This window comes from Cnephaeus nilssonii (assembly GCF_951640355.1).
Source record: "Cnephaeus nilssonii genome assembly, chromosome: 14".
Lineage (NCBI taxonomy): Eukaryota > Metazoa > Chordata > Mammalia > Chiroptera > Vespertilionidae > Cnephaeus > Cnephaeus nilssonii.
This window is the reverse complement of record NC_137085.1, coordinates 22,764,119-23,052,476: the sequence shown is the minus strand read 5'-3', so window position 1 is coordinate 23,052,476 and position 288,358 is coordinate 22,764,119. Positions and strand designations below refer to the sequence as shown.

Here is a 288,358-nt window from a genome sequence, read left to right as displayed (position 1 = left end):
CTGGTGCTCCCAATCTGCTACTGAAGATAAACCTAATGAAATTTTCATTTGAGGCTTAACTATATAATGCTTGAAATGTAATACTTTTCTCCGCTGTTAATATTCCATCTCTGAAAAAGTAGATTAAAGTGTCTCAATATACTGATATCTTGTACATAACCTTTTCCTTGCATTATTTTTTGTCTTTAAAAGCGTAATTACAGCCAGCTTAACATAACCAAACTGTATACAAAACTTCACTAATATGTTTGCTTACCTCAAGTAGCTCTGACTTGTGAGTGCCTATGCCTGTAATGCAGCTATAAACATTTGTTTGAAAGGAATTTGTACTTCCAATAGAGTAGTCACATGCACATGCACAGTCAATACACTCCCATGTTTATGCATAAATGGCTTCTTAAAAGGTGGCTGTTGTTTTTTTTTGTTTTTTCTTTCTTCTGAGATTTGTACTCTAAAATTTAGTCATGTTTGATAAGATGGTAAAAAAAATTACTTTTTTTCTTCTCTGAAAACAAACATTCAAGCTGCCTCAGAACAGAGAGGTGAGCTGATGGATGTAAAAAACTGAGAAAAAAGAAGAAAATAATAAAACAATCTCAGACAGCTGACAACTGTTAGCTGGCCCAGCAGCCAATAGCTGGGTTGTAGTGTTTCTTCCTGAACATAAGCAATTTTACAGAATATCACCATCAGACGAGGTTATTTTGTGACACTGATGGAACAGGACAAAAGCAAAGACACTATGTCACCACATTCTCCTTTCAAAGTTAATATGAGTAACCAATGCTTCTTCATAAGTGATAGCCATACTTGATTCCTCCTACCTCCTAAATTAAAATTATTAATATACACAGTGACCAAGTAGCCTCCATTTTCTGAAAACCCAATAAAAACAAATCCAACCAAAAATCAAGTGCAAAACTCAACCCTGTACAAGACCATCCTAATACCATCTCACTGAGGTTATTTTCCCCATTGGACCCACTTTTCCTTACTGCAGCATGTTAAAAACCTAAATTTGTTTGACCCCAAGTATGTTCTTAATGGTCTTTGGGCATTAGACCATAGTAAGACAAAGGTAAAAACAGTGGGGAAGTTTATTGGTAGATAGAAGGTTTTATTGTTGTAGTAGTTTTATGGGTGGGGATGAGTTGGAAGGTGATATGGATGTGGGTGTTAGCCATGGTGGGAAGAAGAGCAGAAGAAGATTATGTTGCATGGATAAAGAATAAGTTATATAAGAAAGAGACTTTAGTAGTTTTGCTCTATTTTTCTTCCCCATAATATCCTGATCTTTATATTGCCTTTATTCCTAATATTCCCTCTTCCTTTCCTCTTCACTGTGAATCAAAAAAAGAATAGCATCAGCATTGTTGCTATTGTTTGGGTCCTTGAATAACATCTCCCCTCTTTGTTGTCTAATTTTGAACCAATTGAGAAATAGGCACAAGAGTAGACAAAATAGGAGTTTTATTATGGGTAAAGGCTAGATTAGAGTTATGACTAACATATATGACCAGATTGGCTTGCTAATGCTCTTTGTAGTGAACAGAGATCTTGGAACACTTTAACTAAGAAAATGTTTCATTTTCAGGGCAGACATAACTACTGAGGATTTCTTCCTTATACTAGTGCAAAATAAAAAATGGAGAAAAGAGGCCAGATTCCCAGTGCTTACAAATTATCTCCACTCAGTTGGAAATACAGACCATGATGTCACCCAGTAATTGAAGGGTCCTGGGTCCGGGTGAAGCCACGCGCCCCTGGGTTCGGGTGAGGCCGCACACCCCCTGGGTCCGGGTGAGGCCACATGCCCCTGGGTCCGGGTGAAGCCGTGCCCCTGGGTCCGGCCGAGACCAAGCCAGAGGGAGTCGGACCTGCATTACCACCATTTGTCCACCATCCAGAGCTGAGGGGTCAGTGCCGACATGTACTCATAAGGAACTGGTGGACATTGATATTGGGTCTCAAAAGAACTGTTGGTCCAGAAAGAAACTCACTACAGACTGATTCATTTGCCTGTCAGCATAACTATTATTGCTCATCTAACATTCAGTTCTTATAAGTATATCTCTAGTGACACATGATTTCGCTCATCTAGGAGAAATGATGAACAACATAGACTGATGAACAAGAACAGAACCAGAAACAAGGAGGCATCGATCGGACTATCGGGCCTCAGAGGGAGGATAGGGGAGGGTGGGGAGAGGGGGGAGAGATCAACCAAAGGTCTTGTGTGCATGCATATGAGCCTAACCAATGGTTAAGTTCAACAGGGGGTTGGGGCATCCGTGGGGAGGGGTGTGGGATGGGAATGGGGGGATAAGGACAAATATGTGACACCTTAATCAATAAAGAAATTTAAAAAAATAATAATAAATAAATAAATAAATAAATAAATAAATAAATAAATAAAAATAAAAGAACTTCTTCAGTGAAGGTCCCAATGCATGGACAATATATGTATTATATTATAATATCTACACTAATAAAAGAGAAAGATGCAAATTGACCGTACCTTTACGACGCCCACCAACCAATCAGGAGTGAGTATGCAAATTAACCCAACAAAGATGGTGGGTTAATTTGCATGCACAGGCGCCCAGTGGCCAGAGCGGGGCGTAGGCATTCCGCACTGCCCCAGTCGCTCTGGGCCTCTGGGCAGTGTAGGAAGGCGGGAAGGTGGCTCCAGCTGGAGCACAGGCGGTGCCAGCAGCCAGGGGAAGGAAGGCCCATTCTTGCATGAATCTTCATGCATCAGGCCTCTAGTATCCCTATAAAATTCCCCAGTGACTTTTCCTCATCTAATCCATTGAGCTTGCTCATGAAACCCATGATTGTACATGACTATGGCTATCTTTCTTGCAAAGGATAAGGAAAGCTTCATTTCCATCTTTATGTAGCCACTCCTTCAGTATCAACCATTGTTCGTTCATGGATATTTTTTGGACCTCTGATAGTCAGTATAGATTTTGCCCCCTGAAGGCACTGAAATAGAGGAGAACAGTGTATTTAATTAACTCCAATGTTGCATTTTATTTGAAGCTGAAAATTCACCCCTACTCTAGGTCCAGCCACACTGTATTATAAAAGTTACCAGGGGCTCTGTAGTGATATATAATGACAATATGAATATACTCTGATAATAAAATACAACACCATCAAGATGTCCCAAGGTGTCTCATTATTAAATTTCTGGGAAGTTTTAAATTCAAATGTAATAACTCTGTGATTAAGTGCACAGACTCTGAACCTATATACCTGACTTCAAATCTCAGTTCTTATACTTACTACGTTTGTGATCCTGGGAAACTTAACTAACTTCCCTTTGCCTCAGTTTCCTTATCTGACACATGGGAATAATGATAACACTTACAGAATTATTGTGAGCATTAAGCAAATTAATACTTATAAACTTTTAGGACATTTCTGGCAGATAAGTGCTTCATAAAAAATAATTATTATTTATTATTGTGCTTTCTATTTAAAGTCAAAAATTACATTTTAGTAAAAAAATTACTCCTCTAGCCCTAGCCAGTTTGGCTCAGTGGATAAAGTGCTGGCCCGCTGACTGAAGGGTCACAGGTTTGATTCCTTTCAAGGGTATGTAGGTAGGTTGCAGGCTGGATCCCTGGCCCTGGTCGGGGCATGTGCAGGAGGCAACCAATCAATGTGTCTCTCTCACATAGATGTTTCTCTCTCTCTGTCTGACCCCCTACCTTCTACTCTCTAAAAATCAATGGAAAAATATCCTCAGATGAGGATTAACAACAACAAAAGTTGCTCCTCTAACCCCCAATTTCTTATTCTGCTCAGTGTCCAATAATATGGTTCCCCTTCTTGAGATGCTAGAGGAGATTCACTCAGTGGCCTCATCCTAGATATTTTTATTGGAAAGGATATTGCTTCTGGCTTATAGGGCTTTAGTGCCTCTGAAGTTAGCTCATTCTAACCCAAAGCCCCTCATGTACCTCACCTTTGTTGTCAGCTTTATTGAGCTATACTTTACAAACAATAAAACACCAATTGTAAGCATACAGTTTGATGAGTTTTGAGAATCTCTTACAGTCCTGTAACTACCTCCACGACCATGGAATAGATCACCCAAAAATATGCCTTCATGCCCCTTTTCAGTCAATATCTTTTGCCTAACCCCTGGCTCCTGGCAGCTGCCAATCTTCTTTCTATTGATATAGTTTTGCATACTTTAGAATTTCATATAAATTGAATCATCCATTATATAGTCTTTCTCTCTGGTTTCTTTCACTTAGCATAATGCTTTTGAGATTCATCCATTTTCTTGCATGTCTCAGGATGTCTTCATTTCTTTTTATTATTAAGTAGCATTTCATTATATAGATGTATCAATCATTTTCACTTATAAAAAGGAAAATGATAGATTTTCTCAGGTGATTGGGATAAAAGGACAAAGTTACTAAAAAATTCTTTGTGGATGTTCTGAGAGCTGAGGAGATCAATATCTTGTCATACCTATAACCTTTTTGTGAAGATAAATATCTTGTCTGTAACATCTACATTTCTGCCTGCATTTAAAATACACCCTGATCCTGGACTTATGCCCATTTCTACTTATTTAAAAGCATTCCACTTTGATTCCTCATGAAAACAACTACAAATCCCTCCAAACTACAGATGCAGTTTCCTTTGTCAGGAATTCCCTCCCTTTCATTGTCAATCTATCAAATTCCTTCCTGCTCTTCCTCCACATCTCAACTGAGATATTATCTTTCTTGTCATATCTCTCCTAATCACTCCAAGTAGAATTAATTACTGCACTTCTTCCTTGGTGTCCCCAAAGCACCATGAATATAACTTCACTGTGTCACTCATTTATTGGTAATTTATGACCAAATTCAGATATGTCTCTGTTATGAAAAAATATAGTGTTACTCAACTTTGTTTTCCAAGTTCAGTGCTCAACACCAAAGTAGATATTCAACAAATGTTTGTTTAATGAAAGAAAGAAAATGAATAAATGAAAGCATGAACATGCCCTCCTGGTTGATACACATCCATCATAGTTAATGCAAGTACATGAACACAACTCACAGCTCTAATTGCCTGGAAATCTTTGCACCCCATTGGTGTTTGGTAGGACAGATATCTGTTAATGCTCTGATAAATCTTGCTAAATTTAAGGAAACAACTGCTATCTGCTGAAAAGTACATTTAATTATTCACAGTGCATAGAGGTTACTGTGACATGACTAGCAACAAGCTCCTGGCCCTTCAGACTGGAAGAATGCGTCCGTAATTAAAATGTGACCCATGCTGTCTCCTGCTGCCAGATTTCCTTGAGTAGTCACTGGAGATGAAATTATAATTATGACATTTGAAGAAATAAAACTCTCCAGGGAAAGCAGCCTCCAAAGACAGACTGTATGTCAACAGCTGTTGAGGAAATTACTTATTTTAACCTTTGCCATAAAAATTGCAAAAGTGATCCAGCTCCTACTCTGTGGCAGACATTTTGAGAGATAAATTTGTAGGTGTATTTGGGGGATTAGCCTAAAGCCAAGACAACATCATTTTGCAACAGAAGTTCCATTAAAGTTTCTTAAACTTCAGTGAACTTCTGTTCAGGAAGTCCTTTTAAATTCTGATGAGCTGACATTTGAATGTTTCTGTAGCAGATGGCTATCAGCTAAAAGAAGTACACAATATTTTATTCTCACTAGCTGGAAGAAACCAAATTTGAAGAATATGGTAGATTTTAAAAAATCAAAACTCTGAGAAGCATAGATCACAGATTTCATGTATTTAAAATATGGAAATTCAAACTGACTTGGACTTAAGTTTCCAGGTGTAATGTGGGTGGGGTTTTTTGTTTGTTTGTTTTTTTCTTAAAACATGGCAACAGAAGCAAGATTCTCCAAAATACCTATACTATAGACATTTAGAACATATTTGAAAACCATTACATATAATCAAATACTATTTACTAAATGTCTGCATAATAATGACTCAGTAAACTATCTGAGTTTAATCAAACTGATTGAATTATCCATCAATTATCTTCTATAAATACCTATTCAAGGATCTCTTTATTTTAATAGATAGCTAGTCATACTGAATATTCTACATTCTGAAGGAGATGTAGAAAAATTGGCCAGGGTACCTGATCTACAGGGATCTCACAACCATGGTAGGAAGACAAAGTTAATATACACAGAGAATTACGTACAGTTAAACAGAAAAGAAACATTAAATACATGCCTTGCCAAATCTTAGTGCTTACAGATGATGACTCAGGATGGAGATTTTAAATTCTTTACCCAAAGATATATACCTAATTAATTTCATTACTAGATTTAAAGTTTAAGATGTGCTTCTATCAGTTCTTCATATAGTGTCATGATTTATATATTCTATTGGTTCTGCTTTTCTGAACCTGACTGATACAGAAACCAAGTTTTTATAACATCATAGCCTATGGTCCTTCTAAAAATGCTTTTTTTTTTTTGGTGTTTTATTACTAAAGGCTAGACTTGGTTATACTAAGCACCTTAAAATTCTCCCTTTCCAAATGACCTTCTCACCAAAATAGAGAGCCAAGATGCCTCGTGAGCCTCTGCCTCACTCAACTGTGTCATCATCAACCACTAGTAAATAAGTCCAGACAAGTTAAGTGCTGGCTGTTGCAGAGCTTGATGAATAGCTTTATGGGTCCCTTTTCACAGCTGTCATTGTTCTGATAGCTTGATTGAAAACAACCCTTGAACCATACCAAGGGGAGCTGCCCACAGAGGGCACCTCATGTTTCTGAGTGCTTCTGGTCACATGCTTCTAGGACTCCACTGCAGTAAAAGAGCTCAGCAACCTGTTTCTCTGGACGCTCATCTCCTACAACCTAATGCAAGTCTTCTGTAACAGATTTACAGATCAAACCTCATCGCTTCAAATGGCATGCCCACAGATCCCTATAGCGCTAGATAGTGTCCATCCTCTGACATCAGCCACACCAAATGGTTGTTGAACAATGTTTTAATTCATTGCAGTTAAGCAATTAAAAATTTAAGAAGGGAAGTACAGCATTAAATGACAGCCTCCTTTCAATGCAAAAAGTTATCTGTCAATCTTGTTTTTCTTTGTATCTGTATAAGCTCAGTCGACTGGTATTCTTACTTGCCTGCAAACTCTTTCCTGTTGCAGTTTCTGGGCTAATCCTGACATAAGGGCGTAGATCAGTATCCTCTATCTCCCACTATCCCCTCTCCAGATCTGGTCTTTTGTGGCTTAGATCTAACACCCCTAGGAGTCAGAATCCAATGTGCCAGCCAAGATTGCAGGTTTACCTCTTCACTCTTTGAGATATCTTCACTAACAATGACATTCAGGATGAATGTCCCCACAGGGAACCCATCTAGATCAAAGCTCTCTTCTTTTCCTTTTGTTGCTTTAATTAGAAGGCTAAAGTCCTTCCTTATTCCTTCCTTCTAATTGCCAGCAAAGTACTCTAAAGTGAATAACTTCCAGCTAAATACTGATGATTTCTCTAGTTCCCTCTCTAGGACTACAAGCCCTGCCTTACACAGGCACAAAACTTTGCTGTTCAGGCCAATGGCCCAGCCTCCAAATTGGGTCATGTGACACATAGACATAAAATTCTTAAATCTTAAGTACTGATTCCACCTTTTCCCCACCATCACCGTAGGTGCTAGACTTGTGCCTGAGACTTTTATGCGACTTCAGACATCCATAATCAGCTAACCAATTCCTCCAATCACTCTTCTTGTGTTGTTCTGCACTCATGTTTTTTATTTGACTCAAACCATGACTTCATTCTACACCCAAATAGCTAAACTCTTTTAAAAGACATATGCAGAAAATGGATAGGTAAGAAATCTACAATTTGAGGTGGATGCAATCTATACCATTATTCCGCACTATATTCCCTTAATTCGGCATCAATGCACAGTGCTAGGATCTGCATCTGATAGAGGAGACAGCAACATAGCCCATATATATATATGAAGTCCATATTTCCCAGGCCATTGCAACCTGTAAAGAATAAATAGGGGCATCTTACCAAAACTGTTTCTCTGGCTTCATCAGCATTTGCTCTGTTGGAATCCAATCCACTCAGATACTTCCCCTGTGGTTCAAGGAGTCCCCAGGAATCTTGTTTACTGCAATAGCATGTACTGTTTTCCTCCTCCCCTGCTCTAGCTCACTAGGGTGCTCTGCCTGGTCGATAATGATTCAAAAAGCACAAGCCCTCTTATTGATGTCTGCAGGCACTCCCTGATGCCAACACTAACAAAAGTTTTAGCTGTTTTTCTTGGGGCCGCCCGTGACAGAGGTAAAGAGCATGTGTGTTGATGTTAAAGATGCCACAGCCTACTATGTGCTTGCTCTAGTAGTTCTTATGTGTGCCCATGGACCCTTTCTTTTTCTTTCGGGAACATTGTCTCTCTTCTGCAGAGAAATGCTCTTCCTTTGGAACTAATCATAAGTTCTTAAAGCATCCCCACTCACCTGCTATATGATTAGCTTGGTCCTAGGAACCTAACTCAAATTTAACCCTCTGCTTGAATGTTATCATTTGACACTAGATCAAGCAAGGGTCAATTTTTCCCAAGAAATAGGTAATAAGGCCCTGAAGATTTTAACAGCTTATTGTCTGCCCTGTGGAAGACTTCCAATTTGCAGCAGGAGAGAATCCTATATAATAAAAGGCTAATATGCAAATAGACTGAACAGGGGAGCGACAGATCACTATGACATGCGCTGCTCAGCCAAAAGCCGGGCTCATGGCTGGTGAGTGCAGCAGTGGTGGCGGGAGCCTCTCCTGCCTCCGTGGCAGCGCTAAGGATGTCCAATTGTCAGACATCCCCTGAGGGCTCCCAGACTGCGAGAGGGTGCAGGCCAGGCTGAGGAACCGCCCCCCCAACCCGTCCCCCCCCCCCCCCCAGTGCACGAATTTTGTGTGCCGGGCCTCTAGTGATATAATAGAGAAAGAGGGGATAAGAGATCTCTGGCCTCATTAAATTCATTGCTAAGTATTGTACCCCATGTTCAACTTTACTTCTGCCTTTCATGCAGTTACTTAATCCTTCACTGAGATATCCTGATTCACTTTCCTGATGATTCCAATTGAAGAGAGAGAGAGAGAGAGAGAGAGAGAGAGAGAGAGAAAGAAGAAGAAGGAGGAGGAGGAGGAGGAGGAGGAGGAGGAAGAGAAGGAGGAGGAGGAGGAGGAGGAGGAAGAGGAGGAGGAGGAGGAGGAGGAGGAGGAGGAGGAGGGAGGAGAGAAAGAGAATATGCAAAGGGTTCCATGTTTCTGCTGATGTCAGGAGGCGGCATTACCACCTGCCAGTATCAGCTCTGAGCCTCTTGTTGGATGTAGAACATGCTAATATCTGAACCATGGACTTTATTTCCTAAATTTCTTTTTCATTATCGAAGCCTTGTTATCAATACTGTTAAACACTGGGCTTTCATTTTCCAGCTACATTTCTCCACTAAATGTTCTCACTCAGGTATTTTAATTCTCCTCATCCTACGGTTCATTTATGAATCCACGAAAGCTATGACATACTCAGAATCATGCATTCTGTTATCTACCACCCAAAAGTGGCCTAATGATTCAAATTTCTATACCTTCATTCTCTCTTACTTTGGGATAAGTGGTCTCCCAGGAGGCTTTTCAGCTTCTAATAAAAATTGCTAATATCTCTGTCCTGTTAATAAAAGCTGGATTACCTGGTTAGCAATATAGGACTAGATGGAATAGAGTAGAATCAGGTAGGGCTTCATGGAAGAGGTGGTAATGCAGATGGGTCATGAAGAATGAATTTGATTTTGTATACAGATAAAATTTGTGATTTGCTAGTTAAAAAATATATTAAGTATGTGTACTCACCTTCAGTATATCTCAGAATTACTTCCTAGAAGAATAAAAAAGTACATTTTAAATATGGCTAGCTAGACAAAATTCAGTAAACTTTGAGGTTTGTCCTAGCTTTATAACAAATAAGTTAAGTTTCACCAGGAAAAATAATAACAAAATAAAACCTCTCAATTATCTGATTTCTGCTAAACCTGTAGGTTTTATCAGCATTATAGATTTTCTGTAACATTCTCCCCATATGCTGTTTCACTGCCTCTTTATTCCATTTTCCGGAGCAGAAAGTGGAATATAGATCGCCTCTCTCTCCACATATGGGTGGACAAGTAAAAATAATCTGTCATTGTGTCTTTTTTGTGAATGAAACATTGGTATAAAATGGGCAGAGCCCTGAAAAGAAATGTGCAAATTGGGTCAGATTACAAAATGCATTGCAAAAGACATATTCCATGCCTTTTCAGGAAAAGACTGAAGAAAGGGAAATAAAAGGAATTCATTTTTCTGGCTAACTACAGACAACTGTAATTAATCATCTCTCCAAAGCCTTTGTCTTCTCACTGGATGTCATTCCATATTCTAAATGTCTTATTTTGCTTTTCGTTAAGGGAAGCCTAAAAAAGACAAACAAAAAAACATGTTAGTGAAACAAAACCGACAGACATTGAGGTGTAAGTCACTTTCGTGATTTAAAACCGTGATGGAATTCCTTGTTTGTAGGATCAAGTCCCTGCCTCCTCAGCATGGCATAGCCAGACCTTTCCACGCTGGGTCCTGTCTTCCTTTTCAGTCTTTTCTCTGCTTTCATTTCCCCAATGCACCTCACCCTTTTCTATTTCCAGGATTTTGCACTCTCTGTGTCTTATCCCCAGAATGCCTTCCCTCCTAAGAAATGCTGGATTAGCCTTCAGTCCTAGCCTATGTGTTACTTCCTCCACACAGTCTTCCTGATATCTCTCCCCAGTAGGTCAAGTGTCACACCTGTTCTGTGTTCTCACTGCGTGTTCATCACATCTGTGTTGCTGAATTTATCAGACTGCCTGTGGGCATCTCAATCATTAGCCTTTAAGCTCTTTCTAGGCAGAAACAATGTCCTCAGTTTAATTAATTCTAAGCATTTCTAACACCTATTTTAACACACGGAATACCCTCACATCTTCCAGTTTGTTGGAATGAACTGGTCCTTGTTACTTTAAATAAAATTGGTTCCAACTGTACCCTACATGAAAAGGGAAAGTCAGCATCCCCGGGAAGGCTTTTTGGAGTGGGGAGGAGCTTGTCTATCATCCCTTCCAGCTAGATCCAGCTTCCTGCCTTAATATTGTGTGTCCTCTCTTCTTTGATTTCATTACTTCTCCTCCCTAGTTTAAGCACCCTCCACCACCACCCCCACGCCCACCCCAAAGTTTTGCTCATATAGTTCTTTGGCTTCCTCCCAGCTATATCCTTCCCACAGTCATGCTAATGTCACAATTGCCCATCAATATCTTTTGCCAAAGTATTTAGTTATTCTAAAACCAGCTTCAATATAACTCTCTTCCTCCAACAAAACATGTAATGAGTATCTGATTAGGAGACCCTGTGCTAGGCTTAAGGAGTGCCATAGTGAATAAAATATGGTACTGTTCACAGTGATTTGATGACCTGGCAGAGTCCTGTTTATTTTTGACAACTATATTGACTGGCACATAGTAGAAGCATAATAAAAGGCAGCATAGGAAATAAGAAAAGAAATGCAGTCTTCTTTTCAAGTGGTTAAATTTAATATAAATTTATCTGAGATCATGTGAAATATGATTATAGGCAGAATAGTATAGTTAATGAACTTTACAAGTCCCTGTCTCACCTCTCACCAATTCTTTTTTTTAAATATGTTTTTTATTGATTTTAGAGAGGGAGAGAGAGCTAGAAATATCAATGATGAGAGAGAATCATTGATCAGTTGCCCCCTACTCGCCCCTATACAACCCAGGCATGTGCCCCTTGACCAGAATCGAACCCAGGACCCTTCAGTCCACAAGCCAATGCTCTATCTACTGAGCCAAAGTGGCTAGGGTACCAGTTCTTTAATTCACACATCCCCAGACCAAAAATTCAACATCATGAGTACACAGTCACTTTGGAATTTGAGACATTTTCAGTAATATATCACACATTGGAACTATGGGGGGGAAAAATATTCTTGAGAAGCATATTAAACATTTTCTTGAACAATTAACTAAAATTATTTAAAAATTTATTTCTCTTATAGGATTAAGAAGCATAGATTTAAACTGCCTTATATAAAGGATGTAAAAATGCCAATATAAAGCTTAAGCTAATCTATAATAATAAAAGTGTAATATGCTAATTAGACCAGCCGTCCTTCCTGATGAAGCCTCGGCTGCAGGGGGCCAAGCCCCTTGCACGAATTTCGTGCATCGGGCCTCTAATACTTATATATTGTTTAATAATAGTGTAAATCATTCCTTGAAAGGCTTTATGTTTTTGAAAAGAGACTTTACTGAAAATGAATTAAGTATTAAATGAACAAAGTTGATTTAAGAAATTTTATGATTTCTAGTGTAGTTAGATTTTTGAGAAAATATATGTAGCTTGCCATTCTGTGTATTTCCTTAAGACTTTTCCTTATCATTGCCATCATACTAATTGGCTTTTTAGTACCTGGCACCCTTTATAATAAATTGGGACTCATTTGAAAATTGCAAGTATGCCTTCATGCTTGGCAATATTTTTCATGGAAGGGATGCAGCATCAAGCTTTCCTATCTCTCCTTTATCTGAAATGTTACAGGACACAGGGGTCAACAAAACTAATGAAGTTTAAACCTCAGATACTCTTAATTAAAGGGGGCCTGGAAGAGGCCCTAGTGTTGGGTGCATATGGTCACATTTTTTTGTGAAGTTTATTAAATAAGATATTCTTACCTACTTGAACCTATAGATAAGAATTCTAATCCAAGTGTCATTTCTTTTCATTCCAACATCCCTGCATATGAAATAACCAGTTTTATTTAGAGTTTGGCTAAAAGGAAGTTGAATCACAGATATATTTAATTTGGATTTGTTGGTATATCTATGAAATTCAGAGCCACTTCTGTTTATAGTCAAGGAATTATTAGCTGTCTGGTGTAGAAATGGATTCCAGAAATATTCCCATTATCTACTGCACCAGCTTATCTGGGTTGTATCATAAGGATCCAGGATCAGGATGATATTGCAATAGGAATGTAATCTGTGATACCCAGCACCAGTGGTATATGGGAGTAGAGGCAGGAAGATGGGTTGAAGTATGTAGAGGAACATCTGTGCAGCTAGGAGATAAACGTGTGTGTGTGTGTGTGTGTGTGTGTGTGTGTGTGTGTGTGTGTGTGAATCCTGCACAGCTGATGTATAATCTTCCTCAGGCAAGCAGAGTGTGTACGATGTACTCATTTCTATATTTGGGATAAGCATACACCCAATGGGCAACATTAGGGTAGCACCAAACCGATTGTCCTTTTCATTCCAGATTCCCGAGACTGGCCAGTAAATATTTGTTATAGCAATAACCTTTTGATTGGAATGAGCCTCTCTCAGTGTCTCAAAAGTAGGTAATCTCCAAAGGGACAGTTAAAGACCTCTTAACATATAAATAAATTCCAAGTTTTGACCATCAGTTTTCTTGTCTGACTTGGAGTGTGAAGTTGAGAGACAGGGAAATACATTTGAATGGTAATAAGGAATCTCAGAAGAAAATGCCCTGAATTAGGGACTCAATCTTTGGGGGCACAGGAGCCTTCTGGCAGCTCTCAAATCACATGTTACCTAATGCAGAGGCAAATGCTTCTTCATATTTAAGGTTATCTCTTAAAAGGTATGATTTTCTAAAACCTTCCAGCGAGTCATAATATGGGGTCTTGGAATAAGGTGTCATTCAAATAAGGCAAATATGTGTACAATGAATCTCATTTTGCTTACTGCAGTGCTTCATGTCTTGACTATTGACAGTGCAGTATTTGTGCGGTGCATGCCCTTCTAAAAAAAGAAAAAATGGAGTTCAACCATTAGGCTATAAATTTAAAATTAATAGAAAAATGAATTATTCATCCATATTTATAGCCTGTGTATAAGTATCTGGCCTTTGCCATCATAGCTGTTTTTCTTATGTGGATTAATAATGGATGGTATAAAAGCCTAGTTGCTTCAAATTCCAGAATGCTTTTGCTTGTTTTTAAAAAACCTAACTTTAAAAAAAAAAAAAAGATTAATAAGATTGGTGAATCATACATCACTTCTGATACCCTCAGGCTGCAAGACCACAAAACTTTCATCTTTAATGCTATTAGGCTGCAACATTATTAACTACTGTAAGAGAGATAGTAATTAGCTTTAGTGCAATGTCTTCTTCCTGAGTATAAATGGTCACTGAACACACATCTTGTAGGGATATAAATGCTCTAAAAGTTACTGGTAAAATAAACAACTTTAGAATTATGTCCAGTACTTTATAATTGAGAGTGTTGTACAGTGAAACAGCCATGGTTCATTAACACCTCATTCTCAGGAATTCAAATCAGTTAATGTTAAAACAATAAAATAGTTGTGAAATTCTTCCTCTGGTTAATTGCATCTGCTCCCTCATCTACCTAGTGAACAAGGTGTAATGGAAAGAATCTGTGCTTTGAATCCAGCTCTTTAAATCTTGGCTCTGTCACTAATTAGATGTATGGTTATGGTCAAATAATGTCATCTCGAATACAGTATTTATCAACTGAGAAATGTGGATTATAATGGATGACTTGGAATGAATTTATTCAGATTACATACGATATAGCAGTTAGATGTGAACTCCCTCTTTCTACAAGAGCCTACTCTGTTATTTCTAGTTCCGCAAATAGGTATGTGCTACATCCGCTTAGTCCCCTTCTAAAAGTGTTCTTACTTTGTTTATATTGAAGGAATGTCATAAAAATATTATGGTTATCACAACAGTCTCTGTGTTTTTATATGCATCCCGTTTTATATGCATCCCGACTCATTCTTTTAACTTTTCAGAAATGTGTTTGCTTATTTGCTTCACTAAGCTTTGTTGATGTAGACACCGTGACTTTTTTTTTATCTCCTCTTGGAAATTAGCGCACTTGCATATTTTAAATAAATTAAATGGAACAATTCAAGATGACAAAAAATTTGCACAATGGGACTAAATTGAAGGCAACAAACTGACAACCCACCAGACTACTTATTCAAAGTCTGCCATGCTAAAAAGACAAAAATAATCATCATACTAAAGCAAACTTTAAGCATTCTTATGTAGAGAATGTATTCTTCAGACTGCCAGAACTGCCATCATTTTGAATCTTGTACCTGGCTTGATTTGTACATTTATGTTGCCCACTGGCCCCTATGGGCTTCTTACATTGGTTATCTAAAATCTTATCACTAACCATGGAATTAAGCTAAATAGAAAAAGAAATTGCTTTAAGGAAGGTCTTTTTATTTTTATCTTCCTTTATGTGCAAACCTGTTTCCCTTCTGACCTCCTCTCTACCATTATGGTCTCCATGAAGAAAGCAGGTTACATGCCATGTTGAGACAGAATAGGTTATGATGTCATATACAGACATAGAAAGAGTCTGCTATGTTGATGTGGGTAAGGAAAACAGAAAGGAGTAGGACAAGAAGTGAGAGCCACATTTGGGGTTCCTTTTAGAGTACAATGTAGAAATTTTGAGGAGGGACAACAAGTCTCTAAGAGAGACCTCATACATAAAATGAGATTGCAGCCCATAAATGATCGAGGGAGGTGGCTAGAGAGAGGAAATAGAGACATCTTTCAAATAATCCATCAATGAAGCCATCTAGCCTGAATCATCCCCTCCCCCCCTTCCTCCCTCCCGCCCCTTTCTTTAGTAACAAATTCTATTATGTTAATAGATGCAGAGCCATTCAGTTTTTCCATTTTTCCATTCCATCTTGTATCAATTATGGTAATCTGTGCTTTACAAAGTATTTTTCCATTTTATCTTAATTGTTAAATTTGTTGGCCATACCTTTCTAATCTTTTAATGTCTGCTTACTCTCTCCTAATAGTTACTATTTAATTTCTCATATTGGCAATTTTTGCACTTTCTCATTTTTTCAATTAATAATAGATAGAGGGTTATGAATTTTGTTGATCTTTTCAAAGAACCAAACGTCACTTTATTACTTTTTCTACTGTTTTCTATTTCACAGCTTCTGCTCTTGTCTTTATTATTTCTTTCTCTCTATGTTAGGTTTACTTAGATGTTCTTTTCTAGCTTCTTTAAATAGAACCTTGATAATGTTTTTCATGAGAAGAAATATAATAACCACAGGGCTTTTTTTAATCCATAAATTAATAAGTAGACACTTAATGAACATTTTAAACAGGTTTTCTCTACTATTTTGACCAGATTAGCATGTATTATTCAATTGTATAACAAAAAACTTAAAAGAGTAAAGGAAATTTATTCTACAGATAGAATGTTTTTTGGCATAATACATTTGTCTTCAAAGCAGTTTCTGATTTTCAATACCCTATGGTATTGTGTTTGTTTATGTGGTTTTGTGCATGGAATTGAAATGAAGAACTCAATTTTAAGTTAATAACTTTATATTTTATCTTTAATTTTAGACTTGGTGCTGGTCAAATATAAGTTAAAATATACTTATTACTTGGGATAGAGCAGATAGTTTATCTTCCTGATGATTTATTTTAATACTAGAGGCCCAGTGCATGAAATTCATGCATGGATAGGGTCCATAGGCCTGGCCAGCAATCAGGGCTGATCGGGGCCTTTTGGCTGCCAACCAGGGGCTTCCTTCCAGCTGCCAGCCGGGGCCTTCATTCGTTCCGCACTGCCCCCTGTTGGTCAGCACACATCATAGCAAGCGATCGAACTCCAAGTCTCCCGGTCAAACTCCTGAGGGGACACTTTGCATTTTAGCCATATATTTTTTTTTCCCCTAATCCATAGGTATTAATTATTCATGCAAAGAGCCTATTCCCCTGTTAAATATGTTCATCAATTTAACATATGTATTTTTCCCTATATAGTTATTAGATGCATATGCGGAGAAACCTAAGAAAAATAAAATAGTTGAATTTTCATATACAGGGTGCCCCAAAATATGTATATACTTTTACAAGCTAATAGCTCAACTTTGTAAATGAGGTGTATTTTAATAAGCACTGCCTTTATAATTATTCAATGTGTTTGTATACATTTTATGGGACACCCTATATGTGTACAGCACAAGAAGGCCAATTTAACCTACCAATTTAAGAGCAACATCTCTATAGAAATTTAATACTGCTTAGCTTAAAAAAATAAAAAAATAAAAAAACTTATAAATTACTTTTCCCTTAAGGCAGCCAACAACTTAATATTGGAGAATAAAAAGAAATCCCAGTTTATTTTATTATGAAACCCATACATTTTTTAGAAAGGTGCAGGCCAGACGAGTTTTTATGAGGATTTATTTAGAGAATGCATTTAGAAATTGCCCAAATTGGTAGACATACATAACTTTGACCAACTGCGTTTTATCAACTCCATATTATCAAACTTCATATTAGTAAAAAATGGAATGCAGAGCCATCTAATCTCCAAAAGGCAGTGCTACCCATAAAAGCATCAAGAAATGGTGTGTGCAAGATGGTGAGCTACTCTATTCTCTTCCGATAGTAATAGGATTTGCTATTTTAGTGCAGAAGAAAACCTTGGGGCCTTTTGGTATTTGACTGAACTTTAAATACTAAATCCATTCTAGCATTGCTGAGCCAGTCTGTTTAATCTGCATTCTCAAAGCAATGTCTACATTGGAACAGTGAAAAAGTAAAATCCAGGCCTAAGAAAATTGGAGTCTGCTACTGCCCTCATTCGTCACACTTAGGAATGTAATGTTAAATTCAAACTTCTGATGTTGTAATCACCCTGATTAAACAGAGATTGTCTTAAAGCTTGCAATACTTAGGAAAAGATTTACTAAACATCAATTATTATAATATAACTGGTTGAAATTACATCATAAGTAAGCAATTTTCAAACTTTCAAAACCATATATTTTTGCAAGTCAGGTGCCAATTGCCAATTATTAATCACCCTATTTCAAATATTTATTTCTTTGTAAGAATTATGGTGACACATAGATAAATTTATAATTATTACCAGGAAATATGGCAATACTGACATCCCTATATAAACATTATTATTAAAACCAACTTTTTAAAGAAAATGATTAAATCAGTTTAAAACATTCCTATGATGACTAATACATGATTATTAAAGGTGATAGTAGTAGAGGGGGAAATGCAGTTAAGTTGATGTGTTCATACTCTGCTCAAGTCAGTATAGATTAATTCTTCTGAAAGGATTATGATAATATGTAGAAAAAAAACCCAAATATTTGTATGGCTTTTGCTACAGTAATTTTACATGAGGAAATTTCTCCTAAGGGAATAATTCAACTAAAGCAAGAAGGCATATGTCCAAGGTATATTCAGTGCAACAATACCTATAATAGAATAAATGTTAAATAATAGGAAAGGCTTACTAAATTACATTACATTAACACAATGGGATATTACACAGCTATGAAAAAAATGATAATTATGAAGACAAAGAGGAAACAACTATTTGTAATACAATTTCAGTGGCAAGAAAAAGAGACCATATATTGTAATTTATACTTGACATCAACTGTGTAAAATAACAATAAGAAAGTCATAAGCAAAAATGGAAAACACCTGCTACATTAGGATAGAGGGAGTCATGGGTAATTGCTTTTCATTTTTCCCAGTGCATTTTATTAGTAGTAACAATGCTGAGCATAAGAAGGAAAATAAAAACAGCGATAATATATCCAAGGTGAAAGCCACATCATAGAAAGTTGAACACTTTTAAAGATTTTTTATATTAGATTTTATTTTAGAGCAGTTTTAGATTCACAGCAAAATTGAGCAGAAAATACAGAGAGTTCTCATATACCCGCTGACCCCACACATGGACAGCCTCCCTCATTATCAACAACCCCCACCAGCCTGGTAATTTGTTATGATCTATGAACTTACATTAACAATGCATTACTCTACACTACATTAACACATCATTATTACTCAAAGTTCATAGTTTACATTAGGGTTCACTCTTGGTGTTATATATTCTATGAGTTTTGACAAATGTGTAATGACAATGCTGGATTTGATTTGGAAATATTTTGTTGAGATTTTTATATCTATATTCATGAGAGATATTGGTTTTGTGTGGGGTTTTTTTTCTTGTACTGTCTTTATCTGGTTTTAGTATGCTGGCCGCCTAGAATAAGTTAGGAAGTAGTATTCCCTTTGCTTCTATCCTCTGAGATTGTAGAAAATTGGTTTAATTGTGTTTTTTGGAATTCACTAATGAACCCATCTGTGCTCAGTGTTTTCTGTTTTATAAAGTTTTTAATTATTTGTTCAATTTCTTTCATAGATATACTTGTAGCCCTGCAGATGAATCCATGTGCCAATAGCTCGCCAGTAGCTCACTGCTGCCCTCCAGTAGCTCTCCACCCACTGACCCACCCTCCTGTAGCTCACCTGCACCCCCCTCTCCCATACCCCCTCATAGCTTGCTGTCCTACCCCCTCCTGTAGCTCTCTGCCACCCACTTGTAGCCAGTAGCTCACTGCTGCCCTTCTATAGCTCCCTGCCCTCTGCCCCACCCTCCTATAGCTCCCTCTGCCCCCTGGCCCCCCTCACAGCTTGCTGCCCTGCCCCCTCCTGTAGCTCTCCACCACCCACTTGTAGCTCACTGTCCCACCCTCCTGCTGACCCATGATCCAGTCATTATGTGGTCAGTTGTTACACTTCACGGCGTAATGACCATTTGCATATTACATCTTTATTATATAGGATAGGCCTATTCAGATTGCCTATTTGTTCTTATGTGGGTTTTGGTAGATTGCGTCTTTAAAGGACTCGGTCCATTTCATCTTGGTTATCAAATATGTGGGCATAGAGTTATTCATAATTTGTCCATCTGGCAACCTTATGATGCAGATGTTGTTATGCTTGATGTTGTCCCAGAGGTTCCTTAAACTATTCTCAAATTTCATTATTTTTTTTTATTTTTGCTATTCTTACTGGGGGTTTTCTGCTACCTGGTCTTTCTATATTGCTTTTAAATTCTCAAGGATGCAATAATAACATAAGAATATTACAAGAACTATTTAAGTGAACTAATAAAATTGTTTTTGAAGAAATGTAATCACTTTAGAGGCATCTCCTCACATGCATGGTTAATATGGTAATTTTAAAAAGAACCTATGCTTTTCAAAGTAGTAAGTGTAGTTGAAAAAAATAAAACTGTATTTGCTTTGGAAATGCAACGAATACCAAATGTTTTACTTATCCAGGTAGAGCTACTCTTCTTTTAGTCCAAATTTTGTCTCAAAATCTCGAAGGCTACTAAATACTTTGTGAGTATATTTTATGGTAAGATCAGAAAAAATACTATGAGGACATCATCATAGGACATGAGATTTTGGCTGAAAAAAATTCTCTTTGTTTAACAATCTGAAGATTTAGAGAAAAGAAACAAGTATTCATCTTTCTGTGATGATCCTAAGGCAGGACTATCTATGGAAATTGTGTCTAAGTTGGAACGATTTCAAGCAACTTTATTTTGGTAACAAAAACACAATTATCTATACAACTAGAATTGTGCAGTACAAGTAAAAATTGAGAATCTTCGTTTTCTTTATTTAAAAAATATTTTCTGCTGTTGCTTCTCAGTTACATATGTGATGCCTGAGGAGGTAATCTTCCAGAGTAATTAAGAGCATGGACTTTGCCATTAGAGAGACTTGCATTTAAATATGACTTTTCTCTCATTACTAGAGTGACTTTGGCCTACTTAACTTACCTGAATATCAGTTTCTGACTGTGGAAAATAATGCTGGGAGGAAGGAGAGATAGCATAACACAGAGTACAAGATTGGTTTTTACTGATAGACACTAACAAAAAATTAACAAATAATTAGTCCATGCAAGAACAGCTATTTCTATGCATAAGATACTGTTATAAGCACTTTGCATCTATTACTTTGATACCCTTAATGACCTGGTTATTATTAACAGGAAAGGGCTAAAGGGAAGACTGGATGCATGCTATTTGTACAGCTTTGCCAGAAAGCTACAGTTTAACACTCTCCAAGTCTATTCCCTGCAGATCAATGGGAAAAGGACTGGACAAAGGCAATTTGGATGCATCCCCAGTAAGGTCTGGGTGATATGGAAGATGCTAACATGTCAGTCACACCTGAGAAGAAGTCAGTGGCCAAAATCGGTGTGGCCACTGCAAACACAGGAAGATTTGATATTTAAACACCTGAACAAAGGGAGTTATCTCTCTTACTCTCTTGTGCTCTTGGCCCTCTTGCTCTCTTAGGACTCCTGTTGCAGGGGGCATGGTCCTCAGCATTCACCCACATGGCTCATGGCCATGTGGGACCCACACAATGGACTGATGGTCTGAAGCTAGTCTGATGCTACATCAGACCCAGCTCCACATGGAACGGAAACTCTGGGCACTGGCTTTGCTTGTGGCTCTGCTGGAACCCCAGCTGCTTATTTTCCAGGTTTAAAGACAATGGGATTTTGCAAACTGAGGGATGTAACGCTACGCAGATAAAAACCATTCATTCTCCCATGTGTGTCTTAGAAAATTCCTTTTCTGAAGATATTGCAAGAGCCACCCCACTCCCACTAGCAACGGAGGAATCCCACCAACCCAATCCCAACTAAATACTCATTCAGTCACTCAATTTCATACTCATTTATTCATTATAGCATATAGGACATAATCCAGGATCTAGTCCCTATAAATATAGGTTTATTTACCATAAATAATTCTATAATGGTTGGCTATAACCTGCTAAAGCATTTCATAACAAAGACACCTCTGCTAACAAATACATCCAATGGATTTGCTAACAGATATGTCATTAGTATATCTATAGGAGGTAAGTTAGGTGTTCTTATTATTCTCAATTTATTTAACTTCCTAGAAACTCTGTTCCCTTATCCATAAATTAAGAAAAATAAGAACACCTATGTCATGTGTATATGAAGATTAAATGTGTCAATACATGTAAAGTAGTTAGAAGAATGCCTCTTGTTTTGTAAACGCTTAATGTTGGTTAACACTATTATGATAAAATGATAAAGTTTCACTTAGGGAAATATTTTAAGACTTTTAATATAGCCATATGATAAAATCTAATACACTCTTTTTTGAGTTTTTGAGAAATATTTAATGCAATAGGAAAATGTTCATAGCACATGATTAAGTAAAACTAACAACTCAAAACCAAATTCCTATAATACAAATTTTGCAAAATATGCACTCAAGCGTACACGTATACAAAATACTAAAAGAAAAACTCTAAAATATTAATATTCATTGAGGTTGAGAGTAAATTATGTCTTCTTTATACATTTTAATATTTTCCACATTTTCTATAATAAAAATTTATCTTTTGAAAAGGATTGGAGCTATAACACTTTAATCATGGGAAAATTTAACATTTAAGTAAGTTTTTTTAAATAAGTTTTGTAGATTCCATGTGTTGTAGTATTTGAACTTGATAAATCCAGATTGATTCAATGTCTGTTCAAAATCCTTTCAAAGTACAAGAAGAACCCATTTAAGATGAAAAATATTTGCATTAACTTATAATGGTACTTGTACTTTTTAAATTTGTTTGTCCCTTGAAACCAGTGCCTTATTTGCCCTTCTTTTGCCATATCAGATTCTAATTGATGTTTCCTACCTGCCAGTGAGGATTTCTTCACTCACTCACTATGGTTCAGTTATAGATGGTTTTTACCCTCCAGCAGCAATTTTGTGTGCTATGATAGACAGAACTTTGAAGCTGGAACTGCATAAAATCCTGAGAATCCACATCAACTATTGCATTACCAGCATGAAAACCAGCTTGCTTATAAACCAGTCAAATTCATAAACTACATCAATTGATTATTTGACTGACTTTGCATTTTCCTAACAAAAGTAAGTGAATTATTGACTTAATTGGAACTGAAGGACACCTTAGGAATCATCTAATTAATACAGAATTTAGGGCAATCTTCCTGTCTACCATGCAATTAAATTAAGCTGATCCGGCCAGGCAGTGTTTTCTTTCTCTTTCCTTGTGTGACACATTTCCTTTGAGAGGCTGGGTGTGGGAGTTAAGGAGGGAAATCTTCTCATATGTCGGAGGATTGTTCTTTCATTTTTGATGGTGAATATCTGAGTAGATAAACTTATCTGTCTCTTCCAAACAGGCTCTGAGACCACCTTCCTTATTTTACAAATATGAACATTGTGATCTAGCGTTTGCTAGGAGGTTGCTTAAAACAAAATTGATAACAATAGAATTGGATCTAAGACCACAGTTTTGTTTTGTTTTGTTTTGTTTATATGTTTTTATTGATTTCAGAAAAAAAAGGGAGAGAGAGAAACATCAATGATGAGAGAAAATCATTGATTGGCTGCCTCCTGCACACCCCACACTGGGGATCAAGCCCACAACCCTGACATGTGCCCTGATTGGGAATAGAACCATGACCTCCTGGTTCAGAGGTTCATGCTCAGCCACTGAGCCACACCAGCCAGGCCAAAGATCACAGTTTTGACATCCAAGTCCTTGTTATTTTTAGTAAACTAAACTGACTCTTTCTGCTAAAGCACTATCTATCAAAAAAAAGTTATTTGAATTCATTACAATAGATGTGCACAGGGCCTTTTTTTCTGGGGAAGTCATCTGGAATGAGATAGGTAGGTGTAAATATCATAAACAAATAGATTGGTTTTCCTGTAAATGGGAAACCTAAAGCAAACGCTCATCTGTAAAAGAGGCAGTGTGGTTTGTGAGACCGGGAATGACAGATATTGTAACACTGACAGCTCAAATGGACTTGAGTTTAATCAATGGCACAAGGTATATACTGAGTCTGCAAGAAGCAACATAAATTCCAGGACTAGGTCAACAGGGAAATAGAAGAGGCTGACTTGACCAACTTGCCCTCAGACTGTAGTTGTGTCTGGAGATGCAGGATAACCAGTGACACCTAAACTGTAAGACTGGGAAAGGCAGAGGATGCCTATGTGCCTAACAAAGAGAAGAATAAAAAGTAATTCTTTGACCAAACATATACTTTTGCATTTAAGGATTTATTTTTTTCATGGATTCTGTTAAGGAATGAGGAATAGTCAAACAATAAACATGCAATTTTTCTGTAGTTCATCAATAATACTAATCATTAGGACTTTTTAAGATTTGGGTAGGCTATTCATTTAGCTTGAATAGCAAAATGTATGAAACCGCATTGCCTAAGGGCTTTATACACAGAAAAACATTGAAAACATAGCCAGCTGCCAGATGGAAGCTGTGTATGCAAAGCTCAGCAAACGGCTGCAGAGCAAACATTCCCGAACAATAGCAACGGGGGCCTGCCTTGGCACTTTTTATCTATTTGCATTCATTCATAAAATTTTAATGTTTGGGCATTAAACAGAGCACAGAAGAGATATGGCCATGGCCTGCTAAGTGTTCGTGCTGGATTAACACCTATAATCAGAGTTATGAAAAGCACCACAGCCCGAGCAGCTACGAGGATTTCAGAGAATAGGACTGCCATAGTCCTTTCATCTAGTAGGATGGCGCTTACTGATAAAAATACAAAGTACTTTACACAAGTTTTTTATGATCGACATGGAATTATACCACAGCATCATGCTTTCATGCTATGCAATGATATATACTATCATTGGCCAGGTTTATGAAAGTACTCTCAGAAATTATCTCTCCTCGGGGTATCAATATGTAAGAATATAGGACCCTGGTTTCAGCTTAATTTGCCTAATTACCATGTATTACTCTAAGTTACCAAGGGTTATTGATGAGGTCAGTGTATGTGGGGGCTTTGTGTGACATGAGAGATATAATAAGAATGTCTCCAAAATAAGATATTTACATGAGGAGTACAGAACTTGGAGTCAAAGGAAAAGTGTTTACCTCTCCATACCTCTTTATTCTTTCATCTATCAAAACTGTTAATACATAGTTCACATATTTGTTGGGATCATTTATGAAACACCATAAATGAATGCTCTGATCATAGTCTGGTTTATAACAGGTGGCAATTGTGACAGAGATTGTTGCTACCAGGTGCCTCTTAGGACCTAGAATTATAAACTATAAGGAGGGAGAGATGGCCTCTCCACCAGAATAGCCTAAGAGAAGTATTTACCACTCTCCACCCTCTCCCCCGACCCCACACACATCAATATTAATTATGACTTCTTTAACCCCATAACTCCTCACCAATGTCCCCTCTGTTGCTCTCAAATTCAAAATGTCACACAAAATGTCTGCCCCAATTAGAACAGAATTTTTTTGGGGGGGACAGATGTTTTACCTAGCTTGGATTTTAGTTTGGCCAGTGTTCCTAGGTTCTGTGATACTGGATTTATACCACCTCTCAGTCCTTCCTCACCTTACCCTGCACCCTGTCTTGGTGACACTCTCAAACCCACATAAACTGGTTCCAGCTCACAACCATCAATTTATTGGCTTTCTATCCTTGGAAGAGCTCCTACTGTTAATAACAATAGGAGCTCCTCTAGGCCTGTAATTGAAGACACTCTTGGTTGCTTTGTAAAGGCTCATTTAGCATAAAATTCATGCAATGGGGGAAGTTAATTCATGGCTTTTACTTCTTATGCAGGTCTTAAACCAAGTTTGCTTAAGTTAACAACTGGTTTTCTACCTGAGACTAATTTCTTCATTTCTATCATTTGCACCATATTCAGTAAATAAAACATTTTAAATGAAAATCCATTTTCTCCATAGGTAGTATAAGAATTCACCCTCGATTCTGTAAGAGGGAATAGTAGATTCTACTATACAACGACTTAGGAAGAATAAGGGGACATATTCTGAGCCAATGGAAAATGAATGTCTGACTGTCCTATGTCCAGGAAAATAAAAGACTCAGAAGAGGACTATTAGGCTACATTATAGAAAATTACAGAAAAGTCTAAACTGTTCTTTAGAAAAATTTTATTTTCAAAGTTGTTTATATATACTCATGGCATTTAGACTTCCTAGCAAAACATCTTGGGCTACATACTCGTCATCTGCATAAATTTACTTACTACAAGCATCCAAATTATGTATGATTAGGCAGATTACACTTTAGAGCTTAAGATGTTTAGAAATGTTGTTTTAAATAACTGGCATTAATTTTAAAGATATTTTTATTATGGGGAAATATACAGAAGAACTAGAAAGAAGAAAGTATCTCAATTTTCTAAAAAGATAATGGATAGATTCCAGTAGTGGAGACCTAGATAGAAAAATACTTAATAATGAAAGATAAATTTAAAAAAACACATAAATTGGCTAGGAAATATCATAAAGAATGAGCCTCAATAAATTATAGAATAGATTAATAAATATTCACCAGAACTCATTATGGGTCAGATTTTAGGAGTCCCAAACTGGTCATTGCTCAGCAGATTTTGGGGTGGGAGAAGCCATTTTGAAAAAAAAAAAAAAAAAGGAGTACTCACTTTCTGTAGAATAAGAAGTGAAGTGACCAGTCATGTCTGTGTATTTCACCCCCTACACCTGCTTATTGTGTTTCTTTTTCTTGTTCCTATTTGTAGCTAAAATCATGCTGACTGGGAACAACAAGGAGTCATAACTTATTTCTATGATGAAAATACAAGGAGGGAAAGGGTAACTGATTTCTTTTCTTTCCCTAGTCTCTCTTTGTTGTTACATAGTTCCCATTGCTTTTCTCCTCTCCCGTTCTTGTTTTCTTCTGTCTTCTCCATCTACCTACTCCTTGTCTTTCTTTTCTATCATCCTTATCAACACTACTTTGTTTTACCGTTTCTTTTTCTTCTCCTCCTGAGTAGCTGCAAAAGTACACACGAATCCTTAACAAACAAGCTTGGAGCAAGTATTCAGCATCGTCATAGGACTCATAGATCGAGATGTCAAAAGCTCACCACAAGAAATACTTAAAGCCTTTATCAATCAACAATGTCAGCTCTCTCTGCAAAGGCCACCAGAGAAACCTGTTAACCCAGCAAAACTGAGTCCGTTAAACTTACTGGAGCCAGGGAGATCTCCTTGAAGGTTTCAACAATGTCTCCAAAAGGAGAAGTTAGGGAAGGTTTGGGGCTTTGGAGTCTGGGATAAAGTGGCTTAAGGCAGGGCTGTCAAGATGGGAAACTGGGGTTGGGAAAAGTTTACAACATATCATTTAGGGTAGTTGCACCAGCAGGTCGAGGATCTTAAAACAAATTATTGCTCTGATAAGCAAGCTGTGTGTCTAGGTGAATGAACTTTATCCAAATAATTCCCTAAGAAAAAAATTCTTCAGGCAAAAAAATGGAATTATTTACTGGTTTGCAGTTTTATCTTCCTGGTTAAGAGTTTCCTAAGCAAACAGTTAAATCATGTTGACACATGTGATCTCAGTTCTTATTACCATATATGTAGATTATGTGGGAGTAGCAGTCTTAGTTCTTATACAAGGGTGGTCTCAGTTCAACACAAGAAACTGGATTTGAGAAAAATATTGAATACAGAAGTCTTCTGTGATATACTCTGGAAAGAAGGTCAAGTAAAAGCTGGACAGTTCTCCATTAGGTGAAGAGACTGTATCCTGGGCCTAGGGATATTTGGAAATATGTATAGGGAGTGTTGTTTTCATTTAGAGGGTAGTGAATTGCAATACACAAGGCAGTCCCACACAACAACTTGTTGTATCTGAAATACTGATAGAGCCTCTACTTTTAAAATCAATTATACATTATAGTAATTCGAGGTAGAGCCTCAGTTGTTTAAAAACCACACTAGAAGTATACATATTAGCAGCTTTGCCTCTTACACAAGTTATCACCATTAATATGTCCAAGTGATCTGTACTTTTATTTTCAACATTAAAAAAAATACATGAACAAAGAACTAGGAAAAATGAAATAATGTCAGAAAGGATAGCTATTGTTATAGATGACACATTTAAGATTCAAATTATTTTCAATAAGAAAGAAAATTTAACAGGGGTAACATAGAATTTAGCATGCACACACCAAAATAAAATTGTTGGCTTCCAAACAACCATGTTCAGTGGTAGGTTAAGCAAGGAAGCGTTAAAGATTTTAGCAGATCACAAAGTTAATATGACCTAACAATTTAGTGAAAATTGGATCAAATTATTGGAAGGACACTAGAGTACCAATTTCAAAGCACATTAGGAGAATGGTATTGGATTATGTATGTTACTATATTTGATGAGAGACATTCTCAAAACAAGATGAAGCCAGGACAAAATAACCAAGATGATAAAGGGCATAGAGACCACAGCATCTCCATACTGTATGAGAAATTACTAAAGTAAACAGGGGCTTTTAGCTTGGAGATACAGAGAAATAGAAGCTAAGGAGAATACTTTAAGAACTTTTATCTTAAAAGAAAGCTTTGACCTTATTCTAAAGTTTTGATACACAATGTGTGGTCCACCAGCCAGCCATGTTGGCATCACTTGGGAGCTCATTAGTAATGTAGAACCTCAGGCTCATCACAGACTCATTTAATTATAATCTACTTTTGAACAAGATCCCCAGGTGATTCCTACATGCACATTTGTATCTGAAAAGTGGTTAGAAGAGTTTCCCAAACATATCTGATGCATGCTATAAAATGCAGACCCCCAGGACCAAACTCAGACTTTCTGGTTCAGAATTTCCCAGTGGAAAAGGCCATGTAATCTCTAGGTTTATCAAGTGCAACAGGTGGTATTATCAGGAAAACTCTGTTCCAATTCATAGAACTAGATCTAGAAAGACTGATTAAAATCAGCTAGATTTCTACTACAATTTCTTAAACTTTGTCCCATCAGAAGAATGAGGTGCTTTGGGAGGAACTGAGCCATGGTCCAAGAGCCATTATAAGTAAAGGCTGACCATCTGTCAGAAATGACAAAGAAGGGAAGTTTGTTCTCCATGGGAGGTAGAAGTAGATGATTCTATGTTTCCTTCCAAATATAAAATGTAGATTCCTCTATATCCAGCTGTGACTTCTCAAACCAATTTGTAGACATACCCTTAGCAACAAAAGCCAGAGGCAAATCCAAAAATAAAAAATACTGACCCCTATTGCTGTGGTCCATTCCCACTGCTGCCATTCATGAGCATTTGCTGGTAATTCATCTAAACTGATCCAATGGCACCAGGCACTGAAAATAGATCCACGGGTTCCAGGAAGTAATTAAGGGTTTTTCTACTGAGCTCAGCTTGAATTAACTTCAAGGAGTTTTGCAGCTGCCTAGATTTTTCACACCAACTCATGTCATGGTGCACAATTTGATGCTGTAATTTATTCACAGTTAATTCTTATTAAATGAAGCCCAGTGGCAGTTTTACTGTAATAAGGAAAGAAAGTGCTGCTTGTGTTATTGCCAGGAAAATGTTCACTGAGGTGAAAAATTGAGACTCACCTATGATCTGTTAATATGCAGGTAAGTTATTATGTGGAGTGTTCTCAAATTAAGCAGATACGAGAGTTCTCCAATTGAACTGCTATGAAATTCCACACTTATTTCTCTTTTATTACTCTGGTTATCTGTAGATTAGATTCAATTAGAGTGTTGCCCTTCTGTTTTAAATTCTGGCACTGAGTTACATCACTTAGGATTTTGCAGCAGATATTGTAACAAAATCAGACAGCCGTCATTTCATTCAGCCATGCGCCCTCCTTTTTATGTGTTAAAGTTGTTATGCAGGGAAAAATAGTTGCTCTGAGTAAGGAGGGAGAGTGGAGCTAAGGGGAGAGGATCTGTAAGGTGTGAAAATTGGCTTTACCAGCCTAAGGCTTGGACCTTAATTGCAAAGCCCATTACTCCATGCCAGTATGCATCAGGAGCATGAGTTCTGTGTTGGAGGTGTTGCTCTGACTGCATAAAGTATAAAGAGTGAAGTTCTGTGATGTTCAAAGAAAGTCATTTGCTGGCAACTTTTTTTTTTTTAAAGAAATAGCCTTTCCTCAAGTTTGAATCTAAGAAATACCACTTGATCCTATCTCAATGAGTGGTGTTACCACCCACCAATCATTTCATGCAAGAAACCTTCAAATTATGCTCAGTGGCTCTCTCTTCCCAACCCCATTTAATTGTTCACCAAGTCCTCTTTATTTTAAAACTAGAGGCCCAGCATACAAAATGTATGCATGGGTACAGTCCCTAGGCCTGGCCTGTGATCAGGGCCATCTTCCCTGGCTTCCCGCAGCCAGCCCTGCCCCCCACCGCCACCCACCCCAGTTCCCCATTTGCCATCAGGTTATCAGAGCCTGCCAGCTGGGGAAAGGGACTGAGAGGTGGTCAGTGTGCCTCATAGTGACTGGTCGAACAGTCGTTCTGGTCATTCCACCATTAGAGTCAATTTGCATATTACCCTTTTATTATATAGGATGTCCTTTAAAATAGTAAAGTCTCTCCAAACTAATACACTCATTAGTTTCACACCACAGATTAAAAAGTGATTGTTGTAATCAGCTAGCCCCCAAATTGTAAAACAAGCCTTCATCTCCTCTTCTTTATTTAAATATTTTTCCTCTCCTCAACCAATAGATTTCTACCAAGATGATTCTTATGGCAGATCAGACACTGATGAAGTCTAAATGATGCCCAACCAGCTGGGGAAAAAATGTTTCTCAGTGTGTAATCATGAAAATCACCTAAATTCTTTGGAAAGAAACAGGGGTTGCAGGTGGGAAAGAAAAAGAGAGGGGGGGTGGGAGGGAGAGAGGGAGAGAGGGAGAGAGGGAGAGAGAGATCTTCAGGCCCCCTCCCTAATCAATTCTTACCTGGTAGGTTTGGTGTGGAGTCAAGAAAGCTGACTTTTTCCTAGGCTCCCTAGAATTCTCATGATCTATGAAGACTTCTGTTTTTCCCATCTCAGCCCACAAAAGGTTCCCTCTTTTGAGTTTCATTAATACTTTGCTCACATTACTAGCTTCTTAGCGTATTATCTCCTTCCATTTGAATAAAATTGCCTCTTCTATTACATTATGAGAGCCTTCTTTCCAGAGATGATGCTGTTTTTTCCATTATATACCTTATATACTAGCAACAAGTTTGGAAACGGATGGAAAGTAGGATGGAAAGAAGGGGATATAATTGGGAGAGAGCACAATGGGGGCATTTGGATTGCTGGTACTATCATTTTTCTATCTTGACCAGAATGGTAATTACACAGATGTATTCAAATATGTTAATTCACTGAATCTTCTACATGATCACTTAGATCTGAGTCATTTCCTTTAGCAAAGTTGAGGTCTACCTTTCTCTGCTATGTATGCCTACTGGTTGCCTCTTTTATTGAATAGAATCATGGAATTTAGTATATCAGATTACTGTTAATTTGAAAGAATAAAAAATTCTGATTTCTATGCCTCCACAACCATTTAGTAGTTGTGAAGTTCAAACATGTTATTCTGTGTTTTTGAGACCATTAAATAAAATAGATTTTTCAATTATTAAATGTACTATAGGCTAGAGACTCTGCTACTGTGTGCTAGATTCAGTGTTCAACATTGAAAATCAGAAAAACTCACTGCCCTTAAAGTGCTTACAGATTATTGGGGGAAAGAATGATACAATATGGGGTAAGAAATACTATAAAAGCCCCCGGGGGAGTGTGCATATGTATCAGGAAAGACGAATACCTCCTGTCCAATCAACCTCACATCAGAGTCCTATTGCGAAGCTCTAATGAGATATGGACTATTCAGTCCCACCTGGGTAGCAGGCGAGGCAGAGGAACACATTATAGAATGGAAAACACATTGTAAAAGTTAAAGCCTTGTAATGTGGACTCTTGACTGGTGATTGCCTATTACAGTGGGCATTCATTCATTCATTCAACTAGTATTATACTGAATCCCAACTATATGCAAGGCACTATGTTAAAGACTAAAACTGTAGCAAAACAAAAGAGAGTTCATCTCTGCCTTTGGAAGATCACAGGAAGGACAGCCTACCATGAAATTAAAATAATGTGGCAAGCGCTATAATAGGGAAGTAGAGACTATGTTTTCACATTTATGTCTGGAGGAAACTGACCTAAAGTTGGTATGCTGGAGAAGTCTTTCCAAGGGCCTAAAAGATAAAAAGGTATTAACCAAGGAAGGAGGGAAGTTTGAAGTTCTGGAACAGTGATTTGGCCAAGGGGAACATCATAGGCAAAGACCCAAAGGAAAAGAATATGACAGGTTCAGGAAACTGAAAAAAAAGTTTAGAATGTATGTGAGGAAATCAGTGGCAACTGCTGAGGCTGCAGAGGCAGACAGGAACCAACTTGGGATGGACCCTCCTAAGCTTTGTAAACTGGGTTTAGATGTGTGACTTATATTCTGGAGGTTAACAGAGATATCAGAACCTCTCTAAAATATTTTAAGCAGCACCATGACTTTATTAGAGTTCTACTTAAGGAGAAAGAGTCACTTTGATTGGAGTTTGAGAAATTCACTTTGGGGAGGACCAAATTGGGATTAGAAGGTCAACCTCTCAGCCGGATACACTCACCACCTGGCAGATGTTGTGCTGGAGCGTAAGTGAAGGTGCCAGGTAACATGGAGCATTTTTTTAAAAGTTCATGTTTTACTCAGAATTTGGGATATAATAAGTTTTGTGTTCTTTACTCCTAAGAGGTCTCACCACATACCCGTGTATGCAAAACCAGCAGAATCCTGTTTTTCTCACACAACCAAGCTCATGTGTTCATCACAAAAACTCTGAAAGTAGACATTTTTATTTGTAGCAACAGATTAGAAAACTTGGCACTTTTGTCTAGTCCCCAAGGCGTCCCACAAAACTTGAAAGCAAAGATGATAACACTTCTCAGCATAATTAGTGACTTCGTACTAAGCAGCAGTCGTCAATATAAAAAACATAGGATGTGCTTAGATGTTTATTTAAAGCATGGGCTTTATTATCAGTGAAATGCAGATTAGTCTAAATTTCAGTATCTGTTGTGTGAAAAAAGAAACTGCGTGAAACTCTTTTTCAGCAGCATTTAAAAGCCAATCGTGCACATTTTGAAGGAAAGTTTTCAGAAGTTTTGGAACTAAAAAGAGAAATGTCTTGACTAGGAGCAAAACAATAAAAAGAACAATCAAACAAATGAAAAATTGACCTTCAAGTTCAGTTTCAAAACCACTCTGGAAAGAAATCCCACATTAAGTGCCCTTAGCAAAGCCTTCTGCTTCAGTCCCAGTGTTCACCAAGGCACAGAATCTATATATAGAGAGAGAAGCCTATGCAACCATTACAACCAAATGACCGGATGACCGGAATGACCAGTCGACGAGTTGCTATGACACACACTGACTACCAGGGGGCAAACGCTCAGTGCAGGAGCTTTCCCCTGATGGTCAGTGTGCTCCCACAGCCAACCTCCCGTGGCCCCTCCCCCTGGCAGGCCTACCTCCTGTGGCCCCTCCCCCTGGCTGGCCGGTCCCCCCCACTCCACAGGCCCCGATTCCCGGCCAGGCCCCACCCATGCATGAATTCATGCACCGGGCCTCTGGTAATTGTATAAAACAATGACTAGAGTTGATCCAATGCCTGCCCCCAGGGCCTTACCCCACCAGTCAATCTGTGCCTCCCATTGCCCTACCTGTCCCCCTGCCACATCCTACAAACACCCTGAACCTCAGCCCAGAAGGATTCTGTCTCTCCTTGTACTAAGGACCAGGGGCACCTGTTTCTAAAGCCAGACCAGGGGAATCTTAGGCATCAGTGGGTTTACAAGTTATAAAACCTTTTATTTTATTGTTTCACTTCATCCTTAAAGAACCTGTAGTCAATTTTCAGTACAAAAGTTGGAATTCTCGCGATTTCACAGATGTGGAAAGCGAACTTCAGAGAAGTTAAAAGGAATGCCAGTGCCACAGAATCCGTTTATGTCAGAGCCTGAACTTCAATGCAGACAAACGGGCCCCGGCTGTGGGCAGAGAAGGGGGTAGGAGGCGGGGGTACGGAGAATGGAGATTTTATCTCCACATGCCCACCTAGCCTAATCAGGGGCGTACACTAGGAGGCTTTCTCGTCACAGGGATTAGAGTTCAGTAATGGCGAACCGGAGGCCACTCACTGGTAATAGCAAAAAGCACCGAGGCAGCATGTGGACAATGTTTAATCCTAGTTGTTTTAGTCCTGGTGCACTGCTAATGGAACCACACAGGGAGCAGCCAGAGAGCAATGAACTTTGGGGTCATGGGCGTATGAAGAAGTTTGAGTTCTTCTCCAACAGCCTCCTTTCTCAGGAAACACTCTCAAACATTTTGTGATAGGATTTTTGCAGAAAACAGCATGTTCAGTGCCTTCCAAAAGCCCTGAGCCCCCAACATGGCCTCGAAGGCTTACGTGCACGGCCTCTGCTCACCTCCCCTACCTCGTCTCACCTCTGCCCCTTCCTCCAGGCGGCCAGCAGGACCCGGCTGCAGTCCTCCACACGGCCATGCCCTCTCCACTTCCAGGGCCTCCTCACACTCTCATTTCTGTCTGGAGCAGCCTTACTCCCCCCCCCCCCCCCCCCCCCCACACACACACACACACTTTTTTTTCTTTCATCATCGTCCACAAATGAGCTTAGCCATTGTCACATTTGGGGACCCTCTCTGCATCCCCCTAAGTATGGGTTAGTCACCCCTGTGTCTTTTTCTCCTCCTACACTCACTGTGCCTCCTTGTAATGAGGTCACTCACTGAAAGGTGGGCTCCCGAAGAGCAGAAACCATAGCATTAGAAATATGCCTGGCACATACCACCTACTCCAAAAATGTTTGTCAATTTAATGTGGAATTCTTGTTAAAGAGAATTTAATTCCAGGATTGTCTACATTTATAGGAATTGGCATGGTAGTAAATAGGAACAGAAATAGAGGGATGGAAGTAAAATAAACAGCAAGTTAAGCTGGGGTGGGGTAAATTTGTAGTCTCCTCTGTGCTGGATATTGTGTTTGCTCCCTTCCTATTCACCCTAATCTATCCTGCTCTGGGTTCCAGGAGGCTGAACTTTGGGGACCACATATGCCATGTTCCCGTACCTTCTGGCTTCCTATTGGGTTCTGCCAGTGGATGCACCAGATGGAGATTATGAGGCAGAAGGAGTGATAGATAAATTAAGACATTTCTTTCCTTGGCTTCCTACTTTCTAGGCTGATTCCCAGCCATTGAACCACCAAAGTGCTCATCTCCTGGGGCGTGACCCTCTCCTACCACTGCAACTCTCACTTAGCTCAGGGACAGCGGCTGCGTCTTTACCATTACTGGTGAGTTTCCCTTTACCTTCCCCCACACGTCTTTGTAAATAGTTTTTTCATTTGTTTGTTTATGAGGGAGGGTATCTTTCTTCAAAGAACCTGATCTAGGCAGCCTTACGTTTTGTGGAGTTTCAAAAGCTTTTAGAATATAAATATATCCATACAGATAAAACATTAACGGAAGAAAACAACTACAGGTTCCCTAGGAACAGAGCCCTTGCCTTATTTGATGCCATAACCAGTGCCTTAAAAAATGTATGATATAATGGCCCACAATACATATGTATTAAGTAAAATAAGCAGCCTTGAAAAAAAAATTAAATCTGTGTAACTTAAATTTTGAATATGAATCCAGTGCAGACAAAGAGAATGCATGTTTTGAGGCCCTTAGTTATAGGAAAGAAGGAGTAACCAAACAGGTAGATTCCAGAGAAATCCTATAAGCTATGAGCAGGCAATCTGAATGAATATTTCCCTGAGAGAGCAGGGCCGAAAACGGGGCCCCTTCCTATGCAGGTGTGGTGCCAGCTCTCACAGTCCTCTCACTGGGATCACAGGTAATTCCCTTTCCGGGGTCAACCACCAGGACAGTGCTGCAGTGAGCAATTACTGCTTTAAATCCATAAGGGCAGACCCGGAATCAGGCAGCAGCATCAGCCAGGCACCGCTTACCTCACCCTGCAGACATCACTTAGATAGCAAGAGGAGGTTGACTTTGATAAACTTGCCAAGTATAGAGCCCATGAGGGTATTTTTAGAATCAGGAAGGCGACAAGTACAAGATGGAAAACAGACCTGAGGAAGTGAGGAGAGAAAGGAGGAGACATTAAACAAAGTGAAACACTGCTGGATTTCCTGAGCAAGTTCTTCTACTTCCCTCTTGTGGCCAAATCTTCCTGGGACTATGATTTTCCCCCCCTCAAAGTAACATTTAATATTATTTGGGTCAAATTATAAAAATAAAACCTGTTCATTGCAAAACATATGAAAAATGCATTTAGGTAGAATGCCACTGGGGATGTGTAAATTCTGCAACTGAGTTTTGAAAATGAATTAATGTTTCCAGCAAGGCTGAACCAGAGCCAGATCCATCCAGTGGTACAGGGCAGTGAACTCCATCCGCATAGAAACTCATCTAGTTCTCACGAAAATCCTGTATAGTAAGTGTTATTATCCCAAATTAGTCATCGAAGAGTGGATATGAAAGGTATTATATATTCGACGTCTACAGTGTTCTTGCATTCTGCAGAAACTCATTTAATCCTCAAAATATCCATGTGGGATTAGATCAGAATGCCAGCTTTTACTGAACTTCTCAAGGTAAGGTAGCTTATAGATGACAGAGATGGAACTTGAACCTGATCTTAGAACTATAAAGCCTCCATTATTTCTACTATTCCATGTTGTCTCAATTTTTTTTCTAAATTCTCCTTTTTAACACTCTGTGAGGTATTTCTTTGTTTTTATTATTTAAAAAAATAATGTTAGTCTGGCCAGTGTGGCTAAGTGGTTGAGCATTGACCCATGAACCAGGAGGTCACAGTTTGAATCCCAGTCAGGGCACATGCCCCAGTTAAGGGCTCAATCCTCAGTAGGAGGGGTGTAGGAAGCAACTGATTGATGATTCTCTCTCATCATTGATGTTTTTATCTCCCTCTCCCTCTCCCTTCCTCTCTCTGAAATCAATACAAAAACAAATTTTAATGTTGACATTATTGCAGGAGTCGTCCTTCATCCCATTTTGCCCACCTCCACCCTCCCTCGCCTCCCCCTTCCTTGAGCTTTATTATTGTCCATGCCCATGGGGTATGTATACACTAGTATGTTCTTTAACTAATCCCTTCATCTTCTTTATCCAGTCACCCGCAATCCCCTCCCTTCAGGCACAGACCAATCTCTTCCATTTATTCATGCTTCTGGTTCCATTTTGCTTATCAGTTTATTTTGTTCATTAGAAACCACATATTAGTAAAATCATATGTTATTTGTCTTTCTCTGATTGGCTTATTTCACTTAGCATAATACCAGGTCCATCCATACCGTTGCAAATGGTAAGACTTCCTTCTTTTTTTTATAGTTGCATAGTATTCCATTGTGTAAATGAACCATAATTTTTTAATCCACTCATCTGCTGATGGGCATTTGGGCTGATTCCAAATCCTGGCTATTGTAAATAATGCTGCTATGAACATAGGGATGCATATATTCTTTTTTATTGATGTTTTGGATTCTTAGGGTATATTCCCAGAAGTAGGATTGCTGGGTCAAATGGCAGTTCCCTTTTTAATTTTTTGAGGAAACCTCATACTGTTTTTTACAGTGGCTGCACCAGAATGCATTCCCACCAACAACAGTGCAAGAGAGTTGCCTTTTCTCCACATCCTCATCAGCACTTGTTGTTTGTTGATTTATTGATAGTAGCCATTCTGGCATGTATGAGGTGATACCTCATTGTAGTTTTTATTTTCATCTTGTTGACCTTGAGCGTTTTTTTCATATGTCTATTGGTCATCTGGATGTCCTCTTTGGAGAAGTGTCTATTCATGACTTTGCCCATTTTTAATTGGATTACTTGTCTTCCTTACTTCTTGAAGGTCTTGCACATCTCCAGTAGGGTCACCTGTGGCCTGTAGGAGATTCTCCCACCTTTATGCTGTTCCACATATCTTCTACCTACCAAATGGGATAGAGACGCTTCTCTTGACCTTATGCATTAATTATATATTCACATAAATAATTAGTGGGATAATCAGAATTAGAATATGCACTTTGTTCTTTCCTGCTTCTAGAGTAGGGGACACTCTATGGAGATAATAGTGTGGCATTTACTCTAAAATTATAGTAGGCATATTTGGATTCAAGGGACAATAAATAGTGAGAGCTATCAATTTTCCTGAGTTGAAAGTGGAATAATAGAGAGGTACAAATCTTGTGAATAGATGTATTTGGGGACCTTTTTATAAATGGAAAATCACATAGAGCTATTCAAAACACTGTGTACTAGAGAGGGAATAAAGGAGTGTATTATCTGCTAGTTTGTCTCTTTTATCCACACCAGAGAATCTTAGTTCTCATTTTCTAGGACTGCTGGGTATATTTAATTCTGCCAAATTATCTCCTAATAGTTAAATGATAACTATAAAACATATTACTTAGCATATTAAAAGCATGTCATGCAGAGTATTGGAGGAGTTGTTATAAGCTAGGTGGATGGTAATAGAACCAGAAAACATGGAAGAAGTGTTATCAAATTCCAAATGTTTAATAAGCCATTTCTTCAGTGCAATCGATCACCGAGTAATGAGTAAGAGCCCAATGCTGCTTGAGTTTAATTCTTGGTGTTATAACTCACAAGACTGTGACCCTTATCTAAGCCTCTGATCCCTTATTTGTAGGGATGACCTTTTGTGAGGCTCAAATGAGTAATGCCCTTAGGAGCTTAATATAAGAAAGTTTCCATTGATGTTTGCTCTGTGTATTAGAGCCTGAAAAGTACCCAATATTTACCTTCAAGAGAGCATCTACTGAGGCTGACAGGTTATACTGTGGTAACGATCAAAACCAGGAACACTCTCGATAGCATTATTTCTTTGGCAATTTTTCTGCTAATGAGATTACTTTTCATGCCTTTCAAATATATCTTGTATTTATATGACAAATATGTGTTTTCAAATGTAAGTGTATGCATTTTCTCATTTGGTTTGACAACCAACACTTCAGCTTCATGGCCACTGTGCTGTTTCTGTGGCCAGTCCTGCCACTGTACACTTCAGCTTTGAATTAATCCTCCCAGGAAGACCGGTCTGACGGCACCACATTTACCCAACACATGAGGTTGGAACCTAGGCTGGAATTTGGAAAAATCATTGAAAGTACACATGGAAAATCTCTGACCTTTGCCTATAAACACCAATAGGAAATACTTACTTGCTGGACTATGTGGCAACCCCCAGGAGGTTGCAAATTGTTTGATACTAAGATTTATATCATTGCATAACTTAAAAATAAACTAATATGTACAGCATCTATCTGATTATAAAAGCAAAGCAGCTATGGAGAGACATAGAAAATAAAACAATCTTTTTTGCCGATGAGAGTAGAGATAAACTATGAATAATTTAATGCATTTCCTTCCACTATTTTTCTATGAATATCTCTGGTTTTTCTTTGTTTTATGTAGAGGGATAAAAACACATATAAAATGTTTAATCAGTCCATAAGTACAATTATATATTTACTAGAGGCCTGGTGCATGAAAATTCGTGCACTGGAGGGGGGGTCCCTCAGCCCAGCCTTCCCCATTTCACAGTCCAGGAGCCCTCAGGAGCGGGAGGTGAACCGGTGATCAGGGGAATGCAGCGCCCCCATTACACTTCTGCTGCTGCTACTGCCGGCAGCACAAGCCTCAGCCGGCCCTGGTTACCTGAGCCTCGGGCAGCCCTGGGCAGCTGGACAGGGTTGTCTACCTTGAGGAGAGAACTCAATGTCATAGTTAAGAAGAGAAACCTCTGGAGTAAAATTGCCCAGTTTGGTTTGTTAACTCAGCTATTTGACATGTAGAGTTAATCAGCTTCCTTGCTGAAGAAAACAGGACATGAAGGCTCATCTATATATATAAAAGCCAAGCAACCAGAACAACTGGAACGATCGGAACTCGCTATGACATGCACTGAGGCCAGCCAACCAGCCCTATGGGGGCAGGTCCGGCTAGCCAACCTCCCGCAGACCCTCCCCACAGCCAGCCTGGCCCCTATTAGCCCCAATTGGGGCAGGTCAGGCAGACCCCTCCCATGCAAAAATTCATGCACCGGGCCTCTAGTTCTGAGAATAAAATAAGATAATCCATGTACAAAGAAGTTAGTGCATAGTAAATGCTTAATAAACAATGTATTGTAGATCCAGAACCAAACACTGAATGTACCGTGGAGAAGGTACCAAAAAATTATTGGACCAAATACCTTCCAGCATGAGCAATAGCTATGAAGTTGAGTCTAAAAGATCTGTTCCAGGTCTGCCACTGATGCGTCATGGGGTTTTGTACAAGTCAACCTCACTGCGTTTGGCTTTACCTGTCATATGTGAGCACGTATATCACCAAACTATAATGAGGGTCATAGAAAGACATCGTGCTGAAACGCTGTGAGTAAACATTTCTGAGGATGAATTCCCATAAGGATAAATTAGAGACTGAATATTTTTTATGTTTTGGGGGTATATTTTACCTCTGTCCTTTCTAGAAGGGCTGGGTACCAGAATTCATATTTTACTCTCACCAAAAAGAAGATTATTATTTTAAAACGATATGCCAGTTTGTTGTTTCTTTAGTTATTACAGTTTTTTTTATAGTTGCTTTGTTACTAAAGAGGTTCAGTTTTTCAGTTTTTACATGTGTATTGACAATTTGTATTTTATGCTTCTTTGTGCAATTTTGTTTAGTTCCTTTGCCCATTCTTATAGGACCAGACAATATTTCCTTCTCAATGTGTCTCATGATATTTTAAGAGTGTTAGCATGATGTTAGATTTTCTAATTACTTCTTTGTTGGAGATACTAACATAAGAATAATTACAAAATAGAATAGAAGACAAACTATAAAGCTCTTAACAAATATTAGCTTTTTTGTAACATTTAAAATAATCTCTAAATTCCTAAGTACAAACCAAATTTAGACTTATAAAACTCATTTCTATTAGTCCTTACATCCTACAGATAAAGCCTTCTATTTATAAACATTATCTTGTTAGGAAAATATAAAACTTCTGGGGCACCCAGGGAAAATTGCATGAAAAGAAGCTTAAAACTGTAAGAATTTGAAGTTGTCACATTTTTTAAAAAGAGCCTGTTCTTGCAGGTATACGCTTGAGTGAGTTCTCACTGATAAAAGTTTAGAACCTCTTAAAAAATTTAATGAACCAAAACAGTTGTTCTAATATTAAACACCCTCTTGGTAAATCCTAAAGAGGTTTAGTATTGAACCAGAACAACCTTTTTTTTTTTTCTAAACCCAGACAACCATTTACTTTAATACATATTAAAAGGTTTTTGAAACATTTGATAAAATAGGATGTTTTCTTCTTCCTCCAGGTTCCAAAAGCAAAACCAAAAAATTTTAACCTATAAAAAGAACACTTGACTTTTTTTTTTCCCAAAACACTTAGCAATTGAGTTACTACTCCTGGAAGACTTCTTTCTGTTAATGGATTTTTTTTTGTAGCCTTTAGCTCAAAGCTATTAGTGAGAGTTATATATGCCTTCTTTCTCTGTCGTCAGTACACCTGTGTTTATGGTTTATTATCCCATGGAGTCCACTTGGACTTGGAAGAAGTATAGTCTTTGTATTCCCAGAGCCAGCACAGGGCTTGGTCCTGTTTAGATGCTAAGTAATATTTTATTGAACTGACACATACAAGATCCAAAGCATGAATTTACCTTCTTCCTATTGATTATGGGCAGAAAAGAACCATTTCAAAATGTTTAGCCAATGATTTCCCAATTGAGATTCCATGGAACAGTGTAGCTGGAGATTTGTATAGGTCTCCACATACTCAGAGATATATAATGCACCAATGTACCTCTGAAGACATATTGCAGTATAGAAGAAGGGACTATTTCATACCACCTCTCAGCTTCTAAAAAGAGATAATAAGTTGGTTGCTTGGTTTATTTTACAAGTGTACAAGTTGCAAGAACATATTGCCTAATGAGAGAGGAACAGAGAGCTACAAGGTGAGAGTCAATTCAGAGAAGTGTAGGCTAAGAAGCAAAATGAACTCATGAAATTAATAAAAATGGACAACACATGGAACTCCAAAATCAGGAACAAAATTTCAATCTGTCATAGGTTGCCATAAGTGGTAAAATTGACTTGCAGAAAAGAAAATCAGTAATATATAACAAATAAACTTTAGAAACTAAGAACATAAGGTAAGCAAACATAGCAATAAAATATAAGACCATGTGAAAAACATTTTGAGCAGAATTCAACCTATGAATTAAATGTGCTACTCTTGAAATGTGATAAGATTAATAGCAAAAGCAAAACCAAAATATAACTTAAATACTTCTGGGGGGAAAAATAAATAAAAGACTGTAAACAAGTTATGTGAAAACTAAAACACCCAGATTTAGCCTGGGTTCTGTTATTTTTACCTCTGTATTTTGAAAATGTCCAAACATAACACAAAAATAAAGAGAACACTGTAATGAACCTCCATATATCTATCCCCCAGCTTCAGCTTATGTTAGCTTTTCTTTCACTGAATTCCTTCTTTTTCCTTCTGGGGAGAAAATTCCATACTTTGTGTCATTTTTGCCTGTAAATACTCAGTACACAACTTTAATAAATAACATATTTTTCATAAGCACCATAATATTATTACAACTAACAATGTTGATAGCAAACTCAATTTCCCTAATAAATAAGAACATATTTTTCATAAGCACCATAATATTAGTACAACTAACTATGTTGATAGCAAACTCAATTTCCCTTTGACCAGATCATAAACATGCAGAAAGGTTAGACAACCAACATATGATTGCAGTTAAAATAGCTTACATCTCAAAACAAAACAAAACAAAATAAACCAAAGAAAACAGAAAACACCTTGTATACACATTCTTAAGGTCCATCTTAGAATATTGGAAGGAGCTATGGAAGTGAGGGTCCCTGAAACCCAAGCTTCTTTGGCTTCATGGTAAAGTCACTATGTAAGTTCATGGTATAGCATCCTTTGGCAGGATTCTACAGGCTGTATGATTGCCTAACACACCAAGGAGACTGGACTCTAGGCAGAGAACAGAAAATGTTTGTCTTGTTGCTGCTTTTTCTTCAATATCTAGGATGGTGCTTGATATGTAAATGATACCTGATAAATACAAAATGAATGAACAATGGCAATAGAATCCCACCCTCACCCCACCCGCCCCTGCCCCAACTCAACAAAGAATTTCATGCCTCAAATCTATCACACCTAAGCAACAGTGTAGGGAGGAACTAAGGGCTTCTCAGCAGTCACCAGCATAAACCAAGTCCCCCACTCCAAAAAAAAAGGGGGGGGGGGGCTGCTCCAACTCTTTTCACAGCATAGGACCCAGAGACCTCAGTATAACACCAGAAAGGTTTGTTCCAAATAATGAATCAGATCGGACTTCTGAGTGGCAAGGCATGATGAGGGTTTAAATTCTAATTATGTTGATTACGTGGAAATAATGCATTCTCACAAAATTGAGAATGCATACTGAGATTCATAACTACTGTATTTATATTGAGTGCTTAAATTATGTTAGGCATTGTCCCATACATAATTCGACTTAATGTTATAATGACCTTTGGTGTCTGTGGTGCACATGGCTTAGAGGCTCAGGTTTTGGTCTCAGACAGACCTAATTTCAAATTTTGGCTCTTCCATTTATTAATGCATGACCTAAGGGAAGATTCATAATAGCTATACTAATCAGTTTCTAGTCCATAAAATATGAATATAGGTACCATCTGTATCATTGGCTTATTGCTGTGAAGATGAAATAAGATAGCACAGAGTAAATTTTGATATACATTAGCTAAGGTTCTATATGTATATATGAGAGAGAGAGAGAGAGAGAGAGAGAGAGAGAGAGAGTGAGTTTTGAGAAAATAATGTACCAAGAATATAGAGGCAGTAAATACAGGGGTAAAAAATTAAACACCGGGTTTTTCTTTGCCCTATACCTAGATCTCTATCCAAAGCCATTAAAAATAACTCTGTCTTAACATTGCCGTCTTAAGACATCTAAACACTGCCAGTATTTGAAATTTCTAATTCTCTGAATTTTTTGAGTCCTATTATTTTGTAATTTTTATAAATATAACCACTAAGGTAAAATTTGTTAAAGAACAAATTTTCAAAGTCGTATCTCTTTCTCACTTCCTCCATCCAAATGTTGAGTACTTTGTCTTCCTAATTTCTCTTTCTAATTGTTTGAAAAGTATATTTCTTTTGCATGATCAGTATATACCAACATACTTCATTTTTCCATGATGCAATTACCTCATTGGCTCTGGCTCACCTTACTCTTCTCAAATCAAATTTCAGAAAGGATTAAACTGAAATGATCTCTTCTGAACATTCTATTTCATCACATAAGTAGCTTGGCATTTCTTAATAGATTAGGTACAAGTTTTAATGTATCTTCATTAAAGAGATGTCTTCAAGTTAACTACACTCTCAGAAACACCCTACAGTCTCTAGCAATCCTCATAGTTTATCTGGTGAAACAGCTGGCTGAAAGGAGCAAAACTGTTTGTCAAGAAAATTATCAAATCCACTAAAGTATTTAATAGTAAGTAGTTGTTCCTATGAACCAAATTCAAGTGTTCTCGAGAGTTCTCAAGAATTCAAAGTACCTTCCAATGTGAATCTCTATCTGAACTATCTTATTGCCCATTGCAAGCCTCTCCCAATGCACAAGAGTCCACTTGAAATCCTATCAGGCAATTCAGAATCAGAGGCCCCACCCAAATGTAAAATATCAGTATTTAGATAAGTGGAGCCCATTATCCTAGTAATATTTTTCCATATAAATTATTAAGTTCTACTCTAAGCCACAGGGTGTTTTTCATTATAATCATTCTGTGTCCCTTCCCTCTCTTTTATTTTTCTGCATGCATCTTGGGTCTATTTGATATTTTTCTTGTTTGTTTTCTGCTTCCCTCTCCGCCAAAAATTAAAGTTCCACGAAAAAGCAGGAAATATGTTTGTTTTGTTGTTACTTTTTGCTCCACCCCTAAGACAGTGCTTGATACTTAGACAGTGCTGAATAAATATTAAATAAGTGAACAAGTAAGTAGGTATAGGTCCTCTGACTTTTCCTATTTCCCTGAGACTGAGGTTAGCTGTTCCTATAAATCGTTAATAGTCAGACATCGTGACTCCGTTGGTAACAATAGGCATTCAAAATAAGTTGTTTTGCTAACAAATAAACCTGTAGTTAAAAGACAAATAGAGGCATGTTAAAATTTTTTAAACTTTATTGGAACATTTATTAACTTGAATCATGCAGTGCCAAACCAGAGTCTCTTGAGGTTCTGTTTTAATGAATGTATTTAAGTCATGAATCCCATGTGTAGCTGAGTTATTTCAGTCTAAATTTCAAACAAGTGACTGCCTGGCTATAGGACTAAAAAGTTGGATCTAAACTGTTGTTTAAAATCACATTCAAATATTTTTTTCTGTGAATATGATACAGTCACATACAGAAAAGTACAGAGGCAGCTTGAGGTTATCACTTTCAAGCAAAATGTGAAATGTTACATCTCAAGAAATATCAGGTTTCCCAGGAGAGGGGGGTCACTTTGAAGACAGTAGCTACTTGACCTTCTTACTTTCCTTGGTGTGTTCTGTGACTTTCCTGCACACTGGAGTACACCTGAGTAAACAGCATGGATTTTATTGAGTGGAGGAGAAAGCCCTAGTCGTAAGGAATTATTATATCATACTACAAGCGTAGTCAAGCATGATGTTTTTCGGATGACTAGCAATTGAAATTATTAATCATTTAATTGAAGAGCTCACTTAAGAGAAACTTGTGAACAGAGTTCACACTAATGTTGTCCTGAAGGTTTCAATTCATTTTCTGTAATAGAAAAAAAGCAAACTGTTATTTATCATCATCATCATAAAACAAACCCTCATTGTATTCCAAAATGTCAATAACTGTGAGATAGTTTTTTGGTATGAGATGCTATGATATTTTCAACCTGGCAATTTGCAACAAAGCATACTTCAAGTGCCTGTGCATGAGTGTTTTCCAAGTGTGTGACAGAATGACTAAATTTGTTGGAAATACCTCTGGTCGTGTTATCAAATGTTTTTATGGCTGTCCCTGCAGCCGGGCTTCAGCCCATCCAGACAGCCTGACTCAGCTTCCCACAAAACTCAGACATGTCTCGGTTCTGAAAACCCCATATTTGCACAGTACATATATAAAATGGAGAAAGTAAGTCTCTGCTTTAAAATTATATATAAAATATACATTACAGGCCCCTGGCCAGGTAGCTCAGTTGGTTAGAACATTGTCTGGATACATCAAGGTTCCAGGTTTTAATCCCCACTTAGGTTATATACCTATGTCTATATATATAAAAGCCTAAGTGACCAGACGACCAGCTGGTGGCTATGACGCCCAATGACCACCAGGGGGCAGACGCTAAATGCAGGAGCTGCCCCCTGGTGGTCAGTGTGCTTCCACAGCAGGAGCGCCACGCCGCTCAGCTGACCATTGGGAGCCAGAAGCCGGGCTCATGGCTGGCAAGCGCAGCTGCGGTGGCGCTACCAGCAGCCTGCGGGGATCGGGCCGAAACCGGCAGTCCAACAACTCCTGAGGGGTCCCAGATTGCGAGGGTGCAGGCCAGGCTGAGGTATCCCACCAGTGCATGAATCCATGCACTGGGCCTCTAGTGTGTATATATATATATATATATATATATATATATATATATATATATATATAGTGCTAAGCACCAAATTCTATTTTTGGCCTAAATTATTACTGAAAGAACCTCATACCTGATTTCCAGTCATATTGCTCTCAAATTTATTAAGTTGGCTGTCAAAATTTGTTTTCAAAAATGAGAATATGATTGTTCCACAGTATCTACTCAAAACCTTTCAACAGTCCCCTTTGACTCCAGGATAAAAGTCAAGTTCCTAGCATAGCCTAAGCCTTCATTATGCATCCCTTGCCTTGTGTTCCAGCTGCACCTCTCATGAATCCTTACCTTCCACTGTGTGCTCCAACAATTTCAAACTCCTACCAGGTAAGAAACTTGAAGATGATACATATAAAATAATTAGCCCTGTCATAATGCTGAGCAGCAGAACCAGGACAAGATCCCAGGTCTTCTCAATGTAAAACTATGGTATTTTCAACCTAGTCATTTGCAACAAAGCATCTTCCAATGCCCAGGAATGAGTGATTCTCAACTGGGTGGCAATAACACTAAATATATCATAAATAAACTCTACAGTGTTTCCAAAATTCACATGGCTATCCCTGTGGCCATTTTTGAGCCCTCCCAGATACCCTGTTTCAGCCGTCTAAGGAACTGTTATGCCTCTACTTTGAAAACTCCTTATCTGCATAGTATGTGTGTGTGTGTATGTGTGTGTGTGTATGTGTGTGTGTGTGTGTGTATTTACTAGAGGCCCAGTGCACGAAATTCGTGCATGGGTGCAAGGGGAGTCCCTCAGCCAGACTGCACCCTCTCCAATCTGGAATCCCTCTCACAATCCAGGATCACTGGCTCTTAACCGCTCACCTACCTGCCTGCCTGATCTCCCCTAACCACCTCTGCCTGCCAGCCTGATTGCCCCTTCCGCCATCCCCTGCCGACCTGATTGCCCCTATCCATCCTCCCCTGCTGGCCTGATCGCCCCTAACTGCCCTCCCTTGCCTGCCTGATCACCCCTAACTGCCTCTGCCTTGGCCCCCACCACCATGGCTTTGTCCAGAAGGAGGACCAGACAACTGGAAGATGTCTGGTCAACCTGGTCTAATTAGCATATTATCCTTTTATTAGTATAGATGGAAGAAAAAAAATGTAAGTGAAAACAAATAGTCTTTTGAGGCTCTTTATTGATGAATGCATTTAAGTAAAAAAATCCCATGTGTAGCTTAGTTATTTCAATATAAAAAGTTCCCGCCTGGCTGTAACAAGAAAAATTTTGGTCTAAAATGTTGTTTACATGAGGGACTGATATTAATTTAAGAAAATTTTATAAAATAGAAATCTTGTCCTGGGGAATATCATCCTGAGAAAAGAACAAGTTCAAACAATGTTGGAGTTCAAGGAGAAGACAGTTTGCCACGTCTGCTGACCTCAAGATCCAACCTTAGAAGAGAAGGAAACATAGGATTTGGTGTTTCTTTTATGTTACTTATCCTAACCCACTAGGGCATGAATAGAACCAGAAACTCAGAGCAGAAGCTCTGTCCATAAACAAAATATATATTTGAAGTGAGAAACCTCCCTCGCCAGCTGTGTTTCAGGGACATGAGTGTAGTGAACATGATGTAGGATAATAAGGCTCTCCTGAGGTTGACAAGAACCCCCAAGTCATCTTACAGAGAAAGTTTAAAAATTCAAGGGCAAACAGAAAGTCAGCATAACATTAAATGCTGTTTTGATATATTGTCACTAAAAATAAGTAAGAGAGTTTTTAATTATCACTTAACCCTTTGCACTCACTTGCTTTTTTCTCAATTCCTTTATTCTACTTGGGATTTAATTTTTTAAATACCCCAGATTTTACAAAGCGCGGCAGTAGAATAAAAAACTGGAGTTTCTTTTCATACAAACTTATTTATTTGGATTTTTTTATATTTCAAATTATTGATACATTCAATACAATTCGACATATGAGCTGCTACCGATGCTAACTGTGTCGAGTGACACTCGACATCCGAGTGCAAAAGGTTAAAAGGAATCATTATATTTAATGGGGAATATGTTTGTGAAACACCTAATCTGTGGTAAACCAGTTAAATAAATATAGAAATAATGATAAAAGACCTTTAATACTCTCCACTTCAGGTCTTTTTATACTCAGCTCTGTGTGGTAATCATTCTGACATAAAAATATGTTGAAGTTCTTGGGAAACATGTAGCCTGTGAAAAACAATTGTGAAATGACAATCTTCTAGCCTAATTACAAGACTGTGTCTCTTTTGGAATCTATTACTGTCATCAAATATTTACCTTTTTAGCCGAAACCGGTTTGGCTCAGTGGATAGAGCGTGGGCCTGTGGACTGAAGGGTCCCAGGTTCGATTCTGGTCAAGGGCATGTACCTTAGCTGCGGGCACATCCGCAGTAGGGGGTGTGCAGGAGGCAGCTGATCGATGTTTCTAACTTTCTATCCCTCTCTCTTCCTATCTGTAAAAAATCAATAAAATATATTAAATATATATATATATATATTTACCTTTTTTTTTCTCAGGGTGTGCTTTTTGCTTTTTCTCAACCTACTGATAGAGTTATTTGATAATTTATAACAAAAAAGTGTTTAAAATCATAAATTGGTAAAAAATAGAAAACTCAATGGATTAGAACTACAATATACATTATATCAGCAAACTAAGAATTAGGGACCATGGAAAAATCTATCAAATGAATAGTCATGGTTCTTATTCTGTAGGATAAAACATCACCCACCTTTCAGGAAAAAAAAATCCAGTGAAAGGAAGTATAAAAACTATGAGTCATGTGATTACGTGGGAGGGATTGGAAGTTGATGGAATTTAGGGAAGGTTGTAAAGAAACGTTTACTTTAAAATTTAATGTTTTAATATTAGGGCTATCTTAACATTTCTAGACCTCCAAAGTTTTTGCTCAAACACATATGACAGGATTATATCCCAGAGTGGAAATGTGGTGGGGTTGTTGTCTTTTTCTTTTCTTTTTCTTCTTAATGAAACACAAGGTGTCATTTTCTCTCTTCCAGCACACTTCAGAGCAGAGCAGAAATAAAGATGAAAAGCTCATGGGTTTACTTACAGGCTGTTTTTACTCCCTCACAGAAAGTGTATGAGGCTAGGCCTGACAGAGAGCAGAGTAGATGACAGGTCCACCACTTGACTCTGCTCAGTGGGAATATTTTTTACAACTGTATCTCAAGGCCTCCCGTGAATGTGGCTGTATTGCAGCCACTGCCCATTTTTGGCTAACACCCACAAATCAAGCATACCTATCTATAAGCCAAATTCAAGCTTTTTCTTCCTTCTTCTGTGTGGTCATAGATGTAAGCTGATGAAAGGACAAACTGTGTTGGGCCTAGGCTAATTGCTCATCTAACTTACTGGTATCCTCTGTCCCTACTTTGTCTTGAACACAGGTACCATCTTCATCTTACAATGGGCCCACCTGACTTTATTGACCTTGTAGGTCTAACAGAATTCAACTCATAATGTAGAGCTCTGGATGCACAGTCACTCCATCTCTATAGGACCTGTAACACTGGGAAGACTCAGAGAGCCAGGAGTCCTACTGTCAACCTACCTTTGGCAGGACTCCATTTATTACCTGGTCCCTGGAGGTACCTACTCTGATAAGATCCATGATAATACTTGTGATTCCAGGTGTCAATATCAACCCAGAGCCTGCATCCAATAACCTTCAAAATGTCTGTATATTACTCTACTAGATGCCCGATGCACGAAGATTCGTGCAGAATGGGCCTTCCTTACCCTGGCTGCCGGCACAGCCTTTGCTCCGGCCCGGAGCCGCCTTTCTGCCTTCACTCTGCCCGGAGCCTCCTTTCCGCCTTCCCATGCTGCCCAGAGGCCCGGAGCGGCTGGGGCGGTGCGAAACGCTTGCGTCGTTGCCAGCGATGACACAAGTGTCCCACTCCCAGCTGCTGGGCGCCTGTGTATGCAAATTAACCTGCCATCTTTGTTGGGTTAATTTGCATACTCACTCCTGATTGGCTGGTGGGCACCACAGAGGTATGGTCAATTTGCATCTTTCTCTTTTATTAGTGTAGAAGTATAGATTCCTAAGACACAGTCCCTTGAATAAATGATTATAGGAATCACTGAGGAATACATAACAGTCTATCCCTGCGTGGTGTGGCACGGTACTTCTTCCTGGGAGTATGACTGTCTCTTCCGTCAAAGGTTCTAGGTCAAAAAACTGACTCAGATTGAGAATCTTGGCAAAAGATTATGACTTCCACTTAAAGTGGCCCACCTGCAGTTTCTTGAATATGCCTACGTACCTTCTTTTATTTGTATATATTAAGTTATGCTCTTGATGGCTGTTAATCTATAGTGCCACTAGGAATACTATTCTATTCATCATCTCTAAGCATCCTCGGTTGCTCCTCTGAACTTGTTGCTCATTACAGTAATTGTGTCTCTTTTCTGTAGCTTTGGGACTTCATTCTTCTCATTGTTATTAATATGCCAAGCTTATGACCATCAACCAGGGATGATGGTGCCCATTACTCCAGTGCATCCCTGAAGACCTCGGTGAATGGTGTGCTTCTTGAAGTTTCCCATTAAGCCTCTGCTGAATCTTCTGGCTCACACAATATATCTGTCCAGTATGTCCACATTCCTGAGCCTTTTAATCCCTTCCTAGACTGTTGGCCACTCATGCCTCCAACTGGCTTCCTGAGAGACAATAACTTTCTTGATATAAAAAACAATCATAGGGTATTTTTCATTATAAAAGAAGGAATTTCTATGTGCCGTAACTTAACTGTCTTATTTCTGTGCTGTTATAAATATTGCAAAACATGGATTGTGTAAGTTAGAAGTGAATTGCATTATGAAATTTTTTATTTTTGCAATGTCTCATTTTGTTATTCATTATACCCTTTTGTTTTATAGTTTATTAGTGTTTGTATCTTATAAGTAAGTCTAGTGGTCCAGTTAGGCAATTTTTGAAGACAGGATGTGAAATGAAAGAGGAAAATTCTAGAATTAGGCCTATAAACCATTCCTATATGGTTAGTGAGGAAGAATTACAATCTTTAGTTATTTTACAGCACTAGTACATAAAAGGAGACCCCCCAAAAAAGCTCTTTCATAATAAGGGGAGCTATTTATCCATAGATTTTACATGGGCTGTTAATCCAAGTAGTCTTGTTCCATTGCGTGTTTTCTTTGGCAGGCAAATTAAAATGCTGCAATGCCTCCAGAAATCTCGGGAAGACATTTAACTACAAACCACATCCATTTGACAAGGAAAAGTGCTCATTATTTTAAACATCTATTGGAATTTCAAAACAGAGTAAAACTGTTGTCAAGAAAAGGTCACATTCAGTAAAAAGTCTCAAAATCAAGTTACTAAGCAACAAAACATATCACCTAGAAGAAAAGAAGTTACACAGTTGGTGAGAAACAAAAAAAAAAAAAAAAAAAAAAAAAGGCCAGCATGTAGTGAGTAAAAAACATTCAGTAGGAGAAATTGAAAAGGTTCCATTCTCGAAAAAATATGTCAATACAGTGATGACATGTCCCAAGATATTGAGTAGATTTTGTATAATGACCTGAAAAACAAGAGCTTTTCTATCCAGATTGATGAATAAATGGATTTCACCAATAACTGTCATGCTATAGCATTTGTAAGATTTGTAAATGGTGGAGAAATTCAAGAAACGTTTTACTGCTGCAATAAGTTGCATAAAGCAGAGGTCAAGATATGTTTAATGTTTTGTTTTCATACTTGGGAAAAAAAATAATGTTCTCATATCTTAGAGAAATTACACTAGCTTCTGTCCTGGTAATGCCCATCAATGGTTGGATCCTTGAGAGGGTTTTTCTTTCTAACCCTAATGCACTGATTTCTTTTTTTCAGAGCAGTGAAGATGAAATAAATGATATTCTGGTTGATGCTACTGAAGTGATTAGCTTTCTAAGCAATGACTATATTACTTGAAAATGTTTTAAGAACTGTAAAAACCTTGGAAAAGAGCATATAAATTTTCCTCTAAATGCAGAAAGCTGGTGACTTACCCAAAAAGACTTCTCGATACAGTGTTTAAACTAAAATATTTATTATAGGAGTGCTAGTACTTTCAAAAAGTAGTAGATGGATTTTGCTGAGTGCTTGGAAGAAGAAGCCTACAGAAACTAGTCTACTTAAGAGAGACTTTTTTTTCACTTGAACTAGTTGAACACAATTGAAATATTCTTGGACTTAAAAGGAAACTGCATTGGGCGGCGGGGGCGGGGGTGGGGGCGGGGGGACATCATATTCAAAAGAAAATCTTGTAAAGTTCCCACTGCTGCTTGAGTTTGAGAGTATAGGAATTGATCCCAGTTCTACTGAAACCACCTAGGAGAACTTCAGGGGAAAATGAACAGTATTTTTTTCTCTCTTTAACACACATGTATGACTGGGTATGACTCTTGTTCTGAACCTTCTGCTCAGTCTGAGAAGTTGACTTTGAGAGAAGAAAAGAACTTTGTGAGCTACAGATTGGTCCAGTATTTAAGATACTTACTCCTTTGCCCGGCCAGTGTGGCTCAGGGGTTGAACTTCAACCTATGACCCAGGAGGTCACAGTTAGATTCCTGATCAGGGTACATGCCTGGGTTGTGGGCTTCATTCCCAGAAGGGGGTGTGCTAGAGGCAGACAATCAGTGATTCTCTCTCATCATTGATGTTTCTCTCTCTCTCCCTCTCCCTTCCTCTCTGAAATCAATAAAAAATATATATTAAGATACTCCCTTGCCTTAGACAAGTTCTAGTTTATCTGTGAATAAAGTACCCTACCATTCATTGTAAAGCAATGGACATTGTGGTGAAGTTTTCAAATTTTGACATGTGTGAGCCAGCTTTTTCATTTAGCAGTTATCAAGGACAGAAACTACCTTATTTCTGTTAAAAATGAAATTTGTGTGTACTTATATCAAACTTCAACTAGAACTGAGAATTTATGTAGTAAAAATGAAACACTGATTTCATATTAAAAGGTAAATAATTCTTTACTTCTACTTTCAAAAATTATACTTATATGTATGTAGATAATCCTATAAAATAGAACAAGAAGCCAACACATGTGTAATACATAGGGCTAGGATTAAAATTGACATGATCATATGTCATTCAGTTTAAAAAATGATCAAAGCTGTACATAAAATTGTGTTTTAGGATACCTATTTTATCATCATAATATCTTGTTTTATCATTTCAGTAATTATACCATGTTATCTTTATTTAAATTAAATTTATCAAGTTGACCTTTAGAAAAGAAGCAGTTATTTAATACAGGCAGACTGCAGCCCACAGTTTTCATAAATAAAGTTTTATTGGAACACAGCCATGTCCATTCCTTTATGTATTTTCCTTGCTGCTTTTGCTTTACGTCAGCAGAATTGAATAAACAGAAGCCATATGCCTTGAAAAGCATTAAATATTTACTATGTGACCTTATACAGTAAGAGGTTATTAGTCATTATTTAACAGAAGTTTATAATATTTACCTTATGAGTTTTTAAATAATTGAAAAAGAAAAAGGTAATCTAGGCTTAACATCCTGATTAGGTGTTTGTTTGTTTTTCCCTGAGAAGTTTGGCTGTAAAGTAATCTTTGGTTTAAGTAGAGAAAAACTTGATTAGCAGCTTGTTTAATATAAAGTTGTGTAAAGACTTTTAGGCCTACTTGGATAACATTTTTAAAAATCAAGTAAGAAATTTAAGAAAAGGAAGAACTGAGTTGTTCTTTATAACACTGCTGGCTTAGAGTTTATTTTCTCTGTGAAGAAGCAGAACTACCCCCCCCCCCAAAAAAAAAGATAGGCTAATAATTTGGGGCCAAATTAAGAGATCCATAGAAAAATATCATTCTCTACTCAAAAAAGCATTGGCAATTATTGTAGGATTATTTTATCTGCTTACTGATAATCTTAAGGTACTCTGGACTACTACTATAATAACTTTTATGCAGGGGTTCTCTAAAACCCCACAATTATTTCAATGGTTAATCTAGAGTAAAAGGATTGAGAAAGGCTACTCTACAGGTTATGGAAGTAAAACGGAAGGGGACCAAAGAGCAATCTCTCCATTAGTGGGATTTACCCCCTAGCCTCGGAAATCATCACTGATGGAGAGCCTGTCTCTCACATGTCCTAGAAATATGTTAACTTCTTTTTTTTCCATATATATATATATATATATTATTGATTTTTTACAGAAAGGAAGGGAGAGGGATAGAGAGTTAGAAATATCGATGAGAGAGAAACATCGATCAGCTGCCTCCTGCACACCCCCCACTGGGGATGTGCCCGCAACCAAGGTACATGCCCTTGACCGGAATCGAACCTGGGACCCTTGAGTCCGCAGGCCGACGCTCTATCCACTGAGCCAAACCGGTCAGGACGAGTTAACTTCTTTTTATACAAGAACAGATTATGGATACAGGAGATAGACACATGTGGAGATGGAACTCACCATCCAACATAATAAATTGGGCAGAATCTGTGGAGGATATCTCTAAGAGAAGCACCTTATAAGGGGAATACGTCTCTCCCATTACCAAGAAAAAGGAGTGCTCCTCTGATCAGGAGAGGGAATGGGGCAGATTATGATACATAAGTGAGCAGAGGCCCAATGCTGATTCCTACCTCTTACCTCCCTGAATGCAAGCATGGGATGAATCACAGAGGCGAGGTTAAGGTACAGAGCTGAGAAGATGTAGCAAGACAGAATGAGGTGCCAGGGGTCCAGAGCTTTCTTCCCTTGCCACAGTTTCTTACTGAGTACCGGCCATAGGTGGGTTCATTTGTAACGGGGAGCAGAACAGCATCATATTTTATCTTTATCTTCTTAGAAGAGGAAACCAGAGATTCCACTCAGTAGCTGGCCTAACTAGTCGTTATGGCTGATCCCAGCCAGTCATTGTCCATTGAATACAAATTACAGCTGCATTTAAACATTTATTTGTGTCTAAAGTATTTATGTAGCAGAGGCAATTCATTTGCTTTACAGACTAACTTCATCTCTAAGCATATTTGCTTACTCTATTCTGTTTGGGACTCAACAAGTTACTTTAATAAAAAGAGGAACAGAGGAGAGATAGATAGATAGATAGAGAGAGAGAGAGAGAGAGAAGCTGGTAAATTGTGGAAACAGATTTTATTGATGCCAAGAAGAAGGGAAGGCATGTAATTTGTAAAGTACCCCACAGGGCCCTAAAACATGATTAGTAAAACACATTGAAAACATTTTCAAACCTTTTCTTAATTGTAGCAGATGGTTGAGCAATAAATTTCTATTTCCAGCTAAAGACTGTTCTGCACATATATTTGTCTTGAGCCCAGGCTGGCCAAAACAGTGTTTCATTACTCAAAGAAGATTATGTTGGTATTAGTGAACTGTTAGAATTGCTCCCACTAGCTACCTAGGTGGAACTATTATTATTGAAATTAAAAACCTTAGTATAATGAAATTTCAAGCCCCCCAAAAAAAGAATTCTATACTCTTCTCATTTTACACATAAGAAAACAAAAACATAAAAACCAAACAAACCAAGGTTAAGTGATACTGCTCAAACCACCCAGCTATCCTATTGACGAGCAGGAACCCAAGCTTGAAACATCTGGTTTTAGTCAAGTGCTCTTTTACTCACCATTCCATGTGTGATGCCACCAGTAGTACTGAATTTCAGAGATTCAACACTAGCTTGTCCAAACTCACACAGCTACTCCAAGACCCTCTCACTTCACATTCTATTATTTCTGCACTAGGTTCCATCTGATGACTTATAAAATTACCCCCAGGAGAGCATGGGGCAGAGAAAAGAACATTGATTTTGGAATTAAGCAGACCTAGCCTAAATTCTAATCTTAATACTGTCACTTGATAGTTGTGTTCCCCTTAGCAATATACAAATCTCACTAAGTATCAGAATATCAGTTAGTCATCCATAAAATTACACATTGACACCAACATCGTAAAGTTGAGATGTGTTTTAAATGAGAATACAGTTGATCCTTGAACAATGCAGGGCTTAGAACTGCTGACCCTCATGCAGTTAAAAAATCTGAATAAAACTTTTGACTCCCTCAAAATGTAAGTCTTCCCTCAGTACCCTTGGTGGATAGGATCCAGGACCTGCAGATACCAGATACCAGAATTCACAGAAGCTCAAGTTCCCTGTATAAAATGGCCTAGAACCATGCATAGAGTTGGCCCTCCACATCTTCAGACTGAAAATTCAAGTATTTATTGGAAAAAAAAATCTGGGTATACGTGAACCCGTGCAGTTCAAGCTCATGTTGTTCAAGGATCAACTGTATGTATAAAATACCTAGCCTCACATAACAAATATTCTATAGATTCTAGTTGGGTTTATATTACTCTCTGTCAACATCAAAATGTTCAGATTATTTAGGATATATGTTGCCAGCATCACATTAATTTTAAGTAGGGAGAAGAAATTCTTCTACTCTGTGCAAACCACATCATCTGTGTACTTACATCTTCAAGTCAGTGGTGGGGACTGGAATAGGAGGAGGGAATAGCACAAACAGGAAAGTAACAAGGGTATAGCCAAAATATTTGTATTCTTCCCACAAGTGATTGAAAACTTCAAAAAGAGATATAGGCTTTGAATTCTAATGCCCTCTATTTCAGCCCCTGTCATTAGTTGTAGCTTATGATCTGACCTGCCCCTAGGGAGTCTTTCTAACACCCAGAGCCTTCTAACAGAAATGCACACCCTCCCTCCCTCTCCTCCCAGTCATATATCTGGAAGAAATATGCCTCTCTCCTTCCAGTCAAATATGAAGCTCTGTGAAGAGAGAAAGCAGCCATAAGAAGCCATGTGGACTTAGGGGAAGCTGGCTCTTTTATGGGTTCTCTGAGGTTGGGTGCCTTTCACCAGTTACTGCTATACATCAAGATGCCAGATGGCAATTTCGAAATCCTGACCTGGTGAGGGTGACATTATTATTCCCATTTTAGAATAACCAGCCCTCTGACACTTACAGAGGTTTATACAGTGACCACTTTCACAGAGCTTGGAAGGGGCAGAATCAGTCTTGGTAGGATACGCTTTCAAGAGAAGAGGCTCCAGGACGGATCATCAGAGCAAGGGTTACAGAGAAAGTCCCCAGAACTAGAGTCAAATGACCCAGAAACAGAGGCGGCAGCCCTTGCCTGCGATGGGGCTTTAACCTCTATCCGGCTGTTGGAGCCAGTTAATAGACATGATGAACGCCGGCAGTGTTGGCAAGAAGCACGGGGGAAGGCAGAGATTCCCTGTTGGGCTGTGGCCCTTGCACAGGCTGCTTACTATACCTGGAACACTCCCATATCTCCTTAAAGTGATCTGAGCTACAAATAAAAGTATCAATGATACTAAAAAGTTTTATCTTTGTTCCACTGAGGAAAAAACAGTGACGTTCTCCCAGTTAACGTGCACAGAGATCATCGAGACATAGCAGCTGGTGGTACAAACACTTAGTGGCTTTAAACAACACAAATTTATTATCTTACGTTTCTGTAGGTTACAAGCCAGAAACACGGGTCTCACTGAGCTCAAATCAGCATGTCTGCAGAGCGGTGTTCCTCCCAAAGGCTCTCAGGAGTGATCTACTTACTTAACCGCTCCTCGTTCCCAGGGCCTGCCTGCGTCCATTGCTCATTGACCCTTCCCTATGGCTAAAGCACTGTACTCTGACCTCCACTTCCATTAATACAGCTCCCAGCTCAGACTGACTCTCTTGCTTTCCTGTTATAAGGACCCTTGCTATTAATTGAACCCATTTGAATAATTCAGGATAAGCTCCCCATCTCAAGATCCTTAATTTAATCACATCTGCAAAGTCCCTTTTATCGTGTAAGGTAACATATTCACAGGCACTAGAGATCAGGATGTGGAGATCTTTGAGGGGCCATTATTTTATCTACTAAACAGGTCTTAATATTTTTTTTTATTTGCAGCTTTAAAAACAGAATGAAACCTATTCCTCTTTTGTATTTACCTATCATAGCTTCTTTCTGCTAGTGTTCAGTGCTGGAAACTTCAAAAGCATCAGTGACTCCTTCCTCTCATTCCTTCCCACATCTAAACTCTAAAACATCTAAAAAATTCCCCCTCTCTATCCCATTCACATCCTTAATTCAGGCTCTTTTGAAAAATGTTTTTATTGATTTTAAAGAGAGAGGAAGGGAGAGGGATAGAGAGATAGAAACATTGATCAGCTGCTTCCTATATGCCCCCTAATGGGGATCAAGCCCACCACCCAGGCATGTGCCCTGACTGGGAATCAAACCGTGACTTCCTGGTTCATGGGTCAGTCAACTCTCAATCACTGAGCCTCACCAGCTGGCAAATTCAGGCTCTTTTTACCTATTTCCTGGATTATTTCAAAGCCATTCAAACATCCTCCTGCCAACAATTTCTCCCTGCTCCAATCCATTCTGCAAAGCTCTTCCACAATTATGACTTAACACACAATATGTGTCAAACCCTATTTATAGCCTCCAGTAGCTACTCATCAGCTCACAGGATGAAGTCCATACACCTCTGTTTTCAATAAAAATCCCCTAACAATCTTACTCAAACTTTTCTTCTTCCATCCCCCTTTTACATACCCTATGTCCCAGCCCCACAGAAATATCACTATTTCCCAAAGAGGTCTGTGAGCACTTGAGGATGCTTTGACTTTACTAGTTGTATTACTGGGTGACATTCATCTTCATCAACCCAGCAAGAGTTAGGGCAGCCTTTTCATACACCCACCAAGGTAACTACCAAATTCATCTGTCAATCTCACTGAGAATTTTTTCTCAAGATGCTGTACACTGCCAAATCAGTCATTCCCATCTATGTCCACAACAATCCCTAGTTCTCTTTATCATTACACCTGTAACATTGTTTTGTTATTACTTGTTTATTTATATCATTATATGCCATTTCCAAACCATGAGCTCATTGAAGGCATGTGCTGAGTCTAATTCTTATTTCTAATCCAGTATTAACAACTCCTGGTTCAGAGTAGGTGCTCAATCATATTTGTTTTTGTTCTAAGCAAAACTAGAACTCAGTCTGGTTCTTTGCAGAATAGGAGATTAGTGACATCTGGGAATCAGTTTACTAATATTGATATGCATTTTCAACTTGGGATAAAATGGGGTAGTCCAAAAGAAAGAGAAAAATAATTTCTTATTTTTTCTTTTTTTTCTGTTTCTTTTTGCACTGGTGCTTGATTTGATCCAGCCTAAGAACTACATCTAACCTGATAGAAAGTACAACAGAAAGAAGCTAAACAGATCATAAGAAGGAATCTTGTAACACTTTGGGCAAGAAGTGCTAATCCAGAGGTTCTCTAAGCAGAATTTCACAGAGGTAGGTGCAATGCCAGTGTCTACCCTACCACAGCCTGTTGGATTAGAAGGTTCAGAGTGATAACCCACAGGAGAATCTCTGTTCTGACCAAGTAATAGGGGAGATTATAGCATCCAACAAACTCTCCCTCTCTCAGACAGTCTCAGTGGTTATAGCAGGAGCAGGGGATCTTCCCTCAAGTGGCTCTGGGCATCAAATCTTAGACAAACATACCAGAGCAGAAGAACATGAACGAATTTATTCAGAGATCATTTGAACTTCCTTTAAGGGGGTTGCAGAAAAAAACAATAATACTCTGGAGGTATTAGCAGCTGAGGTTCTGCAATCATGCAAATTGGAGCTAAGAGACATGGGAAACGGAGTATTAAAGTTCATCCAACCTCATACTTACCCAAAGCTGGTGAGGCCTGAAGTCATGCTGGTTAAATAAAAGATTTAATGAATAAGTGAATAATGCATTCATTAATGCATGATAGGATGGAAGTCAGCGTTTTTTCACTCTTACCAAAATGCAGGTTTGATTTTCAGTACAGCTCTATCCTTAGGAAATTGTGAACTCATGTCATTGAATGTCTGTTTCAGATAATACTTAATAATTTTGCCCAACTGGTGTGGCTCAGTGGTTGAGGGTCGACCCTTGAACCAGGAGGTCATGGCATGATTCCCTGTCAGGGCACATGCACAGGTTGTGGGCTCGATCCCAAGTTGGGGACATGAAGGGGGCATCAATCAATGATTCTCTCTCATCATTGATGTTTCTCCTCCTTTTCTCTCTGAAATATAATATATATTTTTTAAAAAGACAATAATTTTAGAAAGTTAATTCAGTGGCTGGCACTTATTTTGGTTTGATTCCTGAGCCTATCATCCTAACACAATATCAGCAGTAAGCTTTTTATAGTACTACTAGAGCCCAAGTACATGAAATTCATGCACAGGTAGGGTCCCTAATGGCTGCCAGCTGCTGGCTGGGGCCTCCCTTCCCGCGGTTGGCCAGCCAGCCCTGCTCCTCCCCTCCCCTCCCCCCCCCCCCCCCCCCCGTTGAACTCCTAGTTGAAATCCCAGTCGAGGGGACAATTTGCATATTAGGCTTTTATTATATAGGATACAGCAGTTTTTCATTCATGGACCAGTAGTACCAAAAACTTTGAGCTTTGATTTATCCACTACATAGCATAAAGGAAAGTTAGACAGGTAATGTGGTTTTTACTAGGGGACGGTAGACACTATCAAATAAAGCATGATGATCTACTTAGCCTTGCTACCAACTAAGGAAGAAAACAAAATAATATACAGAATTTTAAAAAAGAATTGAAACATTAATATAATGTATCTATTCTGTTGTGTAACTATCTATGGGATGCTAAATTGAAATATTGTCTAACATTTTGCCAGTAAGGGGGTGGGGGGGAAATAATAGCAGATGGGCCACGTAGAAGGCAGAACCAAATCATTTTGTATTCCTTTCAATGTAGTTTTTTCAGTTTCATTACAGATATGACTGTGATAGATAATCCTACACCAGAACATGTATCAGATATTCTTATAATTATACTACAGTCCTGGTGCACAACATTCGTGCACTTAGGGGAGGGGCATCCCTCAGCCCGGCCTGCACCCTCTCACAGTCCAGGAGCCCTCAGGGGATGTCTGACTGACGGCGGGGAGCAGGCCTAAGCCATCAGTCGGACATCCTTAGTGCTGCCATGGAGTCAGGAGAGGCTCCTGCCACCACCACGGCCGCTGCGCTCGCCAGCCATGAGCCCAGCTCAGGGCTTCTGGCTGAGCGGAACTCCCCCTGTGGGAGCACTCTGTCCACCAGGGGGCAGCTCCTGCGTTGAGCATATTCCCCCTGGTGGTCAGTGCGCGTCATAGCGACTGGTCATTCCACCATTTGGTCGATTTGCATATTAGCCTTTTATTATATAGGATTACACATGTCTGTTCTTTAGGGCTACTTTTACCAGTAGGATATGACAATTAAAGTATTTTCTGGGAGGGATGGATGAAATTAGGAATCTATGGCGAGTGCAAGACATAAAGATGGAGAGGTTTGCCCAGTCAGTGTGGCTCAGCAGCTGAGCATCAACCCATGAACCAGGAGGTCATGGTTTAATTCCCAGTCAGGGCATATGCCTGGGTTGCAGGCTTGATCTCCAGTAAGGGGCATGTAGGAGGCAGCCAATCAAAGATTCTCTCTCATCATTGATGTTTCCATCCCTCTTCCCTCTTCCTTCCTCTCTCTGAAATCAATTAAAAAAAAACACATTAAAAAAAAAAGATGGAGAGGTTTCTACTAGGAAGCTGCACTGTGATGCCACTGCCCTGCCTGTGACGTTAACTGATTCTACCCAGAAAGATGTTTAGTAGATATCATGCACTAACTCTGTTCCCGTTCAATTTGTCATCAGGAGCTAAGTGATATAACAGCAAACGCAGCAGATGTTGGGGATGACAAGCCAAATTATTGGAAACTCAGCCAATAATTTCTCCTCAAAAGTAAGTTGACTTTATAATCTCCTGCATTCATTTCTTTCATAAGCAGTCTATGGGTTTTCATTGTTGAATCGGAATGCCATCTGTTTCCTGGATGCAGAGAACCTTGGTTCCCGTCCCACCTGATAAGTCCACCTGTCACCGTTCCACTAGCATTCTCTTGTCATTGTAAACCACTCCTTCCAACTGCAGCATTCTCAGTCAGGACCACAGTTGGAAGGCTGATAACATTCCCCCAGGACATTTGCATATTTTAGAAGGGCCACCAAAAATTCTAAAGCTTTGAATTTGCACATTGTCCAGCATGTCTTTAAATGTGCTTTTTTATTAATTTCAGAGAGAAAGGAAGGGAGGGGGAGAGGGAGAGCTAGATACATCGATGAGAGAGGAACATGGATTGCCTGCCTCCTGCACACCCCCTATTGGGGATTGAGTCCGCAACTCGGGCGTGTGCTCTGACCAGGAATCAAATAGGTGACCTCTTGGTGCATGGGATGATGCTCAAACATCTGGATGTTGGACAAGAGAGGTACCAAGGATATATCTATGAGTAAAATAGACATGAGTTCTGCCCTCAAGAATCTTTAATCTAGTAGAGGAGACAGGGATTAAATATGTTATATCATTAATTATGACAAATTCTATCAAGAAAATAAAAGAGTGTGATCAGAGATTACAACAAGGAAGGTTTAATTTAGATTGGAAGGTCAGGAAAGCTTTCTCTGAAGAAGGGATGTTGAAGCTGAAACCTCAAGATGATTGGGAGTTACGTGGGCAAAAGTAAAGTGAAGAATGGACGAGGCTTACCTTTCAGAAGTCTTTAGGTGGAAAAGAGGTTAACCCTTTCCAAGAGTAGATAGGAGAGCAGTGAGCTGGTTTAAAAGCAAACCAAGGGAAGCACTGTCAGGTGTGGCTAAGTGACTTGGAGTGACTTTCCATACACCGAAGGTTGTGGGTTCAATTCCTGGTCAGGGCACATAGCTGGGTTACGGGTTCCATCCCCAGTTGGGGGGCATACTAGAAACAACTGATTGATGTTTCTCTCTCACATTGATGGATTTATAATTAAACTGATTAAGCTGCATTTCTCTATTTGCAGTAGAAACCATTCATATACGTATCTTTTCTATTTTAACACATATCTGAAGCTGTATTGCAAGTGCTGCATGTGTTGTAGTATATTCTGAACTTGCTAATACACATTTCAAAGGCATATTTTTGAGCACTGAAAGAATGAAAAATTTTATGCTAGGCAAAGATGAATTTGGCATGGTCTTTTTCTAGAGGAACATAGAAAAATGAAAGAGAATAAATTAAATATATAAATATCAATTATCTAAGGCAAGAGTGCATATGTAGTATGAACATAGGTAAGATACAAGGCCTAGTAATCCCACTTATGCCCTATCCTGTATTTCGCCCTTCCCTTGTGCTTTTTTATTGCTGTTTATAATATTTAATAAATCCATATCTTAATTGAGCCTTCAGCTAATTTGGAGGGAAATATATTTTATTAGCATTATACATAAATATGTATATTTGGAGACTTAGTTCCTTTTCTTTCTTATACATTTATACATTTTCTCTTCTGTTAATACCAACGTTTGTGGGTTGAATAGTGTCCTCAAAAGTCCACGTGCACCCATAACCTCAGACTGCAACCTTATTTTGAAATAGGGTATTCCCAGGTTGATCAAGGTGAGGACTCAGGAGAGATCATAGAGTGGTTTTACCATAGGCCCTAAATCCAGTGGGAGTGCCTTTTAAGAGACAGAAAAGGACACAGAGATATCCAAAGAGGAAATCTCTGGAGGCAGAGATTGGAGTTATGTGTCTCCAAGCAAAGGAACACCAGGAGCTGGAAGAGGTAAGAAAGAATTCTCCGCTTGAGGCTTCAGAGGGAGTGTGGCCCCCTGGCACTCTGATTTCAGACTTCCGGTCTCCAGGACTATACGAGAATACATTTTTGTTTAACACACCAACCTTGTAGTAGTTTGCAGTGACTGCCCTAGAAAAATAATGCAACAACCATTCTGTTTTGTTACAATTTGGTTTTAGCTGAACTTTGGGATATGAGAGGAGGAAAGAGGCCAATGACAAACATCATAGATAAAATATTCAGCGTTTAATCACCTTAGACAAAGTGCTTTTAAAATGCTTGGGTTCTCACTGCTTAAATAGAAACTCCTAGTGAGAAACGATGATCTCTAGAGTATAACATTTGCCAGAAGCAAGGGTGTTGGCTGAGGTGGCCAGCACACAGGGTGGACTGAGGTGCATATAAGCCTTTTCCAGCACCATCCCTTCGCCATCCTCAACAATGTGTGAAAACAGGAATCCAGTAAAAGATGTGAATTCCTGCTCATCAAGTCATATAGGACTCAGACCATACTAGACTATTAGAAAACTAGAGACGTTAAGGATATATAAGTTACATAAGAGCATAGAGAAATATCTATAATAATACAAGCATAACATGCTAATTGGACCGGATATCCTTCAGGACGACCTTCAGGACCAAGTGGGGGTTGCGAGGGAAGCCCAGGTCCCGGGTGCCAGAGGGAAGCTGGTGCTGGCAGCCAGGGGAAGCAAGGCCTACTCTTGCACAAATTTTGTGCATCAGGCCTCTTGTAATACGATAAAGTTGATTTAGAAGTATAGTAAATACTTTACCCTCTAAATGAGAATGTATCTTATTAGATACCTTATATCTTATTGCCAAGTTCCCACACATAAGACTACATATTAGACCTCTAGTAAAATTTGAATAAATAGTATAAATGGTGTAAGCCACGCTTATGACTATAATTAAATTTTTAAAATAGTAACAGTCCTAAAAACCCAATCTCTTTAAAATAAAAGTAAGTAAATAATGAAAATCAAAAAGAAAAATAGAAAAGAGTAAGTTCTATTCAGAAGAATAATAATTAGAATACTGTCAAGCAAAATATATAGTATTCCTAAAGCCCTGTTTTTAGAGTTAAAAAAGAAAGAATGAAAATAAAATAAACATCTAACTAAAAGTTAAAAGACAAAAGAATCAATGCTAAGAAAAGTGGAATGCAGTTCTTTAAAAGGCAACCGAGCCCATTAAAAATCTGAATGACAAATAAACCATAGATCAAACGTTCCTGTTAGGACAAACTTAAGACACACTGCCAACTTGTCTACACAGCAATGACAACACAAGATAAAATGCAAATACCTAAATTTAGAAACGAGAACAGCATAAAGCCACAGGTCTTTGGTAAAGCCTCTATGCTGGGAGAGCCGGAGCAGCGGGGTGGGGATCAGAATGGCTACGATGCCAACGAGACAACCCATTTGTCAGAGTTCAAGCCTCAGGGCATCTGAGTGTTCATCCCCCTCTGGCCTCTCCCTCTCGTAATTAGAGCATGGCCTACTTCTCTCTGTCCTTTCTCTCTCGAAGTCAGAGCATCAGAAGTTGGGTGTGAGAAGGCAGTGAAGTGCAGATGAGATTTATGAGGGAATTATTTGTCATTGGCCTCTTTCCTCCTATGGTTTGTTCAGAACAATTTAGGCTCAATTGTTTCACTTGCTTAGGAGTATTCAGTTTAGCTAAAATATAACAGAAAAACTATTTCCTCATTAACTGATACTGCGAGGTGTAAACCAATGCGTTTATTCACACACACGTCCTTTATCTCTGACTCTTCACAATTCATTTTTTGGTGTGACAGCAAACAACAGGATTTTTTTTTTTTATTAAACACTGAATATTTTATCTATGATGTTAGGAGACTCTGGCTCCTACTTAAATCTTTTATTTTATTTACCCTGTTTCAATTTAGCACAAAAGTCCTGCCCTACATTCGTGGGCTGTGGTTCCAACGACAATAACCTGTTCAGAGCCTCTGCGGTACCATGCTGGTTGGCTTGGTTGATTTCCTGCCTCTGGGGCTCCGACTGGTCCCTTCTGGCGCTGTCCGAGGTGAAGGAGTTTTCCCTGCAGCCCCTGGGTTCTGGGAAAGTAGTCTGAAGCCCACAGGGCAGTGTTAAGGCAGCCCTGGTTATGGCAGGATCCCCTGGCTGCCTGTGGGGAATAGGAGTCTCAGCCCTGGGATGAAGAGACTTATCCCCTGGCCAGTGCCCCCGCTGCCAGGCGTCTTTGGGTAGGAGGAGGGAGTTTCAGGCCTGGGGGAGGAAGGGAGCGCTTCCTCCGGCCGCTGATCTTCGGCAGGGCTCCCCGGAGGCATCCTTTGCAGCAGCTGCGGGTTTCAATGCTGCCTATTCTGGCCGTGGGACTCCCTCAGTCTGGGTGTGGAATGAGCCTAGCTGGGCCCTCTTCTGTTGCTAGCCTGAGGGTCGGAGATGCCAGCTGTAGACTGCCTTCTTCAGTTGGCTGGGAATCCTAAGAGTCCCTGCTTCTGTGTTGCTCATCCAGTCCTAGGTTCCCAACCAATTCACCTTCTTCTTCTCGCCTCCCAGGGTTCTCTTTTGGTTGCCTTTGCATCGTTGCCAGGCTTATAGTTGTACCTAGTGGGAGGAGCAGGGAGAAATTGTCTGGTCATTTAGGCTTTTGGACCTGAAGCTTCCATTTCCCTCAGAGGGAAGAATCAGAAAAGGTGTCAAACTCCTAGTTTTTAAAAAACAAAAATTATTTTAAAAAACTAATGGTGTCCTAGCCGGTTTGGCTCAGTGGGTAGAGCATCGGCCTGCAGACTGAAGGGTCCTAGGTTCGATTCCAGTCAAGGGCACATGGCCAGATTGCGGGCTCGATCCCCAGTGGGGGAGGGGGGGGCATGCAGGAGGCAGCCGATCAATGATTCCCTCACATCATTGATGTTTCTATCCCTCTCTCCTTCTCCCTTCCTCTCTGAAATAAAATAAAACAAACAAAAACCCACTAATGGTTAGGTTATGAGACAGAAAAATATGGGAGAATGATTATTGAGCTGTTATTTCTCACCTAAGAAGAAATTTTAAAACTGAAAATTTCCCTGGGCTGTAGGTGGAAGATGAGCCAAAGAGCAGCCAAAGAGATGGCAACTAAAGGCAGTCTTTAAGACAGAGCCCTGAACTCGCTCCAGTTGACAGTAGGAGAGACACACAAGATATTTGGTGACCGAATCATAGAGGAAAGCTACAAAATCCTCTTCAAAATAACAATAATGATAGTACAACTGGGACCATGGGAGGCCACAGCAGGAGTTTCCTATGCCATTGTAAGATGCACACAAATGAGCGGTTGCCTGGGGTTTCAGGGGCCTCAAATGCTAGGAGCAGCCCTACTAATTTCCAGGTCCCAGGGAAGCCCACCTCCTCTAGGCCCCTGAAAGAAACAGGAAGTTAATTGGGAATAGAGAGCCATAGACCATGTGTCCTACATAAAGATTTTCCAGAAGCAGGGTATTCAACCCAACTGCAGACATGGACACCTCAGCAGATACTGGATGAAGGATTGATAATGGCGAAGGCCAGTCAGGGCTCTGCATTTCAGCAGTTGTGAGCCTGAGGTCTGTAATAGCTTCTCCTGATATCTTGGGGCCATGTACACACCTCTCCCTACTCCCAGCATTCCCCCTGCACTGACTTGGGATTACAGGAAGAAGGGAAATGTCCATTTGATGGAATAACACTGGCGTGACTAAAGCAAACCTGAATTTACTGAATTTTACCTAGAATTGCCCAAATTAAGTTTCTCTGCCATCAGGTTAAATGGCAGCTTAAAATAGAGATTACATTTAATTATAGACATGGCACTAATCCTCCTCTTTTTTTTTTTTTTTTTTTTCCAATTTTTTTATTAAGGTATTATATGTGTACATATCTTACCATTGCCCTCCCCACACCCCACTCCCATATATGCCCCCACCCCCCAGAGTTTTGCATCCATTGGTTATGCTTATATGCATGCATACAAGTCCTTTGATTGATCTCTTATCTCCCCCACCTCTCCCTAACCTTCCCCTTGTAATTTGACAGTCTGTTTGATGCTTTACTGTCTCTGTATCTATCTTTTTGTTCAAGTTTATAATGTTCTTTATTATCCATAAATGAGTGAGATCATGTGGTATTTTTCTTTCATTGACTGACTTATTTCACTTAACATAATGTTCTCCAATTCCTCCCAGGTTGCTGCAAATGATGAGAATTCCTTCTTTTTTATGGCAGCATAGTATTCCATTGTGTAGATGTACCACAGTTTTCTGATCCAGTCATCTGCTGACGGGCACCTAGGCTGTTTCCAAATCTTAGCTATGGTGAATTGCGCTGCTATGAACATAGGGGTGCATATATCCTTTCTAATTGGTGTTTCTAGTTTCTTCGGATATATTCCCAGGAGTGGGATTACTGGGTCAAATGGGAGTTCCATTTTCAGTTTTTTGAGGAAACTCCATACTGTTCTCCACAGTGGCTGCACCAGTCTGCAATCCCACCAGCAGTGCACGAGGGTTCCTTTTTCTCCGCATCCTCGCCAACACTTGTCGTTTGTTGATTTGTTGATGATAGCCATTCTGACAGGTGTGAGATGGTACCGCATTGTTGTTTTGATTTGCATCTCTCGGATAATTAGTGACGTTGAGCATGTTTTCATGTGTCTCTTGGCCTTCCTTCTGTCTTCTTTTGAAAAGATTCTATTTAGGTCTGTTGCCCATTTTTTTATTGGATCATTTATCTTCCTTTTATTAAGTTGTATAAGCTGCCTGTAGATGTTGGAGATTAAACCTTTATCAGTGATGCCATTTGCAAATATGTTCTCCCATGCAGTGGGCCTTCTTGTTGTTTTGTTGATGGTTTCTTTTGCTGTGAAAAAGCTTTTTATTTTGATGTAGTCCCATTTGTTAATTTTCTCTTTAGCTTCCATTGCCCTAGGGGCAGTGTCAGTGAAGAATTTCTTTTGGCATATGTCTGACATTTTGCTGCCTGTGGATTGCTCTAGTATTTTTATGGTTTCCCGTCTTATGTTTAAGTCCTGTATCCATTTTGAGTTTATTTTTGTGTATGGCGTAAGTTGGTGATCAAGCTTCATTTTTTTGCATGTATCTGTCCAATTTTCCCAACACCATTTATTGAAGAGACTGTCTTTATTCCATTGTATGTTCATGCCTCCTTTGTCAAATATTAATTGAGCATAGTGGTTTGGGTCAATATCTGGATTCTCTATTCTGTTCCATTGATCTATATGTCTGTTCTTGTGCCAGTACCAGGCTGTTTTGAGAACAGTGGCTTTGTAATACAGCTTGAAATCTGGTATTGAGATCCCTCCTACTTTATTCTTCTTTCTCAGGATTGCTGTGGCTATTCGGGGTCTTTTTTTATTCCAGATGAATTTTTGGAGAGTTCTTTCAAGGTCTGTGAAATATGCCGTTGGTATTTTAATGGGGAGTGCATTGAATCTATAGATTGCTTTGGGTAGTATGGACATTTTAATGATGTTGATTCTACCAATCCATGAACATGGTATGTTCTTCCATCTGTTTACGTCTTCCTCTATCTCTTTTTTCAGTGTCCTGTAGTTTTCCGTGTATAGGTCTTTTACCTCCTTAGTTAAGTTTATTCCTAGGTATCTTAATTTTTTTGGTGCGATGGTAAATGGGATTGCCTTTTTAGTCTCTCTGTCTGTAAGTTCACTATTGGTGTATAGAAAGGCCATAGATTTCTTGGCGTTAATTTTGTATCCTGCTACATTGCCGAATTCATTTATTAAGTCTATGAGTTTTTTGACGGAGTCTTTCGGATTTTTTATGTACAATATCATGTCGTCTGCAAATAAAGACAGCTTTACTTGTTCTTTTCCAATCTGGATGCCTTTTATTTCTTCTTCTTGTCTAATTGCAATGGCTAATACTTCCAGTACTATGTCAAACAGGAGTGGTGAGAGTGGGCATCCCTGTCTTGTTCCTGTTCTTAGGGGAAATGTCTTTAGTTTTTGTCCATTGAGTATGATGTTTGCTGTGGGTTTATCATATATAGCTTTTATTATGTTGAGGTATGAGCCATCTATTCCCACCTTGTTGAGAGCTTTTATCAAGAAAGGGTGTTGGATTTTGTCAAATGCTTTTTCTGCATCAATTGATATGACTATGTGATTTTTATCTTTCAATTTGTTTATGTGATGTATCACGTTTATTGATTTGCGGATATTGTACCATCCTTGCATTCCTGGGATAAATCCTACTTGGTCATGGTGTATGATCTTTCTGATGTACTGCTGGAGCCGATTTGCTAGAATTTTGTTGAGGATTTTGGCATCTATGTTCATGAGGGATATTGGTCTGTAATTCTCTTTCATTGTGTTGTCTTTATCTGGTTTTGGTATTAGGGTGATGCTGGCTTCATAGAAGGAGCTTGGAAGTGTTCCTTCCACTTGAATTTTTTGGAATAGTCTGAGGAGGATAGGTTTTAGTTCTTCCTTGAATGTTTGGTAAAACTCTCCTGTGAAGCCATCTGGCCCCGGGCTTTTGTTTGCTGGAAGCTTTTTGATGACTGCTTCAATTTCGTCCATAGTTATTGGCCTATTGAGCTGTTTAGATTCTTCTTGATTGATTTTTGGAAGGTTATATTTTTCTAGGAATATGTCCATTTCCTCCAGATTGTCCAGTTTGTTGGAATAGAGTTGTTCGTAGTATTTTGTAACAATCCTTTGTATCTCAGCGGGGTCTGTTGTTATTTCACCTCTTTCATTTCTGATTTTGTTTATTTGGGTCCTCTCTCTTTGCTTCTTGGTGAGCCTGGCTAGAGGTCCATCAATCTTGTTTATCCTTTCAAAGAACCAGCTCTTGGTTTTGTTGATCTTATGTATTGTTTCTTTGGTCTCTATGTCATTTATCTCCGCTCTGATCTTTGTTATTTCCTTCCTTCTGGTTACACTGGGCTTTTCTTGCTGCTCTTTTTCTAGCTCTTTGAGTTGTAGGGTTAAGTAATTTATTACCATTGTTTCTTGTTTTTTGCAATAGGCCTGTAGAGCTATGAACTTCCCTCTCAAGACTGCTTTCGCTGTGTCCCATAGATTTTGGATTGTTGTGTTTTCATTGTCATTTGTTGCCATGATGTTTTTTATTTCTTCCTTGATCTCTCTGGTGACCCAGTCCTTGTTTAATAGCATGCTGTTTAGTCTCCATGTGTTTGATTTCTTTGGATTGTATTTATTGTAGTTGATTTCCAGTTTTATGCCACTGTGATCTGAGAAGATGCTTGATATAATTTCTATCTTCTTGAATTTGAAGAGACTTTGCCTGTGACCCAGCATATGGTCTATCTTTGAAAATGACCCATGTGCACTTGAGAAGAATGTATATTCTGTGGCTTTGGGGTGAAATGTTCTGAAGATGTCAATTAATTCCATCTGGTCTAGTGAGTCATTTAGGATTGCTGTTTCTTTGCTGATTTTTTGTTTAGAGGATTTGTCCAGTGGTGATAGTGGGGTATTAAAGTCTCCTACTATGATTGTGTTGCTATTAATCTCTCCCTTGATATCCTCCAGGAGTTTTTTTATGTATTTGGGTGCTCCTATATTGGGAGCGTATATGTTTACCAGAATTATTTCTTCTTGTTGGATTTCTCCCTTTAGTATTATGAAGTGGCCTTCATTATCTCTTGTTATGGCATTTACTTTGAGGTCTATTTTGTCAGATATAAGTATTGCTACCCCAGCTTTTTTTTCATTTCCATTTGCCTGAAAGATATTTTTCCATCCCTTCACTTTCAATCTGTGTGAGTCTCTTGTTCTGAGGTGGGTCTCTTGTAGACAGCATATATATGGGTCGTGTTTTTTTATCCATTCAGCTACTCGATGTCTTTTGATTGGAGCATTTAGTCCGTTTACATTTAAAGTTATTACTGAAAGGTATTTGTTTGCAGTCATATCTATTTTTGTGTCTGTATTCCTTCTTACCTGTTTATTTCTTCTTTTTACAGTATTCCCTTTAGCAATTCTTGCATTGCTGGTTTGGTGGTGATAAACTCCCTGAGGCTTTTTTTGTCTGCAAAGCTCCTGATTTCCCCTTCAATTTTGATTGATAGTCTTGCTGGATATAGTATTCTTGGATTCAGTCCTTTGCTTTGCAACACTTTGTATACCTCCTTCCATTCACTTCTAGCTTGTTGTGTTTCTGATGAGTAATCATTTGACAATCTGATGGGTGTTCCTTTGTAGGTAACTCTCTGTCTCTCTCTTGCCGCCTTTAGGATTCTCTCTTTATCATTTATATTTGCCATTGAAATTATGACATGTCTTGGTGTGGGTCTTTTGGGGTTGATCCTGCTTGGGACTCTCTTTACTTGCGTAACTTTTATCTTTCCCATATCCGGGAAGTTTTCTGTCATTATTTCTTCAAATAGATTTTCTAATCCCTGCTGCTCTTCTTGTCCTTCTGGCAGCCCTATTATACGCATGTTACTTCGTTTCATGTTGTCCCGAAGCTCCCTTAGGCTTTCCTCCTGCTTTTTAATTTTTTTCTCCAATTGCTGTTCAGCTTGAGCTTGTTTCTGTACCTGATCTTCTAACTCACTAATTCGGTCCTCTGCTTCTTGTAATCTACTGTTGAAACTTTCCATGGTGTTTTTGATTGTAGCTATATCACTTTTCATTTCTTCCTGATTCTTGCATAAGTTGTTGATTTTCTCATCCATCCGATGTATAAATTCCATGACCATTACTCTGAACTCCTTTTCGGTCATGTTGCAAGCTTCATTTTCACTAATTTCCTTTCTTGGCGACTCCACATTTTCTTTCCTCTGTGAGTTATTTCGTTTCCCCATTCTGGCTATTACCAGAAAGCTCAAGCTTCTGTTTGCGTGGACCTGGGTCGTGTGCTGTGGGGACTTCGCTCCACCCTAGTTTCACTGAAGTGCTCTGACACTAGGACGTGTGACTGTCTTTGGTTGGTGGGAACCAAACTTGCCCAGGATCAGTGTCCCCAGTGTTCCGTGTGGTCTCGTGTGCACATTTAGAATCAGGGGCCCTGTCTGCACCACACTGTTGGTATGTGCCGAGAATGAGATCCTTAGCATGTGCCAGGAGTCAGAGTTTCCCTGTGTCTGCACCAAGACTCGAGTGTCAAAGTCTCTGTTGCCTTGTGCGGTTTCTCGTTGAGAATCAGGGTCCCTGTGTGTGCACGCACCAACAATTGGGGTCGCTGGCTCTTAGTGTGAATGCGCTGTGAGTCAGGGATCCCAGGCAGCTGTGTCCGGCGTGCCAAATTCCCTGAAGTGGGGCTGCGTCCTGTGTGTGCTCTCTCTACTGAGCCAAACCGGCTAGAGCGCACATTCTTAAAAACCTGAAGGTGAGCCGGCTCAGTGCACTCTCCCAAAGTCCCAGAAGGGGGGCGGAGTCCGTCCTGCGCGCCAAATTCCCCAAAGGGAAGCCCCTCTGTGCACGCTTTTAAGAATCTCCGAAGGGGGAGCTGTGCCCCGCGAGCCAAATTCCCCCAAATTCCCCGAAGGGGAGCCCTCTGTGCGCACTGACAGATTTCCCCGACGGGGAGCTGCTTCTGTCCCGTGCGCGAGCGCGCGCCAAATTCCCTAAGAGGGAGCGCGTCCCTGCGCAAAGCTCGGCAGCTTGGGCCAGGGGCGGGTCTATCAGTTACTATGACGCTGTCTATGCGCGCGCCTGTGAGCAGCTTGGGGGAGGGGCGCGTCTATCAGTTACTATGGCGCTTTCCGCACGCCTGTGGGCGCTCAGCAGCTTGGGGGAGGGGCGCGTCTATCAGTTACTATGGCGCTATCAGCGCCTGCGAGGAGGGGGATAGGCTCTTTGACTCACGGAAATCTGCCGGGAAGTCTGGATTCTTGTTTGTTTGTCTGAAGCTGTGATAGCAGTTCTCTGTCCCCAGTGGCTGCAGGGTCCTGGTTTGTGTCAGAAGCCAGGATCCGAGTCTCGGGCAGCTCTGTTTCCCAAGATGGCGTGGTCTCTGCGTCCGCACCAGCCGCCGAGAAGTGTCCGCTTTGTGCGCGGGGCTCCGCCGTCTAGGGCTGCCCTGTTCGGGAGCCCCTTGGAAGACCTGCAGAATCTAACTGACCCTATCTCATACACACACACACACCACACACATCTACACTCTCCTCTATGGGTTCCTCACTCACACTCTCTCTCTCCCTACCTTCCTGCCGGTCGCCATCTTTTTCGTCCCTTAATCCTCCTCTTTTGATACCCAAAGTCTGTGGACTTCTGAATAATTGTGTTACTATACCAAAAAAAAAAAAATGTAATCAGAGTAAAAATAAATTAGTTGTAATAAGACAGATATATATAGATAGACAGATAGATAGATATACCATTTAGATTTCATTTTTCATCTTAAAAATCCATACATAGGAAATTTATGGATCTAGATTTTATTTATGTCATTGAAAAATAATTTAAATTTAGCTACAAGTTTTATAAGAAAATTGGTGAAACTGGTTACTAATGAGAATAGAAGATGAATTTTGAAAATTACAGCATCACTTACATAATTTTGAATAAAAGTTAAAGATGTATTTACTGAGTTTACTGAAAGATTTTTAAAATGCATTTTTTTTCATTTCTATTAACATAACTTCTGTGAGATTGGTTACTAAGGGCATCACCCAAATAAAACATAGATATAGTTAAGTATATGTTATCCTGTGCAAATAATGTCATAAATCCAACATAAATAAATTAACATATAGAAATCCAGATTTTTTTATCACATTAAAAAACTTTAAATATTGGTATACATGTTGTTTATACAAGATGTGTAGAGGAATTTAATATGAGGAATTGCTTTTAATCCAAAACTTTTAAAAACAAATATATTTTTATTTGTTATAGATAGCATTCCCAACTATAAAATGGTGTACTCTATAGAAAGTAACTCTGAATCTATGTATATCTTCTAACAACACATATTCTGTATGATTTTACCTCTTTTCCAATGTGTGAAGAGAACACACAGTATTCTATAAGCAATATCTTGCATCGACTAACACCTTTTTCCCCCTCACTTTCCAAGGTGAGATCATTGCAAAAAGAACTTTAAGAAAGCTTACTCAGTAGATTTTCTAAAATGGAAACAACCTAAACCTTTAGAAATAGATGAATAACCAAGTATATCAAGATATATTGTGAATTATTGTCAGTTACCAAAAGAGAGAATTTCAAGAAATACTTAACATTGGGGAAAGCATTCAGGTTACATCAGTCTGGCAAGGTTATGGCATGTTAGACATAGAACATGCTCTGTGCTGTCTTTGCAGGTTGAGGATATTACTTGCCTGGGTCAAGTATATTTGTTCTTCATCCATACATACAAGTCACCTCTTCACTGATTATCAGTCAAAATTCATCAAGTCATTCTTTTTTGTGCTTCACCTATGCCCTGAACTTAGATTGTATTATGCTTGTGGCGCTGTCTTATTTCTAACCTTGCTGTGTCCTACTTACCTTTGTGTCACCAACCACTAGCATTGAGGTTATCCCACAGAGCAGCTCAGTCCTTGTTTGTTGAATGCATAAAATAGAGACAGAGCCCTGATTTCAGATCATGTACTCAAAACAAGTTTCTTGGTTAATTGAGGGGTTTGCACATAAATGAGAACTCTTGAGATTGATAAACCTGAAAAAGAAGAAAGAGCTAAAGAAAAAGGAAAACTGATATTGATTTCATAAGTTGTATTTATTGAAAATTCATACAATGGAAGCTCTGAACACATGTTTGAAAGAGGCTCTCTTTCCTTCTTGGATTTTGTCAGGTAAATTGATCAATTAAAGAGCTGTCACACTGGCAATTGATCTTAAAACTAGACTGTTCTTATCAGCAAGTTGTTTTGGTTAGATTAAAGTCATATGACTGCATCTTCACTTAATTGTTTTTCCTTTGTTAATTTTTCTAAAGGGAAGGAAATGAACCAAAATGAAGGAAAATGGTGCAAACAGACAAAGCATTGACCAATCATTAAAATTCCAAATGCCATTTATTCCTGTTATTTATCAGGAACTCAAATTGGGCTTTCATTCGTATTTTACCTCAAAACTCTAATTGTAAATCTGTACCCTGACTAATATGATAAAAGTAATGTGGGACTTATTGCTACCTCTCAATATGTAGTGCTTTTAGGTATCTTAAACTTTATTTGTGGTGATGGTAAGTTTACATTTCCGCTAATAATGGAACTCTATCATGCTTACAAAATCTGGGGTAGGTCTTTCAATATTTGTCATGAGTCTGACTACAGAATTCTGAAGTTCTTATATTAGGCAGGACTGAGGTATCCTATAGATTGGGTTTATAGAACTGGCAAAGCAATAAAGATTAACAGCCCCTCCCGTCCCTCACCCCCAAATCCCCATCATGCAAATTAATGATCTGCTCAATCATAACTAACCAATAGTGTATAACCAATAGAGCATTCAGTAGAAATTTGAAGTAGAACAAATAACATGGGGTGTTTTGACATAGAATGTATTTCTGCTTCATTTTATGCCTTTCCACTTGTCTTCTAAGTAATATTTTAAAATTACCTCTGAAGAATGAGACTCAACAACACCTACATTTGAACAGAAGTCTAGCCTCTAGACAGATGTCCTATTGCAATCTAGTGAATCTTTGGAGTTTTGAACTTATCAGCTTTGAATTGCACTGAATCTTAGGTTCCTGCTGCCTCCGTGAAAGTAATAGAATCATAGGTCGGGACTTTGGCCATTGTCTAACCCAGTTGTTCTTAGTAGAAGTGGTATCGCCATCTAGGAGTGCTTTAGAAATTTGTGGGTGCATTTTTTGATAGTTGCAATTACTGGGGATCTAACTGGTGTTTAGCGAGTGAGAGTCAGAGATGTCCTATCAGGTGTGGGACAGCTGCCCCAAATGAAGACTTATCTCACATTCTATCTGACTGACAAGTATCCCTCAAATGTCAGTGGTTCTGAAACTTTAGCCTACATTAGAATCTCCTGGAGGGCTTGTAATAATATAAGAGGGCTCGTCCCCATCTCCAATTTCTAGTTCACGGGGACTAGGTTGGAGCCAGAGAATTTGAACCTTTAACAAGTTCCCAGGTGATGCTAATGCTGCTGGTCCATGGGCCACACTTTGGGACTATAAGCCTAGATGATAGATAGCATGTAGGTGGAAAATCTGTTTATAGTAAGCCAGAAAACTAGGTCCATTTGATGTGTAGAAAAGTTATTTTTACACTGAATATACACTGAATATTTTGGTGCTGCAACCACCATATAACTTAAAAGAACTGTGTTGTGTTCAGTTTAACAAGTGTTGTGTAACACTTTATTACCAGTCATTACCAGTGCCAGTGACAGCACCAGTACCACACCTCTGCCTGCCTGCGTTTATAGCTTTCACATATAAATATATAACAGAAGAGGTTTGAAACTATTTTAACAAACAGAACCAAATATTATTAAATTACTAGAAATGTGAAATTCAGAGCTTTCTCAGTATTTCATTCATGTAAGTTATTTCAAACTATGTATATACCATTGCTGTACTATTAGAGCACAGGTGTAAAAATTACATATTGAAATAATTCGTTTTTACAGATGCCATTTGAGTTTTCAATCTTATTTTGATATTGTTCTCAGAAATCGGCCCCACAACTTCTCTGCATCCTCTTCGTTATTGTTTACTTTTCTAATCCATCTGCTATCCCCTATCACATCAAAGAAAACAGTTTCTAAGGACCACTTAAGTATTAGAGACCTATAGAAGAATTTTAAGATAGGGTGTATTTTTTTCTATCACTCCCCTTTCCTATCTCATAAAATAGTTACTTTGATATTACTTTTAAATATTGGGCCCACTTCGTTTGTATTTTTAACATATTCTTTCATTGTATCCACTTCACCATCTCTGATTTGTCTTGATGTGTTAACTTGTCTTTTTCCTGCTATATCCAAATAAGTCTGACCTTTTTTAATTGACTCTAAGACTAATTTCTTATTTTAATGTAAACCTTTATATCTATTCTTCTATTTCTTATACTACTTCCTATAAAATAGCTTCTGATCACCTGGTATCCAATAAATCCAAGCATTTATTATAAGAAAGTACAATTTTTTATCTCTTCAATATTTTCTTCTGTAGAGTCACACACACATTGTCTGTAGATTCTATTACATTTTGAAATGAAATGTATTTTAATAATTAGTGCCTTTATAATTATTCAAATTCTATTTACATTTTGGGGGGTACATTATTTTCTTTTTAATTAGAATATTATACCTATTTTGCTGGGAATTATATTTGTAATAGTTTCTATTATATGTGAATTTCACTTTAGGACAAGAGAGTATTAAAATGTATGCTATAAAGAGATGTTGGCCCTGATAAAACTGAGAACCACTGATCTAGTTCAGTCTGTTGAGGTATTTTTTGTGGAAATAGAGACTCACTGTGAAAAACTTAATATATTTATTTGAGAAGCCACAGTTATTTGGAGAAACCAACCTTTCTAAAATCTGAGTTTACCAATTTAAAATTCAATAATCATGCAACTAAAATAAAAATAATGTGGTTGTTTTCTTTTTCCATATTTCAATGGAGAAGGCAAGAAGCTGAGTATAGAGTCATTTCTAATCATGGATTATAATAGCAACTGAATTTTCTTCATGGCTTCAGGTATAATTTTTCTACGGTAAAATTCATTTATAGGCTTTCTCCAACTAAAATCTATAAATCCACAGATTCTTGTTTGAGTAAAAGAAATTGTGTTATAGATTATCCCTTTTTCATTATAGCATAACTTTGTTCTGCCTTGAGATGCTAAGAATTGGGTTCAGGCAACATTTTGAAAGGGATACATTTCCAGGGAAAATGCACAGAAATGAAGGCAATCATCCTCAACTGACAGAAAAGAGTGGTGAACTCAGAAAGGCCAAGAACTCAGTCAATACGGAATCAGGCCGAGCACAATGAAGTACCAGATTATTAGATAGCGGCCTTCAAAAGTGCAATACTTATAACCCAGGAGGAGTTTGGGTACTTTGAAAGCTGGGCTCAGCACTTATTAAGCACTCCCATTGCACACATCAGAGATTGCTGAGTGTTGGTCCAAAGTTTACTACCACAGGATGCAGTGATTGAATATGTCTTTGTATGGGACCTAAAGAAATGAATCCTTTTCAGCAGCTGATATACTTTAAACGTATTACCTTAGCCTTCTACAGAATCAATGCCACTGCATGGGTGTTATTGCTGTCGCTGTTGTTATTATTGTTTTATGGTTATAGTTTTTTTTGTTTATTGTTTTATGTTGCTCTGGGAAGACTCGGGGGGTATCAGTGTCTGAGTTGTGTGGCATTGGGGTGGCGGCCATTCTCCCCACTTTCTTATGAACCTGTCTGGTGCTTCCCCTCATGAGAGATCCACTACCCATACCCTCTAGGTTCCGGAGGCCTCGCCTGCTGAACTTTTAGTGGCTTTGCCCTGCTGAGGTCAGGGCAAAATCTGGGACAGACTGAGTTGTATAGCTCCAGGTTAGGGACACCCTCCCCCACCTTTCCTGAAGCCTGACTCGTCACTTCCCCCTTATAAGAGACCACTAAAAAGGGGGAGAGAGAGAGAGAGAGAGAGAGAGAGAGAGAGAGAGAGAGAGAGAGAGATCTCTAGCCCCATCCTCCCTACACCCCAAGGTCCCAACCTCCTGAGCTCTGTCTCCTGCTGGCAGAATTTGGGGCAGACTGAGTTGTGTGGCTCTAAGACAGGGGCCATTTTTCCCTCACACACCCAACCAATACATAGCCCTCCCTTCACATGGCCAAAAATTGGTCTGTTTGGGCCTGATAAACTCTGCTGGCCTCACCCTGATGACTCCTTGAGACCTGCCTCAACACAAAGGTGTGTGAGCACCCAATGGGTGGCAGCTAGATTTGGTATACCCGGGGACATTTGCTGAGTGGCCTCAGACTCAGCACTGGCATCCAGGTTTGAACCCGAATAGACACTTCTCCAAAGAGGACATACAGATGGCCAATAGACATATAAAAAGATGCTCAGCATCACTAATCATAAGAGAAATGCAAATTAAAACCATAGTGAGATATCACCTCATATTTGTCAGAATATCTGTTATCAATAAATCAATAAACAAGTGTTGGCAAGGATATGGAGAAAAGGGAATGCAGATTGGTGCAGCTACTATGGAATAACCTCAAAAAATTAAAAATGGAACTGTCTTATGACCTAGTGATTTTACTTCTGAGAATATATCTGAAAAAATCCAGAATACTAATTTGAAAGAATATATGCACCCCTATGTTTTTTGCAGCATTATTTACAACTAGAGGCCTGGTGCACAAATTTGTGCACTGGTGAGGTCTAGTCAGCCTGCCCTGATGGGGGTCGATCAGGGTCAGGGCTGGTGGGGGAAGGAGAGGATGCAGGAGGTTGGCTGGCTGGCCCCGCCCCCAATCCAGCCCCTGATCAGGGTTGGATTGGGGGGGGGGGGGGGGCGGCGATCAGGCCCAGATCAGGTGGTTGGCCACCACAGTGCATGTCATAGCAACTGGTCATTCCGCCATTCGGTCACTGGCCTTTTATATATATATATAGATAGTGAAGATTTGGAAGAAGCTTTAGTGCCCATCAGTAGATGAGTGGATTAAAAAAGCTGTGGTATATTTACACAATGGATTACTATGTGGCCATAAAAAAATAAGGAAATCATACCCTTTTCAACAGCATGGATGGATCTGGAGAGAATTATGCTAAGTGAAATCAGCCAGTCAGAGAAAGACAACTGCCATGTGAGTTCAGTCATATGTGGAATCTAATTAACAACATAAACAAATAAAATAGAAACAGACTCATAGAGAACAGGCATAGGGGAGGGGTTGGGTGAAATAGGTGAAGAGATTAAGCAAAAAAAAAAAAACACACAAAAACTCATAGACATAGACACACTAAAACCCATAACCATTTAAAAATAAGCCCAGAAAAGTGAAGCACATAGTGCTTTTAACCTTTTCTAAGGATATCACAAGGGTTTCATTCACATCTTCACAACTGTTGGATGAGACTTTACACCACAGTAATTATTGAGGAAAAAAAGAAAAGAACAATTTTTAGAAAACTGAGAGACAGCATAAAATCCTGTTGTATAAAGAGGTCCCTGTGCAATTACATTTAGTACATTACTCGACTGTGTGGTTGAAGTAGTTAGTCTTTTAATGGAGATGCAAAACAGGAATCTGGGCTAGTTCAAGGATAATGTCGAAGTGTTCAGTAGGGAAGGATGTTAAGTACTCTGGTTTATTACATTCTGTTTATTGCATTTTGAATACCTTAAAATGACTATTTAATGTAGCGGAAATTATAAGAAGTACATTTTCTACCAGCCACTTTTTAGCAAAAACCTGTGAGATGTGACCAGAGATCAGAGGCTAAATCTTCATTACATAATGGAAACAAGAAATGAATTTCTAAAAATGAAAGGGCAACTCCCAGCTGTGAGGAGTTTTATGTTTGTTTTTAACAGACTTTTCACTCCCAAGCCATGACTCACATTTAAGAGTTGCCCAGTCCAGAACATACCCTTGAGGCTGAGAGTTTTAAATCTAAACTTGAGAACATTGATTTGTTGAAACTTTTGAAGGCATAAATATAGACTTTGTGTGACCTTAGCCTGGGTGGGAAAACAATGGTCAGTTATTAAACACTGACTCCCTGGAGGGTAAAATCCTTCAGTAGAATACCAGGGCCAAGAAAAAAAGTTCATACAATGAGGTGTTTTTGTGTTTGTTTTTAGAAAAACATAAATATAAAATATTATAATTCCTAACAATGAAAACTAAGAACAGGAAGTATAAAACCTGTATTTTTTTAACCCTCATTGCTATGGGATGATACAACAATAACAATAACAAAGATACAATTATTCTTATTGATATTTCAGAGAAGGAAGGAAACAGGCAAAACCAAAAAGAGATGAGTTGAATCAGAGGGCGACAGTAGAGAAGAGGAGAGAATCCACCTGAGTGAAGCAGGAAGGAGAGAGGAGAAAGAACTACCTGCTTAAAAACACAAAAGAATATATTTATCATTAGGATTAGGTCTTGTTAAAAATATCAGAAAAAGCCAAAATAACAGTGGTTTAAACAAAGTAGATATTTATTTTTCTCTCACATGAAAGCCTAAGCAGGCAGACAGCTCTAGCATCAGGGGCCCCACATCCATTGGCAACCTGGATGTTCCCTGCCCAGTCATTCCCTGCCCACCCTATTATGGTGCCACATACTAGTATGCCCAGGTGGCTGCTCACACTCCTCCACCATGTTCGTATCTTAAAGTCCTTTGGGAGTAATGAATCATAATGTAAATATCTGTGTTTTATGATGGTCTTAGGCTCTACAGCAGCGGTTTCAACCTGTGGGTCACAAACCACAGGTTGAGAACCGCTAGCAGGGTGGCCTAAGACCATCAGAAAACACAGATATTTACATTACGATTCATTCACAGTAGCAAAATTACAATTACGAAGTAGCAACGAAAATAATTTTATGGTTGGGGGTCACCACAAGATGAGGAAATGTATTAAAGGGTCGCAGCATTAGAAAGGTTGAGAACCACTGATCTATAGACAAATAATATTCATTTCCACCAAAACCCATCATTTATTCATTTTTCTATGATCACAAAAAATCAGGGTTTTTTTTAAGTTATAAGAAACTAATATTTCCCAATTCTTCTGAACATTCAGATTTTTTTATTTCTAGGTTTAATAAGTAAATACTATTTTAGAAGTCAATATGTGTTTTCCCATGAAGTTTTGAAAATTTTCTTCAGATATGGAAAGGAATTACTTGAGATTGTAAAGTTTACTTTGAGGCTCTTAGAATATTCAGTCAATTTACTATGTCTGCTCATATCCTTGGTATTTTCTTCTCCCCACAATTCTAATTTACAGTTGTAGTCTATTGGTGTGATTAGTTAAGGCATCAAATTTCATGTATTCTTTCAATAAAGACAAATTATTAAATGGAATATTAAGTATAATTAAGTTAATTCCTTTGTAAGACATTGCATGTAAAAAATAATTAGGGAGAAAATGTCATTTGTAATCCAATATGTCCCTATTTAGAATTATGAAAATAAAGCTATTCCTTCTATTGGGAATAACTCTAAATTAATTTGTGTTGAAAGAAAAATACACTGAGAATTACATTTATGTAGTACTTACTAATACTGAAATGCATAATCAAATTCTGATGAATAGAATGTTACATGACTTCCAAGGCTAGGCCATGAGCAGTTTCTCCTGGCTTTCTCTTTCTACCTGGCTTTGTCTTTCTCCCAGGACATGAACCTTTGAAGCTCTGAGCTGCCAAGTAAGAGTCCAGCTAGCTGTGCCCTCTGCTAGAGAAACTACGAGGGGAAAATACATAGAGACAGAGCAAGCTGCCCAAGAATTCCTAGTTGTTGGGTATGGCAGTCACATAGAGGTTTGATATAACCACCTATTCTTCCAGAAAAGATGTTATCTAAGATGGGACAGGATTGACAAAGGTTATTGAATCCATTGATTAACTACCTATTTCTGCCAACTTGATCTGAGACCCATCTCTGGAAAACTTGAAGTATGAGGTAAAAAAAAAAAAACCTGAAAACTTAAAAAATAGGGCAGTATATTCATTTTACTCCAAAAAATAAAATAGAAAACTATTTCATTACTTACAACAAAGACCTACTCTCTTTAGGAAAAGAAGGAAACACAATATATAGAGAAGGTATAAATACAATCTATACTAATAAAAGCCTAGGTGGTCCTCCCTTGCATGATGCCCTCATGTCATCACAAGATGGCCACCCTCATGTCATCACAAGATGGCTGGCAAAGGAGGGCAGTTGGGGGTGAACAGGCCTGCAGGAGAGGGCAGTTGGGGGCAATTGTTCCTGCAGGGGAGGCAGTTGGGGGAAACCAGGCCTGCAGGGGAGGGCAGTTGGGGGCAACCAGGCCTGCAGGCAAGGGCAGTTGGGCATGACCAGGCCAGCAGGGGAGGGCAGTTAGGGGCCATCAGGCCAGCAAGGGAGGGCAGTTGGGGGCGATTGGGCCAGCAGGGGAGTAGTTAGGCATCAATCAAACCATCAGGGGAGCGGTTAGGGGCGATCAGACTGGCAGGCAGAAGCAGTTAAGGGCAATCAGGTAGGTAGGCAGGCGAGCGGTTAGGAGCCAGCAGTCCCAGATGGTGAGAGGGATGACCGACTGCCGGTTTAGGCCCTATCCCGCTGTGGGATTGGGCCTAAACTGGCAGTCGGACATCTCCCCAGGGGTCCAGATTGGAGAGGGTGCAGGCCAGGCTGAGGAACACCCCCTCTCCCTGGTGCACGAATTTCATGCACCAGGCCTCTAGTGGAAATAATAATGCACAATTTTAAAGACCTTTCATTGATATGATTTTATTCAAACTCCACAGCAGCTCTCCGTAGAAGTAAAGGAAGGTTTTATTTCTACCTAGAGATGAAGAACCTGAGGTTCAAAAAGGCTAAGAGTATTTCTGTTGCAGGACCATTTCCCCTACAACCACTCCAAGTCAAGTCTCTCTTTTATGAATGTTTATAGCACCATATTCCTCTCCTTTATAGGTTCATAACATTTACAATTGCATTTATTTGTGTGATTAGTTAAATAAATTTGTCTTCCCCACAAGCTTGTACACTTCATTGGAGTATAGGTTGTATTCATTTTTGCTCACCATTATTATCTCCAGCACTTCCCACATTATAGTTTATTATTCATATTCAATAATATTTTATGAATAAATTAATGGAGTCATAGTCTCCAATACTAAGTAATATTCAATCATCGAAGTGAATCTGGACTTCGAAATCTCTAACTTTTCAAATGTTTTGAAAAATTTTTATTTCAGGTCTATGGTGAAAAATCATGCATCCTCACAAGATATTTAAAATGTTCTTCTATGCTTTAATTCAGATTTTTAAACTCATTTATCAGAAAGGAAATAGATAATCACTTACAAATTATGGAAGTGGAGAGTTGCTTCAAAGACAGTCATTTTATTTATTCATTTGTTTAATTATTTAGGAACTGTTCCAACAAATACTTTTTAGCACCTCCTATGCATTTAAAACCACATTAGGTGCTGTAGGGAATTGAAAATTAAATATAATATTCAATCCAGTCTCAGGGTTCTTAAAGTTGATTTTAAGAGACTAGAAAAATCTTGTGTTGCCCTTTGAAGTGAAAAATAATAACAAAACTATCAAATTCCAAAGTATTGTGCAGGGAATTAATTATCTTGGATACTTATTGAAAACTGAAGTTGTTAGATATAATTTCATGGAAAAGGCCAAGGAAAAACAAGACAAATCTTGGACTGATTGTGGAAACTGCGAGTAAGGCTGGAGCAACTGTGTGGCAGTGCAGTTGTGAGAGGGAATGAGGTGACAATAATGGAGAGGTAGGCAAAGGGCAGATCATGAAAGTTATGTTTTCTTACTCCTGAAATCTATTGGAAGCAAGGCATCATTTTCCTCTTAAGTCACCCTGGAAATAATGGAGATGATAGAATGGGATATATTAGGATGGCAATAATTTATAGAAGGCAAGGAGATAAGCTATGAGTATTTGAGATCATATAGATATGAGACATCAGAATATAGAAGCTATAATTCTTGGTCATTGAGTGAATACTGTTGGGGGGGAGGAAGTCAAGTAAGATGTAGAGATATAGTATTAGTCCTAGGTTTCTCATTTCAGAGTTTGGGAAGAAGATGGTACCATTTTTCTGAAAAAGCATAAAAACTGTAGAGCATGCAAATTTATGAGAGAGGATAAATCATGCAGTTTAAGTACATGGAGATCAAGGTATCAATGGAAGATGCAATGATAGATATCCATTGTGACATACCACACAGGAAGGGTTGGTACAGGGTGGAATACCAAGAGTTATGGCATGAAGATAATTAGAGGAAATTGAGAAGGATTTGCCCAGAAATGTGAAAATAAACTGGGGAGGCTAATGACCCCAAACCAAGACAGGGCAGAGTATGCGAAAGAAGAAATAGTTAACAGTGTCAGGTGCTTCTGAAAGTTCGAGTAATGTAAGGACTAAAAATAAAGAGTTGGATCTGACAACTAGGAAATTATTGGAACCACTGTGAGAGCAATTTCCGTTGGGTGTCAGGCGGGAAGCAGTTTTCAGCAGGTTGAAGTGGAACTGGCAGGTGAGGAAGCCAGTTCTTCAGTGAGAAGAGATTAATTTTCAAAAGGTCTGGCTATAAAGGCGAGGTGAGATATAAGCTGCGTGGCAAAGGGAGGGTATTTTTATTTTAACATGGCAGAATAGAGGATGTGGATTTGCTGGAAGGTACAACCGGTAGAAAGAAAATCGTTGATTTAACGAGATTCTTAAAGAATTAGAAAGACATGGGATCCAAATTACAGGTAGAAAAATTTTTGTTTCATATAGAATACTGTGAAATGAAGAAAAATTGTTCAATGGAAAACCCAATGCCGTGAATTTGTAGGAGACGGCAGAGGAAATTCCTGCCCGATGCTCTCAATCTCCTAAATAAAATGGAAGGTAAAACAGAAAGGATTTGGCATTAAGTGACACAAAAGGGGAAATGGATTGGTGGGAAAGAAGCACAGAGTTGTATGGGGTGGGAGTAACGAGGAGACAGAGAAGATGAGAATCTTTTATTTTGGATGTTGGCAGAATTGATATTGAAAGTACTAAACTGATACAGCATGGATCCAGTCAATCAAAGAGGACAGCACACAATCAACAATGTTGGAATTGGGCCCAGCCAGTGTAGCTCAGTGATTGAGGAACCAGGAGGTCAGAGTTTGATTCCAGGTCAGGTCACAGGCCTGAATTGTGGGCTCGATCCCCCAGTGGGGGCGTGAGGGAAGCGGGCTGATTGATGATTCTCTCTCATCATTTATGTTTCTATCTCTCTCTTCCTCTCCCTTGCTGTCTGAAATCAATATAGTAAGTAAATAAATAAATAAATAAATTTAAAAAGAATGTTGGAATTGGGTCCTGGAAGCTCTTTCTGGGCGAGATTTTAACACTTTCCTATATTATGGGAAGGTCCAAAGTGTTCTCACAAAAATGGCTTGGTTTAAAAAAAAAAAAAAGGATTTGTTAGCTAAGCAAGAGGCATGGGGAAGCCTTGCAGTAGCACTTGTTTTTCAAATTGTATGCACTTATTTTATTCCTTTGACTATTGGTACAGTCATACCTGTACATACTGACTCAATGTCAGCCTTTGATGTTGGTGGATCACAAAGAGACTCAATCAGGTCTGCAGATTTTGTTTTATTACCTATGCCAACAGGCAAAGAGGTTCTGGACACAATGGTAGACAGAATTTGTCTAGAAAAAAAGTGTTTGCAGTTCAGAGATTAATTTGAAATTTTTGCTGCAGATTCCAAATAGACATTTGATGAAAACGTTGTTTTATGGCTCTTTAAAGTTTGTCTTTGAATGGAGGGGCTGGAGTATTAAAGCTGTTGTCATAATAGTAGACATTTATTGTCTACCCCACTTCAACCACCCGTTCCCTTGGTCAGCTCAGAATTGTTTTATATCTAGCACTCCACTCTAGGACAAACACTTCTTGACTTTTTATCTCTTCTTTTACTCCCACTCTAAGATTTTTTTGTCCACATTAGGATTTTCAATACATTGACCCTACTCCATTGTTCACACCCCCAACCCACGTGCTCACTTTCCTCTTACCCAGCTTAGGTCCATGGGCCAGCATTAAAATAACCTCATGTTTCCCTTCTCTCTCTCTCTCCCTCTGAAGAACTAACAGTGCAAAACCCTTGCTCCTATTAATCACAATCCTCTACCTACTTCTCGCTCTGTACTTGAGCAGCTAAATGTATTGGGAGAAAAAGCACATTCATGCCAATTTGTCACACTTTGAATTTAAAATCACAAATTCATAGAATACTCTTACCTAGCTGGACCAACCTACAGCATTTCCTCATTCATGTACTCCCCCACTTTGCCACACCACTGTCCCCTGTTTCCCACCCTTTCCGCTGAAACTTTCAGAGCCCCTTTCTCTTCTCACTTCCAACTGATGCCCTGACTTCCCACTTCATTGATGACTCAACATGGTATGGAAAAACCTGCAGAGTCAAATGAGCCTTAAAAATTTCTTGGAAACTAACACATCCTCTCTTAAGAAATCTAGTAGAACCACGTGTTCCTCTAGCATTGACACTTTCATCAGTTTGGTATCAGATAAATTATATATAGCCTACATTCAAGTCCATATTGTACAAAACAATCTATCTTTAGACATTATAATCATATTTTCCACAATTAGATGCTCACACTACGAGACACATATGGAAAGTGACTTCAGGAGGGGAAATGACAGCATATTCACCTCTCCCCTCTCAATCTCACTCTGGGGCATAAGCTCATTGAATGATAAGGTAGGACAAATGTTTGCACTACATAAATTTGTAAGTCTATAGCTTTTTAGTCTCTCATTTTTTGGAGAGTAGGAGCCGCTGAGTGTGAAATGTTAATTCACATTATATAATAGATGTATGATGTGACCCCACTAAAAAATATGATGCATTTTATGCTTCTTGCTAAATCTGATAATCTATTTAAGATGCTTAGTTCAGTCAGGTCCTGGCCTTAGTAAACAGTAAGTGTTAGCTATTAGTAGTAATAGTATTAATATTCAAGAGTTTAGGTTACAGACACATAGAGAGGACATAGGAATATGAAGATAAATTGTGCCATATGATAAATACTAAGCAACCATTATAGGTGCTTAGAGCAGAGGGAGATCATCAAATTCATCCTCAGTGATTCCATTTGAAACATTATGCATAAAAATGCATGAGATTACAACAAGAAGAATGCTAACATCTGTGAACTCACAGTTTAGATAGAATACTGGACAGTGTTAGAGATCATTTCCAGACCATTTCCAGAAAAATAAGCCACAAAATCAAAGTTTACATGCACATGCTTTATGGTTTTCAATAAATATTTACCTTCATTATCTCATTTAATCCTCATGGAGTTTAGACAATGGACGGGTGGGTATTCCTAGTCTCATTTTACTAATGAATAAATTGTCCATTGGAGAGTTTGACTTGCCTACGCTCCTTCATTCATTGGTAGAGTCCAAAAAAGAGCATATACATAGTGGTTCTCTGACTCAAAATCCAGTGATTTATCCATTGTATGCTTCCTGTTTCACCTGCAATGATCAAAAATAAAATGTGCTGAGATAGTAAGTGCCAGGCTTAATATATTTCTTAAAGTACTTTGTTGTGTTGACAAGGTCCATTTAAAAAGGAGAAAACCTTTTAAAACTTGTGCAACCATCAAACCTTTATTCCGGTAACTAGACATGCTGGTACCATCTTAATGCAGATATTTGCAAGCAGAAAAGAGATGCTCATTTTTATCCACAGTGTTTTTCCCATCCCATCTGGCCCAAGCAATTTCCTTTTGTTTGCCTTTAAACTGTGTTATAAAAAAATTAATTTTACCCTGAGGGCTTTCACTATGAATCTCTAAATTTCATTCTGGTTATTTCTCATCATCAGTAACAAATTGTTCTTGTGAGGGGAACTGTGCTTATCAATTTTTCTAGTTTACAGCCCATCAGATTTTTTATTAGATCTTGCCACTAATAAATGCCTTTGTTTTTTTTCCCCAAAGTTGTTGACAGCTACTATAATTATTTTATCATAATAATATAGTTTACTTTAGTGTATATTTATTAATTGGAAAATTACCTTCCCAAATTAGTTCATAATGAGAATGATTATGTTTACTGTCACTTAGACAAGTAGTAAATAAAAAGAGTCAATTCAACTAAATATATGTGATTAATAATTTAAAATATAAATGTGTATCTTGTAATTGGTTAGCCATACTTGCTGCAGAGCTTTCTCAATGATTTCAATAGGTGATTAGAAAAATCTGCTGATGCATAACTTCAGCTTCCTAAGGTCCTTGGAAGGTGAAAGACAAAAGAATAGAAAAATTCTATCACTTGTATTAGTTCTTTCTTGATTTACTAATCTAAGTTGAACTCAGATTTGTCATTAGGGACATACAAGTAAACAAGGCATAGTTTCTGATCAGCTTTAAACTGTCACAATATCAACAAGTACCATTAATTTGACATTTTCTGCATTATGGGCAGAACTCCAGGTGTTTTCACCAGGTATATAAATATTTTTTCATTGAAATCAACCCTGAGAGGAAAATATATTGTAAGGAATGTAATATTCCTAGAACTAACTTGCTACCCTTGGAAGCAGCTGGTGGGTTCAGTCTCTCTCTCTCTCTCTCTCTCTCTCTCTCTCTCTCTCTCTCTCTCTCTTTATGCCTGTGTCTCTGTCTTTTTCCTACTTCCATGAGATAAGAGCCTTATCAGTGGTGGACTACCACGCTATACAAGTATAGGAGAGTCACTGCCTCACTTACCTTTGCCACTTCTATTCAGAAAAACCTGACCTTAAATGACAGTCACAGAATGCCCCTACTCACTGAGCTCACCGTTTTTCCAAGGCACTCTGTCATTAATTAGAATATCCTGGAGGTGATGTAGAGGGTTTGGGTCAGAGTTTCCAGACATCATCATGCTCTGTCTCAGCCTAGAGCCTCAGCCACTTTAACTCCCACTACAATATTAGAATCAATCTTTAGTTCAGACAATCAGACTTTTTTTTTCCTTCAGCTCTAACTCTGTCAGGAACTAAATCAGGAGACAAGGATAAGTAGAAAATTAAGACAAGATGTCTGCCCTCAGAAATTATACTGGAAAACACACTGTAAGCTCATTCTAATGGGAATGAATAGCACAGTATGAATTTATTTGGAGATAAAAGGTACAAAAATGTTCTGCCTTTGTTGGCATAGGGCGGAGGCAGTGGATGGGGAGCAGGAGTGAAAAATGTATAACATTTAAAACAATTCCTAAAAATATTTATCAAAGTGGAATTAGAGAGGCATCTCTTAAAAGTACTTAGGTAGACAGATTTGATGTACACCCTAGTTTAATTTTGTCACTTTCAAACTGTGGCACCAAATAATTTACCTACTTCTGTTGGATTCATTTCCTTATCTGAAAAAAAGTTAATGATGACATGTACTTTTTTCTTGTATGTATGATGCTATAATGACATAGTATGTATCAAATGCTTAGCATAGAATGTAGCACATATTGAGGCAGAATCCTATATAATAAAGAGGTAATATGCAAATTGACCATCACTCCAACACACAAGATGGCCACCCCCATGTGATCAAAGATGGCCGCCCCCATGAGGTCACAAGATGGCTGCCTCAAGATGGCCGGTAGGGGAAGGCAGTTGTGGGCAATCAGGCCAGCTGGGGAGGGGACTTGGGAGGGACCAGGCCTGCAAGGGAGGGCAGTTGGGGATGATCAGGCCTGCAGGGGAGGGCAGTTAGGAGCAACCAGGCCGGCAGGGGAGGGCAGTTAGGGGCAACCAGGCTGGCAGGGGAGGGCAGTTGGGAGCGACCAGGCCAGCAGGGGAGGGCAGTTGGGGGGGACCAGGCCTGCAGGGGAGGGCAGTTAGGGGTAACCAGGTTGGCAGGGGAAGGCAGTTAGGTGTAATCAGGCCAGCAGGGGAGCAGTTAGGCTTCGATCAGACTGGCAGGGGAGTGGTTATGGGTGATCAGGCTGGCAGGCAGAAGTAATTAGGGGCAATCAGGCAGGCAGGCAGGTGAGCGAGCAGTTGGTAGCCAGCAGTCCTAGATTGTGAGAGGGATGTCCAAGATTAGAGAGGGTGCAAGCTGGGCTGAGGGACACACACACACACACACACACACCACTGCATGAATTTTGTGCACTGGGCCTCTAGTGAACATATAAAACATAGATTTAGTTTTTGTAATTTCAGGGCATATGTCATTTACCCTCAGAGATTTTGACATGTAGGAAACTGAATATCAGGCTATTCGATAATTATTTAAAAGAAATATATCCAATATTTATTATGTAATGAGGGGACTAGAGCATATAAATGCTAGCTTGTATAATCCTATAAGTATCAGATAATGCTGCTTTTTGGTGTGTTGGGTTTTTTTTATCATAGAGTTGTTAGAATTCTTTAAGATATTATGTTTACATGGCCTAGACCAGCATGCTTGTATATGCTGATGTGAGCGGCTTGCAGTTATTTTGTAAATGCCTGTGGCACTATTATATTTTGGGTTTCTCACAGCAGGGACCATGAGGTATCTTTGACTCTTTAGGACCTGACACAACAGGTGCTCAGTAAGAGATGCTTAGGAGCAACTGGTAACTTTTATCCATTTAAGCAATATAAATTTCATTTTTATGATATGTACATATAGGACATCATCTAAGTTTTTTTAAAATATGTTTTTATTGATTTTTTTAGAAATAGAGAAAGGGAGAGGGAGAGAGAGAGTGAAACATCAATGAGAGAAACATTGGTCCCACACACTCCCTACTTTGGATTGAGCCCACAACCCGGGCATGTGCCTGACTGGGAATTGAACAGGTGGCCTCTCCATGCATGGGATGACGCCCAATCAACTGAGCCACACAGGCCAGAGCCATTTTAGTTTCTAATCACAACATAAATAATGAGAATTACTGAGAAAATCACACAACAGGGGAAATTGATGTAATTAATGTCACTTTAAATTCATGAACACTGTGATCACTAGCCTCTAATAAATATTCACTTACCAACTAAGTCCTGCTATGTGTCTCCAGAGGCTTGTTGTTTTTATTCTTTATTCACCTACTTAGTTTATTTTTCTGTTTGTGCTAGATAATCAATTTTCCTCATTATTTAAATAAGTTAAGGCAGAGTTTTCAGTTACTTTCTGCTGAAAGCATTTCACTTTATAGAAGCTAAATACAAATCTCTCTCTCTCCCTCTCTCTGGCTTTTATGATTTTTTATCTTATTGCTCACCCCCTCCCTCCCATCTACAACCTGTTTCAATACAATTTACTTTTGAGCCAAACTGGAAGACTATAATCTGTTTTGGGATATATTTTTTTATTTCTCATGACCATATCTTTGTCTAGGCTGCCTTTCATTTCAGAAATACTCTCTATTCATTCTGCAAGCTAAAATTCTTAGGGTACACTCATGTCAGATCTTATCTCCTCATGAGGGTTTCCTAACTCCTGAAACAGTTCTTAAACTTTCCTCTTTTGAACCCATATTGCAATGAGCTCATACTTCTCTCATGACACGGATTTGACCCCACACAATAGTATTATGTACAATTCTAAATATTGCCCCTACACTTACTCTTCTCTGTGTTCTTTAAGCAACTGATACAGGATTTTGAATATGTGGGAAATATTTCTTAAGTTAAAATTCTGAAAATATTTCACTATCTGTAGTTATTAGCAAGTTAGCAATATTTTCTTATGATTTTCTAGGCACTACTCTTACTTGGAATCCTGTCCTGACATCATTATTTTAAGATAAAGATTAGGGGGAAAATGAATATCTAATGATTAACACATTTTTTTGATTGGCTAACACATGCTAAAAATAATGTAATATATCTTTTGCACACATCTGCCCTAGTTAACTACTAGTAGTTGGCCAAAGTGATTATTTCGTTGTTAGAGTATTTCTACAATATACATATCACATTCTTTGAAGAGATAAATGGAAGCTTGTCACATAGCATGCCAAATTCTTTACCGAGTTAAAAGGAATAGGAAAATAAAGAAACATGATCAGTTTCTGGTATACTTCTTACTCAGATGAAATGCTTCTGATTTAGCATGCTAATATTTCAAACAGACTTGAAATTCTACTGTTCCTGTTCCAGTTCCTTTGTTTTAAAAAATTAAATTTAGCAAGAGAAAAAGGTAAGGAGAGGCATGAAAAGACATACTGATTGAGTGTCTGATATAATATGTTAAGACTTTTGCATACATTTTCTCATTTTATCCTCAGAACAAACAACAAGGTAGATATGTTATTGCCAGTTTACTAATGAGAAATATGAGACAGAGAACTGTGCTCACTAATACAATTTTTAAATGATAGAGCCAAAATCTAAATCCAGGTATTGGTTAACTAAACCAAAGTTGCCTTCACCAAATATATAGGTAAGTTAATATTTTGGCTTAAAGATCAAAAGCTATGTTTAGGAATATAGAATTTTTAGGATGTAAATTGGGGAACTCACAAGTTAGTAGAAGTGGCAAATGCCCATAAATAATATAATATTTTTAAAAATCCAGTAAGATCATGAGGAGTTCAGAATTGAAATGCCAAAGTGTTTGAATTTAGATTTCCCTAAAGGATTGGGGTGTAGGTAGGTTATTGACAAAGTGAGTATAGAAAGCACAAGTGAGAGGGTACAGGGAAGGGCAAAACACCAGTAGATGGTGCATTAAAAAACAGATATGATGGGCAACTGATGCTTAATCCCATTGGGACCCTCTTAAAAAACAGGCATGATGGGCAACTGATGCTTAATCTCATTGGGAGGAATTTTGTGGAATGAACTTCAAAATTACTTCCCCCAGGGGGTTGGGAAACTGGGGTAGTTACCTACACACTCCCATCTCTCCCTGTTTGAGGATTATCTCTGGGGCTGTTAAATCCCCAGCACTTCAGGGATTCCTTGTACTTTCAGCACTAGCACTAGAGAAAGCTCCAAGGAGAGAAACGGAGATGTTAAGTCCTTGAGGTGGGAAACTGTCAGTCTGCACAGGACCAGGGCCAGTAACTGTCCACAACTCAGAGGAAAGACAGGGTGAGCCACAACACAGCCATATGTGGGGATGTAAAGGAGAGAATGTTTAAGGAATATTGAAGGAATCAAGGCAGGCATCACAGATGAGATCCCATTTGAATGGGGCATTGAAGGATGGACAGAATTTAACTCAGCTAGGTACCGCAAGAGGTGAGGAAAAGAAGCAGGAAGTAGAATTGAGTTTCATTCAATTTCAGGCTACGGTGACCACCTAATTTAAAACTGCAAGCCATCCATCCACCATCCCTTACCACAATTCTGAACTCCTCCTTATTTTATCTACCGATTTTGCATAGCAATTATTAACACACTATATAATTTACTTATTTGTTATATTTATTGTTTAATGTCTCTACTGCTCACCTTCACTAGAATATGTTTCAGGAGGGCAGGACTATTTGTCTGTTTTGTTCACAGATGTATCCTAAATGCTGAGAACAGTGCCCAGCACTTCAGATTGTTATAATAAATATTTGTTGAATGAAAGAATGAATCTGATCATTCAGCTCTTGAGTTATTGGATGGCTAGCTCTACATTTAATGAAGATGGAGAATCTGAAAGGAAAGGAAGCATGAGAAAAGAATTAATGAATTCTGTGTAGGGCCCACTTGAATCCGAGGTACCTATGAGCCATCGCACCCATGTTTCAGTACAATGACAAAGGAGGGGGGCATGAATTGATGCTCGCTTGACACTGTGTCTTTGCCGTTTAACTTGATATTCAGCAGCATACATTTGGTACATTTTCAAGGATCTTTTTCCTCAGGAAATCATCTATATTTATAGTATTAATATACTCTGGCAGGCACAATAATCTCACATTTTTCTGGCATCATCTATCCTCAAGGGCCTCTAGGCCTTTTGTGCTGAAAAGTTATTTCTCTTATAGTTTTGCATTTACTTCTTTAAACTGAGCGCATCTGTCACCAGAGCTGATTCTCCTTGGCAGCCCCCAATCACTCACTCCTGCCCTTAGCATCACCACTAAACTTTCCCTGTGGCTCACTCTTCTGCCCTGATATGCCACAGGATTCTCCTCTGATGCTGCTGGCTGGAACTAGGAGATACAAAGTCTTTAGAGAGGGACACTGTCCTTTGATTTAACATCATAGGCAGTCTTACAAGCAAGACTAGGTAGAACTGACACTTATGCTGGATCTTGGGTGATCAGCAGTCAAAATAAAAGACCACGTGATTGCCAATGCCTGTTTCTGACATTAAGATTATACCTACCCTAACCGATTGGGCTCAGTGGATAGAGCATTGGCCTGTGGACTGAAGGGTCCCAGGTTCGAAACCGGTCAAGGGCATGTACCTTGGTTGCAGGCACATCCCCAGTAGGGGGTGTGCAGGAGGCAGCTGATTGATGTTTCTCTCTCATCGATGTTTCTAACTCTCTATCCTTCTCCCTTCCTCTCTGTAAAAAATCAATAAAATGTAAAAAAAATCAATAAAATATATTTTTTAAAAAGATTATACCTGCTTCGCCCAGCTGGCGTGGCTCAGTGGTTGAGCATTAACTTATGAACCAGGAGATCACGGTTCAATTCCTGATCAGGGCATATGCCCAGGTATATATGGGCTCTCTCCCTCTCCCTGTCCTCTCTGAAATCAGTAAAAATATATTTAAAAAATAAAAATAAAGTGAGAGGCATGTGACTCTTCCTTTTAGTTGAACACTGAGAGGCCATTGTACGGTTATTAATTGGCCTAATTTCAATATTATTATGTCTCAGGGATTAGAGAAGCCCAATGAGTGGGAAAGTGCCGAGAACTGTCCATCATTGGAGCGGTAAGAACACACACAACATTTACCAATTGTTTGCCATCTTATGTGAGTTTGTCACACCCTAAGATAATTATAATAGCAACATCAAAAATCAATAATCACAGGTCACCACAATAAATATAACAATTATGAAAAAGTTTGAAATATTGCAAGAATTCTTAAATGTGACACAAAGACACAAAGTGAGCAAATGCTATTGGAAAAATGGTGCTGATAGACTTGCTCGAGGCCTGGTTGCCACAAACCTTCTGTTTGTAAAAACCACAAGATCTGCAAAGCACAAGAAAGTGAAGTGTAATAAGACAAGGTAATATGCCTGTATGTAGATTACCATAGTTTGAAATTTTCTTATGTTGAAGTTTACTTTTGTGTTAATGAGGAAGAAATGGTGTGTTAGGCAAAATAATAGAGGAAAACCATTGTGAATACAGAATGCTGAAAGTTTATAAGTAATTCAAAAAAGTAATTCCTTTCAAGCAAGCTCAAGTACTTTAGAAGTATCATTTACATATAAATACCTGGGATGATAGGCTAATTACAATTGTTTCTATCCATTGAAACCATTTCTCAAAAACATTCTCTTTAACTACATTTTCATATTCTATCATCTCGTTTCCTTGAAAATAAAACAAGTGGTTTTTAATACTCAACTAGGGGCCCAGTGCATGAATTCATGCACAGGTGCGGTCCCTCGGCCTGGCTGGTGATTGGGGCCCGATCGGGGCAGGCTGGCCAGGGGGAGGGACCATGGGAGGTTGGCCGGCTGCAAGAGGTTGGCTGTGGGAGCACACTGAGCACCAGTGCACTGACCACCAAATGCACTGACCACCATAGCAACAGGTCAACTGGTTGACCAGTTGACCAGTCATAAGGGTCGCTTAGGCTTTTATATATATAGGTAATTTTGATTTGTCACTAATTATGCTTCTACCTAATTCATCAGGTTTCCAGCAGTATATTAACCAGCCATGAAACAACATTATCAGAATAAAATGTCAAAAGCCCTATGTTAAGTCTCAACATCAAGAAATTTCAGGCTTTATAAAGTTGTTTGAAAAGAAAGTATAAACACTGAGTGGATATTATTTAAGTCAGGACTAGAATCCCCTCATGGACTACAGCACAGCAAGAGAAACATAGCCATGCAAACCCTGTGCCTTTATGTTATTTTTATTTTTCAATTACAGTTCACATTACATTCATTTCAGGTGTACATTAATATAACTTACAAAGTGATCCTTTTGATAAGTCTAGTGCCCACTTGGCACCATCCATAGTCATTATAATATTATTGACTATTTTCCCTATGCTGTACTTTACATCCCCGTGACTATTTTGTAACTGCCAATTTGTACTTCTTAATCCCTTCATCTTTTTTACCCAGTCCCCCAACACTCCTGCCATCTGGCAACCATCAGTCTGTTCTCTGCATCTATGAGCCTGACTCCGTTTTGTTTGTTTATTTTGTTTTCTAGATTCCATCCCTTAATGATTTCATATGGTATTTGTCTTTCTCTGTCTGGCTTATTTCACTTAGCACAATACCCTCTAGGTCCATCCATGTTTTCACAAATCCATAAGATTTTATTCTTTTTTATGGTAAGTAATATTACACTGTGTATATGTACCACATCTTCTTTATCCAATCATCGATGGACACTTAATTTTCTTCCATATATTAGCTTTGTAAATAACACTGCAATGAACATAGGGATACATAAATCTTTTCAAATTAGTGTTGGATTTCTTCTGATAAATATCCCAAAGTGGAATTACTGAGTCATAAAGTAGCTCTATTTTTAATTTTTCAGGAATCTCCATGCTGTTTTCCATAGTGGCTGCCCTAATTTGCAATCCCACCTACAGTGCATGAGGATTCTCTTTTCTCCACATTCTTGCCAACACTTATTGTTTGTTGACTTACTGATGATAGCCATTCTGACAGGTGTGAAGTGATATCTCGTGGTTTTAATCTGCCTTTGATAAACAGTGATGTTGAGCATGTTTTCATGTGTCTATTGGCCATCTGGATGTTCCCTTTGTAGAAATGTCTATTCAATTCCACTGCCCATTTTTTAATAAGATTGTGGGGGTTTTTGTTTTGTTTTACGGTATCTGAGTTCTTTATGTAGTTGTATATTAACCCCTTATCAGATATATTATTGGCAAATATCTTCTACCATTCAGAAGGTTGTCTTTGTTTTGTTAACAGTTTCCTTTGCTGTGCAAAAACTTTTTAGTTTGACGTAGTCCCATTTGTTTATTTTTTTCTTTGGTTACCCTGTGCATTTAAAGGAATGAATGACAAAAATTTACCAACCCTTGATGACTTTCTCCAAGCGTCTCATTACTTGACCACTAATGTTTCTATTGCTTATTTCATATGGCAAATTCTAATGTCTTTTTATCCTAATCATTACAAAGACTAAAAGGCACCTCTTATGGATATTGTGTGGCTCTGACCCTCCCTCTAATTATAAGTCTGCCTCTACTCAGCCAGAAATCCTCCATATTTATCCAGTTAACATGAAATTGTCTGAAGAAACTTGAAAAGCACATCTTTAGTGTTTCTCCTAGTAATCAATATGATTCTTTTACTTTTTGCATTTAACTCTGTGATATAAGGGTAGTATTATATACTCAATGAATGAGTTTTTTACTAAGCATAATTATTCATATAAATTTTTCTTTGCTTGTAATTTTTTATTCTACAAGGATAATTGTTGCAAGCCGAAGACAATGGGAAATAGAAAGGCATATTGACTGGTATACTGGGGTGAACTTAGAAGTGTGCAAATGGGTCAGGCTTACACAGGGCTGATCAGTCGTGTCTGTGCCCATAGTAACTCCAGCATCTCCCAGCCAGTGTACAGAGGAGACATGGTAATATCATGGCTCCAACCTGGCTTCTAGCATCAGGTCCCTACAGAGCACTTTTGAGTCAGGAAAGAACCACCCTTGCATCTCTCTTTAATCAGGGAGATTTCCTCAAAGGAGCTCTACCCTTCAAACAGCTTATTGGCCAGAATCAGGTGACATGCTCACTCATTCCATTAACATAAGGAAATGTTTAGCTCAGACTACTGATGCCTAATTTCATAAACTCCCCATGCTACCTATCAAATAAAACCAGGCTTCTTTAAATTAGCCTGTAACCAATGACATGGCACTCCAGCTCTTTGAGCCTCAGCTTAGTTATTTGCGATATGTCAAAATAAATAAATAAATAAAAGGAGAAAAAGGAGCTTGGATGAGGACCATGGTTAAAAACAAACAAACAAAAAAAAAACACAACATTTGCTGCATCCAGAAATCAAGAAATAGCAAAATGGTAGCTTCCATCCAGATTAAAAGTAAATAAATGAAAAGGAAGTGAAATAAATGCTTAGATACAATGGCTACACAGTGACATGCCTCTCTGTATTTTTAGGGAGGTTATTCCAACACTCTTGGTGAAAGAGGTTTTTTATATTGCTGAAAAATATATATTGCATTCCCAATAATTATATTTGCATAAAAATATAGAGAAATGGGTCAAGATAGTAATACATCATTTACGTTTAAACATAGAAAGCACATGTATATGCATGGATTTAAGCTCACCTAAATAGAGACCATAGTTTAAATCATGGCATACATCCAAAGGTCAAGCCTAATGCGTATAAATAATTATTTGATTTCCATATGAATAGTCACTCATTTTGTATTTATTTTAAGCACTATCTACCACATTCTGATTTGTGTTTGCATATACTGCTATCACCTGCACAGCGACTGTAAAACAATGGTCTATGCTATGGTATCCAGACAGAGGATAGATGGGGCCAAATGAAAAGGGAAGAGAATATCACAGCCTTTTAAAAATGCAAGTTTCAAACTGAATGTTCTCTATGGCATATTCTGAATGTCAACAACCTCTGTATTATAGTTTCTTTACCTGGTCCTAAGCTGGAACTCAATTTTTGTTTCTCAGCAATATGTTATCTTGTTAATTATTTTCCTTTCATGTAAAGCACTGAACATATTAGACATCCTTATACATAGATTGTAAATAACAATAAGCAACTATTACATAAAGAGGCTTAAGTTTCTTATAACAAGTTAACAGTATGATCCACCAAATGTCCATGGCCCCCAATAATTTTTCTTCATGCACACTCCTCTTGGGTCTGTCTATTCTAGAATTTATGCTGATAGTGAGCTTTGAATACTGATTTTATATGACACAAGGTCATATTGGAGAGCTTTTTATCAAAATAACTGGAGATGTAATCTTAAAATACACCTCATCTATACAGCTGTCTTTAATCTCTGGGGATAAATAGTGACAAATGAGGCTTAGTTTTTGACTTGTTTAGCTGCTGCTGAAGCAGAGTGGGTGTTCTAATGGAGCTTTTAAGTGGATAATAGGCATGCAGTGAGCATTCTGAGGTGTGATAATGAGCTCTATGTATGGATGCAGGACTATATTTTTCACTGTGTTTCTGCACAAGAAAGTATTTGCAATTTATAAGAGAATCAGAGGTCTATTTACACGGCCACTGGGATGTGTGCTAAATTTCCTTATGCATTTAAATATCCCTATTTTCACACCCACTACAACTATTATTTAGTTTGCAGATTCATTAAGCTATACAATGTGTTCTTATTAACTGCCAAAGGAATCATGTCAAATTAGGTGTGGATTTTTATTACTTAAAAAAAAAAATAGCGCACAATAATGCAACATGCTCAACATGTTTGAATCACAAAATGGGTGTGAGAAGAAAAAACTCTGGATAAAAATCTTTCATACAAGCCTTTAAATTAATGTATTGAATGCCCTCCAGTTACAAGAAAGCACTAGTTGTGACTTCAGTACTGGTTTGATGAAAATAAATCTAGATTCTCTAATTGCTGAAATGTGACAGACTATATAAATGACTACAACCAGGATATAGGACCCATGGAATCCTGACAAAGAAACTCTTGCTCTTGAAAATCTCAATGTGGTTAGTGTAAAAGAAAGAGAGTAAGCAAAGGATAAAGTAAAAGCTAGCATGGGTGCTCTGACAAAAAAAAAAAAAAAAATAGTCTGCCCTGAGTGGTTTGGTTCAGTGGTCGGCCTGTGGACTGAAGGGTCCCAGGTTTGATTCCGGTCAAGGGCATGTATTTGGGTGCGGGCACATCCCCAGTAGGGGGTGTGCAGGAGGCAGCTGATCGATGTTTCTAACTCTCTATCCCTCTCCCTTCCTCTCTGTAAAAAAATCAATAAAATATATTTTTAAAAAGTAGTCTGGTTTCCTAATAAAATCAACAGTTAATTTCCTGCAAATAAGAAAATGTGAAAACATATACACAAGAATGAGGAGTTTTATAACGCCTTATGCTATATTTCCTATGATATGTATCCTATGAAGTGTAGGCATATGGTATTATGGAAACAGCATGGACTTTGGTGCCAATAACTCTGAATTCTCGTCCTCTGTGTGACACTTCCTAGCTGTATGATTGTAGACTATGTATCATCTTTATTTTCAGTGTTCTTCGTATTAAAATGTTGCAGAGGGTGTACTTCTGACTCAACTGATGAGCTGACTTCTATTATAACCCAAGATATTCTGAAGAGCCCTCTAAATACTAAACACCTAGAAAATATTTGTGTGTATTTGCTTTTTAACGCAGTACTGGACTCATAAGAAATAAAAACATTCATTAGCTACCCCTACATTTTTTTTTAATTGGAACTAAAACCAAAAGGCTTGATTGCCCCAAGTACAAATTCCAGTCTCTGTTTTCAGAAGACTATACATTTGACCAGCTATAAAACATTTGCAAATCAAATCTAACAATATGTAAAATATACATAATATATCCTAATATGTAAAAATCCAGGTGCTGTTACAACCTAAACGACCAGACAGACAACCAAACAGCAGGCTAGGGAGCTGGGAGAGTGGGAGCCGTGGGCCCCTGGCCACCCGCGGCTTGGTGGGGGGAGGAGGGAGCTGTGAGTCCAAACGACCAAACAACCAGTCCAGCTCTCACAGCGTGGCAGGGCGGGGCCTCGGAGGCTGAGGAGCCTCTCTCGGGGCGGGGGCTGTGAGCATGGAGCTTTGCGGGGTGGCTAAGGCAGAGGAGTATTGCAGTGGCGGCTGAGGCCAAGGAGCCTCGCGGGGCAGGGGCTGTGAGCGTGGAGCTTCATGGGGCAAGGGCCACAGAGGTGGAGGAGCGACGCTGGGCAGCAGACATGGCCCTGATTTCAGCTAGGCCTAAGGACCCTAACTGCACACGATTTAATTGTGCACTGGGCCTCTAGTATACATATATATAGAAAGGATAAGCTATCATGTGCAATTAGATGACCATATTAACAGTCTAAGTAAGAAAACCTTTATGATTATCTCAATAGATGTAGAGAATGTATTTGCCAAGCTTCAACATTCAAAAAAAACCTTGGAATAGAAAGAAATTTCCTTAACAGGGTAAAGAACATCAAAAAATAAAACTATAGTTACTATCCTACTTAATGGTGAGAGACTGAATGCTTTTCCTCTAAGCTTGGAAAGAAGGCAAGAATGTACTTCCTTATCACCCTAATCAACAACTATAATAATAAAAGCGTAATATGTTAATTAGACCTGACAGCCAAACAACCTTCCAGCGTCATTCCGAATGTCCTTCCAGAGAAAGCCACTGTGGCAGGGGCTGAGGCAGAAGCGTTAGGGGTGATCAGGCAGGCAGGTGAGTGGCTAGGGGTGATCAGGCAGGCAGGCAGAGTGGTTAGGGGTGATCAGGCAGGCAGGTGAGTGGTTAGGAGTCAGCAGTCCCGGATTATAGAGGGATCACAGATTGAGAGAGGGTGCAGGCAAGGCTGAGGGGACACCCCCTCATGCATGAATTTCATGCACCAGGCCTCTAGTGGAACTGTAAGTACCAACTTGTGCAGAAAAGCAAGAAATAGAAATAAAAGGCTGATAGACTGAATTGGGAAACAGTACTCACCAAAAACATGCTTATCTATTTAGAAAATAGAATGAGTTTAACAAGGGCATAGGATGCAAGGTCTATATATAGAAGTCAATCATATTTTAAAATATTAGTAAAGATGGGTTGGGCATAGTATAGACATTCCCATTCCAAAAGGGATAAATGGGAAGGAAGAAAGGAGTAGCAAATCCCAAATAAGTCCAAAACCTACCAAGACAAATTCCATCAGACCTTAAGCCCCGAGATAACTCTTTTTGGTTTGAGGCTCTGCCCTCCAAGCCTGCTAGGTGGCAACATCACTTCCATGGTGGCTTTGGTTGGAAGCCATCTGGCCCGTTGAGGTGGTGATCTCTGGTGATGTCTGAATCACCCATGCAGTCCTTCTCTTTTCTTGAAGGATAGCCTAAGTTCAAAGCCAAATAACTCTATAGGACAGTCTGTAGGGTCTAAGAAGTCCTACAACCTTCCTTTATTTTGTTTCAATTCTCTATTCTCTTCAGTTTAAACTAGCAGTGTCTTTGCTGGTATCATCCTATCTCTATTCCTGGTCTCTGTTGAGATGGTTGATTAGATTCCTGGTTCCCCACTCACATTTAATCTGCTTATCAAAATGTCAGTCAGACACCCTCTTGGTTTTCTCATTTTTTGTAAAATGGACAGACTGACAATTTTCTACATCTCCAAATTCTGATTTCTTCTTGCTAAACAATTCCATCTTCAATTCATCTCTCCCCTGTCATATTTCACTATAACTAGTCAAAAGTAACCAAACTACTTTTTAATATTTTACTTAGAAATCTCCTCAGCTCAAAATCTTTCAGGAAACAGAACATACACACACACACACACACACACACACACACACACACACACACACACAGTTCAGCCAAGTCCTTTATAGCAGGGACTGTCTTGTCTTCATTGTCCAGTAACACATTTCCTCATCTCCATCGGAGACCTCATCAGAGGCCTTTACTATTCATATTTCAATTAACTTCTCTACATGATTATTAATGTATATTTTAAGAAGTGAGACGCTTTCTCCAATGCTTTCCTCTTTCCATTCTGAGCCCTCACCAGAATTGCCTTTTTTTTTTAAATCCCTTTATAGCAATATTAGATTTTTCTAGCTCTTACCCATTATCCAGTTCCCAAAGCCACTTCCACATTTTTGTTACAGTGGAACCCCACTTCTTAGGACTAATTTCTGTCTTAGGTCTAGATCCCATTGGGGGGTGGGGTATAACCCCATGACCTCATTAAAACGTAATTACTTCCTAATAGCCTCATCTCTCAGCGCCATCACATTATGGATTAGGAATTCAACATGTGAGTTTTGGGAGGATACAAACGTTCAATCCATAGCACTGCCATAGTACCCTACCACAAAATTTATCAAACTGCACTGTAATCGCCTGTTGATTTCTTCTGCCTTTCCTGTTGGACTGTGGAACAAGATCTTTGCCAGTTTTATGTCTGTAGCCCATGCCTCTAGCACAGTGATGCATGGGCTACAACCATGTATTTTTATTGAGTGACAGAAGGAATTATTATGTAGAATGGAAATATGTATTTTTTTTATTTTTATAGTAGAATATTTTCAATATTTATTAATACCTCTCTAATGAATAGCAAATGTATTTTTATTATTTTATACATTCCCAGTGAATTTTCAGTTCTTTTCATTAATTTAAAGTTTGTCATAACTTTTCCTGGAAAGCAGAGAAATTACCATCAGTTTACAGATCAGATCATTGAAGCTCAAAGCAAGTAACATCTCTTTCAGAAATTAGTGCTAGCATTCAGATAGAAATCTCCTAAAAATCAGCATTCAGCACATAAAAATGATTCTCTTAAATGCTCAGTATTATGATGATTCTGCAATGTGGATAGAAAAAAAGAGCTCTATATTCTTATAAAGAAGTATGTAATTTAATGTGGAATATGAATGATATAATTAGCTAAAATTCTTACAGCTGTTATTATTGAAAAGTAAGTGTTCTCATATTTCAAAAAATATCCCAAAAGACATTTAAAACACCATTTTCAAGAACTTTTTTTCTTTTTCCCTGTCCAAGAGGTATTGAAATATTGAGGAATTGGAGAATAATTGTTTTGTCCTTTATCCTAAAATCTACCCAAATGCAGACTACCTAAATGCAAGCCTATTATTCTCATAGTGTTTATTTCGGGTTGATATAAGTTTACTGTTTCAAGAACATTTAATTGAATCTATTGAATAAAGGAGATGAAGCATTTCTGGAAATAGGAAATTACACTGATATTGGTAAGCTATAGAGAATCAACCTGTAAATTGCCTTCAAGTTCTGACACCAGAGTGATTAGTTCCATTTTATTAATTTCTAATTCTGTTTTCTACTTGTAGCACAAGAAGCATTATATCAATAATAAAAAAAAGAAAAATTTTATAATCCCACCTTACTGGCAAATCCTTATTTTATTTTTTATATTCTCTTGATCATAAGAAAACTAATGTTATGTGTTTGAAAGTATAGTATAAATTTTAATACTTTTTTTTTCACTTGACATTATAGTAAAAGCATTTTTACATGTAGCTGTTCTTAACAATAATGCTTTTCAATGGGTGGTTTATAGTCTACAAATCAATATTCTGTTACTTACTGAACTGTTTTTTAGTTTTCAGACATTAAGCTACTTTTAATTTTTCACTATTATAAGTAAGTTAGCAATGAATACTTTTGCATGTGATTTTTCCTTTTTCTTTATAGAATCTCAACAATAGCAACAACATGTCAAGAAACCTGAAAACTTTCAGTTTTTGCTATTGTGTTTTCAAAATATTACTACCATTTATAGTCTCAGCAGTATACATTAATGCCCTAATTTCAACACAAACTCACTATAAGCTAATTTAATAGATTTAAAAAGATACATATTGATTTTACTTCTTTAATAAATAGTCACATTAAATTTTGTTCTATATGTGATTGTTGGTATGTGTACTCATTATCCTCCTCGGTTTGCAGCTCCCTGATGTAAGGATTATGACAGTGACAAGGTTACAGAGGAAAATGATAATCTTTGAAGGGAAAATGATCCTACCCCTCTTTTAGGCCCTTTCCAATCTGCTGGTTTATCCTTCAACTGTGTTTTAAGGATTCATTTCATACTTTATTCTTACCACAAATCACTAATTCAGCATTTTCTGATGTTGGAAAATATCATTCTATATTTCATCTTGTTTTGAAGTAGGAATACCAGTTAAGATGGGGATGTGTGGCTCAGTTGGTTGGGCATCATCCCATGCACTGAAAGGTTGCCAGTTCGATCCCTGCTCAGGGTACATGCCCTGCATGAGAGCTCAATCCCTGGTAGGGTCTTGCCAAAGTAGTTGATCAATACTTTTCTCTCACATCAATACTTCTCCCTCTCTCACTCCCTTCCTATCTCTGAAAAACAATAAGATGGGGAGGTGGGTAGCTGCAAGCTCCATAATTGGATAATAGCATAGTTATTTCTATTTGGCAGATATTCTAAGAAATAATATAAGTAAAATATGAAGAATACCTGCACTTAAGAATACCACTGATGTTATTTGTGATTGTGTCACAATAAAGTCACTATTTACACTTTTATTTACACTTTTAAGTTATATAACATATACAGCAAAATAAAAACTGATGCTAAAAGCCATAACAACTTAAACCATTTTTCTTCAAATTCCTGTTTCCTAACTTATATTTTTATGTCATATAAAAAGTAGGAATTTTTAAAGGAGGTATTTGATCATTTTCAACATATAATTTGTTCAGGACCATTATTTTTGGCAATAGATTTTTTCATGGGAGCAAAATAGAGTATATAAATTCTGCATCGCATGCTGGGGAGAAAATCAGTATGGCTACACAATTCTCATGCTTCAAGGATTTTTGCTATATTAGAAATCCACCTTAGAACTTCACTGCCTCAATGTGTCTTAGACAGACATGGTGAGAATGCATTCCCTTGAGCTTTACTTGCTGAAATGAAGTACAACTTGGATTTAGTAACCAAATAAATGTGCTGACTTTACATACAATATTAAAAGTTACCTTATCTTATCAAAGAGCTTTGAAACAGTGGTCTAAAAACACCAGTATGTCCAAGAAAATTTTAATATACAAGGGTTTATATATGTAGTAAAACTCAGAGCTGGGATTTGACTCATATGAAAATAGGCACAATTTTTCTCACTCAATAACAGAATATAATCTCCTATGATGATGAAATCCATAACTTCCCTAATTAATCTAATCTCCTGTTATAGGTTCATATGTTTCTACTGGCCCTATGAACATGGACTTCAGTGTTTCTAACATTTGACTGGCATTTTACCTTTTATACATATCAAAGGCAATTTTTTTATAAAGTTTATCAGCGGGAATGACTTTTGAAATATATGTATACTAGAGGCCCAGTGCACAAAAATTTGTGCACTGGGGTCGGGGGGGGCGGGGCATTCCTCAGCCCAGCCTTCCCCCTCTCACAATCTGGGAGCTCTCAGGGGATGTCCTACTGACGGGGAGCAGGCCTAAGCCACAGTCTGGCCTCCCTCTGCGGGAAGTGACCAGGCTGATCAGGGGAAGGCGCCACCCCTAGAAAGTGTGGGAGAGGGAAAGACAGAGAGAAACATCAATGTGAGAGGATACTTCGATTGGTTGCCTCCTGCATGAGCCCTGCCCTGGGCCCCGGCCAGGGAGGAGCCTGCAACCTAGGTACATGCCCTTGATCAGAATCGAACCCAGACCATACGGTCCACAGGCTGAGGCTCTATTCACTGAGCCAAACTGGCTAGGGCAGGATATGACATTTCTTAGCCTCTCCAGCAGCAGACCTTCATTTTTTCCTCCAGGAGTGAGGTGGAAAAACCCTAGATCACCTTCTTGGATTCTTATTACCCAAGTTACCAAGAACACTTCGAATGGCGGCGTACAGGAAACTTAGCCAATGAGCAGTCAGAAAAAGGTGTTTCCTCTACAGCTCACATGCAGAGGACCCCTGTGTTGTCCACTGGGGTGGGGGAGTGCTCCGAGCGACGCTGCAGCTGCTGCTGCTGGGAGCAGGCCCCCACCCCTGTGTGTCCGCTGGGGTGGGGGCATGCTCTGAGCCGCGCCGGTCGTGACTGTTAAGGCTTGGAACTGGTTGTGACTGTAAAGGCGACCAGGACAAATTTGCATTATATATATATATATATATATATATATATATATATATATATATACACACACACACACACACATATATATATATATATGTATATATATATATATATGTATATATATATACACACACACACACACACACACACATATATGTTTATATATACATATAGTTGATTTCAGAGAGGAAGAGAGAGATAGAAACATCAATGATGAGAGAGAATCTATTGGCTGCCTCCTGCATGTCCCCTGCTTGGGGTCAAGTTTGAAACCCAGGCATGTGCCCTGACCGGGAATTGAGCAGTGACCTCCTGGTTCATAGGTCGATGCTCAACCACTAAGCAACAACAGCCAGGCACAAGCAATTTTTTATATGAAAAAAAAAAAGCTTAAATGTACTTTATATAACATTTAAGCTTTTTAAATTAGAGTTTCACAATTATTAAGTAGTTCAGAAAGCTCAAACAAAACTATGGGACAATAGAATAAAAATTCTGTGCTTAGCACCTGGTTTTATTATACTCTCACATTAGTCCATATTGGCTGTAGTTATAATTGAGGTTCTTTCTAAAATCTTTCATATTTCTACTGCCTTCACTCCCGCTCAGAGGTAACCTGCTGTCATTAATTCAATGTTTGTCATTTATGGTTAAGTTTTCTAATACTTCTACATTTGCATTTATCTCTAAACAATATATATTATTATTCTGCAGAATTTTTAACCATGAATGATATAACTTTTCAAATTGCTGTGTTTTATTTAACATTACGTTTGTGAGCTTCATCCATATCATTCTACCTTCTGCTCTGTTGGTTTATCGTGGCTGTATTGTTTTTGTAATATTCCATTTTCTGACGATATCACACAATTTATTTATCCACCAGTTGATGGACACTTCAATTACTTCCCATTCTTCCCTTTCTCAAACAATGCTGTCATAACGTCTTGGCCATGTCTCCTTTTTTACACATGGAAGAGTTTCTCTGCTAGAAAAGAAGCTGCTGAGTTTTAGGGAATATTCACCTTCAACTTTACTAGGTATTACCAATTCACAGTTCATTCGCTGTATGAGAGTTTCCTTTCTCCACATGTCCTTTCTAAAATAAATTATGTGCTTTCTTCATATCATAAAATGACACCTACAATGTCCTGTGATTCCTTTTTCCTCTTTACTCAGACCTCAATGTAGTAATCAATTATGGTAACAGCTAGGCTTTCCTCATTAAGACCATGGATTATAATTACACTGTGGGGCGGGACCATCTTAGTTCTACCACCATGGTTTGCCCCAAGGAAGCAGTTTATTCTGTGGGAGGAAGTATCAGGAATGTTGAGAATGGAGGGAATGTTTGATTAGGTCAAGGCTGACTGCATCCATGTGAATTCCCTGCAAATAAGCATACAGATCTCACAGGGCAAGGCTCCAGGTATTCTGCAGCACGGGAATCAGTAGGTAAGCATCCTTCCCTCTCCACCCCCAAGTTCTCCCAGAAAGCTCATCCTGTCTTTGGAATAAGACACCTGTGCTACGTGTTGTATTACAGTCCAGGAGCCAGCAATGTTTGCCCTCCCTCCATCCCCCAGAAGGTAATAAGCCTGTTTTGCCTACTGCTATGACTCTGATCTTCCGCGTAGCACCAAGTTTGCCTGACATAACAATACATTAACCTCTTCAATTCCCAGTCGCCTCATTTACTACAGGAGCTGCAACAGGGAATCAGAGAGGGAAAGCATTTTCTCAACACAGCCAGTAAGTAGCAAACCGTGAAATGTAACTCAGTCCTGCTTCTTAGTAAGATGTTCTTTCTACTAAGCCATTCTTCCCAAGTGATTCTTCCCTTTAGTTTCTCTGGTTTTTTCCTCCGAGTTTTATCGGTATTTGCTAGACAAAATTGGGTTTTGTAATGTATTTCTAGAAATAATGTTATGTAAACATAAACTTTAGTCTCAGTATTAGGTCCTCTGCATACAATATTCCACCCCCTGACAAGTTTAACAGTCACAGAGTTTCAGAGAAGGAAGGGAGCCTCAAAATGTTGGCTGAACACTGTCAATTTCCAGGTAAGTCAAAGGTGGAAAATTAAATGTAACGCGGTATTTGCCCAGCGTCAACCTGCTAGCAAGTGACAGAGCCCCTATCATCTTACCTTTTTCTAATGGTCAGAGTAGAGAATAAAGGAAAACTCAGCTACAAAGTCCTGCCAGAGATAACCACTATTAAAATATTATTGTCTATGATATGTTCCCTTGTTTTGGCATATATATAAGCTAAGTATTCATTAATAGGAGAATAGATAAATTGTGGTATGTATGTAATGCCATAATAATTACCACAGTCCTCTTGGGTTTGATTTCAATTTGAGCATTTATCAGATGTGTGACCTTGGGCCATAATACTTAATTTCCCTGATCTTCAGTTTCCCATCCATAAATACAGGGAAATAGTTTTGAGGATTACATGTAACACATGAGAAAACAGAGAACAATATCTGCCAATAACCCATGCTTGATAAAGCACAGCTATTATTCTGTCTAAACAAGTGAAAACATATATTGTGTGTCATTATAATAAGACAGATATTTTTACATTTTACAGGTATTCTATTCTGTACACATAGATAGTTATACATGTAAAACTCTATTAACGATGCCTGTGTGTTTCTCTTTTGTTAAAAAGAGATCTATCAACATCAGCCTATAGACTGAAGGGTCCCAGGTTTGATTCCAGTTCGAGGGCAGATGCCCAGGTTGTGGACTCCATCCCCAGTAGGGGGCGTGCAGGAGGCAGCCAATCAATGATTCTCTCTCATCATTGATGTTTCTATCTCTCCCTCTCCCTTCCTCTCTGAAATAAATAAATAAATAAATATATATATATATATATATATATATATATATATATATGTTTAAAAAAGAGAGATATATCAGATCAATCAGAAACCTGAGCTATGTTGGGCATAATTTTATCTTAGGAAAGGCATCCTGCTTGGCTGCTCACAAAAACTAGTCATGTCCTGGAACAGACAGCCACTTCAATAGAAGCATTTAGATCACAGGCCCAAATAAGCTTGGTCTCAAACAATTAATTCATATGTGCATTACAGGTCAGAAAAAAGTAACAAGGTATATAAAATATCACCTTAGTTATATATTTAAAATTGTGTATTAATATTAGGAATATATGTATAAAACACAAATATATATTTAAATAGGAGAAAATATGCCCCAATGGTATCATATACTTTTCTATATTTTTTGAATTCCCACTATGAGTTAGAATACTTTTATAATAAGAAAATTTGTTAAAAATAAATAAAGGAATGCCTTCTCTCCCATATGAATTATTTATAGCTGAACCCATAATACATTTTTTAATGGAAGACAAAGACAAATCTTTGGGTGTACAACTTAGACTGATTTAATACATTACAATATGTCACAAGTTGGGGTACCCCTCTGTGTTTTGGCCTATGATGCTCCAACTGCCTGGATTCCCTTTTGTCTTTTTGCTTCTTATACTCCATCAAAAGCCTAAGAAAAAAAAGAACCTAATTGTATCTCCAGATACAACTTGTTTCTCCTTCTGAATTAAGGCTTTATTAATTACTCACTAATAATTGACTTCTCCCATCTTTAGGACCCATTGTAACTTGAACATATGTTTGTCATAAGCCTAAAACAATTTTTTGTACCTTCCAAGTATATGTCTGTACCTTGGGATGGCAGAGTCTGCCTAATTCATCTTTGTTTCCCCAGTACTTAGCAGAACAGGTGCTCTGGGAATATTTGTTAACGATAGGTAGGGAAGGAGAAAGAGAGAAAAGGAGGGAAAGAAGAATGGACTTGGATAAACTGGAGCCAGACTGTAGTCAGGGACAATGGGGATTCTGCAAGAGAATTTTCTTGAAGAATGAAAAGAATTAGAATGAAAAGAAACTGGCCCCTTTTGGTGTTACATTTTTCCAATTATGATTGCGTATAGGTCCAGGGAGAATGAAAGAGGCTCTGTGTCCATTGCAAAGTCTGTAGAGGGGGATCCCTTTTCCGAGTCCAGCACGGATAGAAGGCGATCCGGTTCCTGAGTAGGGGCGACGGGGGATTGAGAAAATGAAAGAAAGAGACAGACACAGATACAGTAGGAAAAGCTGGGACTGGGTGGGAACACTGTCCTCTGATGGAGAGACAGGGACCCAGAGCTGATACAGTGTGTTTATTTTATACCCCAAATACCAGGAAGTTTTACTGAAAGTCAAGACAAAGGAGATTATTTGCATTCTTGGGTGGGCCCGAGTGGTATTCATTCCTGGTGCTTGGCTGGATTTACATAATAAAACCCACTCCCGGGCACCTGGGCAGAAATGAAGGCCAGCGCTCTCTACAATGTCTATTTCACTAAGCTCAGTAATGATTTGGGACCTAAATAAGTGCTTTGGAATACTTCTGTTTACAAATGAACATAACACACTTCACAAGTGCAGAGATATTTGCATATTGGCAGCAGCGATGTTGGTTCATGCTATCCGAGGCCACTGGACAGAGGATCTCTAAAATAAGGGCAAAGCAGTTTTGGAGGCCAGCAGCTGGGACATCCCTGTCAGACTAGCAACCCTGGCTGTGACATCAGCAAATCTTGAGAGTGGCTAGTTTAATAAATAGCAGTGGTAGAAACAGACTGATCTAAGGACTGTGAGAACTATCGCTGCTTAGAGCAGAGATGTCTTCTTTAGAATTGTTGAGGCCAGTGGCTGTGGAATCTTGAGTTAGTGAAATTAACTTCTTCACAAATTAATTCATCATCTATTTGTTTAACACCTACTCTAAGTCATAGCCCTAAGTTTTTGTCGGTGCTAGATATACACTGGGGAACAAAGCAACTTCTCTTTCTGTTCGCATGGAGTTAAAATTTTAACTTCTCTTTCTGTTCTCATGGAGGAGGAGGAGGATTCAGAAAATAAACAAGGAGATGAGCAAATAAGTAATGTAATTTCAAGTATTCACACCCAAGATGACTTCTTGGTTTTAGAGAATGGTTATGCCATTTACTGAAATGTGGAAGCATAGGGGTCTCGGTGGGCAAAATCAAGTGTTTGGTTTTGGACAAGTAAATTTTAAGATGCTGACTCGATATTAGCAGAAATATTGATTAAGCGGTTGGGTATAAGAGCCTGGAGCTTGGTGGATAGGTTGGAGCACAACAATGAATCTCCACTGTAACTAGTATGGGATTAGGGGTAGGGGCATTGGTAGTGCAGCCTGGAGCATAAATAAAGGCTGGGCCAATTCACAGTCCATAAATCCCATCTAGTGCTGTTCCCACAAATATTTAAGAATGGTTACTCTGAAAAGAAAGGAGCCAGAATTATTTGGGGAGCATGTGGGGAGTGCTGGAACCAGCAAGATTTGAGCAATGTTGATATGATCTCATTGATACCTACAAATTAGTAAGGTATGGCATGCTTCGGTGATAGATATACATGCAAAAGTGCTATGTGATTGTTTAACAATGTCCCGATGTGATGATTCATTTTCATTGTATAACTTAATTTATAACTAACTTCTATTAATGTCTACAGAATAGTGATGTTCTATTAGTGAAGATATAGTAGTGCGGTATGATGGGAGTGTACTGGATTCAAAGCCAAAGTGAGGTAATTGCTTTTTAACGAAGAACTTGTTGTCTCAAGCTTCCGGGAGTCGTTTTAGCAGTCATTCTTCAGCTGGTACCACCTTCAGGGATTGCTTTGGCTGCAGAGAACCATGTTTCCCAAGTTCACACCCCTGGGGGAGGGTGGTGGCACGTCCAATGTACAAAGACTGTGTGGGGAGACCACAGAGAGAGCTATGCTTGAGGAGCCCCAACTGTTGTCACACCAGATGTTTGAGTCTTCCCAGCCCAGACATGGCACGTGTGAGTGAAGCCTCTGCGTGACCTCAGCCCCAGCCATCACGCGATTGCAACTCATGAGAGACCACCAGCTGAGCCTAGCTAACCCTCAGGTGAGCAAAATAAATGAGTGCTATTATTTTAAGCCACTGTTTTAGGGTGGTTTGTTCGCAGCTATAAATAACTGCAAATATAATTAAATTATTTTAACTTTTTCAACCTCAATTTCTGTATCTATGCCATGGAAATAATGTTATTAAAACTTCCGGAACCAATCTCATGACCATATTGTGGAAATAACTTTAATAGTATATGTAAACTTGCTTTATAAGCTATAAGAGGCATTAGAGGTGCAATTTATTATAATTATCACCATAAATCATCATTAACTTGAAGGATAGTGTGCAGAATACCAAAAAGCATGGCTCCTGATTTCAAGGCAGAGTGACATCAGCGTTTAGTTCACAAAAACGTATCCTAACCATATAAAGATTTGTAGCACTATAGGGAAAAAATTAGAATATAAATAGAAGAGTCTAAATGGCGGGCGGGGGGGGGGGGGGGGGGATGGAAATCAAGAAGTGGATTTAAATGCCTGTGAGTCCCAAAGTATCCTGTTGCTACAGTGTCTTGTAAGCTAGCTTCTTCTCTCTTTTTTACCATATTCTATGGATTATTCTTCCATTATTGTTCTTAAAGCTTTCATAAAGGATTGTTTAAATGTTTCATTCTCTATTTGGCCTTGTTTCAGAGCCTTAAAGGGAGAGCAGACCATTTCAATTCCTTCTCAGGCCTTCTGTTCCCATTCCCACCCCCGACTCCATTCCCCATTCATGGCTGAATCCTGCATGGGGAATGTAGTGGTATTTGGAGGGATTTCCCCCAGGGCAAGGCAAATGTCAGAGAGTGAGAGCCTGGCTGCAGGCCTAACTGTTCTTTTCCAAGTAGGAATCCTCCCTACAGTGTCAAGCTCTGACTATCTAATTATTTTAATTTTTATTTGATAGGGAAGCAATTTCTTTATACTTTAAATTAAAAGTACTCATACATATATTTTACTACCTTATTAGACCTTCCTTAATTTACTTGAGATAAAGAGTAAATTTAGGAAAATCACTAGAAGCCTTAATTTTCCAGTTGGAGAATGAGCGGCTGTAATTCTTCAAGGGCTCTTCCAGTTGCAGGGTTTACTGATTTTATGTGAGTCAGCCTAGATACCATAACTCTAGGAAGGTGGAGCATACCTTATCTCCGGTTTCCATATTAGTTTGCTGGCAGATATGCTGCTTACATCTTTTTGTTGCTGTCAAGTGAAATAACTGCTCTGGAACGGAGGGTGAGAATAACACAAAGAAATAAACAAAGAAATTCCACATCAGCCATCACCAGGAGCTCAGGGGCAATTTGGCTAAAAGGAGCTTGAAATGTTAAAAGAAAAACTGAAAATGCAATCTGTTTTCTCATTTGCTTTCTGTTTCTCCCTTAAACAAGCACACTCTGACTCACCAAAGATTTCTCCTAAAAAGAAATGCATTGCACAGCTTGACCTGTAATTTAAATCACAATTAAGGTTCCAGTTAGAATGTATCTTTATCATAAATCTGCCACAAATCCACCAGTGCTCTGGTAAATTCCCTATCCTCTTAAACAGCACGACCCTAGTTTTATTTTCCCTAGACATAAAATGCTAAATTATAGCTTATTTATGAGCTGCATGAATAAGACTAATTTGATTGCCATTTGCAGAGAAATTCTCACCAGGTTATTACACTCCTAGATCCCATTAACTAATAAAAAATATACAAAATAAGAATTACTCCCAATTAGTTGTACAAGCAGCATTGCTGGAAATATTTCTTTGTATTAAAAAGAAGATGCCACCACTATTAAGAACTTTTCCACCTGTTCCCTTGGCCCAGCACTTCTACCTATGCTACATCCATCTGCTTTTTATAAACATTTACAAACATACTTTTTAGCCTGTTTATAGCATTTATTACTAGTGGGCTATTGCTTCTCCACTAAGAATTCACTCCCTATGAGCAGTGCTTTCTTTTCTTAACCTAGTCATTGCCTTTACCTTTATCAGAAAGCAGCAAATAAACCCCCTAAATGTATTCATATTCAACAAATATTTATTGTATACTATGTGCTAGGTACTGAGGTATGTCACAAAGGAATAGAGGTCAGAAGAAAAATCTGGATAAAGGATTAAGGGATTATAGACGAGGCTGCAAATAATTCTTCCAGAAATGGACCAGATTCAGGGTTTGAAATATAGAAATACACATGGTGGAGAAATAGAGAGAGGGGTGATCATTTCAAGTTCAGCACGTGCAAAGACAAAGAGACGGAGAAGAGAACATCAATATTTTAGGAATGACAAAAAGTCCTTTAAGATGACACATAAAATGCTCTGTGGTCTGGCTTCTGAGCTTCTCCTACACTAAATCTTGCTCCTTCTTGCCTCATATATTGTGTTTATCTTCTATGTCCTTGCCTGTGCAAGCTTCTCTATTTATAATACATTTCATTCTTCTCTTGCTCTGGTTATGTCTTTATATGTGTTATCTCTACTCAACTAGAGGCTCCTTTTAGTCAGGCCCATATTTTACTTATCTTGGTATCCCAACACCTAACACAATCTTTAGCATAAGGTAGGCATTCTATAAGTGCCTATCTTTCATATATTCATTAACAAAGTTAGCTAACATTATTTTTGTCATTGGTAGGTGCTTGGTACACAGTGGTAAACAACAACAAAACAGGAGATGAGTCTGGGAAAATATGTTGAGAATAAATTTTCAAAGACCAAGCATGCCACCTTACAAAGGTTAGAATTAAAGTTCTATAAGTAGTTTTCACTAAGGGTTTACACAGTGATGAGATAACATATTTCTGATATAGAAACAGATATTTGTAGATTAGACCTTTAGAGGGGCAGAAACAGGTGGCTAATAAGTATTGTTGAAATAGGAATTTATGTTAGAATTTGAAGACCATGACTGTAAAGGACTACAGAATGATGTACAGAAGAGGCAGAGCTTGTGAAAAAAATCTGGTCTTTTTGGGTTTAGTAAAAACTGAGTTGGTAATAACGGAAACCAATAGGAAGATCAAGCAGATATGTAAGGATCTATATATATAAAAGGTTAAGCGACCAGCCAACTGGCCGGTATGTATGACACACACTGACCACCAGGGGGAAAACGCTCAATGCAGGAGCTGCCAAGCTGCAGTGACTTGGCAGCAGCGGTTCTTGTGTGACGCACCCCAGAACCAGAGAAGAGGGAGCCTGATTCTTTGAGGGGCCACACAATTCCACCTTCGGCCATGGGCTATGTTGTTGCTGGGGCACTATTACCCAGAATCTGGTTTACTGCCGAGCTGCAGTGACTGCAGATGCCCTTCGAGCTGTGTCGCGGTGCTGCCCCAGGTGCAGCTGGCGGGGAGGGACCAAGGGAGGCTGGCTCCAGGGCGTGTCCAGCCCGTCTCACCCAGTCCTGCCCCACCGGCCACCTTCTAATCAATTTCCTTTCAATGTGCATGAATCCGTGCACTGGGCCACTAGTTTTAAATAAAAGATAATAAGCAACCATGATGACAGAGAGAACAATGAAATGAGAAGACCAGTAATCAATCCCATAAGGGAAGAGATGTGGCAAAGAGGAAGAGAGATGAGATGAGTGGCTTTGGCTATGAACCAGCATGGAGGTGATAAAAGCCAAGGAGATATGGGAAAACCGAAAGAAAAAAATATGAGATAAGAAGCTGGATTTTATAAGTAGGGAATAAAAATATTTTAAGAGCTGGTACCAGAATTCTTTTTTAAAAGCTACTTTGAATGTGGACTGTGGGATTTTGAAAGAAAGGCTTGGCAAGAGTAAAACAAAGATCACTGATGTTTTTCATAAAAAGTAAATGAGAAGACCTCCTCCAACATAGCTGATTGATACTGGGGCTGACCAGCAGCCCCTGAACGACGAATGTACAGATTATTCCAACAGTTTCACTGTGAAAGAGAAGGCTAAGGGACAGCCCAGCTATAGCAGCTAGGCAGCCTTGATTGCCTGCCTTGTTAGGCTTTTATTGGAATTTTAATCTTTAGATACAATCAGTAGGGTGAGTAATCTTGAGAGGACACATGTATTTACATTGCCCACTAGGCAAGGGCATCCAGGGATTAAGCATAAGGATTTCAGTAAACACCGGGGTCTACATATGCACAGACTTGTTTGCAAAAGTCAAGAAATAATTAGGGGTGCTGCCTTTGACACTCCCCTAAGTCTCCCCTAAGTTGGAATTCCATTAAACAAGGCAGGCTGCCTTCCACACACTTGCCTTTTATCAGAATGTCTTCCTTACAAACTTTCCAACCAAGTCTCGTATGTTCCCCAACAGACTGAAGTTCCTTTTAAAACTCAAGCGATATACTTAGTAAAATATAATTATTATTATGTTAATTACATACCAAGATCAATAACAGAAAACAACAATAAACAGGAAATACTCAGGCTTGCAACTGATATAAATTTACAATATCTGCATAATTCAGGAACCAAAAACAGAAATAATAATTTACCAATGCTCCGAGATCTTTAAGAGCCAATAACTCTGGCAGAAGCAAATACATAACTGCTCTGTAGGGACTCATTTACAACTTAGGGCATAAGAGACTCCCATAAACAAGACTACCCCATCCCAGAACAACACCATGGGAGGAAATAAATCAATATGAGTAAAGATTCAGCAAATGTTGTAAACAGCATTTATATCTTTGAGTTAGGATCTCAAAAGCTGGAATAAAAGAACGTGAAAGAGAAGATAAAATAAAGATATTTAACTTGATTAAAGACGCAAAATCCTATATAATAAAATCCCAGTGACCAAACAGCAGAACGACCAGAATGACTGGTCGACCAGCCGCTATGACATGCACTGACCACCAGGGGGCAGATGCTCCCACAATGGGAGTGCCGCCGGGCTGACCCAGATGAGTGGCTGCTCTGGGAGCAGCAGCTGAGGGTGGGTCCACAGCTGCTTGGCTGACCAGGATGAGCGGCTGTGCACAACAGGAGCAGCCACTCAGCTGACCAGGATGAGTGGCGCTCCCACAGTGGGCCAATCCCCGCAGGCCATGCCCCCACCAGTGCACAAATCCTGTGCACCGGGCCTCTAGTAATAGAAATGAAAGAACAGGTTCATTTCTCAAAGAACCAAACAAAACATGTAGTATTAAAAACAATATTGCCATTGAAATGAAAATGAATGGGTCTAACCCCATGGTCGGCAAACTGCGGCTTGTGAGCCACATGCGGCTCTTTGGCCCCTTGAGTGTGGCTCTTCCACAAAATACCACAGCCCAGGCGAGTCTATTCTGAAGAAGTGGTGTTAGAAGAAGTTTAAGTTTAAAAAATTTGGCTCTCAAAAGAAATTTCAATCGTTATACTGTTGATATTTGGCTCTGTTGACTAATGTGTTTGCCGACCACTGGTCTAACCAGATCCCATAGCTGAGTGAATATAATCACCTCCTTTTCTAGTCCTCGTTTTAAATTATGTTCAGCTGCATATCTTTCCAAGTTGGTCAGACAGGTTATACTTGTATTCTAAATGTGCTGCTATTCAATACAATTCTAAAGTGAACTTCCTGTCATTATCAATTCATCCCTTGAAGCCAAAATTAACCTCAACAAAACAAATCAACCTTTCCTTATTTCTACAGTAAAGTCCTTCCATTTTTCCTTCTAAGTTCCAGAAGAGAGGATTCACCCAGGTCCCTAAAAAAGCTACTTCAGGACTCCAAAGTTCAGAAAGTGCATCTGGGAAAGAGGGCCCCTCCCAATGCCCTAGAGGAGACCAAATCTTTTCCTAGGTTCCACTTTATAACTTTAATGGTATCCTATCTAATAAAAGGGTAATATGCAAATTGACCATCACTCCAACACACAAGATGGCCGACCCCAAGTGGATACAAGATGGCCGCCACAAAATGGCCAGCAGGGGAGGGCAGTTGGGAGGGACCAGGCCTGCAAGGGAGGGCAGTTGGGGGCAATCAGGCCTGCAGGGGAGGACAGCTAGGGGATACCCAGGCCTGCAGGGGAGGGTAGTTGGGAGGGACCAGGCCTGCAGGGGAGGGCAGTTGGGGGCGACCAGGCCTGCAGGGGAGGACAGTTAAGGGAAACCAGGCCAGGAGGGGAGGGCAGTTAGGGGTGACCAGGCCAGCAGGGGAGGGCAGTTAGGGGCAATCGGGCCAACAGGGGAGCAGTTAGGCATCAATCTGTCTGGCAGGGGAGTGGTTAGGGGTGATCAGACTGGCAGGCAGAAGCGGTTAGGGGCAATCAGGCAGGCTAGCAGTTGGGAGCCAGCAGTCCAGGATTGTGAGAGGGATGCCTGACTGCCCGTGTAGGCCCGATCCGGGATTGGACCTACACGGGCAGACATCCCTCGAGGAGTCCCAGATTAGAGACAGTGCAGGCTGGACTGAGGGACACCCCCGCCCCATGCACAAATTTCATGCACCGGGCCTCTAGTCTTTACAATAAGGACAAGATTCCTCTGGCCTGCCACAGTTGAAGCTTTCAAGCTTTTGATCCATGGTGATAAAAGAATAGTGCTCTATTTATACACCTACCTGATAGTCTACCTTAACAGTTCTTTCCTCTCCAAATTAGGGGGGGGGGAGGAGGGGGCGTATCAGTGCCTTGGTCTTCCCCCCTTTTCTGTGATCTCAGGAGGCAGAGTTATACTTCACCCCTTAGTGATTTCTTCAAGCCATCTGTACTAACAGTTCCTTAGTATTTCTGGCATGCACTAACATTGATACAGATCTCTCCCTTTATAAGCAATTTTCATTTTAATAAATACTTTTAGTGGGAGTTAGTTAGATGTGTATATTCTTGTAACTACCCAGAAGCCTTTATTTGGCAAAAGTGCATTTGTATACATTTGTTTTTTCCTTTTATCTTAAATATATCATCTAGTTATTAATCCATTAAACAAGTGCAAAGGCTTATATCTGTCTTACACTTATATTTTCACCCAATAAGAATTATTTCACAACTTAAGAAAATTCACATTACAGTTTGTTGGCAAATTAAGATTCTTTATTCACAGTGATGAAATGAAGGGTACACAATTGAAAATAAATACATTAAGATTAAATAGAATCAATACAAGTGAATAATAGCTATGGAGTGAAGGGGATGCAGGAATTAAGGTCAACAAAAATAACTGCTTAACTAAATTGGTTTTAGGGCCGTAATGGCTGACATAAAGGAGGAGGTGAGATATAAGAGTAAATAAATGAATTCTTTCTTAACTCCACTGACCTCCAAACACACACACACACACAAATTCTTTTACTCTCAGAGAATTTGGTAGTGTATGTAAGACTGGTGTCAAATACTGCAAAGCCATTCCCCAGCCAGAAAGGCACTCTCCAAGGATGGCCTAAAATATACTCTCCTCACCTTCTTCCTATTTCTTAGGATATAGCTCCACAGCGCACTCTCAAACCAAGCTCTTCCTAAGTGTTAACATAAGAAAACATTACAACCTGTAAAGAATTTTTGTGGGTTTATTTGAGCCAAACTGTCGACAATTGCCAGGAAGCAGAATCTCAACTTTTTGGGATAATGCTCTGGAGAATGGTCGTTTTTGTAAATTACCACCTAAGGTGGAGACTTAAGAAGGTTACATGAAATCTATTGGTGTTAGAATAGGGAGGGGGAGAAAGCAAAAGGGTTGCTGGGAGACCTCTGGGACTGGATAAAAAGAAAAATGATAGACACATGCTTCTTTTACACAGGTAGGTGCAGGATAGTTAGCAGCCAACAATTCACAGGGAGCAATAACGACGGGGGAATCTGTGGTCTCCGCCCTGAGGGGTCCAGAAAAAGGGAAGCTACAGGTTACCCTGACCTTCCACAGGTAGCTTATCTTAGATACAAAGACAATAGGCTCAGTCAAGATCTAAGTTGATTTTGTCAGGGAAGATACTGGCCTGGGACACGACTACCCACGGTCAACTGCTTTTTAATGAAAGGTTTTAATTTCAGACCATCCTCTGTGGTGACTTCAGGTCTCTGAGTTTGCAAGGCCTCCACGCGGGCCTTCCCTGAGTTAGGTTAGCATGGGGCCCCTTTTCGCCCACAGAACTCATTGGTATCAACGTGCCCCCCTCTAGGTAAACGGGCCAGTTTTTTGTTTGTTTGTTTGTTTGTTTGTTTTTAATCGATTTCAGAGACAGGAGGGGAGATAGAAACATCAATGATGAGAAACAAGCATGGGCTTCGTGGGAGCCTGCAACCCGCGCATGTGCCCTGATTGGAATCAAACCGTGACCTCCTGGTTCATAGGTCCACACTCCACCATTGTCACAGGACGGGGCAGTGGGGGCCTGTTGTTTTTTTAAAGGGGAAAACAACACACATGGGTACCAGTGGCACTGGAGTCCCTGGAATGAAGGGGGGACGATGCAATAAACATTTAAGAGCGCGCGCTCCAGCAGACCGGTTGGGGACAAGCCCCAGCTTCTCCACGAACCACGTGGGTAAGTTGCTTAACTTTGTGACCCATTTGCTCCTGTGTAAAGTGAGCACAGTATCACCGACTTCCAACGGTGGCTACGGGGGGGCTTTTGAAAACCCTGGGAACCAGAGCTCAAGAAATATTAGCTGTGGTAGCATGTTTCCAGAAAGAATTCTCTGAAAGGTTAGTCTGCCATTGCTTATGATTGAGCAGCGTGGCAGGGAAAGGAGGGACCACCTATTCGCCCAGCACCTGCTACCCGCCCACACAACTCCTCCGGGCTCAGTACGGCTGCCGGTTGAATCGTCCCGTCCCGTCGGACCGGAAACTCCAGATGGAGAGGCCGCCAGAACCCGGAGTCGGGGAGGGGCAGAGCCAGAAGGCAACCCAGAGGCGTCAGAGGCCGGCGCCTTCTCAGCCCCAAACTTCAGCTTCCGGTTCTGAGGAATCGGAGCCAACCCGGGTTCCAGGTTCCAGCCTCCGGCTCCCGTCGCTCTGAGGCGGGACCGAGCCCGCCCAGCCCGCCAAACCCGAGAGGGGGCGGGGCCTCCGGGACGCGGCCGGTGGCCGGGCGGTGCCCGTGGCGGGGCGGGCCCAGCGGAGCGCGAGGCCCGGAGGCTGCGGTGGGGGCTGCCCGAGGCGTGCCTGACGCCGGCCTCCACCTATGACACCCGCTCCTTTAGCCCGCAGGCCCGAGCCCTCGCATCCCCGGGGCTGACCTTGTCGCCACCCTTTTTCCTATCTCGCTGTCACTTCGATGGTTCGGTGGGAGGGAAAAATGGAGCCCTCGAAGTCAGGCATCTCCTAGGCACCAGCCAATGAACTAAGCAGAGGAGGTGGGGTCCTTTGCTCGCGCCGAAATTCAAAGGTATAAATATTTCCGGCAGGGACGCGGAACCCCGAGCGAGTGCTGAATCTGCCATGGTGGGAGCGGATTTCTAGCGCCCGAAGTCGGGCCAGGTTGGCCCGCTCTCCGCCCTTGTGAGCAGGAAGAGCGTGTGGGGGCCTCGAGCGCGGGCGGCCGGACCAGCTGCGAGGCGGGCGGGCGCGCGGCCGGTGGGGCCTAGCCTGGCACTCCTGCAGCAGGTGGGGCCGCGGGGCCGGGAGCGGGGAGAGCAGCAAGAAGGGACCTCAGGCTAAGATTAGCCCGAAAGGGTTCCTGGCAGAATGGCCAGTTCCTGTCCAGCCTTGGAGTAGGACGGGGGAGTGTTGACAGGCCTGGTGAGGCAAGGGAACAGCCTGAGTGGAAGCAAGAGGCTGGAGAATATGTGGGATGCATGTGTTTAAGAAATATTTATTGATGCTCGCCCTGGATTCAGGCATATTGGAGCTCCCGGGGGGAGAGGGGGATGGAGGCAAAGATCCGTGATGATAGGTTGGATAGACGAATAAATAAATACTGTTTAGTGCCGCCTTTAAGCTCAATGAAGGAAAAAGAAAGCAGAGTAGGGGCATGGGTAGAGGTGCTGCAAAGTGGATTTATCCAGAGAAGTCCGGGAGGACCTCCAGTAAGGTGACATGTGGGCAGAGACGTGAGGGGTACAGGAGAGAGCCACGCCGGTGTGGGCGAGGACAGTCTGGGCAAAGGGAATGAATGGCATGTGAAATAATCTGTAGTCTGTCAGCTGGACATTGTAACGGTGGAAGATAAGCCTGGAAAAGTAGTTGACTTCCAGGTTGAATTAATGGTTTAATTAATCTCCAGGTGAGGACTAACGCCTGTATGTTTTTAAGTTGGAGAAAGAGATCTTGACATCAGAGGAAGTAGCTTGGGTCGGCAAGTTGCTGTTTTATTTCTATTGAGCTGTCACTCTCTTTTAGCCTTGCATGTGCTGCATATGGTTCCAGGTTTTCATCCCACGTATGTGTTGTTATTTCTGTTTGTACAGAACTTCCTTTGTGGCCCATTTGATTCCTAGCAAAGGTTTACCTGTTCAAGTCAATAGTGAAAATGCACATTAAGTCAATCATTCTCGAAGGATTCAAGTCCTATGCTCAGAGGACTGAAGTCAATGGTTTTGATCCCCTCTTCAATGCTATCACTGGTTTAAATGGCAGTGGGAAATCCAACATATTGGACTCCATTTGTTTTTTGCTGGGCATCTCCAATCTGTCTCAGGTAAAGTGTAAACTTTCTGATGTATGTGAACTTAAGTTTGGGGAATCCTCATTGAACTTGGAAACTATTGCCAATATTTGCATTTTTTACTTTATGTGAATTATATCTCACTGCAGCCCTTTAAAGGTAGGGGTTATTATTCAGTTTTTAAGGTGAGGAAACAGAAACTTAGGTGGGTTGCATAAGGTTCATCTTCTTATGTTATTTGGAACAACACTCAAACTCAGGTGTTCTTCAAGGCAGTCAGTCTCATTCCAGAGTCTGTATTCTGTGCCCCCTTCTCCAACCCCGCCCCCAAGGTTAAAATGCCTTTTCAGGATCTGCTAATGGGATTGATGAATACTGAAGTTCTTCGATCTGTATACCCTTGAATCCCTTAAATGAACTTTTGTTAAGAAATGAGTAGAAAACAATTCAATTTAAGGTTGAAAAATTCTATGGAAAGATGCATTCATTCAGGTTGTTGCTATTTTCTTGGCCCCGTTGCCTGTCCTTGGTTACTTGATGGATAATACTACATGGGTGGTTTTCCAAATATCAAGAAACCCATTTTTAGTGCTTTTTTTGTGCAATATGGGGTTTTGTAATTGATAAACTTTTTTTTTTTATTTTAGGTTCGGGCTTCTAATTTACAAGATTTAGTTTACAAAAATGGGCAGGCTGGTATTACTAAAGCCTCAGTCTCAATCACCTTTGACAATTCTGATAAAAAGCAAAGTCCTTTAGGATTTGAAGTTCATGATGAAATTACAGTAACAAGGCAGGTAAGTGGCTACTAAATATCTGGATACCTAAGAACTTGCATGTCTGTTCTGTTTTTTGGTGATATGACTGTTGGGGAGAGGAGTGTTTTATGTGAGAAATTTATGCATCAAATACCGACTAGATTCCTTAAAAATATCTTCCTTATGTTAATATTTGACCATGCAAATCTTACCTTTTACCATGAGGATTGAAAGGAATTTGAAAAGTCATCTATTATTATAAGCACTCAGCCATGCTTCAGTCTTGAACCATAGCTGAATCCTCTGTGCTGGAACTCATAACAGTACTTGAGAACTTACTGTCTTCTACGGTAACCCATTCTGGTTTTGGACAGGTCCAACTAGAAGCTTTCTTTCTATAATTTGAGCGTAAGTGCTGTCTTAAAATTTTATATATTCATCCTACTTCTATTGAGGGTACAAAGAGCAAATCTAATTTATTCCATATTTCAATATTTAAGTGTTCTGTATGTCTAAATGTTATGACCCTGGAGAGTTAATAATACCTTATGAATTCATATCTGATTTACTTAAAATTGCACTAATTTTTTTCATGTGTGCTATGTTATTGCCATTTCTATATGCAAGCAGGTTTGTGAAACTGATGCAGGACCTTATATTTTCCCTTTAAAATATTTTTTCTTATAGTCAATGTTTTTAGTTTGTCAAAGTTTTATTTTTAAAAGTCCTAATTCCCACTTATTCTCCACCTTAGTAAATGTAACTTATAGACATCCCTCTCTGTTTTAATGAAACCTCTGGTTTAAAAACAAATTAAAAAAGCATTGACTATGATGTGACAGAATCCTGTTCTATGTCATTAAGCATACATCAAATAATCACTCTTTAGGAATTTTCAGTAAGTCTGCTACTAATCTATCTAAAATCCCTGTCTTCGTGTGGTCCATATGTCTATATCTTAAAAATTTTTTTGCAAAGACTTTATTAAATTACTAATATGGATGTACTAGGTCTGTGATTCAAGTATATTAATATACTATCAGCCTAATAATCCTGTCAGGAAAAGAAAAATTAACTTTATTCAGTATTGATTAAGTGCTTGATGTATGCTGGGCATTCTTGAATGCACTGGGAAATAACGGAAAATTAAGAATGAGGAACAGATCTTGTCTTACTCAAAATATGAGTAAGACAGTCATACCCAATAAATGACAATGTAAGTGCTATAGTAGAATATAAACAAACTGGTGTCTGATATAAGTTCTTAGTGAACCCATGCTGGAGCTCCATATTACTCCTTTTCTTGCAAGTATTCACACAACACGTTGTTATTAATCCCTTTTAGAATCTTTTAAGGATTGATATCAAACTGCTTATCTTTAGTTTATTCATATCTGACTTCAGTTTCTTTGGGAACAAAAAGGTGGAGGAAGAGGGGTTAAACTCTGAGTGGAAAAATTGTAGGAAGATGATGATCAGGAATAAAAATATGTTGGAAACAAAGCAAGAAGTGACCTTAGAGACCCAGTCCAGTGTAGGGACATTAGGAAGTTTGTGAGTGGTTACATAGCTTGTTAGTAAAAGTCTCTGGATTAGAAACCAATTGTCCTGACTCAACCTCATATTTTTCTCGACCATGTCACATTTCCTGCAGAGTGGTTTTGCTCAGGATTGGTTTTGTTTATCAGTTGGACGAAACAAACAAATGCGTGATAATGTATTTGGTAGTTGATTATCTTAGTTCAAGGTGTGTGTGTTTATATCTTTAAAAATACTTTTTTTTTTTAGGTGGTCATTGGTGGCAGAAATAAATATTTAATCAATGGAGTAAATGCAAACAATACCAGAGTACAGGATCTCTTTTGTTCTGTTGGCCTTAACGTTAACAACCCTCATTTTCTCATCATGCAGGTATTCTGTTTGTGATCCTTTTACCTCTTTCACAATGGTTTTGACTTTTTTTTATTGTTTTAAGTATTACAATAGGGAACGTGCTTCTTTTTGAACTTTTCCATTTTTTTATTTATTCTATTGGTGTTTGGGCACTTGTTAAGAAATGGGGTTTTAAGTTATTTGTACTGATGTGTTCTAACGTGTTGTATACATTTGAATTTTGAAGAACATCTAGAAGTAATTTTCCTTGATTTACTTTGTTACTTACTAGAACAACAATACATGTTTACTCTAAAAATTTTTTAATGTTGTCTCAGTATATCCTTTTACAATATTGGATTTAAGTATTTTATTTTAATTATATATTAAATTTTAAATAATTTTCTTCTTTAGAGACTTATCCAAATGAAAAATAAGAATTAATGTTAATCTTGCCCTTATATTATCTCACTTGATCCATCCAGCTATCCTTTGAGAAAGTTAAGGCAAGATCAATGGCAGGATCCTGATGACACCAAAATAAAATTATTTTCAATATATCACAGCCTCAAAACTGGAAATTTACTTCAAATGAAACTAAATCTTAAGTAATATTCTCTTGAGAGTTGAATAGCAGGTTGGGAGGCGGGAAGTTATTTGTCTTTTTTTTTTCTCTGAATGATTTTGGTGATTTTAGCATTGAAAAAACATTTTACAGTTTACTGTTCTATTTAAGGCCTAAAACAGCCTTGGGGAACATCCAGCCTGCAGACTATATAAGGCCCTGGAAATCATTTGGTCTGGCCCTGCCAAGGCATTAGTGATGAATTAATTAAATGTTTGACTAAATATAGCAGACTAAATACTAAGTTGATAATTTTGTATGGCCCGAAAATGATGTTATAAATATCCAAATGCCCTTGGTAGAAAAAAAGTTTCCTACCCTTGGCCTAGAAGTATGCAGTCTATTTCTAGGAATTATTTTGCAGGGCTGTCTTTCAAAAATACCAGGAAATATTTAATAATTATGCTAAAAGTTTATTGATATGCCTGTTTTTGAATTGGCAAATTCTACATCAGTAGTATTAACTGTTGCAGAAATCTGGTCAGAGTTAACTTTGTATCTATCATTTATTAACTTCTGTAATTTGTATCACTCTAGAATTAAAAGATACCTTCAGTCTCAAATAAAAGAAACATCTTTTATTGTATGCTGAACGGGTGTGGGGAACCTTTTTTTCTGTCAAGGGCCATTTGGATATTTATAACATCATTCCCGGGCCATACAAAATTGTCAACTTAAAAAAATTAGCCTGCTATATTTGGTCAAACATTTAACTCACCCCTAATACCTTGGCAGGGCCAGATCAAATGATTTCATGGGCATATTATACAGCTCGAAGGCTGGACATTCCCCACTCCTGATATAGATAAAAGAACTCCCAAAAGATTGATGTATTAGGATACAGTAGCTTCAGTGCAGATAAACATGTATGCCTTTAATTTGTTATCATTATGGTAAGTTTACCATTTTATTTACAGGGCCGAATCACAAAAGTATTGAATATGAAACCTCCAGAGGTAAGAGAACTACTTAATGGACAGTAAAAATAGTAATAATATATATTGTTTTAATCTTCTAGATAATCAATTTTTAATATGCTTTCTTCCATTATTCTTGAAAACATTTATGTACGAATGATTAGTAAAGAAAGTAGTTTTTTTTCAACACTTGCCCAATATTTTATTTTAATTTTATAACATAACCACCTGAGCCTTAGTTTTTTAATCCATAAATTGGAGTCAATAATCCTAACCCCACGATTAAATGAGAATGTATAACAAAAGGTGTGAGACAATGTTAAACAGATTTTTTTTAAACTTTTAATTGAAATATAATTGACATGTTAATTTCAGGTGTACAACATAATGATTCAATATATATGTATATATTGCAAAATGATCACTATAGTATATTTAGTATCACCACACAGTTACAATTTTTCCTTGTGATGAGAACTTTTAAGATTTATTCTTTTAGCAACTTTCAAATACAGTATAAACTATAGTCACCATGCTATACAGTGTATCCTCATGATTTATAAATGTTATAACTGGAAGTTTATACCTTTTGACCACATATTTCACCCACCTCCAGTCCCCTCCCTCTGGCAACCACCAATCTGTTCTCTTTATCTATTAGTTTGGTTTTTGTTTGCTTTTTTAGAAAGAATATATGTGAGATTATACAATATTTGTCTTTCTCTCTCTGACTTACTTTGTTTAATATAATGCCCTCAAGGTCCTTCCATGTTGTCACAAACAGCAAAATTTCCTTTTTTTAAATTGATAAATTACATTCCATCATATATATAGGCATACTTCAGAGTTATTATGGGTTTAGTTCCAGACCACTGCAATAAAGCAAATCGTCTGGTGGAGGGTCTTGTCTTCAATTTGTAAGAAGTAGAACATCTATGAAGTGCAATACAGCGAGGTATGCCTATATACCTCATTGTTTAATTTATCAGTGGACACTTAAGTGTTTCAATGTCTTGGCTATTGTAAATGCTTCATTGAACATGGGGGTGCAAATACCTTTTCAAGTTAGTGTTTTTCCTTTGCATAAATACCCCAAAATGGAATTGCTGGATCATGTGGTAGTTCTATTTTTAATTTTTTGAGGAACGTCCAAACTGGGAAGTTTTTCCACAGTGACTACACCAATATACAATCCCACGAACAGTGCACAAGATTTCCCCTTCTCCGTGTACTTGCCAGTACTTTTTATTTCTTGTCTTTTTTATAATAGCCATCCTAAAAGGTATGAGATTACATATTATTGTGGTTATGATTTGCATTTTCCTTATGACTAGTAATGTTGAGCACCTTTTCATCTACCTATTGGCCATCTGTCTTCTGTGGGAAAATGTTTGAACATTTTCTGCCCATCTTTGAATTGGATTATTTGTGTGTTTTTCTATTGAGTTCTTGGTGTATTTGAATATTAACACCTAACCAGGTACATGCTTAACAAGTATTTTCTCCCACAGGTTGTCTTTTCATGTTGTTGATGGTGCCCTTTGCTATGCAGACGTTTTTTTTTGTTTGTTTTGTTTTTAGTTTGATGTAGTCCCACTTGTTAATTTTTGCTTTTGTTGCACTTGCTTTTGGTGTCAAATCCAAAAAGTCATTGCTAAGATACAGTACTCTTAGTAACTGTTGTTGGTAGAGTGAGTAACTTCTAAGATACCAGGGTCCATCACTACAATTATTAATTTCAAGGCATTTAGGGAAATGAAAGGTATTGAACCAAACAATTAAGTTTTCTCTGTAATATTTGCAGCTTCTGACATCATAATGATGGCAAGGATGTCAAGGAGCTAGCCACCTATGCTTTCTTCTAGGAATTTTGTGTGCCCAATATTAAAATAAATTTTGGTGTATAAAGCAACTTTTTCAACTGGTGTTTCATATCAGAGTTAAACCATATAGAAAAATCCTACAGAAAAAGATTTGAGTGAAATTAATTCATTACATATAATGGATTACTTAGGGCATTACGGCATATTTTCTCTTGGCGCCCCCTTGAGAAGAATTGGTATGAAGGAATGAATTTTTTTTAGAGAACACAGGCTCATTAGTTATTGAGAAGCGCTAATAAGAAGACTGATAATTGATAATACCTTTCTAGTTTGAATGTGGGGCATGTTTATTTCCTTTAGATAACATCTTAAGGAAAAACTTCTAATTTGAAAACTGCCAAATACATAGAAGTCAAAGTGAGTTCCAGAGGAACAATCTCCTTGAGATAGGGATTGGTCCTGATTAGAAGCTTCTGAAAATGGAGTACTGGAAAAATTGCACTTCTTATACTATTATAATTAATTAATATTTGCCTTTTTCAGAGTGCCTTTCACATGAATTATATTAGCAGTGCTCTGAGATATTATCAGTACTCTGGATGAAGAAACTGAGGCACAGAGAAAATTATTTGCCCAAGTTCTTGAAGCATGTGCCATGGTTGGGATGCAGATGTTATGCTATGCTTCATCCTTCTAGGCACAAAATGGCTGAAGTCTTACTTGGGACAATTTTAAGTAGAAACTTCTAAAATGAAAGCTGAATGGTGTTAGCCTTTACTTTTTTTAGACTTCTATTTGAAGGAAAAGAGGAGTGAGGAATTACTGGCTTCAATTTTAAAAGAAATGTACTCTGGTATAGCATAAGGTTTGATGTTAGAATTGGAGTGACAGCCAGAAATGTTTCTGGAATGTGAGGATTATGGCTAACATGTACATTTTTAATCTTCTATGCTCCATTTGATCCATTATTTTGATAAGCTCTTAGTGTGGTCAAGGCTTTAAATGACATAATTAATGTAAATTTCAATGAGATTTATTGTCTTAGATTCTTAAAACAATACAATTGTCTTTTTAGATTTTGTCCATGATAGAAGAAGCAGCTGGAACCAGGATGTATGAATACAAAAAAATAGCTGCCCAAAAAACTATAGAAAAAAAGGAGGCTAAGCTGAAAGAAATTAAAACGGTAATTAAATTTATATAAAACAGTTTTAGAGAAGAGAGTCATTTTGCATTTAGTTTCTCTGCTCTAAAGAGGAAACCCCCGCTTTTTTCAGTTTTCTAGTCTTCTGTATTACTCCTTTTTAAAACATTTTAAATGATAGTTTACATACTGAACATTTTTATTTTCCTTTATTTTTCAGATACTTGAAGAAGAAATTACTCCAACCATTCAGAAATTAAAAGAGGTATATATATATTTGTGAGGACAGCAAGCTAGAATCTCTCACAGTTGGTGATGTATTCAAGATCATATACAGAGGGATGAAATATGTATATGATCTTAGGGATTACATCTTAGGGATTATTTTCTGGAATGAGTTAAAGAATTAGAGTTGGTACCCCGTACTCAGCCTTCCACTCTAGAGAACATGCACTTTATATCTATTAAGTCATAATGATTTTGGGTAATCTTAGATAATGAAATGCCAAAATTTAAGACTTTGTTAAAGAGAAATCTAGATTTTTTTTGGATAATTAGAATTGCACATTTCTTAAAGATACAGAACTCTTAGTAACTTCTAGGATATAGGGGCCATCACTACAATTACTACTTTGAAGGCATTTGGAGAAATGAAAGGTATTGAACGATTAATTAAGTTTTCTCTATCTTTGCAATTTATGATGCCATAATCAGTGTTTCAGGGAAGGTACATATACAGCACGTTTTGAAAGTTAGGCATTTAGAAATTTATTAAATTCTTATTAAAATTTGAAATTTCTCAAAGCTCTTCTGAATCCATATAGTAGAATAAGTGTCACTGGAAAAACTAACATCGTGATCTTGAAGGTACCCCCTGTGTGCATGACTTAGTGGAAAACACTAGATTACAGTTTAAACCTAGGTTTCACACCTGATTTTGCCAAATTCTTTCTAAATCTGACAACATGAAAAGGTCATTTAACTATGAATTTGTTTCTTTGTCTGCGTATTAGAAAATTTAATTGTTACTTTGTGTGCCCCAGATGGTCCTTATGGTAATCAGGCTTAGTATTGTGTAAGTGCTTGGAATAGTTACATGAATGAATGTTGGGTAGGCATTTTGGTAATAGGAGTACTTTATATTATGCCATCCAAATAATAAAACCCAAATATACAAGTCGACCAAATGTCAGAACGACCAGTTGCTATGACGTGCACTGACCACCAGGGGGCAGACAATGCAGGAGCTGCCCCCCAATTGCCCGGCTGGTTGTCCCACAGATAGGCCCTGATCACTGGCCAGGCCTAGGGACCCTACCCTATATATTGGGAACGGTCTCTTAGATTTAAAAATTAAAACCTGGCAATGCTACTCTAACACTGAAAAAAACAGGATGATGCAGCTATGACATGCATGGACTCTGGCTTTCACATTTTGTGGCCAGCCTGATTCTGACACTTATAACTGTGTGACAAAGCCAATTACTTCTCTCTGCTTCAGTTTTTCCACTCATCAGATGGGAAAAATGGTACTACTGCCTCAGAAGGATCACGTTATGTACTACTTTAAATAATCAGGGCAAAAAAAATGTAACTGCCCATATAACAGCAAGATGCCTTTCATCTGTATGAAAAGTATGGTCACTGGTGCATGCAGCATCCCGGATTGCGAGAGGGATGTCCAACCTCCAGTCAGACACCGCCTGAGGGGTCCCAAATTGCAAGAGGGTGCAGGCTGGGCTGAGGGACCCCCCGCTTCTCCCTCCGCCACCCTGTGCATGAATTTTGTGCACTGGGACTCTAGTTTTATATAAGGTACTTGAGTATCTGCAGATTTTGGTATCCACAGGGAGTCCTGGAATCAATTCCTTGTGAATAAAGAGGGATAACTAGACTATTGAAAAATATATTAATGCTGTATCATTGATAGTTGTATATGTTGTTTTTATAGACTTATGAACCCCAGTCTATGAAACTATATTCACATTTCTGTGTTAATCCCAGCTGCCTGATTATGAATTAAAAGAAATAGCCACATAGGATTCACTAGACTTGTAATGTTATCTAAAAAGGCATAGTTCTGATGTTATTTCAATTTTCCTAAAATTTATAATCCATCATCACTTAGTCTAAGACAAAATCTATTATGTCATGGGAAATTTTATACATGTTGCTGTAGTTTGATTCTTTCCAAGTTTGTTTAAAAAATACGAATTCTGAATTATGCTTTATTGCTGATTTCTCTTTCAGGAAAGATCTTCCTACTTGGAGTATCAAAAAGTAATGAGGGAAATAGAACATTTGAGTCGTTTATATATTGCTTATCAGTTTTTGCTTGCTGAAGATACCAAAGAACGTTCAGCTGAGGACTTAAAAGAAATGCAGGATAAAGTTCTAAAGCTTCAAGAGGAATTGTCTGAGAATGATAAAAAAATAAAAGCACTTAATCATGAAATAGAGGAGTTGGAAAAAAGAAAAGATAAGGTTAGACATACATGTACGAATACATAATGTAGTCTGAACAAATATTAATTATATACAGTGGTTATTTAGGATTCACTGGGCATTGTCAGTCTAATCTTTTAGAAAGTAATTTATGTACAAATCATATAAGAAAATGATGACATGAACAAATTTTTTAAGTATTTTGATTTAATTGTATACATTTGATTACAGGAAATTGGAGGTGTACTCCGATCTTTAGAAGATGCTCTTGCAGAAGCTCAGCGAGTTAATACTAAATCTCAAAGTGCCTTTGATCTCAAGAAGAAAAATCTGACAGGCGAAGAGAACAAACGCAAAGAGCTGGAAAAAAATATGATTGAGGTAAGCAAATGAGCTTAATTTTATGTCACTAGTAGGTATATATTCTGTTTATATTTACTGAGTGTCTGCTATGGATCAAGTGTACTTGTTTGGGTTGGGTATGTAGCAAAGGACAAAGTGACAAAAATGGACAATACCTTCTGGGTCTTCATTCTAGTGAGGAAAATGATAAAGAAAATAATGAAATGTATAGCATGTTATATAGTGATAAGTGATGTGGATAGAAAACAAAGCAGGAGAGAGGATTGGGAGTATATGAGAGAGGGGTGCAATTTGGGCTTTTAAGTTGGGTAGTGATTGAAGATCTCATAAGGTGATAGTTCATTAAAGACCCAACGGATGTCCGAGAACCTTGTAGATAAATTTGGAGGCTGTGGGGAAACATGGTCCAGGCAGAACAGGAATTTCCCCAGGGCCTAAGGTATTGGGAAAGCAAGGACATCATTGTTGTTGGTTAGCACGAAGTAGCAGGAATGCGGAAAGGTAATGGCATGTAGGCTCACATGCAGTTTAAAAGGCAGTGTGGCCGAAACTGGTTTGGCTCAGTGGATAGAGCGTCGGCCTGCGGACTGAAGGGTCCCAGGTTCGATTCCGGTCAGGGGGATGTGCCTTGGTTGTGGGCACATCCCCAGTAGGGAGTGTGCAGGAGGCAGCTGATTGATGTCTCTCTCTCATCGATGTTTCTAACTCTCTATCTCTCTCCCTTCCTCTCTGAAAAAAATCAATAAAATATATATATATATATATATATATATATATATATATATATATATATAGACTCTCAAAACTATTTAAAAAAATAAAGGCAGTGTGAAGGACTTTGACCTATATTTCCAATGACATGGAAGCCACTGGAGTTGGTTGAACAGAAACGTGACATTCCTTGTTTTAGTTGGACTATTTGTATTGTGTTTTTAAATTATGTTTGTTTCAGGTGTACAGCATAGATATTAGACATTTATATAACTCATGAAGTATTCAGCTCAATAAGTCTTGCTCCCATCTGACAATATATACTTATTACAGTATTATTGATTATATTCTCTATGCTCTACAACCCTGTGACTATTTTTATAACTGCCAATTTGTGCTTCTTAATCCCTTCATCTTTTTTCCCCATCCTTCAAACACCCTCCCATCTGGCAACTATGAGTTTGTTTCTATTTTGTTTATATTTTTAGATTCCACATACAGGTGAAATCATATGGTATTTGTTTTTATCTGACTTATTTGACTTAGCATAATACCCTCTAGGTCAGGCGTCCTCAAACTACGGCCCGCAGGCCACATGCGGGTGTTTTTGCCATTTTGTTTTTTTACTTCAAAATAAGATATGTGCAGTGTGCATAGGAATTTGTTCATAGTTTTTTTTAAACTATAGTCTGGCCCTCCAACGGTCTGAGGGACAGTGAACTGACCCCCTGTTTAAAAAGTTTGAGGACCCCTGCTCTAGGTCTATCTATGTTGTAGCAAATGGCAAGATCTCATTCTTTTTATGGTTGAATAATACTCCATTAATATATATGTACCACATCTTGAGCCATTCATCTGTCAAGGGGAACTTGAGTTGCTTTCATATCTTGGCTATTGTTAATAATGCTGCAGTGAATGTAGGGGTGTATATCTTTTCACAGCTCATCCACTACAGTCCTCCGCTCTACCAACTGAGCTATCGAAGGCCCCGCTGGGGTGTATATCTTTTCAAATAGGTGTTTTGGGTTTCTTTGGATAAATACCCAGCAGTGGTATTGCTGTGTCATATGTTAGTTATCTTTAATTTTTTGAGGACCCTTTATACTGTTTTTCATAGTAGCTGCACCAATTTACAATGCTGCTAACAGTGCACAGGGTTCCCTTTTCTCCACATCCTTGCCCAACATTTGTGTGTTGATTTATTGATGATAGCCCAGGTGTGAGCTGATAACTCCATTTTTGATTTGCATTTCTTTGATGACTAGTGACATTAAGCAGCTTTTTCATATGTCTATTGACAATCTGTATGTCCTCTTTGGAGAAGTGTCTATTCAGGTCCTCTGCCCATTTTTTAATTGGATTGTTTGTGTTTTCGATATTGAGCTCTTTATAAATTTTGGATATTTATTAACTCCTACCATGCGATCAGATATATCATTGGCAGATATGTTCTTCCATTCAATAGGTTTGTCTTTTCATTTTGTTGATGGTTTCCTTTGCTGTGCAAAAACTTTTTAGTTTAATGTACTTCTATTTATTCCATCTCTTTCCCTTTCCTGAGGAGAAATAGATTTAAAAAAATATATTGCTAAGATTGATGTCAAATAGTTAACTACCTATGTTTTCTTTTAGGTCGTGGGTCTTACATTTAAGTCTTCCATTGATTTTGAGTTTGTTCTTGTAGGTGATATAAGAATGTGGTCTAATTTTATTATTATACTAGAGGCCCGGTGCACAAAATTCGTGCACGGGGGGGGGGGGGGAAGGAGGGGGGGGCTAGGGCTTCCAATACTATCTATGTATATAAAAGTCTAAGCGACCATTACGACGGAACAACCAGAATGACCGGTCGCTATGACGCGCAGTGAGCAGGCAGGCAGGCGAGCGGTTAGGAGTGAGCAGGCAGGTGAGCAGTTAAGAGCAAGCTGTCCCAGGTTGCGAGAGGGATGTCCGACTGCTGGATGTCCGACTGTAGGGATCAGGCCTAAATCAGCAATTGGACATCCCCTGAGGGGTCCTGGATTATGAGAGGGCACAGGCTGGGCTATGGGGACCTCCCCCATGCACGAATTTCATGCACCGGGCCTCTAGCGTTGAATAGAAGTGGTGAAAGAGTGGGCACCGTTGTTTTATTCCTGATCTTAGAGGGAAAACTTTCACCTTTTCACCATGGAGTATGATTTACCTGTGGGCTTGTCTTATGTGGCATTTATAATGTTGAGGTATGGTTCCTCTATCCCCACATTGTTGAGAGTTTTTAAATAGATGTTGGATTATGTCAAATGCTTTTGCTGTATCTATTGATGTGATAATCTGATTTTTTACCTTCATTTTGTTTATGTGGTATATCACATTAGTTATGTGGAAGACCAACCTTGTTTCAGGAATAAATTCCACTTGATTATGTTGTATGATCTTTTTAAAGTATTGCTGAATTTGGTTTGCTAATAATTTGTTAAGGATTTTTGCATCTAAGTTCATCAGAGAGATTGGCTTATAATTTTGTTTTTTTGGTAGTTTTTTTTGTCTGGCATTAGTATAGGTAACTTATGCTGGTCTCATAAAAGGAGTTTGAAAGCTTTCCTTCAACTTCAACTTTTTGGAATATTTTGAGGAGGATTGGTATCAAATCTTTGAATGTTCTGTAGAATCCACCTGTGAAGCCATTTAGCCCAGGACTTATGTTTATTGAGAATTTTTTAAATTACTGATTCAAATTCATTAATATTTACAGATCTGTTCAGAAATTCTGTTTCTTCCAGAAACAGAATGTCCAATTTGCTTGCAAATTATTGTTGTGATACTTTCTTTTAATCAACTTTGTATTTCTGTGGTGTTGTCACTTTCATTTGTGATTTTATTAATTTGGGTCCTCTTTTTCTTGAATCTGACTAAAGGTTTCTCAGTTTTGTTTATCTTTTTACAGAAGCAGATCTTGGTTTCATTAATTTTTTTAAGACTATTTTATTTCCACTGATATTTATTATTTCCTTCCTTCTACTCGCTTTGGGGTTTGTTTAATGCTTTTTCTGATTTCTTTAGTTGTAAGGTTAGATTGTTTATTAGAGATTTTTGTTTCTTGAGGTAGGCTTGTATTGATGTGGCTTTCCCTCTTACAACTGCATTGGCTATATCCCATAAATTTTGGCTCATTGTGTGTTTTCATTTTCATTTGTTTTAAGGTACCTAGATTTCTTCCTTGATCTTACTAACACATTTATTGTTTAGAGCATGTTATTTAGCCTCCATGTGTTTGATTTTCAATTTTTTTTATTGATTTCTGATTTCATACCATGTGGTCAGAAAAGATGCTTTTTACGATTTCAGTGTTTTAAGTTTATTGAGACCTGTTTTGTATACTAATTTGTGGTTTATCCTAGAAAATGTTTCATATTCACTTAAAAGAATATATTCTGCTGCTCTTGGATCAAATGTTCTAAAAGTATTAATTAAATCAATCTGATCTAATGTGTCATTTAAGGCCATTTTTCCATATTGATTTTCTGTCTGGATGATCTATGCATTGATGTCAATGGGGTGTTAAAGTTCCCACTGTTACTGTATTACTGTCATTGTCTCCCTTTATGTCCATCAGTATTTGCTTTATATATTTCGGTGTTTCTATGTTGGGTGTCTATATGTTTACAAGAGTTATATCCCCTTGTGTATGGCTGACTTCCACTAGTGTTGCGTTTGGCACCTTTTGATGGACACCACATTGGGGGCTCAAGCTTGCTGCCACTTGTGCCAGATTTTTGTTAGTTGAGGCTGTGTTCCAAACCACTTCTGGCCACTGCTTATGCCAGGCTAGCGGCCATCTGATGGGAGTTATACAAGTTGAGAGACTGGTCACCACTTTGTGTGGTTGGAGTAAACAACAGGTACTGAGCACACCAAGTCTTATTTGGAATTTGTGTACCTTTGAAAGATTTTAGGGAAGTCCACAACTCAAGCTTAGGCAGGTTCCTTCTGTCTAGGAGCTGCTGGAAGAGGTTCTGCCAGGTGGGTGAGTTGGGTGCACTGGGGTCTCAGGGAATTACTAGGGTGAATGGTGTTAGGTTAATGAAGAGCTCAGATTTTGTGCCTGCCTGCCTGCACTGGGGGGTTAGGGGGTGAGGGTGAGGGGCTCAACACAGGAACAGTAGCACCTGCCAGCACTTTCCTCTGGGAGAGAACTGTCCCTGCCCTTCCAGCCCTTGCCCTGAAGCTAGTTCTTCCCTGTGTGTCTCTTGGCTTTTTGAGCTGCTGTGTTGGGGCTCAGAGCTAGATTGTGAGTGAGTCTATGTCCAGGCCCTCCAAGACTTGCAGTGGGTAGGATTACAGTACATTGGTTTTCACATCCAGTTGTTATGGGGACTCCTCTTCCTGGCATTGAAGCCCTAGGCTTGGGGAGTGTGGTGAAGCTGAGATAGGCCTCCTGATTCTTAATTGCCAGCATTTGGGACCTGCCTATTCTGTTTCTCTGTCCTTTCCACCAGTCTCAGCATGGCTACTTTATATAATAGGACTTCTGTTGAGCTTGTCTTCAGGTAGTTCTCAATGATGGTTCTATAATTCAGTTGTTACTTTGATGTTGACATGGGAGGAGGTGGGCACATTGTTCACCTGATCCACCATCTTAACCAGAAGTTTCCTATTCTTGTTTTGAGAACAAACTGAAGGATGAGGTAAGTAGCTTGTCCAGGTGTTAGCTCTTGGAAAAACACAATAGAAGTGGAGTGTATTGAGAAAGTTGTGAAATTTTATGCGCATCTTAAGGGTAGGTCCAACCAGAATGATCTGGAGATTGGCTGTTGAATATAAAAGGAAGGAGTGAAGGAAAACTCTAGGTTTTTTCTTTGACAATTGGAACTAGGATTACCATAAGCTGAGTGGAGAATAGGAAGAAGTATAGTATGAATTTAATGGGCTTGAGGTACCTGTTAGACATCTAAATAGAGATGTTGAATCCAGGTTAGAAATACAAATCAAAGTACATATGTTGGCATTTCCCAAATTCTTCACTCCTTCCCTGAATTCTAGACTCAGGGAAGCTAGATAAATTCTAGACTCATTAGTCTAGCTTCTTAATTGATAGTTTTACATGGATGGCTAACTAAGTCTAAAATTTAACATATCCAAAATAAAACTCTTAAATTTACTCCGCTTACCCAAACCTGCCTATATTACTGAATTTTTCTCATACTGGTAAAGGACACCACTGGTAACCTAATGATTCTGTCCAGAAATCATAGGATCCTCCTGGATTTCCCCTTTTCTCTCAAATCCTGCATCTAATTCTGTTCTCTGTTGACTTTAAAAGTATATCTAGAATACAGGCACTTTTCATCACCACCATCACCTCCCATGAGGGATACTGCAATAGTGTCCTTATTAGTTGCCCCTCCTGCTCTATAGTCTGTTCTTTACAAAAGCTAAAATACAAATTGGATCACATCATTCTTGTGCTTAAAACCTTTCAGTGGTTTCAAAGTTACAAGTACAATTAAATCCAAGTCTTTACCATGGTTTACAACACTATATGGTCTAATTCCTGGCTTCTCCTTACCACTTGCTCATTGCTCCAATCACAGTTCCTCCTAGTATAGCATGGCCACTCCTTTTATTTCATTTAGGCTTCTGCTCAAATGTTATCACAAAAAGACCTGTCCTTCTTTAAATAATAGCTCCCCCCCCCCCCCATCACCTTCCATCCCTTTGCTTTGCTTTGCTTTGCTTTGTTTGCTTACTATGTCTTCCACCCTAACATATAGGCTCCCTGAGGAGTCTAAAAAACAATACATAGTTTTGTTCGGTACCCAGTAAACATCTGGTAAATATTTATTCAATCATGAATTAAATAGGTGGGCCAAAATTTCTGGTCACTTTCATATAAACAATATAGTTATACATATTTTTTAGGGCTGGTATCTTGCATAGTGCTCAATAAAACTTAAAAAGGTATTAAGTAATGCTGCCCCCACAATTATTTAATGCTTACATTTTATGGCCTTTAATAGTTTATAAATATATTCTAAAAAAATTTTAATTATTGATTTTAGAGAGAGAGGGAGAGAGCTAAACATTGTTTTGTTGCTCATTTTATTTATGCATTTATTGGATGATTCTTGTATATACCATGACCTGGGATCAAACCTACAACCTTGGCGTATTGGGATGATGTTTTACCCAACTGAACGGCCAGGGTCTAAAAATATTTTTATATACATGTTCTTAATCCTAAAATCTCCAGTTTTAAAATTGGTGTATGGTGGCTATTACAATTATTTAGATTTAGAAACTGATTTTTATTTTCTTCAAGTGGTTTAAATTTGCAATTATGTTTTAGCTCATTATCTCTCAGATTTGACTATAACATATGAAAGTATTTCTAAAAGGATAAGCAGCACATTTATCCTAAAAATAGAGCGAATTTAAAATGGGAATCAAGTGTTTAAATTATTTTATTTAAGGTGACATTATTTTCCTTGTAACCATGCCCACCTTCAAATTGCAGTGAAATTTGATGACATAAGTGTACATGTATATAAGAAAAGATGTTTCTCCTAAAATATAACACTTTCCAATCTGAAATTCTTCCTAAAGGATTCTAAAACTTTAGCAGCAAAGGAAAAAGAGGTTAAAAAAATAACAGATGGGCTGAACACCCTTCAAGAAGCAAGTAATAAAGACGCTGAAGCTTTGGCTGCTGCACAACAGCACTTTAATGCTGTTTCCGCTGGCCTGTCCAGTAACGAAGATGGAGCAGAAGCAACTCTTGCTGGTCAAATGATGGCCTGTAAAAATGACATAAGTAAAGCTCAGACAGAAGCCAAACAGGTAAATATAAACATTAAGCACTATGTGATTACTTTTTTTGTTTTTGAGAAGATGCTTCACATTTTTGCTTTGTTAAAAAATAATCAGATCAGTGTCAAGGAACTTATTTTATTCTGCCACTTTATAGCATTTACTATAATGAAATTCTAATATGTGGATTGCTAAATGTTGATAGTTTAAGGATGCTTTAAAACCTAAAATACCTTTATAGGTTAATTGAAATTGTTAGTGCAATAAATATTTTGTTTCCAGCACTATGTGGAATATTTGAGGTTAGTCAATTTTATATATATTTTTTTGCTGTATTTATTGGCATCATAAACTTGAAGTACTAAGCTTTAACAGGAACAGAAAAGCATCCTCTCCATTTCTATGCCAACCACATCTAGTTCTTAAAACCTTGGTTCTAAAACTTGACAACATACTCTTTGGAAGTATCTCTACTTCCCACCTTACCCCCATTCTAGTCTTTGGTTTTCCTACTCTGATTTCATAATTTTCAAAGGCTTGTCAATCTATTAGAATGGTTTTCAAATTTGTTTAGATAGTTGTACAACTCTTAAAGTCCTGTGAATACTTTTGATAGCAGAAAGAAAAAAATTTATATATACACATTCTTTGTTTGTAATGGAAGATTCAGCTCTGAAAATATATGTGGACATGTGTATTTGTGTATTAACTAATTCAAGTTTTTCTATTACCTATCTGCCACTTTTTTATTCAAAGATGGTCACAAAATATTTAAAAATCAATAGCCAAAAAAATTTTAAAATTCTCTCAGTTTTCCTATAAATTTATTTGATGAGGAAAAGCCCATTGTTCTTCAGTTTTAGAGGGAGGATATATCGATATAGAGCTTAGAATACTACTTCATGGTTTTAAGGAATAGTGCTCAATTATATAAACTAGCATTTAAATATCAGATTCTCTGCATTTAAATTGCTTCAATTTAGTTTCCCTTTTTCTATGTAATGTTATTTCTCATTGCTCAGTACAACTTCTCTTGTTAGACAACACTCACAAATATACATTAGTGCAATCTAAGTGGAAAGGAAGAGAACTAGAGTTAGGATTTCCAGCTTTCTATTGTGTTTTTAATTTAACCAGCTAATGACAAGTATTGTTTTATATAATTTGAACTAATTCATTTCATATTTTATAAATATTAAAAATAGGGATTTAAATTGCAAGTTATTTAATGGTTTATGTTAAACACATTAGTTTTTTACTGAGTAGTTTTTTTTTAGGAGAAAATGTTGGGAAATGATTGCTCTGTTGGGATACTAATCCAAGTGGCCAACAGTTTCATTTTCAAGGCTGATTCTCTTACACCAATCTGAACTTGGTGTAAGTCTCAGATGGTCTGTTACATTTTTCTTTGTAGGCTCAGATGAAATTGAAACATGCCCAACAAGAATTAAAGACTAAACAAGCTGAAGTTAAGAAGATGGATAGTGGCTACAGGAAGGATCAAGAAGCTTTAGAGGCTGTGAAGAAGCTTAAAGAAAAACTTGAAGCCGAAATAAAAAAGCTAAATTATGAAGGTTTGCATTTAAAGACACTATTAGATCATTAGGAGGTAGTGGTGATTGGTGAAACTAACTTAAAGAAATAATCACGTAGGAAAAATTTTTATCCTATTAATGAGTATTAGTATAAGAAATGTTTACAAATATAGTCCAAAAATATCTAACTATAACATAGTGCTTTGAATTTTTGAAGACTCACTACTCAGAATTTCCTTGCTCCAATCACTCTGACCTGACACTTGAAAACTCAAAAATGTCATTTGTATATTTCTACTTCAATAGGCATTCAATTCATTTGTTATTTTTTGGAATAGAAATTGTATTATTTGTCAGAAATGTCTACTTGACATGATAGAAATTTGAACATTAAGCATGCTTTTTATTCTCAGAAATTTGTATTTTGCTTCTAGAAATGCTTTGGAAATAGAAGTTACAAATATTTTCCTTAAAACAGAATATTTTAAGATTTGGTTTTAATTTACTTATGATTTACTATTTAGAAAACAAGGAGGAAAGTCTTCTGGAAAAGCGTAGGCAGCTGTCACGTGATATCAGTAGGTTGAAAGAAACATATGAAGCTCTCTTGGCCAGATTTCCCAATCTTCAATTTGCCTACAGGTATGAGATTTAAATCTTGAATTTTAACATAGTAATAACCAAGATGTATTTTTATTTTGGCTGGAAAGCAGTCTGAAAATTTCATGGACATTAAGATTTTTGTATGAAAACTATTGTAAACTGCTTTACCTTAATTGCTATTTTTTTCCTTAAATGTTTATTGAAATGTTTCAGGTGTGGGCAGGGGAAATTCTTGTGAGATTTAATGGCTATTAATGCCACCTATCTTAAAACCAAAATGAGGGGAATTTAATCTCAATCCAAAGTTTCTTTAAGTTTTTCTATCATTAATGATAAATATCTACATTAACATTTTACAATTTGATTTCCTCATAGTTTTTCATAGAATCTATGGTAATTTATGTATTACAAAGATTAGAAAGTCAAAGTTCTTTTTGTTACATTGAAACAATATGCACAAAAAGCTTTTGATTGATTTAAAAACAATAGCTGGGTAGTCATCTGGGACATTTTCAAGTTTTTGTTTTGTTAAATCTATATGATTCTTCTGTCAATTTAATGTGTTGTCGGAAAGAGCTCCTGAGTATTACTATATATATAATTTTTTTCTATTTTCTTATCTAAGATTGACTCTTGTCATCTTTTCCATTTTAGGGATCCAGAGAAAAACTGGAATAGAAATTGTGTGAAAGGACTTGTAGCTTCTTTGATTAGTGTGAAGGATACTTCTGCAACCACAGCTTTAGAATTGGTGGCTGGGGAACGACTCTACAATGTTGTGGTAGACACAGAGGTAAATTGATTTTAATAAAGGAATTTGTAATTTCAAGCTGTTGAGCTTGAAAATCATGTGCTGCTAGAAGATTTGGGTACTTTCTTGATGTTGTAAGCTTCTTCCAAGGTTGCTTATTTTTACAAGTTAAAACTTTTCAGTTAGTGACATTTTTAGTATATTATTTATTATATTTGATTAGAGGCCTGATGCACAAAAATAGTGCAAGGGGCTCAGCCCTTAAAGCCCCAGCAGCCTCGGGTCGTTCTGCTGTTTGGTCTAATTAGCATATTAGCTCTTTATTATATAGGATTTAGCTGTATTTCAGAGGAAGTCTCAAGCTCACTCAGGAATCCAGAATGTATATTATCAGCCTTAGACTTTTAATTGTTCAGGATAGTAGGCACTAAACATTTATTTGATTATGGGTTCCTAAAGGTGCACTCTTTCCATTCAAATGTTTTCTGTCATTAACATACATGTATTTTTTATTTCACATGCACTGTGTTTTAGGTTACTGGAAAAAAGCTACTAGAAAAGGGGGAATTGAAGCGTCGATACACTATAATTCCACTCAATAAAATTTCAGCCACGTGTATTGCTCCAGAAACCCTGAGGGTCGCTCAGAATCTTGTAAGTCTTACTTGGCATGTTTTATCTCTATCTTTAAAATTAAAGAACATTAATTTTGGTGGACTTAATCATATGCAGAACTACAAAATTTTATTTTTGCTACCATGTTTTAAAAATTAAGATACAAAAAAATAGTTGGTGTTTGTGAAACTAAAGGAAAGAGAGAATAAAAATGTTCGTGTTTCAAAGTTGTAGTATTAGAATCTCTTTAACCCTTAAATCAAGTTATTTCAAAGTTGTAGTATTAGAATCTTCTTTAACCCTTAAATCAAGTTATAACTATCAGGTGATAGTAAAAACAGTACTCTCTCCATTAAGAAAGGACCCTACATAAGTCCTTGGTCCTATAAGATTATAATAGAGCTTAAAAATTTTTAAGGCTTAGTGAAGTCCTAACCTTAGTAATGTCATAGCACATATTACACAAGTACTTAACCCTTGTGTTACAGTTGCCTACAGTATTTCATACAGTAACATGCTGGACAGGTTTGTAGCCTAGAAGCTGTAGGGCAACAATTTGTTACTCCTAAATATGTCTATTTGGTATAAAAATATTTTAGACTTGTTCAGAAAGTAGAAGTTACCCTTTGTAAAAGATATTTTCATTTGTAAGGGTGAAGAGGGGAGTGACCTTACCTCTAGAAACTCTTATCAGTGTAGAAGACAAGGAATTAAATCTACATAGCAACCTTGCCTTTGTTTACTGTGCTTTTTCTGGTAACTTACTCTTCCCCACCCCAATATCTTTTGCCTTGCACTGAAGATGATATTTAAGGTGCTGGCTTCAGCTATTTTGAGGAGTCATTTTCCCCAGATCTCTTCCATGTAAACAGGAGGTATATGTTATTAAACTTTTGTTTTTCTCCTGTTAATTTTTTTTTCCGTAGGGATGTCTCAGCCAAGAACCAGAAAAGTGAAGGGAAAACTATTTTTCCTCCCCTACAGATCATCAATAGGCTAGTTGTGTAGTAGGCTATACCATCTAGGTTTGTGTTAAGTACAATCTGACAGCAGTCGCCAACCTTTCGGACCACCGGTTGGCAACTGCTGCCTATGATGTTTGCACAATGATGAAATCGCCAAACAATGCATTTCTTAGAACATATCCCCATCATTAAGTGGCTCTTGATTGTATTGAATTTCTGTTTTCTGAATAATTAGAATTACAGTTTACTAATACCAGAATTCTTCAGTTTTCTTCATGCTAGGCACATGTAAACTGTCCACAGCAAGAACCGTATGGACGGTGTCTGTTGATCTTGCAGAGATGCTTCTCTGTTAGAGTTCTTCTAAGTTGCCTTTCAGTCTGTGGACGTACAAAACACATGGCAGAGATACCCAGTCAGCTGTTGAGAAGTAGTAGCTAACTTCTACCCCTGGTATGACTACTAATAAAATAGCAGATGAGTATAAGGACGTTCATTTAAAAGGCGATTACGCTTGTAAAACATTCAGCAGCAGAATCAGCTTATTGAATAGTTATTTCAAGTGCAGGAGTTGAAAAGACTGAAACCTGGCAGTGCATTTGTAATTAAGATATTAAATGGATATTCAGTATATTTGCTGAAATTTTGAGAAGCCTTCAGTTAAAATTACTTCAAAGTACAATTGTGTTGATCTATACACTGTCAGGAGATGAAGATGAGTGCACAGTAATTGGAAGGTGGTATTATGGGTTAGTACTTCCTTTACTTTGAAGGCTTTGGAAGTTATTTCAGCCTTAGGTCCAGTCCCAGTGTCAGAAGTAAATTGGGATTTCAAGTAACAGTAAAAATACAGCTAAATCCCTTAGCCAGATGTAATGTAGCTGCTACGTCACGTACAATGCTGAACATGTGTTACATAGAGTCTCCTTTATTTTGACTTCTGCTGCTGCTAAGCTTCATAAAAGACGGGCAGAGGTAGACACTATAAATAAAGGCTGACAAGAGACAGTTCTATCAAAATAAAGGACTGAGGGATTTAAAATTTTTTTTACTCAATTATTAGTTGTGTTTTTATTTCAGTGGCTGCCCTAGCATATTTAATTTGAATGAAAAACCATTCACTGTGGAACAACCATATTACTAATAATTAAAACAAAACATTTTATGTCATAATGTTGGTCCAGCATTGCTATACTTTAATTAAGAAAGTCTAACCAAATAGTCCAATTTGGATTTAGAAACTTCATAGTGGCTCCTGCTTGCTGGAAACTCTCAATAGATTTTTCAGGGTTTAAATTTGATTTTTTTTTTTTCCTAAATAAAACTCTGGAGATTTCCATAGCATTTTAGAAAGTTCTAAAGGAATTATTGTGCTAGATAAGTATTACCTAAATTTCTATTGTAGCAATTCTTACTATTTTATAAAATAATTTGAAAGGAAAGTAGTAAGTACTATGACACATCTGTTTTTCCCCACAGGTTGGCCCTAACAATGTTCATGTGGCTCTTTCCCTGGTTGAATACAAACCGGAACTTCAGAAAGCAATGGAGTTTGTCTTTGGAACAACGTTTGTTTGTGACAATATGGATAATGCAAAAAAAGTAGCTTTTGATAGAAGGATAATGACTAGAACTGTAACTCGAGGAGGGGAGGTATTTGATCCTCACGGGACCCTGAGTGGAGGTAGGTGTTATGTGATTTGTCCTCATAATTCTATGTGGTAAATAGGATGGGAGCTTTTATTATCTTTAACAGGAAATAGTAGGGTTGGAATGACTTAATCCAGAGTTTTATTACTAAGCTAGGGATTGGGCTTTCTTTTGAATACCTACCACGTGACAGGTATTTAATAATATTGAGAGATTATATGATCTCATAGTCCTCAATGAGCTCTAGTCTAAGCATCAATCCTAGCTTTTTTTATTCATCTCAAGTAAATCTATTACTGTTTGTTTTCTTTTGCTTATTGCCCTATCAGAATATTCTAGTCACTGGGAAATGAAGTCTCTTTTTTTTCCCCCCAGTATATTTTTAGCTTAACCACCCATTTCTCCTTCAGCAAACATGTTAAATTCTACTTTGTGTATATGCCACTGCTCCTGTCAAAAGTAAAACAAAATTAAATTTGCCCTTGAGATGGTACTTTTTTAATGCTTTAAGAAAGGAATTCTTAGATAATGACCATATACTTCTTGTTTTAATGTTTACCATATTGAGTTTACAGATCTGTATCAAGTGATCATATAATAGCAAACACTGAATAATACTTACTGTGTACTAGGCAGTGTTGTAAGACTGTGCTGTCCAAAATAGGAACTGTTAGCCACATGTGGCTCCTTACATTTAAATAATCAAAATTAAAATTCATTTCCTCAATTGCAAAAGTCACATTCTCAGGGCTCAGTAACCATAAATGGTTAATTAATGGGTAACTGGAAAATGCAGATAGAGAACATCTCTATCATGCTATAAAACCCTATTCTAAGGGCTTTAAATAATTAACTCATTTAATCCTTACAGCAACTATGAGGTAAGCATATTACTATCATCTCTAATATACAGTTGTAGAAAGTAAGGTACAGAGTAGTTAAATAACTTGCTGGTAAGTGGCAAAACTCAGAATTTGAACTCTAACCAAGAGGTTATATAACACCTCTTACATATTAGATGATAATTTCTTTCTAGGCCAAGAAGACAGTAGTCAACAAAATGAATTCGATGATCAAATTCCCCAGTACACAATAAGATGACTAGTAATTACAATTGGAAGACAGACCAAATATTTTTAAATATCTAAAGTAGAAGAAACTAGATTTCATTGATATGTATGTTCTTGAAATTACTGCTTAAGGGATGGCAAATATGTAGCCCCATATCATATTAACAAAATGCTCATAATGGCATTGCTAATTGACCTTTGTATTTTATCAAACCTACAGAGTTTCCTTGCCAATATAACACCTCAGCCTGTCAATGCCAGACAAATACAGTTGCTTATAAAGTGAAACCAATTTTCTCTGCTATATCAGAGCCCGGACAAGGTTATGGTATAACAAACAGCCCCCAAATCTCAGTGGCTTACAAGTTTTTTGTGTTTTTTTTTTTTCATGATTATGCTACAATAGCTGTAGGTTAATTGTCTATGTCCCATGCTAATCTCATTCTGGGACCCAGGCTGAAGGAGAAATGGGCAAGGGGAAAATGTGGTGATTTAGATGCTGTCATTTAAGGCTTACTTTCAGAAGAGGCACATTTCCCACTTTGTTTACCAGATCAAATTACATGCCTAACCCCGATCTTTATGGGGAGTCGGCAGGGACAGTGATTAGTTTGAACAAATAATCCACCACAGCTACTTAGAAGTACTTACCAAGTATGTATGTTGTAAGATTTAAATGAAGTAAATTCTATAGTTTCATAAGCTCATTGTAAAGGATTGCCTATAGAATCACTTCAATTATAATTCTCTTAGAAAACTTCTTATTGTTTACTAAATATGTGATAACTTAACGTACAATTTCAATTTGTTTTTATCACTGAGGTGCTCGATCCCAGGCGGCTTCTATTTTAACCAAGTTTCAGGAGCTCAAAGATGTTCAAGATAAGCTGAGAATCAAGGAGAATGAACTACGGGCCCTAGAAGAGGAATTAGCAGGTCTTAAAAACACTGCTGAAAAGTAAGACCTGTTGAATTAAGCTACATATATTTATGTACTTTTTGGTCAAAGATTTTGCATGGTAGAAAAAGAAAGAAAATAAACCTTTACTTAAATGCAACTTTGAATTTTTTTCAGACTATCCTTGGTTTTAGTTGAATAAATTGTGAGTTGATAACTTGTTTATCAGTTATTCAGTTTTTATAATGAAAATAATGTCTTTGTTATAAAAAATTAAACAGAAGGAAAAATTAGCCAAATATCCCCCTTTCCCTTTGAGATGTCCTTGATTTGAAGGACCTTGATGGCAGATACTTGGTCCTTGATACAAAGATTGATCAGGTGTCTGCACTGACTTTAGCAGCATTACGGCTGTCCTATAGCTATTGAAAATTACTAGGTTGCCTATGGAGGAAGTAAACAAGTTCATGTCAGAAAGTCACTGCTGAAATTAAAGTGTCCTTAACATGTTTCTTCTGTAGGTGTAGATTATAGGTATGTATGTGAACCTTTCAATATTACTTCTGTTTATGTATGGTACAAGGTATATACATGTTATTATATTTTCAAAATTGGGATCATGCTGTTTAATGTAACCTCTTTTTGTAACTTAACATTATTCATTTTTGAATGCCTCTTCCTGCCTCTTCCTAATACCCTTATCATAAGGGTATTTGGTACTCAAAAATTATTCATTTTTGAGTACCAAATACCCTTACAGGAGCTGGAATACAATGATGAATCAAACAGATAAATCTCTTCATCCTGTTTATAAATGTATATATATGTGTATATATATATAAATATAGTTTAGGAAACAAAACACTAAAGAAGGTTAAATTGGTAAAGTATGTTAGAGAAATGATAAGTTCTAAGGAGAAAAAAGGACAACAGGAAGGGAGATAATGAGCTGTCACGGCAAACAGGTGCTGAAATTTCAGATTTGGGGTTCAGGGAAAGCCTCGCTTAGAAGGTGGCTGTTGAATGATGTGAGTGAACACGTGTGGTTATCCTGGAGAAGAGTCCTTGCTTTGAAAGGCTTCAGGAGTATCAACGCCACAACTTACAAAGTACATTATATGAAAGTAATTTTTTCTAGTCCCTCTGAAGCTGGCAATTGGCAACTGAGATAAAATTAAAATCAAACATTTTATTTAGAATTCACAATGCTGAATAAAGGTTTTTTTTTAAATCTACACAAACTTTGAAATTTGTAGCATTCATCTAAAATTATCAAAGCTTAGAAGGGTAACGAGATTCTTAGGATACTGTGTATATTGAAGAAATTGTTATAATCAGTCAGCATGGTCATTCCAAGATAACAGTATATCAGAATGCCCATTTTCAAACATCATATACATGGATAGCCTGCATTTTACCTTCAGTAACATAAATTAACCATAAAGTGACTGAACTTTTTCTGTGAGAAAAATGCAACAAAATTTTTCTGAGCTCTGTGTGGGAGCTCTGGCATGGCAGTGAGTTTGTGCTCACATTTGGCTTAGAACTGTTAACTTTGTTCAACAGTATTGGATCATTTATTTTGCAGAACTGTCCTATAGATTTATAGCACTGGGGTCAAGGAAAGGAAATAGATTTTGAAAAAATATGAGAATGGAAGGGTCAACTAAAGCTATTTTTTCATAGACCATATCAGGAACATAGCTTTTTTTTTTTAATGAATTGAAAAATTACTAGCTTAAATTATGGTTTTAATTGATGTCAAGCAGTTTGAGGCAAGTATATTTGTTTTATACTTTTTCCTCAAACGTCTTGAATTTCTAATTACTTGAAATTTAACTGTAGCTGAATTAGCTAAATACTTTCTAAAGAAATAACTAAACAGCCAGAATTGGGGTAGATCACAGGGTTTGCGAGAAAAATGCATTGCAAATGTTTACGCAGTGCTGAGCACTTTTAAACTATGTTTCATTAGAAAATGTAGGGAATGCCCTAACCGGTTTGGCTCAGTGGATAGAGCATCGGCCTGTGGACTCAAGGGTCCCGGGTTCGATTCCGGTCAAGGGCATGTACCTTGGTTGCGGGCACATCCCCAGTAGGGGGTGTGCAGGAGGCAGCTGATCGATGTTTCTTTCTCATCGATGTTTCTGGCTCTCTATCCCTCTCTCTTCCTCTCTGTAAAAAATCAATAAAATATTTAAAAAAAAAAAAGAAAATGTAGGGAACATCATTTTTTTTTAACATTTGAAAATGGAGATTACTAGATATTCAAATTTTTAAAATTTTGTGTAAATATATAGTATTAGGTTTTTTTTGTGGAGTTTTTCCTTTCATTAAGGATTAGTAGGAAAGGTTATTTTTAAGGAAGCCTATTTCATTCAAAGATGATTTTTAGTGTTTTCTAAAATTAGGAGTATTGCTGTAAATAATTATCAGTCTTGGTCATTTAGAGTTGTTAACCTTCAGTGACCAAATCAACCTTGAATTTAATTGATGCCTCAAAACTATTCTTGTAACCAGTGGTATCTTATATTGTTTATATTTAGTATGTGAGTTTATTTTAGGTAAAAGCCTATAGTTTGGATGCATGCCTCAAACATCAGAAAAATTGTGTTCATTTGGTACAAACTTCTCTTTTTCTAAGGTATCGCAAACTAAAACAGCAGTGGGAGATGAAAACCGAGGAGGCAGATTTATTACAAACCAAGCTCCAACAAAGTTCATATCACAAGCAACAAGAAGAATTAGATGCTCTTAAAAAAACCATTGGTAAGATGAGGAACTGTGCTTAATGTGTTTCTGGTAACCTTACTTGAGTTATTTAGAGTTTATCTTTATTATGTAGTTATTTGAATTATCTTTAAAACTTATTTTAATTATTACATGTTATGATTACTATATTGCTAAATTCTTCCCATTTGTAGAAGTCCACATTTGCACCAGTATCATATGAAAGTTCTCATTTCTCCAAATCCATCCCTGTTCAGACTTTTAAAATTCTCCAGGTTCTATCGGTGTGTCATTTGTGAGAGTAACATACTCATTCTATCTTACTTTATTTTTTCTTCATAAATTTGAGACAATATTTTTACTATGCTTCATCCTAGACATGTTTTCACAATATTTTACAATATTTCTCTTGAATCAAAATAAATGAGCGAAGAACACAAAGTAAGCTTGTTTATAGAATTCTAAGCTTTCTGGCAATTAAAATAAAGGAAAAATATCATAGTTATTCTTTCTGTTCTGGTTTTAGGAAGCACACAGATATATTAAAAAGATGGTCTATGATCTTTTTAATAAGTTATAGGTTAGGTTTCTATTTGTTATTCAATTTCATATGATTGGAAATAATTTCATCATAGATCTTCAGATATTTCAAGTATGGCTCTCATGTAGGATCTGTGTTTCAACATACCTTTCAAGAATAAGGTTGGAATAGTTTGTGTGTTTTTAAGTTCTAGCCTCTAACTTTCCAGACCATTTTTTTCTATTAAGAGTTGAATTTGTAAGCCATTATCTATAACTGTTAATAGTTGAAGTACCTCAGTTAGCCACATTTGCCTACTTTATTAAACAGAGGAAAGTGAAGAGACCTTAAAAAACACCAAAGAAATTCAAAAAAAAGCAGAAGAAAAATATGAAATATTAGAGAATAAAATGAAAAATGCAGAAGCTGAAAGAGAGAAGGAACTGAAGGATGCTCAGAAAAAACTTGATTGTGCCAAAACAAAAGCAGATGCTTCCAGCAAGAAAATGAAAGAAAAACAACAGGTAATAATAACCTTTATTGAAATAGAACCAATCTTTTAACATCAACACAGAGCTGAAGGTGGTAGAGCACCATTGATTGGCCTTATTTTTCAGTATTCATCACAGAATCTAAAAGCATACATTTTAAGGAAATACATCTTGTTATGTCATATCAGATTCAGTATTCATTTCTTTTGTTGATCATGTATGTGAATGTGTACTGTGAAAGAATGATGTAGGACAAAGCATGCAGTACTTATGAAATGCCCTTCAATTATAGGCTGGTGATATTTGATTATATCTTTTCGATAGTACCAAAGCTGGGAATTAAGCCTAGATTTTTTTTCTGTCTCCAATGTCTATGTTCTGAATCACTGTTCCATAAAATTTCACTTCAGTTATTTTTTTTACCTCATGATTTTGTTATTAAATAGCTGCACAAATTATTTTCTAATGATAGGGAAGGCTATAATAGGAAAGAAGAAAATCGAGAAACTCGTTTTTTTACTTGTTTAGAAAAGGCTTTACCTGTACTTCACGTATCTGTTATGTAGAATTCAATATTGTTTTTCCCTATAGGAATAAAAGGATAAAGGAAATAGTTCATGCAAAGTTTCTTAAACTAGTAAAAAAATGATAAATGTATGTGCAATATTTAAGTATAGGAGAGTAAATAATTTTATTTTCCCTCCCTTCTTCTGGTGAGGCACTTTAAATATGTTTTAGGTAGTTAAGCAATTAAGCTGTTGGTCTTACTTTCATGAGAGTCTTACTAATTTTGTTGATATGTGGTATTTACTTTTCAGTAGTTAATGCCCTGTGTTTCTTATAGGAAGTTGAAGCTATCACTCTGGAACTGGAAGAGCTCAAGAGAGAGCATGCATCCTGTGAACAACAGCTTGAAGCTGTAAATGAAGCTATCAAATCCTATGAAGGTCAGATTGAAGTGATGGCAGCTGAGGTGGCTAAAAGTAAGGTAAGGTTTACTTACCATATTGAATAAACTGCAAATGTTAATCTACTTATAAAACACTGGCTAGAAGTCGTTTAACTTTAGAGGTCTCAATCTCTTCACTCAAAAATAACTACTGATCCAGAAAGAGTCCTGAAATAATATTGCTAATTATTTTAGTGCAGGTTTATTCAGATAACAAAAACTACACAGTAATTTGAACGGGCAACTTTTAAATTAAGAAAATTATTAACAGTAATAGGAATTTGGAATGATGTGAGATCACTAAGGGTTTTAGAGAACTCTGAAAATAGGAACAGCAGATAAGGGAACAGCTATTATCTGTAGGGCTGAAGCAGTGTCCCCATGGACAAAATAAATCAGGAAAGAGCCCCATTCCTCTGCAGGGCTGAGAACCAGATCTAGTTGGAGAAGAAGACTTGACTGTGGCCCACTGGTGGTGAGGTTTGGAGAGCCAGGGAAAGCCCTCTGTAGGAAAGTGCTGTGTGGGCGGCACTTGCTAAGAAGTAGCTAGCTTTCTGTGATGCCAGGGGAGACACCTAGGCTGTGAACATGCTGAGAAGCCCCCTCACTGCCATGAAGCTTGTCCTTGAGAAAAGCACACCAGACAGTAAAGCCCCTTCCTTCTACAGTGCCCCCACAGCATCCTTTACTGATGAGGCGTAATAGCGTAGCTGGTGAGGGAGATGTGATGATAGCAGAAGCAGGCAGTGGATTTGGAGTCAAGGGGGTTTCTTAGGGTATGTCTTTATTAGAGATTGCCCCTCCTTAATATTGGGTACCCTCTTGTCCCTTTTTGTGATTTTGACCTTGAATTCTGTTTCATGTTAATTTTTAAAAAGGGGTAGAAATAAGTTATAATTGACATTAGTTTCAGGTGAGGAATGCAATGATTAATATTTGTATATATTGCAAAATGATCATCAAATTAAGTCTAGTTAATATCTGTCACCACACAGTTATATTTTTCATGTGATGAGAACTTTTATTCTCTTAGCAACTTTTAATTATGCATTAACTAGTAACCACGCTGTACAGTGTATGTACTTTCATTTTGTGATATAAGAAATGAAGTTTTCTGTCATGTTGCTATCAATACTGTTTTTGTAAATAGTATGTCATTGATTTTCATGTTAACAAAATGTACATAGCTTACCAGGAGTTCCATTCATTTACCTCCATTGTGGTAAAAGAATGTTTTTGCCTTGCTTCTACTTCTACATCTTCTCCTTGAAATGACTTTTAATTATTGTATCATCTTGTGTTTTGAAAAGTAGATCTTTCCTCTTAATTCTGTTCCTGTTTAAATTCATTTTTTGTTGTTGTTTATAAGGGATAGAAATGCTTCTCAGCTTTGTGATTAAGTTTTCTATAGTTTCTATTATGTCTCCAAAGGAAATTTTAGTTTTTAAAACATTGTTTCCTTTGATTTGTTATCTTTTAATCTCATTCCTCCATATTTTCTACTGTCTTTCATGAATATCATGGTGTAGAATTTTTAAAAATTAGACACTGTGTTTGTAAAGAAGTGTGAAAATTAGCCACTCCTTCATCTAAATAAAGTCAGAGCATGTACCTATTTCTATAAAGAGGGTACCCATTTCTTTTTATGGAAAACTATAAAATGGATCACTTAGTTTTTAAAGGTTGTTCTTTCAGACTTTACATTCTAAATTGTTTTCCTTTGCTGGTAAGAGGTGTCAAGGACATTCTAGGTAGTTAAGAAAATATACTGCCTAAAACTAATTAGCTTAAAACAAATAACACTAAAATTTTGTTTCTGCTCAACCTTAAGTGACAGATTTCCTGTTTTTCCCTATCATTATAAAAACGATTATCTAAAAGATTAAATCAGTCACACCTGCAGTGAAATCTTTAATGTTTAGGCAGTCTTCTTCATAAACATGTTTTTGTCAGATACAGCATTAGTTAGATTCAGCATAAACTTGTCTCTGTTTTCCTTTGGTTAATATCACCAGAGTATTTTTTTACTTTATTGTTTTTTAAACCTTTTAAGAAGCTAAAATGTCTTTGGGTCTTTTAAGATCAGCGATTTTCAATCTTTTTCATCTCATGGCACAAATAAATGAATTACTAAAATTCTGTGGCACACCAAAAAGTATGTATATTTTTTGCAGATCTGACCCCCCCCCCCCAAAAAAAATGGGTAAAATTTTGATGGATATACAACAGACGGTTATTGTTTTGTTGGCTGTTGTCATTTTTTTACCTGACAATCTAAGCCTTTGAAAAGGTCAGTGCCCCTGACTAAATAGTCAGGTATTGCTTGTTTTAAAAATACTGTGGGCACGCTGGTTTAAATAAATGCTATGATTTATTCTTTATTGTTTAAAATTACCTTGTTTCCTTATGAGCATGCTTAAAAGTTATTACATTCACTTACTTTTAATCATTCACAGAGATTGTTCTTCCTGAGTCTTTTAGGGAGCAGGTTGTCCTATTTGTTTTCCATCACCTAAATACAAGTTGACCTAGGTTTTTTTGTCTAGGTATTTGTGTGAGTTAAGATCTAGGGTGAAGCATTGGTGGTAGACTAAATTCCAGGTGTAATGACCACTTTGGAGGTTGGGGGATAGAAGTCAGACTAGGAAGTTTTCCTTTGTGCCACAGATCTAGTTCTTCAAAAAAGTTCCTTTCTCTTCCATTTCCCTGTTTTGACCCCTGTTCTAGAACCAAACAGTGACCTTCCGTTGTTACTGGTAAAGGTAATGTATGTGGCTTGCATCGACAGAAGGGAAAAGGAACAGATCCCAGCCTACCTTTCTTCTACCCTTGTTCTTTGCTCCTCCTGATAAGTGTCATTTGGGAGTTTATCAGATTATCTTATTAACTACCCAGAATTGCCACTTTTTCGAGAAATCTCACTAGTCAGATTCCAATAGTCTCTCCTGTCCCCAAGTAATCCTAACTACACTATATTCAACAAAAACTTTGTTACCTCCAGCATAATCACTGAATCTCATACCACCCCCCCCCTTTTTTTTTCCTAGTGCAAATCCCAGTTTTCTCCTGTGTATAAGATTCATTAGTCATTTTAATGGGGATATATTATATAGAGGGTCAGGAGACCATCTGCCTGTAGGCACATTGCTATCTTACCCAGAAGGCTGTTAGATGATCTTTTAGTGAACTAAAAATATCTCCTATATCCTTGCTATATATCGTCTCCTAATTATTTCTTTTAGGAATCATTAAATAAAGCTCAAGAAGAGATGACCAAGCAAAAAGAAGTGATAACAGCCCAGGACAATGTAATTAAAGCTAAATATGCAGAAGTGGCAAAGCATAAGGAACAAAACAATGAGTCTCAGCTTAAAATTAAGGAACTGGACCACAACATCAGCAAGCATAAACGGGAAGCTGAAGATGCTGCTGCAAAGGCATGTTTGTGTTCATTATTACCCTTAATCATATCTCTGCTTCTGGGTTATTGAAATATTCCTGTAAACTGCTGGATGAAGAACTAAGTATAAATGGCAGAACAACGTTAACTGCTCAGCGATGTGCATTTTTACCAATGGCACAAATGTTGTTTTTATATTTAATTCCAGGTATTCATACCAGTCTACAAGATGTTTTTACCACATATTTAGTGGTTTCTCATACAAATGACTGGTTTTTCCTCCCCAATATTCATAGAACTATTACTAATGTGTTGGTAGTAATAATACATATTCTTTACCTTATTTCACATTGGATTTAAAGACTCACATAAATGTATATACAGGCAACTTCTGAACTTAATTGGCTTCTGGATGATTTTCTAAGGATAAGTATAATCAATTTTTGCACCCTCATCTGACGTTTTACCAAACAGTTATCTTTTTTATATTATCTCAGGTTTTGTTTTTGTTTTTAAATGTATTTTAATTGATATCGGATAGAAACATCAGTAAGAGAGAATCATTGGTTGGCTGCCTCCTGCATACCCCCTACTGTGGATCGAACCCACAGCCCATGCATGTGCTCTGACCAGGAATCGAACCCTGACATCCTGGTTCATAGGTCGACACTCAACCACTGAGCCACACCACCTGGGCTATCTCAGGGTTTTTTTTGGTCACTTAGTTTTAAGTATTTTAACCCTTTGCACTCGCCTGCTTTTTTCTCGATTCCTTTATTCTACTTTAAATACCCCAGATTTTACAAAGCACGGCAGTAGAATAAAAAACTGGAGTTTCTTTTCATACAAACTTATTTATTTGGATTTTTTTATATTTCAAATTATTGATAAATTCAAAGAGTAATTTTAATCTCGACATCTGAGTACAAAAGGTTAAGGAAAATACATGCTTTTGGAGAAATTCATTGCTTGGTTAATGGACTGCATCCATTAGTCTTAATAATTTACCCATTAAGTTTTTTTACGGGTATGTAACAGTTAAATGTACAACAGTTTAACTTCAAAAAGATCACAGTATACAAAACAGTCTCTCCACCTCCTGAAAGAGCCATATTTAGGTTAATTACTTGGTTTTAAAAACAGTTTTTTATAGCCACATCATAATATCCTAATATTTTACTAGTATTGACTTCCCATTAGCCTTTTTGGTCATTAAAAACGCTAATATTGGTGATTAGTAGGGGATTTTATTTACAGTTAAGGTGGTAAAGAAAGGTACCTGAAAGTGGAACTGCTAAAAAGTCAGTGATCTTTTGAAATACATGGTTTATCAAATATTTATTACCAACTAGTATCAGATGCTAGATAAAAGAATGAGCAACATGTACACAGAATGCCTTCATAGAGTTTTTGTATCAGTAGGGAAGACAGACTAGAAATGATCATTTTTACTTGGAAGCCTAGAGATGAGACCATACCCAGGGAATTAATAAGGATAAACAAATTGATAAATATTATTCTATTAGTCAGAACTAAGCTTAAACAGTTCTAGAAGAAGAAAGTCTTCCTTAAACACTGTACATTTTTTTATTGGTTATATGAAAGAATTTTTATTATTTTATTTGTGCCTGGTCAAAGAGAGTGACGGGGATGGAATCAATGTTTAGGACAGTTTCTTAGGATATAATTCTGAGAAGAATTATTAGGTACCAATCAGGAATAGGCTTCCATGATTTTACCAAATCTATAACTTAAGTATTGGTATAAGAATTTTAATTTTCATAGGTGTGTTTTTTTATATGTTTTCAGAGGGAAAGAGATAGAAACATTGATGAGAATCATTGATTGGCTGCCTCCTGCATGCCCCCTGACTGGGAATCGAATTGTGACCTCCTGGTTCAAGTGTCGACACTCAATCACTGATTCACACCAGTTGGGCCACAGGCTGTTTGTTTTTTTTTTTGAAGCAATGATTGAATTTGGTAAAATCTAAGAAGCCTCATCTGACTTAGATTTCATTCCAATGGAAGTGTTTTACATATACGTTGTAAAAATTTTGTGAGTTGGCTTTATTATCGTGCTCAAATAATAGGAAGTTGTTTTTTTAATATAATCTAACTTCTTGGGCCTGGCTTCTAGGTAAAAATACTCATACTTACCATAGGTTCACTGTCATAAGCCTCATTTTTTCAAGTACGTCATTGTGGTGTTTGATTTAAAAATAGTAAATATTTAAATGTAGCTTTATAAACAATGATAGATCCTTCTCTTATCATGTGACTAGGTATCCAAAATGTTGAAAGATTATGACTGGATTAGTGCAGAGAAACACCTCTTTGGGCTACCCAATAGTGCCTATGATTTCAAAACTAATAACCCGAAAGAAGCTGGTCAGAGACTTCAGAAGTTGCAAGAAATGAAGGAAAAACTAGGAAGAAATGTCAACATGAGAGCTATGAATGTACTAACAGAAGCAGAAGAGCGGGTAAGTCATTTTCTTATGACTGGCCATGTTAGAATATGATAGCATTGTAGCCTCAATGGCTCTGTATAACCTCTGAGGTGGTTGTTAGGGTCAAACTTTTGCTTGATGTCTTTGGTACTTGCTTTTTCCCGTTTTCCTTTTCTCTCTTTTTAGTTCTGTTGTACCTTGAATGACTTTTCTGCTGGCTTTGCCCTTTTGTCATAAATATGTTCTAGTCTTATTCTTGGTATAAATAAAAATACTTTCAGATCATGTTAACACCTCACATTGCTATTATAATTTGTTTCACTTACCTTGAGAGGCTAAGAAAAATAATGTATACTGCCTCCTTACCAATCTCCAGTGTTTACTGGAAACATGATATAAATAGAGATTAAAATTGTTATATATGTAACCAGTGTTTTCCTAATCTGTAATTCCAGCAGCATTTTCTATTTAATGCTCTCAGTTGCTCGATAATGCTATCCATCTCCCCTACTCGGACAAAACATTTATAGTCAGCCATGTCACTAGGAAAATCCAGAGGGGGAAGCAATCCCTATTCTTGACTAGCAGTCAGTAATTTTATATTATGCCCTATACCTTCTTTAATTCTGCAAAATTCCGTTTGCATTTGTATGATAGAGTTAATGAGAGCTCTGTAAAACTGATAATACTTAGGATGAGCTCAATTACTTTTTAAACTCATTACAGCAAAATTTCTTAAAACAACAACACAAAACTGTTGACATACAAAGAATCTGTATTATGTTAGATACCAAACAGGCTAATAATGTGCATGTTGTGATTTCTATAAAATGTTCCTGCTGGTTTTCATTTCTCCATTAAAGCTTTGCAATGTACTGTGGAAGTAAATTGTTAGCCTGAATTTGCACTGCAGAACATCATGAAACATGTTCGCTTTTCTTAGATAATGATAACTGGGTCTAATATTTTTTAAAAGAATTCATCAACTTCCATCTCCTTACCAGAGAGAAAAGCTCTATTGGTCAACAGATGGCCTTTTGTTTTGTTGTATTTTGTATCTGTCTACATAAGAAACTACTACATGGAATTATGCAAGGAATAAAATAAAAACATGGAGAGAGGTTTGAGGAGCTTGGCCATAAAGAAGAGGAGCAACCAGGACGCTAGCAGGACTGGTTGGAGCTTTTAAGGGCCTTGAAATGTGAGGCTTTTGAGGAAAAATGAGTTAAGAGGATTTTCAGGAAGTTCTGTTACTCATGGTATAATTATCCCTTTGCAGCCAGCCTACCTCAAATTTTTTCCCAGAAAATTTCTCCATTAACCAGGAAAGGCCACTGAAGATGTGATGTTGAGCTGAAACTTGAGACACAAATTAGGTCAGATGTAGAGGAAGAATAAGAATGTTCAGGAAGAGAGATCAGGCTACAGTGAGTTTACCAGGTGTACCGGTTAATAATGCGGATTTTTTTGGAGTTACACATATGTTGATATATATCTAATTTGATATGTATGCTATTTTGTTGTATTGACAGCAAGCTTTAAAACTTCATATGTCAAATTTTCTGAAGGTGTTAATACCATAGATATTTTTACCCTTAAAAATGTTGAATTTCATGCCAAAAAAGAGCATTTGTGGGAAGTTTTAATTATTTTGAAGAAAAGTGCCGAAAGTTATCATATACTTCGGGAAGCTTATGGTGAACATGCTCCATCTCAAGATACTTGTGAACACTGGTTTAAACACTTTAAAAGTGATGATTTCGATGTGAAAGACAGAATGTCCACGTCAACTGAAAAAGTTTGAAGACCATCAATTACAAGCATGATTGGATGAAGATGCATGTCAAACTCAAAAACAACTTGCAGAAAGATTAAACGTTGCTCAGCAAACAATTTCTGATCATTTACAAGCAATGGGAAAGATTTTAAAGGAAGGAAAATGGGTGCCACATCAACTAAACAAAAGACAAATGGAAAACCGAAAAGTTATCAGTAAAATGTTGCTTCAACGAACGGCACGAAAGAAAGTCTTTTTGTATCGAATTGTGACTGGCGATGAAAAGTGTATTTCTTCTGAGAATCCCAAATGCACAAAATCATGGGTTGATCCAGCTCAACCATCAACATCGACTGCAAGGCCAAATTGCTTCGGAAAGAAGACAATGCTCTGTGTTTGGTGGGATCAGGAAGGTGTGGTGTATTGAGCTTCTAAAACCAGGTGAAACCATTAACACTGATCGCTACTGACAACAAATAATCAATTTGAACCACGCTTTGATTGTAAAACGACCAGATTGGGCCAGAAGACACGGCAAAATAATTTTGCTTCATGATGAAGCACCATCATACACTTCAAAACTAGTTAAAGACATGTTAAAAGATCTTGCCTGGGAAGTATTAACCCACCCACCGTATTCACTAGACCTTGCTCCTTCAGATTACCACTTGTCCCGATCGATGGCACACACACTTTCTGAGCAGCACTTCAAAACGTATGAAGAAGTGGAAAATTGGGTCTCTGAATGGTTTGCCTCAAAACAAAACTTCTATTGGGATGGTATCCACAAATTACCTGAAAGATGGGGGAAATGTGTAGCTAGGAATGGACATTACTTTGAATAAACCACTTTTGATGTTTCTCTTGAAATTATTGTGTTTTCTTTGATTACAAAATCTACATTATTAACCAGTACACCTGGTATATGTTCAAGGACATGAAGAAAGAGCATATGGCTGCAGCCTGGGGAAGAGTGTGATGTCAAAAAGAAAGATAAATAAAGGCCAGATTATGTAGTATTTGTATATCATGGTGAAGAAGTGAAATTTAGTGTCACTGCTAACCCTAACCTTAAGAAGAAAGCATGCAGGGCTACTTTTGAGTTTACATATGACACACTTTTGTGTCTTGGCTTCTAGAATATTAGAAAGGGAATATTAGTGGAGTCCAAATATTTTAGGTGCTTGTCCTATAAATTTTCATAGGTGATATATTTACTTTCCTTTTAATTGGATTAAATTATAACTACTAATACATTATATATCTTTTTGGTAAGTAAGAGTGTACATAATATAATGTATACAAAATAATGAAAGCTCTTTATTCCTGACTGAATTCTAGAATATAAAGTTTTATGTTTTCCCAAAATGTTTCTTACTAGTATAATGACTTGATGAAGAAGAAGAGAATTGTAGAAAATGACAAATCCAAAATACTTGCAACTATAGAGGACCTTGACCAGAAGAAAAACCAAGCCCTGAACATTGCTTGGCAAAAGGTATTTGAACCAAAAATATCATTTATTCTATGTGAGGCAAAGATGAAGAATATTGGCAATAGGTTATACTCTTAAGTTCAATTGGAAATGCCTGGTTTGTGTTTAAGGAGGGATAGCTCATACTAAATTAAAACCCCATAGACCTCAGGCATTTTGTCCTTTAGGACTTGACTGCCAATTTGCAAAGGTAAGTGTGTGTCACCCCATCATACTCTTAGTCTACTTCTCTGGTTCCTAAGTTATAGTAAATTCCGAATTCTTTAGATTTCTCCTTGTTTATTACCCTGTTAAAGGGACACTATTTGTCCTCTTTCCTTCCCATGAGATCACAAGCTCTTATATTTGGAAGAAACCTCAGATACTGCCCACTCACCCTCTGCTTGAAATTGGAAGCAGTATTATTTTCACATCGGGAATCTGATTGTTAGAAAGCTCTCTCCGGGGCTTCTTCAATTCTACCCTCCATGGTTCTTCTTGCCCAGACTCACGGAGGTCAAATATTAGTTCTAAGAATATTTCTATAGTAAGATTTGCACATTCTTTACCACTTACAAATTAATAAGTATTAGTTAACATATTAAAAGTAACTGTTAATTTTAAATGAATTATCTTAAAACAATTCCATAACTTTGACAGTTATTATCCCTACTTAATACATGAAGAAACCAAAGCTTACAAAGATGAAATAGCCTACAAAGATCATATAGCCAAAAGGTAGAAAAGTTGGGATTCCTTTTTTCTAAATTAGTACCTAAGTTAAAACCGCCTTTTATTCCTAACTACTGTCACCCTTGTTCTTTAAGAACTGGGCAGTAAACAAGAAGTTTGATATTCTCTTTTACTGGATTCAATTTAAAAATCCCAATTACCATTTTTGTTTTATGACAACTTTGGAAGATTTCAAGGATTTTCATTTATTTCCACTCCCCTGTAGATTATTATTTAGCATTTGTATAGTTGCTCTTAAAATATGCATTCTTAGTAAATCTACATTCAGGAGCACTGCTGTGTCTAAGATTTCCTTATTACTAAAAATACTCATGAGAAATATATTTGCCTTTATTTGAATTTGGAGATTTCCCTAGAGAACCTGGGTGTCAAGACCATGTGTGTGTGTGAGTGAGTGTGTACACCCTCAAATTTGTCTGAACTCTCTAAGGTTATTAGTCATGTCTTTGAGAACAGATGGCCGAATTCTCAAATCATTAAGTGTGTATGCACAAAACTTACCCAATTATAAACTACCCTATTGGCCCTAAATCTCTGTAATCTCCTACTGTGCCTTGATGAAGATAGGCCAGACAGCTTCTTTAGCCTCTTTCTCTTGAATTCGAAGGCTATTCCCATCCCTTGCCATCTCAACTTCGTTGGCTATGAGAAGAAGCATAGAAAGAACCATTCAACACTTTGAGCAGATCTGGTGGTTTGATTTCATGCCTCTTTTTCTTAGAGCCACCCTGATCATCCTAGGCTTTTTAAGGTTAGCTGATAACCACAGGCCCATCTTACCATACCATTCAACAGAAAACAAGGTTTATAAGAGAACATTTTGTGGCAAAAAGATTTTATTTTTGCTTCTCTAACCACGAGTTGAATCTCCTATGTTGTACAGTCATGTGTCTCTGAGGATTCCTGTATGATGGCCCACAAAACTACCAAAACTTCAGGGTAGAGTTGAAGGTCCCTCTGGAAGTTAGTACAGGGCTTAATAAACTATTTCTGTAAAGGGACATATAATATTTGTGTGTGTGAGAGCCAAATAGTTTCTGTTGCAACTACTTGACTCCATTGTTTTAGTGCTTGCAGCCAGAGAAAATACATAATTGAATGGGTATTGCTAGATTTGTCACATGGGTCATAATTTGCCAACCCTAGTTAGAGTAACAAAATGCATTGTTGGGTTGCGTATACACCTGTCAACATTTGATATTTTAGAAAACTATGATATTTTAATACTTTTTTTCCCCCCCAGGTGAACAAGGACTTTGGGTCTATTTTTTCTACTCTTTTGCCTGGTGCTAATGCTATGCTTGCACCACCAGAGGGGCAAACCGTGTTGGATGGTCTGGAGTTCAAGGTTGCCTTAGGAAATACTTGGAAAGAAAACCTAACTGAACTTAGTGGTGGTCAGAGGTGAGTAATCCCTTAGGTACATTATAATTACTAATTACTCTTATTATTACCCATCATCTCATTGCCTACCACTTTTATTTCAGTTTGCATTATTTAACTCTCTTTGCGTATAGAATTTAAGGAGCCTGTTAGGTAAGACTATCTGCCAGCTGTGAGTTTGACATGCTTGGACTACACATTTTAAAACATTTGATTAAAATGGTAGGCAAAAATGTAAGACTAATCAACTAGAAACCTAGATAAATAGATGAAAACCAATTATTTTCAGATATTAGAAAATGAGTAGTCCAGGAGTATGTGCCTGAGAGAAAGGAAATGAAAGTGCTGTTTCCCACCTTTACCTCAGCTTTCTTCCTGGGAGCAATTTCTGGAATGCAGCAGTGAGAGAAATCCACACAAAGCCCAGTAGTCTCACTAAATGCAGGAAACAAGGATTAGAATTAAGTCTATATTATCCCTGAAGTGGAGGCTACTATAGATGCACCTTAGCAAAGTTCATTGTAGGCCTTGAAGAATAAAGCTGATCTGCATGTAACTTAAATGGTTCTCAGAACAAGGTCCAACACTCTTTAAAGAAAGACAACAAAACTGAGACTCTGAACAACATAATAACAGTGTGCAGCATCTAATAAAAATTACTAGATAGATATTAAGAAAAAATATGATTCATACCCTAGAGAAAAATCAGACAGTGGAAGCAGACCTAGAAATGATAGGCGATAAAACTAGCAGATTAGGAAGGTAAATAGTTACATTAACCATTTCCAAAAATTATTAAAAAAGAATGTGATGAGAGAAATGGAAACTAAGAATTAGAGCCCAGTAGTACTGTACAGGTTAAGGATGTTCTGAGGTGAAAGGAAAATGGTACCGGATAAACAGTGAGACCTCCATAAAAGAATGAATGGGATTCAGGAAAGTTTCTCCCAGCCTTTCTTGGTGATTCAGACAATCAGTGTACCAAGAGAAATTGATAAGGTCATATGGCCTGACTCCTTACCTGCAGAGAACCAAGTAATTAAAACTCCCTAAGACAAAATTGTGATTGAATGTTTACATAATTGAAGATGGTTATTAATATTTCTTTTGCAAGAGGTACAGTCCATAGTCCTTGAATTATTCTCACATGCCCCATAATGCCATGTTACTCTTATGTACATGGAAAATACTAAGAAAGACCTCTGTTAATTTCCTTATGAAATCCTTTGTCATTTTATTAAAATAGCAATCCATTCTCTATTTTTCATTATTGATAAGATTCATAATTTTTTTCTATTGCTTGTCAACCAAAATTGAATTCCACAGTTTAGATCCCAGTCATCTAACTGTTTTTGCCAAAGTCCTAGAAAATATTTTGAGGAAAATATAAAATGCATGTTTACTTTTTTTTTTGGAACTAAAAATTATTTCCATAATTAAGATGAGAATAAAATTATTTGTAACAATACCACTATTCAGCAAAGTAGTTTAACTGCTGGTGGTTTTTTTTCTTCTCTTCCTGAATGTGGAAGTTTAAAACTCAATGCCTTAAACATTTGGCACAGAGGAACCAAGTGGAAAATAATTTTAGGTTGTTGGAGTGACCTCAGCTACCTGCTATAGAGGCACATTTCACTCTGTTTCTTGTTTATTGTACCATTTCATTCATTTTCTTTGCTAGACATTTTGGTTTCACCTAGACCCCCCCTCTGCTTGTGCACACTTTTTTCCCCCACCTGTTTCTTAATATCTATTGGAATACAGTAAGCATTAAAGTGACCATTCTAGTGCTGCATATAGGAGATATTTGATATTATAGAAAAAGTGTGTTACACATTCTCTTGTAATTTTCTAATGTTGAATAATTACATTTTGTATTTGCAGAATCTAAGAGTGGGCGTCACAACAAATTTTAAATAGGAGATTATATATATACTAGTGGTTTGGTGCACGAAATTCATGCATGGGGGGTGGAGGGAGTGTCCCTTAGCCCGGCCTGCACCCTCTCCAATCTGGTACCCCTCGGAGGATGTCCGACTGCCGGATCGGGCCTAAACCGGCAGTCGGACATCCCTCTTGCAGACCGGGACTGCTGGCTCCTAACCGCTTGCCTGCCTGCCTGATCGCCCCTAACCACTCTGCCTGCCAGCCTGCTTGCCCCCAACTGCCCTCCCTCCTGGCCTAATCACCTCTAACCGCCTCTGCCCCGCCTCCATGGCTTTGTCTGGAAGGTCTCCTGGTCTAATTAGCATATTACCCTTTTATTAGTATAGATGAAGAGATTTATTACAAGGAATTGGCTCATTCTATTGTGGAGGCTGAGAAGTCCCACTGTTTGCTCTTTGCCAACTAGAGACTCAAGAAAGCCAGTATATTTCAGTCTGAGTGTGAAGACCTGAGAATCAGGAAGACCCAGGGCAGAAATATTCATGTCCCAACTCAAGTAATCAGCAGGGAGGGAAGAATTCTTTCCTCTACCTTTTTACTATTCAGGCCCTCAGTGGACTGACTGCTGTCCACCCACATTGTGGTGGGCGGACTGCTTTACTAAGTTCCCATTCAAATGCTAATTTCATCCAGAAATAATGTTTAGCCAGACATCTGGGCATCCTGTGATTCAATCAAGTTGACAGAATTAACCATCCCATAAGGATTGCTTAACCCTCTGGCACTGTGAAGAATTTAGAGTAATGGGCCATAATCTATTCAACTTACTCAAATAGTGCCAATAAAAAAAAAAATGGATAGTTTGTGTGTGCACATGGATGCATACATAGTAAAAGTTTGAAAGAGGGCACCTAAACTAGTTACACTATTACCAAGACAGTAGCTGTTACTTAACAAGTGTATATAGCCCTCACTCATCTGCCACCTAGGCATCTATCTCTTAGCTAAATCTATACTTTTCATAATAACAGCATAGCAGATTTGCTTCAGTTCTTTGGTAAAAATCAAGTTTTGACAGCTTTCTGTACACTTTTCTTAGGTCTTTGGTGGCTTTGTCATTAATACTGTCCATGCTCCTCTTCAAACCTGCTCCAATTTACATCCTGGATGAGGTCGATGCAGCCTTGGATCTTTCTCACACCCAGAACATTGGACAGATGCTGCGTACTCATTTCACACATTCTCAGGTAAGAACCAGACAGAATGTCTTCATTTAAGATTGAGGAATACTAAAACATTGTATATTTCTTTAAATATTAATATTCAAGTGGGTTTAGAATGAAAGAGTTTGGTCTCCTATTAAAGAAAAAGCCAGACATTACAATTGTTGTAGCATGAAGGAGAATCTAATACGTTCCTAGTTAGGAATTAATTTAGGGTTAAATGTAATTATTTTTCTATATAGCTGCCAGAGATGCAGTCAGAACAAACATGTTTCAGAGATGTATACCTACGTATCAGAACATCATGTGGCACTTGGTAGGGTACTCTTCATTTCTCCTGGCTAGAAAGTAGAAGCAGCCCCTTTAAGCTAAGAACCGTTGTTTGTGTTGAACTGGGTCTGCCAAACATGGTTTGTAGATCATGCATTATACAGCTCGGGTCTTCACTCACCATAGTTATCAAGGACTGTTATTTATCATGGCAGTTATTTGCAGACAACAGTGAATTGGTACCTATTAATTACACAAATATAAATGTTCCATTTGAGCTAGTGGAAATGCTGTAGGAACTTCAGACCTTGATATTATTAAAATGTCCCAGAGAAAAGTATTTCACTAGGGCATTTAGAGCTAACAACAAAATAGTTTGTCAGCTACAGAAGACCAACAAGCTGTCAAACAGCAGGAAATGTAAACCTGGATAATGAAGCCATCAAGGTAAAATTAAGAGACTTAAAATGAATATGAAAAGCTAAAATAAACTTAGATGTCTAATATTATAACTGGTTGTTACCTACGTTTGAGGGTGTGAGTTTGAAGAATCAAACTATCTCCAAATAATTATTTAATCTCATTAGTTTTAAAAAGTGAACTTCTTTAAGAATATAATAAAAAATTATCTTTTATGCTTTTTTCCCATTTCCCTTAAGTTCATTGTGGTGTCCCTAAAGGAAGGTATGTTCAACAATGCAAACGTCCTTTTCAAAACCAAGTTTGTGGATGGTGTTTCTACAGTAGCCAGATTTACTCAATGTCAGAATGGAAAGGTCCCAAAGGAAACCAAGGCCAAGGCAAAAGGACCCAAGTGATCACATGTGGAAGTGAAAAGTATGAATTTACTCCTTCACCTTGACCTGCTTTTTAAACAGACTTTTTAAGAACCTGGGATTTATCTCATTTGTTTATATAAAGATATAATGTTATTTTGTTACTTGATCCATATTTTCTCTTCCCTTATATAATCACTTATAAATGAACATGATTCCTCCTTTCTTAATTAGTTTAACAATGGTCCAATTACTGTGATTGTGATTTTATGCATGTCATCAATTATTTTTCTTATACAAGTCTTGTAGATTAGGGAGCCTGAGAAGATACCTGTTTGGTGGGAAATTCTGTTTGTAAAATCAAAAATACAAAGAAACAGGTAAAATTAGACTATGGAATAAATATCGCTGATAATCAGCTTTTAGTTTAATTCCTAAGATAATATTAATGTGTTTTCTATTGCTAATAAAGTTATTAGGTAAGGAAGAATTAAAGAGCAAGGAGCTGGACCAGCAACGGGAACACAGAGCAAGGTGTTAGGCACATTCTGAGCTATTTGTGGTTAGTCCCTGAGAAAACAATGCTAGATCCCTAATTCAGACTCAAGTGACAGAAATCCAGACCTATTTCCCATTTTGTGATGTTTGAATATCATGTTTCTAGATGCTCAGTAATTGATCTGTACATGCGTACATTTTTAAAAAATCTTTATAAATATTTCAGAAGTTTAGGAGAAAGGTATGTTGCATACTGCTCTCTGGTGCAAGTTTATCTGAAGTCTCCCAATATTTCTGTCAGCCTTTTTATAATCTAATCAATAACAAGCTATTGGTGGATGTGAATGTAGAAGCCAACAGACCAAATGAAATTTGCCTTTTTCTTCAAGCTAATATATTTGTAAGTAAATTAGATCCATCTGTTTAACCAAAAGAACTCAAATTTTGATTGTTTCTTAGTGTCTTATACTCTCCAGTTCAAAAGGATGGTGTTTCTTTAAGAACTCAAAAGATTGTGCTGACAAACAACTTAAGAATAGTTGTTAGTGTCTCTAGGTATACATCACCAGTGTCTCCAAACTCTGAATCTTGAAAGCTCTGACATGTTATCTTCTGATCTTGGGTATGTTATTTTGATCCCACATCCTTTCATATTTCAGTTCTAATTCCTTTGTTTTTCCTTTCCCTAATATATGCTCATCCTTATTGGCCGTGGGTTTAATATTTTTCATTCTTCATTTTTATACATATGTGAGGATGTCAGATAACACACAGGTAACTGATATTATGGGATACCTTAGAAAGGATTGAATTTGGAATTAGTCCTGACTACTGTGGGAGGCTAGGGGAGTAAATGCTGAGTTACAGGAAGCCCAGTATCACATAGAACAGACATAAGAAAATTTTTATTTTCTCTCAAATGCATTGCAAATTGTTTGCCAAAACAGTTTACACTGTCACAATACAGTATACCTGTTGGCCACAGCCTAGTCAGCAAGGCTGTTAATTTTAATACTTGTGACTTTACTAGTTATAAAATGGTACTTCATTGTTATTTAACTAGTATTGTGTAAATAACCTGTGGGGTGAGTATTTTTGCCATATGTACTAATTTTCTTTCCTTTGCTACAAATTATCTATTTGTTTACTTTCCTAATTTTTGTCATTTGCTCTATGATGAAAATCCTCAAACATTAAATTTTTGTGAGTAATGTTGTTATTCTTTGATTAGAGGGAGGACATTAAGTGGGTTGGGGACATTATTTCACACATCCGCAATAACATGAGTAACTAATATTTATTGAGCTCTAGCTATACATTAGACACTAATCTATTAATGGCCCAGCAAGGTCAGTCCTACTGTTGTCAGGATTATATAATTGAGGAAACTGAATTGAGCAGAGAGTTAAACTTGCCCACAGTGATAACACAGCTCAGTGGCAGAGCCAAGATACAAATGTTGGTAGTTGGTCTCCAGAATCTATGAGGTACTACGGCCTGACAGCTTGAACATTTGTATTTGTACCTAATCCATTTAAGAGGTACCTACATGAGCAGGATGCACAACATGTGAATTATCTACAGGAAGAATCTCAAATGTTTGAAGACAGTTTAGTTTTAGTTTTAGCATTTCAAGTACACTAACAACAAATGCAAAAAACAGACTTGAGAATCCCTCTTCCAGTGTGGTGGGGTTCCCACAGTCATGTCGGCTATCATGTAACTTCTTTATAGCCTGTTACTATTATGAATTAGCTTGCTTAATTTCTTACTATTAAACCAGCCTTGTGTCCCTGGAATAACCCCCACGTGCTCCTATTGTATAGTTCTTTTTATGTATTGTTGGATTCAATTTGCTAATAATTTGGTCATGACACTTATGTTTTCATGAGTAGGCTTCTTTTTTTTTTCTTCCAGCCTTTATTTGGTTCCAGGGTAATGAATTGGGAAATGTTTTTAATTTTTTGGAGAGTATTTAACTTTCCATTACAATGGGGGTTTTCCAGGTAGTTTTTTCTTAACTTTCTTAACTGATTGTTAGTTTAATTTTGTTATGGTCAGGGTATATCATTTTAACTTTTTAAAAAAATCAGAAAGAAAATGATAGATTTAAATGTTTCTCTTAGAAAACAAAGAGGTACAAATTCAATGGTCTAAGGTTCTACTTTAAGCTATATCTTTAAGATAAGAACAAAGTAAACCCAAATTAAATAGATGGAAATCAAATAAAGGGTAGAAATCAACAACATGTAAAACAAAAACAATGAAGGAAAAAAAAAAAAATCAATGAAACCGATATCTAGTTCTCAAGAGAGCAACAAAATTGGGATATTTCTAATTAGACCAAGTAAACCAGAGGGATTAGAAATCACTAGTATCAGGAATGAAATTAGAGTTGCCACTATGGATCCTACCTAAATTAAAAGGATACAAAATCATGACCATTTTTTATGCCAATAAATTCAATAATTTGGACAAGATTGAAAAACTATTTGAAAAATAAAACTCACCAAAACTGGCACAAGGATATAGAAAACCTGAATAGCCTCACATCTGTTAATGCAGTTGAAATTACCTTCCCACAAAGAAAACTCCAGTATTACATGGTTTTACTTGTAAATTTTACCATTCAAGGAAGAAATAACATCACTGTGACACAAAGTCTTATAGAAAACAGATGGAGAGGGAATACCTCCAACTTGTTTTGTGAGAGCAGTGTCATTCTAATACAAAAACTTGACAAAGTCATTACAAAACAAAATTATAGGGCTGTAGTCCACAAACAAAAATTCTGAAAATATTAGCAAATTGAATCTAACATCTATAAAAGATAAGCCATTTTCACGTTGTTTTCAACAGATGGTACTGCCATATTTACACAGAAAAACAAACACTGACCCTTCACACACATGTAAAGGCATCACAGCACACACTACTGTGAGTACTGTGCCATTTTCATGGCCGTGTATCTGAATATTTTTTAATGGCAGTTTCACTTCAGAGTGTCTGATGGAACTATACCAATTTCTTTTATATCAACCTGCCGAGTACATGGCTTTAATAATTGGAATGACAAAATGGGAATTACGTATAAACAGTTCTGCATACCAAATCATGATGTGTATTTTGCAAAAATGCAATTATTTCACTTGGGGTCATATCTGAAGTATCCGCTTTTTTTTTTTATTCCCCCACGGAATGCCATTTTTACTTGAATATAAGACTAAGACAAATACGTTTATTAAGTCTATGGTATTTAGTAGACATTTCTCAAAACTGAACAAAGTCAGCCTGCCATAAGAACCTGACATATCTGTTGCAACTAAGAAAACTAGCTTTCAAGTGAAAATTAGAGTTTTGGCAAACTTGTATTCATCATTGTGAACTTGACGTCTTCTCAATACTTCAAGACTTTTGCCCTGGCAGTGTTGCTCAGTGGTTGAATGTCGGCCCATGCACCAGGAGGTCGCAGGTTTGACTCCTGGTCAGGGCTCAATCCCCAGCAGGGGGTGTGCAGCAGGCAGCCGATAGATGTCCATGTTTCTATCTCTCCCTCTCTTATCCTCTCTAATAAAAACAGGTGTGTTTTTTTTTAACTTTTCTCATAGCTGGGTTTTTAAATATTGTATTATGAAATGTGTTAACATTTTGAAGATCTGCATCACCTGATGAATGATATTTTCCACTGTCCAATGTGCAATGTTAGAAAATCCTGCCTGGGTAAAATAGCTGTTGTAAGTATAGTAAAGACCAATGAATTTTAATGTTAGAGTGTGGGAACTTTATTGGTATTGTTCAAATTCCACATTGCAGCTAACTTGTAAGAAGCTATTGTCTCATTTTGTTCTTAGTATCAAGAAAGAATATTAAATTATCTAATACTACTAGTATATATTCTCAACTGCACATTCTCAACCCTGGATGAGAAACTAGAGTAATTTGTCTATTTATATAGCTAGGAAGTGGTTGGGGCAGTGGGCACTTGGGCAGGACTTAAACTCAGATTGGCTGAAGAGCCCGTACTCTTAGGTACACTCTTGGGTTTGTGCCTGGAGCTGAGATAGCATTCCCATTATGCCTTGCATCGACCCTAGTCATGCATGTGTGGGAGCAAGGAAAGAGATTTAAATACATTGTAGAGAAAAAGGTTGCAGTTTAGTTCTAAGGCTCATGTTAGTGGATCGTTTTATGCCAATCTGGTGAGATAGTATGGCAACTAATCCCTAAACTTCAGAATGGTAAGAAACTGTCCTTTTCTTGCCTCCAGTTAAGGACCAGCGTTTTCTTCAACGAATTAAGGCTTTACATATCCTTACAAGACAACCTTTTTTATGTCGTTTATAAGATAAGCTTTGTTACTTGATGGCCACTAAGCATTTTCTAAAATTCTCTCGAACTTGAAGCTCATTCTTGCTCCATTCTGTGTATTGGGCCTGGTGCACATTACTACCTGTTCAAACAACATGGCATTCTAAGCCCTCCAATCTCCCACTTTGTGGAGTCCAATTCTATCTTAAACTAACTGCCTTTATGGAACCTATATTCTACTCGGTCTGCAACAGTGGCCACTCTGAACACAGCTTTGTCTCTACAGGCAATGTGACAGTCACTATTCCATTCCTAGCAACAGTGTGCCCATCCTTTAAGGATCTACTCAAAGTTTGTCACCACCTCTTTGGGTCCTTCTCTGTGCCCACCCCCTTGCATAAGGCACCAAGTATTCCATAGTAGTAACTGAACATGTGTCTTAGTTCTAGTAGGCTATAAACTACTGAGGGCATCTTTTTAGAGCCCATACCATAGCCTATTAATCCCTTCATCTCACAGATTATTTGCTTAATATATGAGCAGAATCATAAAAATTAAAGATGGAACAGACCATGGTATTTAGCTCATGTACCACACTGGATTAGCAAACTGACTAGGAGAATGTTGGACCTGAAAAGTCACTATTAGGATTTTGTCTTATTCCCGTGCTAGTAATAAAAGTCTCTCAGTAAAAATTTAAAAGCAAAGATTTCATGCTGGAGATTTTTCCTCCAAAGAATTAAAGCAATCATTGTCCTATTATATACATTCTATTCAGTACTTCCTATTTTTATAGGCATGAAAATTATGTAAATTGTGCTCCAAAGTTAACATTTTGATTTCACATCTTTCAACTTTAATCAAAGACAAAATTTTACTCCCTTATATGCTCTTATCTCCTTTGTCTAATATTAATTGACAGATGTGGGTTTCTTCTGGGGCTCTCTGTTCTGTTCCATTGATCTGTATGTATGTCTTTTTATGCCAGTGCTATGCTGTTTTGATTACTACGGCCTTGTCTAGTTGGTTGTCAGGTAGTGTGATACCTCCAACTTTGTTCCTTCTCAAAATTGCAGAAGCTATTCAGGTTCTTTGTGGCTCCATACATTTTTTTGAATTATTTGTTCTAGTTCTGTGAAATACACCATTGGTATTTTGATACAAATTGTGTTCAGTCTACAGATTGCTTTGGGTAGTATGGACATTTTAGTGTTATTAATTCTTCCTATCAATGAGGATGACATATCCTTCCATTTATTTGTATCTTCAATCCCTTCAGTATCTTATAATTTTCTGAGTACAGGTCTTTTACCTCCCTGGTTAAGTTTATTCCTAGTGTGTGTGTGTGTGTGTGTGTGCGCGCGCGCGCGCGCTGTGTCACTAATCATCAGAGAAATGCAAATTAAAATTATAATGAGACATCACCTCACATCTGTCAAAATGGCTACCATCAATAAATCAACAAACAAGTGTTGGTGAGGATGTGGAGAAAAGGGAACCCCTGTGCACTCTTGGAGGGAATGCAGATTGATACAGCTACTTCAGAAAACAGTATGGCGGTTCCTCAAAAAGTTAAAAATGGAACTGCCTATATATAACCCAGGAATTCCACTTCTGGGTTATTTATCTGAAGAAACCCAAAACACTAATTTGAAAAAATATATGCACCCCTATGTGCATTGCAGCGTTATTTACAATAGCCAAGACATGGAGGCAATCCCAAGTACCTATCAGTAGATGAGAGGTACATTTACACAATGGAGTAGTACTTAGCCATAAAAAAAAAATGAAATCTTAACATTTGAGACAGAATGGCTGGGTCTAGTCTCTAGAGGGTCTTGTACTCAGTAAACTAAGTCAGAAAGACAGGTACCATATTTCACTTATATGTGGAATCTAAAGGACAAAATAAACGAACAAAATTGAAACAGACTCGGTCACAGAGAGCAGACTGGTGGTTGCTGTAGGGGAAGAGTGTTGGGGGACTGGGTGAAAGGTGAAGGGACTAAGAAACACAAATTGGCAGTTACAGAACAGTCACGGGATATAAAGTACAGCATATGGAATACAGTCAATAATTTGATGACTATGGTGCCAGGTGGGTACTATCGAGGGGAACACTTGATAAAGTATATGATTATCCAACCCCTATTCTGTACACCTGAAACCAATACAAAATATTGAAAGTAAACTAATTGGAAAAAAATCATTTAAATCCCTTAGTAATTTAGATATAGAAGTTTGCTGTATTGCTTATTTCTTAGGATTAAAAATTCAAGGCACATGTTAATTTGAAGAAAAAACTAAGTTTTCTACCCTGAGATTGCTTCCAGCTCAGCATAAGGAAGCAGGTGTTAAACACATCCTGATTACTTCTGCTTTATTACCTCTGCTTTGGGGGACTAGAAAGAACACGAGTAATTTACTTTTATAAATAATTCCAATACCCTAAGCCACAGCTTCCACTTCCTCTCTCCCATAATTCCCATCAGGCCTAAATGGACCAGAGGTGGACCGAGCTGCTCATCTGTGGCCCTTGCTATTCCCTGGTGAGTTCTACTGAAAAATACAGACCACAAAATGTGGACTGAAGATAAAAACAAAACAAAAACAAGCATACATGACTTCACAGTTTTATCTCTTCCTGATTTTAACAAAGGAGCTGTTATTCTCCTAGATGAGAAAACAGGCTCAGAGAAGGTAATTTCCTCCCTCAGTTAAGGTGCAACAGAATCAGAATTTGAATGTGCCTAATCCCAGCGTTCATAATCTGTCAACTTCAGTTGTTTCTAAAACATTATTTAACATAAAAATTATTTAAAGGAAACATGCTTTCCACACAAGATATACTCTAATATGTATGAACGTAAACTTCAAAATGAACTCCTTTTGCCTTCCATTCCAATAAAACTTTAAAATAGAAAATGCAAAGTAAGTACAAACAACTACAAAACAATGCTTAGCTTAATAACACTTATCTAATTATGCCAGTAGAGGGTGGGATAAAATTGTTTGGAGTGAGACTATGTAAGTGCAGCAGAGCAGGCTAATTGGGAGTTTAGCGTGTCCATGTGAACCAGGGAATGACTCATTTGCCCCCTCATTCCTCACTGTACCCCACTCTGAAACTTTGTACAGCACGGCATAGTGTCATCTGGTCTTCATAACACACCGTGTGCATTTTAAGAACACCCGTTTCATTTCATGGCACACTGCATTAAAATACAGCTACTTCATGCTAAAGGGATTGTTATACGAATATAAACCATGCAGGGTTTAAGATGCAAGTTGTTGAGATGAACCCCAAATATGTAGGTACTCCTTTTTAATGTTATCAAAATAAAAGCACAAAATTTAAAGTATCTGGAAGACATTAGACTCCTAAGAATGTATCCCGATTCCTCCCCAGAGATGCTCCAACTGCAATTTGAAAAGGACCACACCAGAGCACTGAAGCTGCGTTTGCATGATGTGGATAGAGGGTCATTATTCTCTGGCAAAGGCCGGGCTCCCTCAGTGGGCGCATTCTGACTGGTATTCCTCATCTGTTCCTTTGTGCTTTGTGTGACGTTCCTCCCCCTCCCTGGAAGCGGACGGCTTCAGAACTCAGTTACTTTGGATCTAAGGAAAAGTAGCTGGAATAGCTCTCTCACTTTGGGTCTAATTTTTAATTTCTAAAGCCCTGTAAGAATGCCAAAGGTAATATAACTTGTGGCAGATGTTTTTGCAGAAGGCTCATTATGGTACCTGTAACCAAACCCCTGCGGTTTATTCGTAAAACATAGCTAAAGGCAAGAAGGCTCTGATTACTTCTGTGTAAGAGTAGGCAGGGAATGAACCCGTACTGGAAGCAAAGGCAATAAATGCCATTCCAGAAAAGAGGGAAGGGCATGCATAGAGCATGGAAGATTTCCATAATTGTCATTTTAAATGTAAATGTATATTAAATGTACATGTATATTGAATAGAAAGAACACTGAATGTTGGAGAACTGAAAATATTTCTATGCCTGGGATATAGAGTGGGTAAATGGAATCAAGAAATAAAACTGGAGGATGTGGAGAAAAGAGAACCCTTGTCGTGTACTATTGGTGGGATTGTATATTGGTTTTCCACTATGGAAAACATAGTTTGGAGTTCCCTCAAAAAAATTAAAAATAGAACTACCATATGATCCAGCAGTTTAATTTCTGCATATTTGAAGAAATGAAAACACTAAACTCAAAAATATATGCACCTCATGATCAATGCAGCATTATTTACAATAGCCAAGATATGAAAACAACCTCAGTGTCCATCAATAGACAGTTGGATAAAGAAGATGTGGTCTATATATCCAATGGAATTATTTTTCAGCCATTAAAAGAAGAGAATCTTGCAATTTGTGACAACATGGGTGGATGTTGAGAGCAATATGCTAAGTGAAATATAAAAAAAATAAATATTGTATGATCTCATATATTCAATCTAAAATAGATAAACCAACAAGACAAAAAACCCTGAGCTCATAGTTATAGGAGAGCAGATTGAGGGTTGTCAGAGATGGGTGGGGGGTGGGTGAATGGGGTCATAATGGAAGTTAGAAAAAAAGTCAAGAGTATGTAATGTACAGCATGGTGACTATACTTAATAATACTGTTTTACATATTTATAAATTGTTGAGATGGTAAAGTTCTCATCACAAGAAATTTTGTAACTATGTACACTGATGGATATTAACTAGACCTATTATCATTTCATGATATATTTATTACAAATATTAAATCATGTTGTATACCTGAAACCATAACACAGTATTATCTCAATTATACCTCAATTTTAAAAAAGTTCAGAGTTAGGCCTGGATTGAGAAGTCTACTTGACTTTAAACTATCCTTTTAAATCTGACTTTAATGAATAATTGATGTTAGAAAAAAACTTATTAGAAATCAGAAGACTGAAATTGAAACTCCATTCTGAAATAGAAAAGGAAAATGATCAAACAGGAGAAAAACAATGTGATGAAAATTATTAAAATGTGGATGTGAGCCCATCAACCTTGAAAATTTAGCACAATTCTAAGAGCAATAACCAGAAACAAAGTGTTCCTAAATGGGGAGAAAAATGCTGCAAGAGCAGGTAAAGGATGTTCCTGAATTTTAGGCAAAATTGGTGGAAAAGGAGCCCCACCCTATCTAGGCCTTCTGATTTGTTTTTTTGTTAAAAGGCACTACCTATAACTAAATTAAAATTGTGTTACATTCAAACTGGAATTCATGGTGTGAACATAGTCAGTTCACTAACTTTTCAATCCCAGGCACACAGAAAATCTACCACACCTTTTGGTGCCTCCTGCTTCTGTAAACTACAGACATGACCACAGACGGAACCCAAGACGGGAATGAAGTTAGACTAGACGCTTAACCTCAAGAGCGAGTTGGGGTAACAGTGTCAGAATCAACCAGCACTTCAGGTCCCAGGCCTCAGGCACTCTCCTTCCTGCTCCCTCTGAACTAGTGGCAGGTCTTACTGACAAACCCGATTCTGTTTTCGCCTGGCCTCTTTGGTCTCTAATCACCAGCATGTTCTTGTAGGTCCTCTGCTAATATTTCTACAGGGAATTTTCCCCAAAAACAATTTATTTCTCCAAAGCCCTGTTCCTAACCCATTCCCCGGCCCAGCCTTAGTTTCTGGCACCACAGCCCTGGCTACTCCTGCTTGTCTGGGAAGAAAATACGGAACCTGTACATTTAGCTAAAAATATTCTAACAAGGATTTTGACTCAAAAATTTTTCTTTTTTTAAAAGAACAAGTTCGGAAGAATAATGCCATGTGCACATTTTTGGTGTATATTATGTTTGGAATATACACTTTTTAAGTGCCTGTATAATTTGTATATATCTTTAAGTGTTTTTTTTTACTACATAATTTTAAATTATACCTATAATCTAAAACACACTTTTAAATGCATATACTTTATATAAATGTATAATATAAACTATATTCCATAACATTATGGCATGTATTTGCATCCATTTCAATATATACATATGCTACATGTTTACACATATGCTATACAGATCTATCTGATCATGTCATTCTTTTAAAATGAAGCAATGTATTTACATTTAACTGACAATTATGGAAATTGTTCATAATATAGTAAGAGGAAAGATAATGTATGAAAGACATGTGCCTTTTAAAAAAGAAATTGTATATATACATACCATATATGTAGTGTATTTTTGTGTGTATAAAATAGAAAAAAAATCAGTATTTTTAGCCAATCTAATAAGTGTGGATCTTTTTATTATTTCCAGATATTGTAGTTGTAAATAACTTTGCAGTGAACATCACTATAGCTAAATCTTTGCACACATTGTTTTTTTTCAATACCTGTTACATGATAGGTATCTAATAAGTGTCAAATGAAAAATTTCAAAACATAAATTTAATTGTAAATGTATAATTTTAACTTTGATAAAAATATTTCCAATGCTGAAAATATATTAAATAGAATATATTTTATTACTTAGGTTGTTGCTATGACCTTGTAACTATCTCTGTCTTTTGTCTATTTCCATTGCTCACACTACTTCCATTATCCTTCTAAAATACAGATCTGATCATGTCCTTCTTTTTAAACTGTATTTATTCTCTATTGTCCACAAACTAAACACGACGGTTATATTTAACTGTAGTCCATACTGCCAGGCTCCGTCTCCACCACACCACCCCTCCACCCCCACTCGGGGTGCTCCGTCCACTGGGTAACATACGCATTCAGTCACACCCCGCTGCCCCATGGCTCTTCTTCCCGATGAGCCTTCACTCTTTAGAGCCCCACTGAAGCAGCACTTTCTCTGTGCCATGCATTTCTTCATGCTCGCAGGCTTTTGGAGACTTCTATTGTAGCCCTCATGACTCTAAACTTTATTTCCGTTTTCCAGAATAGGCCAATTACTTCAGATCAAGAACAATATTTTCATCTGTTTTAGAGCCTTAATGACAATTAGTAAATTTTCTTTGGTCTGGGTTTAGAATAAAGAAGTAGCGACAATGCTTCACACACTTCACACCACTTGTAGACCTTCACATTCAGTAATCAATCAAATGCTACTCTACTTTAAAGAGCGGCACTGGTGGTCACATGAATTTGGCATTTACAAAGTCTATTTTTGGCAAAGAGATGAGACCCCAACTAACTTCTGTAGTGCCAAGCAAAATGAAATAAAAATGCAGCATCTATAACAAAACCAAACCCACAATATTGGGGAAATATGGCCCAGAGTAACCTCAGAGTGTCCTAAAGGGAAAGAATGAACACTTTATCCAGGGCAGCATAGTTTATGTGGACGGGTTTTTAGTGCATTGTCTGGTCATTACATAACTTACTCTTGTCCTCTAGACTTCTCACTTCCGTGAGCTTTCCTGATCCATGAAAAGTTCTAGAAACCTTGACCTGCTCTGAATTTTCTCACCCCAGGAAGTCGGGTGAAGATGAACTTTAAATGACATTGGTGAATATGTTTCAGCACTAAAGAGCAGAAACATTGACATATGTGTGAGAACATTCGACATGGCTAGAAAGGGCTGCTGAATGAGGCATACTGGAGACAGTAGAAGTGTTCAGGAGGGACAGGCAGTGGGGCAGGGCCTAAAAAATCTGACCCTGGAACAATGAATCTTGAGAGCATTAGGGGGGAACAGTCCTTATCCTGTCACCTGGAGATGCCACTTAGGCAGCTATGGACACAGCAAGGGAAACTGAGGCACGCTGGAGCACTGCCCTCGCAAGGGTAATCAGGAAGCACCTCATCTTAGAGCACTGGGTAGCGTTTTATAAAGTCATGACTGGGTTTGGCTAAAAGGCAAGATTCATCATCTATGAGTGCTTCTCCAGCTGTTTGCCGTTTTTACACACACACACACACACACACACACACACACACACACACACACCATGACAAATCAGGAACAATTTATCCAGCCGCTCTAAACAGCTCTTACCAGCCCTCCTCAACCATGTAGCGTTCTCCTCCCAAAACTTGTTCCCTGTAAGAGTTATAACCCTCTTTCCCAAATCCTGGGTATTTCTGACTCAGCCCTTTATATCTCGTTAAATATAATAAAGAAAACAGCACAAATCATAAGAGCATAGCTAAGAGTGAACACATCTACCCAGTGGCAGGGAGCTGTGTTGGCCCGGAATACCTGTAGGAAGGGTCAGGAGGGGAAATACTGAGAAGGGGATGTCACTTCCAAGTTGCATTTACATAACTTCATTCCCAAGAAAGCAGAACATGATGAGGAAAATAAGACTTTTTTTTTGGGGGGGGGGGGGGGGGGGAGCGCTAGCAGCCTGACTCTGTACCTAGTTAATCAGTATCCCTAACGCACATTCTAGTTAGCCCAGTGGTCGGCAAACTCATTAGTCAACAGAGCTAAATATCAACAGTACAACGACTGAAATTTCTTTTGAGAGCCAATTTTTTAAAACTTCTTCTAAGGCCACTTCTTCAAAATAGACTCGTCCAGGCCGTGGTATTTTGTGGAAGAGCCACACTCAAGGGGCCAAAGAGCCGCATGTGGCTCACGAGCCGCAGTTTGCTGACCACGGAGTTAGCCTATAATCAAGTCACTGCCCCTTCTTTAATTATCTGGTCTTCAAAGACCTGTTTACCTAAATACTCCCATTTTACAGAGGCCATAAACCATGAACCATACACAACCCCCGGAGGGGGTTATCAGCGCTGGCTCCAGGCCAGGGCTTTAGGTGTGGTCTCACGGCCCCCATCCCAACACATGGGGCTTTTTGCAAAGCCCGCGAAAGGTCCATATTTGGGGGACAAAGAAACCCAAGGGTATAAAGAGAAAGCTTCCTCCATACAGGCTTGCTCAGCATTTGGAAATGGGCTCCCCTGAGTCACGGTACTAGTACATCTGGAAATAAATGGGTTTTCCTGTATCTCCGAGTACTCCTGTGTGTATTTTCTGGTCGCCTGGTAAATTCTGTAACAAACATGGATAGTAAATAACAAAGCAACTCAGTCCTAGGAACTGGGCCAAGGAGGGAGTCGAAATGCCATCTATTGACAACAGGTGAATCTGATAATGACACACTATGGTGGTAGTATGGAGAAACAATAACACATTATAGCCATTAAAAACTACAAATTACTATGCCTGTCAGTTTTAGATATCGTATCCTCCTTTAATCTTGGCATCCTGTAAGAGGGTGGGTGCTAGTCTGATTTTATAGCAGAGGAGCTACAGAACAAACACGAAACAACTTGCTTAGAATGACTGCTAGCATGAGGCAGAACAGAGAAAGCTTTTTAATTTAAATTTCATCATCAAGACTAAAACAGTTATGGGAATTTGAAACGGTAGAAATTCATAGGAGGCATGCCAATTATTAGAAGTTAAATTGTTCTTTTTATTATGAAAACAATTTAATTTAGTGCATCATCAAGGGATAGTATTATGGTCAATGTCCTAGTTGTTATAATACATTAATAGTTTTTAGGTTGTGCATAGGGCATCTAAGTGCTATTTTATGATTTATGAATTATATAGATGTTAAAACCATTTTTGCTATAAAGCAATTTATTCTCAAAAAGGATTAAGAGCCTTAACATTTAAGGAGTCATTTCACTTAGGAAGAAAAATACAGAAAAATTAACAGATCTTTCCTCTTTTCAGTAGACACGTCAAACACTCGCATTTATTCATAAACAGGTCAAATGGGCCATTTGTAAAACAAAACACTTACAGTCTTCTGTCAAAGAGTGGTGAAATCATTTAACACATGAGAGAAAGGAAACTGCCGGGTAATTCAAAACCATCCAACTAAGTAAAAATGGTCTAATAAAAACTATTGAATGTTCTTAAGCGTTTTTAAGTATCTTACATGTCATGACTCTGATTTATCAGAACAGTAATGACTTAGTAAGATTTAACACTCTTGTGAGGATCATTATAATTTATTTCTAAGGTTTTCAAACTTCAATTTTGGGGGTTCATATTCCAAGTAAAATGGAGTAAACACATTCTACCCTATCTCTCCCACTTATTAAAACTAAAAACCCTGAACAAAATACAGAAAGGCACCAGCTGAGGACTCTAAAAAATGAAAACTTGAGAATAACCAGGACAGCCTTGCATCTCCCGTTTTGTTTTGTTTTGCTTTTTAGGGCATCCTAAACCTGCAGTTAGGGGCAAAACAATCTCAAGATCCTTTTCTGGCCAGAAGATGTAGAATAGCTGTAGAGGAAATCCCAGTCTCAATAAGTCATCAGCCCTGCCCTACGCAAGCCCTGGTCATGAGGCTGCCCTGGCATAGCTTGGACAGCAGTAGTAGCCACTCAGGAACCTAACACTGTGAGATCAAATCCTTCTTTCTGACCGAAAGGACTCAGAAAAGAAGTCCTGTGATCCAAAAAATGTGGGACAATTCAGGTTACTTTTCTCTCTTTTTTTCCTCTCATCATGCTGCTGCTGAGGTAGACCCTGTTATAGGAAGTGGATGACAGGACAGGACATTAAAATGTAAGCTTTAATGGCCAAAGGATCTCCTGAAGACAGAGTGTGGGGGAAACCTCAGACAGGAGGGATCTATAGTAAGAGATCCCTAAATCTGTGTACAAGACCCAGACTCACCTTGCGAATTGCACAAGCATGGAACTGACCGGATGTGTGTTGTCACACACAGTTTAAATCACTGATGAGTTCCCAAACTCGCACAAACAGCATTGCATGAACTTGGAAAACTGAACCAACAGCTGAGCTGCAGCCTACAAAAGGTTAAGACGTGCTTCTGAACAAAATTGAGATAGGCTGCTGCTAAAATGAAATGTCAACATTCTCTGAAGAATGGAAAAATCTCACAACATAATATTCAAAAAGTTCTGGATACAGTTGAAAAGTACTTTATATAGAAAGTACTAGTAAAATATCAATAAAGTTTACAGGTGCTAGAAAATTCACAGGTGCTAACCCTGAGATGCCTCTGAGGCGGAACTATCAAACAATTTAAAGCAGAAATTAATAACCATATTCCATGAAGGACAAATATTCTTGAAATGAATGGGAAGATATGTTCTCAGCAAAGAAGTAGAAGCTATGAAAAAGAGAATAGAAATTTTAGAACTGGAAAATATAATACATTTTTTGAAAAATCACTTAAATAGCTCACTTGCAAAATGGATATGACATAGGAAAGAATCGATTAACTTGAAGATAGACTGTTTACAGTTTTCTATCTAAAAATAAAAAAAATTTGATAAAATGAACAAAGACTCAAGGACCCCATGGGACAGTATTGAAAAATTAATATTCATGTCAGTGGAGTCCCAGAAAGAAAAAAAGAAAAATCAATGCACACAAAAAAATTTAAGAAACTGCTTAAAATTTCCAAAATTTGGAGCAAAACAACTGAACAGATACAAGACATTTGGTGAAATCTAACTAGGATAAATGCAAAGAAAATTACATTATGATACATCATGATCAAACTACTGAAACTAAAAATGAATAAATCTTGAAATCAGCCAGAGGAAAGCAACACATCACAGATAGGGGAACACCAGTTTGAATGACCTCAGATTTTTCATCAGAAACCATGAGGGGCATAAAACAGTGGGGAAAATATTTTTGAAGTGCTAAGAGAAAAAATTATCTACCGAGAATTCTCTATTCAGAGCAAATAGCCTTCAGAAATGAAGGAGAATTAGGACATTCTAAGATGAATTAAAGCAGGGAATTTGTCTCCAGTGACCTCCTCTAAGGAAGGACATTGTGCAGGCAGAAGGATGGGATCAGAGGGCCACTGGGAACTTCAGAATGAAGGAGGAACACAGAAACAGTAAATAGACAGATGTACAAAATAAACATTGTTTCCTCCTTTAGTTCCTTAAAACATATATGGCTATGGAAAACAAAAATTATAGAATTATCTGAGGGGGTTTTCAGTGAATCTTTCTGATTTTGAATACATATGTCTTCCCAAAGCACCATACCCACCCACCTTGTCAGCCCCAAGCCTTTCTTACCCATAACCAAAAATACAAAAGAGACAAATGAAGTAAAGAGCATGTTTAATGGGGATACTGTTACATTTGATAGGAAGAATGAAAATAAGAGTTTTTAATTTCATTTAGAACCTTGGTATATCGAAAAACAAGTAAGAACTGAATTTGTCTCTTTGTCTACGATTGAATAGAACTCATAAATTTTAAGAGGCTAGATACTTTTATACTGCTCCTTTTGCCTAATCTTTCTTTAGTTCATTACTTTCTTGTTCATGTCCTATTCCCTCTGTCCCTCTTCCCTTCACCTCTTCCCTATTCCTGTCATGTGTAATGCATAGGACAACTACAAAGTAAAGGAGGTGAAGTAAAGAGACTATAGCCACAACAATTTTACATTTCAGTTGAAGGGATAAAACACTAACCATGAGTAGACTGAAAAAATTAGGTAAATATGTTGTAATCTCTACAACAATCACTAATAAAACCTAAATAAAGACATATAATCCAAAAGCCACACAGATAAATGAAAATGGAATTCTAGAACATCCTATATAATAAAAGGCCAATATGCACACTGTCCCTACAGGTGGGAGTTTGACCGACAGGGAGTTAGACATGCACTGACCACCAGGGGGCGGCACAGAAACATGGCAGATGTCAGCAATGCAGTGCTGGCAGCGGGCAGCAGTGGAGGCACTGCCAGCCCCCATGGGCCCTGACGAGAGCGGGACCACAGCGGGATGATGGAGTAAGTGAGCGGGCGGCACCAGGCCAAGGCGGGAAAGGGAGGCCCCGGCTGATAGCCGGGGGAAGGGAGGCCCCAGCCGGCAGCCAGCAGCCACTAGGGACCCTACCCATTCACGAATTGTGTGCACTGGGCCTCTAGTATTCAAATAATCCACAACAAATTTGGCAAGAAGAAATAGAAAAATGAAGAACAGAAGGATGAAGAAAAAACAAACAAGAAAATGGTAGGCCAAAATTTAAATATATCGCTGGGGGAAAGTCAATGGGGACAAAAAAGAAGATATATGTACTACTATGTGTGATACTTTAAACAAAAAAAATAAAAAATTAAATATATCATTAATTACATTAAATGAAAATGGTGTAAATCACTAAAGACAGAAATTTTCTGATTGGATTAACAAAGAAGACCCAATTATGTGTTAGGATAATTGTGCCCTAGAAAAAGGTAAATAACCGAACATTTTATGGAATGATGGGTAAAGAGTCTGAGTTACACTGATACCATGATGTGTTAAAGTGGGGGCATATGGAGGAGGCAAGGTAATACATGAAAACTGGTCCACAGGGAAACACTGGGTACATGAACCCACCTGGTGCTCATTTTCCTGGTCCCAAATGTGGTCAGAGTAGCCATCTTGGTAATGAACGGTACACGGGGACCTTGGACTGAGGGTAAAAACTGTTCTAATGTGAAGTTTAAAGTGAAAGCCTCTGATACTGCAAACCTCCTTTCTAATACAGCAAACCGGAAATGATCCCATATCCCAGACCCCACTCGCAACAATCCACAGCATGTGGCACTGGGGGCCCCGGCCATTTCTCCACTTTTTCCCCAGTCCGGCCCCTACACAAACCAGACGGAGCCTACAAACGGGCATCAGACTACTGCAAACTCACAACCAAGGAGTAGTCCTCATCTACAGCCACCATCCCAGGTGGAATATCTTTGCTTGAGCAAATTAAAACACCTCTGGGTACACGGAAAACAGCCATTGGTTTATGCAATGTAGTCTTTTCCATCACTATCAGAATAGGTTATCAGAAATCATTTGAATTCCGGTAATAGGCAACAGGATATATTTAGAGCATAGCTCCAGGCTTATGTTAGTTTTTCCTTCGGCTATCATCACAATATATAAAAAGGCCTGCACAGTCTAAACATCTTGCAAAATACCAGGTCGATCCACTCTATCAAAGGCATCATGCATGTGGCTAGCATATTAGAGATCTTGTTACGATACCCGTGCTCCAGAGGATGGGCGATAACCCCTAGGACAACTCAGGGATTTGGCACCTAAGTAAAATTGTAGGGTCTAGTGGTCACAGGCATTCCGGGGCATCCCATACGAAGTAAAAGAAATTATTGCAACTTGCACCTCCCAATACCAAGAAGCACAATGCCTGGCAGGTGTCTTTAAGATTCTGAAGACAGTACATTCGGCAGCAGGGAATACAGTCAATGCACACACCACGGGACACGGACAGCTCTGTAGGAGGCCAGGCTGGGCTGGAAGACACCCTGTGGTGTGACCAGCTGAGGGAGAAGATACCATGAGGACCTTGGGACAAGCCCGGGGGGTATTGACAACACAGACCCCAGGGCAAGGCCGGGCCACGGGCAGCAGAGACCTCAGTATCTTCTGAAAAAGCACCCCTGGTGCACACGGAGCCTTGGAGAGATGGACACTAACCCTGGGGTGCAGAGTGACCACCCCACCCCGGTGGGGCCAGCAACAATCCATTTTTAAGATAAAAACGCTACATCAAGCCCCCAGCCCAAGTCTGTCCTCAGCGAGCCCAGGACCCACGTAAACCACCTCTTACCCAGGGCCTCCCCCTCCCGCCCTGGGCCCCACTCGGGCAATCTCAGAGTCCACGTCAAAGGGAGTTCCCCACAACACAGCAGCGAGCCCAGGACCCCAACACAACCCACAATCTGCACTGCCTCTCCCTCCGGCCCCGGGCCTGGGCCACACCGGTCCATCTCAGGCCATCATGGCAAAGCGAATCCCTCACAACAAACTCCCCCGGCCCGGCGCTCGGTGGGAGACCCAGGGGCCAGCAAGGAGCCAGGGACCTGGCCCTGCACACGGAGACGCGTCAGGGGAGACTGCACACGGGCGGCCCGCGTCCGCCGCCGCCCAGGACGCCCAGGGCCAGACGCCGCACAGGCTCGGACGCCGGGCTTACCTCTGGCCAAGGCCAAGGCCGCAGCAACACCACGACGCGGTTGCATCTTCCTCGGGGGCCAGTCCTTCCTCCCCGCAGCTGCGAGGAGGGCGGCCGCCTGCTCCTGGGCCATGGCTCCCGGGGACCCAGCCGCCGGCCGCACCCCGCGAGGGGCGTGGGCCCTTCCCGGAGCCCCTCCAGCAGGAACGGCCTCCGCTTTTGAACACCCGAGGGCCAGGGTGGGGTGGGTGGGTGGAGTGGGGGCTCCCCAGCGGGGCAAACAGGAGCCCGCAGGGTACCCTACGTGGCTTAGGGTGTGGGGGAGTACCTGCGTGTCCTGATGGAAGGGCTCCGCGGAGGCTCAGCGAGTGGGGCCCACGGTGCTGCTTCCCAGGAAAGCCGGCTCCCGGAGATAAAGGGCGAGATGGGCGGGCGGCTCGGGATCCTGAGATGTGACACACCTGGGTGCCCAGACACCTGGTCCCGGAGGCTTCTCCTTACAGAGTCTGGCTCACGCCACCTGACCCCATAGGCACCTCGTCCGAAGGGGTCTGCGCGTGTGCCCAGTGGTACGGCTGTGCACTGAACCCTGCGTGCAGATGGAGCTCATATCGCACCGCGGGGACGTAAAATTGGAGAGAGCTGGCCCGCTGGGGGGCGAGGCAGTGAGGAGCAGCTGCGGCTCAGACCAGCTGCAGCGAGAGCTGTTTGCTCCTCTACAGTTCACTCCAGAGGCGAAGTCTGCTAGAACTCTGTAGGCATTGCTCACGAATTGTCTCTGACAAAGTAGCTTCGATGTGTACAAGGGGGGATTTCATAGACACTATATCGCCCAGATCTGCCTTCAGTGAAGGACTCGCTGCCCTAATTGTTGACAGTGCTGCTGACCGACACCCCCGCTCTCCCCACACACACTTCAGCTGTCCGCTATTCCAGGGTCAGCCTCAGCTGCAGGGAGTCACCTTGACCAAGGTTGCATCTCATCCTGGGAAGTTCACCTCTAAATGAATGACTAGTGAAAGCAAAGAAAGGCCTGCCCATCCTGACCCAGCCAACTCAGGACGGCTCTTTAGGGGTATTCTGGCTTCTGAAGGACTTTGTTGTCAGACCTGCCTCCAGGCCTGTCTTCTCTCTGCTCAAACTGCTTTCTTTCCCTCCCTTCTACAGAGTGTGTCCCTAAGGGGGCTCCTTAGTAAGCATTCAGCCAACCAAACTACGTCTTCGAGTCTGCTTCTGGAGAAACCCAACCTGTAATAATACTTCACCTTCAGTTTGAATTTTTCTGTCTTGTATTTGTTAATTTCTGTCATTTTCTTTTTAAGTTATTCTTGGGTAATTTCTTGTCTGTCTTCCCCTTCTCCAGAACAGAGTTTAGGACTAGAAGAAGCATTAAGGCCATCTACCTAGTTTTCTTCTTGGGTATACTACTTTCCCCTGTACTATACCCAGCTTCAACCTATGACTCCGTCTTATCAGATCAGACAGTAATGCGGAGCTCTAGTGTTTACCAAGTCTCCTCCTATGAGAGAAATCTGTGTCCTTGTGTCTTCTACCCACTCGCCTTTGTTTCATTAATCCACATCCAAATGACAGTTTCAAATAAATAAAAGCATCTAGTATGTCCTCTGCTGAATTTTCCTGAGGCTGAATAAATCCAGTTTCCTCAATTATTCCTCATTTTTTCAAGATCCCTCACCATTATGGCCCCGCCTCTCTTGTAAACTTTGGTAGATTACTTATCCTCCAGCACAGAGACAACTCAATTTTTTAATCTGTTCTGTCATTCCTCTTATCCAACACATCTTGTCCAGGGTGAGTATTAAAACGAACAAACAAAACAGTGTACTGGAAAGATAGTACTTTGAGTTTGTTTTTTTGTCCCTTTCAATACTAATATACTTGAAGAAATATCCAAATTTTTCAATTTAAATCTTTCTCTTCCTCAAATATAATGACATGCCCATAAATGTCAGGGTGGGAATTCTGATCGCGTTGCAGGGCTAATATGATTTATTAATGGTATCATTACTCTGTGAAATGATTTGACAAGTCAGAGGTAATTCAATTTTTCATTGTTTCAGTTAAGCGTGAGTGACTGATTCTTTCTCTGACTGGCACCACTAATGACAGTGTGGGCTTCAGCATTCTGCGCTCTGCCTCAAGGACAGCAAGAGGGTGAACCAGCTGCCAATCTGACTGACATTTTATGCAAATGACATGAACCGATATGCCTCTCGTCCGTGGCTCATTGAAAATTATAATTGTGTATTTAAAAATGTATACGGGCCGCATTTTATGTTGGCCCACAGCATGTGTTTTGTGGAGCAGGTAACACCTGACAAGAAACAAACATCCTTAAGTTATTAAGGAAATGAGGCCCCTGGCTATGTGAACACACATACCTTTTTTTTTTTTTTTTTAGAACAAAAGTGTCCACTTTAATGAGAAATCCTAATTACTAAATTCCATTTTTAACACTGAGTTCCATAAAGGACTGCAATCCACCCCTTTGGATAACTTAAGTGTCAATTTGCTTTGGAAATTACAATGATATGGGGCTTATGTCATTTGGAAGAAAAACTCATTAAATTAATTCCCAGTTCCTAATTTACTTTAGGAAAGTATTAATGTTGAAGAGATTAGTTGGGAAGAAGATTGATGAGTTTAGTTTTTTCACGGTACACTGAGGTTGTAAAAAGAAAGTCAACTGATTTATCATTTTTATATTGTGTGTACTTCCTACCTTAATGAACAAGTTGACATTTGGTTCCCTCAATTTTTATTATTTTATAGTTCACCAAGAGCATGAGCTTTCTTAGAGTTTCCATCTTTGATGAGGAGGTGTATGGCACAGTGAATAATGAGCACCAGCTTTAGAGTCACCGAAGTTTAAATCCCAACCCTGCTGCCTGTTAGCTACCTGACCTTGATCCAGTTTTACTTTATCTTTTCAGCCAGATTTTTCTCATCTATAAAACGAGAGTGACAATAGCAATCACTTAATAAAATTGAAAGCATTAAATAAGATAGTACACCTATACTCCGTAAGTATCCTCAAGTGGTAGCTGCTGTCATTATAGTTTGGATGGAGTACGATTCAGGAGCTTTGATGCAAGTAAGGTTCTCTTAATATAAGAGAACAATGACTAATACGCATGCTCATTAATACTAGGAGAATGGTGAAAGGGGGAAAAATCAGGCATTCTGACTCCAAAGGCCATTATTTCCACTTCTAAGCACAAAACAATAGATTTTTGATAACTCTTGAGAGAAAGATGCAGTATTTTTTTTTTTTGGAGGGGGGTTGGGCTTTAGGGATAAAAGCTACAGGTAAACTCCATTGCAAATATTTGACATGAAGTAACTTCAAAACGAGAATGGAAGGATTTCTTACTATGTGTCAAACTCTGTGGTAAGTACTTGTTTAAAAATCAGACTCACCATTCTCATCATCATCCTAATAGTAGTGACAGCTGCTATTCATTAAGGACCTGTTCCAGAGCAAGCACTTTACATATGCTATTGGGTTGAATTCCTACAATGACCTTATAGGCATACATTATCCTATATAATAAAAGCCTAGCAACCGAATGGCGGAACAACCAGAACAACTGGTCGACCAGTTGCTATGATGCGCACTGACCACCAGCTCAATGTAGGAGCTGCCCCCTGGTGGTCAGTGTGCTACTACAGTGGGAGCGCCACTTGGCTGACTGGGATAAGCTGCTGCTCCCACTGTGAACCCCAGGCCGGGCAGGAACCAGGGCTGCGATCATTGCCTTCTCGCCCCAGGCTCCTCCTCCTCACTATTTGCCATCTCCTCTGGATGCCTACAGGCCACGCAGTGCTGCCCCTGGGCTCACAGAGCTAAACCCGGAGGCTGGGAGGTTTGTGGCTACCGGCGGGACTGAGGCCTACTCCACCGCCTCTCAGTGCTATTGTCCCTGGGCCTGGCCCCAACTGGGTCCCCTGGAGAGGTGAGTGCTCCAACTCCATGTAAGATGCCGGAACAGGGAGCAGCCACTCAGAGGGCAGGTCCACAGCCGCTCAGCTGACCTAGATGAATGGCGCTCCCACAGCGGGCTGATCCCTGCAGGCCACGCCCCCCACCAGTGCACGAATCCCGTGCACTGGGCCTCTAGTTGTTTTTTTTTTTAAAATACCGTATTTTCCAGCGTATAAGACGACTTTTTAACCCAGGAAAATCTTATACGCCCAGTCGTCTTATATGCGGTACTATCATCTCTCATCCATCAGTATAGCAAAAAAACAATTACCTTATTTTCCAGTGTATAAGACGACTGGGCGTATAAGATTTTCCTGGATTAAAAAGTCGTCTTATACGCCGGAAAATACAGTATATTTTATTGATTTTTTTACAGAGAGGAAGGGAGAAGGAGAGGGATAGAGAGTTAGAAACATCGATGAGAGAGAAACATTGATTCAGCTGCCTCCTGCACACTCCCCACTGGGGATGTGCCCGCAACCGAGGTGCATGCCCTTGACGGGAATTGAACCTGGGACCTTTCAGTCCGAAGGTCAACGCTCTATCCACTGGGCCAAACCGGTTAGGGTGGGTCTCTAGTTTTATATAATTCATTGATAAGGAAAGCAAGGCCTATAAAATTGAAGGAACTTGCTCCAAATCATTGGCACTAGAATTGGAATTCACTTCTATACAACTAGGACCAAAACAAAACATAACAAAACTGCAAAACATTCGTTACTCTGTTTCAACTCACTTTACTTCGGTTTGCATTAACACAGCACTCTTCTAATATATTTTGTATTGTCTCCTAAAAGTATGACCTCTGCCTAGTGCTGCAGAGGCTACAGTGAGCCCCTGGCTAAATTCCAGCAGTCATCAGGACCACCTCCATGATCTTACAGTCTCCTTTGTTCAGTGTCTGCTGGACACCACTCACCAACCACATAGGTATGTCTTCTATCCACGTAGGCCTGTACTTAACATCCCTGTTGCTATAGGCCAAGGCACCAAGGGTGTCCTAGCCAGTGTGAGCACCTCAGCTACTCAAGGGAGCCCCAGTCTTGCTGAGCACTCTGGCATTCACACAAAGCTTCCTCAGCTGGCAATGATGTTGCCTCTGAGGAATGGCTAACGAAACCCTGTAGCAGAAACTATGCCTCATGATATTCTCAGGTGCCTGCTCCTCAAGTGGCCGTTCTATAGCTGTCTTGGATTTTTTTTTTCTCTCTTAAAATACATACCATGCAAGCTTTCTCAGAAATGAGAAGTTTCAAGCTTTCCATGGTTCGCACAGGCATTTCTCTTATGGGAATGCTCTAGAACCCATAGAACCAGGATGTAACCTGTAGCTCAAAAGCCTCATAGATCATTTTCTCCTTTTACCAAGTTGCCTCTTAGGTGAATCAGAGAAATTCTGCTGTGAAATAATGATTGAAAGTAAAATAGTGGCTTCATAATTAAATGACAGCATTTTATAAATTGTAGGTGTCAGTTAAATGTATAAACATGGTCTCCAAAGCAATTTGGACTTTTGCATGGACTATCACTACATATCTGTTGTATAAAATCTATAATGCTGCTATAATCAGAGGCACCAAGAGATACCTGGGGATCGCAGGGATAATTCTGTTAAAAGACAACAATATATTTTGACAATAATATCTTTTCCAGGTACAGAACAATGGCCTTAGATACCTGTTTTCTTATCTGATGCCCTGAGATCTCAATTGTGAAATATATTTTATTGTGTAGGATCAAAAGGAAACATCCAGAAGCTCTAGTGAGTTAAAGGGAAAGGTCACCGACGAAGGCAATCCAGGTGAATGATGATTGTATGATACCCAAGTTCCAGGCTGAGAACGAGAGGGACCCCCACTTTACTGACTTAGCGGCAAACCTACCAGGTTAGCCGGAGAGCTGGAAGGTCAGATGAGACATGCAGTAAATCAAACCCAATTACTTCCCAAATGCACAATTACCATATTGAGGAACAGAAAGGTCCATGTGCCAATTGTTGCATGGGAAGCAATTCAGGCTGGAGTTTGCATCACAACATTCCCAGAGATCTCTCTCTGAACTTTTATTACATCCTCATGGCTGAGCTGTGACTGGAAAATTTAATCCTACTTGGGAAGGGGTGCTGTTTTGTGGGCAGAAGGAGAACTCAAGAGGTTCAAGCTTGGTTTACAATGCAAGTTTGTATGGAAAAAGTTGAAAAAATAGCTTGAAGCTACCTTAAATTAAATAGCAGTTCAGCCTTGTGTAGCTAAGGTTATTTCAACCCAGAAAATGCTACTCCACATTACAGGCTCAGAGCCTGGATTGAAAGCAAAGTCTTTTTATTCCAACTGCAGTATTCTTTCCCAGTACATAACCTTACCGGTCAAGGAAATGCCAGGGGAAATAGAAAAAAAAACCCACAAAAAATGGCATTCTAAAGAAAAATGACCAAGAGCTCAATGAACATGCTAGAAAAATTTCTTGTGATCCATTACTATTTTGCTAGCATATTCTTTTTTAAAAATATATTTTTATTTATTTAAGAAAGGGAGGAAGCAGGAGGGAGAGAGAGGTGGGAATATCAATGACGAGAGAGAATCATTGATCAAGCTGCCTCCTGCATGCCTCACACTGGGATCCAGCCCACAACCCGAGCATGTGCCCTGACCAGGAATCTAAACGTGACTTCCTGGTTTATAGGTTGACAGTCAACCACTGAGCCACGCCGGCCGGGCAGGATATTCTTATTTTAATAAATATTTACTGTGAGCCAGGCACTTTCTTATGTAATCCTCACAATTTTCTTGTGAGGGAGGAATTATTCCATTTTTGAATGATGACACTGAGGCTCCAAGAGGTTAAGTATCTTTTCTCAAGGAGATGAGGTAATTACTGAGCGGATTCCAGCTCGTGTCTTTTGACAAGCAAGTCCAATGTGCCTCCCCTGAAGTTTTGTGCATAGGTTGACCTGGCTCCCGCACACCGCTGCCCTAGTCAGTTTCACAGGGAACTCTAGAGTTGAAATATCAATTCAGAGATTTTTACAATGGAAATGCACAAAGTGAGTGGATTACCTCAACACCAGCCTTCCTTTGTTGAGAATCATTTGCTAATTGGACATTTGAGGTTAATGTCTCTGGAGATAGCAAAGTAATTGATCTAGCGTTGGACTAGGCTCAACACGGTGAGAGGTTTCTTTGAATGACTCTCATAAAGACTCTCATCTTTCGAGAGCTCATGCTGCTAGTCTCTATCTTCCTGATATACAGTGCACACATACACGGTAATACAAGAAGTTTATTCCTTCAATAGGTATTGAGAATTTACAGCATTGCAAGAGATGGCCTTTCTTTTTTTTCTTTTTCTTCACCACAGGGAATCCCAAATCAAATACATAGCAGACCTCTAGAGTATAGAGGACACAAAGGCTTGCACTTTGAGTGTATCATTCTCCTGTCTTTATTTCCCTATCTTTACATACCTTCCCCTCACTGCTTTGCCTTTTTCATTTGGGTACGTGTAAAATTAGCCAGAAATGAGAGCTGAGATCCCAGGGCCTTGACACAGCAATGGTTGGTACAGGGCTCTGGCCCGGGTCTCTTAGCCACCCAGGCTGGCCGTTCACCCCCGGCAGCTGCTCCGTCCGGAACATGCAGTCTCTCTGGTCATTGGAGCAAGAGGAGAGATTCTGGAGATGTGCACATGTCATTTTCATTGTTCAGCCAGCAAGGGACATGCTTCCGTTCACCTCTGTGTGGCTTCATTGGCCAGATCTGGCTGCAGCGCCCCACCCGAAAGCAGGGGAGTCGGGAAACGTAAGGGTTCAAATGGAATACCTGATGAGCACACTATCTCTGTCCAGAGTGTTTTTTTGCCATGATTTTGAGAAGTATTTTTAGAATGAGACAGGATATAAGTAATTTGTAGGTCAAAATGGTTAAATATCAGCAGTTTTATGTAGTTCAGCCTACTGCATAAATACTGTCATATGCACTTTACTGAGTTAATAACTGCCCTTGCCCTCAAAAAAAAAAAAAAAAAAAAAAAAAAGAGGCTGCGTGAGCAGGGGCAAGCCTGCAGACAAAGAGCTGCAACGCAGTCAGAGAAGAGCTATGACAGAGACACATGCAAAGCAAGAACGTGTGACCTGTTGTATAAGAGCTGGTTAAGGGGGGTGTCAGTTAATTATTGATGGGCATTGCAAGGAAAAAGTAACCAACTTGTAGGTAGAAGGAACGATGTGCAAAGAGACAAAGAAAGTGTGTGTTTTTTTAAGCTTTGTTTAGAAAAACCCAATAACATTTTTAAAAAGTAAGAGAAAGGCTACTTTGAAATGAGGCCATACATGTAGATGGGATCAGGCTAGAGATGACTTTGTACTCATGCTAAGGAATTTTCACTGTTTGCAAACTACACAATTGGAAGCGACTGACGATGTGATGGGCTCAGATCTATCTTTGGGGGTGAGGAAGGAATCACACTGTAGGAAATATTGGGTGCCTTCAAGAAGAGCTTCTGTTGGGTACTTACTTCTGTGCTCTTTCTCAATGTAGACGTGCTCTCTAAACTTCATGCAGAAAAACTCTCCCGACCTATGGTAATCAAGTATCACTAAAATCTAGGCAAGATCGGAGATTGATGGGTACGGTGTAGAGCAGGCCTCTGGCTAATGTGGAGGAGGAAAATGTCTGGTGAAAATATTTACTAGGGTTGTAGCTTATTACCTGGACCTGCTACACTGATAGTTTCCTGGGCTCTTGCTACACTGAAAAAGAAATACTGCTTCGGGAATCTTAGGAGTCAGATGGGACCTCAGAGGTTTCAAGGTCTAGACTTGTTTGTTTTCTATGTGAGATTTTCTTTATATTTAATAAAATTGAAAGTGGCCATTGAGTCTTATGCTTGAATAGGCCTCCAAGAAACTAATTTATTCTCAAGATAGATCATTCCATTAGAGAAAAGTGAAAGTGCTTTGCTGTTGTTTGCCATTACAAAGAACAATACTTAAAAAATGAAAAGGAAAAAGAAAAAAAAAACTGGCTAACAACCCCAATAGAGCCTTTTCTATTGTAAACTGAAATACCTACAATGATACATGACTCACCATAATGAAAAAAAAATGTTACTTAAAACTATAATGAAAAATAACCATACCACCCTTTTAATATCTTTGTGTGTTTGGGAGACAATTCATATCAGCATGAAAATAAATCTCTATGCTGACCTCTTCTATGGAAAAGTTTAATAGGAAATGTCAGAAAAAAAGAATAATATTTCAAAGTCTTTGCCAGTTCAGAATAATGACACTAACGAATCATTGGATATGAATGGCCAACTGGCCCACATAATAAAGTGAGGGGATTGTATTGAATAGCAAAGTCTGAGGATGAGCAGCCTAAGTTCTTCATTAAAGTCTCCTACACATTCAAATGCCTGTGTTGATGATTTAGAGCTTTTCAATAAAGTCCCATTAGTCTTGTAAAAATGTGGACATTCTCAGTCTGTGGCAATGGTTTTGTTATTATTCATGGTGTGACTTAGATGTCAACTAAGATAACCTAATATTTGAGATTGAAATTAAAATGGCTCCAGATTGAATTTGCTTGAGATAGAATCACTAATTTACTGTCTAGTCTTCTGGGGAGCAGGGGTGGGGGGTGAGGGCGGGCGGTCAAAGTGGCACAGGTGAGCTGGGCTTCTCCGCTCTGGGAGGGCCATTCACACTATGTGCGCTGTCATACAAATGGACACTCCTTTTCCATCACTCCCAAGAGGGTGACAATTTGTTCTTATTGGTGAAGGGGCTTTGAAAAATAACTTGGATAATTAGATCAGTGAAAGAAAGGGAGACAAGGTATTTCAGGCCCAGGGAACAGCAACTGGAGGAGCAGAGTCAGGGGCATGAATTACATGCTTAAAACACGAGATTGCAGTTTGCCTACATCATGTGGGAGGGGTGAGGAGGAGAAACAGGTTTATGGGAACTCAGCTAGGACATATGCTCTGTTGGCTGCCTGAGAAAAACCTGCCCTCTGGGGTCCTTCATTTCTAGGGAGTCTCCTTTCTTCTGCCTTTCAGCTCTATCCTGAATACACCTTCAGTTGTCTCCTAATCCTAATTAAGTGGCATTTCTTATCTCAGGGAGAAAAGTCATCTCTTTTTTACTGACCAATAATGAGTGTAGTTAATTAGCTTGCCTTTATAAACACAATGCATGTCGAATTACAGCTAATATAGCCCCCATTCAATTAACTACTGAAGCCAATATTTGGGGGCATATACTCTGCATCAAATAGTTTAGTCATTAAGACCTTGAACTCAGGAATTAAACAATTTATTTACCTAAATCTCACTGTTTTTCACTTTAAAAGTGAGAATAACTGTATGTATCTCACAAGATACTTTATGAACACACTATATTGATACAGTCCACCATTTATGGATATTTTGGTTGTCTGCATTTGAGGGCTTTTTAAAATAAGGCTGCCCTGAACATTTCTGTATATACGTGCATGTATATTTCTGTTGGGAGTGGAATTACTGGCATCCATATGTTAAGCTTTGATTCTGCCAAACATATTTTCCAAGTGGTTGTATCAATGCACAAAACTTCCAATTGTTCCACATTCTCACTCACACTTGGTGTTATCCTTTCTCCCTGCAGTCCTCCTAGTGGGTATCTACTGGAATATCATTGTAGTTTCAATGTACTCTTTCATGATGACTGATGAAGTTATGCAGGTCATTGTTCCAGTTATCTGTTGTATAACAAATCATCTCAAAATTCTGGCATCCAAGTTGGCCTCTTCTGACACAGGCAAAGACGGAGAGGGCTGCTTTGTTACCACTGGGCAGTGAATGGAATTGTAGTGACGCTAGACGGTGTGGAGGTGGACTCAGTACCACTGGGTGGGGATGAAACCCAGCTCCTTGCCTGGTCTTCTCTGACACCACCTAGGCTGGCCTGGGGGGCAATGGGTACTTTCTCTCTCCACTTTTCAGAGTCTTCTTATGTTTATTTTACATATAAAGCCTAGGGTTTCCCTGTGCTTAGTGAGAAGAGTAAGGAGAAGGGTACCTATTCCCTCCTAATCAGTCAGCATTATTTTTGGCAAAAAAAAAAAAAGAATTTGTCTACTGCCTGCATTCAAGATTGAGTGGATTTCTTGATCCCTTTCTCCCAAAGTAAATGTACCTACCTTGTCAGGTACAGAAAATCTGAACAATCCGGGTCTTCCACAAAAGGACAAAGCCTACCCTGCTGGGCCTACCACAGGGAGGAGCCAGGAGAGGAGAAGGAATGAATTGGTGTAACCTTGTAGAGAAGGTAGAACCTTACAGAAAACCAGTGACCTTCCCCCTGGTGACCTTCCATTCAGTTACGGCCTCCCCTCTGCAGGTGGCCTGAGTGATGGGGAGAGGACAGACTATTTTCTCCTTATACTTTCAAAAGAGTAGTTGTTCCTGTTTTATGGTCAGATGTGGGAGCCATGCTCTCCCTAAAATCAAGAATTGAGCGGGGGGAAAAAATCTTTAAAAAAAAATCCTCACCCAAGGATATTTTTTCCATTAATTTTTAGAGAGAGTGGAGGGGAGAGGGGGAAGAGAAACATTGACATGAGACACATCGATTGGTTGTCTCCTGTACGGGCCCGAATACTTTTTTTTTTCTTTATTGATTAAGGTATTACATATGTGACCTTATCTCCCCATCCCACCCCACCCCCCCCCCCCCCGCCACCCACCTCCCTGCTCAGGCCCTCACCCTCCTAGTGTCTGTGTCCATTGGTTAGGCTTATATGCATGCATACAAGTCCTTTGGTTTATCTCTCCTCCTTCCCCTCACCCTCCCCTGCCTTCTCTCTGAGGTTTGACAGTCTGTTCAATGCTTCTCTGTCTCTGGATCTGTTTTTGTTCATCAGTTTATGTTGTTCATTATATTCCACATGAGTGAGATCATGTGATATTGACCAAATACTTTTAATATTCATATTGTCTCAATAAGAAAATGCCTTTTGGAAATCATTATGCATTAAACTACACACCACTGAGATGGCAGCCATCCAAACGGTGCTGGGAGTTGCCCACTGGGCACTGATGGAGACTTAGAATTTTATCCCATGGTTTTATACCACAACCCTTCTAATATCGCACTAGAATGTCCCCCTCCCACTCCTCCTCCCCTGCCACTCTGAGGCACTGTTGCTGAGCTAGTTCAAGCCCAAGGGCACGGAGGCTGTACCCTTTTCAGAATACTAGGAGAGTGAGTCCTCGGGAGCCTGTGTTCCACTCTGCAGCTCGGCTGGGGAAAGAGGCACAGTGCTGATGACGGTGGTGGTAAAAGCGACAGTGATGCAGGAAGAGAGTCTAGCACCTGAGGCAGAGAAGACGAAGGCAGTGCTGGGGAACAAAACGTGGCCCCAAGCTCAACACTGCACACGTCCCACAGGCTGTCTGGTGCTCATTCTTGAAAACCTGAAGCTGCCTTGCACTGTGTCTGCTCCAGGTGAGAAAGTGCACGCTTTCAAATACCATAAGTAGGTTGGAATTCTTGAGGTTCCCTTAGACCTATCTTTTATGATAATTCTTCAGGAGACCATTAATCACAGTTGTGCCATCATCTTTACCATTTGAATTTGCAGTTACATAAAGGACATATGCACCCTCACTACATAAAGAACAGCCTTTAAAAAAAGACAAGGCTCTTTTTTTTTGTTTGCTTGTTTTTTGGAAGTTGAGTACATGTGACAGCTGGTCAAATGTATAAAGTACTGTATACAACCGTGCTTGGTTGTAAAATCTTCTGATGTCTGTCTCTGTGTGATCAACTGCAACACAGCTGAATAAAATGTAAAACTCCCCAAAATATCTGTTCTTTATTAGAATACAAATCAATGTTTCAAGCCTGAAAACTAATGAGAATAGCAAACAACTTATCTTCTTGAAGGGGGAAATATGCATTATTTTGCCCTTTGTGTTTCCAAACATCAAATATTTATTCTTGTCTAACAATTTCAGTGTAAGGACTTGAAATTACTTATATCTACATGTAACATTCCTATTTACACCATGTATTGATTCTGGTAACTTTCCACGCCTATTTGATTATTCCCTTTCCCAAATTAATTTGCAGAATGGTAAGTAAAGGCAGTAGCAAACAAAAAATATATATATTAACTTTTAAATTACACAAAAACCTGAATATGCTGAAGTAAAAATTCACTCTCTAACAAAAGTAGATAAAAAACCCCCACTAAGGTCCCCCATCACTCAGCTCCTAACTTCTACAGCTGTAACCACTGTTAATAGTTTCCTCTGCAGGTGCTCAAAACTGCATACACACACACCACACACATATAGTGTACACTTATATACACACGTATGCACCAATATGTACATACTTTACTCACACATATACACTTTATACAAAAATATCATTATAATTAATGTTCTGTTATGCAACCTGTTATTTTCATTTAATAATACTACACAGAAATTTCTCTCATTCTTTTAAACAACTGGATGGTATTTTATTTAAAAAACCCACCTATTCCTCTATTGAGAATATTTATGTTGTATTCAATTTCTGTTTTTATTAATTCAATCATTTAACAAATTTTTATTGATTTCATACTATATGCCAAATTTCTTCTAGATTCTCAGGGATAGTGAACAAAACAAATATAATCCCAGGCCTTCAAGAGCTTAGATTCAAGTAAAGAGAAGGGAGAGAAAAGTCAAATGATAATCAAATGACATAATTACAAACTATGTTAAATGCTCGGAGTTAACACAGAAGAAACAGAGAGAGAATAATAGGTGGACCCATGTTAGATAGGGTATTAGGATAAACTTCTCTAAAGGAGTGATATTTGAGATCCAAAGGACAAAGATGAATCCATTTGGAAAGTGGCGGAAGAGCCTTTCAAGCATGGGGGTAACGTGCAAATGCCTGTGGCAGGAGCTTGACATGTTCAAAAAAGAGAAAGAATGCCGGTGGCCTTGGGGAGCTGAGAGAGGCAGAGAATGGGACAGCTATTCCAAAGGGACCACATGGTGGGGATCCGATGATGAAGTACCTTATATGCCACAGTAAGATGTTTAGATCTTATCCTATATCAAGTGAGGTTTTAAGTAGTAAATTGACATGGCATAATGTATTATTTTCCAGGTTTATTGAAATATAACTGACATATAACATTCTGTAAATTTAAGGTGTATAATAACGGCACACATTTAAAGTGTGTAAGTTATGAAGTTTGGGCAGATGTATCTTGCATTATTGTAACCATCATTACAATCAAGATAATGACCATATCCACCACCTCCAAAAGCTTTCTCATCTCTTTCATAGTCCCTTTGCCCTGCTCCTCCCACCCACTACCACCACCAGCAACTAATGAGCTGTTTTCTTTGTAGAACTAGATATAAATGGAATTAATCAGTGTGTACTGATTTGTCTTGCAGGATGAGGATGCTATGCACTAGCTCTTCGTACTCATTAGAGATGTTTTATGGCCCCAGCGGACCCTGCTGACTTCCTCATAACAGACAACTAAGGGGAGAAATAGGGGCCCAGAACACGCTGAGAGAGACCATTAACACCATATCCATTTGTAGCCACAGCATTTAAATTTCAAAATACCTGAATTGTTTTTTAAGAGAATATTACTCAGAGATTAAGGGTAGAAAAGTATGTACTAGTAAACTGACAAGGGTGTAAATTCGAAGGTGTAAGAATGTTCATTGCAACTTGAAATATCAAAAAATAACTGAAAAAAAGTTGTGTTCATTAATAAGTAACTGAATAAATAATAATAATTTACGACCAGGTAAGGATATATATGCTGCATCCATTGCCATAAAAAGGTATCATGCATTTATTTTCTCTTTAAATAGTGAGCTGCAAAATAGTATGTATAATCTGATTTAATTTCTGTAAAATTATCCACACAGCAAACTCTGTACTAATATAAATATAAAATGATAATATGAACTATCTACAAATGTATAATGTATTCTGGAAGGATAACCACCCAAATGCTGATAGTGGCTCTCTTTGTATTTGGGTGATAAGGTTGGTGGTATAATCAATAAAGAAATTTAAAAAATAAAATAAATAAAATAAAAACAGGAAAATTACTTTTAAAAAATATTCCTTGGCCTGGCAGGCATGGATCAGAGGTTGAGCGTCGACCTATGAACCAGGAGTTGATGGGTCGATTCCTGGTCAGGGCACATGCCCAGGTTGCTGGCTCAATTCCCAGTGTGGGGCGTGCAGAAGGCAGCTGATCAATGATTCTCTCATCATTGATGTTTCTCTCTCTCTCTCCCTCTCTGAAATCAATGGAAAAAAAAATATATATATGTATATGTATTCCCTGAAAAGAATGAAGAAGTGCTGTTGTAACAGCCAATCTACTCTCAGTCTGACATTAAATTTAAAACATAAACTTAGAAAAACGTTTGAGAGGGATTAGATATGAAAATATTAACAGTAATTACTTCTAGATGGTGGGATCATGTTTTTCTTTTATCTTTAAAATTTCTGTATAATCAACATTAAAAAAAACACACTAACCCTATATCAGTGATAACAATAAATAAATGTCTTCCATTTTGAAAGTAAAATAGCATTAAAAGGTATTCTAACCTGTCCCTCAAGTCGGTAAAATAATACTTCTATATCTTTGGATTATGGTAAAGAGAACATTTTTTAACTACTTCTGGTATAATAATGGATGTATATATGTCTCAAACTTATATTTCTAGTCAGTATTTAAAGGAGTCTCTAAATATAATGGTTATTTTTGTCACAGAAATGCCAGCAATTGTTACAGAATGGGAAGTCAATATCAAATTCTCTAGTTACTGCACTAAGAAACACATTCATTGTAATGAATTCTCTACTGTAATCGAAGAACTAGTGAATATAGTAAGAGAATCTATTCATAGTCAGTTATTGACCCCAAACTGCCAAGTCATTTAGGACAAGAAAATAGGGCAAATAGGTATAACTTGTTAAAGAAGTTACGAGTATGAATAGCCATCATCTACTTCTTTAAGCCCATAAAAGGATTTTTAATATAGTAAGTATGAAAAGACATTATAAAATGAATGAAATCCCTCTGACAGGGTGAAGAATTTGAAAAGGTATATGACTAAATCAGTCTTAGCCTCATTCTTTACTGAATAGAGTATCAGGGAGGTGTAAAATTTTAAATCATCTTTTAGCAGGTACAATATTGAACAACTACCTTAGAAAAATTCCCAGAACTGAATGATATATTCCTGAGAGTTCTGAGATACCTAAAAAATAGTATCTCCAAGGACAGGGATCATCCCTTAATTTTTTTTTTTTGAAATCTCAAGTTTCTAGATAAGGAAAACTGTAAAATGATGGAATATATGAATTGTGGATTTATTGACTAAATATCTAATCTGCTAAAAAGGTATGATGGTGGGGTAGTGATATTGTCAATATTATTAAGATGTTCACTCTTCAATCTACTCTAATTCTTTCTATACCACTGAAACTCTTTTTGCCATGATCACCAATGATCTTGTTTGCCAGATCCAAAGGGCCTTATTTCACTCTCTTGTGGAAAGGTTTATGTAGCCTAAATTGCTCTGTCTTTCCTAGTTATTTTCTTTGCTTCACAACATTACCCTGGTTTTGCTCCCAGTCACCTTTGCTGGTTCTCTTCTTCTAATCTATTCTATATAATAAAAGGGTAATATGCAAATTGACCAAACAGTGGGATGACCAGTTGATGGGGGGTGGGGCTACCAAGCGGGCGGTGCCAGGCCAACCAAGGCAGGTGCCAGCAGGCAGAGGGAGGGGATGGTGATCGGGGGTGGTGGGGCTGGCGAGCGGATGGTGCCAGGCTAGCCAAGGCAGGTGCCAGCAGGCAGAGGGAGGGGAGGGGGATCAGGGGGCAGGGCAAATAGCAATATTAAAATATTTCTTCTAATTAATTCACTTTCAATGTGTACGAATTTGTGCACCGGGCCACTAGTCTACACTAATAAAAGAGAAAGGTGCAAATTGACCGTACCTTCATGATGCCCACCAGCCAATCAGGAGTGAGTATGCAAATTAGCCCAACAAAGATGGCGCCATGGTGACAATGCAGGCATTCTGCACTGCCCCAGCCCGCCCCAGCCACTCTGGGCCTCTGGGCAGCATGAGAAGGCAGAAAGGCGGCTCTGGACTGGAGCAAAGGCGGTGCCGGCAGCCAGGGGAAGGAAGGCCCATTCTTGCATGAATCTTTGTGCATCAGGCCTCTAGTCTATAATAATAAAAGCTTAATATGCTAATTAGACTGGATGTCCTTAGAGAGGACCTTCCGGAGGAAGCCAGGGCTGTGAGGCATCCCGGGTGCCAGAGGGAAGCTGGTGCTGGCAACTGGGTGAAGGAAGGCCTACTCTTGCACGAATTTCGTGCATTGGGCCTCTAGTATATATATAAAAGGCTAATATGCAAAGTGTCCCTTCAGGAGTTCAACTGGGAGACCAGGAGTTCAATCACTCGCTATGACATGTGCTGACCACAGGGGGTGGCGCGGAATGAAGGAAGGCCCCAACCGGCAGCCAACAGCCAGGGAAGGAAGGCCCCGGCTGGCAGACAGAAGGCCCTGATAGGCCCTGATCGCAGGCCAGGCCTAGGGACCCTACCCGTTGCACCGGGCCTCTAGTTAACCTATAAATGGAAATGGGCTTGGCAACCAACCTTGGCCCTTGTTCCTATTTTTCTCTTCTCAACTATAAGCTGATTACTTCCCCGTGTTTTCTTCCAGACCTGATCTCTTCCCTGAACACTGAACTCAGCTATCCAACAGCTGTCTACTTGATATCTCCAGCTAGATTTTTAATAAGCATGCTAAACTTAACATGCCCCAAAGAGGGAAATTTTGATTTCTGACCTTGCCTCCAACCAAAAGTGATCTTACTCCCAGTAAATGATACCACCCCACCCACGTTCTTCAGCCAAAAATGTAGGGTCATCTTTGATTTCTTTCTTTTCCTCATTGTCCCACAACCAATCCACCCTCAACTCCTGTTAGAATTGGAAATATGTACTAAGTCCTCACTTGTCTCTGCCTCTCTAAACTATCACGTTAGCTCAAGCCACGGCATGTCTCCTACACTAAAATAATAGTCTACTAATTGATGCCCTTGTTTCCGCTCTTTTCATCTACCTTCACTCCCAACCCATTTTTTCACAAAGGAAAAATGTATTTTTAAGATGTGAATTAGATTTTATTGTTCTGCTTAAAACATTCCATGATCTTCTACTTCACTTACAACAGAGTGAAAGATTCTGACCTAAGCTCAGATGGTCCTACATGATCTTGTTTCTGCCTACTTCCCCACCTCATCTCTATAATTATCTCCTTACTCTGCTCTATAGACCCACTGGACACTTCTCTGTTCATCATGTTTGCCAAATCTGATTCCACCACAGAATCTGCATTTGCCACCATCTCTGTATATATAACATGCTCCCTTCCCGCATCCCCCTTTTCAGGACAGGCCTGTAACTAATAGTTAAAGAGTCAACTTAGATTTTACATTTTCAAAAAGTTTCCATGACTAGAACAAAAACTCCGTGAGAGCCAGGATTCTAACAAGTTCATCATCCATTTCCATTAAACTGGTGAGCTATATCATCTTTACAAGAAAGCTTCATACAAAGAAAAAAACTCTGAGCATTCATTGATTCATTCATTCATTCACTCACTCATTCAACTTTTATTTATTGCCAGACACTGTGCTAGGCACTGAGTATATGGTGGTGAACAAAACCGACTTGGTGACCACAGCTTACATTTGCTTAGATTAGATATAGACACAGATATAAACCAAATACACACAACTATAAGTACCAATTGTGATTATTATTATGAAGGAAACTAACAGAGACTATGAAAGTAAATAACTCTGGATAGTTTGGGATGAGATCACTTAAATTGGGAGGGTCAGAAAAGTCTCCTATAACACTTCAGTTTAGATCTAACAAATAAGTAGGAGTCAGAGGAATTAGTAGACATATAGATTGGGATTCCACTGAAGCAAGTGTTCGGACTTTACAAAATCTTATGACAAAATTTAATATTAAAGGCTGCGATTCACACAATTTAGGGGTGATAATTCATTCCAATTGATTACCTTCTTAATCTTAGTTTAAGTGGCCTTGCTCCCACGGTGCCTTCATTGTGATTTTTCCCCCTGAAATTGCCATAAACTTCACACAGCATCTCTGTGGTCCGTCAGGGAGCCTGCTAGCTTTCACAGCCCTCATGGCAGAACTTCTTGAACTAACCTGGTCCTTGCAGACTTTTTAGCGGGGCCCCATTCAGAGATGGTTTTTTGTTCTGCTTTGTTTTTACATTTATGTATATGAGCCTAAGTAGAATTCCTAGGTGTAAAGTATGCTACCTCCAGAACCCAAAGTTTGCCGGGCACTGAGCTTGCTCTGGCAGAAGATGGGCCATGATTGCTTCCATTTTGGGAGGGATGTTCACTGTGCCCCTTGACAACTGCCCTAAAATTTTTCAGCTGTGGCAAAGCCATCGGATACTTGTAGAGTGATAAAATAGGAACAAATAAAGGTATTAAGAAGAAATAAAATAAATTTTAAAATTATTCAGTCATATGGAAAAATTGCACAGAAACTGAATTGTCAGTATAAAATGGCACTTATACTGATTATAACTCTAAAATATGAAGCATGACGACAAACACTAGATAGTAAAATACGATAGAGTAGAGAAAGTAATTGTGGTTCGTTTCCCCCTAATATTTAATTTCTTCTAAAACCAAAGAAAAGTAGTACCTTCCTGTGTCTTTCGCAAAAAAAGGCAGCAAGGACCTCACACACTAAGTTTTATGAATTATGTTCTTGGTAGGCTAGTCCATATTTCTTTTTTTTAATCTCTTTCTTTAGCAATTTATAATACTTGTGCTTCCTCTATTAATTGCTGCATTATAATAGCACTTTACTTGTCCTATGGTTTTTCTGATTGGCTTTTTATTTTATTTTATGAAAACAGTTATGTGTCTTTTTTGGGAGTTGGTTAAGTAAGATCTGAAGGGCGTAGGGAGACAAACGCTTCTACATTTTCTATCTCTTAGGTTTTTTGGTACCTTCCCTAAATCTCTATAAAATGTCTGCATCCAAGTGTCAAAGTCACTCTATCATTCTGATTTGCTAGAGTTTTCTTTTTGCACCTGACACCAATAATCTAATGAATCAGCTACACTTTGTATCTCCAGGTGCTTTTGTGAATTGGCACTGCAGCATTTGCCCTGGAAGAATCCTCCCAGAGAGCCTGGGACCATATGGCCAGGCTGGGGTGCAGGTTGAAGGAATTAATTCTTGCAGATAACCCTTAAGCCACCCCAATGGTGTTCATCCATGAAATGAGCCTAGGGTGTTAGAAACCTGGTTCACCACCTGTGATCATGTGATGCTGATGTTATACGAATTATATGGTTGCCTAGTAAGTGATGAACAGTGACCTGGAACCTCCTGGCTGTGAGGCATATGGAATTTGTCTTAATGCTTACAAGCAAGCTCAAAACTTCACATGACGAATTTCATAGATGATGAGAAATGTTTAATTTCCTCAATATCCCAGCATCAGGTCCTCTCCCTGACTGAACTCAGAAACAAGCCACCGGTCTTAGGGAAATGAAGAGGGTGGCTGGTGGAGACGGACTTCATGTTTGCAGCTCCGAGTTGAGACTGCTTGCTGTTGATTCTCAACTCTTACTTTTAACATGTGTGAAGTCACAGGTCTTCATGGGCTTTCTTCAATCTCCTTCAATTCTTTAATTTCACTTCTTGCCCTGTGCACTTACGGTTCGAGGCTGCCTACTTCCCTTCTTATAGTCAGCCCCATATTTTTTAGTCTTGGATTTGATAGTGGACAGGGTGTCTCTGTTTTTGTCCTTAAGCATGATCATTTTACCTGTTAGGCTCAACTGGTTTCTGGTTTTGGTGGGTAATTATTCTGCCAGATTCACTGCTGGCTTATAACAAGCGAGTATTGTTCTAAATAGACAGTGCAGCTTTAGCAGGACCCCTGGGGAGACGGACAGCTGCTGGAGACACGCAGCCCTCAGCTTTGGTGAAGAAGCACGACAATCTTTTTCTAGGTTTTATTCAGTGACAGTCCAAATCTAAGCACGTGTCCTGGTTTCCATGGTTGGCTTTGAGCGTTTTCCAAGCTTCCCTTAAACCATGTCTGAAAGCCCACTTTTAGGCTTGGCCACATCCGCTCCTGCCTCACGTGTTGTTGATTCTTGGAGAATGTGATTTTATGTCTAAGTTCTGAGAGTAATTTATGCTATTTCACAATTAAACAGGTATTGGGGAATTTCTATTTTGCCAGACAGCCAACTAAACAAAAAGTTCAACAGTGAAGAGGAAAGATGCCATGCAAGCAAATTGTTATAACACCCTTTTAAAAGTCCATGTGAACAAACACCAAATGTTATCCCGACAAGAATCAAAAGCTTTCAGTGATGAGACTTGCAGCTGCTCATTTTGCTTTTCAGAGTTACACCATATTATGTGACATCTCTATATCACACGTCAAACATTTTTGTGAAGACATGTGGCATGATGGAAAGGACACTGAACTAGGAATCAAGAGATTCCGGCTACTGTTGCAACTCTCTACTAACAAGCCTTTTAATCTCAAGATCCTTGATGTCTGTTTTTTCTTTCCCTAATTACTAAAATTGTAGGGGTGGTGGAAAACTAAATGACTACTGAACCCCTCTGCACCCTTTTTGCCCCTGTGACTTTAGCACTGCCAAGTATCCCAGGAAATGCTGAGGAGCATCTTTCCTGGGTCTTCACAGTGACCTTGTGGCACAGAAAGTTGTTGCTCACCAGTATCTGTGTTTCTGGACACACTGACAGGCTGTTTCCCAGCCCCCTTGCAGTTAATGAGGCTTTGCAACTGAATTCAGGCCAAGGAAATCCAAGGAAATGTAGGTGAACAAATGTGAGGTTCCGCTTCCAGTCCCAGTGGCTTCTAAATTTTGAATGCTCTCTCTCTCTCTCTCCGCACCGCCCTCATTCCCCTACACTTTCCTTATCTCTTGACCATATGTACAGGACCCAAGAAAGGACATGAGGGCCTTAGAAGATGGACAGCCTAGAGGGAGAGGGAGAACACACAGCCTGGGTACCTAAATGACCACAGAGAACAGGATTTCCATCTGCTGTGCACTAGACCCGTGGTCGGCAAACTGCGGCTCGCGAGCCACATGCGGCTCTTTGACCCCTTGAGTATGGCTCTTCCACAAAATACCACGGCCTGGGTAAGTTTATTTTGAAGAAGTGGCGTTAGAAGAAGTTTAAGTTTAAAAAATTTGGCTCTCAAAAGAAATTTCCATCGTTGTACTGTTGATATTTGGCTCTGTTGACTAATGAGTTTGCTGACCACTGCACTAGACTGTAATGTAAGTGAGAAATAATTTTTTATTTAACCCTCTGAAATGTTGGGGTTGTTTGTTACAGCAGTTAGTCTAGGATTTATCTAAAAACTAGAGGTCTGGTGCACAAAATTCGTGCGTGGGGGGGGTGTCCCTCAGCCCAGCCTGCACCCTCTCCAATCTGGGACCCCTCGAGGGATGTCCCCCCAGTGGGATCGGGCCTAAACGGGCAGTCGGACATCCCTCTCACAATCCAGGACTGCTGGGTCCCAACTGCTCGCCTGCCTGCCTTCCTGATTGCCCCTAACTGCTTCTGCCTGCCAGCCTGATCCCCCCCAACCACTCCCCTGCCAGCCTGATTGATGCCTAACTGCTCTCCTGCCAGCCTGATCACCCCCAACTGCCCTCCCTTGTAGGCCTGGTCCCCCCCAACTGCTCTTCCCTGCAGGCCTTGGTTCCCCCCCAACTGCCCTTCCCTGCAGGCCCCGTTGCCCCCAACTTCCCTCTTTCGCCAGCCTGGTCACCCCTAACTGCCCTCCCCTGCAGGCTTGATTACCCCCAACTGCCCTCCCTTGTAGGCTTGGTCCCACCCCCCCAACTCCTCTCCCCTGCAGGCCTGGGTTCCTCCCCAACTGCCTTTCCCTGCAGGCCCAGTCGTCCCTAACTGCCCTCCCCTGCAGGCCTGGTAACCCCCAAATTCCCTCTCCTGCAGGCCTGGTCACCCCTAACTGCCCTTCCCTGCAGGCCCGGTCGCCCCCAACTTCCCTCCTCTGCTGGCCTGGTCACCCCTAACCGCCCTGCCCTGCAGGCTTGATCGCCCCCACCTGCCCTCCCTTGCAGGCCTGGTCCCTCCCAACTGCCCTCCCCTGCTGGCCTGATCGCCCACAACTGCCCTCCCTTGCAGGCCTGGTCCCTCCCAACTGCCCTCCCCTGATGGCCATCTTGTGTCCACATGGGGGCAGCCATCTTTGACCACATGGGGGCAGCCATCTTGTGTGTTGGAGTGACAGTCCATTTGCATATCACGCTTTTATTAGATAGGCTAGTATATAAAGAGAACTGAAAAAGCCCTACTTTTTCCCTACCCTGAAGGGGGCTAGAGTTAAATAATTCGTATACCACTTACTCATTTTCAGAGAGCTCCTCAATTATAATTAAGAAATTGTTACAATCCCTCATGGGAAAAGTACTTCCCTTCTCATTTTAGGCTACAGAATTTGGGGCAATGAGAAATGAATTGCAGCATACCCCAAAGCATTAGGTATTCCGCCAGGGCACAGAATTCACCTTTTAAAAGTCACAATTTAAGACTACCATGTTTTTTGTACAAAGCCCAAATTCATTAGAAATCTACAAATGACAGTTTTCTCTGATTAACATTTTTTAAATTTACTACAGGGCCCTTCCTGATTAATGTCACTTCTCTTTTTGACCACTGTGCCACATTTCTGGATGAAGCATACACTACGGAAATAGCACTGGCATATGAAAAATACCAAACCACATAATGTTTTTTAATTTTAAAGTCCTTATACGTTCTCATTTCCCAAAACAAATTTGAAATGATAATCATACATCTATGAAAAGCAGTATCTTCTAATTAAGATTTTCTGTCTTTAATATATATTGGAGATGAAAAACTAAAAACTTCCTATTGATTGATTATAAGCACATGTAAAGAATATCCAATGCCAATGAGAAAAGGGAAAAAATACACTATTCAAGTCTCCTATGCCTTCCTATAAGAGTGGATTCTGGGAATGGAAAGGGGGGCGTGTTTTTTACTTGCTCAGTGAAGTAATGTCTGAGGGTATACAGGGTTGCTGATGGGAGTAGCAACAAGGCTATCTTTTTCTGAATAAGAACAGGAAATTATGCAAAGATGGGGGGAGGGGAGGAGATGAAATCTGAAAACAAGGAAAGGAAGGACTGGGCAGGTTAAATATTAAGTGAGAAAAGGAAAGAGGAAAAACTCCCTGGCTATTATTAGTGAAGCTAGAGGACCTTAGAAAGATTTGTGAGATGGTTGCTATTGAATGTGGAATTGAACCAACAACCTTGGCATATTGGGATGATGCTCTAACCAACTGAGCTACCCGGCCAGGGCCAGTTGCCTGCTGTTTTTGTATATTGTTGCCTTTTGGAGAAACATGCCTCCTCTCCTCCACAGGGTCTTGCCCAAACTGTGCCACTCTTAACACAAACGAAGATAATCAACACTCTTTCCAGATGAGTCAAAGCTCAATTGTTCTAACAGCAGCAGCTTCAAGAAACTATTAATTCATGTTACCTGCATCTCCAGAATTATCCAGTTTCAACTGAAATCACATAGTTCAATTTTTATGTTGCAAGGTATCCTGTACTCTTTTTAAAAATTTCTTTTCGTTTGAGTTAATTGGGACCTATTTAAGGTGCTTGGATAAAATAAATCCAATATAAAAAAGAAGGAAAGACATTAAAAGTAAGGCAAAAGACACTATTTTGTCTATAAGTGTTAAAATTAAATAATAGCCCGGAGTCATTATGGTCAAGAGGACAAGAAAATGTACCTTCTCACAAACTTCTAGAAACTGCTGCAATTTTTTCTGGAAGTTATTTTATGATTTCTCCCCATTTAATACTACTTCTATTAATTTATAAAAATAAAATTTATAAGTGACTTTATACAAATATGGTACTATACACAAAGATTTATAAAATGGAAACATTACAAACTGAATGTTTAACATTACGGAAATGATCAAAAGATCATTATGTAGCTATGTCAGTAAATACTTTGTAATGATTAAAACACATGTTTAGGATAACATTAGAAATTTTTAAAAATATATTTTATTGATTTTTTACACAGAGGAAGGGAGAGGGATAGAGAGTTAGAAACATCGATGAGAGAGAAACATCAATCAGCTGCCTCCTGCACATGCCCTACTGGGGATATGCCCATAACCAAGGTACATGCCCTTGACCGGAATTGAACCTGGGACCCTTCAGTCCACAGGCTGAGGCTCTATCCACTGAGCCAAACCAGTTAGGGCTAGAAATTTCTTATGGCATACAGTTAGGGAAACCAAAACAGATTCTAAGATATGTAGTATGAAATCAATTTGAGCTAAAAAGCATATACTGTATTTGCACACAAAAACTGCAAGAAGGAAATATGACAATATGCTAATATTTTTGGTTTTCTGTTGTACTTTCAAATTTTTATTTTTTTCTAAAAGGAACAACTTTTAAGTTTAAAATCAGAATAAAAATATAGAACTAAAAATTGATGGGGATAAGGATATCCATATTTCATTTAATAAGCATGCATTTTTGTAGTCAGATAGTACTACCCCTAACTTCATCTCTTTAATCTTATTTTTTTCATCTATTAAGTGGGGTTAATAATAGTACCAATCTCCTAGGTTGATGAAATGAGATATTGCACTAGTCACTGTGCCTAGTATCTAGTAAGTTCTCCGAACATTTTAGTTGCTATTATTTATCATAGTGGCTTTCTCATATTTAGATAATTAAAACTATTTGGTATGCTGAATATTTGGTCTTCATTTCTCAATTCCCTGGTTATAGTTCTTAGTTAACTTTAATGCAATGTTTTGAAAACGTGTCAGTTCTATGATAATAAATCCTGTGATAGCATTTAGCACAAGTGCAAATAAAGGCTCCAGCTTCCCCCGGGGGTATATGGCAGTAATCATGGCATCAACAGCAACATGCTTCTTGATTAGATCAGTTCATTCTAGCAGACAAGATATTTATTTTGCATTTTTTTCAATTTTAATGGTCCCTGGTGGCTTCCTGTTGTTAAATGCTTGCCATTACTCTTACACTTTTTTTTCCCATCTGGGCTTCTGAATGGTGTAATGAACTTTAAATTACTTATATGAGAGTAATTTATCCAACACCAACTCACAACTGAAATCATGATCTGTAAGTGATGAAAGAATGGGTGAGAGAAAACATTATAGCTCTTCATAACTTTTCAAACGCTCTTTAATACTAAGAAGTATTATACAATGATGAATTAGAGATTGGGAAAATTAAACAGTTTTGCATGCTTATTACCCATTTGAATTTTTCTTCTTTGATTTTTATGCAACTCATTTGCTCATTTTTATTATTCTCTTCCTTTCCTTCCTCCTCTCTGTCTCCCTCTCCTCCCCTTTCCTCCCTGTTCCCCTCCTCCCCTTTGCAAAAAGGGGAATGGATGATAATAAGTATACAGAAGTATCTCACACAACTCAACAGCAGAAAATGCACCCAAGTATCAAAAAGGTCTGCAACTAGGAAACAGAGAGAAGAATACAGGGGTGGGCAAAAAAAGATTTACAGTTGTGAGTACTCAAAACACAGACTTTATTCTTGTGTTATTAGTTATTTATTCATTATTGTACTTATTGTTAATGTTTATTATTATTAACCTACTTTTGCCAACTCCTGTAGATTATAAATGCCAATAGTGGGAGTCCATCAGGGAGTGCAATCTCTCATAGCCTCTTTGAAGTCTTTGCAACAGGTAAGGAAATGCTGTAGAGAAAATCCTACTATTGTAATTTAAGATCAGCTGATGCACAGACCCATGCACTGAAGTCTGGAGGGTGGATTTTCAGCAAGTTGTGCTGGCACGGAACCACAGCCACTCCTCTGCCAACCAGTGAACCTTGCTTTCCAACAAATCTGAATCAATACTATGGACGGCCAATGACAGGCCATTCCCTCATTATTCCAATCTCCATTATACTTAATATTTAAAAAAATTATTTTCTGTTCAGATCACTGTGTGATTTCTGTCTCTTGATTAGACCTTGAGTGATATATTCCATTCCAAACTCTAGTTGAAGACACCCTAAAAGCCATATTTCTCACCCTTCTAAAAAACAATTGGTTTTGTTGTTGTTGTTTGTTTGTTTTTTACCATTTTGGCACTTTGGTTTCTTTCTTTTCTTTTTTTTTTACTAATTATTTTTTTAAAATCTTTATTGTTGAAAGTATTACATATGTCCCCCTTTTCCCCCATTGACCTCTTCTAGCCTGCTCCCACACCCTCTCTCCACTCCCAGGCCTCCACCACACTATTGTCTGTGTCCATGGGTTATGCATATAGGCATACAAGTTCTTTGGTTGATCTCTTCCTACACATACCCCCAAATCCCACTCCTGCCTTTCCTCTGAGATTTGACAGTATGTTCCATGCTTCTATGTCTCTGGATCTATTTTATTTTAATATTGTTAATTATGCTAATATTATGAATAGTTGACCACTATCATTTTTGCCTTTTTTATTAGATCAGGATATCTCATTGACATTATTGATATTTTGAACTGAACAATTCTTCCTTATGAGGGGGCTTTCCTGGCTAGACACTAAGGCACAAGATGACAATCACCCCCTCCCAAAGCTGTAACCACCAGGATTGTCTCCAGACATTGCCGGTATCCCCTGGGGCCACAAGCACCTTGGCTTGAATTGGATAGTTTCCTCCATTAACAAACAAACAGAAAACAAAACACCATGTAGTCCTTTCATCCATTTGAAATATATTTTAGATTTTGGAATGAAAGTATAGGCTTATTTCATTTTTCTTCTGCATATATAGACCATTGTCCAGCATAGATCATTGAAAAATGCTTCCTCTGTCATTGATTTAAAATGCTGCCTTTATCTTTTACATGTTAGCTTATGCTTTATAACTAGTCTTTATTCCATTAATTTTTCATTCATTTATAAAATGTCTTAATTGTTGTAGCATAATAATACACTTTAAAATACCTTGATAAAATAAAATTAAAAATAAATAAAAATATCTTAGAAGGTTGGGCCCCTATAATAATTCATTTTCCCCCAAAATTTACATATCTAGTCTTGTTCACTGACACTTTCAAATGAGCATTTAAATGGTTTTGCCAAAGTCTTTAAATATTTTTAGATTTTAAATGAGCTGCATTAAACCTACTAACCACAATAAAAAGAAATGACATTATTTTCAGAAAGATGGTCATTTATTCATATCTCCCTTATGCACCTCAGTGAATCTTTACAGTTTTCTTCATAAAAATCTTGAGATTGGGAGTAACATTATTAGTTGCAATATTTTTTTTCTAGGTATTTTCTCTTGAGATTGGAAGTAACATTATTACTTGCAATATGTTTTCTAAGTGTTGCTATTTTAAATAAAAGTTACAGATTTTCACATATTTATTGTGTATCTGATAACTTGATTCAATTCTTATAAGCCTTGCCTATTTTCAGCTAATTTTCTTGAGTAATCAAATCTATTTCAATGTAAAAATTTTTATAAGAATATAAATTTTCCGCCCTAACCAGTTTGGCTCAGTGGATAGAGTGTCGGCCTGCAGACTGAAAGGTCCCAGGTTCAATTCCAGTCAAGGGCATGTACCTTGGTTGCGGGCACATCCCCAGAAGGAGGTGTGCAGGAGGCAGCTGATCAATGTTTCTCTCTCATCGATGTTTCTAACTCTCTATCCCTCTCCCTCTCCCTTCCTCTATGTAAAAAATCAATAAAATATATATATATATATATATATATATATATATATATATATTTATGTATGTATATATGTATATATATATATATTTTTTTCCATGAAGCTATTATCTCCTCATGAAAAGTAAGACCTTTATACTTTTCTGAGAGTTTAGTTTTCTCATCTCATTAAAATCTTCTCAGAGAGAAGCATGGAAAGGCACAAGTTGGGAGGAGGTAAGGTGCTAGTTCTTCCTGGACATAAAATGCAATGGGTGCATGTTCCCTCTTCTCTTCCTCCTTGGAATCATGGGGCCAGTCCCAGGATATATTTTTTTGGAAGATAGGAAGTCACTGTCACTTCAGTTTCATTGAGCAAACATTGTCAAATATATTTTATACATCAAACTCGGTCTTAGGTCTGGGGAGGAAAGAAAATAAATTGGTTCTAATCCTTTTCCTAAAGGAACTTACTGCCTAAGAGTGGAGAGGACACATACACAACTTCAAAATACTATGGTGGTTGCTGTGAATGTGAAATGCCCAAAAGCTTACATGAAGGAACGTTAAACCAGCCCCAGGGGAAGAATGGTGGAGATCAGTGAAAGAATTTCCAAATAAAATTTCACCTAAGTTGGATAAGAATGAGTTAGCCCAATTAACTGTGTAAGGGGGAAGGTTTGGATGGGGAGCATTGAGACAGAAGGTATAGCATGAGTAAATTCATAAATGTATGTGGTTGGGAGAGCAGAGACTAACCTGGTCCAGAGTTGCTAAAGTGCAAGACAAGGAGTAATGGACACAAGCCTTCAAGAGTTAGAGGCCCAATCTTAAAGGTTTTTATGTGAAGCTAAAGTACTTGACCTTAACTTTTTGTGGGAAATATGGGGCCTATGCATGAGCTAATACTGTCAGTTAATTTTTATAGGTAGAGCAGAGTAGTGGTGCTATGAAGGATGCATTCATGCATGTGAGGTGGACTAGATGTAAGAAAACAGAAGGTGATTACATAAAGAGCGTGGTTATTTCAAATTGAGTTATACCAGCAAAGGTGTGGATAAAGGTAGAGACTTTAGAAAAGGGCAGGATTTGACTAATTGGATATTGTTATGTGTCAAGTTAGCTGATCTGGACCTGTGTTTCTCAGAATTCCCTTCTCTGAATAGTTCCAGGTTGGCATGAACAAGGTAAAACATTTTGTGTGGGATTTGGAAGGCAGAAGTAAAATAGCAGCAATATTCTTTTTATGCTGGAAGTATCAGTGGGGCCACTGGGCACCACTGCAGCTCAAACACATTGTTACTGCTTTGCTGGCTCATTGATGGCTTGAGCAGCTGCTGGCCCAGGGCCCCTCCAGCTCCTGCGGGGTTCCCCGCAGTTTTCCTGTTCCAGACCCAGCACGAGATGCAGAGGAACAGCCAGCTCCCACAATTCCCTGGGTCAAATTCCTATATAAATGCATATTTTCTTCATTCCTAGTGGTTCTATTTTTTTTTCTATCAAATCCTGACTGATACAAGTACAGTGAGTGATGGAATATAAGGCGTGCACAAACTCACCAGGCTTCTGTTTGGGGTCACTCAGTGGATCATGAAGAATGCATTGTAACAGAGAAGACATGCAAGGAATAAATCTGAAGTTAGCATATAAACAAAAAAATCAACTTTGAAATGCTGGGTTTGATTTGTATAGACATCTATGTGGTGATGCCAGCTGGTATAATTTACGGTTGGTTATATTAAGCCCAAAGGAAGGTTCAAAGGTAGTGAATATATTTAAGTCATTATTGTATAGAGGGGAGGTAAAACCATGATAATTGTTGACATCACCCAGAGGAAAGATAGTAGAAAGAGAAGTGGGGAGGGCACCAGTACAGAATCCTTGGAAAAACACCAATATTTAAGATGTGAACTAGGAAGAAATAGACCCATCAGAAGACTGAGAATCAGTGCTTTTAAAAAGGGTAGAGAAGAATGAGAAAGAGTATAAAGGAAACCAATAATTTAAAAATATTTAAGAAGCAAGTTCCACTACATCGTTTGTGACAAAGACGTCCTTTGGATCTGTTAGTAAGGAGATCACTGGCAAGTGTCCTTTGAGCAGTTTCCCTGGAGGAGCAGGCGTACAAGATAAATCGCAAGTTAAGCACGGAAGAAGGAGTAGTAAGTGAAGTGATGGTTGAGAAGGGGGCAGAAAGCTGTAGCAGTATCTGAGGGTAGAAATGGAATCAAGGGAGGTCTTTTTTAGGGATGAGAGGTATATATGTCCTAAGAGGAAGGATTTCAGTGGAAGGAAATCAATGAAGCTATAGGAAACGTGTTACAATGGATAGAAAAAGCAACTTGGGCAGACTGAGGGGGACTGAGGTCAAGAGCCCAAGGAACAGGGTTGGCTCTGAAGAAAAAAAAGACATTTGTAAAACTAGAGAAAACAATGTCATGATATGTATAATTACAGATGGGTTTGTAAGCAGGGAGGCATGCTCTATTTTCTTGATCAATACCAAGCTATCTCCTAAAAATGAATGAGAAAAGGGTGTGGTGGGACAAGAGAACACTTGGAATAGCCACTTGGGGGGATATGGAGATAAATCTGGAACGATGAGAAATTTGTTTTTTTGCTTGTTTGTGTTTTTTTGGTGGATCATCTGAGGAAACTATGCTAGGAAAGAAAAGCTTTTGGCCTGGAATCGTCTTGCTTATGGAAGGTGTCATCTCCGGAGAGCAAAGAAGGCGATGGTAGGCAAGTGGGGAAGTAGGGGGCCTAAAAGGATGCCCACCTCAACAGGAAGAAGGCGATGATTCTGCTTTAGGGAGTTATTTTACAAAGGGGTAGTCAGGAAATGGAAAAAGGACAGGTTGTAAGGCAGATGGCAGAATAATAGAAGGTGTTTTTTGCAGTAAAGCCTTGTGAGAGGCAAAACAAATTGGGGCATAATGTGTTTGGTGCTAGAATTTCCTCCCATGTGCTCACATGTGTTCCTAGGTAGTTATGTAGAGCATAACTACAGCCATTCATTAGCTCATTCTATGAATATCACTGAGTGCCCACAATGTGCTAGGCCTGGGTTAGGCATAGAGGATACAATAGTGACAGATATGGTCTTTTCTCCTTGGGAGGTTGTAGTCTAGTGTGAAGTACAAAAGGTTAATCAAAGTAAGTTGTTTAAGAATAACATCTGGATGCCCGTAGGTGCTTCACTTGGCTATGTCTGAATGAGTGGTTTAGAAACTACATAAACCTTTCTCAGTCACATGTTGTCAAGCTAGCCTTTATCTCTGGCATCACAGGAAAGCCAGGGGATGGGAGTCAAAAATAGGCCGGGGAAAAAACAAAACCAACACTCCAATTCTCAGAAAATTTTGCATGAAGCATGCATTCCAGGAGTTAACTATAACCTCAGACATGCTCCTAGAACCCATACTTCATGGACCTGTGGTGTTACAGGTACACCAGTGCAGCCAATGGCAGATAATCTCAAAAAAAATTACCTTTTGTATATTATGATCAGCTCTCCTTGACCATTTTTTTTTATATTTTGGAATAAAAAATATTAAATTTCAATCAATTCAAAAAGAACAATTGCATTTTCCTTTTGGAAACACCGATCTAAATGCTGTCACTGCTGTGCTCTAGACAAGCCTCTTAAGAGCTAGTCAGTTAAATGGATTCTCAATTAGGATTCTCTCTGGGATTCACCACCACGATGTAGTTAATTACTAAATAACTAACATCCATCTAACTCAGAACCCATATATTAGATTTCTAAGTTGCTAAATAGCCTACTGTAATTAGAGATCTTAGGAGAGACCCAAACTGTTTTCTAACAGCATGGCTTAATTCACGGCATGTTGCTTCAACCTGGACCTGCATTTTCCCTTCATTCACCTGTGTATATTCCACTTGTCCCCCAAGACTTACCCCAGGGAGCATGTCCTCTAAAATGCCTTGCCAGAACCTCCTCCCCTAAATGCCTCTGTTACTTCTTTCTGTCTGACCACATCACATAGAAATAAGCTACAACGTGTTTGTCACACCCAGTTTTTCAGGCTTAGGATTTTGTATCTCCAGGAAAAACCACAGTCCTTGATTCCTAGTAGAGTTAACACATATTCTTTGTACTCCTGTATTCCATTTTGTTTAGCTAATGAATAGTAAACTGCATTGAAAACTTCCTTGTAACCAGACATCCTTATTCATGGAGAACACAGTTTGCTATCCATTCAACAAATATTTATTCATGAGCTACCGTGTGCCAAGACTATGAAAGTTGTGAAGGATTCAACGAATTAGTAGATATGATCCCCGCCCTCTCAGGGTTCACAGCATATAGAAACTAGGGGCTAGCTGCCTATGCAATATAGGGGTATGATAGTTACCATAAAGGTTTGCACTATGGCCTTGTTGCCTCTCTCCAGTAATCTTTATCTACCTCCATATGAATTAAAGCCCATAGAGCGTTAAAGATCATTTAAAGTAGGGTAACAATAAAAACTGTGCTAGTTGTTGTAAATATGTTAGTTATTTGTTTCACACAGAAAGGAAATGTGAAAAAAATTGGGCAAAAGTAGCCTTCCGTATGCTTCCCAACTGGGGATCTAAAAACTGACAACCTTTTGGTGCACGGGACCACGCTCAACCAACTGAGCCACTCCAGCCAGGCTCCTCTTGCACATTTCTGAATTGAGTCCTGGGCATGGGGTATAACTTGTCTGAGGTCACCAGATGGGTTAGTGTAGGAATAGAGACGTCTTAGTTCTCTTTGGTGCTCTTTCTTTTAGAAATGTTGCTTATGAATCATGTTTTTCAGCTTGCTTTTGTAAGTATTTTCTTCTCATATGGAAACATAACATCTTAGGATTCTCAAAACATTTATTCAATAAGCAATGTTGAGTGTTAGCCATGAGTCAAACATATATGAGGCAACATATTATGCTTCCTGCCCAGGTTGCACTTAGATTTTTCTAAATTCATCTAAAAATCCTTGCCACAATCATTATAAATAGTACCACTTTAATTCCAAAATGCTCTCAAGAATCTTTTTAATTAGACACCCAAAGTTAAATAATAATTCAATATTTCAGGTCACTACCTGAAGCCAAAATTAATTAACCATTTAGAGAAAAGAATAGGCTTAAATAGTGACTGTAGTAAAAAGATATACTGTACAAAGTATTTCAACCTCAAATGATGAACAAGAGAAAAGTAGCTGATGAAATGCAGAGATGGGAAGCTGAGACAGATCTCCTGAAACAAAAGCTCGTCACTTTAATGGGTCGTGGAATCTGCAGCTTCACTTTCAAAGCCAGTAACTTTTATTGAGAACCTTTTTATGGCAGGTACTATGTTAAGCACTTTAATTACAGCACCTTGTTTAATCTTCACGCTAGGGTTAACCTTTTTATGGCCATACATTGGCACATATTTCAGAGATCCAGGAATTAAAAAGCTCAAAGAAATGGTATAACTTGTTCACCGTACACAGGTAGCTAGAACCAGAATTCATCCCAGGTTGGCTTGTCTCTGAAGACTACTTGCTCTAATTTGAATCCTTGTATTTCACATTAGAGAGATTGCCCTACTTTCAAAAGTGGTATGCTTTATCATATCAAATTATCAATTTTACTTGGGTGGAAGAAATATAAAAGCCACCAAAAACAATGAAAAAAGTTCCATATATCTATAATAATGAAAGCATAATATGCTAATTAGACCGGATGTCCTTCCGTCCTTCCGGACGAAGCTAGGGCTGTGAGGGAGTGAAGCCCGGGCCCTGAGTGCCAGAGGGAAGCCAGTGCCGGCAGCTGGGGGAAGGAAAGCCTACTCTTGCACAAATTTCATGCATCAGGCCTCTAATCCTATCTAATAATAGACAAATATGCAAATTGACCGTACCTTCGCTATGCCCGCAATTGGCCAGGAGGCGCGGGGGGGCGGGACTCAGGGTGGCCGGAGTGGCCGATTGGGCCGGCGGGACGCTGAGCTCGCGTTGCCAGCGGTAGCTCGAGCTCAGCGTCTGCGCCATGGCTGTGCTGCGGCACAGAAGGGGCCTCTGGGGCATCGAGCTCACGTCCCGCCATGGACCATCAAAAGCGGGGGAGCTGGGTGCCTGTCCGCTCAGGCACCAGGCCTTTCAAAAGCCTCCGCCGCGCCGGAGGCTTCTGAAAGGCCTGGTGCACCAGCGGACAGGCACCCAGCTCCCCCGTGATCGAAAGCGAAAGCGTGTAGGGGACCCTACACGTGCATGATTGAATCATGCACTGGGCTTCTAGTATATATATATATATATATATATATATATATATATATATATATATATCCTTCAATCCTGATACATTTCCTATAGAAGAAATTATTTATTTTGTGTGTGTTTTTAAAAATATTTTTATTGATGCAGAGAGGGCAGGAGAGGGAGAGAGAGAGAGATAGAAACATCAACGATGAGAGAGAATCATTGATCGCCTAACCCCTGCATACCCCACACTGGGGATGGAGCCCGCAACCCCGGCATGTGCCCTGACCAGGCATCAAACCGTGACCTCTTGGTTCATAGGTTGATGCTCAACCAACTGAGCCACGCTGGCTGGGCCAGAAGGAATTATTTCAACAGCAAAATTTATTAGGAGGAATTATTCCTATGCAATGGTATCTTGGGCAGTTATTGAGAATTATGGCTTTATGAACCACGGTGACTTGATGTTACAAAATTTAAATCATTTTATCATTTTATTTGGGAAATAAAAACATACTTATAATTGATTGAGGAGTAAGAAATAAATTTGGTTAAAGTGTGGTAGAATTTAATAATTTTCCAGCAAGACAGATAAGCTCTTTTAGAGAGTGGTATTTCTAGCCACACTGTGTGTGTTTTAAGATATGGATTATGAGATTTGGTCCAAATACAGATATGGCTTTAAAAGAAAAAGTGTGTAAAACCCAGTGTGGAAGGGGGAATTGCACAAATAGAAAACCTTTGCAACATCAGGAACTTCTAAAGGACACCACCATTGACATCACTCTCCCTGGAAGCTCTAATGATGCAAATGACAGCCCTGGCCCACCACCTGCAGGAGGAGCCGCTCCCTCCTGAAACCAGTCCGGGCAGTGGTGAGTGGGAACATGATGGGCATGTGTAGGCACAGAGAAAAGTGCCTGAATAATTATTTATTTTTCAATCTGTGTCATCTCTGTGCTGCCTAAACTCTCCTATAAGTAGGAGTAAGATATTAGAATACAATGTATAAGAATAGATATTTACTCAATTCAGTCCAGATGTTCCAAAGAATGTATTTTGTTGTTGTTGTTAATCCTCACCTGGGGATATGTATCCTTGATCGGAATCTAACCCAGGATCCTTCAGTCCGCAGGCTGACACCCTATCCAGTGAGTCAAACCAGCGAGTGCCCAAAGAATGTATTTTTTAAAATCTGTTTTCCATAATTTAGCTAATCTTTAACTGGAGCTACTGTTAAATATGGTAATTTTAGGACCCAGTGAAAGGCAAGAATTGAACTAATAAGATACCTTAGCACCATCAGCATATATTTTAGGGTTAACCAGTGCTTATAACTTGGAGAAGAAGGTAAATATTCAGCCAAGTCAAGGTGCCAACTCTCCATAAGGGATGGCTCCCTTCTATCTGGGGGTACAGATGAGCTCTGCCTGCATGTGTTGTGATGGAGGTTCTGTGTGGGCTTCCAGCTGATTTGGCACATCCTCTGGTTCTGGCCGTTCTTACTCTCACATTTATCTGATGATGATAAACTGGTGGTTCCTAGCATATGGGCCTCTACCAGTGCCAGTGCTTGGACCTGCCATTGCTTGGGTTTACAGTGTCTGTGTAGCTGCCCCTGATCACCTCAACCACAGGACTCACTAGACCTGCCTGCTTCTCAACACTTCTGCACCTCCCTGGCCCCTTAGGTTTCCCTTCTGGATATTTCCCGGGCCTCACAGTGTATGAGTGACTGGTAATGCTATTTCAGCCCATCAATCTAGACACCTCTTTTTGTTGTTGTTGTCCACTATTCCCTTAGCACGTCAGATGAATTGCCACATGGGATAAAGGGCTTTCCTGAAAGGCTGGTAATCTCCTTCCCATGCTAATGTCCTAGGGAAGCCCAGCCCTTCCCCTGAGCACTCCACCTCGCCCATCCTGTGCCGGCCTTGGGCAGTGCGGAGCTGACTTAATGTCCCTTCTGCTTTCTTTTATCTAAAATATAAATTTTATAGTGCTACATAATAAAGATTATAACTACTACAGATTTTATTGACAATCATTTTTATACCTTTCCTTATAATCTATGCACCTTAATTTTAGACTCTACATTTTTATTTTATATGCAAGACATTATATAAACGATTACATATCAAATATGTATTTCAAACAATATTATAGTTTATTAAATTAATGATAATGGTTAAACAGCCACTTATAAAAGGGACATTATAGGGAAAGGAAACTAGAGAGTAAAGGTCAAAATGTATGCAGAGTGAACAGAATTGTTCAGCATTATTGAAAGGAAACATGATGCTCTTCCACTTTGTATAATGGGTCATCCTGACAGAATTTTACCTGTACTATCTTAGCAGGAGTAAACATTCACCAAACAATGCATGTTAATTTTTCCCTGTTAGCTATATTGTGATTTTTATTAAGTTACATCTGTATGAGACATTGAGGATAAATCTGAGAATAAAAAATGAATGAATTGATTGTGGCTCTTTATGGAACATAATCAAGAGCTTGATGAACCTGCAAAGATAAACAACATACTCATAATGCCTAGAATAGCTACATATTTCATGTACCAACAATGGTCTCCCATAAATTGGCTTAGGTCTGAAGGGTAGCTGGAAAGTTAAATTCTAAAGCTCAACAGAATTCAAATGCCATCACGGGTCATCAAATTAACACCAGATTAAACTTCTCCAGATAGTTGTCATTCATTTTAATGCAGTTAATTGTGTCTTTTACCCATTATTAATCACGTCTAGTAAACCTGCCTTCACAAATGAGGGAGGCTGTACCTTAATTCTACTAAGCAGCAGCAGTAAGGCACACTCATTATCTGTGTCTACAAACTGAAGCAAAGAGGTTTTGATTATCATGTGAATCAGAATCCAGATACACTACAAAATAGGGCGAATTAACGCGCTTTCATTACTGAGTACACACAGCTCTCATTTCTCTGTCACCTTGGAGACTAACTTCAAAATGCACCAATTATCTTGCAAAAGGCCACAGTCCCATCTGTGGGTTGAGGCAGCAGAAAACTGATGTCAAGAGATACTGCAATGGATACATGAGCAGTTAGCTTTGGGATACAACCTAGGCGCAGCCTGCTTTGATAAATGACATGTTGAGGAGATAAACAAAATGTTCCTGTGGATATCTGTTTCTTTAAGGGTAGTCTAAAATGCCACCTTTGAGAAATGAGTGTGATGTTGCTGTGGTTGAAAAGCAGACACTTTAATAAAGAGTTATACTTTGAGCAAATACAGCAGTTCAGGCAAGACAGTGGACTCAGCTAATAGGAAAAGACGTGCTGCCAACACCTAGAAATGCTGGATGAAATATAACTTCAAAAGAGATGAATCGCTGAGCTCAAAAGAAATAAAGGGGGGAGGGGGGGAAGGGGGAAAGAAGAGGTTGCTAATTGCCAGAAAAGCAGAGAAACTGAAAATCAAAGTGGTAAGTGCAAGAGCTGAAGTGCAGCCTTCCCAGTGCCTGGGGCCCCGTTAATTAATGCTTCTGCGGAGTCAGGTGAGGCTTTGGGTCCGGCCAAGGTGAGGAGCTGAAATCTCACTCTAATGGGATTGAAAAGCGAGGTAATATGGGATTTTAGAGAAAGGTTTTGCTAATTCTGATGGATACCATGTATATCCAGTAGGTTTTGTGTACAAAGGATTCAGAGAGGAAATGACCCGAAACTGAACCCTGAAAGATTAAACAGGACTTCTGTATGAAAATAAAGGGAAGAAGACATTCCTAGGTGGGGAAATTTCTACCATAAGCAAAGAGGCATCGGTCAATTGCTGAGACAAACACTCTTAAGATGGAGGACCGCTAGAGCACTGAAGGTCCTGTCATTCTGGGAACAGCGATTTAATGCTGAAATCGTGGGTGGAAAACAGTGTAGAAGAACTACAAGGCTTCTGCTATTTTTTTTTTTTTACTCCAACAACTTGAATACTTTAACACTTCCTTATCATTTCAAAAAACTAGAATGCTTCCATTCAAGGGATTAATTTCTGTTTATTCCCCAAATTCCTTCTGCTGGTGTTTTCGGTGTGGTCTTCACATGTGACATCAAATCTTCCTGTTTGCCCTCTGACACAGAGGACGTGGTCATGCTACGTTAGAGATGGTGAACTACAGCTCAACTACACAGTGGTTTGCTGTTGTTTTCAGCTCTCTGCTGGTATCAGAGATATTTCAGTTTTAGAAAATGATTATTCCTTCCTGAAATAGTTTATTGATGTTTTATTAAGCATTAACTAGATTCTTGTCTCTCTAACTGAGGCAAGTCTCTCATGAGCAGTTTGATCTCACAAGAAGGGAAAAGAAGCATCTATTTAGAGTTTGCCCAGAGCCATGTGCTACCATCACCAAACTCTGCATATGGAGAGATCAGAATTAATTGATATTTTTGCCAAGTGCAGGTCAGTATTATTAGCCTGAATAAACAAAGTCATACAAGCATTAATAATTCAGACTTACTGTTTTTGTCCCAATCTCCACTTTCAAGACCTCCTTGCTCAACAGCCACAACAACACATCAACAAATGTTTCTAGATATTCACAACAAGGAGCCAATTTGTCCCTCAACAGGCTGTCTTCTACAATTGCAAGTTGACATCTACCATGTTATTTCTCTCCTGTTACTTCTACTACACTGGCTACATTTCTTTCAAACAGAAATCATAATATATATGTGTTTAGCACTGTCAAGCAAATTCTCATGTTCCTATTTTCAGATGAGAGTACTAAGGCACAAAATGTTTTTGTTTCATGGCCAAGACCACTGATTCATAAAGGAAAATACTAAGTTTTGAAAGTCTTTCCAACTCCAAATTGCAACAGAAAACATAACTTTTATGGAAATCATAACGATATAAACATTTGCTGCTGCTTCAGCATTCTCTCTCATTAGTGTTTTGCAGGAGCGATATTTCAACAACATAAAGGAGTAAATCAGTACATTGAAAGATAAGGTAATACAGGCAGGGGTGGATTCACTCTAGGAGAACAAAAAAGAAATCCCATAGTTTCAGTTTTGTATCAGACCTAGGAGAGGAGCAATCCAGGTCATAGTTAAGAGGATAGACAGTTCCATGACAAAGAAAAAAAGACAAAACAAGAAACAAAGAAATAAAAAGCCAACCCTGATATAATAGAAAGCATAATTAAATATTCAAGACCACAATGTAAAAATACTCTAATGAGGAAATTTCTATCCTGGTGGCAGCACCACTGAAGGCTACAGAGAACCGGGATCACTGATGCCCTCAACACTTGCCACCCAATCCGCTCAGCAGAAAGAACAGATCGAAGCCCTTTTTTCTCAAGTCACTTACTTCCTAATCAAACTCTCATACTACTGAGTCTGATTAGATCAAATGATCTAATCAGATCAGGCTGGAGAACTGAGTTTTCTTGTTTTCATCTTGGGGAGGTAGGATTCATATGCCTGGAAATTCACCATACACAGCAAGCGTATCTAAAGGTGCTGCATAACCAGAAAATGGAACAAAAGTGCCATTTACTGTCAAAAGAGTTTTTTTTTAAAGGAGGGAAAGCATATTATTCACAGCGTTGAGATAAGCACCAAGAGTACTAAAAAGAAGAAATAATCTAAAGAGTTGCATCGAGGGCAGTGAGACAAAGGGTTGAAAAGGAAGCTAACGAGAGACTTCTAATATGAAGGTCTTTTATTTAATTGTGACCACCAGCAGATTTGACTGATAAAACTGAAAATTGAAAATAAAAGAGTAAAGATGAGGGCGCATGTTTAGGTAAAATAGTAAATAATGAAGTAGGAAATTAAACAGATCTTTCTTAAAGCAAATATTGCCTACAATTCAACTAACTGTGGCAGGGAAGGTAGAATTTAAGCAGAAGAGATCTTCAAAACGAAATGGTTTCTTTGTTTTCGAGAATACTGAGAAAGCTTGGGTTAGTGTGAGGGAAGAACAAAGAAACAGTGGTGCCAGGAAATGGAGGAGTTTAGAGTTGGAACAAAAGGCCAGACATTTTGAGTTTTAAAGAAATGTCAACCAGATAAGTAAGTATAGAGCTCTGAGAAAATTATCAGTTGAGGCATAAACTGAGCAACCTTGTAAAGGACAGTTTCCAAAGCTAGAATTACTGTCTCTTTGGGCTAGACTTCGGTCTGTTCTAAATAGCAGTTATTTTGAGTCATGACATACATTCTGTTTGGTCGAACATTTCTTCTGATTGATCAAAGCTCTTGCTATACTGGTAGTTAAATATCTTGGATCCCCACCCCCCCCACCGCTGTTTTTGGCACCATCTAGCTTATAAATAATGTATTCATATTTTATTTTTTATTGATATATAACTTACATATAGTAAATTGCATAAATCTTTAGTGTATAGCAAAATGAATGTTAATATGTGTGTGTGTGTGTGTGTGTGTATATATATATATATATATATATATATATATATATATATATATTCATGTAACTCCAACCCAAATAAAGACACACACAGTTAGTGTCTTCCTTAAAATAATATATCCCTTTCTCGTTGAACTTATCATCTAAGTTCACATAAAATTCACAAACTTTCTTCTAGTATCATCCACATGTAACTTTCCTTTTAAACATTTGACTCTCTCCCTTCCCTTCTCCCCCCTTTTTCTCTCCTTATTCTTTTACTCCTATTTTAAATGTTTCTCTCCTATTCTTTTACTCCTATTTTAAATGTTTCCAGTATTTTAGAAGTATTCCCACACTCCTGCCAATCAGCACCCCTCAAGTAACTACTATTCTGCCTCTTACTATATAACCATTGATTTTTTTTCTGTTTCTTTGCGTCTGACTTCTTTCACTCAACATTATATGTGTAAGGTTATTTCATATTATTGCTTGCATTAGCAGTTCATTCTCTTCCATCTGTGTGTCATTCCATTGTCTGACTACACCCTAAAGGATTTGTCTGTGCTATTGATGATGGACATTTGGATGGTTTCCAATTTTGGGCTATTAGGAACAAAGCTGTTATGAGCATTCTTGTACGTGTCTACTTGTGTCGCATATTTACTCAGGAGTGGGATTGGTATGACACAGGGTATATGTATATTTAGCTTAGTAGTTAGACACACACACACACACACACACACACACACACACACACACACACAGTTAGTGTCTTCCTTAAAATAATATATCCCTTTCTCGTTGAACTTATCATCTAAGTTCACATAAAATTCACAAACTTTCTTCTAGTATCATCCACATGTAACTTTCCTTTTAAACATTTGACTCTCTCCCTTCCCTTCTCCCCCCTTTTTCTCTCCTTATTCTTTTACTCCTATTTACTCTAATTCCCATTTTCTTCTTGCTATAAGAAAGTGAAAATCATAATTTTCCATCTTTTGCCCTACTTTTGCAATGGGGCAAGATTTTCACTTAAGATACATAGGAATATAAGAGGAGAAAAATATACCACCCCCATATTGGTTATTTTGAGCTGGCTATTTATAAACTCTCAAAACTGAGAAGAAATTATCTGTTTGTAAAATACATTACACTTATCAGGAAAATCTCCATCTGGAAGTCTGTCTTCCTCTCACTACAAGAAGAGAAGGAGGACTTTAGAAACTCTGATCAGTTGAGAAGGCAAGGGCATAACTCTGCATAAAAGTAGCCTGGGTTATTTCCCCAGGTCTCTCCCAGGTATACAGGAGGTTACATGTTACTTAATAACAGATTATTATACTTCTGTTTGTTTTTCTCCTCTTAATCTAGTATTTTGGTTTTTTCTTCATTACAGGGGTACCTCAGTCAAGAACCTAGAAAGTAGAAGAAAAATTACTTTTTCTCTCCCATAAATACAAAGGGCTGGCCTCCTAAAGGACAATGAAAAGTAACACATCACAGGATCTGGGATTAGGAAGTGGGCATCTTTGGGCGGTGACATATTCTACCCGTCACAGTGGTTCTCAGTAACTTCTCTCATAGGAAAGATGTTTTCGGAGAGGACTCAACCCTGAAGGTTTATCACCCACCTACCTAGTCCATACAGAAAATTAGCCACTTCTCAGTGACAGGTGGGGAAAGTGAAGTAGCTTACGTTCCAGAAATGCATGCGTCTGTGCTGTAGTAAATGAAAACCAGGGTGACCTCCATGAAGCCTTCATTAGCGCTCCCTCCACCCCTTGATCTCAGTGCTCTGCTTTGCTTCTGTTTTATAACCTGATCATTTCTCTATCATAACACATTTCACGTTGAAGCTCTCTTTTTACAACGTGCCTCCAACATTGTCATTTTTTTCCATCAAAACAAAATCCTTCCACTTTGGTCATTTTTTGTTTTGTTCTGTTTTGTTATTCCTCACCTGAGGATATTTTTTTTCTACTGATTTTTAGAGAGAGTGGAAGGGAGGGGGAGAGACAGACTGGTTGCCTCCTCCATGCGCCCCTATTGGAGGTACATGCCCTTGACAGGAATCAAACTCGGGACCCTTCAGTCCATGGGCCAATGCTCTAACTAAATGACTTTGGTCATTTTTCCATCAAAACCAACTCCTTGGACAAGTATTTTCCCATTTCATGTTACCTATTTTATACCCACAGCAGCATTCTAATAGGGGACCTTCATGGATAGGGTTTAGATAATCCATAAGATCCTTGATTGTATGAACCAAATGCTGGGTGTATGTGAGAAGGCAAAACATCCTTTTCAGCAATGCCATCTTATGAGTATGCTGATGACCTCTTGCTTTACTGTTGGAAGGAGAATTACACATATCCTTAAACCAGGAGTCCTCAAACTATGGCCCGCGGGCCACATGCGGGTGTTTTTGCCATTTTGTTTTTTTACTTCAAAATAAGATATGTGCAGTATGCATAGGAATTTGTTCCTAGTTTTTTTTTAAACTATAGTCCGGCCCTCCAACGGTCTGAGGGACAGTGAACTGGCCCCCTGTTTAAAAAGTTTGAGGACCCCTGCCTTAGACATTTTGACAGGATAAAGGCTTAGCTTCACACAGAGCAGAATAAAAGATGGTAGTTTATTTCTGAGTAGCAATTGAGTGGCTTAATGGTGTCACTCTAGAATAGGCACACTTTTTCCATAATGAAAGGTCTAATTGCTTTGGGTTCCAGTTTCCATTTTCAAGCTGGTCTGAGGCCTTAGTGCCTGTCTCCATTAGCCTTTTGCTGGAAGTGTTTGTATGATACTTTCGGTGCCAGCTACATTACAAAAATGTTGATGGCCAGTATCTTGGCCTATGATAATTGGGTGCTTTCAATGTTAGAACTGCCAAGCTGTTAATTAGCTTAATGTAAGGACTACACATCAACTTTTTATTTTCATTTTGATCTGCCAACATTATCTTCTTTTTAAGTAGATGTCTGCTAAAGTGTTTTGAGAGGTGCTTATTTTCACAAAATAATCATCCTGAATTACTGAGTTTTGAACAGCTGCCTCAAGTGAGAGCTGATTTAGTCCATTACTTGAAGCATGAACCAAAACATTATCGGTGCACAGAGAATTGATGGGAAAATTCACATTTGCTACGCTCTGACCACAGCACAGCATCAAGGTGGTGCTCGGGGACTAAAGCAATTTCACTATTCACAGAACTTTGACATCTAATGGTTTCTTGATTAGCAGAGAGAAGCTACACATGTTAAGAAGGGAGTCACTAGAGAAAAGGAAGCTGGGCTTCTTATGATTTCACCGTGAATGCTTTGGTTTTCTTGGTTCCCCTTTGTCTATTCTAACATGTTGATACCATTATGCAAAAGTCTGACAACAACAACACTGTATTGCATGGGGTTGGGATTTCTGATTCATGTTCCAGCTTTCATCACTCATTTTACTGGTAGGTTTTCGGATTCGGGATTGAGTTTGCTGAGTTGGCAGCCAGGTAAATCATCATTAAAACTGAAAATGGGCCCGGCCCTGATAGTAAAGTCTTTGGAACTCGGAATGGTTAGAGCTGCCACACGGCATGAGTGATGGCTTCAATCCTTAGGGAGATCATCTATCCAGCATGATGCGTGGGACAGGTAAACAATGAGTGTTATATATTATGATCCTTATCGGTGATAATGATAAAAATGCTAATAACAGCAATGATAATAAATCATTGTTGACACAGAAAGATAGCGTGATGCCCAACTCTCAGGATTATTGTTAGATTATCCTGGCAGGAGCCTTGTAGAGTAAAATGGTATGGACATAGAGAATGTCAGGAAATGTGGGTTCTAGACCTGTTTATCACACTCATCACTTCTATGGTTTTAAGAGAGCCAAATAATTTCTCTGGGCGTCAGTTTCCTCAATCATAAAATGGGTATGGAAATGGGTATTAACTACAAGTTAATGGATGATTTTAAAAATGCTCTAAAACCAGATTGTGGTGATGAGAGTGCAATTTGGTACATTTACTAAAAGCTATTGAATTTTACAGTTAAAATGAGTGAATTTTATGGCATGTAAATTATGTCTCAATAAGTTTGTTAAAAAGATGAAGGTACTTATTCATATTTTCAACAAATGAATGGCATAGCCTGTTCTCAATGAGCTCACAATCTCCAGTAGAAGACAAACAAATAAACTTGCAATTATTCTGTCTTTCGCCATACTATAATCAGTACATTCTAGCAATTACTCTGTGCTAGGCACTACTCTAACACTTTATACACACCAACCCTTTTAATCCCCTGTTATCATCCCCCTTTCACAAATGAGGAATGTGTGTGCAGATTACTGGAAGCCACACACCCAGGAAGTGGTGTTGTGATTCAAATCCAGGTCTTTTGGCTCCAGAGTGTGTTCCTTTTAACTAGCACCCCCAGTGGCTTAATGGTACCGTGTATAAAATCATAAGGGGTTGCCGGAGTTACAAAGAAAGGGTACACAACAACCTCGAATGGTCAGGAAAGGACCTTCTAAGGAGCTATAAAATATTTGCTAAAGAATTGGGTAAGATTTTTGCTAACAAAGAAATGGAGGTGACATCACTCTAATCCGAGGAAAGAGAATAATACATAAATGCACAAACTAAAGCAATCATAAGGCTCTGAGTTCTCTTCTAGTTCTAAAAGCCTATAATCTAAAATCTGGAAATAGATTGAAGTGACATGAGTAGAAGTAATCTAGGAGAGAGTTTTAAAAATCTAATAGGAATAGTAAAAATGTCCCAAAAATATGTATTACATTGTGAAAGTTCCTTTTTAGCTTCCTTAAAAAAAAAAAAAGCTTTGGTAGCCTGTTGCAGAAGCAGCAAAAGAAAAAAAATTCATTTATCATTTTACACGGCCTAATATTACTGTTTTCTGGGGAGCAAGTTTTCCTGTTTTGAGTTGCCTGGTGTAGATAGCATGGGAAACACAACTATTTCTCTGTGTACCATGGGGACTCCAGGCTCAGCCATCTGGGACTCCTCAGCCAGTGAGAAATCATCGTCTTTGTTTCAATTTCAGCCAAAGAAGCAGGAGAGCGATGAGAAGGACATAAAGATAGTGAGTGTCTGAAGCAAATCCAGTCTAAATTCAGTGGGAATTACTTTACTGAGGTGGCCTCATTTGCAGGCATGTGGCCTTGCAGCACACTTTACGGAGATAATAAATTATATAAGCAAAATGCTGCAGTTGGGATTTTCTCTAATGTTTTAAATATCTTCCTTGTTTCTGATAATATCCTTTTCTTCTTATTATTTTTTAACATAATCTCTTCTGTCTATTCATCAATCTTTCTTGTTCCTATTTCAGAATTGTTTGTTTTTTATCTTTTTTTCATCTTTGTTTCTATATTTTTTGGTTGTTCTTTTTTGCTAATTTCTTCAATTAAAATCTTAGTTTATTAATTCAATTTTTTCTGATTTGTCAATTAAAGCTTGTGAAGCAGTCATTTTGTCTTTAAGCATAGATTTGGTCACAATTTTTAAGTTTTAATATGAGCGGTGACTAGTTTGATGAGTTTTATCAATTTAGTGAGATATAAACATGATTTTTTTTCTTTAATTCTTTATTTTATCATGATCAGCTGACTCTCCTTTTCCCATCGTTTGTTGCTATCTTGGACAGATTTCATACCATTTTTTATTATTAATATGCAGTTTAGCCATATATTTATTAGATGATTCTAATGGAAGTTTGTTAAGAAATTGAAATATATCAACTCAAATAACCATTGTGTGGAAATAACAGGAAATGTCAGTATAAGGAAAATAATATTTTATGGGAATAAGGCAAACAAATCTATTGAAAATAAATAGTGCTGAGTATGTTTTAGTGTTCTGTATGAAGTTGATAATGTGTATCCACAAAAGACAATACTCTTTTTGAGGGAAATAACATGAAAAATTACTCAACATAAATAGGCACTGATTATGTTCAAATTAGATTCAGAAAAGGGAGGAAATTCCAACCCTTTACATTGATAGAGCGCGGGACTTTGAATCCACCAATGTTGAAAGATTTACTTTCTACTTGACTCTCTGGCAATGAAACACCAGCAGTGTCAATGGTATTGTTAGCAAAGCCTAAGAACTTTATTACTTTGAGAAGGAAGTACATACCTTGGAAAGAATGAGGCAAACTCAGTTTGGCCAGAGATAGCACTGACCAGTCTCACAGACATGAACATAGGACTTAAGAGATAGTAGGAAATATGTCTATAATGCAACATAATTAACTGAATGCAGACTGTGGTTGGTGAGTTGGAGGAAAGGGGATTATGGATGGAACCCATGCTTCTGTATTCCTAGTCTACTGTGGCTCCTCTTCTATCAGCTGGCATCAACAAGTAAGCAGGTGCGCCCCAGGAAGTTGAAAGAAGTCAAGGAAGTTGAAAGTCTAGTCTAGGAAGTTCAAACCATGCTGAATTCTTATGCACATTGAGGTGGTCACCTGAAGGTGGAGTTCACTGGCTCCATAGTTCACCTGAATTTCTCCCTCCCCTTCCATCCATTTTCTTAACAATATATCCCTTGACACTACTTAGGATGCTATAGAGGTGAAGCCTGATTGAAATGTGGGCCCAAGCTGGGTTTGAAGTTGCTGTTAGTACACTCTGAGCAAGTGTGATAAATAGATTCTGTGCTTCTCGGGGTGCCTCTCTGTGTGAATTGATAATGGCTGCCCAGGGGAATGAGCAGGGCCTGAAGACATGAAGAGAGATTGGTTTAAGTGTGACAAGGCCATAATCTGTAACGAGAAACATCTATCACTGTCACACAAGAGAACCACGATGCTAGTCAGACCTTCTCTGCTTGGTACAGGTCTCCCATTTCTGGCCCTCTTAGCACAACTCCACTTGTTCCCTCCCAAAAAAGCTCTTTTATTCAAATTTGACAAACTAATTACCGCTACCATTTGGCTTTGAATGACTCAATTATGGCTGCAGTCACTTGGTTTAGTAATTACTAAAATTACGGTTTGGGCCCAAGTCCAGTTCTGTCTTTCTTCTCCTCCCACAGAAGCAGAGACAGGCACTTTAATAGAAAAATAGATGGCAATTCAGGAGCCAGGTTGTAACAGTTTGTTTTAAATGACCTCAGTCAATGGGAGCATAAAACTGAATAGCCTGGCTTGAGAACAGGGCTAAATTTTTTCCTGCTCTTTAAGTAACCTGGTACCTTGTGACTAACTATAGGCTTGGTTTCCATGGATAATTCTAGTTTCTTCATGAATGAAACAAAAAACTATTTTTCCCCATCTACTCTTATTCTTATGCTAATCTTGTTAAAATGTCTTATTAACTGGTTATTACTTCATAGTGTTTGGGGTTAACCACAGCAAAGATTCTAGGTTCTTAACACCTCCTTTTCAAGTTGGTTTTTGGAGAGAAGAAAGCACTGGAGAGTCATATAGATTTTAGAGAGTCCGAGGGCATAGTTTGACGTGGTTTAGAGGCTTTATTAGTTTTATTGCTGAAATTACTGGGCATATAGGAGATAATGTTTACTCAAGTAAAGAACATTGGCAAGTTTCAAATTATTTTGTTTTATTTTTGTCCTGGGTAACCTTAATTAAGTCACTTAATTTCAGTAGTGTTGGTTTTCTTAGTCTCTAAATGGGGATTAATACAAGCTACTTCCCTCATGGGGTTTTTGTAAGAATCAAATGAAGTACCAAAAAACAAACGCAGCAAATAGACAACAGTGAAAAACATGGCGGACATTAAAGCAACTATATCAATAATCACTTCAAATCTGAGGTTCTAATTACACCAATAAAAGAGACTGTCGGAGTGGGTAAAAAATTACCAAGACCCAACTGTATGATGTCTGTAAGAAATCCACTTTATGTAAATATAAAGACATGGATGAAAAGTAAAGGGATGAAGAATGCTATACCATGCTAACATTAATCAAAAGAAAGCTGAAGTAGCTATATTAATTTCAAACAAAGCAGACTTGAGAACAAGGAAATTTTTCAGAGATAAAGATGGACATTATATAATGATAAAAGGGTCATTTATCCAAGAAGACAGGCACCTAACAACAGAGCATCAAAATACTTGAAGCAAACACTGATAGAAAGTGCAAGGAGAAAAGGGTAAATGCACTGTGGGCTCTTATATACCACTGCTTGTTTAGTAATTGATAGGCAAAACAGGCAGAAAACCAGTAAGGATACAGTTGACCTGAACCACACTGTCAATCATCTTGATCTAATTGACATTTATAGAATATTCAGCAACAGCAGGATATACATTCTTCTCAAGTTCATTTGAAACATTCACCAAGCTAGAACACATTCTGGCTCATAAAACAAACCTTAAAAAATTTCAAAGAATAGAGATCATACAAAGTATTCTGTCAGACCACAAAGGAATTGAAATAGAAATTAGTAACAGAAAGATAGCTGGAAAAGATCCAAATATGTCAAGAATTAGGGAGCATAGAACACAGACCTGGAACAAAGCAGCACTCAGAAAATTGTAATCACTGTTCCTTTTGTGTGTTTGGCAAAAGGGTTACCTTGGAGAGAGAAGCTCTATTCTGTTGTTAGATTCAAGGAAAAAAATATCAGGGTTGGGATGAGATTCCATTACTCTTCTTGAGAATTGTAAGAATTCTCTCATATCCCATTGCAGAAGCTGTCCTTGTCCACAAATGTAAACAGTCCTCATTATTGTGGATTCTGTATTTGTGAATTTTTCTACTCCCCCAAATTTATTTGTAACTCCAAAATCAATGCTCACAGTGTTTTCTTAGTCATCCATGGATATGGGCAGAGTGCAGGAAAATCCGAGCCACCAACTCATATAACCCAGCTGAGGTTGACCAAGGTGATAACTTTGCCCTCGCATTTCGGTTCTCATACTACCAATAGTCTATCTGGTGCCATGGTTCTTGCATTTTTGTGCTTTCTCTATTGCCTTTGCTGTTTAAAATGACCTCCAAACATGATGCTGAAATGCTGTCTAGATTTTCTAAATGCAAGAAAACTGGGATGTGCCTTATGGAGAAAATACATGTGTTAGATTAGTTTTAGTCAGGCATAAGTTACAGTGCTGATGGCTGTGAGTTCAATGTTAATGAATTAAAAATTATAGGGTGTCCCCCCAAAAATGTATATGCACATTCTGAATAATTATAAAGGCAGTGCTTATTAAAATACATTTCATTTTCAAAATTGAGCTATCAGCTGTTAAAGTATATATACATTTTTAGGGGGGGACACCCTATATATATTAAACAATATATCTTTAAACAGACACCAATAAAACAAGGTTATAAACAGGCACAAATAAAACAAGGTTATGTTAAACAGATGAAAATGTGAGTGAAGGCTGAAAGGAATCTAATCCTGTATGTCCTCTAGGAGCAATGACTCAAAATTTGAGAATTTAATGTTTGTGATGACTTTATAGAACAAAACTACATCAAATAAAGAGAATTGACTGTCAGCACAATTGTTGATAACTACTATATACTAGACATTGAACTTTATGCTACTTATGGAAAATTTATTAAAAAATACATATGAGTTTTTTCAAATGTGCCAGACTTTTTCTAAGTAATAAGGGAACAGTAGTTTATAAAACAAAATCCTCACCTTCATTCCTCATGGGACATAGGTTAATAAGGGCAAAGAGGAAATAAACACATAACGGTTATAATATGCTGGTGATGGTAAGTGCGATGAAGAAAATTTCCCTGCTCTAGAATACAGATTTTGAAAATAAAACTCTCGAAGAAGCTAAGTTAGCTTATAAAAACAAATTCAAATGAAAAAAAGCCAAATTCAAGCTCAGATTTTCTGGCTTCAAAACCCAATGCCTTTCAACTAGTTTACACTTGATCCTTCTCCTGAAAGCCCATACTCCAGCTTCTTGGTAGAGCTACTCTAGCCCCAGTGAGAAAAGGCGTATCTCAAAGCACGATAATAGACAGTAGAACAATGTTTTTTCAACACGGGGCCCAATTTTGCCTCCCCAGGGGACAAAATTTCTTGACACATTTTTGGCTATAATCTTAGGTAGGAGATTATACTAGCATCTAGTGGGTAGAGACCAAGGATGGTCCTTAATATTCTACAAAGTAAAATGAGGTACTATCTGGCCCTGTTAGCACTAAGGAGGAGAAACTGTGTACTAGAGTCACAGTACTTGGAAAAAGCCAGAAGAGTGTGACTTTCAAGTAGCTAGGACTTAGGTGGGAAAATAGAGGATGTGACCTCATGGCTTCTAAGGATCAGATTAATTGTGCAGCATCATCCTCTCATTGTCAACTTAAGATCTTCCTAAATCGGAAGTGCTCTCACTTTGGATGCCCAGGCATTCCTTTCCCAACAGCCTTTGTCCTTTCTAAGCTGCTCTGGTATTTTGAATATTTAGGAACCCAGAAGTAAAAATAAGAAGAAAAGGAAGAAATTGATGGCAGAAAAAAATGGAGAGATGTACTAAAATATAAGCATCTGCAAGAGAAACTTGGATGGCCCTATCCCCTGCTCTTCCTTCTTCCCTTCCTCTCTCTCATCCTTCCTCCAGTTCTCACCCTCCTCTTCCTTTCAACAGATATGTATTGAGTATTTTTACTGTGCTAGGCCCAGAGTATAGATGAGATTATCCCTTAATGGCATTTTATTAGTAATAAGTATTGTATTTTATCAAGTACTTCTCGCATCTATTATCTCATTTGAATCTTTTATGAGCTTCATTTCACAGATAAGTAAACCGAGATTGAGGGAGCATGAGTGAACTTGCTCAGGATAGCAGAACAGAACTCAGGTCTGCATTATTTTTCCCTCCATGTAGTTCAGACCTGGGTATGAAGGTTATGGGATATGTGGTTCCATATTTCCTGACAGTTACAAGGGTATCAGCAATGGTGTTTATTTAGGGTTATAAAATCACACAAAACACTTAAAAAAAAACACGATGATGCACTATCTTGGGAATTAATAATGAAATCTACTCAGAATAACACTAAAATGAGTGTTCTATTGAACTGCTATTAGGTACCAAGCAGTAACACAAAATAGCTCATCTAATTCCCCAAAATACCCCATGAGTTAAATTAGTTTCATCCTGTATCTGAGAGAGGTTGAATAACCTTGGGACACATGATTAAACTTAAAAGGAGCATAGCAGTGAGTAAAGCAAAATAAAAATATTTTGAATGACCTTCCAAATGTGCTATTTGGATTAACCAGTATTTAGCTATAATGAATAAAGCCCCTCCCCAAGTAATACACTTAAATAATTTTGGTCAAAATAATTTAAAAAATTTGGTACACAAACAACTAAGATTAACCACCTGCATACATGCTAATAGTTTGCTCATATCTCACATTTAAGGAGAACGTGGTGATGTTCTTACTTAAATAATTGAAACCCAAATAATAATATTAGACTAGCAATTCTCCTTAAAAGAATTTATTCATCAGGAAAACCTATATTCCGCCTACTGCGCCTGCTCTCTTCTGCGTCAGACCACTTGTGGCTCTGACTGTTCTACTAGAGCATTAAAGAGTTCCGGCAACCTCTCAGTCACGGATCTGAAACCTGTCTTATTCACGGCTTGCATCTTAAAGTCACCTGGGACACTGCTGGGAAACATAAGATGCCAAGCTTCGTGGGCACCTTGGAGCTGTCTCCTCCCCCGCCCACAGCAGAACTTGCCTTGTGTTCTAAATTCTGTCTCTAAGGCAAACAAAACAGAGGGGATCCGTTACAACCAGATGAGTGCAGCAGGGAAGGCTCAAGTGCGTGTGGACACGCAGAGATCCTCTAGGAGGTAAACTAGCTACATAATGTCATTTCTGTCCTTTTGCTTTTAAAGACAAAGGAAGACTCTGTGAGGGCATTACATCCAGGGAGGACAGCTTGACACTTCCAGGGATGAAAATTATGCACGTCCTGTGCACTCATTTTATTTTCTCTAAACACCTGATTCCCTTAGGAGCCAAATTTGCTATTATTTCTGTGGACTCACACTTACGATGGCTTATTTCTTGTTTGTTAGTGGTTTTTGATGAACTCATTTAGAGACAATCTGTCATGAAACCTGGGCGAAAATTGTATTTCTCCAGGGGAGAATGTGTGTTTGCCTCTGCCGGTTGCCTGAAGTCACTACCAACCTCACAATAAATGATCCTTTGGAGGTCTGTATGTAGGAAAACTGATGGTTTGGATTATGTCGGCAGACACAATTGTTTCTGGTTATAAAATCGAAGCTAGGATTTCTTGCTGATTCTTTGTGTGGGTGGTTATTTTTTCAAATTCACTTTTTCAGTGAGAAGGCAGACATTTGGGTACACAGATATATGCAGGGGCTTCCTGTTAGACATCCAGGTTCGGACAGAGCCCATTCTTTATCTCCCGTCTATCAGAACTGAGGTTCGGGGACACCTAATATAGGAAACTAAATTGATGTCAGAGTTCACTTCCCTGTCAGGATTTCCATTTATCTTTATGTCTTTTTGTTTTGTTAATCCTCACCTGAGGACATTTTTAGAGAGAGTGGAAGGGAGGGGGGGAGAGAGAGATAGAGAGAGAGAGAGAGAGAGAGAGAGAGAGAGAGAGAGAGAGAGAGAAAACATTGATGTGAGACACATTGACTGGTTGCCTCCCACATCTGCCCTGACTGGGGGGTGGGGGGCAAGAGCGGAAGGCGGGGGGGATGAGCCTGCAATGGAAGTACGTGCCCTTGACCAGAATCAAACCAAGACCCTTCAGACCAAGGGCCAACACTCTAACCACTGAGCATCCCAGACAGGGCGATTTTAAATTTTTTGCCTCTGAGAATTTCACTCATTTCCTCTAAGCTTAGATATATTTCCAATTAGCTATATTGACAATTGTAGCTAGCATTATTTTGTTGTTCCTAGTGGGACAACTTTTCAAGGTGTCTAGTTCATAATACTTCCAGAAATTAATGATTACTCTCTAAGATGTTATAACAGTCTATCATACATCTGTGTAAACTAACTTTTTCAGTTAACAATATACTCAGCCACCTTCCTCATGTTAGATTTGCTTCATTTCTTTTTTTGAATGGCAACAGAATATTAAATACTATGGTTAAACCATCATTTATTTAACAAGTTCCCTAGTGATGGGTATTTAGGTTGTTTTCAGTGTTTTGTTTTTACAAAAAAATAATCAACATATATTAGTTTGCAGATTTGCATATCTAGACGAAATCTCTAGAGCTAGAATTGCTAGGTTAAAGGATATGATACCTAAATGCTGATGTTTACTTCTTATTTGCTTTTCAGAGTTTATTACAACTAATTTGAGAGAGAAAGAGAAAATCGGTATGCCTGGATCCTCACTGACTTGTCTATGCTAAATTTTATTGAGTGCGTTGCTATTAATTTGAGGGAATAGTTTGTTTCTTAATTTTATTCTAAAATTTTTTCCATAGAGACAAAAACAGTCCAGAAGTTTGCATGGAATGTTTTTAATAGATATGTTTCATGCCAGATGAGGAACTGATTTTAACCAATTTTTCTCACATACAACTGTGAAATACAGTCTGTTCAGGACAATGGCATCTTATTTCTCCTCTGACTGTGAGTGCTCTAACTGCTTGGACAGCACTCACAATGATTCTGACTGTAATCCTTGTTTCAACAAGAGCGATGATAGTGACTCTCTAGGTTCAAGATCAAGGACAAAATCCAAGGCTTCTGGCATGAAGTGCTTTCCTTCTGCATGTTGTCCCACCAGGTCAGAGAATGACAACAGGAAAGAGTCCGCGTTTCCTTCCTCGGAGGAGGAAAGGTGTGCGGAGGCTTCTCAAGACAGTCATTTCAGTATAAACCCAGAGGGCATTAAAAGGAAAATCCGACAGATTAGAGAGCTGACGATTGAAGAGTTAGTGAAGGAGTTTGGGGATAACTGGAAGTTTCAACCCAACGCCATGTCTTTGGGCCACTTTAGGGACCAGGTGGTGATGAAGTTCAGAAGAGCTCTGTATTATTCTGGAATATGGGTGGCACATGTCCAAGGCTACAGACTTGAGAAGCACTTTTCAGCTAACTATTTCAAGAGAAACCCTGGTGGCCTACAGCGGCTGGTGCCCTGGCTGAAACGGGAGCTAACGGCTGTGTACGGAGATTATGGCTACACAGTGAAGAACATCCTAAGCACCATTCTCCGTCACATGACAGAATATGACCTGGACAGTGAGTCCTTTATTCACCTCCTGGAACCATATCTCCAGCAACACACCCACCATTTTCTGCATGAATTTATCAGTTTTGTTAATTCACCTTATAACATGGAGACTTATGACCAACGAGCCATCTACCAATGTTCTGCTTCACCATGGGCCCAAAAGAAGTTTGCTCCTGTTTTGCCTTTACCTCAGGATGAGGCTCTACTGGCATCTCAACATGATACAAGGCCGTCCAGGAATAACGGTGGCCCATGGAATGGTGAGCAGATGCCTCTGTCAGGCCTGAAAGAGTTCCCAAACGGTAACCCTTTTTTGGAGGGATCTGAAATCCCACCAGTCCATCATAAAACAGCATGCAAAATCCATGCTTGGCTCAGAGATGAACCAGAATCCGGTGATCATAACGGCACCATTTCTACTAATGACATGCTCCTGAACTGGGCCATACCAGGGGAAAGGGGCCCAGCCTTACAGAACTGCAAACAAAATGTTCAAGAGAGGAAGATGAAAGGGATCAAGGTGCTTCCTTATCATGTCCAGGGCCTGGGAGAGGGTGAAATAGCTACAGACACCTTCAGTCCCCCAGCAGTTTTTAATCAGGGGAAGCAATGGAAACACAGTCTAAGAGGAAGAAAGGCTTTACGCCTTGGCCAGCATATGGATGATCAGAAAAAAGAAGCAGAAAAAAGCAAATACTCAGATTCTTCCCCAAAGATCTTTCAAAGACGATTGCCCAGAGAAAGATCCTTAAGTTGCAAATCCAGAAAGAGGGACCCCTCTTGGAGTTGCATTTCAGAAAATGCCCGGTCTTCTGAGAGATATGCTAGGAAGCTGAGCTCTTCTAGAAAAAAGAGGATGAAGTGCAGACAGTCTTCCCAATTTGCAGAAGTTGGTTCACACTCCAGTAGAAGACTTCAAAGACAATCCAGGTCTAGTACGCGCAGATCCAAATCTTGGTGTGTTACACTTACAAAGAGATCTGTCAGCAGAGAATCAAGAAGGCACTCTCGGAGAGGAAGCTACAGAAGTGAACGTTTCCCCCATAATATAGGCTGTGAGCCCTCCAAAGACAAGAATGGCTATGAATCAAACCATCTGAGGGCATATTCAACCACAGCCCCATACATGAATCTTCCTCCAGCTGCTGGGAGGAAGCCCAAGTGTCCTTCTAAAAGTGAAGGCGCTTCGCAAGCTGGGAGCCACTGTAACAGTCCCTCATGCCTACAGATTGAGAAACACAGATCCCCAAGTAAACAAGAGATGAAGCAAAAACCCACCTTTCCCAGAGGCAGCAAAACCAGAACAGTTAGGAAGAAAAACAACAAATGCGAGTATCCAGATATGCAAACCACCGAGGAAGTCAGTGATGAAGTGGCGGATCTGAACGCTCTGAGGCAAGTGAGTCATCTTTCTGAGGGTGTACCTTCCTGCAGGAGGCAAATCCAAAAGAAAAAGAGTCGGAACCTTCAGAAGCATCACCAGGCAGAGAATGAACAGGGAGGAGACACAGTATCAGAGACACAGAGGGGCAAGTAGTTCCTAAAAGCAAATCAGCCTACACCACTAATCTCCAAGGGACTTTGAGAGTACAAATATAATCTAAAAAGATGATTAAAAAGATTCATCCCATCACTTTGTAACTGGAAATAAAAACCTGATTATTAAATTCAAGGCTCTTTTTTGAGACAAATGTATATTATTTAATTGGTCATGTACATGTATAAACATTTATGTCTGAATTTTTCCTTATGAACTGAATTCTTAAAATACTTGACTTAATTTTTAGTTCCCAGATTTAAATATGTAAGTTGGCTGCCAAAATTTGCAAATACCACAGAGACTATATTAACAATAGAAGCATATGTTACTTACACATTATGCATATTATTACTTAGCATGTGTTATTAAAAATATAAATATAAATATAAACATAAATATAAATACTATATAATAAAAGAGTAATATGCAAATTAACCATCACTCTGCTACACCCACAAGCCACACTCACCAGCCAATCAGGAGCAAGTATGCAAATTAACCCCAACCAAGATGTCTGTGGCCACGGAGTGAGCAGGAGGCTTGGGTTTCCATGGCAATGGAGGAAGCCAAGCTTTCCGCACACCCTGCCCTGCCTTGGCCTCCACTCAAGGCTACAAAGTTTCAATTATAGAAGATAAATAAATCCTAACAAAAATGGCAGCAGCCACGGAGCTGGAGAGAGCAGGAGGCTTGAGTTGCCCCCGCCAGCAATGGAGGAAGCCAAGCTTCGTCAGCCCTGCCCTGCCTTGGCCTCTGCTCAAGGCTACAAAGTTTCAATTATAGAAGATAAATAAATCCCCCCAAAAATGGCTGTGGCCACAGAGCAGCAGGAGGCTTGGCTCTGCTCAAGGCTACAAAGTTTCAATTATAGAAGATAAATAAATCCCAGATACCAGGGCCTCTGCTTGGGTCGCCGGGGGGGGGGGGGGGCATGGCCGGCCTGCAAACCACCACAGGCCCCCCGCCCAGGCCACCCCATGCCCCAAGGGAACCCCCACCCTGGTCTGGGACACCCTTCAGGGCAAACCAGCTGGCCCCCATCCATGCACCAGGCCTCTATCCTATCTAATAAAAGGGTAATATGCAAATTGACCATCACTTCAACACACAAGATGGCTGCCCCTATGTGGTCAAAGATGGCTGCACCCATGTGGACACAAGATGGCTGCCACAAGATGGCCAGCAGGGGAGGGCCGTTGGGAGGGACCAGGCCTGCAAGGGAGGGCAGTTGTGGGCGATCAGGCCAGCAGGGGAGGGCAGTTGGGAGGGACCAGGCCTGCAAGGGAGGGCAGTTGGGGGCGATCAGGCCAGCAGGGGAGGGCAGTTGGGAGGGACCAGGCCTGCAAGGGAGGGCAGTTGGGGGCGATCAAGTCTGCAGGGGAGGGCAGTTAGGGGTGACCAGGCTGGCAGGGGGGGGGGGCAGTAAGAGGAAACCAGGCAGGTGGGGAGGGAAGTTAGGGGCAACCAGGTTGGCAGGGGGTGAAGTTGGGGGTGACCAGGCCAGCAGGGGGGGCAGTTAAGGGCAATCAGGCTGACACGCAGAGGCAGTGAGGGGAGATCAGGCCAGCGGGTGGGGAGGGGGCAGTTAGGGGTGACCAGGTAGGCAGGTGAGTGATTAGGAGCCAGCAGTCCAGGATTTTGGGAGGAATGTCCGACTGCTGGTTTAGACCTGATCCCCAGGATTGGGCCTAAACTGGCAATCAGACATCCTCTGAGGGGTCCCAGATTGGAGAGGGTGTAGGCTGGGCTGAGGAAACCCCCTCCCCCTCCCCCTCCCCCTCCCCCTCCCCCTCCCCCCTCCCCCCTCCCCCCCCCTCCCCCTCCCCCTCCCCCGTGCATGAATTTCATGCACCGGGATATATATATATATATATATATATATATATATATATATATATATTCTCCAAACTTTCATCAAGTTCTATGAGCAGTTCATTAGCAACCGTGAACTAAACCTTTCATGGAAAAAATTCATGGGAATATATGTAAAGTCCTAAAACCAGGGACAGGAAATCAATTGCAGTGGTCCAAGGTCACCCAATTTTGCAGTAGTTAATGTTTAAAAAGAAAGTAAACCTGCTACTGAGGCCAAAAGTGTACTTATGAGGCAATGATGTTAGGCTGCGTCCAAAGATGTAGACAATTACTCTGGGTAGGGAAAATCAAAATGGATATCTAAATATCTTCAAAAACATGAATAGATGTTCTCTAGGAAAGTATATTTTCTCTGGATGATTTGGAAAATGAATTTTGCCTCCTTGAAGAAGAGGTAATTACAGGGAGGTAATTTTTGCATAATCAAAGGAAGTCTGTTCTATCAGTGTGGTCATATGGTTCCAATCAGAATGGACATATGGTAAAACAAGAGGCTAGGGTGGGAAGGAGCTCTCATCCTTGGAGCTCTCATGCTTGGCTGGATCCCTATTATGTGGGAAATTTGACTGGATGTTTTATACATTCCCATTTCACTCAAAGATTTCAAGATTCATTAAAGAGTCACAGAAATTTGCTAGTGAACTAAAAATGCCATACTTTTAAGCAGAGCAACAACTTTTCTTAGATGGGAAAAAGAAAGACAATTCAGTGATAACACAGTAACAATGATTAATATTGAAAGTTTACTGTTTGTGAGACTCACACACATATGCACACACACAAAATCTATGAGGTATTATTTGAATCCATATGTTACAGATGAAGGAACTTGAGGCTCCTGGTGTTACTTGCTGAAGGACACAAAGCTAGTCAGTGTTGCAGTCTGGATTAACCCAGATGGCCCTAACTCCAGAGTCACTGATCTGAAACCTAACTTGACACTACCTACTTTTTTTGTTGTTCTCTTTCAATTATCTACTATCTTTCACACTCTGTGGTGAGCACATTCACAAACACTATGTTATTTTACCTTTACAACCAATGAATAAGGTTGGTTTAATTATACCTGTGTTTTCAATGAGAAAAACTAATTTCAAAGAGATTATATCACAACAAGCAACAGAGCTGAGAGCTAAACTGTAGGTCTAACTGCCCGTGCTTTGTGATTATATAGCTTATCACGGCTCACTGAGCTTTTCAAATATAACTCAAATATATCTATGACCCTTTACTTACCTAGTTTTCTCTGCTACCGAGAGTGCTTTTTCATTCAAAACCCAGAATACTAATATAATCATGCTGGCTGAGGCATTAAAGGGTTGTTACTTATTTATAAGGATAAAAACCAATTCCTCGTTCCCAAATTCACCCTGAATTGTCCTTTCGATGGTAATGGGGTTCATCTTGGCCAGATGGGAGGAGGCAGGTGAATTATTTTCAACACATATGCTTCACTTCACACAGTATCTTCCATGGCATGGGGGTCAGCTGAAACTCTGAAGCCCAGGGCCAGTTTCTATATCTCCCTTCGACTCTGATGCTCTTTGGGCTGACATTTCTTGAGGTACATACATTAATGACAGGCAGGTAAGGAGAAATGAGGTTTCTAAAGATACTTGAGTCACTGTCAGGTGTGAATATTTTTAAACATGGGTTGTTATTGCTTATATCTTTCTATCATGCATATTTTAGCTAATGTGTATGTATTAATCCCCATGGCTACTGCTTAGGAAGGGCCCCATCTGTGCTCACTGGAACTGATAGTTTATCCTCCTGATTTCCTGCCTCTAGGCTCTCTCTCCAGAAAATCAACCACACTCCTGCGGTTATTCTTGTATACACACTTATTCATGTACTTTCCCTACCTAAAATTCTCTATTGGTTCCCTGTTGCATAGAGGATAAAGTCTTAATTCTTAAGTTTTACATAGAAGGACCCTCTGGCCCCAATCCATTCCTCTATCATTTTATCCTAAAAGACAAAACACACAAAGACATATGAATATATACACTGAGTGGCCAGATTATTATGATCTCTGAACGCATAATAATCTGGCCACTAAATGCATGAATTAGAGGCCAGGTGCATGAATTCGTGCATGGGTAGGGTCTGGCCAGCCTGGCCAGGGGGAGGGGACATGGGCGGTTGGCCAGCCTGCCTGTTGGTCTAACTCCTGGTCTAGGGGACAATTTGCATGTTAGCCTTTTATTATATATGATATATACTGAGTGGCCAGATTATTATGCGTTCAGAGATCATAATAATCTGGCCACTCAGTGTATATCATGCACAAGGATATATATATCTGCATACATAATCTCTTATCAATTGAATAGACTAACTTCTCTGCCTTAGACCAATATATTCCCTTAAAAACAATTATTCCAGTGTCTTCCATATAGTAGGTGTTCAGTAAACACATTTCCTCTCATTGGTCTGGTACTATTGAACTGTATTATTTTGGATAAGATAATGTCTCTGCAATTCAGTTTTCACCCTCACAAAAGGAAACTGATTGAGTCACTTTTTGAACCACTAATCTGATGTTCTGTAAAATGCTATCACTGCCTTACATCTGAATCTTCTCATACTTCATGTCAGTGGTTTGGACTGGACTCATCTTTCACACTCATCTAACCTTTCCAAATTTTCATCACATTATTGGCATCTATGGTGGATTTTAAATTGTTTACCAGACTATAATATAATTTGGATTTGGCAACACACTGCTAGAGGACTTTTTAGATTTCTTTTAAATTCTAATATTCTATCAGTCTTTGATTTGGGGGGGGGTTAATTAATTAAATTAAATAGTCACTACAGAGTGACTGCTGAGCTACTAGATGTATTGCATAGCTAAGTTCTGATAATAAATTGTTTATATTATTAAGTAACCCAAAGTAAATTTAAGGACACTGTTTGAAAATGCACTTTTGTCTCATTGATCTATCATTTATTAATGTAAGTCATACCATATCTGAACACAGATAGCTTTAACAGTTTCAGTAAAGCTCAATTGTAAAGCTGCTTAGGGAGTTGACAGGTATTTTTTTATGTTAGGCTTTATAACGAACAACTACGTTATCAATATTATTTTTATGTACCAAGTACTATGCACCATTTTGAAAGATGAAGATTTGGCATATGCACTTATTTATCAAGAACTCAGAAGAATAGGTACCACACTTCAGCATAAATATAGTGCCTGATGTTCAAACAAGCAAGGAACAGATTCAACAGCCCAACTGCTGATGCAAGACTGACCAATTGCCCCTCTGCTTAACCCTTTCATGCTTCCTCGGGTTCTACTGTCTATTGCAGAAAGTACTTTGCTTTTTTTTTTTTCCCCCCAAATGAGATCCAAGTAACCCATGATGCAATGATATCCGTGGAATGTAGTTTCCTCAGTCAGGCCAGGCCATTGTTCACTTTCATGCTGACTTCTCCACTGTGGTTTAGACAACATTTGCTTTCTAGAATCCATTCAAGAAACGCCTTCTCTTTGAAGCCACATTTGATGTTTTTCCAAATGGCAAGCTGTTAGAAGTGAACGATTACTTCCTTTGTGCCTACATACAAATTTCTATTGTAATACCTAAAATACTTAGTTTGACTTTTTATCTTACATGTCTTAGGCCACCCGCCCCTTCACCCTGCCCCAAGAATGAGAGCTTCTTTAAGACAAGGACCAAGCTGGTGCATGGTAGGGGCTTAGTGAACACTGAATGGGTAAATACACAATAAAGGACACAGAACAAATTTTAGGTATGTGTTGAGTAGGATCACCAGTTGAAAGAAGTAACTTTAGAAAAAAAGTGACTCAAGTAGGGTCCCTGCCTTGAAATCCAATGTGAAACTTCCAATCACACTTCTGTACGGAAACTAAAAGTCAACTATGCCCAGAGAAGGCAAATCTTAAGGACATTCTAAAGGATGCCCTTATGTAATCACTTGTGTGTTGTAAGGCTGAGCTCCAGCTAGAAAGTATGATTTTATCCAAAAATTTAAAATGCATGTCTGCTATCATGTACTAGCCAACAGTTGTGACTATAACAAATAAGATTTTAGGTTGAACAAAAAAAAATTAGGTAGTATAAACAGAATCTATGCAATTGTTCATTATTTATAACCACTTGAATTAGTTCCTCTTTAGAATATAGATAAGTAGGTAGGTAAATTAGATTAGATTAGATAGATAGATAGATAGATAGATAGATAGATAGATATAGACAGACTATATAACTTATACATTATATATGTAAGAAGCAGATGGACTATTCTACACATGGAACATACATGAATGTAAATGCACAGGCAGAAATTCACTGGCAGGGTAAGTTTACAAAATCCATTAGGATTAAGCTTCAGGAAACACAAATTTAGCCAGAGCATTTAAAACGTATTTCAAGAAGCAGTACAGCACAGTGGCTAAAAGCATAGACTCCAGAGCCAGGCTATTTGGATTCAAATCCCTATTCTATGCTTATTGGCTGTGTGGCCTTGAGCAAGTTATTTAAAACACCTATTCCTCAATTTCCTCATCTATGAATACGGATAATAATAGTACCTATCTCAAAGGGTTGTTATGAACAGTCAATAAATGTAAAATGCTTAATACAGTACTTGGCACATAGTGCTATATAACGATAATATATATGTGTATATATTTGCTATTTGTTATCATTTATTATCATTATTATTATTCTAAAGGCTTGGTATATGAGAGGACACAGGTTGGTTTGGACACAGGAATTGGCCCATGTAAGAATAGAAGAGGCAGAGAACAAAGGAGAACAAATGGGCAATTGTGATGTGATGAGCATGGTTGGGATTTCAAGCATAAATAATCAGGAAATAGGACAGTCAGGCAGGTCAGGCTACCGTAAAGGGAACAGAAAGGCAGAGAAGAAGAGGAAACCACACAATTACTGGGACAGTGCCACCAGCCTGCATGTACATTAACTAGTTTAATCCTCCACTATCTATTAACACCGTATTACATACTAGAGGCCCAGTGCATGATATTCGTGCACTTGGGGGGGGGGGGGGGGTGGCAGGTCCCTCAGCCCGGCCTGTGCCCTCTCGCAGTCTGGGAGCCCTCGGGGGATGTCCAACCATCACAGAGGCAGGAGAGGCTCCCACCACTGCCACTGTGCTTGCCAGCCATGAGCCTGGCTTCTGGCTGAGTGGCACTCCCCTTGTGGTAGCGCACTGACCACCAGGGGGCAGCTCCTGCATTGAGTGGGATTGGGCCTAAATGGGCTCTCTGACATCCCCTGAGGGGTCCCAGATTGTGAGAGGGCACAGGCCAGGCCAAGGGACCCCACCGGTGCAGGATTGCCCGGCTGGGCAGCGATGTGGGAGGTTGGCCAGCCGGAGAGGGACTGCAGGAGGGCTCCAGCATGTGTCCGGCCCATCTCACTCAGTCCTGATCAGCTAGACCCCAGCAGTAAAGTTAACCTACTGGTCAGAGTGTCTGCCCCCTGGTGGTCAGTGCACGTCATAGCAAGCGGTTGAGTGGCCTTAGCATATCATTAGCATATTACACTTTGATTAGTTGAATGACCAGATGACTGGACACTTAGCATATTAGGCTTTTATTACATAGGATGTGGAAACTGAGACACAGGGAAGTTAAATGAATTATTCAAGATTTAAACAGTAGAAGGTGACAGAGCTTGACTCAAACAAGGGGCTGCTTCGATTTAACAATCCTACACTTTACACTTGCCTAAAGTAAATTCATTTGTTTGACCAGTAGGAAATGGGAAAATTCTTTCCAATAAGATTTAAGCTCTTTTAAAGATGATGTATGATGATGATGATGATGATGATGGCGGCTGACACTGGTATATAAGCACTATAATCGTGCCAAGCACTATTCTAAACATATTCACTGTGTTACTTCTTTTAATCTTACTAAGAACCCTTTGAGGAAGGTACGTGGTTATGATTCCTATTTTACAGATAAAGAAGCCTAGGCACAGAGCACTTACAGAACGCACCCAAGGCTGCACCTGTAACAAGGGCAGAGCAGGGCTCTCAGCCCAGGTAGTATGGAGCCAGCGGTCATGCTCCCAACCACCACACTGCTGCCTCCTGTAACACAGCAACAGCAACATGCTGGAGGAACCAGGGGACAATGAATTTATGGCTTTAGCACCTATATGCTAAATATGGGGGCATATTCCCATAATTAATTCTCACCACGATGTGAGATAGAAAGCAGTTTTGATGTGAGACTTGAGAAAATTGGGAACTACAGTCCAAAACTGGTTATATGAATGGGGGAAATAGAGGGCCCTAAAAATAACCCTGTTTTAGCTAAATTAGAATTCAAAATAAATAAATTTCTTGATAAGGAATCTGTTTAAATCTCGAACAATTCATTTAGCTTCCCTGCATCTTGAAAGGGTCACATAGTAAATATTTTAGGCTTTGTTGGAACACAGTCTCTGTAACAACTAGTAACCTCCTCCATTGTAGCGTGAAAGGAGCCATGATGACACATAAATGAAAGAGTGTACGTATGTACCAATAAAACTTTATTTACAAAAAGTTTGTGGGCCAGATTTGACTCATGGTCCATCATTTTCAGATACCTGTTCTTGACCTTCATGTGATAAAAAATATATACAACTTTTCACTTATGACTACCATGTGGTGCAATTCACAATAAAGAAAAGATGGTATTATTTAGCATTCTCTTTTTTAAGAAAGAGATGAAATGAAATGAAGAGTGGTTGAACTGCAGATATTAGTGCTACAAAGGGCTGACTCTGCCAGTGGTCTATTTTTGGAAAGGTAAAATATTTTAAGAAATGTGGATGCTTTGTTTTATTCTACAAATTTCAGGTAAATTATGAACCATTAGAGCCAACAATACTATCCTAGAGAGGATCTTAAAACTGTGAAACAAAGTAAAGGCTAGTTTCTTTAAGAAACAGCTACCAAAGTGAGGTGTCAGATGGAGATCATAGATTGTGTCCCCCACGTATCCCTTCTCTATTTTTCATCCTTTCACCAGGCATTTATAATAACTCCACGATGAAAAATTACTGTCATTTCCTCTTGAAAGATATATTGCGCCCACGCGTGGGCCAAGTGATTTAATCTTGATTAGTGCTGTCTGAAGCCTAGTCAGACGGGTTAGCGATTGGTCGTATATTTTGCAGCACTGTTATTAAATCCGCTGGGAATTAACATGTTAAATCCATAATTATGCTTTATTACCTGTATAATCCTGGGTTAAGGGCAAAATGAAGTTGATTCATTTTCTCACATGTTCACCGGAGTGAAGTCATATTTTTTCCCTTAACTAGTAATTAACCTTTATGACTTTATTAACTACTTTATTAAATATAAATGAAATGTTTATTGGAAAGAGTTCATGGGAAGTGTAAACCACAATGACAGTGTGGCCCTGGTGAGGTCCTGTTTCCTGGAACTTCTCTATCAAAAAGGTTCACGTTACAAGTAGTTCACTTTTTATCACAAGGTATCAGAGCCGGTAACTTAATAGGCAGCATGGTCTAATAAATGAGCAATGGCTCTGGAGTCCGATAGACCTGGAACCAAACTCATATCTAATTGCTTACAAGCTGTGTGATCTAGGGCAAGTTACCCAACGTCTCTGAGTCTCAGTTTCCTTATATATAACATATAAATAATAATAATTATCCCAGACTTCTGAGGATAAAGGAGGTAAATGAAAAGATGGGGAAGATATTAGAAGCAGTCAATTCACAGAGGTAATTATTATTATTATTAAAGTTTCTCCTTTGGGTTAAAGCAGGAAAGAGAAGATATTCAAACAGAGGTACTTTAATGGAGGGTAATTGTTTTAAAAGTGTTTGAAGAGTTGACAAAGATAAAGGGAAGCTGAGGTAATGCAGGGATGAGAATTGGCAGGAAGTTCTTAGGACTGGAAGAACGAAAGAGAGGAGAGTGTATAACAAATCCAGGAGAGTGCTCTCTATTGGCGGTGGAGCTGACTACAGCTATTGCAACTGCTTCTCCTAGAGCCATGGCCATCCTTGGGCTTATAAATCCTGGCAGGAACTGCTCATTACCCCGGCTACCCCTGCCAGAAACTACCAAGGCCACTGGAGTTTATAGCTTCCTGCTGCTGCAGGAAAGAGAGAGAAAAATGTAGAGGAAGGGGAAAGGAGTGGACCTTAAGAAACTGAGGTTGATTTATATAAATTGTAAAGCATGCAGATATTATTTATGAACATTATTGCTTATATGTATGATGGAAAGAGATACTAAGATGGGACTTTTCCTATTTACTAAATTGGGACCGCATCCCTTAAGGTGAAAACATCCATAGATTCTAAAGAAGTTAAATGTGTGGCAAACCATCTTCTCCAAGTCTGTGGTTTGTCTTAATGTGTTTTTTATTAGTGGTAACTTTTTAAAAAAAATTATTAAAAATTTTTATGTTGTTGCCCTGGCCAGTTTTGCTAAGTGGCTAGAGCATCGGCCTGTGCACTGAAGGGTTGGAGGTAAGGGTTGCAGGTTTGATTCCTGGTCAAGTGCATGTACCAGGATTGCAGGTTTGATCCCAAGTCCTGGTCAGAGCACTTGTGGGAGGCAACTGATCACATCCACGTTTCTCTCTCTTCCCCTTCCTCCTCCCTTCCACTCTCTCTAGAATCAGTGAAAAAAAAAATATCCTCACTCCTCAAGTGAGGATTAAAAACAAATTTTATGTTGTTAAAAAAAAAAGGAACTAATGTTGTTGGAATTACATATTCATTTTATAGAGGCAATTCTCATGTTACTGTTGGGGAACCAGGGTAAGAGATGCTGGAGGCCAGGAAAACAGCGGATTGGAGATTGTGCCATCCACACAGTCTCTAGAGTAATGCTGGGCAGGCAGCGAACCTCCAGTGTGGATCTGGTGATCTAGAAATTGAATACGAACCTTTCTATTTCTTTAACATCTAATTTTAGGTTCTACCTCTCTTTATAATATGCAAGTGCAAGTTCATGGCACATAAACTATTTTTTAAAGCAGCTAATAATATAATTGTGTACCTGACATATACTCCCTTTGCTTCACATCTTGTAAATTTTTCATAGCATGGCGTTTATTTCATCGCAAATTATGAAACACTGAATAAAACATAAGTGTGAATGCTGAAGGAGTAATAGAAGCATTTCAAAATTCCGCCTGCTCTTAGTTAAATTTAAATAACATTTGCTGGCCTTTAGAGATGGATACTTGAGACTTATCTAACAAATGCGTGTTCTACATATTCAAAGAAATATTTAAGAATGTACTAATATTGTTGGAACACTGACACCTATCTACTACAATTTTTTAAATCCTTATGTTTATTTCTCAGGGAGTCATTCTATCTCAGGTTTTGATGCTTGAGGTCCACAAATTTTACCTCTATTCTTTGCATGAACTCATACCGCAATCCCTAGCCTGTACAAATGACTACGGAATCCTGCTTACTGGGACTGCAATAACTTTCTAAGTATCAGAGTAGGTCCAGAAGATCCAGTGACCCTATTACTGTCTCCTCACTTGAGTGATGGAACCTCATTTGTCACATCATTTCAAAGTGATGCCTCTTTGCACCTGACTGGCTTACCTTGGGTCAATATTACTGACAAATGACTATCTCCTTCAATACGAACCAGGGATAACACTTAATGTCCCTTAAACTGGCAAAAGATTAATTTAAACTTCCGGTGCACTTGCAAACCAAGAGAAGTCATTCCAAAGGATATATTTAAGTTTTTCAAGTGCCCAGAACTGTGCTACATAGAAAACATATTAACTGCATAAACGAATAACTCCATTTCTTCAATGCCTGGGAGTGGGATGAACATTTCACATACATTATTTCAGCTCATCCTCTCAGTCATGCTAAAAGGTAAGCGATTTCATGCCTATTTTATAAAAGGGGAGACAGAGACTTGGCAGTAGAGCTGGAATGTAAACTTACTTCTGTCTGATCCCTGTGCTGTCGCTGCTAAATAGCTGGCATAATTTTAGACAGTATTCCTGCCTTTTATGGTTGGTCATGTCCTTTGGGAGATGAAAGGAAGACCCCCCCCCCATGTATCATCTTACTGCCAGCATCTTTCTCTCCTCCCTCTCTAGCCCCCCACACAAGCTTTACTGGGCATAGCTTGCCTAAGCTAATGCACAACCAGCAAAACATCAGCATGTACCTGCACAAACGAGTCTGCCATTGTGGTGTTTTCCATGGCTCTCTCACCTCCCTCTGGGAGAGAAAATTGCCTTTCCTCATATACTATGTACATGTCTTCCAGACGCTGGCCCTGCCATAGTCCCCTGACACCAGGTCAGCCCTGTTTGGGAGACAGATCTGGCAATTAGGCTCCAAGGCTACTCGACCCAGATTGGCATCTCTGGCTCCTCTTTCCCTTAGTATACTAACTCCAGGGCACTAAGCTCTCCTTCCTTTTTCTCAATGATGCTGCTATGACTTGCTTTACCCTTCAGAGTGAATTTCAGTCTCCCAAGTTCCCCTACATCCATGCCACTCACAAACATAAATCATTAGGCATTTCGTGTGTGTGTGTGTGTGTGTGTGTGTGTGTGTGTGTGTACTCGTGTGTGTGTTTTAGAGTTTTTAAGCATTACAGACAAAGATAAAAATAAACAAGGAAAATACACCAAGGTTATAAAAAAACACGTATATTATTGTTCCTGATTCCATGAAGTTGGGAAACACCTGAAAATCTCAGATTGTGCTCAACCCAGCCTAATGAGCTGATGACTACCCGCTGCCAATATGAGAAAGTCAGAGGCCGTGAATGCTCTGTCCCCACTGGCCTATCTGATGCCATCCCCTGTCACTCGCACTTGCTTATCTCATGCTCCAGCCACAGAGCGGCCTGTGCTCCTTTACACTTACCTCCCTGCCACTGCGATGGCCCCGCCAGGAAGGACCTCTGCCTTACCCAGCTCATGTGAATGCCATTGTCCTTCAGAAATCAGCTCCTATTTCATTTCCCTTGGGAAACCTCCCCTGATTTCCTGGGGCTTCATGAATGGCCCCTTCCATTGTGCTCTGCCTAATAGTACTTCATGTCTGACTCTCTTACAGCCCCTGTCTTATTGAATTATCATCATATTTATGTGCCATGTTTCCTTCTTGAATGAGATGTTCTGAATGGCAGGGCCCATGTTTTGTTTACTCCTGGGTCCCCTTGGTATTTCCTCCAAGTGCCTGGATCTTAGAAAATATCCCCCAAATTTGTTGAATACGTGAATAAATAAATGCATGGATAAATGAATCAATATGCCTGAGGTGAAGACAAGTAATTATCATAACCATGTGTCACACATCCCAAAGCTCGGAGTATGAATGACAGTTATAAAACTCCCAAAGTTATAATGTCCCTACTTGCATCATATTGCTACGGGAGCCTGGCATTTTTTTTTTACCAGTTTTTTCTACCTAAGGATGTGGAAGAGGAGAGGCAGTGTGTCAGTCTGTTGTGTTCTGTGGTAGAGCAGTACCCTCCACAAAATGATTGCCTGTCAGCCTGTGACATATTATGGCAGGTGTCACCGCAAGTCAGCTCTATTTGGCACAGAGGAGAGCTAATGAAGAAATGGGGTGGGCGGACTTCTAGAAGATGCAGACAGCTTGGCTGGGAGTTGGAGGATGGAAGGAAGAAACCGCCTTCTCAAACCCATGAAAAGAAGTCCACTCCCAGCCTTTGAGGCGCACAAAGTTACTAGAGAAAGTACCCACCTTGGGTAGCTACAGGCTCTTCTATATGTGGCTTGTGTTTCTCCCCACATCCTGGAGCAAGCAGCTAAGGTATTCCCAGAGATCATATCAGCATTAGGGCCAGCAAAACAGGTGACTCTCCTTATCTGTTTTTGGAAAAGATGAACCCTTAGGATGTAAAAGCTTAATGAAAACTCTCTGATCCTTTGAAGTCTCTTTTGCCTAAAAGAGCATTCTCTCTCCTACTTCCCTATCTTCAGATAACACGACATCTCATATATGGGGCGGGGGGAGGCGTGTGTGGAAGTTGTCTCATTGATTGGAGTAAAACATTTAAATCTACATCTGGTATTGTGGCAGATTAAGGTATGGACCATGCTCTCAAGGAGAAACACAGAAGTCAACCAATGATTACAGTGTCATAAGTGTGATTTATGGAAGTGTGAAGAACAAGCCACCATAAGAACATGCTGGGGGACTTCTAAGTCATATTCTGTGGTTAAGGGAAAGCATCCTAGGGAAGATAGGACTTGAGCTGAGTAATAAAAACCATCAATAGTTAAACAAGTTGAAAGGATAAAAGAACACTCTCAGGCCAAGTGAACAATATGTGTGAAGAAATGAGCAACATGATACCTCCTTTGGGGATTATTTCCCAGGACTGCCATACAGGCTGGGATGTAGTGAGTGGGAAAAGATAATGCAGGAGAGTTAGGTTCAGACAAGATTGTGATGGGTTTTGTGAGGAATGTCAAGAAGCCTGGACTTTAAGACCTCAGGGGAGTGTCTGAGGACCAGTCCAGGTCCTCTTTGGGGCTTTGGCCATAAAGAAGAACTGAGTGGATGGATATGAGTGTCTCTAAGTCCGATTCCTAGCACGGAATGCAAAGAGCTGGATTTCCTTGCTGTTCTGATAGGGGAAGTCAGCAGTCTATATACCCCAAGGCCAAATACCCCAACTGACCAGCTACAAATGCTATGATGTTGGAGAGATTACAACTGATTTATAACTCTTTCAATCAAATCGATTCACTTCCATGAGTCCCCATTTTTACTTTTGCTTTAAAAGCTGGTATAACAAATCTATCCCACAGACTTTTTTTTGGTGAGTATTAAATAAAATAACGTATAAGAAAAATGAAAAGTGTTTAACATAACATCTGACGCATACTTGGTACTCAGCAATTGTTTGTTAAACTTAAATTATGACAAATTTATTAGAACTCTATACCAATATTCCCCAACAGAATTTTCTGTGATAAAGCAAATGTTTTATGTCTGTGCTGTCTAATGCTGTAGCCACTAGCAACATGTGGCTATGGAGCACTTAAAATGCAGTTAGTGCCAACTGTGGAACTGAATATTAATTTCATTTTATTTTAATTAATTTAAATTTAAGTAGCCACATGTGTCAATGGCTAGCATATTGAACAACACAGCTTTATTTTCTATAAAGTCTTCATATAATTAAAATGTTTTGTTCTAAAAATATATAAAAATTAGATGCGATTACCATTTTGGTAATCCTTTCAAATAACATTATAGTAATTAGTATTCTAGTCTATGTACCACTATGCATTTTGAAATCTTTTGGGTAGAAATACAATATTTTTCAAGGCAATAATTTTTATTTTGACAACATGTTTGGATACATATTATAAAATAAATAAATAATCAGTTTCAAAAATAAAATTACATAACAGCATATATAATGTGATCCCATTTACTTTGGAAAGATATTCATCAAAATTTTAACACTGTATCACAGGAATGTGCGATTATATGTGATGTGTGTTGTCTCCTCTCTGAATGTGTTATACTGCTTGAGTCTTTTAAAATAAATGTTAATTTTACAATTTGAACTATTTTGCTTGTGTTACAAAAATAAAAGTGCATTAACCAAAGAGATTCCAGAAAACAAGAATAAGCCTCAATCCACAGGAATACTGCCTCTATTTACATCTCCATGTAAGGCATTGGATTTTCTTTCTATCATGAGCACAGAATCACACCTTTGTATGAAGTAAGGGAGAAAAAAGCTAAAGCAGCTGGTCTGAGATCCATTGACCTCTAATGGGTAAAAGCAAAGAGGGCAGGGGAGCCAGTCTAATCCCCTTGTCAGCATGATAATCAGACCTGTTCTTAACTATTGAATGCTCTAAACAGGATGTGTCTGGTGAGGTAGTGCTCAGAAATTAAACCCATAATCTATTAATGTATGATGTATTGTTCCTGTAAAATGGCAGGGACATTGAAAGGAAACCCTTGACAAATTCATTAAGAAAGTGGCATCAGCAAAAGTTAATGAGCTTCCAGGCTTTACCAGGCACTGTCCATGGTGCTGGTTGCTTAGAAGTCAAGACACCATCTCTGTCTTTTTCAAATTGTTCACAATCTAAAAGGACTCAGAGACAATTATGCTAAGTGAAATAAGCCAATCTGAGAAAGACAAATATCACATGATCTCACTTATTTGTGGAATCTAATGAACAAAATGAATTGATCAAAAAAATAAGACTTGAAGCATGGAGGCATGAAACAGACTGACATACCTCAGTGTGGGGATTGGGGGAATGATAAGAGATAAACCATATAATTTATATACTTACTAGAGGCCTGGTGCATGAAATTCAAACACTTGCAGGGCGGGAGGGAGGGGTCCATCAGCGTGGCCTGCGCCCTCTCGCAGTCCGGGAGCCCTCTGGGGATGTCTGACTGCCTTGGAGGCAGGAGAGGCTCCAGCCACCGCCGCTGTGCTTGCCAGCCATGAACCTGGCTTCTGGCTGAGCAGTGCTCCTCCTGTGGTAGTGCACTGACTACCAGGGGGCAGCTCCTGCATTGAGCGGGATTGGGCCAAAACTGGCTCTCTGACATCCCCTGAGGGGTCCTGGATTGTGAGAGGGCGCAGGCCAAACTGAGGGACCCCACTGATGCACAAGTGGGGCTGGGAAGGGACATGGGAGGTTGGCCAGCAGTGTCTGGCCCATCTCGCTCAGTCCTGATCTGCCGGACCCCAGCAGCAAGCTAACCTACTGGTCAGAGCATCTACCCCCTGGTGGTCAGTGCACATCACAGCGACTGGTCAACTGGTCAACTGTCTGCCCCCTGGTAGTCAGTGCACATCATAGCGACTGGTCAACCAGTCAACTGTCTGCCCCCTGGTGGTCAGTGCACATCATAGCAAGCGGTTGAATGGCCTTAGCATGTCATTAGCATATTATGCTTTGATTGGTTGAACAGATGACCAGACGACCAAATACTTAGCATATTAGGTTTTTATTATATAGGATATGCATAGCCCATGGACACAGGCAATAGGGAGATGAAGACATGGGGGTAGGATCTGGGAGATTGGGGGTAAAGGGGGAGAAATGGGAGATATCTGTAATACTATCAACAATAAAAAATAAATATTAAAAAATAAAACATAAAAAGACCCAGTGTTGCCAGTGTTGAGATATAAACACAGGTTCTATTTTAGTACATATAATAGGGAGCTACCCAGCCTGAAAGAATTATGAAGGGTTTTCTTAAAGAGGGGATATCTTAGAGGAAATATTGAAAATATCTTGGCAAATGTTCATTGGATGTCTTGGGCGCTCTGAAAATATTAATAGTAGAAAAGCATAGATCTAATGCAAAGCATGCCACATGGAGTAACTAAAAGTAGGCCAGAATGCTTACAGACTTGTTCATAGGACAAGACCAATGATGGACAATGATGCAAGAAAGATAGAAAAGGGCACCTTGGATTTTGTATGTTACTTTGGGAATTTACCAACCATACTGAAAACATACGAAAACATATATAAGACAGTGGCACAAGCACTTTACTATTTTAGAATAGTTATTCTAACAGTGGTGTGGACAATTGATTAAGAGAATATAAAGCCAATTAATCTCTGCTAAGAACGTGGTGTGGAGAGGTGACTATATTATTTTGCTCTTCAAAAGGGGAGGAGAACTACAAGGTGCCCAGCCTTTGGGAATTGCTTAGAAATGCATTTTCTGACTCAGACATCTCCATGCTCCTTTTTCAGGAGAGAAATTGGAATGGAAAGCATCATCTCTGTTACAGGCTCACTTGAAACCATAAAATTTTCCTGTTGCAATAAACTTAGACCTGCTCAAAACTGGAAAGTGATTTTTTCTGAAGACAGAGAGAGGAGAGAGCATTTCATTTTAAAATTAGTATTGATTTTTTTCTTATTAAAAAACATGCACATTGTGGACAATATAGAAAATTATAGAGAGAAAAGCAAAAATACCCAGTAAGCCCACCTCCCCAGGTTAGTTGCATAGATAATGTTGTGGGATAATTCCTTAGAGTCTTTCTTCTAATGATATGACATTATATTTAAAAGATAAAATAATTTAAACCACTTGACCTATTGCAGCATTTTAATAGAATCTAGTTCCAATATTCAAGAGCTTTCTTATACTTTCCATTTCACATACACTAATTATCTGCCCTTCTTTGGAATTGCTGAGCAATAAGAAACTACTTTCCCTTTCCAATGCACTTCCATCCCTATGTATTTTCCAAGTTCCTTTCTTCCCTCCTTCTCTCACCTCTGAGCCTGTGATCATCACATTATTTTGCATCTTTCAGGCTTCTGTCTTTAGCTCCCATGTTATCTCAGTTGAGTTAAAACTGTCTTCTAGTAGAAGGTTCTTTTTTTTCATAAAACAATATTAAGAATACAATAAATAATTGATATTTGAACTTGACCCTGTAGGTCTCTTCTCAGAATAGTAGAACAGTTAATGAGAACAAGGACATAAAGGGCTTTTCAATCTCTATATTCCACAGAGACACATGGTACCAATTATTTAAATCTGGAATAACCTTACACTTTTAGTTCAAAGGGCAGGAGAATATTCAGATCCACCTCAGTGGGATACTATTTTATGATGAAATCAAAGTAGAAAAAGGAAAAATAGCATGGACTCGAAAATACAGATGTACAGAAAATAGGAAAAGTGCAAATTCTTCAAATAAAAATTCCTCATTAAATTAATGAGTAAAGCATTATTCTTTCTATTGTGATTGGGGTAACCCTAAGGATTGCACTCCTAAGAGGACTTATCTTTAACAATGGCAAGGTTGATGTTAACTAAAAATTATTATATTGCCCTGGCCAATGTGGCTCAGTTGGTTGGAGTATTGTCCCATACAGTGAAAGATTTCAGGTCTGATTCCCAGCCAGGGCGTGCACCTAGGTTTCAGGTTCAATCCCCAGTCAGGGCACATATGGGAGATACCCGATCAATGTTTTCTTCACGTTGATGTCTATCTCTCTCTCTCTCTCACTCTGCCCCTTTCTCTAAAATCAGTAAGTATGTCCTCAAGTGAGAATTTTAAAAAATTAAAATTATCATATTCTTTATTTCTGAATCTGGCAATCAGAGTCTGGGCCATGCTTCTAGAACAGTGCCTAACAAATAGTGTGTTCAATAAGCACATGTTCAACAAATGGTGAATAAATGAATAAATACTGGATTGGTCTTGGAAGTGTTTATAAAATTTAGTCTGTAGGGGCAGAATTATATTGGGCAGTGAAGTGCTCTATAGGTGTCAGCAAGATGATGACTCTCATTGTCATTTAAAGCATGGGATCACACTCCAGGGCAATGCTAAATGATAAACTAAAATTGAGTGGCCAGATGCTGGGTGCAGGAATAGAGCCAATTTCTGGGGGAAAGTGAGATTGTAGGCTCCACAGTGCTGAGGACCACATCAAGGGCCTACACTGTTGTACTTTCAGCTGAACACAAATCAGTAAATAAGATTTATTAAATCGATGAATAAACAAGTCTAACCCAGAAGTGTGGCCAGGCATACACATCAGAGTGTGTGGGTGTTGGCTCAGAACTATCAGTTACAAGGCGGCAAGGAATCCTATATAATAAAAGCCTCATATGCTAAGTGTCCGGTCATCCAGTCGACCATTCAACCAATCAAAGCATAATATGCTAATGATATGCTAAGGCCGCTCAACCACTCACTCTGACGTGCACTGACTGTGAGGGGGAAGATGCTCTGACCGGTAGGTGAGCTTGCTGCTGGGGTCCGGCCTATCGGGACTGAGCAAGATGGGCCGGACGCACCGTGGAGCCCTCTTGCAGTCCCTCCCCGGTTGCCCAACCTCCTGTGTCCCTCCCCGGCCCTGATTGTGCACTGGTGGGGTCCCTCATCCTGGCCTGTGCCCTCTCACAATCCTGGGGATGTCGGAGAGACGGTTTTGGCCCAATCCTGCAGGCCAGGCCTAGGGACCCCAGTGGTGCACCGGGCCTCTAGTAATTTTATAGAACTAATGGGTAATGGTTGTCCTACTGTTGTTTTATAGGTTTAGTCACACAGACAACAAGTTTCACCCTGGGGTATTTCAAATGGCCTAAATATCTTCTCACAGTAGCCCACAGAATTGATTCTGACTGATCACATGATTTGAAAACAGTCTAATATACTTATAGGATAGTTCAGATTCTAGTAGTGAGCTTACATTTATAAGATGTGGATTTTGATATCACTCTTTATTTTTTAAATTTAACCTAACAAAGTTAGATAAGAGTTATCATTTCTTCCTTTTACCAACTCCCTATCCAGCTGTAAGCTCCCTACACAGGAAAACACGTGTCCTGTCCTCGTGGCTTTAGGGAGTAGCACTGGGACTGACAGGCATTGATAACCAGTACACATGCAGGTAATTGAGCTGAAAACCCTGAGTACAGCCTCCTCCCAGTCTTCTAGGTCTGCAGGCTACTGCTCATTTAACAAGCTGTTGTATTTAACAGACAGATTTCAACCTCCCCCCCATCCCCACCCCGCAAAATCTGGTTTGGAGCATTCCTTCACTTTCCACCAGTAGGTTAGCCTACCTCAAGATTCCCCATTCTTAGGAAAAATGAGTAAAATACTTTAAAACACAATATTTTAACACCAGCCACCAAAAACTCTTTAGAACACATTCTCTCATTTGAGATGTTTTTGTATTTTGAGGGAAATAGCCATTTCATGTTGGTATTGATATCACGGAGTCACTGTCACTGATGTCTGCATCCTCGACCCTAACTATTACCTGACCTTCCTGCACCCTCCACAAGTCACTCATTCTGTCAGTCCTCTGATTCACAGTCTCACAATATCAATTTTTTAGCATACCACATATAACACCACAATAATAGTCCAGTCACTATAATCCTCATAGAGTAGGACTCTCAGAACATAGCAATAAAGGGCTGATTCTATAATATTTTCTCCCCTGTGATGGCCCATTCAGGACTGTCCCATATAGTCTGCTCTGTCTCATGCTCCAGCCACATCAGCCCATAAAAATTCTGACTTCAAGTTCAAGGTAGCACATGGACTTACTTTCCTTCCAAAATCTATTAAAATGTTAGTGAGTAGAGAATAATCTACATATAGCCCCAATCCAAGAATGGAGCAATGCATGATCAGAGGTACAAAGGAATTTTTTTAATATGGGACACAGTATGGACTCTTTTGTCTGATAAGTCATAACAGAGAATGCAACTAGTCTAGAACACAAATAAGGATAATGTGTAGTTGAAGAGGAAGCTGAGGAATTCAACTGGGTCATGATGTAGAAGACCAAGTAATTCTCTAAAACACACACACACACGCGCACACAGACGCACACACACACACTCACTGTGTGAATCAGGTTGCAGTCACGATCTTTCTTCTGAAACAAAGCATTCTGCCAAAACAAAATTAGAATTTCTCTTAAAGGTGCTCTATCCCAAAGTTAAACCCTTCTTTAAGGTGTCCTGCCTATGTTCTCCCACTCACATAAATTCGGACCAGTTGACAACTTCTATCCACAAAGAGCTCAACTCATCACCTGAAGCAGTCTCACCTGGGAGCATATGTTGTTCCCTCTGCTAGGTATGTTCTTCACCTAATATTCACATGGATTTCTTCTCTTAGGCCTTTGTTATAACTGTCATATTATTGTAAAGCCTTCTATTACAAACTTATGGGAAACAGCCCCATATCTTTCTCCATTCACCCATTCTCTATACCTATTACTCTGTTTTATTTTCACTGCCTAACATATAGTTTTTGCTTGTTGACCCAGTGACTCTCTATATAGACACGTCATGAGTTCTGGGACTTGGCTTTGTTCACCACTGACTTCCCAGTGTTTATGATCGCATCTGGCATTTAGTAGGCGGTCAACAATTATTTATTGAATGTATGAGTGAATGAATTCAGGAATATGACAAGAAAATTCAAGATGCCAGCTGTTAAGTAGGTAAAAAAAGCAAGAAGCATAAATTAGTGCAGGAATTCACAGGGTCTTAAGAATAGTTAGTCGTCATAAAAAGTGGATTCCATTAAACATGGAGCATTAAAAAGCCACTGGAAGCTCTTAATATTTTGAAGGCACATAGCTCTTCTGCCCACCAGGGTAAAGCAAATGCACTTAGAATCTCCAGAAAACACACACACACACACACACACACACATATATGTATATATAAAAGCTCAGCGACCATTATGGCAGAACGACTGGAATGACCAGAATGAGCGGTCACTATGATGCACACTGACCACCAGGGGGCAGACGCTCAACGCAGGAGCTGCCTCCTGATGGTCAGTGTGCTCCCACAGCAGGAGCGCCACTCAGCCAGAAGCTGGGATCACAGCTGGTGAGTGCAGCGGTGGTGGTGCGGCAGCATTAAGGAGCAGTGAGCCAAGTGGTAAGGAGAGAGCAGGCAAGCGGTAAGGAGCGGGAAGCCAAGCGGTAAGGGGTGAGCAGGCAGGCGGGTGGTAAGGAGCAAGCAGGCGGGCAGTTAGGAGCAAGCAGGTGGGCAGTTAGGAGTGAGGGGTCTCAGATTTCAAGAAGGATGTCTGACAGCCAGTTTAGGCCCAATCAGGCCTAAACTGGCAGTCGGACATCCCCCGAGGGTTCCTGGATTGGGAGAAAGTGCAGGCCAGGCTGAGGGACACTCCCTCCCCCATGTACAAATTTTGTACATTGGGCCTCTAGTGTATATATGCAAGAACATCATAGGCCAAATATGAACCAAAATAAAATGTATCATGATTTTGAGCAATAAAGAGGATGAAATGAAAGAGACTCTATTTGACTTTCAGCCTTAGAATATTCAGCCTCCAGCAGTACAGGTTTAATGTCATAAAACTGATTCTCTCACCTCCTCTGACTATGTGACCCAGGCCCCCAGGGCAAGGAGGACTTTCCAGGCAGTAGCTGAGCAGATTGTTTTATTCCCAGGTCAAACTACAGAGCTCCCAATGGAGTAAGCCTGGTCTTCCTGTAGTCCATTGGTTCTATATTGAATAACATTTACATAACTGTATTGCCAATACATGTTCACTAGCCACATGTGGCCTTTAAATTTAAAAGGAATTAGAATTACATAAAATTAAATATTTATTTTCTAGTTGTACTAGTCACGTTTCAAATGCTCAATAGCCACATGTGGCTAGTGATTACTGTAGGATGAATAAATGCATGAATGAAAAAACAAACATTTTAATCATCACAGAAACTCCTATTGCTCCAACAAATGATCGAGATCAGTAGAAAAAAAAATGAGTCAAAGAAGATAGGCAATTTTGCATCTTAGTATTTATATGTACTAAGATAAGCAGCAGGTCTGCAGTTGCCAATAATTTCCCAGGAAGGAAGGCGTATTTTACATGTTTATACAAAATCACAAACCCATCTCCCCTTTGTTTCACATCACTCAAATTCCTGCTAAGAAGCTAGGCCCATATTTCTGGTTGCTTCCTCTGCGGGGTCACTTTACTATGGCCAGGCAATAACTTCCTGTTTCTGTTCTCATTTGGTGGTCACACTTAAAAATGCTAAGACTGACAGATGTCCTCCCAAGTGTTTTGCACAACAGCATGCTTCTGTGATAGTAATTACGTAAAAGTTAGCACTTATTTTCTATTATCAGTTGTTCCTGTTACCTTGTTTTTTGAATTTTAGAAGAGCCATGTTCTCCTTCAGATTGATTGATTTAATTGTTTCTAAAATACCATCGAAACTTAAAATTTCTAGCCTATGTAATTGTATACTTTATTTCCCATCAAGAATACATATCATTCTCTATGGGAAATCACAATATTGGTTCTATATTGAATAACATAATCATAATTTTGTAAATGCATCTTATTGCTTTTCTAAAAAACTCAAACCATAGAAGAAGCAACAAATATGATTGGAAATACAAAGTCATATTGGTAGCTTGAAATCACTCACAGAAATAGGCAAATGCTACAAATCAGCTCCTCTCCCCCACCAAATCAGTTTATCATCGAACCACTGGGTGTGAGATTATGCAAATTTATAATTTAATTATTTAAATGAGAGGTATAAAGGGATGATCTATAGGTTGACAAAAATAGAAATATGTACATTATTTAGAGCTATAAATAAAACCAATAGAACTATGAAATAATATAAATAAAATTAGTTGGAAAATAGTAATGTAAATAAATTAAATTCCTAATCTTTCACAGGCAAAGTTTTTAACTACTATTTAAAGTTGATATACTGGGAAAAACAGATGTCAGCATATTACTTAGAATAATTATGCTAAAAAAAGAATAATTATGCTAACAGATTTGGGGAAAGAATGACAATTTTTTTCATTTAATATTGCTTTATATTGTTTGAACTCTTACTATGTATCTATGTTACTTAAATAAATGTAAAATTTCCAAAAGAAAACACATATTAACTGCCACATTGGCCTTGTTCCTCTCAGCCTTCCATATAAATAAATGACTTGTTATTGAACTTCAACTGTTAAAGGAAATAGGGAAACAAACATTTATTAGGCAGGTACCACATGCACTATCACAGGAGTTTCTATATTCATTAATTCCTAATCTGTCAAATCCTTCTACTCTCCTATTGAAATAGATATTACACAGGAGCAGTCTCAAAATTTAACAACCTAAAACAAGAAGGGGTATATTTGGGGCATAAGTTTTGATAAACCTACAATGTTGGAGGCACTCAATGTCATCTATGTATAAAACTGACTTTGTTAGTGAAGTCAGGGTTGGGACTACATCGCTCATTTGAAGGTCCCTTCATTTTTGTTAAAGAATAAAGACTGTGGAATGGGATAGAAGGGGAACTACATTATTCTTTGATCATGCTTGGTTGGCCACAGGTGTGCAAGCAGATTGACCTGTCCATTCAAACTTTCTCACTCCTTCACTTTTTTTTTTTATGACTTTATTTCTTCATACTTGGCAGGAGCAGAAAGTAAATCATGGCATTTCTTGGCTGAAAGGCAGAGTGAAACAGCTGTGACCCTTGAGATATTGTTTACTTTCCTGCCTCCTGATACACACTCAATCACTTCTGTTGGACATGCTTGATGGCTTTTGTTCATACAGTTGACTGTTCTGTCTGCTCCACCAATTGATGGAGAGGCAGAGAGAGTCTGCTTTAAGCCACCTTTATTAAGTTCATTTACTAAACACTCATGTGCACCTACTATCTGTCAGGTACTGAGAACAAATCAGGTACCCTACCCGCAAGGTACTAACAGTCTACTAAGGGAAGACAGGCATACAAATATTCATCATTACACAAGCAGGGCAAGTGTTGGAAGAGGTATGAATGGAGTAACATGAGAACACAGAAAACAGAAAGACTAATTCTGCACAGGAGAAAAGTGGAGAAAGGCAAGATGCAGGAAGGTTTACTTACAAAATGATATTGGAAAGTTGGTCAAGAAAGACAAAGACCCAGAGAACAGATCTGGGGGAACAGCCAAAAAGAAGAAGTAGTCCAAAGGCAAAGTGTAGGACAAGCTCAATAACCTAGTCTTGCTTGACAAAGTGACATATGACAAACTCGATAAGGAAGCTCCGGAGTATAAGCTCATAGCCCCAGCTGTCGTCTCTGAGAGACTGAAGATCCATGACTCCTTGGCCAGGGCAGCCCTTCAGGAGCTCCCAAGCAAAGAACTTACCCAACTAGTTTCAAAGCACAGAGAGGTTTCGGAGACATGCTACTTATGTGTGTACATGTGAATACCTAATCGTGGGGTCCAAACCAACCACTATTGAGTCTCACCTTAATTTGACCACCTTGACTTTTGTAGAAAATTCTATCCTAATAACAACCTTCTTTTTCAGATAATTCAATATTATCATTGTGTTGAGAGAGTATTTCAGTCTTTTCCCACCACCAACTGAAGCAAAGTAGTTGCAGCAAAATGCCACACGTCGGGAGACCTTGAAGTAGGGTCAGACTGCCCCGGGGCCATAAGTAATGCGTACACCAGGGAGCCTTCTGAATGCCCATGTGTCCATCTGGCTATGCAACAGGCAGGGCATGGCTACATCATTTATTATAATTGCATTTACTTTATATATTAGAAAAACATGTTATTAACATTAAATTCTTTTGAAAATATGATGATTTGGTTTAAGGCAATGCCAATGGGATTTCTGAGATTGTATCAGAATGATTATAAAGTTCACCTGAAAGAACAATTGTTTCAGACTACAGAAGAAAATGTTGAAAATACACAGGTAAGGGGTGTTTTCCCTACATGGTAAAACAAAAATAAAAAACCTTAATATAGAGCAGCAGTAATTGGTGCAATGTGGTACTAGCTAAGGAAGAGATAGAAAATGGAAAGAATAGAAAGTCAAGAGACAGCCCCATGAAAATATAAATAATTTAGCATATAACAAAGGTGTCACTTGCTATCTTAGAGGAAGATTGAGTAACTAATAAATATCAATACTAGAACAATAGGCTAATCATTGCTTAACCTCTAGGTTGCTGAAAAATGTTAATATTTCTTTAAAAACCCACAGAAATATTTTTGAGTACCTATTATGTGTCAGGCACTCTTTTAGGTGCTAGGCCAAGAACATTAAAGGAAACAGAACAATTCATTGTTCTCAGCATATTCAGATTCACAGTAATAGACGTAAAACAATCAAATATGTAATGTGTCGGTGGGTGATAAATGCCATGAAGAAAACAATAAAGCACTGGGAAGAAGCAGACAATGCTATCTTTGATTAGCTGACATTTGAATAAAAACCCAAAGGAAGTGAGGACGGCTCTGCTGAGTTCCAGGGAGGAGGAGCTCTGCAGGCAGGGGTGGTGCAAGGCCCATGGCCCTGCCTCAGGTGTGGGTTCGGTGGCTTAGGACCAGAAAGGAGGTCAAAGAAGCTGGGATGGGGTAAGGAGAAGAAAGAATGTAAGAGAAAAACCTGAGAGGCAACTGCAGGCCAGATAACAGTGTGATGAGAGTTAGTGAGGAAATTCTTAGATTATGAAACCTGTGTCTAAGTTCTACAAGAAAGTAAGGAGCTAGACAGATTCTGTACAACTTCTCAGTTAGTCTAAAGGAAGGGCAATTAAAGGCAATGACTACCAATAGGTGAATAAAACAGGCTGAATAGTTGAGGTCTACTGACAGGTGTGAAAGGTATATGGAGCCAACTGGGGGCCAAGAAGGTGGAACTAGGGTTTTCTTGAAACCTAAAATGGTTCAGAAATAATTTGCATAATATATAAATTTTTAAATGAAAGTTTATTTTTGAAAAATAAGTTACAAAATATTAATGGATGTTCTCACTGTGTAAACATGCATAAAGAATAAATATCCTCCAGTGCACTTCAGTTTCTCTATTTTTCTTTCAAAGAATATGCATATAGAGGCTGGCAGTGGCCTGCTATTGGCAAAATGAGTAATCTAAAATTTTTCTCCGGGACTCAGAAGTGATCCAGATTATTTGGCAGCTTGACTTCTTCCAGTTTGCATTACATTTACATTTTAATACAGTGTCAATAGACATGTAACTATCTTCGTTGAACATTTTATGCCTTTCCTTTACAGAGTAGTTATTCTGATCAGAGGATAAAATAACAATTTCATATGAAGTCTCTGATGGCAATCAGACCAACTGATTGAAATAAATTTAAAAAGAAATCCTACCTCAAGATGTCTGTGTAATAGAGTGAAATGGTATACTCCTGCTGTTAGAAAAGATAAATTACTATGAGTGCTGCCTAAACAAGACTTGAAACTTCAAAATATTGGCATCTGGAAAACATAGAGGTTAACCAAGAGGAGGAAAACCCATGCTGTATAGATGTACTATGTCATTTTTTAACCATACATAACCTTAAGAAGAGTATATACTTAATTGTTAATTCATAAAATGTTATTGCATATATATTCTGTGCCAGCAACAGTACTCGGCACTAGGATAACTCAGTCTAGTAGGGAAGGATGGTAAGTGAACTAACTGTGTTATAAACACAATGAAAGAAGTAAGCACACAGGGGTGGGGGAGTTACTGTAAAATCACAGAAAAGACTGGAGAACTGGGAGAGGCTTCTTGAAAAAGATATTGCTTGGGAACCCTGAAAATTAGGATTTGCAGGAAGGTTCAGTAGGAAAATCCTTGAAAAGGGGCCTAGAGACTTAGCTTCCAGTATGCACTGGGCCATTAACGAAACTTACGACTTGAAAGCTGATGAAGAGAAGAGACAGGAAGAGCAAGGATACTGTGGGAGTAAAGAATGCTTGAGAGGACTGAGGGGGAAGACTGAGGACCTTGGAGAGTACGGCTGCTGCTCTTCAATAGGGATTCCTGCGAAGCCGCTTCCCTTGGGGATTTCGAACTTAAAGAGGTAGTGCTGGCAACTTTAGTATCTTTCCTGTGCATCCTTTATTGTCTATGGGCTTTTCCAACTCCTCCCTAACAATTTCTGAAAATAAAGTGTGATCTAATCCATTGATTTTCAGTGGGTGGTTCCAGAAACTAGAAACTCCAGCAACACAATCACCCATGGTCCTTGTTAAAAATGCAGACTCCTGCGGCTTACTGTAAGGTTGCTGAATCCAAATAGCCGAGGCTGGAATTGGGAGAACTGTATTTTAACACCTTTACTCAGTAATTCTTTTGCACTATCTCATTCTGGTCCACCCATTCCATCCTCCCTGCCATCCAAAGAAACTGGTACCCATATTTGAACTTCCAAACAGGGACACAGTGGAACTAAAACCCATGGCTCTCAATGCTCAATTGAATGGGTTTTCCACTCCATTATGTAATTTCTCATTTCGTATCCAACAATTTAAATTTATTTTGTGTTTCCAGAAATAACATGGAGCCATTCCTATGTTTAGTTGTTAAGAAGTGAAATAGAAACTCAAGCTGTGCATACTATAATATTTTTATTTTATCTCTAAGCAAAAATATCAATGGAAACATAATAAAATGTTAGTCATTTTGCCTTCATGGGGTATGATTGCTGATTTTCTTCATCTTTCTTTTTTCCCATAGTTTTCATCCTCTAAAATAAGCACACTTTTATAATTAAAAATAACACAAAAACTTAATTCAACCTGGAATAGAATTAAAGTGTCCCTGAAATAACTTTCAAAGCCCCTGGCAAATTGTGTTTTCAGGAAGATTTAAGAACTTTGCTGGTTCTGACCTCCCAGATGGTAGAGATGTGCTCGGTGCTATCTGACCTCATCTGAGTTCTGAAAACATCCTTTGATCATCAACTTTGCCCAACTTTTCCTGAGAATTAAGTCATCAGACACTGACTCAGGGATTCAAAGGATTCAGAAGGTTTCAATTTGAGGGATGAATAAAAATGACAGGGAGTAGTATCTGCTCACTTCCAAAAGTCTTCTTTCTGAAAAATTTTAAAGGCAGGCTTTAAATTCTTGATCCAGGATTTAAAAGTTGATGAGGACAAAAAGAAATTCATATATATATATATATATATTTTTTTTTCCAAATAGGGATAAAGTCAAGAATTTTAAAGATTTTTATAGTCTTTTAATGAGTATACTGTTTTAATTGTAAAGCAAGTGATTCTTTTAAATTTAAAAATTTTAAGTAATATTCTCCTATATAGGAAATAAAAAAATATTAGTTATTCATAGTCTTACTAGTATAAACATTACACTGTATTTTCTACAGTCCACACATAGGGCTATGATTATTGACTAAATATAATTTGGATTTGTATAATTTTTAGAACATTTTAACATACAATTTCTCATATTACAAAGTAGACTTTAGAAAGATCATTCGACCAAAAACTTTCCTGACATTAATCATCATAGAACTGATCTGTTTAGTTCATGTTATGAACCTGCTTCAAATGATCTAAAATAAGCTTTTGTTCTCATGATACATTTGAATATTCAAAAGGATCTGCATTCTATTTTTTATTGAGCTATTATATAATTAGCTACACCTAAGGGGAAGCAGTGATAAGGGTGGTGTAGTTTAAGTGAAAAAACTTATTTTCAGTCCTCATGAAGATATCTACCTCATGGATAAATATTCATATTAAAAAAATATTACAAATAAACAATATCAAGTTCTCAAACATAAAACTTAACTTACAATAAGAAATGAATCTGAGCAAATTTTTGTGAAAGCACTAATCTGAGGTTTCTTTCCACTCCTCTGTGCTACTTTAGAAGCTGCGGCCCCTTCATGTCCTGCACAATGTAGAGAAAATAGAGAGCCATTAGGCTTGGAGAATCTTAAGGCACTTTTTTTATCTGAGGGTTGACATATTTCCAGATGGATCTGAACTCTGTGAACATCTGGGTACTGATATATCACCTGGAAGCTTACCTACTTATTCCTTGATAAATTAGAGGGCATTCAAAGCTAGATAAGTCCTACTCTTGGAGAAAGAGGAAGGCAAACACTCTGAGATAAGTTACTTAACAAGGAACTACTGGGAATGCATAAGAAACCACTGGATAATAGGAGACTCTAGTAATGCCTCATCTTGGGAGACCAGAAACAATAGTCCCAGGGAATTTGAGCCCAGCAACCCCAGTCTTTCAGTAGAGAGCTTATTATTGGTTCCCCCGATTTCAGTTAAAATTCCCACAAATCCCCCCCAAGCAAAATTTTTTTTTTTAATTAGAATTTTCCTTTTCTTTCTTACAGGGACACATACTCTCCACATTTAAACTTAAATAGACCCACATCAATCACCAAGTAGTTCATTAGAACAGATGAAGCTAATTTACAAAACATCAAGTGTGTAAGGTGGCTCCCTTCCTAACTCTAAGTTCAGTTACATCATGTTGATATTATCCACAGAAATCAACAAATGTTTACATCGGAACTCTCTCCTGCAGCCCCAGCGGCTGGTCTGACCAGATCACGGCTGTTACAGAGCTCCATGAGTGGCGGAAGTGGGCATAATCTGATAATCATGCGCTTGGTGGCCTTAATCTTAACATAGCTGTCCTTAATGGGCTCTCGCTGGCAGTGTGATCTAGAGCCTAGAATAGCAGCATGAACAGCTTGAAAAGAAAAATGAAAGCCAAATTCTCCATTTAGGAGCATTCCAACATGCCTCGAAGTATAAATCACAGCAAACCCTCTCACTCCCTTAATTCAAAGGACAAAGAAGAAGACAAAAAATGAAGAGGAGGAAGTGAAAGAGAAAAGAAGGGAAAGAAAGAAAAAAAATGAGAATGAAAAAAGGGCTTGTCAAAAATCTTGCTTTTTCTACAATAGCCAAAATGCATGGTCATTATTCATCCTTTGTTTCAGAGGCACTTTTACTGTGGATTTTATTTCCCCTTTCTCTTTTTTTTATACCAGTGTTAAGAATCCTGCAACATGCCTTATTATAGTACAGGAGTATTCTGGACCACATTTTGCTTCTGCACCACACAATCCAAGACTTCTATTCCTTGGAGGGCCCTAAACTCCATTAATGAGACATAATAAAATGTTCTATTTCCAAGACTCAGTGACAAAAATAAAGGATTCTCAGAAGAAAAAAAAAATCAGTCCTGGACAAAACAAGATTAGACAAAACAGACTGAATTTGAATCATTACTTTTGGAGAGAAATCCTTTCGATCAGACTCATTATGAAGTTGCCTTTCAGAAAATTAAATTTCCTATTACACTGCTAACTTGACTCTAAATTTCTTTGGTTAATCCTCACCAGATGACATTTTTTCCAATGTGTTTTTTTTTTTAGAGAGGGTGGAAGAGAGACATTGATGTGAGAGAGACACATCAATTGGTTGCCTCCTGCATGAGCCCGGAACCTGGCTGGGATTGAACCTGCAACCCAGGTGTGTGCCCTTGACGGGAATCAAACCCGAGACTCTTCAGTGAGTGGGCTGATGCTCTAACCACGGATCCACACCAGCTATGGCTTGACTTTAACTTTCCAAAGACCCTTATTGAAGTTGATCTCAGTTTAGTACTAATCAAATATTCACATCATTTAAAATATACTCTATTGAGACTTTTTAAATATCAGACACATAGCTAAATGAGATGTCAAAATTTCTCACTCAGGCAGTTTAGATTAGATGGTTTCATAAAATTACATCAATGGTGCAGCATATACTCTGCAGTCTCAAGATATATGATGAATTTCTCTAAGTCCTTGTATACTTTAAAGTATTGTTGGTATCCCTTGAGTCATAACAAAAAGAAGGTGAAGGTGAAATACAGGTACTATCATTTGCTATTTGTCCCAAATTTCAGGTTCATTTCTGCATTGACATTATATTCAAACTAGAGGCCCAATGCACAAAGATTCCCCTGGCTGCTGACACTGCCTTTGCTCTGGCCTGAGCCGCCTATTTGCTCTGGCCCGGAGCCGCCTTTCCGCCTTCCCAAACTGCCCAGAGGCCCGGAGCGGCTGGGGTGATGCAGAATGCCTGCATCCCGCCCTGCCCCCGGCCACTCGGCACCTGTGTATGCAAATTAACCCACCATCTTTGTTGGGTTAATTTGCATACTTGCTACTGATTGGCTGGTATGCATCACGAAGGTATGGTCAATTTGCATCTTACTCTTTTATTAGTGTAGATAAGCAGTAATTCTCAGTTGCTCTTGGTAATGTCACAGAAATTTTTATAATAAAAAGCAGAAGTAGCCCTAACTGGTTTGGCTCAGTGGATAGAGCATTGGCTTGCAGACTTAACGGTCCCATGTTCGATTCTGGTCAAGGGCATGTACCTTGGTTGCAAGCACATCCCCAGTAGGGAGTGTGCAGGAGGCAGCTGAATCAATGTTTCTCTCTCATCAATGTTTCTAACTGTCTATCCCTCTCCCTTCCTCTCTATAAAAATCAATAAAATATATATTTTTAAAATAAATAAAAATAAAAAGCAGAAGCAGAAAACCTAAGAGGTAAGTCTCCAGTCATACAGGAGTTTTTTTTTCTATTTTATTCACAGATATAATCAATACTGCTTAGGACAGTATACTTAGGAGAGTAGGTAATAAATACATATTTGTCAACTGAATGACTAAATGAATGAATAAAAATTTTAGATTCATAACTTTACTTTTTTTCTTTGGGTTTTATTGCACTTTGGTAGAACCCGCCATGATTGTATTCTCTTTTTTATTTTCCATGGTAACTGTCTATTTCTGCCACAGAGAAGTGAAGGAACTCTTTAGTCACAATTCATGATTTATAATTCTACAGGTTAATTGCATTTTCATAAAAACCTCTTTTCATCTAAACTAAATTCATCAGTTCACAAAACCCCTTAACTAAGAAACATAGGCAACAAAAATATATCAAGAGGCCAACTGATATTTGTAATCTTGATTAAAATTTTTTAAATCTTATTTCCATCACTTTTTCTTTTCTGTTCACAAAAGCATGGCCAATCAAAATAAACAACAAAACTGGTTTTCAGTTTTGAAGGGAATGGCTCATCCTCTTTTGCTAACCAGGCACCTGAACTCAACTCCCTCTGGCTTTTAGCCACCTGGAGCAGCTGTGGCCTCACCTGCACACAAAGGCACACTCATTTATTAAGGTAGTTTCTGAAAAGAAGAAAAAATACCATGTCAATTTCTGGAAGTCTATTAGGAAATGTTTATGGTTGAAACAAGTTAATGAGTACTTTAGAAACATGCGTATTTGAGAAGAAAAATCAGCTTAATTACCTGTGTCAATCAAAGTCTTAATTGTACAGTTAATTAATGCTAATTAGTTGATGAAGTATTTATAATTAACTGTGTACACTTTCTATTATACACTACTACATCTAGAGATAATTTTTTAACTAAGCCTGCCTATAAATGTCTATAAATGAAAGTGTGTAAAAATGATCTCTTGTGTATATTTTCAAAGATCAAAATATATGAAATTAAGCTTTTATTTTGAAAATTAAATTCTAAACTTCCCTTTCCAAATAAAGACGTTAAGACTTTTTCTCATTTGTAAATAATATGTAATTTATAAAATGCCTGAGCTTCTACCCCTATGGTAGAAAATGTATAGGTTTATGTTACAAGTTCTCTTAAAATCTCATATATGAATTATTGTATCACTGTTTCCCTAATTTGGCTGTGTAGCAAAACCTCCTGGGAAGCTGTTAAGAACACAGATCTCAGGGTCTGTGCCTAGATCTATGGAATCAGAACTTTGGGGGTGGAGCTCAAGAATCCATATTCTTTTTAAAAAATTATTTTCTCCAGGTTATTCTGATATGCAATCAAGTTTGGGGAATAAAATATTTTAGATAAGTAATTCCTACTATCACTCACTATCCCCACTCTCATTCTTCCATGTACTCCAAGAAACAAATCTATCCTATATAATAAAAGGGCAATACGCAAATCGACCAAAAAGCAGAACGACCGGTCGCTATGATGCACACTCACCACCAGGGGGCAGACGCTCAATGCTCAATGCAGAAGCTCAAGTGCACTCCCACAGGGGGAGCGCCACTCAGCCACAGGCTGGGCTGATGGCTGGTGAGTGGAATGGGCTGCTTTGGCGGTAGTGCTAAGGATGTCCAACTGACGGCTTAGTCCTGCTCCCCCTGGGCTAAGGACTGCGAAAGGGCACAGGCTGGGCTGTGGGGGACCGCCCCCCAAGTGCATGACTGTTGTGCACCAGGCCTCTAGTATAAAAATAAGCCAATTAACAAATTTAGAGAGTTTGAATTGGTCTGACTTAACATATGTTTCAAAAAGGATATTCAAAAATTCACTCTGGAGGGCCCCATAGGCAATCCAAAGACAAGATACTTCACCATCCATAGCTATTGTAACCATGGTAGCAGTTCAGAACTGTGTGGATTCCAATCAGGGCATACATTATAGAGAAAACAAGCAGTAAAAATGTTAAAAGTGAGCCCAAATCCTATAGCTTGATATTCTCAATTGCCGGATTTGATTTGTGATCTGTTGCTTCTCACACATCAGCAACAATTTTTAGTTCCCTACACTGTAAAAAGATTTAGGGATTGACCAGTGATAAATAAGTCCCTTGAACCACAATAGGATTCTAGCTGTAAAGAGAACTCAGAACGTCATTTTGGTGGCCTGCATTCCTCCCAGAAGTTAAAGTCTGAGATAAGGGCTTGAGTTTAGGTAATTTAATTTGGAAAATAATCCCTGGAAATAGGAACCAGAGATTAAAGAGTGAACTATGGATAGAAGAAAAGGCAGTACAAGAGTTGGTCACTGCTGTGGGAACTGGGGCTGGATTCTGGGGGGATCTTCTGAGGAGCAATGTAGAATGTGCCTCGAAACTGCTCACTGGAAGGGCAGGAGTGGAGGGCATTTCTGCACCAGGTCTCTTCTCCCACCAGAGGTTTATTCTCTGGCACTCCTATTTACACATGTGCAAGTGCTATCTGGTTCTCACAAGCATCCCGGGCCACAGTGTCAGAGAAGACCTAGAGCACAAGACAGACAGGCAAAGGCAAGATGCTCTCAGGTTACATATGTGTATGGAGCTGGTCGCTGCAACAATGGATAAATTACAAAGTGGGCCAAAAAGACCAGAGACAAGGCACAAAAGTTGTCCAATAGAGTCACAAATGTATCAGGAGTCTGCTGTTCTACAGTGAGTCTGCAATTTAGAGGCCTACTATTCTTATTTATGTATTGAAATGTTTTCAGAGTTCTCCTAATTACCAAAACTAACATGAAATTATACTCTTTACATACTGTCACACTGGAAGTCTCTGTACAATGTCAGCTCCCTTGCTCCATATACTGTCAATTTCTTATCTCCATCCAAGGCTTCTCCTTCTGGAGCCTACTGTGTTGTATTTCACTTGTGACCAATGAGAAGCTAATTAATTCCCAAATCTATGGTACACATTTAGAGAATGAACAAGTTATAGAAATTGTAATAGGGGTACCAGGCACCTACATGATGATTTTGGGTAGAAGTCTCCTCTCCGACTAGTACTACCTCACTATCTACACTAATAAAAGAGAAAGATGCAAATTGACCGTACCTCCATGATGCCCACAAGCCAATCAGGAGTGAGTATGCAAATTAACCCAACAAAGATGGAAGGTTAATTTGCATATGTGGGTGCTGAGCAGCCTGGGTCCCAGGAACATCCTCGGGACCAAGGCTGCTCCAAGCCTGTAGGCCTGCGTGTAGGCCCTGAGTGGCCGGGGTCCCAGAACGCCCCTGGCCAGGAGTGGCCTATGGGTGCTGGTGCCAAGTGGCCCAGGTCCTGGGACGAGCGGCCGGGGGTGCCAAGCAGGCTGGGTCCTGGGACAAGTGGCCTAGGGCGCCAAGCGCAAGCGGCCACAGGGCGGGGTGGAAGTTCCCACCCCGTGGCCACTTGCACATGTGCCTGCACCAAGCAGCCCAGGTCCACGCCCCCCAGCCCAGTGGATACAGTGACCATGCGGCTGCCAGGCTTGGGGGCGTGCCCCCGGCGGCCGGGGAGACACCGCTAGTCCAGTGGACACAACACAGGGGATCCTCTGCACATGGGCTGCAGAGGAAACACCTTTTCTTTTTTAAAAAATGTATTTTATTCATTTTTTACAGAAAAGAGGGGAGAGGGATAGACTGTCAGAAACATGGATAAGAGAGAAACATCGATTAGCTGCCTTCTGCACACTCCCCACTGGGAATGTGCCCCCAACCAAGGTACATGCCCTTAACAGGAATCAAACCTGGGACCCTTCAGTCTGCAGGCCGACGCTCTATCCACTGAGCCAAACCAGTTCAAGCGTAAACACCTTTTCTGACTGTTCATTGGCTAAGCTCCCTGTAGGCCACCACTTGCAGTGTTCTTGGTAACTTGGGTAATAAGAATCCAAGAAGGTGATCTAGGGTTTTTCCACCACACTCCTGGAGAAAAAAAAATGAAGGTCCGCTGCTGGAGGGGCTAAGAAATGTCATATCCTGTCCTAGCCAGTTTGGCTCAGTGGATAGAGCCTCAGCCTGCCGACCGCAGGGTCCAGGTTCAATTCTGATCAAGGTCATGTACCTAGGTTATAGGCTCCTCCCTGGCCATGGCCCAGGTCAGGGCTCATGCAGGAGGCAACCAATCAAAGTGTCCTTACACTGATGTTTCTCTTTGTCTCTCCCTCTCTCTCTCTTCCACACTCTCTAAAAATCAATGGAAACATATCCTCAGGTGAGGATAAAAAAAAAGAAAAGAAAGAGAGAAATGTCATATCCTATGAAAGATACATCTTGAAAATGCCTAAAGAAAGTTGTCATTTTTTTCATGGTGAAGGGACTGGAGTTCATGTTGATGAAAACACCTTGGCGGCTGCGTTGGCTGGCAGTGGCTGCAGCAGCGGGGTGATGGGGCTGGCCCCTTCCCCTGATCAGCCCAGTGGCCTCCCGCAGAGGGAGGCCAGACTGTGGCTTAGGCCTGCTCCCCATAGACAGTGGGCCTAAGCCATCAGTAGGACATCCCCTGAGGGTTCCCAGTCTGTGAGAGGGGGAAGGCTGGGCTGAGGAACTACCCCCCCCAGTGCACGAATTTCGCGCACCAGGCCCCTAGTCAAACAATAAGAAACTACAAGAACACTACTGGTTCTCTTACACCAGGCTCCTTGAGTTTCTATAGCATACAAATAAAGTGGTGAGATGCTTATATTACTCTGAAGCAGGAGTGGGGAACCTTTTTTCTGGGAAGGGCCATTTGGATATCTATATATATAAAAGCCAAGCAACCGGAACAACTGGAACAACCAGTCACTATGATGTGCACTATGGCTGGCCAACCTCCTGACAGGCCCTGCCCCCTTTCAGCCCCATTCGGGGTGGGCCGGCAGGACCCCACCCTTGCACAAATTCATGCACCAGGCTACTAATTTATAATATCATTCTTGGTCATACAACATCATCAACTTTAAAATTAGTCTACTATATTTGGCCAAACATTTAATTAACTCACCCCTAATGCCTTGGCAGGGCTGACCAAATGATTTTCCAGGCCTTATACAGCCTGCTGGCCAGATGTTTCCCATCCCTGCTCTAAAGATTCATGGTCAGTAACACTTGTGGAAGAACATGTCATAACACATTTGCCTTATTTATTATCTACTATCTTTCTGGAAGATAGGCCTTGCTCCTCTTCATCCCTGCTTCCAAACATTCTCAGAGATAATTCTATTTTTCTTGCTGTGCAACCAAGGTACATGCCCTTGACTAGAATCAAACCCGGGACCCTTCAGTCTGCAGGCCTACTGTACAGTCTGAGCCAAACTGGCTAGGGCTTAACCTTCTGTTTGGACAGTGTCTCTGATTGAAGACCACTTTACTGTGATCATTGACTCTGTATTTGACCTGCGATCCTGTTAACTCTGGGTTCATTCTCTTGCCCTTAACTTGGTTGTATCTTTATTCCCAACCTGGAGCCCAGCATCTGGAAACACACACGTGATCCTTTGCTGGAAGATGTGTTGTTACAGGAAATTGTGCCATTGTGTATTTCTTTTGTGTGAAGGGATTCAATATTTCATAGAAACAGAATGATTAGATTCACTTATGCTTTTGAGGTATTACATATTACTGTGCAGGACCTCATCAAATTGAGCCTGATCCAAAATAATACAAAAGCAGAAAGGAATTATTCATAACATCACCCTTCTTTTTGCTGTTCACATGGATCTCTAATCCTACCCTTTAATAGTATTAATTATGGCTCTATTTCTGTGGCAATGGGCAGAAAATGAAACTAAGATGAGCTAAAAAGGGGGGAAGAATATTTTAGTTAATATAATTGAACAACTAAGGGAGAGAATTTGACTTTAGATATGGTTTCACCGAGTGTTCAATCAGAAGCAAGTCGATGTTTCTATCTCCATTTCTTGGCTTTGTTCGATTCATTTTCTGCAGACTCCCACTCCCACCCAGCGGTTTTAAGATGACTGCAGCAGTTCCCATCCCTTTATACTCTCATGTAGTGGAGGAAAAAGAGTTTTTATGAGGATTCAGTAAAATTTTTATTTAGCACCATTGAGAGGTATTGGCTTATGCATTTATATTAGACTGAATTGAATTTTTAGGAATTGTTTCCCCTCCAAATTCAGATCTTGAAGTCCTAACCTCCCAATATCTGTGAATGTGACCTTATTGGGAAATAGGGTCATTGCAGATGTAATTAGTTAAGATGTTATATGGGAGTAGGGTGGGTCCTTAATCCAACATGACTGATACCTTTATAAAAATGAGAAATCTAGAGATAGGCACACCAGAAGAGCGCCAGGTGAAAATGAAAGCAAAGACCAGGGTGATGTAGCAGAACCCAAGAAGCAACAAAGATTGCCAGTAAACCACCAGAAGCTAGGAGAGAGGCATGAAACAGATTCTCCTTCACAGCTTCCAGAAGAACTAAACTAACCCTGGATACACCTTTATCTTGGGACCATAAGACTGTAAGATACTGACTTTCTGTGTTTAAGCCTCCCAGTTTGTGCCACTTTGATATGGCAGCACCAGGAAACGAATACATGGACCAGTCACCACGGTCAGATGAAAACAATATTCTGGCCAGGCTTCAGTCATGTGCAGGCCCACCACACCAGAAATGGAATGACAGCCCTGGGGAGACTGGGAAGGGTGTTTCTCGGGGTTAAGTTAGAATTGTCTTCTATCAGTTCTTTAACCACACCTGATATTTTCTCATCTGCACAAGGTCAAGTGTTTCTTGGGCCCTTAGAAATAGTAGCAATGTCCATGATTTCCTTCCCAGGTTGAAGGTGTTAATGGAAGCAGTGATCATTTAAGATCCCTGGTAAATAAAATGATATCTCAGTAATCAGAGCAGTTGATTAAAATGTTCTATTTCTGTCCTCAATAATGTATTGAGATTTTACTATAGTAATACATCAAAGCAGTAGGATGAACATATATAGAAATTCTACAAAAATCTAAACTTTGGAGTGGCATGTAAAAAGACATCTTTTTCAGTTTGAGACAAATTCTGTGCAGTACTTATATGTAAGAAGCATGAAATTGTGCTTTAAGGAGAGTTGAAGTCACACTTGTATTATTAATGTATATGTTGAAATAATAAAGATTGAGCCATTAGTATATATATTCATGAAATG

At 38.8% G+C, this 288,358-nt stretch overlaps 1 protein-coding gene across 6 annotated transcripts; it reads left to right on the top strand.

Annotated features, from left to right (window-relative positions):
• The first annotated feature begins 62,580 nt into the window (after positions 1 to 62,580).
• On the top strand, positions 62,581 to 181,831 carry SMC2 (structural maintenance of chromosomes 2). 6 transcript variants are annotated; one of them, XM_079789861.1, is made up of 25 exons: positions 62,581 to 62,599; positions 125,532 to 125,761; positions 126,376 to 126,525; positions 128,275 to 128,397; positions 129,901 to 129,939; positions 132,799 to 132,909; positions 133,088 to 133,132; positions 135,118 to 135,351; positions 135,544 to 135,693; positions 142,972 to 143,205; positions 144,590 to 144,749; positions 145,235 to 145,352; positions 145,968 to 146,106; positions 146,599 to 146,718; positions 149,124 to 149,328; positions 151,187 to 151,322; positions 153,907 to 154,031; positions 154,843 to 155,036; positions 155,848 to 155,991; positions 159,195 to 159,389; positions 161,637 to 161,837; positions 164,963 to 165,079; positions 167,052 to 167,212; positions 170,178 to 170,325; positions 171,231 to 181,828. In XM_079789861.1, exons 2-25 carry the CDS (start codon positions 125,594 to 125,596, stop codon positions 171,387 to 171,389), a joined length of 3,576 nt encoding a protein of 1,191 aa, XP_079645987.1. In that variant the 5' UTR covers positions 62,581 to 62,599; positions 125,532 to 125,593; the 3' UTR covers positions 171,390 to 181,828. The 6 variants fall into 6 exon arrangements, with proteins under 6 accessions (XP_079645987.1, XP_079645986.1, XP_079645985.1 ...); XM_079789860.1 differs by lacking the exon at positions 62,581 to 62,599 and adding an exon at positions 124,390 to 124,510; XM_079789859.1 differs by lacking the exon at positions 62,581 to 62,599 and adding an exon at positions 124,519 to 124,566.
• The last annotated feature ends 106,527 nt before the right edge of the window (positions 181,832 to 288,358 follow it).

Bases quoted from the DNA above. Each gene is read 5' to 3' on its own strand.
- SMC2 (XM_079789861.1), top strand. From the start codon at position 125,594: ATGCACATTAAGTCAATCATTCTCGAAGGATTCAAGTCCTATGCTCAG. The intron at 145,353-145,967 runs GTATGAGATTTA...TTTCCATTTTAG, and splicing joins AATCTTCAATTTGCCTACAG to GGATCCAGAGAAAAACTGGA. The intron at 161,838-164,962 runs GTAAGTCATTTT...GTTTCTTACTAG, and splicing joins TAACAGAAGCAGAAGAGCGG to TATAATGACTTGATGAAGAA.